Raw genomic sequence first — 258,298 nt, 5'->3', positions numbered from 1 at the left:
AATTTTTACAACCTTTCTGTCCTGCGAAAGGGTGTTCTTTGGCATTACCGATGCATAAATCAGGCAATTTGATGATTGCCGGCGCCCCGGCTAATGTTATTTCCCTGAAACAGATAACAACAATAATAATATGCACCTCATCTAGAGCTCATAAATATTGTGGTCAATCTCAGCAGAGAGGCTTCATATGCATAAAAGAGCACTTAAAAGATGTGTGTGGATGGGGCTGTTGAGCAGAAAGCCTTTTGTTGAGAGATGAGAGTTCAACATGTTGACCTAGCCTATGCATATAAAAACAAGAGATGGCATTAATATCTTCCCTAATGACCTTGCGAAATGAAAGACCATTACCGTGATGATACCACCACGGAAGGCCTTGATGTTTTCTTACACTCTAAACGAGCACGGAACCGAAAACGTAATGAGAACACTTGTATCGAAATTAAGGTGAAATTATTTCTATTCCTGTTTTTTAAACAAGCACCACGCTGGAGTCACTTCTCTTGTCTCTTGATACCTTCTAGATCAGCATGACAAATGGAGCCATTGACCAAGTCTATTCTCTGTAGGGTATCCAGGGGACGCAGCTCGATCACCTGCACGTTTTCGTTTATAAGTAAGGAACCGTAGGGTGAAGTTATATCTCTAATTCAAGGACATGATGCCGCCACACTAGTTGAATGAGAAGTCAGACGGCTGCGGTCGCATATGCATTAGCCAGAATTCCCCTCGCTGGTCTCCTGTGTGAGTGACATTGAACCGGGAGACACACACATGACATGTAAATAAATTGGTTACATACACTGAATGAGGACATCAGCTGCTGCTGAAGCGGTTGTAAGCAACATTTGCATGTTACGTGATGTTTTTATATTGCATTTAGCCCTGACTTCTACATCTGACTGCTCTCTCATTATCGGTACTTATTGTAATGACCCCTCATTCTGCTCGTTTTTCTCCGCCACCATAAATAGGCAATTTATGTTCACATGGCAACCGTTTATCTCTGTGAGCACAACCGTATGGGATACAAAATAATCACACAGATTCTAAATAGTGGAAGAAAAAGCATTTATTACATTTTTGGCCAGTAGTACACTTTCCATAATAGCAAAAAAATTAAAGTGCAGTCGCCATGCAGAATTTAAATGAACACAAGTGCTTGTTCCCATTAAACCTACCTTTTTTTTAGCAGTAGAATTCTCATCTGTATTTAAAAAAAACCCCAAAGTACAGCAGCTTTCCTTCACCTGATTACAGTTTTTAATATCCAGGTTGCGTTAAGGAAGATAAATTGCCGTCCCAGCACAATCTGACTGCTAACACAGAGACAATCTATTACAATATCAGCTTTTGTCCATGTCTCATCTAATTAGATTCTCAAACGGATGCCGGATCAATCAATAATTTTAATTTCACCTACCCCCTTTTCACCGCATATTCGATGTTTGTATCTTAACGGAAAACAAAATGAGAGAACAAAAGGCAGTAATTTATTCGGAACGAGCGCCGGTTCCCGCAGACGAGCTTGCAGCCCATCGGTAACAGACTGCGGGCTACAGACTCGCACCCTTCTAATTAACATGCAGATATGCATCACCTCATTGGCAATTCAAATTGCGCTTCCCTGTAATGTACCTCAAAATTGTTCTATTTCAAACATTGCGTTTGATTTGCAAAGCCCCCTGGGCATCCCATAATGTCTCCCTTTATCCAGACCATCAGACCAATCTGCTCTGACTCAACTCCTCCAACAGCTTGCTTCCTCCAAAACCAGCTTGGTTTACTCTGGGATGGGCTTTGTCCTCCTCGGTGGGTTTCTTGCATTGTTTTTCTCACGGCATCCCATGCTGTTAAATATGGTGGCTTTCCGGAAGACTCCATTTCCATGGCACGCGGGCAAGCGGGTGGACGTGTGTCTGTCTACTCAGCACATTATTAGCATGCAGTGCATATCCACAGTCATGAATGCCAGCCTCCCATTAGGCTCAGTTTTGGTCCCTCCCCGCACACACGCGCTCCCGTTTGCGGAAGTTCTGTTTGTTGCGTATGGAGCACACGTGAGCAATCCGCTCATCGGGGATGGCAGGGGGCCCGGCGGAGCAACAAGTGGCAGAATCTGCGGTGTGCAGTTATTCAGCGTGTTCGCAGCAGCAGGGCTGGCACAGCGCCAAATCTGCCATCTGCCTCCTTCACATGCGCTTTCCCATCCTGCCAATTTGCTCATAATGTTACGTGCCTCCCATCCTCATTTGCTTGTCAGAGGCGGGTGGCACGTGTTCCTGCCCCCCGCCACGATAAGGGCTCTCCGAGGGCCAGGTGGCAGGTTGCCCGGTCCACGCTGGTGCCACACGCATAAAGACCGTGAAATCAGGCAGGAGAAAATGTAGCATCTAAATAACACTAAAAAACACCTTTTTTGTGAAAAAAGTCCTTTTGTTAATGCCTCTTGTTGTTTTTTTCATAGCCATGTCCTCTAGTCCTCCTCCATTGATGAGTTCAGTGTGAGCGGTGGATCCCTGCACACATGGGAACTTTTTCCTGTCCGTGAAGACCAGTGTTGTTTTCCCGTCGGGACGCTGCCAGTGTACACACTCGGCCACTAAGCTCCTCAAATGGTTTCTCGCTACAGCCGTCTGCTCTTACCTCCAAGAGCTCTGCCACCTAGCCAGCCTTCTCCCTGCTTCCAGCCTGCTGCCTGTCTGCCTTCTGCTTGCCCGGGAGAAGGAGGGAATGCTGTGGGATCTAATGCGCACGAGCCGTTTGAAGCTGCGGAAAAGTGAATAATCAATTAAGTATTGATTTCTTGTAAGATTTTGTAAATTTCAAGGCAAGACAAAGAGGATAGCTTAAGGGAAGAGCAGCAGGGGTTTGGTGTAAATTAGCCAACAAACAGCGCAGCGGAATAAACTAACGGCTCATCAGGATCAGACTCTCTTCACTCCTGTCGGAATTAATGCTAGTTTGCGTGAAGACAATGACGCTTTTTTAAATGAGGAAGGCTGGCGAACGAGACCTTAACCCATCCACGCAGAGCCGGGCTAATTACACTTCCCAGCACAATGGAGCTCATTTGAATGTGGCTATGCAAATCGCACGCAGCTCATTTTTATGGATCAGAAAGCCAGCCATGTCGGGAAGAATTAAAGGCTATTATGCGTGCAAAGCAGTATTTTTTTTTTTTCTTACATGAGGGAAAATACATTTGAAAATGAGAGAAGCGTTGGAGTGTCTTCATAACTCAACACAAAAGATCACACAAGGGATCTTCAAAGGATTCTACCATGTTTCTTCTCTCTCTCTCTTTTTTTTGGACGTGGGGAAAAACGTGATCAAATATGCACGTCAAGCTCATTACAATGATCCGTGGATACTGATGCCGTCCTTTCTGATTGATAATTATCGTCACTGGCACACGGCGCTGCGGCGAAAAGAAAAAAAAAAAACGAGAGGGAAAATGTTAGCCGCTAATGATATTCAGCATGCAGAACATGTCATATGCATGATGACAACTGGCAATTTTAATGAAGCCTTAGTTTTTTTTTCCTTCCCAGAAAACCGGTGTGGAAAGCGGGCGAAATGAGCAAAGTTCTGCTCGTCTTTATTCCGCCACCGATTACTCCTGTGCCACTCAGTTTGAATATGCAATTCTGCATTAAAAAAAAAAGATAAGAAAAGCACTCTTGAGGCAGCCAAGGACAATTAATTGGCCGGTGCGGATGAATCAATGCTGGATGTTGCCATGTTACTCCTTGTTTCTTCTTCCACAGAAGCGGTTCAGGAACCTCCGTGCAGTCCTCCACCGGCTGTGGTCTGTGTGTTTGTGGATTCTCCAGCCTTTCCAGCCCGGCGCGTGCCTCTGTTTTGCATATATGCATACGCTGTGTGGCGCTGGAATGAAGGGGGCATGCTAAACAAGCAAATTTACATGTCTATGCATAATGGCAGGTGGCGCAGTGAAGGGCGCGTGCTGGCAGGGCTGTGGGAGGAGGGGAGAAGTACAAGAGGATGTGATGTAGGGGAACACCTGCACTGAAAGATCTTGGAGGATCTTGTAGAGGAACATTATGACAAGCCCCTGACAGCTCCCCCCTCTCCACCACCTCCTTCTCGTGGGAACATTCCAGGAGGTGTGGCATGCTTACGTCTCCCTGCCTTGCCCACGTGGAGACGCAGCTCGCTGGCACAGATTGGATGGCTCTGCTGAGTGTGGCACTGACAGTCCTGTGGGAAACCCACTGCTTCATTCACGCTTTTTCTCTCACCGGCCTTGGATGGATGGTAACTGTGACTGTGTAAATGGACATTTTTGGATACGTTGTGGACATTGTTCTTTCTACTAGAAATTCAAACAAGCAGGAAATTACTTTTTTTTTCAACAGTGTTTTGATATTTATTTGAATATTGAAGGCTTTTTCTGGTTCTTGACTTGCTGTAGATGCATTGCTAGTCAAACATTTGTACACACTAGATTGAATTTGTTTATCATGTTCTTAAAAAACTTGAGAAAAACTAAAAGTTGATGCTTGAATTATTGAAATTCAGTTTATAGACAAATATACATTGCACCTACATATTTACTTACATCAAAACACATTTTTTCATTCTTTTTTATGAATAAGTTGGAGCAAGCAATGATCTGACCATCATCTGACCCATGGGAACTTCTTTTATACTGTTGTAAAAACATCCCAGGATGCACTTCATGAAGTTGGTTGAGAGTTGGAATCTGGTTCATTTTAAGAACTTACTTATTAGATGTTTTGGTAACACTTAAAACCTTTATGTATAATGCATTATATATAATGTACGTTATAATGCATTATATCCTTTCATAAAAAGTTGTAAACAAAGTTAAAATGCATTATAACATTTGAAGACTCCTTGTTTCTTCTGAAATTGGTTGTTTGTTGTGTTTTAATGCATTATACTTTCTAAAGGTCCAACAATAAGTATTATAATGTATCATAATTGTGGTTACAATTATTCATGAGACCATACAATGCATTATAAGGTGAATTACAAGTACTTTTAGTTTATTATGTTTAGAGGCTTACCAATGTTTTTTTTTTTTTTTTTCATTCTTTTGGGCCACTGCATTGTTCCCATACTACCATTTCTTTTTCCCCCACTGTACTATTACTATGAATCCCATTTTCCTAATTAGTAGAACTAAATTAAACTACAACATTATAAATATTTAGTAATTAAATATAAACCAGTGACCACAACATATTTTATTTAATAATAATAAAAATATATAATTTTTAATTAAATACATTTTATTTTAAATAGGCATCAGATTTCCTCACTCTAAGTCTACTAATTAATTTTTTTACACTGTATTATTAAAACCATTTAATGTGTAGGTGTGTCCAAACGTTTGACTGGAGCTGTTTGTTTTTAGCAGGACACATTATGCACACTCTCAGGTGTGTAACTGAAGCAAAATGTGTAAAATTCCCATCTGACCACATTATGTTACTATACATGCTCTTTTGGTGCACAGAAATGTGTGCTACAGTTTATGATTTACATTTATTCATTTGGCAGACCCTTTTATCCAAAGTGCCTCATAGTATGTTCCTTGCAAATCAAACCTTTGACCTTGGCGTTGTTAGCGCCATGCTATAGCAGTTGAGCAAAGTGTATACTATGAAGTGTAAAATGGATTCTCATAGGTTTCCATAAAGCATATATTGTTTTAAAATTCACATGAGTTTCCTAGTTCTTATATAAGTGAATATGAAGCGATACAATGTCTTTGTTTTATTGTGGTTTGAGGCCTACTAAATCAACTGTCACAGTGTTTGTTTTTTAATACCAGTTGATGGTTGAGCACAATTATCTGAAAACGGATCATATATGCTGCTAATGAAATGCAGTCTTCAGTCTCTGGCTCTTGAGATCACCTATGTGATTCAATCAGTCTTATGTGCAAATGAAAGTAATTTAAAGGATAAAACAAAGCATTAATGATGAGGTCATTTACAGCAGACTCATTAAAACACTATTATATGCAATTTCCTGTAACAAATTTCATTCCGAAGAAACATTGCATTGGAAATAATAAACTAGCTTACTGCCATTTAATACAATTAGTGTAACATAATGCCATTATGAGCCTAAAGTAGATGCTGTCGCACTGAAGCAGCAGCGCTAACCTCTGTCTAAATGAAAGAATATTAAAGTCAGCGGCGGTATGACATCTCTTTGTAATAGCCATGTCTAGGGTGCAATATGACAGCAGAAATATAATGTTTCATAACTGACAGTCTCTGGGTTTGTGTTGCCTGAGGTCGCATGGGGCGAACAATAAAGAGTAATTTGATTGATGGAAAATTGGAGTGGCCCATCTAACATGTTTCACCCGAGGCCTTGCAATAGCATGTACACTGGTTGATGATGTTTCACGTTTTCAGAAACTCCATTTGTTTTGTTTGGATCTGTTGCTGTATCTGGCGTTGGGGTTCGTCTTTGATATGAGACTTTAATTGTGCGGCACGGACGCATATTAGAGGTGTAATTGAATAGAATGAAAGAAACAAAAAAGGAGAAAGCCGAAGATGGATTGAGTAAGGGCTTTTTCTTTTATCAAGACGCCCAGGGATCTTTTCACACTCTCCCACTCTCTCTCTCTTGCTTTCTCTCTCTCTTTCTCAGGCTGCGGCGTCTGGACACTCTTCCTCTGAGTCAGCCATGACATCAGCAACAGTAAAAAAACAGTTTTGAGTGATAAAGAGATGTAAATTATCAGGATTCTCATCTCTGCTGTCCATCATGAGTCTATAAGAGAACAGCACGTTTGCATGAGAAAGCTGCTCCGCCCAAACAAAAGCATTTAATGCCACCTTTTTTTATTTTGAGAGGAAAATTTCTTTCCGTGATTAGAAAACAAATGTTTAACTTGACCACATGTACGTTTGTAGCACCGAAAAGACTGAGTTGACAAGTGCTTGTTGCAACAGTTAATTACATTGTGGTCTTTTTTTTTTATCTTTTACCACTATTTTCTAACTAACTTTTCTTTAGCTTTTTGGTTGCGCCATAGTGTCAAGCTAAAATGCTTTGACTTTTAAAAAATGTGTTTCGCTATTTTTAAACACAAGAATGTGTCGTGTGTGAACAACTCCTTAGTCATCTAATATTTTTTATAACTTGAATACAGGTTGCTGATTCTCTATTACAGTAAATCTGTAATCCGTCATTTAAAGGGACAGTTCGCTCAAAAATGAAAATTCGGTCATTTACTCACCACCTCATGTCATTCAAAACCCCATTGCAATGAATGGGGATTTTAGCAGCTATCAAGCTTTACAAATTATGCAAAAGCTCTTTGAAAGTTTCATAAGAATGGTCCATATCACTTATATTCCAAGTCTTCTGAAGACATTTGATTGCTTTAGTCAAGAAAGTTTAACTGTTTTTTGATGGTGAACTATTCCTTTAAGTCATGATTGAACACATGCGTACTGGATTTACTGCGGTGACTTTTTCTCACTTTGTTCTGATTCCATGCTGGAATGAAGTTTATAAGATTAAAAATCCCTTGCTTGGGCATAGAAAAAAAAAAGAAATGTGTGAAAACACATCAGACTGTATCACAGCAACTACCACAACACTTATTCTGTTCTCTTATTACAAAATGGCTTTTGGAGGGCAGTAGGAATATAGTTATATGATTTTAAACCAGCAGCATGCAGTATTTATGATGAGGGCTCTCAACTATGTCAGACAAGTAATGGGATTCTAGTCATTTTACTGTAGGATTAAAACAGGGGGGCGGATTTTAACTGGGAAAAATGAATTGAGTATAGCAAGAGTATAGCCGTTTTTGATTTGTGCAGGCTCGACTGTTTATAGTGTAAGTGAAACCGCTCACATGTGTCCCGCTGCTGTCATACGCCGAGCTATCAGTCGAAAGCTTAGTTGAGTTCGGAAACACATGCCGTATCCCGTAACGAGTTACTGACGTGCTCCTTTGTGAGGTCTGAGGTGACGGCAGATTTTCACTTTGAAATCATTCGCCACATTACAAATCATGATTGGTTTAACTGAAACTGGGCAGTTGTTGTAAATTTTGTGTAGTGATTTAAAACTGTAGATCTTTTTTAGAGGTGTAGAAATTAAACCGGCAGTTGTTCCACTCTTGATTGTATTGCCTGCATTGTCATTTAACTTACTTCCATTAAATTCATCCCCTCCGTCACTGCTCATTCATTAATTCTCCCAAAAAGAAGTCCTACGACAGGTTTGACGTCATTGATGTCACATTCCACTGTAATTAAATTACATTGCTTAAACTTCACTGTTCCTCAGAGAAAACTATGCCTTCAGAATATTTGCAATACAGTGCATGAATCATATAGCCCAATTTTATGGTGCTTTATTTGATTTTATAAAATTATTTTGACTTCATTTATGTGTGTGTGTGTGTGTGTGTGTGTGTGTGTGTGTGTGTGTGTGTGTGTGTGTGTGTGTTTTCTTTTTTTTAATCTATTTTTGTGCACTGAAAAATATAATAGTATAATTGTTCGTATTTTTTGTAATTCAAGCACCTGATACTATACAAAGTTTGCAGAATCTTTAACAGGCTTCACAGAATCCTCTGAACTGAAGAGAGACAGGAGTGACATTTTTAGGTTGCTCATCTACAGGTTCAAACTTTTGTTTAGGGGGTCTATTAGAATTAGTTAAAGGGATACTCCACTTTAAAATGAAAATTCTGTCATCATATACTCACCCTCATGTTGTTTCAATCCTTTATGAATTTCTTTCTTCTGCTGAACAGAAAGGAAGATATTTAGAAGAATATCAGTAACCAGACAGTTTCTGGTCTCATTGACTTCCATAGTATATTTTTTTCCTTCTATGGAAGTCAATGAGACCAGAAACTACGGTGGCCGAGAGAGCTCAACGCGCTGCAACTGAAGAAAACACATGCAAATAGAAAAACACCTGCAAATTAAGAAAACATCTTCATCTGTTTCACAACACATGTGTGCTCCAAATACTCACAACACAACCAAATACAGAAACGCGCTGCAAAAGTTCACAACACAACCATATACAGAAACGCGCTGCAAATAGAACAAAACACAACGGAAATGTTTCCGGGGAACCCAATAAGTGACGGACCCGGCTGGGACGTGCTTACAGCTGTCTACTTTTATTATTATTTAATTTTTTTGCAAAACATACAGAGATGACACGTTTATGACATACAACTTTGTATACAATATACAAAATGTATTTACAATATGTTCAATGTCATAAGAATACTAAAAAGAACAATGAGCTGAAGACTAAAATAAATAAATAAATTAAAGATAGAGAAAAAGAACATGAGGGAAAGACATTAATCTATACATCAGTTACATTGTACACATTTTGTCATGTTATGTTAAAATAAGTTTCATAAGAAATGTTAGAATGCAGCTAGGGTCCAAATATGAGACGGCAAGTTTTAAAGTTGAGACACTCACATACAGATATAACGCATATTTTAAAAGCTGTGTTGTATAAAATGTATATTTATTTGCAACAGTTATGTTAACAGCAATAATACTATATTTCTGGTAAGAACAGCTATTCAGCTGATGGACACGTGCTGCGTTGTCATGGGAACATCCCAGGTGAAAATAATGAGGAAATTACGTTGTCTTTCGTTGCTCCCTTCATCAACATAATGGCACACAAGTGCCCCGCTCCCTCCAAAGTGCCCAATTCAAGGGCTCTGCCGTCTGCCCTTTTAAGAGAGTAGGGCATAGGTAAAACTCACGAGCAATAAGCACGTCCCAGCCGTCCGTCCGTCACTTATTGGGTTCCCCGGAAACATTTCCGTTGTGTTCTGTCCTATTTGCAGCGCGTTTCTGTATTTGTTTGTGTTGTGAACTTTTGCAGCGCGTTTCTGTATTTGGTTGTGTTGTGAGTATTTGGAGCACACATGTGTTGTGAAACTGATGAAGATGTTTTCTTAATTTGCGGGTGTTTTTTCTATTTGCATGTGTTTTCTTCAGTTGCAGCGCGTTGAGCTCTCTCGGCCACCGTAAGAAACTGTCTGGTTACTGACATTCTTCTAAATATCTTCCTTTCTGTTCAGCAGAAGAAAGAAATTCATACAGGTTTGAAACAACACGAGGGTGAGTATATGATGACAGAATTTTCATTTTAAAGTGGAGTATCCCTTTAACATAAAAAAAAAATCTTATAATTTTACATTGTTGCAGCACCTGTTTTGGTCCTCTGTCTGAACGATCTGTTTTATTTTCGGCTTCTTTAAAACCCGCCTTCCGAAAAGAACAGTATGCTCTGATTGGTCAGCCGGCCCCAGTCTGTTGTGATTGGTCTGCTGCTCGGAAATGTGATGCCCCATACCATAACGGGCAAGTTTTAGCTCCCAGTGCTGTAAACAGGCACTGTAAACTATTGTAACTGTGTTGTCGAGCCCGAGTTTAAGAAGAACAAGCTGATCGACACAAACCACCTTTGCATGCATGGCTTGAGCAGGATGTTGCAGTGGTCTTTTTTTTTTTTTTTAAACACTCTTATGTTTCAGATGGGATGTTCGAACTGTCATTTCTCCATATCGTGGTTAAAAACTGTATGACAATTAACACACTGACCTGCATTGAACTGCATGCTTTGAACTGCTATAAGTCAGTACTAAGAACATGGTGAGAACACCATAAAAGGTTTGTGGTTGTATTGCTGAGGAATACTGTTAAAAAATATTTTTAACACTGAATCTTAAGTTCCTCTGCCTTTCGAAGTCCATGTAATTGTTTTTTTCCTTGGCAGTGAAAAAAAAAAAACATTATTTCCTCGACATAGCAATAAACTCTACCTGGCATTATAACTACCTTTGTTTGAGGGCGAGCCAAAGTAGCCAGCAGGCGGCATTTAAGCAAATTCAGTTCAATTCAGTTCACAATTATTTGAATAGCACTTTTCACAATACATATAATTTAAAGCAGCTTTTTAGAAAATGCATGTTTCTATTAAGAGTAATCTATTATCAGAGGTGAGTGTGTCAAAGTAATGTCTATATGGCAGAAATGTACAGTTCTAAGACAGTTAGCTAACGTTAAAGCACATTAAAGCATTGATATTTTATATGGTGACGTAGCTACATTACGGAAATAATGGCAGGACTACAGATGAGTTGTTTAGGACAGGTGTTTTCTGTTGGAGCGATTAACTTCCTTTGGCATTGACTATATTAAAGCTATATTAAATGTAAAATTAAAAAAGCACCATATGTACCCTTCAATAGTCAATATAAGCACTGTACGAGCTACTTTTTTTTTTAAAGTGGAATTATTTAATTAAATTTTTTTCAGAACCTTGCTGTGGTCAAACAATAACAAACAGCTACAAATGAATTTACAAAAATATAAGTAACTCCTAGTTGCAGTAATGTACGTTTTTACATTTAAATGGCTAGAAAGCTGTTAGGCCCATATATCACGTCACATCACATCACCGGGGAGGTGATTGGGACAGCTAAATTTGTCTGCTCTAGGCCTGATTGGTTGGAAAGTGGAGCGGACATGTCATTCTGTCCTTAACCTGCCTCTGCTCCACTCAACAATCTTTGACTTAGTTCTATCAACATGATCCTTTGTGTGTATTTTAAATATAGCCTCTCAGAATGAAACTGCGGTATCATTGCATTATTCAACAAGGATCTGCGAGGCATGTTAAATGTGGCTCCTTTCAATGCCGGCTCTCATCACTTTACCTGTAGGCATTGACGTTATTCTGTTCACTGAAACATTAAAACATTGAATTTTTGTTTTAATGTGTTAACATTATCTTTTGGTCGAATTAGATTTTTCGAGTTAGTTGTTCCTCCAGGGCCTTTATAAAGTCTCAGCTGTAAATATTTAAATATGTACTTTTCAAGAAATGTTAAATATCTACAATAACTTACAGATGTAGAGGCTATTTATTATTTAGATGTTCTTTTGTTTATGCACTTTTCTGTATTGTGATATATTACGTGCATCTCCAAAGCCATTTTTTCATTTCAAGACTGTGGCTCGCTTACAGAAATTGAAGTGATGTGTTTATTATGCAGACAATATAATCCACAATTATGCATTGATTATTGTACTTCATAAATTGAACAAAGCAGGGGTAATTAGTCTCTGTCAGCATGAAAAGACAAAAGCAGATTGAAGTCACTTAATTGTAATTCGATAGTTCTTCATCAGAAGAAGAAAAAAGCAATATGTATTCATAATGAAGTAAAGATTCAATGCATTACACAAAAGCAAGCAGCTAAACTGCTTCATGTACTCTAAAAAGTTTAAAGCTGATGTATGTAAAATATTTTTTATATTTTCTCTTAGTCAGTTTAATATTCAAAGGTTGTCTATAAGTAATCCATTCGTAGCTTAGTTTTCCAAAATTGTATATTATTTATTATTTATTTATTTATTATTTATATTTATTTATTATTTCATTTTAAATTTTTTAGTGAGTTTTGACCGACCAATGGCAGACATGGAGTGTTCGTGGAAACCGGTTTAAAACAATCATTATTTTTGCAATTCCGTTTGGTGATGCTAGTAGTGCAGATTTGACACCCTTCAGCTTTAAGTTTACTTTCATCTGGATTTCTTTCTGTATTTCTTCATTTTGCATGGCAGAGACTTTAACTCTGTCAGATCAAAGGCAAGGAGAGATCATGTTAAAGGTGTATTTCTAGCCCATGTACATCTCTCTGGCAGCTTCAGCGGTCTCCTCAGTGATGGCTTTGGCACTGGCTTTATTTCGACATTATATACTGAGAATCTACCAAGACACGCTAGTGTTCATATTTCAATTTGATGGGGGGGCAAAAAATACAGGCGTAATCTGCCACACAAAGGCAATGTCATTACAGATGTGGCACATTATTCCAAAGTGGCGAGCCATGCGGCGGGTAGACGCAAGATAAGGCAAAGAGAAAATATCAAAAGTGGTGAGTGAGCACTAGAATTCGTCACGGACAGATAAAATGTTCAGCAGAAAATCTTGAGGATGTGCCAATGTTTCTTTTTTCGTTTGTTCTCTGTCTTCTCCTTTCTGTCTTTTAAGCTTTATCTGAGACACAATGAATGCGGCTATTTTATCTAAATAGACAAAAGTGTGGCAGCATCTAGATGTTTTCTGAAGGCTGACCTTGACGGTGGTGTTGCAGCCCTATCTGTGCCATGCTTCATCAGACCATTGGGTTATTTCTTCTGTTATATCATACGGTGGTGATGTAGATCTGAAGTAAATCTGCCAATATAACATGGAGAAGAGGGCGATCAATTCCACAATTCAAAGTTTACCCCCCACAGCCACACTAGATACTGGGCTGCATTTAATGTAATAACAGTTCAGTTTCGTTTAAATGTCACGCTCACACATCTAATCTGCTGGTTTATTAGTTCTCTTTTAAATTGACCTTACTTTGAGGTCACATGAGGCCTGACCCTTGTTTTTCCTGGCATTGCCAAACTTACAAAAATAATTCAGAAAATTTAGTTTAAAAAATGTGTTTCCTGAAAATCTGTCATTGGCCAGTCAAACAGATGGCCCCACCCCCAAAATCACGCCATTGGTTGAGCTGTTGTAATGTTGGGCTAGTCAGAAAAAAACAATGTTTAAAGGCCGGGACACACCAAGCCAACGGTTGGCCGTTGGGCCGTTTTTGAGCGGCCGTGTTTTTTTTTCTGACTAGCCCAACATTACAACAGCTCAACATTACAACAGCTCAACCAATGGCGTGATTTTGGGGGTGGGGCCATCTGTTTGACTGGCCAATGACAGATTTTCAGGAAACATTTTTTAAACTAATTTTTCTGGAATTATTTTTACGTCATCTTACCTGAGCATTCGAATGCACTAATATTTTTATAATAACATGAGTCGACTGGAATGATGAAATTGATCAGCGCGATTGATATTCAAAATGGTAAGCAAGCACTGCTTTGTTTACGGTCTGTATATCTACAGTACTAGTTTCGGTTTCCCTTTTTGAATGACGAAAATAGATTAGATGATGATAATAATTAGATTAAAAAATAGATATTATTGATACCTGCTTATATAGACAGATATTTACTTACTGTACGTGCACGCACATGCTAGTTGACAGTCGCCTTTAGTCCTTTTGGTGTGTTCAAGCGAAGCTTTTTGGCCGAGACGCAGTCAACGAGAGTTGACAACACAGTCAGCTTTCGTTGACGCTAGTTTTTTGATGTCGGCTTGGTGTGTTCCAGGCTTAAAAGTGCCACAGTATTTACAATTTTCAAGGGAGTCAACCTACAAATGGCTTAAATATAGTTTTCTTCATATATTATGCTGCAATACAATAGCATATTTTAACCAAAAAATGACACAATTCAGCTTTAAAGATAATCAAATCAAAGAAAAGTTTAAATTAACCACTCCGTGTACTAAAATCGGTTTTGAGACACTCCTGGTGGCTATTGTCCACAATAAAAGTGTTTTTTTTTTATGATTTGTTTTCTTAATCCTATCTCCCATGATTCCCCAGGTGGCACATTGGTGGTGTAATGGACACAGGAAGTGCAGGCTCAGCATGCTGAAATTCAGATAAGCACTCTATTAAAAACGGAGTCTTTAATTTATTGATCAATGAGGTGATGAGTTGGATGTGATGAAAGGGGGAAGGAGTGTGTGTGTGATATTTTAATCTCTGTCCCTCAGTTATTATTAGTCATGATGGAGTTCTGAAGCACATTCTATGAGGATCGACAAGTTAGGGCAAGCCAGAATCATCTAGTTTCTTTCTCTTTCGCGCACAAACAATTTCAGTTTAGGCTTAAAAAAACTGATTCAGCACTGGTTAATAGGATACAAAATAACTGCTCCCTATTTGCCTTTTCTGAAACTATTCCTCTCTGGTTTGTTTATATATCTCTACCTCAGTTTAATGCAATAGACAAGCAAAAAACATAGAAATGTGTTTCTTGTGCCATGTTTTTTAATAATAACTCAAAGTCTCTTGATTCATTTTTGCCAGTTCAGCGGTAGCTTAGTATTTGCAGGCCACACTGCAATGTTTTGCTTCTGACAATCGCATTTAAACAGGATTTGGGTCTGAATTATTATTCTCTGTGTAAACACAAAACAGAAGCCACTCCTTAACCTTGTTAATGCTAGCAATGGTTTGGTTTCTCAGCTGCAACAAAAAACATGTATGGCAACATTTTAGAGCGTGACGTTTGTTGATAGCTACTTTGATTAATGTCATTTCAGTGACAGAATTTAATTCATATGCCAATTTTAGTGACATGAGCTTAAAATTGACACCTGGTCATGTAATTTTTCCCATTGGTCTCATGCTAAAATCCTTTCGATTTATGATATTTTCATTTAATTCTTCAGGTTCCTTGAAGTCTTTGTCCAGGCCTAGGGGTGTTTATACCTGTTTGCATTTTATTAGATGCTTAACTTGAGATGTCGTTTCAGAAGCCGAATAAATGCACTTCCAATTGCAGGACCAGGTGTCTCAGACACATGTCCGTCCAGATAACTGACGGGAAGTTTAATGCAGTAACGGAAAAATAAACAAATGAATAAATCGGAGCGGAAAGCATCACAGCATGCCTGGACAAGGCCAGTGGGCTTCGGTCTATCTGAGAAGTGAAACTAACGAGGCCTGGCAAGTGGAGCTTCGTAACAAAGGCACGGATCCACATGCAAAGAGATAGAGGTCAGGCGAGGCCTCCGCCTTCTGGACTTTGCCTGTCCAGTTGTGACAGTTCATGCAAGCAGCTTTTACGTGAAGCAGAGACAGAAGCTACAACCGTTAATGTGTTTATTTTTTTTTAAATTTTTTCATAAAGGCAGCACATACACCCAAACATCACGTTCATGTGGATATTTAACATTTCATTATAAAACTATGGACATTAATAGTGAGCTGGTTCTGTTCACAGTTTCTACTCTTCCAGGCTGTTGGAATATGGAGACAGATGTTGGCTGATGGGGTCTGGCTTGCAGTTGACGCTCCAGTTAATCTCTAAGGTGTTCTGTGGGATACAGGTCAACAAAAGTAAACCTTTATACTTTACAGTAAGGTTCATTTTAAACATTAGTAAATACATTAAGTATCATAAGCTAACAATGAACAGTACATTTACATCATTATTGTTGCTAATTTATAAATATTCTACCATTCAAAAGGTTGGGGTTGCAAAGAGGTCTCTGATCATTACTCCAGTCTTCAGTCTCACAGGATTCTTCAGAAATCATTTTAATATGCTGATTTGCTGCTCATGAAACATTTCTTATTATTATCAATGTTGAAATCAGTTGTGCTGCTTAATATTTTTGTGGAAAACATTATACGTGCTTTTAGGATTCTTTGAGGAATAGAAAGAACAGCATTTATTCGAAATAGAAATCTTTTGTAACAATGTAAACGTTTGATCAGTTCAGTAGCCTGTATCCTGGCTGAACTATTATTAATAACTAGGCTATTGATTTCTCTGGGGGGAAAAATGACTGACGCCAAATTTTTTAAACAGTAGTGTACACTAATACATTTTTAGCATTTCAAGATCTACAAATTGACATGACTTAACCATGAACACTGGTGTACTAATTAATATATAATTTTTAAATGATTATATTTATATCTAATTAACGTTCATAAATGCTGAAAAGCAAAATGGTTGTTCATTGTTATTTTATGATACTTAATGCATTAAATAGTATCTAATTGAACCTTATTGTAAAGTGTTACAAGCATGTATTTGTGCATTCTCTTCCTTAAATGTGACCCTGGACCACAAAATGTTTTGATATATTTAAGGTAGGAAATTTACAAAATATCTTCATGGATCATGATCTTTACTTAATATCATAATGATTTTTGGCATAAACAAAAATCGATAATTTTGACCCATACAATGTTGCCACAAATATACCCGTGTGACTTATGACTGCATACTTTTTTTTTTTTTACATTTGCCTGTTAGAAATGGATGTAGCTGAAATGGCTAAACCTGATGATATAAGAGGGTGTCCATATATTTTTGGTCATGTAGTTTGCAAAAGTGTTGAGTATTCCTAATAGCTATTACAGCTCATCAATCATCAGCTTTGCAAGATTACTCACTGTTAATTACATAAAGGTAGAGATTTTCATATCATAAATAATGACCAGAATGGACATCAACATGTGCTTAACAGCTTGATGGTTGTTAGACTTCAGTTTTTTTGATGTTTCTGTAACACACAGCTGTGGTTGTTAGAGATATCCTACAGGCAACTGATGGAGTCAGAATTAGATCCTTTAATTTGGTAATGTAGAGTAACCAACATCTGGAAGTTTTATTTCACTGTGATTTCAGACTCTGAGGCCGTGAGAATGGATTTCATTCAGCCGCAAATCGGACAGATGCGATAACATTAGGTTAGACGAAATGTGTGTTAATTTTTGAAGACTGGCTTTTCCAAAGCAATTTAGATTTTCTGTGTTTGTTGATATTCTTTTAAATGTGACAACTCTGACATATGTTTCCACCACAGATGGATGAATGTGTTTTTTTTTCTTGCTCCCCCGAAATGGTTTCATTCAGACAGGTGCTTCCTGTTCTACCCTGACATGAAATTAAACACAAGTCCAGATGGGCTGCCTGTAGACCGTCCATAACCGCCGCACTGGGCATTTAATCAAAGCGCAGAAAAAGAGACGGCAGTAAACCGCTTGCTCATGAAAGAGAAATATGTGTCGCGCTAGTATGAGCCCACGTTTGGAAAGTCAACTTTCTCTGAACCCTACACGCTTTTTGCTTGGAGTTTGACACCAGACAATAAACAGAACTATCTGTGTGTTTGTCACTAATATGTGAATGTGTGTGCGGTGGTTCTCTGTGTGAATGTAAATGTTAGACTCTTTCTCTTGGGTTGGTCAGTTTATAATGTTTTTTAAAAGAAGTCTCTTATGCTCATCAAGCCTGCATTTTATTGATCAACTCAAAAACTGTGATATTGTGAAATATTATTATAATTTAAAATAATGGTTTGCTATTTTAATATACTTTCAAATATAATTTATTTCTGTGGTGCAAAGCTGAATTTTCAGCATCATTACTCCAGTCTTTAGTGTCACATGATCCTTCAGAAATAATCTAATATGCTGATTTGATACTGTTTTTATCCAAAACCATTGTTTTAAATTGTAATAATATTTCACATATACACAGTATATTGTTCGTTCCATGTTGCCGGTTTAATATCAATTGTAGACAATCACTTCTTTGATTATCTAAATCTAGCTAGTTAAATATTCAATATCAGCCAACCAAGCTATTGAATGATAACCAAAATATTGTGCATCCATAAATTTCACTTGTGGTCTTATGTTTAGATCCCACATATAAAAGCATATACTACTTGACAAAAAGCTCTTTTTGATTAAAGAACATGTATTTTTGTATTTGATGAACCAATCTTTTTCATTTCATGTTGTTTCAGAGTAAATTCAGCCTTTGATGTGACCGTTTTTGTGCTGGCTTTGCGTAACGGAGGCCTTCAGATTTCCTTGAACATCCAGTAGGATAATAAAGCTCCAAAAGGTCAGCCATGATTGATGCTTTGTTTGCCTCTGTCATTTTCGATTACTGGACTCTGATGCTCTCAAATGAAATTGTCATATTCAGTGATATATACAATTTCCTGCTTGAATGACATTTGCCCTGTTTGTTTTTGAACTGTGCAAAATTTAACCATTAACAGGGCGACCTGTTCCCTGCGCTCGTATATTTCTTCCTCCTAGTCATTAGTGATTATTTGTAAGCATTATCAATGTGCTAAAACACCTTGTGGTCTAGAATTACTGTCTTCTGACAGCTTGTCATTCGAATTTTTTAAAAGATGCTTTCCGTGTCACACATGCGAAAGACGAGAAACTTGCTTGTTTGCTTTTGTGCCGATGAATCGGTGTCGGAAATGAGGCATTGGGCTGTTTTGAGTTTGTTTTGTGTGTTTAAGCATGTGCGGTATCATTCATTTGAAAGCGAGAGGGGAAAAAAACCCAAGCACGCCGCAAATGCGAAGGTATTAGTCAGTCGGTTGCTTTGCTTTATGAGAGCAACTGAGGGATATATAGCTCAGCATGACTCTATTAAAAAAGAGACCTGTGCCATTTGTGAAAATAGAGGTCATATACGCTAAGGTCGTGTGATACCAGTAAAATCAAACTTTTTTAATAACCAGCTATAGATCATTTCCCCCCCTCATGTGAATCTTAAACCGTGAGGTCAGTTTAGCAATGCATTCGAAAAGCTGCAAAACGGCTTCAATGTTATATCAGATTTGGGGTGCACGTACAGTATTATCTTAGAGATTTCTAATCTGAATGACTGAGTGATCGGGATGAAGCGTTATATTTCTCCCCAAGTTTCTTGCTAACATATATTCTTTCTTTATGTCGCATATTACCTCTCTCTCTCTCTCTCTCTCTCTCTCTCTTTTAAAGATACGTGCAAGCGGTGGCTCTCCCTCCCGGCGCCTTGAGCTAGTATTTTTAGCCCTCATTTGTTTGAGGGGTTTTTAATCTGAGGACATTGAAAAGTTGTGCCCTCTGTGAAGTCGTCAATCATGCCAGGAAGAGAAGTGTGGGTTTGTGTGATTTGTTATCTGTTATTTCCCTCGCTGTGGAGAGAGTGTGTCTCAGTGCCATGCCTGTCCTTAAGGCCATCACTTACAGAGGACCACTGTCTGTCAAAAAGCACCTGCAACTTTAAGGGCTGCCTTTGTTGGCTCGGACAAATGAGGGTGACCTTTAACAATAAAATAGACACCCACCGAGAGGAATGAAACAGCAGTTTAAATTAAGAGCGCCAAGCGGTCATTTCAAACGCTTCCTGTTGAACCGCGCGCGGGGAGAACGGAAAAAGAGTTTGAAGTTTTGAAGTTGAACTTAATTATACAACACAATGTGGCCGGCGGCCGTCAATAATGAAATCTACCTGGTCAGATATATTGACGAATGAGAGGAATAAAACTTAATGTGTCCTGAGGCGCTCCGGAGAGCTATCAATTATGAATGCTATCGACAGGGCACATAGCAAAGAAGAAATGGAATTATTGCACTTAAAGGCCAGGATGAGTCCGTTCTTTTTTTTGTCTCCCTACAATGAATTACAAAAGGCTTCAAAAATCATTTATGAATATTCTAGAAGGGCACGCGGATGAGATAAGAAGTGACTAGGAGCTTTGATTCTCGCCTCAGATTAATGGCGACTTCAAAAAGGTTGCAGAGAGTGGCGTGGAGTGATGCTTATCGATTGTGGCCGTGTTGACAATATTTTGGCGCATTTCAAAGGCACAGTCCACTGGACTCGTCGCCAATGGTGTTTGGGGTCAACTTTATGGATTGATATAAATTAGTATGCATACTATAAGTAAACTGCAAGCATAATTTCTGACTCTCTTATGCATTTTTCTGTCAGAGGTACAAATGTGTTTTCTCTAGCAGTGGCTTGAGACAATTAGTTCAATATCATCTTAAATTAGTATCATTTTTGTGAATTTTTGTATTATACATTTTATGTCCTCCAAACTAATATTAGAAAACCATCATGTTTTTAGCCTCTGGGTAAATAAATAAACATCCATTGTAAAATATTTCAAATGGCTTTTTTTTAAATAATAAATTCATACATATTTAGGTTAAAGTTAAGTGGCGTCCTGCAGTAATGAGTTCATTTGCACTTTTTATTTTTCACAGAAATTAATAATTGATGCAGAATGAATTAGGATTTAAATCAGTATAAATGACTACAATAAATGAAATTGTTACATTAAATCAAGTTAATAGACGCAAAGATATTGTTATAATAACGTTTTACAGTGCAATAAAACCACACAGACACATTCAGGCAAGTGTTAACTGTGTTATGATGGTGGATTTTAACTGAAAGTTTAAACTGGGTTCTCAGGAAAAGATTATTTCTCCATAACTAGGTTGGGGGCAAGTTCTCACATGTTTTTAAATGTTATAAATGTATTATTTACAATATTTGTTGCTTGATATTTTTTTTCTCCGTTATTTGGTTTTGTATGATAGGTTGCTTAATTGCAGGTTCTATTAATAAGACTTCAAGACTTCAAGGTATGTGCCAATGCAGAATTTGGCTTTCAAAAATAAACCTAGAATGAGAAATATTCACTGAAGTATGAAAAAGTGTGACGACTAGCCCTAGTTTCCCCTGATCAAATAATAATTTTAAATACGTATAGTCGTACTGCTTCAAGTCAGTTTAAACAATGTGAACTGTTTTCTATTTAAAGATTATATTTCCATGTGTGGTTTAATCCATTTATTATTTCTTTGTGTGAGTACACCTCTGTAATTAAAGCCTCAGAGATGTTTACTGGTTGGCCAGCGATTAAGTTGAGCCTGAATGCTAGAACAATCTAGTGGAACAAATAAAGGGCTATTTATTGCCGTCTCTGTTTCTGCTTAACGGAGTGGAGGTAACAGCCTAGCAGGTCTCTGGTATGGACCCCGGACCGCTTCTACCCGTCTACCTCTACTTCTCCTCACTTTCTCCCTTTCCTTTTTACAGATACAAGATGAATTATTGAAAGCTTTAAGGTTTCGGAAATCCTCTGAATTTCAAGCACCTTTTCCATCTTTGTCAACTTCAGAGGCCCGTACTGGAGCAAGCTTGAATCTTTGTGTAACCTAACACTTTATTCTACCGATGTATGTGTGTGGATGTGTTAGTCAACCAGTAGAGCTGTTTGCTCCAAAGTTTAAAACCGCTAGTGAAAACTGCTTTTATTTGAATCTGTTTTGTTTTTTTTTCATGACAAATGATATTATCAGTATAACTTCAATTGAAAAATGTACATCTTTTGCTTTATTAATACAGCAGAACGGCTGCACAAGTTTGTGTAGAACCTGGTGATATTGTTTTCCGGCGTTATTTTAAGGATGAACGCATCTTGTGCATCATTGGAAGCAAAAATATCTGACCTTTAGTGACTTCATGGACAATGTCACAATTTGCTTACGTGATTAGTGATCTGGAAATAGTGCAGACTTTAATGTATTTCTTATTCGTTCGTTTTAAGCTTTCTGCTTCCAGGTTTAAATTAGATCTCGAATCCCAGATTTCCAATGCGGTCTCAAATTTTTGGACCCCGCTGTATGTGCAGCTGTGGCGCTGAGGTCTGAGAGAAATATAGTTTTAGTTGTGATGTGAAATGACAAATGTTCTGTTGGGATTCGGCACATTGCGCCCCAGCCAGAGAGTGAAGGTTTTAGAGGTGTGCTATGACGGCAGATTGGATGATACTACTTGGCACTGTAGAATATTTAAAGCAGAGAGTCTCAGCATGTGTGATAATGCTTTGCTCATCTGTAAGGCTCCATGCTCTCTGACTCTGCTCAGCACGTCTGCACGTGCTCAAATAATTGAAAATTCATGTATGGGGCGAGAGATATGTGCAGCACAGAGCTGAAGAAATATCATCAGTCTCTCAATCTTTTTTTATTTTTTTTCTATCGCTTTTACCCCCCCTCCCATCCCCCCACCTTGCTGCAAAGTCCTTTGTCTGCTCCGGCCTCAAGTGCACGAGTCTGGACGGATGGTAATCAGAGACGGAGTGGGTTAAAGGTTGAGTTTAATATAGCAAAATTAATTTACTTGATTCCTGGAGTCAGATTATAAATCTTACTTATGGTGAACTCCGCCCTTCTTTATCAGAGCCCGAGCTCATTTATCTATCCAATAAAACTGGCCACATGTGTAATAGTTCCCCCTCCGAATTTAATTTTCCCTGCGTGTTAATTGCGAAGAATGGTCCGAGCTGGGTCACTCAAAAAACAAATCAATAGCTCCAAAAGATATATTCAAATGTGACCCAGAAAAGCATTTTCCCATTTTGCCTATTGATTTTGTATGTTGCTTTTTCTCGTGTGAGATTATTTTGTGTAGAGTCACGGAACGCTATATAAGGATTAATGTGGAATACTCTTTAGAAAGCATTTGTGTGATTTCATTTTCTTTTCTGCAGTTCAGAGAGGGGTCACTGTTTGTCTTAATCTTCAGCTAAATTTGTTTTAATGCATTCTTATTGTGTGCATGATCATGGGCGCTTGCCAGATAATCTCTTTTAGTGTCATGTGCAAATATCATCAGTAAAAATGTCATTCTCTGACTAGGAGAAAAACTCAGGGGAATATTCACAAAGAATGAATGGCACCCGCTTATTGTGATGTTTATTTAGAGATGCTACGTTGTTTTAGTAGCCGATTTGCTGGAGGAAAAGAGTGGTGCAAAAGACTGGGAAGTTTGTATTTATGAGTTGTGAAGTCATAATTACGACATCAGGTGTGATCACTTTGGTCAGAGCAAGGTGAAGATTTACAACAAAATCTCAATGCAATTCATAACTATTTTACATTTTCACAAATTGGTGGCTAATTTGTATAAATTTGTATGTTTAGTGATGGGGTGGGGTTGCGGGCGGACAGTCATGCTTATTTTTATAATCGTACGTTTGTACAATTCACATCATACGAAGTCATACAGAATCCCCACCTCGTAACACAGTTACTTTTTCCCATGAGATCAAGTTGCGATGTACCTTTTCTACCAAAAATACCAAAAATGTTTAATACTTAATGAGAAATTATGGAATTTCAGGTGTTTTTGCTTTTATGTTTTTACTCAATATATTAAGGTGGATTAAGGTGGATCAAAACGGAATCTCTATATATTTTAGCCTATAGATTAATACAATATATTTTGTACATGCTATTTTTATTGTAAATGAACATTTAATTATTTCATTCATTTCAACAAATGTACCATTCAATGTCAATGTTCCATTGTGTCCGCCATGTTTTCTCGCTAACACGGCCCCAACTCGGAAACTCTGGGTTCAAATTTGTAATTACAACTTTGTGGTGCTGTTTGTGTGTGTTCAACTCGTAAATCTTTTTGACATGACTTGAACACATCATATGACCGCTCAAACCCCTCTCTGGAATACTTGATTCTGATTGGTCAGTCGTGACAATTGGTAGTCTAATATTTCCTAATATTCACTAATATTTGCCTAGGGCAGCACTGTATGCCAGACCGCTCATGCGAACACTGGCTTTACTTTCATGTTTCTCTTACCACACTGCAGACTCTCTCCCTCTTGTTTCATACACAACTGCCGTCATCGATTGTTGTGGAATATCATTAGAGGATCTCTGTATTAATAGTACTGTAATATATTTGTCTTTTTTTGGCTAGACCAGTTGTTTTGTATGTTGCAGTGGACTGTTATTTCCTTAGTGGAAGCTTTGAGATAATATAATGTACAGGAAAGATTCTAAAATTAATTTAAACTCAAATCCATGGTGAGTGGCCATGATCCATATGTGGGATCATTTACAATCAGCAGGCCGTTATCGCAAAATATTAATATTATAAGTCTTGTTTGCTCTGAAAATAAAGAAAAATACTTTACTTCGGCACATTTAATGACAGGTTACTTAAGATCAGCTGGTTTATCTCTGATTTAAACGATTTCTTGATTAGAATCTCACCTACAATACATTTGATGGATTAAAGCTACAAGCTACAGTCAGCAGTTGCCTTTTTGCGCATTTTGGTGTTAGTGGTTTTAGTGTGGCTAAAGAGCTGTGTCTAAGCCTGTATTGGTATTAAGGAGTGTGATTATCCATATGGGGAATCCCAGCATGCACTGCAAGGTGACCCACCTGTGTGCACCGGGCTTGACCACCTGGCTAAATTTTGCTGATGCATCCGGTGAGAAAAGCTTGTCCCTCGCAAAGCTCATTTGGCCATAGTGATAAGAGTGAAAGAGGATGGAAAGATTCCTTTCAAAATTCAGATTTCTCCGCTTTTGCTTGCATTGTCATCGCTAATGTTTGTCTTGAAGTAATAAAATGTGTGTTTTGTTTGCTTACCTTACAGCTAATGACGTTAACCTCACGCTCACACACATTCGGTCGGCACAGCTCTAACACACAAAAGAGAGGGGAATACTGAATACCTGAGCTACGGAGAGAATATGACTTCATGTTTCTCATAAAAAGGGAGGAGAAGAATCTTCCAGCCCAAAGCCTCTTGTGTATGTAGGATTACCATGATGGATAAGGTGATTACTGTATGGTTTGCCAGTTTCTTCCAGGCAAAGCCTGTGCGTAGACTGGAATAGGATTTCCTCATTCAAATTGTTGTCAGAAGTTCTCGCCTCTAACCCCGAACTCTGTTGAAGTTTGGAACATCTATCAGATTCACCCTCCAAAATGAGATTTCTACCAACTCGTTAATTTCGGGTGCAAGCGTGGCCTTTCCTTCAGACCTGCGGGCCACTTAGGTAGGGCCCTGTTATTCATTCCTTTTGAGTTAATTCATCTCGCTCTCCCTTTATGTACTTTTGCTATCGATAATTTCCCTGTCTTATTAAAGCTGCAAACAGAAAGTCAGCCATCCATGTCCATGTTTAGCCTCCCCAGATAAAGGGGAGAGTCCATCTGGATGCTTGTGAATATACATGGAGCTCTTCCATCTGGGCAGGCAGAGGATGGCCATGTATATTTGACTCCTTTCAATTGCAAATTGCGAGTGTATTCCTCTAGTGAGGTGTGTCACCTTGAAGAATGACTCCTGCCCCATTGGGACGGTGCCAAACAAGTCCTTCATTCAGAATGATAATCAGCCATAGCTCAAGAAATATCTCGCCCCTACCTTTAATGGTCTCCGCTGATTAGGTTTTAAAATGAAGGATCATTTTGTCCATTTATGTGATGGCAGAATTGGATGCTCTATTCAGTAGGCAAAAGAGAGGTCAAATAAATGTGCCTTTCTGTTTTTCTTTAGCCAAAAATGACTGTAAGAATTAGAAGATTAACTGTGATGTTGTTTAAAATTACAACAGCGTTCTGTTTTCAAGGTTAAATAGGGGAAAGTTATGAGAAAACATTTTCAGAGTACTTGTTGACCGTTAATATTGATTTACATTCATTGTAACAGCATTGTTTTTGTGTAAATCTGTATTTGCCATCGGATTGCTTTTGGTGTGTGTGTGTATGTGTTGCAGAGCATTTCTCTAGGTGACAGATTGAAGAAGAGCACTGTGGGTTGAATGATGGGGGGAACATGACGACGGGGAGCGTTTGCTGGATTCTCATTCGCGGACAGCCGCAACTGAGAAAATGAGGGTTGCAGCAGCAGCATTGCAGCAATATGAATGATACATTACATGATTGTCTTGGACTGAACCCCGAGAAGCATGCAGACTGCAGATGCTGACTTCCTCCTGTGGTGTCATTCTCCATTTTCAATCTCTGTGTGCTCTGGCGCTGTTCGAGTCAAATATTATAGAATGGCAGCAAAGAATATTTACTAATTCTCATGCTCTGATGGAGTGGAAGTGGGGGTTGAGGTTCATATCTGTTAGATTGAGAAAAGAAATGACTGAAGAAATTAACGTTGTTATTTGTCTTGTCAAATGTGTGTTTAAAATATCTTAAAACATTTTTAACTGGATAAAATATAGAGAAAGGTCCCTTTACAAAGACAATATACATTATAAACAAGGAAGCACACCAAATCTGGCAAGTTTTACATAATTCTTTACAAATAAATATATATGCATATACAATGAAATTAAACGATACATATATATGAAAAATATTTGCATAAATTCGTTTTTTTTTTTAATTCAACGTTACTCACACATGTATATATAATAATGGTGGCTTCATGCGAGTAATATAGTTTCCTATGTGTCTCTATATGGATTTCTGGGTTTTAGAGGGGAAAAAAAATCATCCCAGATAAACTGATCAAAAGTAATATCATATATCTCTATTTCAAATAAATGCTTCATCTTTCTATTCTTTAAATAATCATATGCACAGGTCCACAAAAAAATATTAAGCAGCACAACTGCTTTCCGCTCAGAATTTTTTCTTAAGAAACCAAATCAGCAAACTGGAATGAAGGATCATGTGACACTGAAGACTGGAGGAATGGAGGAACTTTGCCATAAATTACATTTTAAACTGTATTAAAACAAGAAAATATTATTGCTAATATTGCATTTTTGTCATATAAGAGACTCTTCTCTCAAAAACACACAAAAAAAAATCTTACTGACCCCTAGCTTTTGAACGATAGTGTAAGTGTGATTTGATTCGTTCATGTTGTCTACGTCAGAAAAAAATGGTGATGGTCAGACTATCTTGCAGTTGAAACCTAATAAAGTCACCAATCAGTAACAGTTTTATTTACTTGTCAGTGGCCAATATTACTTGCACTTGGTGCTGGCTTAATTTCTGTTTCCTCATATTCACTCTTGACTGAAAGAGATATGAACACATAAGTGCAGGAAACTAAAACGATATTGTCAGGAATGGAAGCAGGCCTGTGTTTGAAATGCATTTCAAAGGTCTAAAAAGGCCAAAAGTGAAAACCCTTCACCCCCGTACCCTTCACCCCCATGGTTAATTATTGAGGAGATGTCGAAAGGATACATGAGTGAGGAGCATTCAAGATTTCATCACTGTAACCTTTCATTGTAGTCTTCTCCTCTCGCATCGCCTTGTCACTGTGGCTAATAAAAAGCCAGGCCAGGGCTCTGAAAGCCAGGGCTGTAATGAATAGGCCTGATTAGTGAGCCTAACCACCCTTAACTTTACATACATTTTCATACAGTGTCAAACAGTGGTGTTGATTGGGAAAAAATCAGCAAATATTCCTTGCCTTAATTTTTTTTATAGCCGCACCGTAAATGTGCAGCTTTTTGGAAAACCTTTTATCTCAGACGTCGCCTTTTGATGTTTTATCCGAGATTTATTTTAGGGCGGCAAATACACACAATTAAACATAATTGTAAGGAACGTGCATTAGCAAAAAATGAACATGATCGACCTATCGCTCTTTGAGCGACTATAAGGGCGAATGTATGTTTGAAAATGTGAATACCGGTCTTGCTTTAGCTTGATACAGCAATTGATACAGCAACACCAGTACAGCATGCAGAAGTCAGCCTGGAAGCGGAGGAAAAAACAGTTTCAATTCTTGCTGATATAGAAGTATATTGTATTACTTAGAGTTTTTTTCCCCCCTCAATATTCTGCATGTGGATGCAGTCAGGTTAGGAATATGTAATATGCAATATTTTAACTGAATTCTAAGGGGAAAAAGTAAAAAAAAATCAGTGAAAAGTCAAAATTGCGAGATGTAAATTCAAAATTCTGTGGAAAAACAAGTGTATTCCGAGGTGTAAACTCTGAAAAGTCAGAATTGTGAGATGTCACAATTGCATTTTTTTATTATATTCTATTCCGTGGCGAAAATAAGCTTCCATATGCTGAATATTAAATCTTCCCAAAAAATAAACAATAGAAAATAGAAGCATTTTTTCAGCCCCCTTTTTTGTCATTTAAAAGACTCGCAAATATGCTGGTTCACAAGAAGGATTTTGTTGTTGTTGTAACCCGCATCCATCTCTTCCCCCATTTTTTTTTGTGTGTGTGATTGAAACCAATCCACCCCCCCTCTCTTCAGCCCCCAAGCCCACCACATCATGCTAAAAAGAATGACTGCCACAGACTGATGACTTTCAATATGCCTCCGTCTCCTGCACTACTGAGTGGGGGCAGGGAGGGTCAGCGGTAATTCATAACTGCTTTAAAATTGTGTGGAGCACTGGCAGCAGCTGTCAGGGTGGCTGTGCAGAGGGTCTGAGTATGTAAATGTGAAGATAGGGAGTTCTCCTCCACAGGCCTCCTTCATCCCGCATCAATCAGGGCTCCTGAATGCATCAGGGGTATTTTCATTATACCCTGTTATTTACTACATCAGGACAAATTACCCTGGCAGACCGGGCTGCCTTTTTCTGGGCAGCCTGATGCGGCCAACTGGGCCTCGGCGCTGGAATCTTATTGCAAACATTACGGGATAAATCTCGCGATTGAGCACATCAATCTCACTGCGGAGTGGACAGCGGCGGCCAGCGCGACTGAGATTGTTGTCCATGACTTTTCTGCATTTTTTAAGAAATATCGGAGCTTGTTCTCTCTCTTTTGGCCTCTTGTGCTTTTCCTCATCTTCCATTTCTACACCCTTTTTCTTTTCCAGAGGACATTTCCCATCCCAGTCTAGCAGTCTAATTGGGATATAAAATAGATCTCATCCCTGGTGTAGTGACAAGGGATTTTACATGTGGGGAGTTATGAGACTCAATCCAGACCTCCGTCCTGCCTTAACCAGTGCTAGTTTCTATGCTAATGTTCCTTCCATCACGATAGATTAAGCAAACACAAACATGAAATAAGGGCGGCTTTGAAAGTGGATGGCTTTCTCCTTCATTTGTAAGGTGTATATGGTGAGATCAAGTGCACCTGCTCTTTTTTTCAGTAAGGGCTCATTCGTTCATCTTTCTTAAACCCCTTCGCCTTTAATAAGAAGCTCAGTCACTGACCTGTCATACTCTCAAAGACAACTGCCTATCTCCATCTTCATCTGAGTCTAATCCAGCCCCCAGTTTGGTGCAGATAATACAATATTTGTAATTGAACATGACTGCGTCTGCTTATTTTTAATGGACAGTTTTCATCGTTACTGTTATAGGGATGCTCAATTTCAGTGGTTGTTTTAGAAGATTAGTTTGTTTAGGATTTGCAAATAAGCCCCTTTAGGTCTGAAATCTCAAAAAATCTTATGATTAACAAAATGTTAACTTCATAAAATTTCTTTTGCCTTACTGTTGCTATTTATTTTATGGATTTTTGATTGATTAATTTTTTTACAATGTGCTTTTGCTGGGTAACTGCTGTATTGGATAAGTCATGTTTCTGAAAAGTCTGTGCCTGCTTAAAGAAGGAGGTTAAAGCTTCAATAATATGCATTACCATTCTAAAGTCTAGGGTCAGTAAGATTTTTAATTTCTTTTTGGAAAGATGTCTCTTATGCTCACCAAGGCTGCACTTATTTAATCAAAAATACAGTAAAAACAGTAATATTGTGAAATATTGGTACAATTTAACATAATTGTTTTCTATTTTAATATATTTTAAAATGTCATTTATTCCTGAGTTGGCAAAGCTGAGTTTTCAACATTCATTACGCCAGTCTTCAGTGTCACATGATCCTTCAGAAATCATAATATGCTGATTTGTTGCTAAAGTAACATTTCTTATTATTATCAGTTTAAAACCTTTTACTGCTTAATATTTTTTGTGTAAACTGTGATACTTTTTTTCTGGATCCTTTGATGAAAGAATAGAAAGTTAAAAAGTAGCCCGGCATATATTTGAAAAAGACAAATTTTATAACTTGTCACTTTTAATCAATTTAATGGGTCTTTCTTATAAAAAAAAAAATACATTTGAACGTTAGGTTGAGGAACATATTAAAGAATTTGGAAAAAGGTTATTCTTGTTATTATTACATTTACATTGTGCTATCAAAAGAACACAAGTGCTTAACAGATTTGCTGACTACATGGTTAAAACATGGTTTTAAATGGTAATTATTTTATTTTTACTCATCTTTAGTGATGTACTAGTGCTGGTTTGTGGTGGACTACTGATCTTGGAGGTCATGTTTCCATTCCTCACACTCATATGCTGGTTCCTTCAATAATTCACATGGTGAGTAGAAGCACTGAATAAACATAAGATATAAAGTATATACTGCAGTGGATTTTCTGAGATGCGCTCTGATAAGTGAGATGAGTCTGATAATGAGACTCTTCAGCTCTGGGAACCTTTGGGAATATCAGATGTTATCAATCGATCAAATCAAAATTCAATAATATTAAATGTTTTTTGAGGTATAAAGCTTACAGCTGAATGTAAGTGCGTGATGTTTAAAAAATGAAAGTAAAATGGGTCTAAAACAAAGCAACACTGGACCCCATTTACTTTCATTGTATGGACAGAAAACACTGTGACATTTCTCAGAATATCTTCTTTTCTGTTTTTCTCTTCTTTTCCACAAGAAGTCAGTCAGTCAGTTTGTAACAACATGATGGTGAGCATATGGTGTCAGAATGTTCATTTTCAGATGAACTATCAGTTTAAAATGAAAAGTGAAAGATCTGCCAGTGCAGTAAGACAACATGCACTTATATTTAGATCACAAATCACCTTCCTCATAGCGTGCACGGATTTGTATCATGAGATATATTTTTTTTTATTCCTGCTGTGATTAGTGTTCAAACATCTGGCACTAATTGGCACTAAATTATATCCCCAGTATGAAATGAAGGGCAGAGATCACAGAGTCCGTGAAGCAGGTGTCTGAGCGATGAGCAGATATCACCGTCTCCACCAGCCAAGAAAGGAGAGGGGGGAGAACTCACTAAGACCCTCTTGGGGAAGGGGGGGGGGGGGGATGTCTAACGTGACATAATGAACACTGAAGATATGAGGAATACAGATGGTTGGAAAAATCAATACCAAATGCATTGGATTTACCACGGCACAGCGCTCTGTCATTAAACGTAAAGATTTGCTTTGCTTTGCTGTATGAACAGTATTATTGTGTCCAGAATATTTCACAACGTCCAAGCCAAGTGCATGTTTTTCTCCAGAATTATAGCTCATAATTACTCTCATTTTAAAGACCCAACCACACCAAGCATGTTAATAACTATATTAGCGTCCACACCAACAGACTATAACGGTCTGTTTATTCTAACTGCGTGCTACAGTTTTGTCATCTCATCTGCCACTTTAAATGCTCAAGCGTTTTAATGTCAGGTGGATTCTGATTGGCTGTTAATGTTTTAATCATTCATCAGCTGGAAAAAAATTGTTTTGAAAACGATTCCAATAATATAATTCCTTTTGTGCCATTGATGTTGTCGTTGTGTTGTGGCCTTCCCTATTCTCATAGAATTAGAATGATTTCTTCAGTGACTTTACAGTTATCGTTATATTTGTGGTGTGGACTTTATCCATTATAGTTATCGTCCTTGGTATGAATGTTTTTATTTTACGTATTTTCTCCAAGTGTTTGATTGGTTTCCTCTTAGGGCTACCCTAATTCTGACAAACGCAAGCAAAGTGTGTGTGAAATAACGCAAGAGTCTTCATCCCTCATGTCGGTTTGATTAAATCTGCCAGGTTTTGATGAATTGGGCCAAATTCATTAGCGTTGGGTGTGTGCAGCCCTGGGTCAGGGCCAGCTATTGCAACCAAGCGGGTGGAAGAGGCTCGGAGAAAGAGTTCAGAGGTCGTCAGGAAAAACTTTGCTACTTCTTAACTTAATAAATCCTGACAACCTAATCATGGGCCCGCCTTTGTGGGGTTAGCCTCCACAGATGGTGGAGCCGTTTAAAGAGATCTGGAGGGCCGAAGGATGAGAGAGAAGGTGCGATTGGAGCGTCTGGAGAGATCTCCAGGAAGAAAGAGGCCAGCGGGGAACGCCTTAACAGGAGGGAGGGAAGGGTGACACTGGCGGTGACCAGGGGGGAGTCTAAAGCACTTCCATCTCTTGCCATCTCCTGCAGCTTCTGATGGGAGAATATGATAAGGCCCCCGCCAGGATAATAGGCCCCGGCAAATGTCGGGGCCTGTGAAGAACACGAGGCCGGATCAAGTAGCTGAAGCTAACTTCAGGGAGAGAGCTGAAAGCCAGGAGCCGGGGCTCGCGGCTTGGCCGTGTAGGGGGCTCAGCGAAAGGGCGGGTGTGTGTATGTGACAAAGGCCATGGATGAAGGGGAGAGCCACCTACAAAGCCCAGGCTGTCTGGCAGGATTTGGGTGCCGTGTTCCTGGTAGAGATGATGCTCCCCTCTGATATCCTCGGGGAGATTATAGCAGGAGAGAGAAGATAAAAGAAATCTATAAACATGCAACTCCTCTTCTCAGCACCCGTACAAGCTTCTGCAGAGGACGTCTTGGAAGTATCTTCGGTATGACAGCTCGTGTCTCTTTTTCGTTCCACCTTTCCATCTTTCCACTGGCGGATCTTAATAATGGCCGCTCTGTGACACGGGTCCATGGCCTCTTCCGTTAGTGGCTCATTTGTTTCCCTCCTCCTTTGATGGCTCCGTTAAAATATCTTGTGGGAGTCTCGTTCCGTTTATAAGGTCTATTGATTCAACTCTTGCCACGATCTATTATGCTTTTGTCTTGCCTTAAGTGTCTCATCTGTACTATTCATGAACGCTCCACTATATATCAAACCCACGTTTGCTTTAGGACATAATAGATATGCTTCCATGTATTTATTTATTTTCAATCTGTAATTTATGTTCTCACAAGTCGGATCTGAAGAGATTAGAAAGTGCCGCGGTGTAAAAGACTCCACAAAGCAGCTCGTGGCCTGACCAGACTATTGAAGTTTCCCGCAGGGTCTTGACCAAAAGAAAGGATTTATAAGTGGTTTCTAAACACGTCTTGAATGTTACATTTTACTGAAGGCAACACATCACCAAAATATGTGTACACGCCACCGTTAATGATCAGGCCTCCTAATGTATTGAAGGAAAATTCCATGTTTCCCAAAAACTCCTCCAATGCACAGCCATGTATCATTTCAGTGCTATTCTCGAGGTGTCTGTGCAAAGACGATTTTTGAAAATTATAGTGCCGATTGAGGATTCCTTTATTTAATTTACAGTCCTATGGACCTGTAACCACCACTGTGCTGCAGTTTATTTGGAATGTAAGTTGAGGTCAAGTCAGTGGAAAACAACTTGATGGGTAATTGAGACTATTAATGTCTAAAGCAAATAGCTCTCTTGTACCGCCCCATAATATTCAAACCAAAATGGTTGTTTAAACGTCATGCTTTAAGTAAGCTAACAACATCCCTTTCTGTATTTTAATTATTGATAATTAAATGCAAATAAGCTGATATTTTTGTTTGTTATAGTGCATGCTTGATAAGAGACTCCATTATTAGTTGTGGTTCTGGGACAGGGCTGGAGTATGGATGACCTCGCTCAAAGCGCTTTTTTGAAGGCAAGGCTGAAGTTTTGAAGGAAAAGCTGAAGTCAGGTATGATCAAGGTATTGATTGCCTTGAAGAATCACCTCAGTCAAAATTATTAATGAACTAGCAACCAAAATCATTAATGAGGACAAAATACTGTGGAATAAACAGCATACTACTTCCCTCGAGCATTATTAATTGATCATGGGGTAGAAGCTGAGAGAAAATGAAGTGTTTGCATAGGGAAGAAAGAATGATTGTTTTAAAATGTGTGTGTATATATATGCAGTTTGAAATTGTGTCAGTACAGTACTGAAAAAAAAAAAAGCTTTGCCGTCACAGGAATACATTCCAAACAAATTTTAATACTATTTTACAATATTACTATTTTTTTTATTGTGCTGATTTAGACATTAAGAAATCTTAACGATCCCAAACTTTTGAACGGTCATTGATATATATGAACAAGAGTCAGTGATTAAAGATGGAATAAAAACAAAGTTTCCATTTTCATCGTAAAAGTCTGTTACAGTGGGTGTTAAGGGACTCTATATATCTATAGAAATCTTATATATTTGTATAGTGACCCTCTGGTTCTCCAGCATGAGCTCCATGCTGAGATCACGGCCTTTAAGGTGTCTGTGCACTGTCAATCCAGCCTTCATTAGCCCTCTCTCAGAGCCTTGCCTCCTCTCTCTCTCCCTCATCTTTGATCTCTTCATGCTCACTCACTTCTGAATCTGATGGATGGAATTATAGATAGAGAGATTCTGGCCATTCCGCATGGACCTTGACACAGTAGAGCCAAATGATGAGAGCGAGAAAGATAGAGTAAGAACGAACGAGAGCGAGTGAGATCACGGAATGCCTTAATCTGACTATTTCCCTATATTGCGTACCAGCGTTGGCCTTAAGCTCCATGGCACACTGTAGAAATGCTTTAGACTCCCTATAGATGAGGCAAAAGGAGAGCAGGTCTTTAAAATGGTAAATGGTAAATGGTCTTCAGACTTATCACCCTCTTCTTAACCCTTTCCATGCCATTGACAAGTTATCTCGTCTTTTATGAGAAAGCGATTCCCTGCCAAATATGAGTTTTTACGGCTTTCTGTGTTTTCACTGTTATTAGGTAGGGGGCGCTATTATGCATCTTCTGACAGAGTATTGAATCTCCTGATCAAAACAGGCAAAGAAGATGCAGAAACAAGCGATAGCATATGTAATCATATGCATATGTAAAATAACGCGATCATCAACATTAAACAGCATATAAATCAAAACTGCCTAACGTTACTGAATGAAATGTCGACCCAGGACGAGCTATAAGACCTTAGGGGGTGTTGATGGACTCGATCTACTCCATCTATGTTTTGATTATCGTTCTCAATCTGATCCAGATGTATTATTTGATACTGAAACATGATTTTCTCAGCTTTTAAAATGTTTAAAATGTTGCTTTTTTAATGAAACTTACCCATATTCAAGTGTTGATAAAAAAAGAATGCATGGAGCTAGAATAAAACTGTTTTTTTTTTTTTTTTTTTTTAAAGCAGAGGGTCTGTTCTTTCTTTTTAATATATTGCATGTTCAGATATTCATACAACAAAATATTCTGGGGGCCATGAAATTTTTGTGGAAATGATCAAAAATGCTGATGTGGAACAGCCAACTTTAAAAAAGAAAAGAAACACTGGCTGGGAAAGAGTTAAGCACTTTTGCCTCCTTGGACATTTCGAAAATAAACTCTATTATAATACATTAAGTTTATTTAATTAGTCTAATAATGGTATCACTAGATTATTTTGTCATTTGTAATTTGAATCAACAAATGTAATTTCTACCATGTCTTAAAGCGGCTTTTTTTTTTCTTCCAATGTGTGAACAGCTTGTAACGAAAACAATCAAATTTTTCAAAACAATCAAAAAACAAACGATTTTTTTACATTTTTATTGCTAAAGTAAGCGGGTTAAACTTTCTTCTGCATCCTATTCATTTGACAGCCACCAGTGTCGCTAATAAAAAGGGTTTCTGAATTCTTCATATAGCCTCTTTAAGTGTATTGTATTATGTGATGGAAACATCTTAAACATTTTTGGAATAAAATGGCTGACTGTTAAGGCTTATTTTATGGTTAGAATTTTATGTACCATTTTCACAATTTTTGCATACTTTTGTGGAATTGCAGCTTAATTGGAAATGATGCACCATACAAAATATTCTGATATTTACCTTCTTTTTTATGTTTTCTTTTCCAGTGTCAATGGTAAACTAGTACATTAACTTTTGAGTGGAGGAAAAAAAAAAACATTATTGGGGGAAATTGTTTGTGATGGAAATTATAACACAACTTTAATAATTTGTGTAAAACATTTCTTAATAATCTCAATTATTATGTTTAAAAGTATGATAAGCACAAAGTGTGCTTCAATTTTTTTTTCAATGTTTAGTGTGTAAAATACATTAAGAGTTTTAAAAAAAAGTCGATTTTGAAATTGTTTTTAATTGCACTGTTTGTTCACATTTGAAACTGATGATACTTTTATGATGGATTTTCTTATTCTAAAATTGCTGGGAAATGGTAAAAAGTAGCAAAAATAAATGATCCCATGACTGTTTTGATTTGATCTTCATATAACAAAACGTAAAAAAAAAAAATCTGTTTAATAAAAATCTATTTGTGAGACATAAAAGAGCTCATAGTTGAAGAAACACATGTAAGTGAATAGAAGTTGGGGCGTTAGACCTACTTCCTCTTGTTATTTTATTTAGTTACACAAGAGCAAATCATTCAGTATTTGTACGCAGTGGAATTGAAGAGTTCGGTTGCAAAACGCGATAAACGCCATTTTTTGACATTTGGATTTTATTATTGGAAATCACTGTTCAGATGTACCTTAATCTATGTGTGAATTGCTGCCATTAATAAGATTTAAAAATGTACATTTTAAGCCTACTACAAAATGTATTTTTTCACAAAACGCGATATCCGCCAGCCCAGTTTCTTTACAAAGTGCGATATAACGGTTAGGCTATAGAACGTTCAGGATGCTGCGCGAGCTCAGGATGTCAAGCGAGGAGAGAGTCACCGCCGGTGAAGTGCTCCGAGTTTGCTCAGTGATTTAACGATAATATCAAAACATAAAACATATATTTTTAAAAAGAGGATTCAATAGGCTAACTAAAAAACGTTTACCATTTAATTGTTTATACTGTAGGCGGCGAGCTGTCAGTCACGTAGGCTACGTCACTGATCAACAGCTGTCTGTCAGTCAGAGAATCAAAGCTTCAGAGTCAAGCTAACGTTATGGATCTGATCATACAGGTTTGGTTTTCAGCAGCGGTGTGGAAGGAGCCTCCACTCTTTCTGTAACAAGCTACAAGTCGTTTATCTATAACTAACTTAATCTTACTTATCTAAATTGTAACTAATCACAAATAGTCCGAAGCTGTTTAAGGATGGTTGAAACGATAAACATCCTGCAGTTTGTTTGCTCTGACAGCTCAGCTAGCCAGGCAGCGCAACGGTGTTTTTTTTTTTTTTTTTTTTTTAATGCCCACTGTCCCTATGTGAAGCACAAGCACACAGACGTCCGTACGTTGTTATCCGACCTTTTCATTCAGGGACTGCCCTGGATTACTGGCACACGCCATAGTCACATTATGTTTATTATGGCATTATGTTTTTGAATATTATGAATATTTACGATTAATTGATAAATTATTGTTAATTTTCCCACTGATGATCCAAAAGATTTCTTCAATGGTATTACAGTAGTAGAATATAGCCTATGGTGGATATATAGCGTTTTGCAAAAAAATAAAAAAAAATAAAAAATATGTTGTGTATGTTCTGGCCAAAACTAACTCAGAATCTTATTATTATTAATCAATCTTTGTATATACTATTCCATATATTTATGATGTATTTTTTTTTTAACCAATTTAAGATGTTTGACAATGTTAAGATAAATATGTTGCATTTTGGCATGGTTTTTGACTTATTTATGAACTATTTATGGACATAAAATTAAATAATAAATATCCTGGATTTGAAGAATATTGTGTCCCTGGCCTTCACTGAGCTCAAGTAATAGTTTAATGTACAAAAAATTGTGAATGAACTTGACTGTTGATGTCTTAAATAATAATGTCAAATAACCAACATTTCTCAAAATGGATATATCTCGTTTTGCAACGAAACTCTTCAATTGCAGTATTACTGAAAAAGAGCTGAAAATAAAGCGAGACCATGTGATGCTTTATTTTATGACCTTTCCCCATCTTGCCTGTGACTGGCATGACCCTGTCATAGGCTTTATAATGCATGCGATTCTATACATGGGAACGCCATAACATTACCATGGCCACTTTGCTTTCGCGTTAATACGGCACTCGGCCGTTTTTCTTGGTTTCGCTACCGGGCGCTCACAGTAATCAAAATGATTCAACAAATAAATTTGCCAATCAAAACAGACGGGCAGAGAAGCACTCTGCCTTATTTTAATGCATATCAATTTGATGGCTAGGAATGGTCGCTGCATATAGCAGCGAGAATGGAGATGTTTATGCCGAATCTGCTATTTTCATCTGTGTGATTTTGTCCTTGTGGTGCCAGTAATGGTTTGTGTGTGTGTGTGTGTGTGTGTGTGTGTGTGTGTTCCCACAGGGGTACATTCTGCTGTCGACCCTTCGCACTGAATCACACCTACATCTGAGACTTAAACGCGCTCAAAACTCGACTTTTCACCGCTCTGCCAACGCCGACTCCAGCTTTGGCCCATTCGCGGTATGATTTGCAGTGTTAATTTCATTCTTCTTTTAAGATATAACATATAAACTACATGACAAATATCCAGACATCACGTATCGAAGCAGCTGGGAAAGCAAAGCATCTCGGTATTTTGGTTAATATCCTCAGGAGATTGTTGAGATATTCCCCGATAAGGCAAATAACCGTGGATCAACTTTTGCCTGCCTGGCACAGTTTTTAAACGTAGCGTGCTGCATAAATATTTCACTGATTTGTTTATTTATTTACTCGAGCCGTTTTATTAGAAGGAATTTTTCTTGGAAATGCCACAGCTAATTTCCTGGCGTGGGGCGCGAGATCGAGAGGCCCAGGCAGAGTTATGGCGTACACAGTGCATTTGTGTGATGTGAGCCAACACATTAAACTCACAGGAGAAAACGGGCTCAGACAGAGAAGGAGAGAGAGAGAGAGAGAGAGAGAGAGAGAGAGCTAAAGTAGCTGTGTATATCTGCAGAGGAAATACCTTTTTTCCTCTTTCATTTGCCTTGCTCACCTGCAGCTGTTTTAAGCATGACACAGGCAGTGTATCTAAGGAAGAGATATGCGGCGCATTAAACATACAAATCAGCAGCAGACTCCGTAGCCTGAACCCGTCATCGCCTCCATATCTGATGCAAAATTAAAGCAGATATTTATACTGAAACCAACATTTCAGCATTAGTTTTCACTATTTTCCCTGAGCCCTTCTTTCTGTGTGTGTGTGTGTATGTTGAATACATATTCATTTCCCTTTTCTTATGTCAAGAAAAAACACCTTCAGCGATGTCAAACACACAGTGATCACAGGCTTTCCGTTTTGTTTTGTTTTCATTCTTTTTTTTCTTCTCCCATGAAAAGATCCTTCACATTTTTTTCAACAAATGTAATGTCATCTTTCTACAAAACACAGCACGCCCGTTTTTGAATCTGTCATATATCTTAAAAGTGCGCTCGTATTTTACGGCTCGCTCGCTTTTGTTTTTTAAAACAGAAGTCAATAGGTAACGTTCGAGGGGGAGCGTGTTTGTCAATTTGCCGTCATTCTTATTATTTGGTTTTGTGTTTGATCTTGAAATAGATGCGTCTTCACGAATTTGTCTGCAGTTCCTTACAGTGGCATTGTCTCACCAGAACACTGAAATGAAAGGTGCAAACTCAGCTTATGTAATTCATTCCTTCTCTTTTTCTTTCCAAATACAAAATAATGATTGGTAATGATGCGGCCAACTGGTGTGAGGTGGAGAATTGTTGGGGCGAAGTTAACTTAAAGTAGCAACATTACCAACTTTTCCAATAGCGTGACATATTTTAAAATATTTTTTCTAATAGTTGGGAGCACTATGTTGTTTTTATATCACATTATATCATGTAAACAGTTTTATAGTTGAGCAAACTGAGGTGTTAATCACAATTTCTAATTTAGTTCGGACAGCTTAAAAGAATCTGTTCAAAAAATGATTTCAGTCATGATCAATGATCAGTCCTTGCTTGTTGTGCTTCTAACTCCATCCATCCATCCATCCATCCATCCATCCATCCATCCATCCATCCATCCATCCATCCATCCATCCATCCATCCATCCATCCATCCATCCATCCATCCATCCATCCATCCATCCATCCAATCTACTTTATTTATTTATGAATGAATGAAATAGAACGATTGCTTTAGGTTTGAAAACGTTCTGGAAATGTTAGTTTATTATGGTTTAAAAAAAAGAAATCCTAAAAAAATGAATTGTTTCTTGTACGTTCTTTAAAAATAACCAAATATGAACTATTGAATGTGAACTAATGTACTAACATTAGGGGGAACATTCTTTGTCTACTGAGCAGATGCATAAATTCATGTTTTTGTTTCCATTATTATTTTGTGCAATTCTGTTATGTTTAAATGCATATCACCATCTTAAATAGCTTAAATGTAATTAGATATTTTTGTTGCAAGCTCATGTTAAACCTAACTTTATATAGGTGTAGCTTGACTGTAATTTAACTACACTGTTTAAAAAAAAAAAAAAAAAAAAAAAATATATATATATATATATATATATATATATATATATATATATATATATATAAATATATATAAATATATATATATATATATATATATATATATATATATATATATATATATATATATATATATTTATTTATTTATTTTCATGTAGTTATTTTATTTTAGTGTTACTTGCCATTTCTTTGTAATTATTATTTGTGAAACTTACTAGCAATTTTGGAGTAAACTTGGTTTCTACACCATTCTACACCACACTTTAAATAATGAGTACCAAAGTGTTTTTCCCAACAGCACATCAACATTTAATCATAAGCAAACTGAAATTGGTGCAATCTACAGAATGCACAGTCAGCAGGCTGCCATCAATAATTGTCACAAAAGATATGCACAACTTGGACATTTGTCACTTTTTTTATTGGATGGACATTGTGAAGATGAGACAGGAAATGATTGTGGAGAGAGAAGAAATGGGAATAGGATAAATGCCAGAATCTGTGAAAACCTGTGAAACGTGTCTTCTAGTGAGCATCATGGCTCAACATGAATGGAACTATCGCTAACCGAGGTCATGGCTCTGACATTACTAAATGACCCATATGGACTACTTTTACAAGACTTTTTTTTTTACCTTTTTAGAGCCTGGCGAGACAAAATCTGTCATTTGTCAACAGGTGGATGGAAAAAGCCTAGCATTTTTTCCCCGAAAGTGTATCATCAACACCATACCGAGAACAACTGAAAAGTAAACAAACAACCATAGCAATGAGCTTTGCATTTGCACTGTTTATTTCATGGAAAATGAAGAACAGGCAAAATTTTTGAATTTTGCTGCCTTTTTTTCTTTGTCAAGTATTTTGTATTTGTATAGTGCTTTTCACAATCCATTTTGTTTCTTTAGCTTTGCTGCTGGTCTGTTCATCAGATGTGTTCGTATGACACGTATTTCGTACATTTACAGGCAAAGCTTACCACAAAACATCCCAAATGTTTTGTAAAAAATAAAAACTTAATTTAACATGTTTCATGGGTCTTTAGCTAAATGTATCTTTTTTTTTAAATCATTTTAAATTTGGCCATCCATAGCATTTACAATACTGTTCAAAGGTGTGGGGTCTTTTTAATAAAGGAAATTACTACTTTTATTCAGCAGAGATTCATTAAATTGCTCAAATGTGACAGTAGAGACTTTGATACTGTTACAAAACAATTCTATTTCAAAGAAATGCTGTTCTTTTGAACTTTCTATTCATTAAAAATGCATCACTGTTTCCACACAAAATATTGCACAGCACAACTGTTTTCAATAGTGACATTATGAAGAAATAAGATGTTTTTTTGAGCAGCAAATAAGCATATTAGAATGATTTTTGAAGTATCATGTGACACTGAAGACTGGAGAAATGGCTGCTGAAAATTCAGCTTTATTAAGACAGGATTAAGTTATAATTTCATATCTATTAAAATGGAAAACGTTATTTAAATTGTAACAAATTACTGTTTTTACTGTATTTTGGATCAAATAAATTGGTCTTAGTGAGTGTTCTTAAAAAAAAAAAAAAATCCCTGACCCCAAACTTTTGAATTATGAATCTATGATTATATACTTTTGTGCCTGGATAAATTCGTTTGGACAGATGTTGGTAGCAAACTGTAAATGACTGGCCCTTTTTAAATATGTGGTCATGTGACAAAATTTAGTTTGCTAGGAGATGAGACAACTTACCGTTTTTCCTCCTGCTATACTACATACATTTTACAGGTGCTCACAGATGCTCTCTCGCTCTCTTTAGTGGCATGATTCTGCTTTTTTGTCCTTGCTTCTCCCAGTGCAGCTCTGGATTTTCGTTAAACCCCTGTGGCCTGAGGGTCAGATGCTGGGTTGTCTGGAAGGAGAGAAAGAGGGAGAGTAGAGAAAGGGGGAGAGAGAGAAGTAGTTTTTTTTGGAAAGAATACTCCACTACCAAAAGATCATCCATGAGGGAGTATATGCTCCACATCAACCAGCCAGGCCAACATGGAAACTCTAAGCCAGGGCTTCCCCATGTGTGATCCTTACTTGTAATTGCCCCTTCTCATGAATAGAGTTCATAAAGTCACAATTTTTTTTTTTACTCGCCCTCATGTTCTTTCTTCTGTGAAACACAAAAGGAGATGTTATGTCAGAGTGTCAGAGCTGCTGCTTACCATCATTCTATTGCATATTTCAACTTGCATTTTTTCAGACTTAAATATTAGTCTGTACACCACATTAAGGTATTTTATTCCTTTGAACCGTTAGAATGGACTACTTTTATGTTGAAAGCACTTCAGAATGTTTTTTTTTTTTTTTATAGAATATATTCTGTATATGTGACTAATATTTAAAGGGTTAGTTCACCCAATAATGGAAATTATCCCATAATTTACTCACCCTCAAGCCATAGGTGTATATGACTTTGTTCTTCCAGCCAAACACAATCAAGAGTTATATTGAAAAATATCCTGGCTCTTCCGAGCTTTATAATGGGATTGAATAGTACCTTCGAATTTGAAGCCCCAAAAAAGTGCATCCATCATAAAAGTAATCCATACGGCTCTAGGGGGTTAATTAAGACTTTCTGAAGCGAAGCGATGTGTTTTTGTAAGATAAATGTCCATATTTTTAACTTTATAAACTATAATCACTGGCTTCCGGTAACGGCCGTATGCGAGTCGAGTTCCTGACGCATGACGTATTGACGAAAGCGGACAAAACAAAACAAAACACCTGTCACGAATTAGAAGTCTAAAATGAGAAATGTCGGAAGATTTCGATATAGGAGAAGAGGAGCTTGAGTTTGTTGCCCAGCCCTATTTATTTGTGCCGCGAGAGGCAACTACTCTTGAAGAAAGAAGAAAGTCATACACGGATAAGAGTAAATTATGGGATAATTTTCATTTTTGGGTGAACTAACCCAACTAATATAAGATTTGTATGGACTACTTCTATGGGTCTTTAAAAAAAGCATTAAAGCTCATATAGTCCCTTCACTGTATGGAAAAGAAAACAGCTTATTTTGTGTTCAGTGAAAGAATGAAAATGTCATTAAAATGCCATAAGGGTTTATAAATGATTTCAGAGGTAGTAGCACCTTGTTTGGATCTGGTTTGGACTTCACCACCAACTGTTGTGATTTCAGCAGTTCTCCTACCATTCCCTGCCTGGCCATTTTTAAAACGAACACAGCCTGATCTCGGTATAAATTTCACCCCCCAAAAAGAGAGAAAAAAAAAAAAGCCAATCCTTGGCCAAAGGATGATATCGTATTCATGCACGGTGGGGTGCAGCTCCAATCATTAATCTCCGTCCAACATGTGAGAAATCCTAGAGATGAATAACCGGGCAGAGAGCGCGGCGTGACCTCTGCATTAGAACAATGGACCCTCATGTGCTTTCCAGCTTAGCAGACAGTCCGGAATTTCTGTTTGGAAGCAATAGCTACTGTCTATATAATATTTAAGGCCTATTCATGGAGTAACTGGCAAAGAATAAAAGGGCTTCCGCTGCTCGCATCTGCTGGAGAAGGATGTGGTCCTGTGCCTGCTCCTCCTCTCCTGCCTCTGTGCAAATAGCACAACATAGGAGACAGTTGTTTCTGGCTGCCCCTATGCCTGTCATGGCTGTCAGGAGAAATCCCATGAATTATGACTCTTCCAGATGTAAGAGATTTCTAAGTTGCCTTGAACAGCCTGCGGTTTGTGGTGAGAGACAGACGGAGAGAAAGAGAGGCAGAGAACGAGAGAGGAGTCCATACTTTGTCTCATTTGAAATGCTCATGGTCAATGTTTTTTCCTCTTTTAACTCATTTCATTTTCTCGCGTTCTTTTTTTTTTCTTCGGTCTGTTATACAAATCTACCATTTCGTACCACTTAAGCAAAGATGAAATGAACCATAGAGTTCAAAAGAAAGTGGAAAAACACAATGATAAAATCACTTTATATAGTTTCCTAAAATTCTGTTATGAGGGAAAATCTTTTTTGGGGATATTTTTGATTCAGAACATTTAGAAAATCAATTCATAAGCACATAAAATAGTTTTGTTTTATTTGCATTACACTAGGAACTCTATTAGACAGATGTTTAGAAGTTTTATGTGTTAAAAAATATTTTTCTGTATGTTATAATGCAATACAAAAGACAAGGAAAAACACGATGCAATTGGTTTATATTGTGTCCCACTATTATTTTATGACTAAAAGATACTTTTCCAACAGATTTTGTTGGATATATTTGGTTTTAAAAAATCCAGACAATTTATACCAAAAATCACATCAGTTTTAATTTAAATTATACAAAGTACGTCACCTTTCTTTCTTTCTTTCTTTTTCTTTCTTTTTCTTTCTTTCTTTTTCTTTCTTTCTTTCTTTCTTTCTTTCTTTCTTTCTTTCTTTCTTTCTTTCTTTCTTTCTTTCTTTCTTTCTTTCTTTCTTTCATCAATCCATTTAAGTGTCTTTTAAAACACACACGTACATGTTACTCATAACTTTGGCGTTTAGTCAGTGGTGCTCATTAAGACTTTGGGGAAGGACAGTTTATTTGAAATTATTAAAGCATTAGGTTCACTAATGTATCAGTTTAAAACAAAAATCAATAACTGAAACCTAATCTGAGTCTCGTTGGAAACTCTTCTGGCTGGATATTTTCCTCGCTCTGCTCTTAAATGGTAATGCAATTTGCCATCACTAAAACCTTCCCTATAATTGCTGATTGCCCTGGTCTGAGCTGAACTCACGTATTAGATATGTTCCAACTTATTCCCTTCCTCATGTCACATGCACACTTTGATCAGTGTAACCTCCTCAAGCACCTGGACATTATTATTATTTCTCATGTCAGCTGTCACACTAGTCATTGCTGTTCCACCTTACTTAGTCCACCTTAAACACTCTTAATGACGGGCTTAACATGGGTTTCCCCAAACCCTCGCCGCGCATCAGTGTCTGTGAGTCCTGCATGGAAATGAAATGAGCTAAATGAGCTTAATTTGGAGCTGGATGTATCTGTGTGGCTACTTCAACATCTGCTAGCGATTGCAGGGGATTCGTCTGATCAGGAGTCAGGCTACGAGAACCTGGAGGCATAATTGTTTTAATTCAGCAGTACGTTTACCGCATTGGGTGTTTATGTGTGCATTTGATTGTTTTGAGAGTTCAGTGGAGTTTATCTTTCACACATGACTCATGAACTTCCCAGACTAAGAACACTTAAAAGGGATAGCCTCCCCACCACACACACATTTTTTATTTTTTTATTTTATCATCTCATCTTTTAGTTTTGATTATGTAATTTCAAGTCCACACTGTAAAAAAGTTGCTGCCTTTAGTACAATCAACCTGGATATTTAAGTCATTTCAACTTAAATTACATTAAACAGACTTAAAATGAGTTAAATCTTGTTTAATTGCTTAATTATAATCTATTGCTTAACTTATCATTTTAATGAGTTAAAGCAATGTAAAAACATGTTGTCATAGCTTCTAATCATATCTTTTTTTTTTTTTTACAGTGCATATGATTCTTTTTTTGTTGCGTGGAACGCCAAAGAATATTCTGCCTGTTGTTTCCCACTGTGTTCTTTTAGTATCATTTATATACAAATTATACATTTTTTGAATTAGCTTTTTTATTTTTCATTTTAGTTTAAGTTTTAGTCATATTGTTATGTGCGTTTGTCATTTTTAAGTTTTTAATTTAGCTTTTAAATTTCAGTTTTTGTAATTTTAGTACTTTTACTAAAGTTTTTCATCTACTGTTTATTATTTTATTTCAGCATTTAACTAAAAATGAAAATGGGGGCTGGGTCAGTCAAGCTTCACAATTTTGTGAAAAATTGCTATAAAACATCATAAAAATAACACGACTCATGTGCTATATTCATGAAAAGTCATAATTTTTTAGTATGAGGAACAGATTAAAAAAATATATTATTAAAACTATCCCTTTAAAGCTGCCTTTGCTGGAAGGCAATAAAGTGTTTGAAGAAAAATAAAATGGGAGACAAAACAGTAGGAGAGATGGAGAAAAATGTCATATGTGAACATGTTTTATGGACCCATCTACATTAAGCTCATTTGATCTGTGCTTTATGTACACTGTAAAAAAATATATGATCAAAAAGTTATGACAACGTATGTTTTTACATTGCTTTAGCTCATCAAAATAAGTTAAGCAATTTTCTACTTTTTTTTAATAAGTTATACAAGATTCAAGTCAGCTTAATGTAATTTAAGTTGAAATCACTTAAACATCCAAGTTGATTGTACTTAAAAATTTAAGGCAGCAACTTATTTTATTTTTTTACAGTGAATCAAACCCTCTTCACCTTACAGGTGCCACTTCCACTTTGCTGTTTTGTCATAGCACTTTTTCATTACAAGCAGGTTTCTTAGATTTTTCTCAGAAGTGTTTAATGTATTTATCAGCAACATGTCCTGAAGCAGTGGAAGTAAATCTTTGTTTTATGTGAATTAAAGAAGCACTGACTGATGCACAGTCCTGTTTCGCTGGATCTCAAAATCTGGCACGCCCTTGAAAAACTCTACTAAATCAACAGGATTGTGCACCGGTTCAGACGAGGAAATGATTCTGACGCTCAGAAAATTCAGCGCCATTAGCATTCCGATGGCGGCATTAACTTTAAGGCACAATCTGCACTGCTTTCAAGTTGAAATGGGAACCCTGAACTGAAAAGCAGACAGTTTTGTGTAGCATTAGTGGCAGACAGCTCACACTTCTCCTCTGGTCTTTCCTTTAGATACATCTGCGCTTTCTCCACCTCATATATGGCAAAAAAAAGCTCTGAAATATGTCAGTATTTACAAGGTGACAAAAAATGACATTGACTTGTAGCCAGAGCATGTGCTTTTGTATTGTTAGAGACTTCCTAAAAGGACTTTTGGGAAATATATGAGGAAATGCGGCAAGATAAACCGTCTTCTCTTGTTTCTGGGATGTAGTCGGGATGTATGCATATAGAAGGTGAGGCATTTGTTTTTGTAAATGACTAGACGAAATTGAAGACACACAATTCTGAGACTGTGCAAAATCAATTGCACATTTTTTCAAGACTAAATTGTTTACCATGTCCTGGCGGTGGTCCTCCTTAACTGAGCTTTCTTTATTCCACAGTTAATTACAATCTGGTATAATGAGAGATTTGACTTCATGGCAACACTTAAGGCTTTCTTTGAACTATTTTCTCCTCTTTTGTATCCTGTTACCCTGCATTTCAGATCTGTTAATGAGTCTGAACACAATTAGCCCACCATTTTGACATCTTAATTGCTGCTATTTGATCCGGGAGATCGGGTTCCCTCACAGATGCAGCACTTAGCTTGATCTTATAGATTATTGCACCCGGAAGGTTCTTCCCTTAAATGTAGCTAACAGGTTGAGAATTAATGAATCTTCAGCCTTATCCTACCATGTCTTTTCACTTCTAGTCTCTCGCTGACACACATTGAATGTTTTGCTGAAATTTCTGGCATTTTTGGGGGGTTTTTCCCACTCTTCTTTGGCACCGTCAGTGTTTTGCTTTGTTGTCATGGTGCTGAGCCATCACAGTTGTCTTGGCAACATGTGTCAGTTTTCATGGAGAGCATATAAATGTCATGCAAAAAAGAGACGATTTGCGAATCAAAGTCTCTGCTGCCAGGAGTTTGTATCGGATGGTATCCGCACTGCCATGTTCAGCACGAGTTTCAACAACCACCATAAATAGCTCAACACGCGCACGCTCACACACGCACACACACACACACCTGTCCTGGAAGTGTCACAGTTATCAAGTATTATTACAGCAAATTATCTTTGTGCTGCTGCTTCTATACTGATGATTATAAGTAGGATTTATTATGATTATTATTATATAATATTATATAACACTGACCCTGGACTTAGCTCAATGGCCTGGCCATTTTTAGACCAGGTGTCAGTCCACTTTTGATTCACACTATATTGTTTCCTGGAACCAAGAGCACCTGTTGGGTTTCAATTTTATGGGGACATAATGATTTTTATTCTGTACAAACTGTAAATTCTATCCCCTAAACACAACCCTCACAGAAAACTTTCTGCACTTTTAGATTTTGTCCCCATAACGTAGAGTATACATGAACCACAATATTGTTACTGTTAAAATTATTTTTATTTTTATTCTTTTTAAGTAACTGGTTCTTACTACTAATTTCTACTAATTCTTATTTGATCCTTTTTTTTAATTCTTTACATTAATAAAATGATTTGTTTGTTATATTATAAATATACTATTTTATATAATGGCTTCAGAATTGAATAAATATTAATAATAATAAATTGATCTTTTAATCAATCTTTACTTTTTATTGTTTATTTTAATAAGTTGTTTATTATATTATAAATATATTAAATAACTGCTTGTAAAATAATTCAAAATCGAATAATGTCAATAACAATACATTTATTTAGAAAATTTGTCTGCAGTAGTAATATTTTAATTAATATTTATTATTCCTATCAACAAATTAACTTTTTCTTGTACAAAACCAGCAGGCCTCACATCTAGTTTGGCTTAATAACTAGTTTACTTTTAAAGTAACAACCATTGCTTTGAAATTTCAGAAGGGATGTGGCACAGTTTGGCACCCAACCATGATGTAAGTAATTATTTTCAGACCGAAGCAAAGATTCATCGAGCATGTCCGTCTGCCGCCTCCACTAAAGCACCGAACATGTAAATATCGGGGACCTCGTGTACTTCCTTTCTTCTTTCGCCACAAGTCCAGTGTGGAAACTTTTCGATTTTGCATAGTTTAATGCTTTTCGGTTTGTCTCCAATTTACAAAGTGAATCTGAATTTATTATAAAGTAAATTGAAGTTTTTCATCTAAAATGCCACGGGGTCTGTTGTGTGTGTGTGTGTGTGTGTGTGTGTGTGTGTGTGTGTGATAGCTTGACTTATTGATTATGGAGCACGGTGTGCCCAATTTCAAAGAGAAGAGTAGCAGTCGCCATGTAACTTCAGAGAATTCATTTGACTCGCTAAGGCCCTTCATGAGAAACATATGTCTGTATACTACTTCAGGTAATAAGATCTGCCTCCACTTGTAATGAAAGGACCCTGTACCATCCACACACACACAAACACCACCGTAAAAGTGCTCCCCCAAACAAAAAGAAAGGGGGAAGCAATTTCTATTTTTGCTCTTAGCTTCTCAGTGGAATGAAATCTTGAGAATTTTCCTGGATCTGCCGCTGTTCTCTCTCCTCTAATAGTATGTGTGTTTGTGTTCGGCTTGGCCTGAGAGACAGTCAACTGTCAGCGTTGTGCAGATTTCTATCCGATGTGTCGGGATGAGGTACAGTGTATCAGAGAAACACTTGTGCTAATTTATCAGCACATGGTGCTGATTGACATTCCGTCTGCCCCCGAGGCTTGTGGGAAATCAGAGAGAGAGAGAGAGAGAGGGATTGAGAGGCAAAGCGTGAGAGAAAAAGAAGCCGATGATGGTGGGAAAAGAAAGGATGAGTTTGCATGTGGACACCCTCGGGAGGCTGGTTATGTTTTTTTTTTTTTTTTCACTCTCAATTCAAGGACAACTGGGCCACGATCGTCTTACAAGGTCCGATTGAGTTTCTGCACCGGTTCAAAAGTGGCATCTTTTATTTTCGATGGAGTGTTGTGTTCATAACAAGTGTTGATTGTGTTGCATATTTGTGTGTGGTATGCTAACTCATAAATTGCTATTATATTATCTAGATGATGCTTTCAAACAGAGTTTATTAATCATGCTGAAAAAAACAAAAAAAACATAATCCTGGTTTTCTGGTGTTGACAGGTTTGTTATGTTGATTTTTGGTTCATTTTAGACCAGGTCTCAGTCCACTTTCAATTTACGCTATTGTTTCCTGGAACCGCGACCACAATATTATATTAATTATTATTATAATAGTTATGAATATATTATTACATTTATTATATTAGTGTGTTTTTACAATACAAAAGTATTCCAGTAACACTTTACAATAATGTTTATTTGGATATCATTAGTTAACTACATTAGATAACATTGACTAACGATGAACAAAACTTCTACATCATTTATTAATCTTACTTAATGTTATTTTTGCATTTACATTTTTTAGATCGTCATTTCTGTTAACATTATTTAATGCGCTGTGAACTAACATGAACAGTTGTATTTTTATTAACTAACAAAGGATGAATAAATGCTGTAAAAAATGTATTACTTATTGTTAGTTAATGTTATGCTTTAATGTGTTACCATTATTCCTTTAAATGATTGTTTGATTCTTATGTAATTCTTCTTTTATTTTTTTTATATGTGTAAATAATTGGTGTATTATATTTAAATCTAATTAAAATCTAAATTATAATTATTTTTTTTAAATTAACTGAATATTTGAAAATAACGTTGCAGTAATATCTTTATTATAATATCTTCGACTGAGGATATAATACATTTTTTGCATGAAGCTGAAATAACACTAGAGTCTCTGTGTGATTTCTTTATACATCCCTCATTCTGTCATCTCCATACAACTCGAATAAACTCGCCACCCTTACATTTGCTGGGTAACAGCCAATAAGTTTTAGAATTACACAAATGTGACAAAAAAAGTGAGCCTAACAAAACTTTGAATAGGAATAGACTTGAATGTGAAACTGAAGTTTAATATGTGAAATGCTTCAGTGGTTATGTAGATGCAGTAGTCGCTGTCTGTGAGTGTGTTTGTGTGTGTGAATGTGTGAAAGTAAGGCAGTGGAGCTTGATACACTCTGTGTTTAGAGGTCGAGGTGACAGAATGGCAACCTACTCTGTCATGCTCTCTCCCCCTCTGATTTCTCTGCTCGCTCTCTCTCTCTCTCTCTCTCTCTCTGCTTTGGCCTGTAGAAGAGATGCTGGTGAAAGATATAAACCCTGTTTTTTGTATGTGCATATCTCTCCTCACCCGTCCCCGCATTTCAAATGTGAGAGGGACACACACCAGCCTGCTCTGTGACAGCCAACCCATAGTGTTTCACCTTTAAAAAACAAAACAATACAATAAACATAACTAGAAAGAGCGCAAACGGCCTCGTGTCTGAGGAGAACGAAATGGAACTTTCTAAATTGGTGAGTAAAACTTTCTTTAATCTGTAGATTTTTATAACAGCTTTCTGAATCCGGAAAGTGAGTCTCATCATTTATTTGAACTGGTCGTCTTTTATCTGAATTTTCTAGGTGAAGAGATGTGACGATATTTTTTTTTTTTTTTGGAACAAAACAACAAATACACAAAGGCAGGCGTATAGAAAGAGAAGGGAGAGAGTGTGTACAGGTAAAATATCTGCAAATGAGGTAACATGTTGTGACAGCTGAGCGAATCGTGAATAGATGTTAGACGCAAGACTCTGTGTCCTAAAAGGGTGACGACTCCGCTTCATTTGGGTTTCCCACCCTGTATGATAACGCAGAGTGGGATTAAAAAACTGTGCAGGTGAGGCCGTGTGCAATAGCGCTCCCTGTCACTGCGCCCCCTTATTAAGATAAATATTGCGATGGGGGGATTTTCAGCAGCGGCTGGAAAAAGGGACAGACGCATTTATCTTCCCTCTGTTGGTGTTTTGGGTTTGTTGGGGAAATAGGTTTAAGCCCCTTTAACTCACCCCCAATGTATGGAAATGTATGTGCATTTTTAAAGCAGGGGGGCTAAATTTATTTCCTCCTACACATCCAAGAAGGAACTGATAGACCCGCAGATGGCATGATAGATGGACATGTACATATAGAGACAAACAGACAGCAACCCACATACATCCCCTATAGAGCCCCCTGCCTTCCCTCAGTATCCCTATCAACCTTTAACATATTCCATAGTTTTACATAATTCTGATGCTCTGTGCCTCAGAGATAAAGAGTATAAAGGCCTGCATATATATATATATATATATATATATATATATATATATATATATATATATATATATATATATATATATATATATATATATATATATATATGCATGCTTATTTTCATTATATATATGTATATATGTGTGTGTGTGTATATATATATATATATGTATAATGACAATAAGCATTTCTTCAAGTGTGGACAAAGGTCCTATTTTAAGTGTGTGATGGTTTATTTTTTCTTTATAAATAAGAAATGAGTAGGGAAATCATTAGAATGCTAATGATTTGTGGAAAGTTAATTTGGGATTTGTAATTAAAATCCATTCAACCATTAGGGAAATTCAGAGATCAAACATGTATATTTGATTTTATGCAGATATTGGCATAAATTGCAAATATTGTTTACCGGCTGAAACCAGAAATATGTTTCCAGTGAATTAATAGGGAATTTTTGAGATAGTAATATTGCATTAACATCCAAAATTAACAATTTGAAATCATAGTAGTTCTGTTTTATGTGATAATGTGCTGAAGGATCGCTTTAAAATGGTCAAATCAATTCTGCCTTTATTCATTCAAAGCTGTTGTCTTAAAAAAATGTTTTTGAGAAATGGCATGTTTTTGAATATGCTTTTTGAAAAAAGCAGGATCAAAAAGCTAATATTTTCTTCCTTGCATGTTCTCGCGTTTATTCCAGACACATCTAGAATAAACTAGTTTAATTTAATATTTTTGCTTGGGGTGGGAAATATTTTCTGTTTTTATTTTTATTTTTTATAATTTTTTGCCCCGGTTGTTTTTCATTTCCAGGCATACTGATTCTGGTTGTGAGTCACAGCTAGCCAATTGTCTGTCCTCCATTTCCATTCAAGTAAGACACATGATGTTGATCCATCAACAGTACGGCCGACAGAAGACATTTGGGATCTTTTTTGCCCTCCGTCAGCAGGATGCGTAAAAAAATAAATAAATAAAAATCACCTTTTCTCCATTTAGGCGAAGGAGAAATTTGCAACACGGCAGAACCCCCTTCTATAACCAAATGTAATGCTTGGGATGTATTTTCATAAGGTGCGCACGTGACTTAATCCCTTTACCAAATGTTTATAGGCCGGTTGGCGGAGTGGAGGTTTTGTGGGTGAACTAGCATCACAGCGCTCAAAGGTCCTAGGAAATGACCTGCAGTCAGCCAATTGAGGATATCCTTGAACTTGACTGAGGCAGAGAGAGGGAGGGAAATGACAGGGCTGGAAGAAAACAAAGACGACCGGGCCGATACCCACAGCCTCAGCATCAGCCTCCCTGCGCAGGGTCGGGGTGAGTCCCGCGGGAAACGACCATAGGCTGGGGAATCTCGTTGGTTTAATCAGGCGGTGGGAGGGAGGGTGGGGGGGTGGCTATGTAAGGCCTCCTGACCAAAACACACCCACCCGTCCGGACCAGACCAGCCGAGCCGAATTTGCTTTTAATAGCCGCAGAAAAAGACAGTCAGAACAGCGGCTAATTGCCCATATAAGAAAACCAAAGGTTTGTTGCAAATTGGCAGAAAAGCATCTGCCCTGAATTTGATAGGATCCCCTTAGTCACACTTGTATCCATTATTAAAAAAAGCCAGAATAAGTACAAAATGAGGCCAAAATATGTTTGTAATTGTGACTGAGTTTAGCTACCACCCACGTTTCTTAATACAACTACCCAGCAGATTCAAGATAAACAAGTTCAGCAAACATATCAAATTCTTTGTATTTTATTGTTGCTGAAGCCTCATGTATTTTAATACTGGTAAAGTCCCGGCTGGATTCCAATTAAAAACAGGTTTTCCTCTGCCCTGAGGGAGAACGGCTAATTATTCTGTTGTGGCGGAGGGGGGTATATTAGCTGTACACAGCTAATATACAGTACGCTTTCATCTTTTGTGTTCTTTATTCAATTTTAATAGTGTTAGCACAAAATAATTGCTTAATTAGAGTAAGTGGGTAGAGACAGAATGGGGATGCTGCTGTCTCTGAGGAGAAACCTGGAACTGTGGAACAGGCTCTGTGGATTTAATACAGCCCAGGCCTGACACTAACCTTGAGAATGTGGAACGCTCTTTTGTCTTTCTTCTTGGGATGGTGGGATCTGGTTGTGTTGTGTGCATTATATTTAAGTAAATATAAGTTTGATATTTCAGTTAACATTCTAAACATGTTCTGTGTTCTTCTGAAGAAAGAAGCTATTCATATTTGCAGCGACATGAGGATGAGTAAACAATGACAGAATTCTCATTTTTAGGTGAACTGGAATTCCTTTTGGAGCCACAGAAAGACAACAACATTCTTCAGCCCTAAAACATTTGCCCTATTATAAATGAACGCTTGCAGATATGAAGGTAAGCTTAAAAACAGACCATCTGAGATGCCACAACAGAATAATTGTCTGACCGGCCAATTGAGTGTTATACAATATGTAATATATGGGTATTTTGTACAGCCTCCAGCCACCAAGATGTTTTCAATTTAGCATGGCTCTACGATCATGATATCACTTTCTCTGAGCTGTTCCAGATCAGGATGGCCACAGCCATCCGAGGTGATCACCTCGTCCAACTCAAAGGCTTTCTTGAGGAAGAGTAATTCCACAGTTGCTGAGGTACTGAAAAAGCAATCTGCAAAAATACCCCAGGGTCATGTCTTTGGTCGGATGATTTGTGTGAAATGTCATATATTAAATATAAGTTCGACATTGAGCCACACACTGTAAAAAGTGCTGTTTCCCCCCAGCCGCGTTTTAGGTCAAAGCAAATGGTCACAAAGGAGACAGAACTCTTCTACCGTCACACACACGCACTCCATCTTTCCAATCTTAGAACGGGTGGAGGCCAAAAATGACACGCAGCTGCATTTCATTTGCAAATGCGAGCAAAACTTTTTCTCTCATTTGCTGTTACTTCCCATTCCCCCCCCCCCAAGAATTCACAATTCACTCCAATTGATGTTCTTGCTTTCTTTTCCTGCACCTCTGTCTTATCTGGTGTGGGTTTCATCTGCCATGCAATAAGAAAAGGACAAAGCTTGTAACTAATTCATAAAGTCCAGCCGTCTCCTGAGAGGTGCCGGAAAGAGAACGCTGTCTCTGGGGATGTCAGAAAGTCAGTCAAGCCAGCAATCCTGCTGTCCATTCGACTCCATGAGATATGACAGAAGAGCTACAAAGCATGTCGTTCTCAAGGAGGACAATTGATGTTTTCCTTTTTTTCCTCCCCTTCCTTTTTTCTGTCTATCTGTTGTTTGTTTTCTGACTTTTTTTCTGGAAAGTTTCCTCTCGAGGCAATCGTGAAAAAGCGTTTAGATGGTTCTCAGCTCTTGCCGTACTATACTTCAGAAAACAATGTGGAAATCTATTTGCCTAACACTGAATAATAACATGCAGGATATGAGCTAGCATGCTTTTCATACTTGAACCATATTTTGTATTTGTTTGTACATGCATAAATATAAATAAGTGTCTTGCCCTCAGAGCCTTGTGTAGGCCTTTCTAATATCAATTCATTGACATGCATTTGTCTTAAACAAACAAACAGAAGTCCTTTTTTTTTTTTTTTTTTGCTCTTCTATGCCACTTTTCTTTGGTCTCGTAAAGCAGATTTACTGATTCATCAATTTAACCCTGAAGGTGTTATTTCACATGTGTCTATAGTATTGCAATGAAGCTTTGAACACATGCAAAGTATAAACTGTAGGGAAAGGTCAGGATGGTTGTAATATGTTTTACTTTAATATCTGTAACTCAGTGTTGTTTTTAGTGGTGTGTATCTCAAACTTTGATGTTACCATATTTATCTGCTACAGATGTTATATTGTTTCAAAATTTTACAACTTAAACTGTGTAAATGATTGTCAAGATAAAAAGCACTTTTGTTACGAACTACTTCACTATATATATATATATATATATATATATATATATATATATATATATATATATAGCCTATATATAATATAAGTTTGGGGTGTTGACTTTTTAATTGGATGATCTTATAGGTAGTTTCTGAAGGGCAGTGCTAAATAAAAAACTAAATATGAAAATGCATTTTTGTCATGATTTGAGCGTTTAGAAACCAAATTTGAGATGGTTGTCAGATTTCATTTATGATTTTAAATATGAAATTTAATTGTTAGCTTGGTGAACAGCTTTGGAGAATTTTATGTTTCCCCATTCAAAGAGATATGAGCTGCACTTGCATGACTGAAATAGCTGACCGAGAGGTGTTTCAAAGATGGCCGCTGAGTGAAATGACTTGCCTTAAAAGGGACTTTGCTTTAACAATCAAGGGACTCATGAACAACTATCACAAAACATATAAGCATTTGTTGATCATCCAGTTTACAACAAACAGTTTTGTCATTTAATTCAATTAAAAGACAGAAGTGAATTGTTACTTTTTTGCCTCAAAATGTTTTTGTTTTTTTACCTATAGACTTTGACTGTTGCCTATGATTTCATCAAAGATTACATCCCTGTACCTAAGTGGTTAAAGTGATGGTCTTACCCATGCTACAGCAATCCCTGGTCTCCCCTATATATGTGCACCCACACATGCTGTAAAACTTCAAAGCAGAACTCAAACTATATTACCAGACTAGTTGATGTAGGCAAAGAACAGCATATTGTTCAATTGTGTATGGGAAGAGATGAAACCCATCTTGAGTAATTTGTTTTAAATTGTAATGCTCTCAACTAGTCTTTAATCTTTCATTAGGGCTGTGCAATGTCTACATTCATATGAGCTAAATCAATCGCTGCCTTGAGGACTTTGATGAGTGTGTTTTGCTGGATTTTGATCCTCCTTTATACATTTATGAGCATTTTGAGGATGGGGAAAACAGAAATATGAGGCACCAGAGGCATGTGTGATGTGGGCACATCCAAGAATCCATAATGGATCAGACAAGAAGCTCATTATGAAGATTTGCCTAGGGTCAGCCTCTCGGTAGCACAGGATGGTGAATCTTGAACAATGGAGGTCTTAAAAGGGAGAAGGATCAAAGGCCCCAAACAGGCCATCACAATCCAATTGAAATGTTTTCTGGGCATCATGAGGAGGTAATGGCTGGACGCGCAGCAAAAAAAAAGAAAAAAAAGTGGTGGCCATTTTGAATGTGGCCCAAATTACAGTGTGTTGAAGAGTGGATGGAAAATTCACATGACAGACTTCTGCACTTCTCAGCTGTGCATTATGTTGGGTCTGAAGCCAGTCATTATAGACGCCCAAATGCATTTCACACACCTCGGTTGTAAGCCTAAAGCATATTTTCTGTTTGGGTTTTAGTCACAAAGATTTGTATATAATGGATATAATTTCAATATTTTGATATAACATGTCCAATAAATTCTTTGGACTTTTTTTTGTTTCCTCCAGTCCAAGTAATGTGTCATCCGGCTTCTACCTGCATTCAGTGGCCGTTCTCCTGTTTCCTGTCCAGTGTCGGTTTGTGCGAGTGCTTTAGATCAGGTCACCGGATGATGAGGAGGTCGTCCTGCCCCCTTCAGCCCCAGGTACGTGTCCACCTCTCACACCAATGATGAATATGTGCTTATGTATATAGACAGCATGTCGCCCATGTGCAACATCAATCTGTACAATGGCATGTTGGAACTGGACAGGTACCAGAAGTGTGCCTATGACATGCGTCAAAGAAAAGTGTATATCTGACCTTGTTTCAGCTGCTGTCAAAGTAGCCTAAAAAGTCAACAGAACCAAACATACTATTTCTGTTCTCATTTATTCACCCACATATCATTCCAAATCTGGATTACTTTTTTTCTTACAGGAGAATTTTGTAATAATGTCTTTCTTTTCCATGCAAACACAGTGACTAGTGACTGAAGCATTCAAACTTTAGAAATAATAAACACTATAATATACAATTAAAGGTAAGGTAGGCATACACACTTTGTTATTCTGGTTAAAACTCTCTTCACATCCTGGTAGCAATCAATGATAAAAGTGGTCTAAATATTAAACAAATTTATATCGACTGTGGAAATCTCAGGATCGGTCCGAATGCAATGATACGATGCCCTACCTGCCTGTCAATATGTGATATACATATGTCATATATATATATATATCCGTTCCTCCGCTCACCCTGCTCGCTCAGACATCACACGTCATCAGTATGTTCCGTAAGGCTATGCAAAGATGTAGACAGTCACCGAGTGCTTCAAACAAACAGCAGTTCCTTTTATGAACCAAAACAACGAGCTTATGCTGCGTTCACTTCATGACGTAACCGCGATTTAGAGACGGCAGCCCGTGAAGTTCTACCTGGAGTTGTTCACGTCCTCAGACTCTGATTTATGCGTTTCTATGTCAACACTATCAATGCGAAATGAATCTGCAGCAGTCAGATGGTACAAGTAAGAGCTCTGCAAGTTGTTTACGTTCATTATTATTGTAATGTTATGTGCTTTGAGACATGAGCTAATTTAATTCCGTCTCTTATGAAGCTTTGCTGAATCAAATCATGTGTTTTGAAGGAGGTGTGACTTTGAAGACGTTCTGAAGGGAGGGTGGGATCTAATGCTTTTAAAGCTAGCTTGCTATTGCTAGCCTCTCTGAAATTGCCTACACTACTTTTAAGGTAGTCCATACAAATTTCAAGACATTTGAAGTCATACGATAGCTTTGTGTAAGAAACAGACTGAAATTTAAGCTGTTGTTTACTGATAATCGTCCCTTCCAGTGAGCTGTGACAGGATCATTGAGTCACTTAATTTAATTAATCATTCAAAGTGGATTTGCAAACGGGATCAAGTGATTCATTGAAAAGACCTGATTCAAAATAATGTTTTGTTTATAAACTGGACATCAGGTTTTTTCCCCCCTTAATGTCTTAAAATGTCTCCTGTTTTATGGATTTGGAAGACTTGGAATATATCTCATAAGATGCATGGCCTGCATTCATGATTTTATGGTACTTTAATGCTGCTTTTGCATCCTTCTCAAAGCTTAAAAGCTCTAACCGCAATTCATTGTGATTCCATGGAAAAGAGCAACCAGGACATTATTCGTAATTCTTTCTGTGTTTCGTGCGCAAAGAAAGTCATATTATTTGGAATGCCATGAGAGTGAGCAAAGATGACAGAATTTTTATTGTGAGTGAACTAATCCTTCAAACTCAATTGTTCAGGATCCATCTAGTCCAAATGGGTGAGAGGAAATGGCCAAAATGCGGTGAGAGAGTCTCTAAATAGCAGCGTCTCGTATGCCGTTCTCTGTTCTTACATGCTATTTTGTACAAGTACGTTCGTTCAGTGCGTCTGAGAAAGACTGAGACAATTTCATCCTACTATTATTTCTACAATTCCATTTTTCATGAAGCACTATGACTGCTGAATTTGACTCTTTCATATTCATATATATATATATATATATATATATATATATATATATATATATATATTTATTTATTTATTTATTTATTTATTTATTTATTTATTTGGGTAATGTCATGATTAGATGTAATAATAATAAAAAACTTTTCTCTACGAAAATAATTTTTGAGGTAGTTAGACATTGTCTCTTGTGTGGGGGTTTTGTGAAAACTGGGTTTATGAAGGACAAACAATAGCATTTAAAGGTCCCATTAAAGGAAAATATAAATATGATGACACTAATTTCTCATGGATAATGTCCTATTTTGCCAAACAACCTCAAAATTAGAGTAATTTTAAGAGCGGCACAGCAAGCGAACTGTCGGTTAGTTCATGGCCATTCTAGAAATATTAAATTGTCATTAAGGCAGCACAGATGAAATTGGATCGTTTGTCATGTGTGTGTGAAGCGCACACCTTGCGATATCATTTATTTAGTCTTTTTTTGAGGGCGTCTGTTAAGGCACTACACATTCAACAGCTCTGTGACCCTGCGATGGAGCGAGAGGAAGAGAGAAAAAGAAACGCACTCAGTCATGCCTCCTGTGAAGTGTTGTCCCTCTTTATAGCGCTTCTGAGCACATTGATTTTACTATAGTTTGGCATTACCTGCGGTAACTAATGCGCAGGGGTCTACCCTTCGGGAGCAGCTGGACTTTGTGCATTAATTCGGAGCCCCTGTTTGAGTACGCCGCGGCATACGCTGTCTTTTGTCTATTATCCTTCTCGTCTGTTATTCCCAAATATTGACATCGGCCGTTTTTATTAGCGCTAACCGTTTGCTAGCCTCCCAGCCTCATGCACGGCTCTATTTCCTGCTATTGATTGGCTTCTTCAAGCCAGCAGGTAACTGTCCTCTCAGGCTGTCCTGAGGAATCACTTCCAATGACTTTATACGCACAATTTACACGGGGCGCTTTAAAGAGAATATTATCCTCAAACCAAATCGTTGCCCCCTCCTTCCCCCGACCAGGTCAATATCCCACAATGCTGTGTTTTGTGCCCTGTCATGTGCTTGTTATTAAAAGCAACAGAAATCGACATTTCAGCAATATGTCTCTCATAAAATGATGGTGGCGTAGACAGCCTGTACCTCTTACATGTTATTATAACAGAGCACTGTTGTGGTCTGTTTACATAAGACATTGCTGTGTGTACGTGTGCAAAAGGATTGTTCGTGATGTGCTAAATATAATCCGAACAAGGTTCCCAAAGTAATCCGTGAGCAAAAAATGTTCCGTGGCGTGGAATGTTTTCGATTATGCTCAATCAGGCAACAGACAACAAAGAAACTTTCATTTTAAGAATATGAAGTGAAAATAGAAGGCAGAAAACATTTCGGCTGGCACAGTATAACGTTTAACATACCAAATATGGCATTTGCGTTTGTTTTTTTTCTTCTTCTTCTGTTTGGGGTTTGAAATGGTTCACATTAAAATGTTCAAAGAATTTTTTTTCTTCTGACAAAGGTCAAAAGTATAACATAATTATACAGCATAACAGAGCTTTAGGAAACACACCGCCTTCAGCAACAGCAAAGCTGTGCAGTTTTCTCTTTCTTTTTTGGGGGCCAAAGCAGTTTTTATGGAAAAAATAAATGTATATCTTGTTAAATGGACGTCAAATAAGCAGCTGAGAGTTTGTTTAATTTACTCAGCTTTCATTAACCCTGTAATTTGGGTTTGTTTGAGCTGCCTCCTGAAGAGAGTTCTGCTTACAAGTGAGTCAGCCAGTGCAAAACACACAAGCCCACCTGTGTGGACCAGCCTTCGCCTTACACGACGACTAAATGCTGTAGTTCAACCAGCTTAAATACCTCTCAGTCTATGGCGAATCTAAAATCAACCCGTGTGACATGACCGAAATGAGCGGAAAAACCGCAAACGAGGACGACTAAGGACGACTTGTAATTCACGAATGCCAGTGATAACTGTCGTACGCTTGGCTGGACTACCTTAAGAGATTTTTTTGCTAAAAAATATTTGCTCTAGTGCTCATAAACAACTTTCTTATTTCTTGCTTTCCTCTGAGCTGAAATGTAGACTGTCACAAAAGGTGCATTCATTGAAAAAAAAAAAGAGAAGTATCCCCTCACCCGGATCCTCGGTGGCAGGAGATGAGCTGCTCGCTTCCAGAATTAAATTATTTTTAAATGCAGCTTATACATTTTACATGACCTGTGCTTCCTATTCCTCTCTCTCCTTCTCTCTCTCTCTCTCTCTCTCGCTCTCTCTCGCTCTCTTATTTTTTTCTCTTTTGAAGAGCCCAAATGGGGGAGTCAGGATATGAACCCCAGGAATCACAGACTTGCTGAAAGTTAGCCTCTCCGGCCTTCTCAAACGGCGTTCCTGCCGGAGCCCACCTGAGAACCCCTGACCTGCTGATTTACCCCCAGTAAAACCTGTCCTGATCCGCCTCCCCCGTTCTTGAAAGGACTCTGCGTTGCCCTGCAGAAAAGACAGGACTGCCAGTCGACGCTGCAGACACACAAAAGCAGGTGTGGTAGGCGAACGGCTTGTGTGTTTGTGTTCGAATACTGCGGTTTGCTTTCTGTGCCGTTTCTGTTTGTCTGGGTTTCTCAGTCCCTGTACCGTGAGGGTGTGTGTATGTGAGTGTCTCTCTCTCTCTCTCTCTCTCTCTCTCTCTCTCTCTCTCTCTCCGTACAGTCTCCCACCGAGTGTGTGTGTGTGTGTGTCTGGGGTTTAATGCCAGCAGGATAAAAAGGAGGCTTTGCAGACTAAGGTTTGATGTGCTGTTTGTCTTGGTTTGCCTCTCGCTGAGTGTTGTGGGGTGGTTCTTTTGGATTTATCTGCCTTTCCTCTGTTCCCTCCTGTCGAGGAAAGGCAGAGCAGACGGAATACGGTCCCGGGACATTTAATCTTTAGGGAATTTCATGGCAGTTAGTGCTTGTCATCGATGAAGTCAGATGTAAAATACTGGTGCAGTTCTGTATTGGTCGTTTGGGTGTTCAGACATATCCAAGGCCAAAGTTTTACCTGTTTCCGAACGGTGTGCGATTAACACAACCCGCTTGGGCTCTTGTGGGAGACTTGAAGCTAAAGATTCTAAGGCTTTTGTGCCTTGTATCTGTTATGTTTATTCAGACCATATGTGTTCGCGTGCGTGGGTGAGTGTTGTTTACATGTGCATTCATTGTGCGCGGGTGTATGTGTGGACGTACGGATGTGCACGGTGGAATTTCTGCAGAAATTTCCTCAGGTCTCTTTATGCCTTGTTTTTTATTGCCATTGAATGTCAGGGAAGTAATCAAACCCATCAGGTCAGTCAGGTCTCAGTCCACTGACAGGCGTACAGTCGGAGGCATTCATTTCAAGAGCGCAGCTGCTTCCACAGTCTGACACGACTGTGTTAGTCCAAACCCTACGTCTTTAAAGCCTTGTCCAAACATATTTTAATGTGGTGCGTATATTTTTAGGCTAGGTCGGACTATGTGACGTTATGAAGTTTATGATCTGACAGATGGCTTTTTTATTTTTTATTTGTCTAAATGCATCTTACAGGACATGTATTAAATAAATGAATCAACAATAAACAAAGATGTTAAAATGAAAGCACACACACACACACACACAAAAAAAAAAAAAATTACCAGTGGCTTTTCAAATCCATACAACATGCAAAATGCAAAAAAAATCATTTGTTAAATAGAATAATCCCCCCGCCCTTCAGAGATAACTCTTAGGCCTTCATAAGTGAGCTTTAATATTTTGACAAGCTGTTCAATCAGATGTTTTAAGAACATTAAATGTGGCAGGCTGTCTGTTCTCCAGGTTTCTGTGAAATGGTGTGTTTTCTGTCTTTCGTGACCCATTTTCCTTTGTTCTGTGTACGAACGTAACCAAGACACACGTAAGCCCTCTTGAATGATGTCGAGAAGGATTAGACCAGGACCGGGCCTTGACAGACATGCTCATGGAACAGTAAAAGTCGCCTATTCGACAAAACGACTTCCTTTTCCACCGCTGCATTCTTACAAAGAATTACAATAATATAAAACATATGTATTAGTCCAAAATACTGTCCATGCGTGTTGTAGGTTGTAACCTACTTTTTTGCAGACATAAATAGCTATTATAGCTAATTTTCTAAACTAGAATGCCATTTTCCAGGTGTCAAGATTTATATTATTTGTATTTATTTTTTTGCGTATTGTGTAGGCCCAATGCAAATAGATGTATTTATATCTCTCATATTCTTGGACATTTTAATAGATTGATTAAAAAACACTTGACTGGTTGATACGTCATGATTTTTTCTAGTCTTATGAAACATGTATATAAAAATGCAACTTTATAAAATGCAGCAAGCATCCTCCATAAAAATACTTATGTTTTGGGTCTCAGACATGAATACAATAATTGTTCATATGCCATGATAATCTGATTGATCAGATACACTCCTTCCAATCGTTTAAAAAAATAATAATTCTACAGCAACATCACTATTTTGGATAATTGTAATAGTGGATAATCTGCTTACTGGGTTTTATTTGGTCTGAGGAACATATTAAATTATTTGAATGAAATTAAGTTAATTTTTGGAGTTATTGTTTTTACACCTACATCACTGGGGTCTCTGAGACCTCATACATACCAACAGTAAAATTCAGACTCAATTTAGCTGAACATGAGGGATATGTGTACATGTAAATTTCATTCGCGGGTGTGCATGCATGCATGCAAAAATGCATGCGTGTGCGTTCATGTAAGCATTTAAGTGTATATGTGTGATGTAAATGATGCACCCCAATCCCCACAGACATTAGGCTTTCTCTCCACCTCTCTGCATCCTCTCATATCTCTCTCTCTCTCTCTCTCTCTCTCTCTCTCTCAGAGACACAATCTGCACCACAAGCTCTGTTCTGAGCCTGAGCAGGTTGCTGTCAGTTTAAAAATGACTGTAATAAAAGTGACCATGAAGATGGATTTTGTGATTTTGCGTTTCTAATCAGTCATCTGTGAAGAGGACTTTTGCTTTGATTCAGCAGTGCCCTGACAGGTCAGATTGATAGTGCACAGGGGATAAAAAAGAGGAGGAGGAGGAGAAGGAGAAGAAGAAGGTTATTAACTGTCTTCCCATTAAAGTTGGGGATCTGGGTCTGTGGCCAGTGAGACAGGCGTGATTTAAGCGGAAACCTCTCTCAGGTGAGAGGAGAGGGAGTCTCATTGTCCAGTCTCACTCCTCACACTTCTGCACCAGCAGATTAGACTCAAATGATCTCCTCTGCAGCCCTGGCTGTGTGAGAGAAACCCCTCGCAGTGCACGTATGACTGCTTGCATGCATATGGAGTATGAATGCAATCTTATGGCCGATGAGCAGGGTGATACAAAACCGACACTCGCTATTTAAATGTCTTTTCTGTTATTCAGTGCATTAATGTACTTAAAATAAATATATTTTTTGACATAAAAAGGGAACTGTTCAAAAAGATGAATTATTTTATAATTTAGTAATTTTATCGCTTAACTTATAACTCTCATTCACTCTGCAAGCTAGGTGCAACTCGGCTAATAAATGCGCTGCAAGACAAATTATTCTAAAAACATGCGCATGAAAGACAGCACTGGCAGGAGAGACATATCGCAAATGAATTCAAATCGCACAATGTGTTTTGTGCATCTGACATATCATAGGAAGAAATCAAAGCACAGAAATTGCTCGCTTTAGAAACCCCAGCGATGGGCTGTCAGCACCTCCTCAACATCAGCGCTTTCAAACAAAGCTCACGGACGGGCGCTTACCTTATGCATGACAATCCATCGACTCCCTTTAACCAATCCACAATCACCTTCATACACCTCCAGCGTGAAGAGGAGACACGCAGATTTTATTAACCCCCCTCCACCCCTTTTTCCAAGTGTCCTTAGTGCTGCCACTAGTGAAATATCAGTGCAAACAGACTCCAGCCTTTTTCTGAGACACCAAGGAATCGTTCTCAGCTGTCTGGCCCACGGGTGCATTTTAAATGTGAAAAAGCCTGAGATTCTCGTCTGTGGGATTCAGAGCCGCCAGCTGACTGTCCACAAACCAGCATCGCTACACACGATCCTGCCATAACTACCTTACATAGCAAAGATTTGCCAGGAAATATATAAACATACAAATAATTTGGTTATTTGATGGTTTTTTTCCTGATGGGACAAGCTTCAGGCCTGGTAAATAAGATATTATAGGCTATAAGTCAATCAGCAAACCTAACTGATTATTGTAATCAATAAGCAATCTGTCTGACTAATCAGTTTATCTGACACTTAGACATATGCACATATGCATATGCAATATTTTCACTGACCTGTTTTTGTATTATTATTTTTTAAATGCGTTTGAATCGCTGTCCTCTCGCTTAATAATTTGATGTTGATCTTAGGTGTATTTATATGAGAATACAAAAAAATTGTGAAAAGAGCCATTTAGCCTCTAATGTGTGATGCGTCCTGACATTTTGTTTTTGACTGAGTGCGTTTAATTTGAGGGTGTGATATGGATGTTACACAACAATCAAAAACATTGGATTCAGTTGTGTCTGACTATTCAAACGAGTCGGTGTTTTGACCGATTAGTTAATTTGTTTGGCTAATTGGAATGTAATTCATTTAAGAATGCTGTGTTTATAGGATTAATTATGCAGATCCACACAAAACATTTAATACACGCATTCTCTGATCTTTCCCCAAGATGAAAATATCACATACAAATATCAATAATTGTTGCATGCGGCTTGATGCTTTAATTATTTCAATTTATTTTGTGCCTCTTGACGACATCATTTTGTATTTTGTTTAAAAATGCAAGGAGTAAAAGTAATTTTACATCATGCTCGTTCCCCAAAATGTACAGTAACTGATAAAAGTGTAGTCAGTAATATTTTATTTCCCACGCGCAATGTACACACTATTCTATAATGAAACGATAGATAGCGAGTTTTTCCTGTTTCTTATAGGCAAAATCCAAGCCGCTTGACCAAGTTGACTGTTATCATCCAGTTTGGCTGATGGGTTTAGAATCTGTCATGTTGCCATGGTTTTGCTCTCTTGCCTTTCCTGTGCTGACCAATGGTAACCAGGTAATCCGCTAAATAGAATGCACCACTACGTATGGGGGGGAGAGGGCAGCTTCTAACCCCCCGGGAGAGGCACAAGAAAACATCTAGCCATGTTAAAGACTCATTTGAACAGGGAAAGCTGGAGATGCAATTATCTAGCACACAAAAAGACAAATAATTTAATAAAGTTCATAGGAAGAAAAGCACAGTTTCTTCTCTGCTTTAGAGCATTAGCCATAACCCAGTGAAATATACACTCTCCTGAACAGGGGCGATGGCTTGAACTGATATGTGTTCTGAATGATTCTGGTTTTAGTGTGTGTTTAAGTGCAGCCCGCTCAGTAGGTGTTCTGGTCATGGGGGCTTAAACCCATGTAGGAGGGTCTCGGTATCTTTTCAGCTACAAACAGCAGGCTCATTTGTACTTGTAGTTAATTAGCTGATTATTGATTGTTTCATTGATTGTAATGATTTTGCATGCTCCATCATCTTTATTAGCAATCCTCAGTTTAAAACAAAATAATAGCAAAATACTTAATTTAAATAAATGTGAATAATAATAATAATCAACAATAATAATTGCTAAACAGTAAGACATTTTAAATGATCAGTTACACTGTCAATTATTTATTTGTTTGTTTTACACCAAAAATGATATACTTATTCAAATGATTTGGTTAATTAATAAGCAAAACAGGCAGCTATACATTCAGCAGATGGAGAGTCTCTGGCTTTAGGATAGATGGCCAGAGATGCAACTCCTGGCCGTTTGTCTATTAAAGAGGGATCAACAATGAAAACCTCCGCACCATGAGGAGCAAAGGGCCAAGTGGGAGGGGGCAGTGGGGGTGAATGGACTCAAAGAGAGGACCAAGTGTGTCTCTGAGAGTGTAGTTTAGTGTACATTTCCCGATGAGATCGACCAGCCAACTGAAGTCACTTTTCAAACAACCATTTTCCCCTCTCAAACGTCTCGCTAAATAGTCCACAGTCACTCTCATTGATTTTCTTTATCAAATAAACAGAATGGCACCGCGTGCCTGGCCGCCTCCCTCATCCGTGATCCCGGGACGCATGCAGCAGCTGGGAGCTCGTGTGAATTTACCACATTAAAACATAGAATTATCATATTGATGGATGTCATTAAAACTCTGTAGTTTCAGTCCTGCAGCCTGTAAATCAATTAATTATTTGATATCTTTATTTAATACTGAAATATAATGCGAAAATATTCCAATTTATTTTTTTAACACTTAAGCCTTTTATTTGCAATACACATTGCATTGTTAGCAAATGTCATTGTTCTGTTTCTGTAAAAGTGTTTTTTTTTCTAATATATAATAAATATAGTTCCATCGCTTATTAATGCCCTCACTGCTCTCTGCTACTTCATTTTGTTTCTCATGAAAGGTGAAAGTCGTGTCTGATACCAGTCTCATGTCGTATATGGATTTTCGTTTATATAATCGATCGAAATGTCCCAATACATTGATCGAAAGTCCAGTGTTTTACAAACAAGCATTTGTGAATCTCGATTTTACGTTGGAAGTGATTTTGCCACGACGTTGTTCACAGATTGTTCACGCAATCTTGCATTTGTTTGTATTAAACATAAAAGCAAATTAATAAAAAACATAATAATAAATCAATCCTATACGAATGCACGAAAGCATTGTGCCGTGCACTTCTTATTCGGTTAGTAGCAAGAACGTTCTAATTGTTCAAATCATTCTGAATGACATGTCGTTGCGGTATATGAAATTAAAGTTAGATAAGTCCGCATTGAGGGAGGCTGCACCCAATCCCCAACTTATTTCCCATTTTGTGTTCCAGCATCACCGCGCGCCGCTCTTTTCAATGACAATGTGCCAAATCTAGGCATTTTCAAAAGAGTTTCCATATGCTATAAGCAGAGCATCAGAGAGACAGAGGACACCGGGATGCCCTTTTATACCAAAGGTACAAGCGATTTATTTTCTTTTTGCTGGCGTTTATAAACAAGAGATGGGAATATATAATACTAAAAGGAATAGGCTATAATGTTTTAAACAGACTGCACTTGAAATATGTCGGTTTAGTGTAAATTTCATTATTAAAAGAGAAAAGAGAGCTGATCATATACAGATGGCGGAGATTTTTTTTTTTTTTTTTTTTTAATTTGTAGTGGATGTTAAGCTTTTTGTTTTTATGAGAGAACTGTGAGATTCCACTGTGGGACAGTTTTGAAACGATTTGTTTTTTTGGGGAAATCATATATCTTTTGGATTTTATACATTTTTGTTGTGGTAGTTATTAATAGGTTACTTTTGTGGCTTTGTTGTTGTTGTTTACTCAGTGTGAATACTTTGCCATGTCGACTTTGCCAAATATAATGTCACGAAAAGTAATTTTTATAGCTAATCAGTTAGATATTTTCGTTATGATAACGCATGTTTGGCTACTTTTGTTATAGCCTATTGCACGGAGATTTTCCCGTCTTCCACAAATAGTGAAAACTTTCTTGAAGTGTGTGTGAGAGAGAATTGAGCATTTTTGAAGGAACTTAATTCTCTGTTAGCGAAGCATTTTGGAAAGTGCTTTATGCGGCTACAAAGGGTCAGTTACTGTCAAAACCTGACCTCTCAGACCCCAGAGGGCGCCAGGCGGTTTGGACAAACCTTTCGTTTGTGGGGCAGGACAAACATTCACTCCTTCAGTAGCCTACGACTAAAGAACAGAAAAAGAAACCCTGGAGTCATTGTTAGACATCGTACATTTAAGAAAGACAATTATAAGAAATCACAGGTCGCGAATGGTATGATGATTGCTTTATTGACATTTCACTTAAATCAATATTCATGCAGTTTTTGATAGCATTTCAGAATGTCATAAAAAGCGAACAAAGCTTTTGATATTGTTTGCATATCCATATAGCTGAAAATGAAGAAAATACATTGAAATAAGACAATAAACAAATAGGCGAATCACCGATGATAAATGCTAGTCATTGTACATTACACGCTAGCTTTTACCAAACAACAAAAAAAATAAAGAAAAGAAAAATCTCAATAGGCTACTTGTAGCCTACATCACAAAAACATACCGCAACAAAATGCCAATCTTTAATTAATTTAAGATTAATAATACGCTAATAAAGCGATTTTCGTCAGATAGCCTGAGAGAAAGAAGAGCAGAAAGTACGAGGGTGGACACGAGCATATGAAAGTGCTAAAGCACTGTCAGCCACGCAGCTTCCACTTTTTACAGCCTAAAACAGTTCAAAAGACAGCAAACTCTTATAAAAACGCTAAATGTATCCGTCAAAGTATACTTGCATAAGAGGTGAGACCTTTAAATCAATAGTTTTAAAGTCCTCCGCGATGAGCAGCAGAAATACAGTCGTCAGTGGCAAATAAATAACCTTTACTCCGCCGCATTTTCTTTGCGTTTAAATGAAGGAAAAATCTGAAGCTCTCCGTGTCCTATTGCAAGCTCGTCTCGGGCTTGTTTCTGTTCTCTCTCGTTCATCCTGCCGAAACACCACTTGGGTCTGGCAGGCACGAGTCCCCCGAGGACTAGAAACAGTGGATCAGGGGTGAAGAAGTAACGCCTCTGTTGACCACCTCTCGCCCATCCACAGACCCACAGTAGACATGCCAATCCAAGGGCTCGTGTTTTACTGCAAACACAGCTCTGGTATTGGGTATAGCATCCTTATCGTGCGTTCCGGAAACAGAGCCTCGCTCAATTCAACCCCTTCGATTTTTTCATAAAGGAGAGCCGATCTTTTGATTTTCTTCACGATTAACATCTTGTAGGGTCTTCTTTCAATGGCGACATTTTAGGAGATCCAAACTAGCTAATCAATCGGAGCATTTAGTAGCCTATGCGAGTATGAATATGAGCTTAAACGCCTGATGAGTCAAATAAAAGGATGTAAAGTTCATAAGCCATAAAGGCTCTTTTACAGGCTACTGTGAGCTTTAGTTCCGAGGCCCATTTACTGCCAAGTAGCCTACTTTGAAGATTTATTTTGAACACTGTCTTACTGATAAATATTCTGCAAATTTAAAGGCTATCGAATTTACCGTTTCGTATGTTTTGTTTGCTAAGTGTCATCAAGTGCCTTAATATCTTTTATAAAAGTAAAATAATATTCGCATGCTGCACGTTCTCTTACAATACAATAGCCTATAATAACTGAAAATCATTATAGCCTATACAACTGGGGCGATGTGTCCATTTAATCTGATCAGCTATTGTAGCCTTCATTTTACGTGTCAAGCGGATCCTTAATCAGCGATAGAGTATTCATGTTATGTTTTTTTTCTTCATTTATTTACATTGCATTTCATTCTTTCTTTGAAGACTAAATAGCCTAGGCTACTGTAGCTAAATAACAAAAATGTCAATTTCAGTTGTATTGTTCTTAAGTCATTTTTTAACATTACATTTTGAAATATTTGGATTTACACTTTAAACTATTCCATACATTGAAGACAGATGTTATTGCAACAATAGTGTCCAAATGCATGTCTGCCGATTAAAATCTGTAAATGTTAATGCATCGAAGTGTAAGGGGAGATTAATTATTTCTATCTCTCTCGAAAAAAAAATAAAATATTGAGGAAGCATTGCTGCTACACATGATATTTAGGCCGACTGCATTAAAAACAAAATCTGAAATTGCCATATTTTTTTAATAACAGCAGACTTACATTTTAAGAGTGCCATGTCTTTAATATTTCTAAATTTATTTTATTTTTATTTATTTTTAAAATATACGGCTTTGATCACAGGTATGACTAAAAAAGAAAGAAAAAAAGAAACATGTCCTATTGTCCCACCAAATATTCCAGGCCGTTACAGGACGTCTTGCCCACCGAAAACAGATTTCCCCCCTATTAGATCATTTTAGGAATCTGGCTCGTACAGCCCTTCGGCTCTCCAAGTTGAAACAGCGCGTCATTTGCAATGTGGAGACTGTTGATCACCTCACTAATTACGTCTCTCTCTTTCTGCCTCGCGCGCTCTCTCTCTCCCTCCCTCGCGCGCTCACTCCCCCTCTCTCTCTCATTCCCAGAGTGCATATCGAGAATAGACACACAAAGACATGCGCACTCAACTTAATCAGCCATTTTTTTAAACAGGGCTAAAACGATAATAATTAGCAGAATAAAGACATATCGGATTTTCATTTCCTTACCTCCTTTCCCTTACCCCTCCACAACCGAAACTGCTAGGCAGTCGTCGACACATCTTTTACACAACCGGACCCAAAGGATCGACTCTTACTGTAGTATTTACGTTTTTTCCAATAAAGTTGGAGGATTACTGTTACATTTTTTTCTTTTTTATCCTTTTTTGTTACCTACTTGCGGTACCATTGGATGTGATTTTTTTCAGAAAAAGCAAATATCAAGAGAAGAAGCGGAGGGAACCGCGGGGGAAGAAAGTAAGTTTTTTTTTTTCCCTTCAACTTTTATTGAGTAGTTGGTGTTAAATTTAGGTCGAGTATTGATTTTCTTTCGCGACTAGTCTTGCCGAATATGCGCTATTCCGCTGTCGGATTACGGCTTTATGTGATATAATTTCGACAAATGTCAGCCTAAATATTTTTCTCTCAGTTTATAAAACAGTCGTTTTGCCGAACTGTCAGGAGATGTTGCCCAACCGTATCTACCATACACCTTTTCCGACTCCTTTTCGTTTCTTTTGCAAGGAACCCTTTACAAATGTTATGTTTAGCTCTATTTGATAGCGTTCTTCGCTGATACAGAGTAAAAGTGGACAGATTTGGACGCTCGCGGCTGTTGTGTTCGCCTCAGGAGTTGGACTCGCCTCGTCACAGCAAACGCTAAACAGCAGGGCTTCCTTACATTTGACCAAATTATCATTCGTATATCTCAAACAACATAAGTCGTACATTTTTAATAACATCTGTTCGAAAAGACAACGTGTCGTTACGGGCAAACATATCCTGTAGTAGTAAGAAACGCGAAGGCTACGTTTTGACACGACGTCGCGAGGCGCCTCCGGACCGGTGTTTTCAGTCATGCATCTTGAGATAAAATCAAAAGCGGCACAGTTCACCTCTGATAACTAAAAGATGCTTCTTCGTACATTTCTGTTACCTGTAACGTATAAAACAGTCCCTCCGGTTGATGGTAAACGATAGGAGGGATTGAACTCTAACAGCAGCCGAGGGTCTCTTCTGCAATATCCCGGACTCCTTCGTGTCTGTGGCAGACGTAAAAAAACGGAATAAAAAGGACCGAAAGCATTCCTATTTTCATCAGAAAGCCCATTCCGTGTTTAAACTACTTCTGTCTTCTGTCTTGCCCGTAAGTTTCCTTTTCTTCTCCCTTCATTCTCTTTACGTTTTTCCTGAGATAATTGTCCCCGAGTTTATAGTAAGGTCGGTAGATTCTTAAAGTTCAGAGTTTTCGTTTTTTGTGGTAAAACGTTAACATTGGCATTGAAGACCGTGGCATGTGTGTGAGCGCTTTGCTTTTGGGTTAATGGTGAGTGTGAGACAGAGTCTTGGCTCCGATTGGAACGCGACAGTGACAAGGGCATCGATCGCTTCCATTGAGAGCACAGAAAAAACACAGGCAGTGGGGAGGCAGAGCACAGAGCCGCGGTGTGTATCGCTGTGTGTCTGCGCTCTCTGCTCTCTAAAACACCAGATTTTCACTGCCCGGATCACCGTATTTGTAGGATTTTCACGTTGTTTTGGGTGTACTCTTTACTGTTGGCAGCATGTTTGCTTGTTTGTGTATTAATTGAGCTGCGTTTGATTTTTCTTCATTAGACATTGAGGATTTGTACGCTTTTTTTGTTGTTGTTGCATTAATACAATCATTTATGGATACCTGGATTTATTTGCAAATTGGATTTGAACCGGACATCTGTGCATCTTTTTTATTGGATTGTTTTTTTATATGGCCTATATATCGTTTTTAAAAAATTAATTTAGTAATAATTCAGTAATAACAGCAACAACAACATTATTATTATTATTATTATTATATGCATATGTATATGTCTTGCATGTAGAGGTAGTGCTTTCTTTTTTTTGTATTAAACCTTTAAATTTTTAGCTTGAATTATTTGTATTTATATTAATGAATAAAATGCTTTTTTCATTCAGCAGTTCTGTTGCTGTGTGACAACAACAGTTAGATGTAAAACATTTATTCCAAAAACGCTTTCTCTGAGACCTGCAGATACGCAAGGCATCTGGATCTAATAAGCGTGCTTTGATTCATTTTCAGATGTGTTTTGTGTTTTTGTGTCCACATAATTTCATACAGGGTACAGATTGATTCGAAGCAGCTCGGAAAATCGTGAAGCCAACGCGAGGAGCCTTTAATAACTCTTGAGACATGTTCTGCAGTAAGATTGGCTGAGGCTTCTCCTAGGGTCGACAATGTGTCATTTCCATGAAGCCAAATTGCCCACTGCCTATATGATATTAATGTGCAAATCAATATTTCAGGGATTAAATTTCCCTTCTTCATTTTTTATGGTTTCTACCTCAATAAGTCTCAAGTCTAATAGAAGAGGCTGGATGATTTAAAATCCGCCTCTGCGGAGTGGCTTGCTACAAGCCTATCACAGCGTTCTGCTGTTCAGTACCGAAACTCCTATGGCAACGCGCAGGGCTTGACTGCCACTGCTTTGTGACATTAAGACACCCAATTTGGCTAAAAGGCTGAGAGATGACTGCGTGTTCGGTTGAATGCTAATACGTGGTTATCCCAGCACTGATAGTTGTAAAAGAGAAGCCCCGTTTAAACACACACTCGCTGATGTTTGCATACACATGCATTCAGACACACACACACACATACAATATATGCACAAATTTGACAGCATCCATCTTTAAAAATCCCACGACCAACCATCATCACTAGTATCAGTTTCTCCCCAAAACGCCGCAATATAAAAAAAAAATTCAGTAAAGGCCTTGTTCGAGAAATAGACAGGGAAATACAGTTTCTATTTTCAAATGTGGTGATATGAACCATTTAAAGCATCATGGAGCACGGCTTATTTCATTGCAGTTGTGGAAATTCATTGTTGGTCAGAAGAAGCAGGATTTTTTTTTTTTTTTTTTTTTTTTCTTTAACCCTGACATTATAATAGTCCTCTGAGCTTTCTGCTGTCTATCATTAGGTGTTTGTTTTTTATTCATCTCGCACCATCTGGGCTACGCTTCACGGAGCGGCATGAATTTCATATGTGATAGAATATTTTTTTTATTTTTTTATTTGGTCTCATTTTAAACCTTTGAACAGACCAATTTAATTTCGCCGGCACAGAAGGAAAAAATGTACATGGTGGAGGACAAAGACCTTTTTAATCTGGCTGCGACTGTATGGTTTCCTTTAAGATTCCCTGTCTGTTATGATTTCAAAAGCTGAATGTCATTGTGATAAGATATTGTCCTTTTTTTTTTTTTCGCTGTCATTTTTTGAATACATCTTAAAAGTGTCTCTACTCAAGACTTAAATTTTATAACCAGAACGATTTATTTTAGCTCTGTTTATTAGGTTCTCATTTGTTAGTGGTAGTTGTGGTTTCCCAAGCACATTAACCATTTAATAAACTCCAGTGTGTGTGTGCACTCTTCATAGATAGCATTGTGAAAACATTTCACATTGTTTTAAGAGGAACTATAGGGCTTTTGTTGTGGGCCCAGTTGAATTTGGTTCGGAGGATGCAGTACTTGCCCCGGTCCGCAGAGCAGTGGGTGGAAAGCTGAGAAGTCAGGAGCTGGCTTAATGTATTAAGGGGGGCCTTTTAGTGTCAGCCCCGAGGCATTTCTGAGGCAGAAAGAGCCTCCCCTGCTTAGAGGCTTTCTGAAGGGTTAAACACTTGGATGGGGTTCAAGCTCCATAGCGCCTAGGGAAAGTGCATTTGAATATGTACAAGTTTCATGTAATTAGGACTTAATTTTATTAACATATGCAAATTGTTAACTCTGAGGTTTGTTCAGCTGGTGGAGATCATCTGAGCACAAACGGCTCATTGTTCCTGGGGCAAATAATGGATTTGGAGTCGGACGGTGGCAACGCATAACCAGCTATCTAATTTAAGTCGTACCATGGCGAAATTTCATTAGTAGCCATGGAGATGGGTTAATTGTGCTGACTAATGGCCCTGACTATGGCGGTGGCCCCCCAAAAAAACAGCAAAAAGCACGACGGCTTACTTAATCTGCCTCACGATAACACTTGTTTAGACACGTTTCTCTCATGTGGGTATTTGCATATGCAAATCCGGGGTCTTCCTGATCTCATTCGTCATGTCGGGCTGTCAAACACACAGAAAGACAATGAAAGCGAGAGCGAAGGCTGTTGCTGATCTCACCACAGAATGGCCAGCATTATTCAGGCCGACAACATTCTTTCATAATTTGTTTCTGATTAATAGACCAAGACTGAGGCTCGTTCTGTTCGGGGCTTTTTGCAAAGAGAAGGTCAGGTCAGAAAGAGTTTCCACAGCAACTAAAGATCTATTCTTTTCCCTTTGGCTAATTAAATCACATTCTTAAGGCCTCTCCACTTTTTTGAGGAGAACGAAGGAGCGGAAAAAAATACTGTCTCAGATAATCTCTAGTTTCCTTCAGCTATAGTTGGGGGAAGCCTTGTGCAGTGCTAGTTCTCCTGAAGTAATCCTGTTTTTTGACAGAAATGTAAACTGATATAATTGCTTTTCAGGAAAGGGAATGCAGGGTTTGTACAAGTGTAAAAAGCATCGGAAAAGGATTAGCATTTTTTTGCATAATGCACAGCGGCTTTGAATAGGGCACTGAATGGTTGACTGAGTGACTTAGATGAAAGCAAGATGGAAACGGTGCCTTCTCGTCCTTTCTTTCCAGGCCCCGCTTGTCCCCAAAGATGTTTGTCGAGGACTTGAGACAACAGGCGCAGGCTTCATATTCCTGAAGCCTCCCAAGATGCCTGCAGATTTTGTCATCATGTGAAGTAATATGTATGATAATGGTCTCTCTCTCAACTGGTAAATAGCAGCCCGTATGCTTTATTCAGTAGCGTTCAGGCACAACAGCAGAGCTAGCGAGTTGATTCTGCAGAGAGGGATTTCTTCCTCCAGTGTCCTCAATTTCAACAGAAAAGGTTTTGATTGTACGATAGATATGTGTGTACTTAATTTTTACACTCTTCAATATAAACAAGAATGAGAACCCAAGGAATATGTTTGGAATCCTTTTGATATTCAGAGAAAAACATTCCAAGCGTGAATTTTTATGTGTGCATGTGCGTGTGCGTGTGTTAAAAATAAAACGATTAACGCAGCATTCATATATTATAGATGAAGCGTTTTGGAGGACGGCCTGATTCTAGCGCTGGTATTTGTGTTTGGGGGAAGGTGCCGGTGTGACGTGAGCACCACTTCCGTGATTTCAGCGTCACTGACATCGCGATCTATTAAATGAACGCGAGCTGTTGCCAGAGACATTTTCCCTGTGTTTTGTTGTGTTCTGTGAAGCCTTGATCATCTTTCACTGACCTTTTATAGACTAGAGCTGTCCTTTCATATGCAAATGATTAAGGGAAAGGAATTGTAGCCAGGATAAGTGCTCACAGGTTATCACGAACAAAACTATTATTCTTCTATTCTCTTCTGTCTCTTATTCCAACCGTTCCAGGGGTGAAAAGCAAGTAGCTTTGAGTCGATTGTGAAAGGTGGCTATGTCAGTCTTTTTAACTCTGGCGCTAAAGAAAAGGATACACCATAGATGACGGTTCACGTCTGTGCATTTCAAACAAAGCTCTCAGTTAGACAAGTCATGCTTTAGTGTCTGCTTGAATCAGGCGTGTACTGACAAGCTCAACCAGATGTTGATGTGGGCCCGGTTGCCAAGTGAAACTTGTATGCTGTGGATTGTGTCCCCCTTTCCGCCCCCACCGGCCCTCGAGATGTGCTCTCCTTACTCCACAGCTTGGATGTTAAAAACGTCTCTTCCTCTTCCGCGACTTGCACTCCATTCCCCCCCGATGTGTGAGAACACTGACTGATGAGGACATGGACATTTCAAACAATCGTAAGGGTTGTTATGAGAAGGACGTGTTATCGTGAGGAAATGTAATTTTTGTCCTCATTGAGAACTTTCATTTTTGAGCGCAGTTATCTAAATGTTTTTGTTGCTCTTGGTCCTTTGCCAGTCAGGATTACATTACTTTTACTGTCAGCTTGCGTCTCATCGGAGAAGGGGATTTTTCCCCTTCGTATTCTCAGGCCTTCCTTGGTTTTTTGTGACGCCTTCTCTACAGGATATTAAAAGGGGGGGGGGGAAGAAAACCAACTAAAGACACATTTAGGCATCTCATTGGAAAAAAAGCAGTCATGTATGGAAATGAACAGAAAAGACCAAAATATTGTATATAAAATCCAGAGAGTCGCATTTTGACATACGTTTTCGAGTACATATGTAGTCATCGTCGCTGAGGCTATTAGCAGCTAAAGGCCAAAAGGTCCCCTCAATATGATATTTTTTCACCATGTGATGTGTAAAAATAAGCTAACCTTCTCTGTGAGGATTTAAGTTTTAGGATAGGTTAGAGGATTTAAAAATATTTAAATTTATTGTAATATTACGTATACATATTAGCATTTGACATTACAAAGCAGTAATACCATTTTCATACCATGCAATAAGAAAATCTCATGAGAATATTTATGTCTCTGTAGATCACAGCATCGCTAACAGCAACCGAGTGTGCATTAAAGGTAACCTCTTCATTGACAAAGTATCATGCAGAGGGATTGCCATATAGCCACAGCTATTGTGAAGCACTTTATTTCATGTCCAAGTACAGTTATACGGTCAAAGGTTGAGCTTAACAGTCTCGTCTTGTTGCTGTTTCTCCCTCCATATGTGCTGTAGATAAAACTTTATGTGAGCTTCATTTAGACAGATGTACACTCAAAAATCGTATGCACCCTCATTGCCGATCTCAGCTGGATAACAAGCCCATTATTAGTCGTCAAGAGAGGGATGAGACCATAATTGAATATGTATGACCGGTAGTGCCTTATGTAAACAGATAAATGAGAGCCTGCCCTCATGAATATTCATGCTGCTTGGTTCATCTGGCCCTATGATGAGGATATTAACACGGCTGGTCCACCTTTGTGTATATGTGTTGTGTATTAGGGATGCTAACGATTAGTTGACGATCGATTAATTGTCAATAATAATTTAATCATTAAAACTTATTGATGGTCCATTAAGCAAGGTCATCATTAGAGTGTGTAGTTTTGAGGCGCATGGTTCATGTGCAAAACGTGCCGCAGACACGCTAGGAAAAACTAAGCGAGCGCGCCGTAGTTATATTCTAAATGTATTTATGTCTTCAAGCCATGCAATGGATTATGTAGGCTAGCCGTTTATTTCGAAACATAATTAACCAAGGGTCCAAAGTTATTTTACTGAACAGAAGATCTACTTGTATAAACGGCACGATAAAAGTATATAGAATAAGCAACAAGTAATAAGATCCTGGTTGAGAATTGATCTTCCAGCACTGTTTCAGCTGTGCTCTCCTAATCTATGGTGCATGGTAAATCAAGACCTGTCAATCTAAACCAGTGTCCGATCGGTCTCTACACATCGTCCCTACCCACTTTACCCACCCCACCACACTCAAGATCCAGTTTCCGTTGGTTGAACTCTCAAATGATGTTGAAAAACACTGCATCATGATCGCGATGCGCTCTGATCCCAGAAGTCCTGTAGCTTTAGCCAAGCAGCGTATCGTGTCACTTTGTGATCTACGCATCGTCTTATGTTTTTTGTTATGTTGTTTTTGGGCTCGCTCGAGACCACCTGCTCTAAATAAAGATATGTGATCTACTATGGTTCACTAATGTTTCGTGAAGTAAATTTTTTTTTGGTATAGTTTGGTCTCTAACTGAAACAAATATGCTTGCTGGTTGAGACCTTTTCAACGAAATATGACACAAGTCTATCTGTTATGTGCAGTGATTTTACAAATCACATTTTCATGTAAAGCAGTTTAATTTTTCACGCTATGAAAAGGAGCACTTCTAATATGTCAGGAGATTTAAAAGCACTTGCTAAGTGATGGTCATATTCCCTATATTCACTGTAAAGCCAAGCTTTAAAGCGACACCTATTTTGTGTTGGTTAAGTATCGTGATAACTTGGTAGCACCCCTCGCTTTGGATTTAAGAGGTTAATGATTAATCGATTAATTGATCGTTAATTTAAACAATGCTTGATTATGGGAATTTATGTATATTGACATCCCTAATGTGTATGAAGAAAAGGAGCAGTTTTGCAGACATGACATTGGCCCACTGTTTGCATTTGTCCAGGGGCTGAGCAGGAGAAGTCCCCGGAGAAGAATTTGGTTAATGCTAGACTTCTCATATCCTGTCTCGCTCTGGTCTGGCATGTGCGCTGGAATCATCTTTAATTATTTGCTTTAAAGGGGGTTAGACTTTCCATCAGTCCAGATGAGTGGCACGGACTGAAGGCTGGTTTTGTGTGGGCGCTCGAAGTCCCAGCGTGGTCACCGTCTTTTTAGAACGAGATTGAATGTGCGGTTCGTGGAGCTCACGTTAGAGAATCGTGGTCATGAAATGAAAAGAACAAAGTATCACATTGAGCCGAGAGAAAAAAGATAATGGTGTCGTCTGTATTTTGGGCTTTTGAAGAAACAACGATTTTCTGCCTCACCTTGTCCTCATTTTCGGAAGATTTCTTTTAGCTTTATATGGAGACAATAGGGTGACCGGCGTGCCCATAACCATATAAGTTATGGGCAATCAAAGAAAGTGTAATAAAAAAGACCTATGGAAAGTGTATGAAAAAAACATTAAGGAAAATTGAGATCCTTTGGGGTGTTTCATATAAAATCAAATCAGAGGCCTTTGCGAAGATCAAGCGATGCATACGAATGGCGAACCGGAGGGCTGTTAAATCTGACGATGGATGGGGCTAGAAGAATATTTGAGAAAGCACAGATTATTTTCCATTTAATGCCTGCGAGTCTGTGAGATTTGTTGAAACAAATGTATATGTGCCATTTCATGTGCTCGCATCTTGGCTTTGCATTTCAAAACACTCCCTCACCGCAGCTTTATGCTTATTACTGCATGGCATTTGATAGCAAAACAAATCATTCTTCCCCCTGACTATTACCATTCTGAGCTGTAGGTATAATGTGTTTTCTTTGCTTTAATTAGTTGGCGGTTATGCTGATCCAGAGCTTGTTTTCTCTTCTAGGTTGTCGTTGACCTTAAAATACCCCCAGTGTCTTGTTGAGGCCTTAGCGATCTGAAAAGCATAACACAATGTGGCCTTCCCCACTGCAGCGCGCTGATAATGTTACAGCTGGGCCAAAGCGGCCCATATAGGCTTTCAAATGGCATAAGTGGCAATAACCACAGACTCTTTTAATGTTTCTCTTCATTAGCACTGCTCACGGATATTTTTTCGGTCTCTTGCCCTTTTCATCTGAGAAAGAAACAATTTTCTGCTCTCTTATATCATGCCATTAAATTTCTTTTTTTTTTTAATGAGTCAAAAAAAGGATTAATCATTTTACTATGTGCGTCATTTTGTCTGGTGATTGTAGGAAGCAGACGGAGCGACGTGACTGAAAGATTCGTCGAAATTAACTTTGAAAATTGAATCGGTAGTTTGCGTGACATTCCGTTTATTTGATAATGGAATATTGTGGCCCTAATTTCAACTCATTCTAATTACATCTGACAGTTGTTTGTTTGGATTGAAATCCAATTAAAGTGTACACTTTTCAAGCGGTTCCTTCTTAAAGAAATAATGACCCCATGATGGCTCTGAAAATAAATGTTTTTTTTTTTGTGGGCATACAAGGGTAAACTCGCAACAGCTGTCAGAACAGAGTTTGTTTAAAAAGCAAATGCCTTTGGTCTAAAGTTCATTTGGAGAGCTCTCTAATTAAATATAGGCCCGAACCTTAAGTTAATTAGTAATTCTCTGGCTCCAGAAATTAGAGAGATCTGGAGCACAATCTCTCGTGCTGCCATATAAAGGCATTAAGGCCTGTATGGGAGAACTTAGTTAGCAGTAATTCATGCTTTAATAGATTGTTTGACATGTTTTGTGAAATTCCTGCATGAAGAACACTCGGGTTAGCACATAGCTAGCGGCTCTGGAATGCATGCAGGGATACCTGGCCTGTGATTATGTTTATAATACTAGATAATTACAGGACCGGCAGGCTGGATGCTCCGTCTTTACTGAGCAGCTTGAACTTTAAACTTTTATTGTTTCTCGGGGAAAATGACAGCACAGAAAGGTCAGAATCTGTGAATGAAAAACGGGCTCTTGTTCCAAATGGCGTCTGCTTACTGCTCCCGGCCCACGTGATAGCGTGTCAAAACATTCTCCTGGTTAAAGTTAGTTAACAGAGGCGACCGTAGGAGTATAACACCTGTCCAACAGGCTTAACATGGTATATATTTAAATGGCTTGTTAAACTGTGAATTTGCCCCCTCCTATGAGTTGAAATATGTGGCCTGTTTTTAACTTTGTGTGTGTTTGGTTCTCACCTCTGTCTTTGCAATATGTAGCATGTATTTACGTGAGCATCACTCATTCCGTCAACGGGATAGACTTTTCTTAAAATTCTGCTTTATTTATTTTTATGTATTGGAAGGGGGCAGTGCTTTCAAACAGATGTGCGCAAAACTACGATTTATGTAACTGGTAAGCGCTTTCATATTGTATGTATTGTACTCCACAAGAACATGTTTGACCAGTAGATTAATATTTATTTAGCACAGGGAAATCAAGGGATTAGTCAGTCATCATTTTAACTCTAATCCTGCTCTGCAAAAACTAGACAAAGAGGGTGATTACTAAACATGGACTGACAAAGCTACAATTAGATTCTCTGCTTTTCTTGTCGAGATTGGGGGGGAAAACACTCGCACACAACACGCACACAAAGGGATAAAGCTCTGAACCTTTTTCTCCCTCCTGCAAAGAGGAAAAAAAAAAAAGCAGAAAGCAAACATATTCATCACTCGTGCTTGCGCGGACAGCAGAAAGATCACGAGATGAATTCGCATCAAGCCTGTGAATCAGAGAAAACAACTCTAATTTTAGTCAGTGCCTCCTTTGAGAAATGTTCTTTTCTAGTGAGTCGGTGTGTGTTTAGTCATATTCTCTGTCAGTGCCTGTGCACGTTTGTATTTGTTTGTGTGTCATTACTATAAAGAGAAAACAGCATATCTGCTTTACTAATTAAGCTATAAGACTCACCAGGGGAAACGCACTGATTTGCATGTGGCTTATTTCTCTTAGCAAAATACGTCTGATGGGTCTCAGGTGGGCAAACGTGCGTGGTTGTCTCTGCGATGCTCACTAAGTTAACTGTCAAAGTTAACTTTGCAAAGCTGAAGCAAGAGAGAAAGAGGTGGGGTTAAAGGGATGATCTGCCGTCACGTGGACACGGGCACCAGAGAAGATGTGAAACCAGATGTGGGGTGAAAAAAAGGCTAAAGAGGAAGACTAGTGGGGAACCTGCCAGCATACGTTCCCCTTTCCCCTCCTTCTCTTTTTCTCAGTTGAAAAAGAATGTTAATGATTTTTTTCACCCCCCTGCGCTCCTCCAGAGACACAGCCTCATTGTTTGTCGTGAGGACCTTTTCTTTCAAACTTAATTACCTTCTCCCCTTTTTTCTGTGACTTGGACTGAAAGTTTGCACTGTGTCGGGAGAGGTCGTCACACATTCTTTTTACGCTCCTTTTCATTAATCCGGGGTGTGCAGGCATTTTCTCTCCGTGTTGGGACGGTAGGGGAGGGTAATGGAAGAGCCTCGGAATGATCCGCAGGAAGCTTAAAGCCGGTTAATGCAGTATAATAGTCTGGACATAGACTGGCCTTTGTTTGTGCGGTTCATTTCGAATCAAGCGTAATTAACTCCAGAGTGTTTCCAGATTGCCAGCGAGGAGAAATTGCAGCCTTCTCTGCTTTGAATTGAGAAAAGACATTAGCTATGTAGATTATGTTTCCCTTTGATAGCGGCCTCTCCTGTTAAAAGTTTTCGAATGGGCGAGGGAGTCGTATAAACCCGGGCAGTCCTTTTTGTTCCCCTCGTTTAAAGGGTCTTTTTGAAGAAATCTTGAATGTATAACTCTCAAGTCATGTGATGATGTTTTAATGTAATAACTTTTTTTTCTTTTTTTTTACTTCTCACACTTAAAACTTGTTTTGTTCCTCAAATTGTTTGACTCTTTTGTGAAACGCCAGCAACAGAAAGGTAATTTGTACAACAGCTAAATAGACATCTTTTTGCTGATGTGGATTTGCCACACCCGACAGTAATGATATGTTGTGTATTGAAAATGAGGCCCTTAAATGTGGTTATGGCACAGGGGAGATATCCTGCTTCTACTGTTACACCTCTGGGCATCGACAGGGTCGGGAAAAGCCTTTGTGAAAAAAGGGTCATGCAAAACCGTTTTCCCCCCCCCTCACTCCTCTCCCCTTTGCAATTCTTTCTCTCTCTTTTTTTGGACTTAAACAAGAAAGAATTAAGCCTCCCGGTGTCCTTGGAGGCTAGAGAAGCTCTTGATGTTTGGATAATACCACTTTGATGGATTTTTCATCAGTTCTTTCTGCATGGCAACAAATAAACAAGTATAATTAGACTTGTGAAGGCCCATTCATGGCTTTGTTAGGATTAGATATATGTGCAGTTTGCATGCTGTGACTCTCCTTTGTCTTTCCCTAACTCACTATGACATTTTGATAGAGGATTTAGTGTTGAGAAAAACCCCAGCAGAGGCTGGGGTGACCTTTCTTAAATCGGATATAATTCGAAGGCGTTTTACCTATTTTTCCAGTTTTTTTCTTTCACGCTCATACTGCAGTTCCACTTGAGTAACGCACGACACATGTGCACGCTAACGTTTAACGTTTGTCTACGACTCCAAAAAAAAGAGAGAAAAAGGACGACCTGAAAAACTATTTAGGGAAGAAAGGGTGAGTGAAATCCTTTTTCTTTGGGAGGCGGGTGGGTTGGATCAGGGGAGTCTTAGCACTCGGGTAAACCTAGCATTCCTACTCCATTATTCCTGTCTCTTGATCAGATCACATTCTTTTTAATCACTTCACAGGCAGCGTCTCCACAGAGCACCGAGAAAGAAGCTGAGACAGTCTTAATTAAAAAAACAGAGGTAGAAACACTGTTTGCCATCTTTTTCTTCTAATGGGAACGGGAGCCATTTCCATGCAACGAGATCTGTCCTTATTGTTTTGAGAGAGCGCTCTTTTGGTTCCAAGAAAAAGAGCTTAGTATTTGTTTTTTTTTCTTTTTTCTTTTTGTAGCCTTTGCTTTTTAGACCGAATAGAAGGGAGGGAAAGCAAGAAGAGAGAAAAATAGTTTCACAGTTAAGTTACAACACGTTGGAGGAATTGTAGAACGGTGTATAGAAAAAGGTGTTAACGGTGAAAAGCAGTCAAAAAGAACATAGAGCCCCTTTTAATAGCAAAGTACGTACTTAAGACTACTTTCTGTCTTTTGGATGGAAAAGAGAGTGTGTTAACTATTGAGATTTTCTTTTCTGTAGCTGGTTTGAAGAAAGATGCCTGCATGTGATTCTTTTAAAGTCGTTCTTGTCAGGCATATTGAGCACTTGAGAACGTCTGGATAATATTCAGTAACTTGCTGTAGCAAACAGTGATTTATTTATTTATTTATTGTGAGAACAAATTGATGGGCCAGTTAAGTTACCAGGCGGATTGTCAATGCAACGTCTTCTGATGCGAAATATCAATATGAAAGCTAGAGGTGCTCTCAGCATCCCCGGATACTTGCTTTGTATCAAAACATGCGCAGCTCTGAGCTGTTTAGCTCTTTTGTGCCTTGCTTTATAATTCATAGCCATGTAATGATTCACATGCATAGCCAAAAATGTAGAGACACAGGCAAATCCAGAGGATGCATCTCTCTCAGCACTTCAAGTGTTAAGATATGCATAATTCATCTCAAACTGCGCGTTTTATGTCCGGACCCGCATTAAGCGATGTTGTGTGCTACGGATTGGAAGGAAAGCAACAAACACACATAGTTGCACACAAAATCTCTGCATAAATTCAGTTTTTCTGCCAGCTGAAAGAAAGAAAAAAGAGAATGAGGAAACCAGGTGTGTAATTACAGCTTCCATATTGTATTTGATACCTTTTAAAGTCTGAATTCAACAGAAACAAATCACAGGCAGCCTCTGACAAGGTAGACACATGAGGGAGAGTGTGTGTTTTGTGAAGGTTGCTTGTTTTATGATGTGCAGTGGGTTTTGTTAACGTCGCTGGAATGTTGTGTGCGGCTCACACACTCACCCAGCGCCCACAGGCCCTGGAGGCACAGCTGCTGGCTCTGTGATCTTACACCGGGAGATGCAGAAATTATCACAGGAGAACACTGTAATCTAGCCCTCTCTTCCCTGCCAAACGTGTGTTTTTGGAGACGTATTCCTCTCGGCTTACATAAATGACCCCCACTGCACACATACATAGACACACCTTTTTCTTTTCTTGTGTGAAGCTAATTTTAATAGGTGCTAATTTTGCACTAATTGCTGCACAGTTTTGCTCTCAGGGCATTTGGGAGCAATCTCAGGTCTTTATTTTCACAGCAGTGCATTGTGCAGATCACCCTCACCGTCTTATTTATTATACAATTTAATGTTCATTTCATTAATGTGATTGGTTATCTGCATTATTTTTTATTTCTGTTTCCTTGTGGTAGCTGATGAGATTATACTTGATTTAAATAGTAAAAATATTTCAATTCTGGGTGCAATATTCATATTATATCCTCAACATATTTAGCCAAGGCATATTATAAATTAATCCCCAAATTGCGCTGTATCAAAATAGGTATCTACAAAAAAAAAGAAACAAAAAAAAAGAAAGAAAATATTTTCACACAGCTAGGTGGAGAGGGCATGGCTGTAATTGTTGTTTTATTTTGCATCATCTTTCAAAAAAGAAAAAAAAGTGCTTTTCCAAATTGCCTCGTGTTCATTAAGCTATTATCAGATTTCCTATATTCTTGAGAATGATTAGAAAATAAAGCCTGGCACAGGAGACAGTGCTGCCGTTTTAAAATTCTTAGACTGTCTTGAGTGTATTTCATTTTAATTGAAAGCACTTCTGCACACACTGATATCACCCTGAAAATTTGGAGCAGCTGGGTTTCTCTTCGCTCTCCGGGCCTCATTCGCAGAGCCTGGGCATGGTAGGCACATACTCTTTGGATCCAACTCCATTCAGCGTCCAAACTTATGTGCCGAGTCCAAGTCTTTGAATCTGCATTGCGAGCCTTGAGAATAAATTGTCTGTGGTCCAAGAAAAAAAAAAATGATTGAAGGGTTTTCATCAGCAAGGTGCACGTATGATTTGTGAAAGCCAGGAGAGACCCTGATTGAGGCAGTGACAGTTGGGAGATGGGCAGCCATCCAGGATAGATAACATCACAATGGTATTTCAAATGGTGTGCTTTATGTGCTTGGGTTTTTGTGAGCTGCCACGGATGAAAAATGAAAAACAAAAAAGTGAAAAGAAATTGCGAGACGGCCCTCCCGGGGTGACTGGACTGGGTGTGGTAAATATTAATTTGAGTTTGGGGTGATTGTCAGAGAGGCAAAAGCGTGGGTTAGAATTTGGATGGCTGCTTACTCAGGGCTTGTTAGATACCTGCTGGGGGATCTCTCTGAGGGAAGATTTGGAGTAAGCTGATTTACTGAATAACATAGGAACCAAAGAGATACCGCCTCTCTCTGCCAAAGTGGTCATGATTTGAATGTGGTGGTTCATCCCCCTTTTCTTTGCTTATTGTAATTATGTTGCAGTGATAAAGGGGGCTCACAGAAACTTTTGTGTGGGAGTGGATTGATTTTAAGGGGAGTGCTGCACTGGTTATTGAAAAAGTCTCATACTTAAACCTTTTTTATAACTATTGAAATCTCTTGATAACTTTTGCTAAAATCTGCTAAGTGTGTGTCTGTGCATTTTTAAAATTATACAGCTTTTTTTCTAGATAGATCTCTGCTGCTCATTTTTGAGCTAATTCACGAGTAATTGCAGAGCAGGAATGTTCTCTGTATTATCAAGGACAGCACTTGCTGAAGATCAGGTACGCCATCATTATACACATTCTAATATGCCTTTGCTCTCTTTTGTTTTTTTATTTATACAGGTCCCTGACAGGCTGGATGAAATGAGATCCCCATGTAGCGATTACCATGGAAACTTGTGACTCCCCTTCTCTCTCAAGGCAGGAAAATGGGCAGCAGATATCAAAGCTACGTGAGACGACACATCTTGATAATGAGGTGCCAGAGAAAGTCCCTGGGATGGAGCCTGACAAGGAAAACAGCCCTGCGGATGACAACCTGAGGAAGGAGGAGAGCCGTCGAGAGACTGCATCAGGATTGAACGTGGAGAATGCGATAGGCGTGGCCACTAAAGAGATCCCCTGCAACGAATGTGCCACTTCCTTCTCTAGTTTACAAAAATACATGGAGCACCACTGCCCGAACGCTCGCCTTCCCCTTCTGAAGGACGAGAACGAGAGCGAGGTCAGTGACCTTGAGGACAGCGATGTAGAGAACCTGACAGGAGAGATAGTTTACCAGCCAGATGGCTCAGCTTTTATTCTTGAGGACTCCAAAGAAGGTGGCCAGGATGCCCAGTCAGGGGTCAAAAGCCTCTTCTCCCCAGCACTGTTTTCAAACTCCCAAACTGCTGCTGGGGACAAGACTGAGCAGTCGGCCACAGCCCCCATGTCCTTTTATCCACAAGTGATCAATACCTTTCACATCGCTTCATCCCTCGGGAAACCATTTATGGCCGATCAGGCTTTCCCAAATACCTCAGCATTAGCAGGAGATGGTCCTGTGTTGCACAGTTTCCGTGTCTACGATCTCCGACACAAGAGTGATAAAGACTATCTTACCATTGATGGTGCAGCCAAAAACTCCTGTGTGTCCAAAGATGTTCCAAACAATGTGGACTTGTCTAAATTTGATGGTTGCATTAGTGATGGGAAAAGGAAACCTATTCTGATGTGTTTCTTGTGCAAGTTGTCTTTTGGTTATAGTAGGTCATTTGTAACCCATGCTGTGCATGATCATCGGATGACCCTCAATGAGCAGGAGCAAAAGCTCCTTAGTAATAAATATGTCTCTGCCATCATACAGGGCATTGGTAAAGACAAAGAACCTCTTATAAGCTTTCTGGAACCAAAAAAAAACAATTCTGTGTTACCACATTTTTCTACTGCAAACTTCATGGGCCCTGATCCAGGCATTCACAGCCTGTGGAACACCATTCACATGGATAACGGTGATTCCCTGCAGGCTGGTTTCGCCTTCCTGAAAGGAAGTGCCAGTTTGGCATCTTCTGCAGACCAGTCGCCCAGGAGTGCCCAGATGCCAAAGGCTGAACTGAACCTCGGGGTTGCGGCCACCTCGGCACTCAAGTCCCCCATCTGCTCCGCGTTTCTCCAGCGCTCGTCACCAGGGGCTGGGTGCAGGGATCAGGAGAGCAACTGTGAACGGCAGAAGAACGTTAGCACTTTGCATGCGAATGGTGAGCTCCCCATCAAATGCGAGCCCAGAGATGTGGCTGATGCTGAGGAGGACGAAGACATGTATTCGAACGAGCTCGACGATGATGGTGTTTGTGAACTTGGAGATAGTACCAGTAGCAAAGATTTCCCTCTCTTAAACCAAAGCATTTCTCCTTTTTCGTCCAGTGTGCTAAAATTTAGTGAAAGGGGTACTACTTCCTCTGTGACTTTTGCCAATGACCTAGAGAAGACAAAGCAAGCTGCTGCCAGCTTGGACTACAGCAATGACTCTACGAGTGGAGGCTGCGACTCCAACAGCGGCAGGGATGGCAGTCCACCATCTCTTCCTCTTGACCTGATGCGACGAGACGACGAGAGCCCAGGCCCACTGCACCAGCATGCTGCCACGCCCAGCACCCCTGGCCCAGGAGAGGGCTCTCCTGGAAGTGGAATTGAATGCCCCAAATGCGACACTGTCTTAGGTTCGTCCCGTTCACTTGGTGGTCACATGACTATGATGCACTCACGGAACTCCTGCAAGACGCTGAAATGCCCCAAATGCAATTGGCACTACAAATACCAGCAGACCCTGGATGCTCACATGAAGGAGAAACACCCAGAGTCTGGAGGCTCTTGTGCCTATTGCCGCACGGGCCAGCCTCATCCTCGACTAGCCCGGGGCGAGAGCTATACCTGTGGCTACAAACCTTTCCGCTGCGAGGTGTGCAACTACTCCACAACCACCAAAGGCAACCTTAGCATACACATGCAGTCAGACAAGCACCTCAACAATGTGCAGACGCTGCAGAACGGAGGAACGGAAGCCATCTACAACCACCCTGCTCCTGTGTCAAACGCCGGCTTGAGCGGATGTGGCACACCCTCGCCCTCCAAGCCCAAACAGAAGCCCACGTGGCGATGTGAGGTCTGCGACTATGAGACCAACGTGGCTCGCAACTTGCGCATTCATATGACAAGTGAGAAACACATGCACAACATGATGCTTCTTCAGCAGAACATGAAGCAGATCCAGCACAACCTGCATCTAGGCTTGGCGCCAGCTGAGGCGGAGCTCTACCAGTACTACCTGGCCCAGAACATCGGCCTCACTGGGATGAAACTGGATAACCCTTCAGACCCACAGATGATGATCAACCCCTTCCAGCTTGACCCTAACACTGCCGCAGCTCTGGCTCCTGGTCACGGTAAGTAGTTTTCCCTTGGATATGCTTGTCACTCACTTTCTTTTGTTCTCTCTTTCCTTCACTGACTCTGGTCTTATTACTCCTGTCATTATTGTATCCTGCTCTCAGTCTGTTCTGTGATTTGAGCTGCCATGTGAGAATCTGCTGCTTCATTTTTTTAAGCTTAGTCCTTTGCTCCAAACAGAAAAACCTCATCTTAACACGGACTGTAGGGAACAGATTGCACACAACACTAGCAGTAGCAGTTTTTGTTCTTTCACTTTGTCGATGAAGACCAAACACAGCATTTCTGAATCTGTTTCTGTAAGCCTGTGTATTCATCTCATGGATCTTTACCTCCATACTTAGTATAGACTGACACATACACTAGCCTGTCAAGAAATATTGTTTCCACGGAGTACTTTTATCTAGCAACTCAGAAACTCTCTGTCTGACAAAATGCTATATTTGTACCTTGTCTTGATCTTGTGTAATTATTAAATTCAAAGCTTTTTTACCAGGGGGTTGAGGGTAAGGAAAATGATCCAGTTTGCTTCTAAAAGTGCAGAGATCAAAGACTAAATTACAATTAGATGTAAGCTGATCTGTTTTTTATTATTTAAATGTTTAGGACTACCATTGAAGCTGGCTCATTTTATATTGATCAGTTTCATGTCTTTAAAGAGAGAGAGAGAGAAACGTGCCTGAGTACAAACTCAGGAATGCCTGGTAGGAGTAATTAAAGCTATCTGATGAGGGAGTTTAGAACTTGAAAGGGATGATTGTAATTGATCCTGATTCAATCCTATTATAGCTTTTTATAGTTAAGGCTTTATAAAAGCCATACTCCTTACTGGGGCTTTATTTTATCAAATCCCTTTGTATGGGTGCCCTACACCAGTCTCTCAGCTCTTTTTTAAATTTCATTTAATAAAAAAAACCCTTTTCTTTTTCTCTCCTCCCTGTGACTGTGCCCCACCTCTTCCCTTCTCCATCTCTCTCTTGCTCCCTCTCTCTCTTGCTCCCTCTCTCTCTTGCTCTCTCTCTCTCTCTCTCTCTCTCTCTCTCTCTCTCTCTCTCTCTCTCTCTCTCTCTCTCTCTCTCTCTCTCTCCCCCCGCAGTAAATAATGAGCTGCCTGCGGAGTTGCGTCTTGTGAGTGGTCAGCTAATGGGTGATGACCTGTCCGTCCTCTCTGCTGGGGAGCTGTCACCTTGCATCAACGACCCGCTGCTGAAACTCTTCCAGTGTGCGGTGTGCAACAAATTCAGCTCTGACAGCCTGGAGGCCCTCAGCGGGCACGTGGCGGCAGAGAGATCGCTTCCGGAAGAGGAGTGGAGAGCCGTGATGGGAGACGTCTACCAGTGCAAGCTGTGCAACTACAACACGCAGCTCAAGGCCAATTTCCAGCTACACTGCAAGACCGACAAGCACATGCAGAAGTATCAGCTGGTGGCCCACATCAAGGAAGGTGGCAAAGCCAACCAGTGGCGTCTCAAGTGCATTGCCATCGGCAACCCCGTGCACCTGAAGTGCAATGCCTGTGACTACTACAGCAACAGTGTGGAGAAGCTGAGACTGCATGCAACCAACCAGAGGCACGAAGCGGCGCTGAAGGTCTACAAGGTCAGTTATGTTTACTTTGTGTTGAACTGTGTCATGACACACTGTCCTAGTTCTGTATGTTCTCTGTGTCACATAGGTTAATATTTACTTTGTTTTATTTAACTTGTATTGCATTATACGTATTTTGTCACTGCACTTGACGGCGGACCGTTAATTCAGTGGTCATGGTCAAAAGAACACAAAAGGTGCACAGTTGTTTTCTAGCACCTTGTTTTTTTATGATGTCAAATGTCATTAGTCCAGCTGTAAATTTGATTTGGCCTTCCATGCTCACCCTTTTCCCAGTTTCCTCTGCTCTCTTTCCTGTAAAGACAGGAATATGCCAGTCAGCCTGTTTACATGATGCATTTCAGAAATCAAACCTAATTGAATTTATGCCTGAAATATCAATATGTTTAACAGTTGGCCAATACTATAGCACTTCACTGAATTTTCACCTCTGTAAAAAGCTGCCCCATCAGCCAGCGTATAACAGCTGACGAATTTTGAACGTGTGACCGTGTGTTTGTCCACATGCATGCATAAGAAAGGGAAAATGTCAAGATTCGTTTTTTAGATCTTCCTGCTTTATACCAGTTATTTGACATGTACAAATCACGTTTTAATGTACCTTCTTTTTTTGATTTGCGGGTCATAATTTACAGCTTTGTGCCAGGCCTAAGGCAGATAACTGATCCACAGCGGTGGGGGTTGAACAGAGGCCACTGCAGCCTCATCCTGTTCTTAAGTGCATTTGGGTGTTGACTTACTGGACTTGTGTGATTGCCTGAAACAATAATACTAACATCCTGAAATCATAGACCAGCATCACATCCCAGACACATTAGTGGACTCCTCTGGATAAACTGTATTAACTTAATGAGGATCTATTGACCAGCATTAGTCACTTTTGACTTGTGTGCTCGTAAGCCGTACTGGGCTGTATATTTAGAAAAGTGAATTTAGCAGCTGACAATGGCTAGACTACATAAGAAATTGGCAGCCTTGTGATGATAGCAATAATGCGAACAATTAATTTCTTTGACCCAATTACGCATATGGTCATCCAAAAAGGGCTTTTTAAGAGGAAGGTACAACTACTGTCACTTTCACACCGAGAACCTCCTGAAAAAGATTTAGGTCAGAACCAAATGCTCAAAAGGCCTTCCGAGAATAACAAATGGTCTGGTTTTCCTTTTTTTATTTTTTATAACAGAAATGAGACTTTGAGCTGCTTCGTGTTATTAATGTATTCAGACAATGTTAGAAATACAGAGCAAGTAACTAAACAACAAAGGGCAAATCCTCCAATGGGTGAAGTCAGCATGAGGCAAATAAAGGGCTGAAAGAATCGCATGTGGTATTTGGAGGCCTGGCATTAAAGACACAGTCCATGGGAATGTTTTGAAATCCTCAGCAGTTTAGAAAGGGGTGGGGGGGTCAGGGGGTTTGGCTAATTCTCTAAGCAAATAAAAAGGCTCCATGGCAACAGAGAGCATTTGGGATCACATCGAAAGACAAATAGATTGGAGATTAGAAAAAGAGAAAGGCATAGCTTAGCTATGATCTTAGTAAGTCTCGCAGTAGATTTGTTTCTTCACGTGCATGTGTAGTTGGGTCACTGCCTGATTATTGACATGATTGTTTGCTTTCATTCTGAAATATCTAATTAGAGTTTACCTGATTTATTTATTTTTTTTTTTTTTTGGCACTAACACTTACACTTTCTTTTCTAGAACAGCACAGGGCTATGCAGAATATGTAGAATTAAAATGGTCCCTATCTTTTGGGTTTAATCCTAAACCAGCACAACAGTGGTGTTTTTCCTTTTGAAGCTTTGAAATTAGTGATGTAGTCTAACAGAGGGACATATAATCTAATGTAAGCTGTAGTTCGTATAGTTTTTATTAAAAGTTGAAATACTTGCTGAGAAACAAAATATTAACACTCAAATGGATTTCTACTCGTTTGAGTTTTATTGGCTCACATTTTAAGAAATATTAGAACAGGTGATGGGGGCTGAATTTTGATGGAGAGAGAAGGGTGTCCATTTGACACAGAGGGGGTGAGGGGGTTCGCTCTGGCTCTCTCATCTCCTCGCGCCCCCACCTTTACCCAGAGAGAGGGAAATCTGTTCTACAGATGCGGATTCTAATGCTTTTGGCAGAAACCGGACCGTTTCGCTCTTGTATATTTGGTAGTAAATGTTGGGAAAAAAGAAAAAGAGGTTTCTTTATTTGACTAGAAAAACACCTCGTCTTTTATGTTCAAAGGTGAAAGGGTAGCGCACTAAAGAACAAAGTATTGATGACCTTTCCATATGAGCCCCGGAACATAAAGTATCATTATGGCCCAAAATGATTGAGGATACAAACAAAAAGCATATTCAGTATTTTTATTGCAGCTTTGTACCTACATTTTTTTTTTTTTTTTTTTAAAGTAGAGTTCAGATTTTCCAGACATTAAAAAAAGACCTAAATTACATTAGCAGTGCAATGTTTCCTTTTTGTGAAAGACTACGGCTTCTCATAGGTGGTTTTAAAGCTCCCAAGTCCACACCTAAAACCGCCTTGGATTTTCTTTTTTTTTACTATTATGACGTAATTCAGCTATTAAAATAAATACGATAGCCTACATATTCTTGATCTGTTAGTGTTTTGCTGTAGCCTAAAGTAATGATATATTATCGTTATACAATTTTCGTTAATAAGCACTCAAATAAACGCAGATGTAGTCGAGTGTAAATCTGTCAAGGCCATTCAAAGGCGGTGTAACGCTTGATTAAGAAACGGTGAGAAATGTGTGTTGCTCCAAAGAGCCGATTTGCGCTGGGCACTTGGGTCATTTGAAGCCAAGAATGTTCATGGTCAGTATGTTGGAAGCGGGGGGAAAGGCATATACGACCCACACCTGTTCACCAGGTGGTCCTCGCTGTGCTCTTCTCTTCTATCTCCCACTCTGACTCTCATTTTTCCTCCCCCTCTGTTTGCATTCCCTTCTCTCTCTGTACTTCTCCTCTCTGGAGGCTAGTGTGCAGCACATAAGGATGTCCAGCGTGTATCCCCAAGTTGCGCGTCAGGGGCTATGGACTACTTAATTACAGCAGCCACCCCCCTCCCAGAGCATCCGTCATCAGTCAAGCAGAATTTTTTGTCTGTCTGGAGTGCAAGGCACCATTTCCATATTTGTATTTTCCTCCTCTTTTTTTTTCCTTCCTTGTCTCCTTTCTCCCCGTTTTGAGCCACAGGGGCCGTAGCACACATAATGCGCCTCTTTCTGGCGGAGGCAGGCGGGGAGATGGAGCTGCAGCGACTGGCTTTCCGTGGCCTTGTCCCCAGGGAGAGGCAGATAGCCCATCTCATTATCCATGATACGGATGGCAACACCATTGGTCGGGGCAGGGAAATGAGAGGGGAAATTAAAAGAGGGGAGCAGAGAAAAGAGGGAGGAGGAGAGAATGCGAGAGTGAGGAGACTGGAATTTCAGATTTATCAAAAGACTTTTCCCAACCCTTTTTTTATGTTTTTCCCCTTTTATTCTCATCCAGAAGGTCAGTATTTCCTCCTCATTTTCCCCTTTTTTTTCTCTCACTCTTTTCCTCTATCTTTCTATACCAAGATGGCTGCCGGTTGGTGGGCACATTATATTACAGCACATTCATTACTGAAGGTCAGCCTCACTCCTTCTCATTTGAAAATCAAATGCCCCATATATATGCAGCTCAAATTATTGTCTGTCATTTCCCCCGATCTGATGGTAAAATGGACAGGAGATTGAGTTGAGGGTATTTGCATAAAAAGCCATTGTGCTATAGAAGAACGAGGAGGATCTATTTTGCATGACCCTTCATATAGCATCATCATCATTGTTGTTGTCCCTTGAAAATACACATTGTATTTTATTTTGGGGCTTTTTTCCAATTTTTTTAAAAATAAATACAGGCCGGATTCAAACCGGATTCTCCAACGTGGGCACCAAAAAATGTAATTCTGACAATTATTCATTCTCGTATCATTTCAGACCTGTATGACTGACTTCTGCAGAACATAGAAAATATTTTGAATAATGTATTAACTGTTTTTGTCCATAAAATGAAAGTAAATAGCATTGGACCCCAATGACTTTTGAAAACAACATCCTTCAAAAAATACCTTCAAAATATCTTCTTTTGTGCTCCGCAAATTATCTTCTTTTGTGTCCTGTTAAAATTTTGGGTGATTTATTGCTTACAACCACCCTGAAGTGCATCAAAATATGTTGTTTTCAATAGATTTGGTTGGTTTAACCGTGTTTGTTGCATTTATTCTCATGCTATCTGTAAAATTAGACACTACCTCTTAGAAAGCATCCAAACCTGGGAGGAGATGAGAGAGAATGGCCAAAAAAGAAAAGCGGATGTGGCCCAGTCTCAGCTGTTTGCCAATAAGAGCTGGTCCCCACAGTGGCATAGGACTTTTTGAACAGGTCCAAACGACCTTATGCAAGCCTGCGCTTTACTTTCCGAATGCAAACAAAACCACAGGCTCACAAACGCGTCCGTTTATCCACTTACTCTCTGCAGGCATAAAAGTATGTCAGCACTCTCTCTGCCTCCCGCTCTGACCCAACAGCGAGGCCAGATTATTCAGACGCTCTCGTCTTTCACCTGCACGCGGATTACAATGGGAATCTTTCAGGGGAGGGCGCGAGGGGGAGGGGGTATAATTAAAGCATACAGACAGACGAGTGTGGGTGCAAACACAAAGCCCAGGCTTCAGCTAGGCCCTGCTGTCATTAATCCTCATAGATATTAATAGGTATTTCTCCCATCATGCCCTCCCCGCTCATAAGCAGATGGTCATCTCCACACCGGCCCCACAGGACTAACGTTTGCTGACGGACAACTTAAAGCATTGTGATAAAGTGTGGCGCCCCAGACACCCCTCTCTGTTTGGTTATTTCCTGTTTTGCTGTTTTCTTTTCTTTCTATCTTGTGAGATGGGTGGGGGGCCGCCATATGAGGATGCTCTGATATTAATAACCAGATGTGATCTTCCTGTTGGCCCTGGGTCAGAGAGGCCGGCCAGGTCAGCCCATTTGTCTCTGTGCAGGCACTGTGAAGGCTATTGAGTCTGACAGGTATGGGAACCATAGCAGGGGAAATAAGACTTACCGAGCCCTGAAGGGGAGCGTGGCACTCCCAGGAACAAAGAGTGGCAGGAGTTTGTCATTTTTACCCCTTTCCTTTCTTTTTCTCATTCTTTTCTTTTTTTTTTCTTCCTCTCTTTTTCACTCCCCTCTCCACCCCTCCATTTCTCGTGGGATTTGGGCCCAGCTTAACAAAGGATGACTCACAGTTCTCTGATAAGGCCAGCCGTGGAAGGACTTGAATTGCAATAATATGATATTCTTGGTGAAATAGCTGGCTGAAGGTAATTAGCTTTGTTTTAACTCTCCAGACACAGACGGAGAGCAAACATATGACTTTGTCTGGAAAGCATTATTGAACAATAAATGTATGCCTGAACGTCACACGTTCCCCTGAGGTCTCCCCTGTAACTCAGCTGAGATTTTTCTTTCAGTGTTAACCTTTATTCTCCCAGTTATTTTAAGTAGCTACACGCAAGGCTGCATGTTTAAAAAAAGAAGAATCATCCCAAAGATTATTAGGTCGGTCCACAATTAATGGCAAAGAGAGAGAGAGTTTGCAGAAAAGATTGGAATTAAGATCAATATTGACGTGTGTCGTTTAATAAGAGCCAGGCCCAGAACGGATGCCCGAGTGAAGCAGCAGTCATGGGTGGCAGTTTTTGCTCACATTAACAGACCTGAATGCAAGAAAGCATTCCTCAAGTAATTGATTTTAAACATTAGGTGCTCACTGAATAGATAAGTAGAGTGTGATATTCGATTACAGAGCAAAGAACTCATTTAACCTCCTGTTCTTTCCTGGCCAGGATTTCCAACACAATACGATTTACCTCCCCTTAGGTTCAGCAGGATTAGACTGCTACTAGTAATCCTTAATGCTTTGAAATAGATCTGATAGAAGTCCCCCTCACTTGTTTGGGATTACACCCATGATTTTTTTCCACATTTAGTTAAATTAACCCGTTGAATTATCATTTTTATAATTGTTAAAAGCATTTCCGTGAGATCCAGATGGCCTTTTTGTTTAATGCAGTGAACTTTAATTACAATTTTTCCAACATTCGAATGCTCACCTTAGGTGATGCTTTACTGCATGATCACATGTCTGCATGTCACCAAGCCTAATGGTTCACCCAAATATGCAATGTATTTGAAAAGAAGGCTGCCTAGTTTTTGTGATTCTCCGGAGAACAAAGGCAAACATTTCAGTAATCTTCAAAGTGGCCAGTGGTATGTCGAGTGGACCATGGAATGCAAGCTATGGCTAGGGCTTTTCAGCGAAAAAACAATGGCTTTCCTTTTATGGGTTGTAACTGCATAAACTGTGGTTGAGACATTAGCTCTATCAGTTGTATCGACTTACAATACCGCAGTTTGAATTGATGTGTTTATGTGCATTAGAAGGACTAGAACATTTATATTTGTCTGTATGTATTTAACATTCTTAATATATCCCTGCCGGCTCTTGATGTGTGGGTTAGTGGGTGGGTAAGGTGTTATTTACTTAGACTCTTTTGATACAGCACAGGTTAAAAGCGTTCACCCCTACAGGCTCGACTCTTGAAGATCTTCGTAGGCAATATGCAAAGCGTTCGGCTAAGAAGTGCTCCCATTGAGGAGTGAGAGCAGCAAAGCAAGAGGCAGGGCTCTTTAAACAAGCTCCTCTCCATGATCCCTCTGCTCTCTTCCTCCCTCCCTCTTCCCCTCCCTCTTATAATAGGATGCAAATCAGGGACCCTCCTCTATGTTGTTGTGGAAGGGGAGAAGGCAGATGGAACATGAAAGGGTTTAATGTTTAAAAGTATGAATAGGGAAAGCACGCAGCGGTGAGTCGGGGCTCATTCCGCTCTTATCAGATTCACAAGGTGGGAGATTGTCTCAGCGTTGCATGGGCTCTTTTTAAAGGAAAGATTTCAGCCCGTATACCATGCATCATAATTAGTCGGAATGCCACAGTCTCGTACTGTACTGGCTGAGGGTCACACGCATGGATCATCCTTTCCTGTGCTTCCCACCTGAGACTATGAGCTCATAACTCTTTGTTTGCATTAAAACATGTGCTGAGATGTGAGGGGATGGTATGATACAAGATCTGCAAAATAAATATATATATATATATATATATATATATATATATATATATATATATATATATATATATATATATATATATATATATATATATAATTTTTTTCTGCTGTACATTATTCATAATTTTCAAACAACCTTGAAACGGTGTAATACTCAGAATATTTTAATGTAGTTAAAACGTTTCAACATTTTTTGTAATAGTATTTTCTGTGTTTGAAGGCAAAGCTTACTATCAGTATTAGCTGAGCCACTGGCACAGTTTAACGTAAAACATGACACATTTTTCTTTATTTTCAAATAATTCAATGGTTTTATACATTTGACATTTGACCAGCATTTACTTTTTATATAAATGAATGCAATGTATAAATATATAAAACCATATCAATTATTTGATTAAAGATTATCCATTAATTATTAAATGTGTTATATAATTATAATAATAATTATTATTACCGGTATTATTATTGTTGTTGTTGTTATTATTATTATTGTCTCAAACGTCTTGAGAACCTGATTTTAGACTTACTACTATGCTCAATTGTAGAAAACCAATGTTTTGTGATAGTGTGGCATGAAGATGATGGTGGAGCCTCTGGTCTTTTTCACCTTCTGATGGAGACAGGCAAAGCTTTTAAGGGTAATGGTAAGGTCAGTGGATTTAATGGGAGAGAAGTGTCCAGGCGACAGATTTTAAATCACCATAATATAAATACACCTCCATTTTCATAGGGAGTTTGCTTTCTTTTAAGGCAATTTGAGGAGTAGACGAACACTCGTGTCTGTCTTAGTGGTGGGAAGGATTAGAGGAGTGAAGATTAAGGACTAGTTCTTAATCTTCCATATCAACTACAGAGGTGAGAGGTGATATGCAAATGGAATTTTCAAATGCTGCTGCTTCATATTTAAGTCCAGTGATTCTATTATATAGACGAGGTTAATTTATCTGGTTACCAATCAGCAACAACAGGATTTCATCACCAGGGATTCTGGCTTTGTTTCTAAAACTACCTAGACAGCATTTAGGGCATTATAAATGTTTAATCCTGTCTACATAGACAACAAACTGTTGAAAACATTCAAAATGTTTGTTTTAACATTTAAACATGCCTATTATGCTCCAAAAAATGTTAACAATCACAGTTCAAAAGGTTTCCAAAATATTGTCTAGGCACCTCTGTGTTTTTCTATCTTTTATGTGATATTTAGATAAGCAAAGATCTACATTACAGTAGGCTCCTTTAAAATATGACCTTCAACAGAGTCAGAGAGTCCAGTGGACCAGTGGGAAGAGCATGTGAATTTGGAATACCATTGCATGAACCCTGTAGTGTCTTAAGTTTTCGTTCATTTCCTTCTGTCATAAGAACATTATTGCAGGCCCAATGATATATGCCAGATCAACAACATTAGCACCACATGGAAATATTTTTCTCCACGTTTCCCTCTTCATCTGTTTACCGTTCGGCGAGAAACGTATGAAGCCATGGAATGATTGGTTCCCAAAGACTTTTGCACTGTTTGCTTTAATAGTGATTCGACAGGAATTGGCGCTTACAGCGATCAATGAAATATTACGTTGCGGATCAATCCACATATTAAAATGCTGGTAAAACACACACACTCAGACTTCGACATGATTAATGTGAATGTAAATATACATGAGAGAAAAAGCAATATTTCCAAAGAAACACACAGAAGTTCTCTTAAGACTTTCCGCAAACCGGCTGTCAATTCGTAGATTTATGTGTTTTTGGTGGATTTCTGTTTAGACCATGCTTGGCTGGCCAACATTTACATTAACTATTCCAAAGTCATAGTGCAGACTGCACTGACATATTGAAGGCCTCATTGCGAACGGCAATATCCACAGTGCGTTGTAGCTCCACAGAACCAGTGTCCTTGGGAAAATGGGGCGTATGTCACCTCAGACCGGTCCTGCCGGTCTGAGCGCGATTACAGTAAATGAGAGGCTGTGGATGGACGCTGCAGCAGTTGTGGGTTTTAGTCGTTTTGGAGGGACCCCGGGGGTGTGTCCCTCTCTCTTTACTGCGTCTCCACAAGCCACCTCAGACGAGAGTGTGCTGCTGAAAGACACATTGTGCTAATTCACTTATTTAACTTGGCATCCATTTGCAAGGATGATTATTATTATTATATGACCTAAGCAGCAAACCATACAGCCATGCACTGGCAGAATGTCCTAAGCCATAATTACATATGATGAACCAGACGGATTCAGAGGAAAAAAATAAATAGGGGAGGTAATTTGGGGCTCTTTGATGCATTCCTTTGGTTTTGTTGAGGTAGGGGAGAGGGAAAGTTAAAAAGAGATGTTTTTTTGCTCGTTTTGTGCCTGTAGCGGAAAAGACGGTGGCCTTGTGCACAATCTCTGAATGGAATGTAGGGGGCATACCTCTCGCACAAGAATTTCGCTCAGGTTGCCAACTCCTGCGGTACCCATGATATAACATTACATTTATGTCTCCAGGCTCAATAGTGGTTACTGGTAACATGTGTTTGGACGGTGTCAGCATTGATGGAATCGTATACCTGGCTGGCCTCCAAGTAAGGCTGGAATGTGTTTAAAATGCTTTGAGGAACAAAACAAGCTTTTGTTTATTTTCTTTTGTTTCGTTCTCGGGGTCCCCAGAGTCAGACCGGAAACCGGTGCCTCTTCGAAAGCATAAAAACAAGTATTTAAAAAAAAAAGGTGGGAAGAAACTGCTGATAGGATTTATTAAAAATGCTCAAGAACCTTATTATTGCATGTTTTCTTTTTGTTGGATATTTCCCCACTAATGACCTAAAAAACAAACATTTCAATGCCCTAATTTGTTTTCGTTTAGAAACAAATTTTTTAACCCTTCGTATTTTTCTTTTCTTGTCTGAAGGAGACTTGTCATCCTAGCAGAACGGAGCGAATATACATCCAGTCTCAAACAGCCCTTACCCTTATTCTGAATGCCACTAATGAGTCTGTTTTGTCACTGCAGGCAGTACAAATGAAACCAGTCCCCTACTGCCAACAGCAGACGGGCAGAGAAGGCGGCAACGAGAGGTGTTTTGTAATCATTGAAGTCAGTATAAATAAATAAGTCGCGTCAGGTTAGGGAAAAAACACGCTCCCTGGGAATTGGGGCCTAGGTTGACAGGTGATGGGGAGTCCCTGGTGCTTTGATTTGCATTGTTTTGGCAGCACAGTACGATGGCGTCTTTGCTTTAGAGTCGCCCAACTTATGCCTGATTAGGTCCTGAGAGCCCAGAGAGAGTGAGGGGTGGGTGTTCCTCCTCAGACCCCCTTGCCCACGATCCCGATCGACTGGATGTGCTCTTTGGCATGCCAAGGGGCACCCAGGGACGACAAGTTAGCTAAAATGATTGGACCCCATGGGGTTTTAGACTCTTGGTTGTTTGCCAAATGCTAATCTAGAACAATTACCCATCAAAGGCAAGAGCGCTCCGCTATATTGTCATAGATAGCCTCTTTGCCACCCACAACAACAGCACTTGGAGCAGTTTCAGAGATTTTCTTAGCACTTGACAGAATCACTGCGCAATTTATCCTCCAGCTTTCTGCAAAACCAAGTTCAGGTGAGAGAAACTGGAGTTATTTATTAATTTATTTATTTTAGTAATAAATAGGGCTTCTTTTCTTTGCTAGCAGCATCCTGACTTTTCGGTGGGCAGAATCTGCTACGGGATGCCACAAACATTTTGAACTTTGCAGGTAGTATATAACTGCTTTGTGAGTCTGGCAGTACTAAAAATGGTAAGCTTAAACCTCATAAATCAGAAACCCCAGGCTCAAGTCTCTGAACAGCTTGCACCAGTGCCACAGGGGTCTATAAAAGAAGGAAGAAAAATACTCGATTTCAATATAGGTCTTGAGCAAACAAAGCAGGAATGCTGATAGTGAATAAATTAATATTTTCTAGAGTTATGCACTCTTTCGGCCTTTAAACGTTAGACTTGTCTGCTTGCATTGTTTTTTATTAGGACCATAAAAATGGATGCACAGCTGCGATTATGATTCAGACTAATTTAAGACTTGTTCACAAACACAACACAAATCTATTTCATATTAGTATGAAAATAGTAATGGAGGCTTCTAAAAGGGGCTACAACTCAGGATGAGATGTGCATAAATGCAATATGAGGATATGAATGCGACAATAGCTAGCCAATAGCCCTTGAGCAAATACTTGTTTATTAGCGATAGTTATTCATCCTAATGAGGTTTAGTCATCATGCAGAGAAAACAAATTATATTGCTGTTTTTCCCAGAAACCATCTTGAGTCTAAATGGAATTTCATGATTTTTTTTTTTTTTTCACTAACGGTACGACTACCTAAGATGAAATTATAATGCAAGGGCTCCATAGACATCTGGTTCTCAATTAGGAATGAGATTGATCTCATTTTGGTTTTTGGGAGAGTCGAGAAAGATTAAGCACATTCTCCTCTTAATTTACAGACAGAAGAGGCCTGAACCATAACGTGTAGCGGTTATCCTGAAGTGGCAGGACCCTTCCAGAGGTTTATATGCCAGTTCAGCCAGGTTCGAGTCTGTTTACAGGGAGGCAGTTCATACAAGTAGCCCCACATGTCTTCGAAGGGCTTCCCTTTGGAAAGAAACAAAGATAGCTGTAATTAATGACCCTGAATCTGTGCCAAAAAGGCTTTCCTCTGACAACTTCAACTTAATTAAAGCTTAAGACGTTTCAATGGCCACAGAGAGCCCCTTACGGAGCGCGGCCCTGCAGAATCGTGAGAAAATTCTGCCGAGTTTATGAAAGAAAAGATGTGTGTTACTACTGGTGCCATGACTCTAATCCCTGACAGTCCAAGAATCTGTTTTGTCAAAAGGGTTTTCTTTTTAGCTGGCTCACACCTGCAGGCACACCGGTACTTCCTTCAGCCTCGGAGAGGGACGGTTTTGTGTTTTAGCGGAAGATCAGATAATGGAGGCCTCACTCGGCTTTTTGTTTTTACACATTGTTCATTAGTCTGGGAGTAATGTAGGCACACTTGATATGCTTGGCTTGCCTGGGGAATGGGGAGGGAGTAGGGACTGTTTGTTGGATTGAGGGCTTTGTATGTGTGTTAGGTGGAGGGGAAGCCTACTATGGCCTTGCATGGTGCACTACTGCACAATTTTAATGCAAAACTTTAGCCCAAATTAAAGTGCATAATTGTCAGGCAGGGCTGAATGCGGGAGCCCTGCTGTTTGAAACACATTAGAGCTGAATAGAACAATATGCAAAGCTGGACAGTTTGGATTTCGCCCACAAAGCACTGTTTTAAATACTTTCTCTCTCCTTCTGTGTCTAGCCTCCGCTTGGAGTCTCTTGTCAGAATTAACAAGCTTAGGAAGCCCCACCAGCTCAGTGCGTGTGTGCGTGCTTGTCCCTAAAAAGACCAATCCAGTTTGGGTTTTGTTAGAGGCAGAGGAGGAAGGAGGCTGTTCACCTTTTTCGCACCAGTTGACCCACTGGAAGCCGGAATGGCAAGAGAAATAAAGCGTTTAGGGACAGTTTAATAGCTGTAAATAGTGCTGGAATTAGCATGAGAAAGTAGCCAGGATTTCCTCTTAAGCTTTAGGAAAAGTTTAATACACATTTGTCTGTGTGCACATTAGAGCCGAGTATTATAGATTAAAAAAATATTCTATTATTACTCTAAATTGATCATCTTGATTTTCTTTCATTTTTATTAATTGTCTGTGTGTGTGTGTGTGTGTATATATATATATATATATAATGTAATATTTATATTTAATAAATAGAAAAAATATACAGATATCAGTGTTTCCCCTAGGTTTACAGGTTTGGGGGGGGGGGGGGGGGGGTTGGTTGGTTGGGGAAAATTGACAACAGACACTATCTATCTATCTATCTATCTATCTATCTGTCACATTAATTGGTTGTCTGGGAGGGTAATGCTTTGTAAAAGTTAACATAAAACACAAATGTTTAAAAAAAAATTAACATAAGATATCTCTTTAAAAAAATAAAATAAACATATTTAAATCTTTTTAAAATTGACTTTTGCAAATAACCTTTGTTAAATTTATAGAAGTATTTGTTAATATTAATGGACCAGAGCTTAAATAGTTTTATTTTTTAACTAACAACTAAAAAAAAGATTTATAAATACTAACAAATATATTGCTCATTCATTTTTCGTTAATGTTAGTTAATACATTTATATGACAAACAAATTTTAAATGGGTTTTTTTTTGTGAGAAGTTTATTTCTATGATGCATTTATTGGAGAGAATAATCCTGTCAGACGCAGCACTGCTGTGAACGCGCGTTCACGTTTAAACACAATTTAAACAATGTATTATTCAATGCATTACTTCTATATAATTATATATTAAGTTGCTCAAGCAAGTGGTAAAATATTTAACCATGTATTTATATTAAAATCTTTTGCATTTCAATTTTAATACAATAAATCTTGCATGTCACAGAGAACTTGATTTTCCACCTCCACGAATGTCATTATGTCGCCTTGTTGAGGTAAATTGTAGTTTTCCTTGCTTTATCACGGTTTTAAAATGAAAAAAGTAATATTTAATTAAATGACTACATTTTCAGGTCAATCTGTGTTCATTTTGACCACGAAACATGCGCTGTCACTTTAATTCAGCGTTTGCAGCACATCAAAAATCATAGACAGCAAAAATAGACTCGGTGCGGAAACGATTGCTGCACTGCTGTATACGCACCGCAACTGGAACGGATCGATCATCGACGGACTGCATCCGCGACGCGTGCAGTGTGAAAGCTCTGTTAACATGGGTACGGAAAACAATACTCACCGCATACACACTGCAAACGAAATATGTGTGAAACGGGCGTTAGACTTGGAGCAGGAGAGCTACTTCGGCTGCTACTCGCAGTAGAGTGAGTGTTGCCATCTTCAGTTCAGCGACATATTTCCCGCCGCGCGCTCTCTGTCCACTAGTGCTCATCTGTATTTGACGCAAGTGTTTGTTTGTGTGCGAGTGTGCGCGCTTGCGCACTCAACACAGACAGAAAAGACATGCCATCGTGGAAATAAGATAAATAACATAATACTTAAGGGCTATTTAGTTTTTGTAATAAAAAAAAAATAATTAATCTGGCGCTATAAAGAAAATCAAATCAAATTTACTTGACCTTCAAGGGGGGCGGGGGGAGCCGTTAGGAGGGCGGGGCGCCCCCCTTATATAATGGTAGGGGAAACACTGGATATAATATTATAATTTTTCTAAAACACTTTAAAGCATGTAAAATGGCAAAATTCTGTAAGGAATACAGTGAGTGAGTGAGGAGTGATGAGGCAAACAAATTGTTGTTTTGAATTGATTTACCATTTGAACTGATTCATGAATGAATTAAACTTCACTCAAAAATCTAATTTTTACAGCTGAAGTTTAAAAAGTTTTAAAAATGTTAGAAAAATCCTGGAAAACATCAGCAACATGGTTGCACTAAAACAACTGTTAGATTCACACACGCGCACACACACACACACACACACACATACATAAAGTGGGGTCTGAGTAACGGGTTTTTGTGTCAACGGAGAAGAGAGAAAGAGGCCACGTGGGGGTTTAGCTTCCACTCTCCTCTGCTAATGCGCCACAGGCCTTCATACGCCTCTCTATACACACACAAAGCTGCATGTGAATATTTAGACTACATAAAACCTGAATGTGTGTGTGTGTGTGTGTCAGTTAAGTTTAAACTGTTTCACAACCCTCCATAGGCCGTTATTAGCGGAATGGAAACCGAGGTGCCCCTCTCCTACCGAATGATCCTGCAGACCTGTGGTAGTTTTATAGTAAGGCCCTGGTAGATTTGTTTTCTTATCTTTATCACTGCACAGATAGTAAATTACTCCCACCAGATCCCATCTTCTATCACCCCCTTATCCCTTTCTAAAGTTGCACAGTCCAGACTTAAGTTAAGCTGGACTTTTTGTCGCGGTAAATTACTCGTATGTCCCAGATTACGTGATGCCAGGCGGAGACACGTTGGCTCGTCTCCCCCTCTTCACCTCGCTCGCTCTCCCTCGTCTGTCTTTCCTCATCGGGCAGCCCCTCTAAAGCACTCGGCTTTGACAATCTCTCTTTGTTATCAGTATTTATGTTTGGGACAAAGCTGGAAGGAATGCATTTCATGTCGGGAGATTATTACGGTGGAAAGGAAGTATCTGTTTCATGTAGGTGCTGTCTCAGCCCGTGAAACAAACGACGGCTGTAATTTAATGTGAAGCGTATAGCCCCTAATGACTTTTTCCCCTTTTCTCTCTCTCTCTCTCTCTCTCTCTCTCTCTCTCTCTCTCTCTCTCTCTCTCTCTCTCTCTGTGCTCGCACCTCCTCCCCTCCTGCAGCACTTGCAAAAACAAGAGAGTGCGTGTAACTCAGAGTCCTGCTACTACTACTGCGCGTTGTGTGACTACTCCAGCCGAGCCAAACTGAACCTGCTGCAGCACCTCCGCTCGGTCAAGCACCAGCAGACTGAAGGTCTCCGGAAGCTGCAGCTGCACCAGCAGGGCCTTTCTCCAGATGAAGACAACCTCGCCGATATTTTCTTCGTCAAGGACTGCCCTTCAAACGAATCGGGTGAGTGCACCATTTAGCCCACTCCCATACCGCATACCTCCTCCCTCAAACCCAAACCTGGAGCACCTCTTCTCCCGATGTAAAACATGCCAGGTGCCTAATCTCCCTAAAATGAACATGTTGTTCCCATTACGGACCGTCTTTTTATATCAGTACCACACTCGGCCCTGTACGCAGTGACATCTTTAGCAGGCATGCAGAAGGTTATGAAACTCTACCTTGGGAGGATCTCACAGTGAAATTCTTCCCCCTGGAGTGAGCTTTAATTTCCTTTCTCATGACCAAAGCAATTTGGCTTTCATTTAAAAGTTTTGGAGCTGCCAGAAGCTAATAAGTGTAACAGGACTGTAAAACATTCAGAGACGCACACCAAAAAAAAAAGGAAAAAAAAGATTAATAGTTTTATTTGAGAGGGACCTGTAATTTAAAACATAAGAGTGAGTCAGGGTCCATTATATAATAATGCCCACGCTAATGCCGCACGACCAAATGAACGCTTAACTTGTTTTTGCTTTGCCTGACCTGGCCGAGGGAAACGACTTACACGTTTTCAATGGCATTCCAAAGCTGAATTAATCTCTGTTCCCCAAAGTGTCCTGTTTATATATGAACTCCAGAACCAGATGGGATTAAACGGAGAACCATATGTGAAACTCCAGCTCCAAAACTACCCATATTGGAAATAAACGAGTGTGTTTTACATTTGGCATTAATTATATCTGGATCAAAGGTGCTTCGGAGTCTGGGTGCACTAAAGGACCAGTTAGATAAATCATTATTTTGCTTTTAGAAAGACAGCCTACCTCTGTTGCACACACACACAGACACACACACACACACACACATACATAGCCTCCCTTCTCTAACCTTATGTCTTATTAGCATTATGTGTGCTTTAAGTACCAGAAACAATCTTTTGTATCCCACAGACTGCATTATTTTTTAACAGCTTTCTTTAATGAGCCACAAGTAAACACCATATCATGTGTATTTCTTTACAGCATTTTCAAATTCAAATGTTATTCCCAAGTGTCACCTTTTCTCCCCTAGTGTTTCCAGCTATAGCTCATGCCTTTTATATTTACCCCAGTCCTTCAGAATGGCGCTAATGTGTATAAACTAACAGACTCATTCTGAATTTATACTTGTCGTGTAATGACCATACGTTTTTCACTTGTTCTAGCATCAGACTGAGTGGGCGGACTGCAGACAGAGTACATTACGGAAAAGATAAACCAGTTGTCGTTGTTTTTCGGTGCTCTAGGTGGACTCTAGAACAGCTAATGTTTTGATTATACACAACTACGCTTGGTTTAGTTGAAGAGTAACTGGCTTTAATAGGTTAGAGCCTCGAGTATATTGAGTAAGGGAGGGTTAGAGGGTGGCGTTGAACTTTTTTTTTTACAGCTCCAGATCTTAGTAGGAAAAAGATTATTCAGGTAGTTTAACCCCGTAATCCTAATGTTTGAAGTGCTTTCAAACAGGCCCAACACTGGCAAGTTTAAGGAAATGGATCACTGGCACCAGATAAATCACAGCTTATTTTTGTTAATTGTTCTGGAAACTGGAAAGTATAAGCGGTAAATAAATATATAAAAAGTTAACCAAATGCCAGCGCAGGAGGGAGGGGAGGATGAATTGGCAGGGTCGGGGGGAGTCTGCCCTCCCTGTGACACTGCCCACTGCGTTCTCAGGACCGGGCCGGGTGCCTGTGAGTATGTGATGGTAATAATTTGTGTCTCTGCTCCAGAGAAAAGGTCCTGGAGTAAGCAACATTTCAGCCCTCGCTGAATTACAGCTCTATGTTAAAGGGGGCCGGTAGGTTTTCGTGGGTATAACTCCTTAGTTTAGCATTTTCTGGTCATTAGTCAGTTTCATGAAGAGAGGGAGAGAAGAAAAAAAAGAGATTTATTTAACTGCTGACCTGTATCTTTCTTTTAAAAGCAACTCTGTGGAAACGCACCAAATAATTATAAAACCATTTGGGAATAAAGGTTAGAATGCCATTGACTTCATGTACATGTGAATGGATTTCGTTAAACAATTTTGATGCCATTTTTAAGACATAATTAAGGGGAGATTTTGTGGCGCTTACAGTGGTTAAATAAAGGAGAAATGCATTAGTGCCAAAAGCCACACTCAGCAAACTACAGCCATGCTGTAGCACGAGGGCCATATATCCGACTGCTTATTGTTTAATTAGACTACAAAAGCATGCCGAAAAGGGTTTGCGCTGCAAAAATTTGCCAGCGTTATTTTTGTTGATAAACGCAAAGCTTTAAGACATGGCCCTGCCCACAGTTTAGACTTGCACTATGTACATCAGGAAGACAAGAAGTCGTATATTCCGGTCTTAGCAGCGCGATTGCTGTGGTGCGTGATAATGAATCCGACCTCTATGGGCCCAATGCGCTAAATTAGCCAAACGAGACCAAGTATGGCAGAGCTCTCGCAGTGCACTAACAGCAATATAGCCTCCTAAAGAGACTATATGAGCCCATCCTCCCTGAGAATCAGACTGCCAAGTCTCCCAGGGCGACTGTAATTCCCTGCGCTCGGGACCCAGAAGGCTCATCATTTACACAAGGTAAACATCGTGAAGCTGAGAATTTGGAAAGGCAGTGGGGTTGTGTGGTTAAGCATGTTTTTGAAGTGGCGCCCCTCATTTGTAAACCACAGTGATCTGATCCGCGGCGTGTATGTGGCCCCTGCAAATTCATATTTTACGCAGATGTGCGATACATAAGATTGTGCAAAATGCAACAGGGTTTTGTTTATTAACTTCTAAATGATATTTATTATTTATGTTGATTATTTCCATTCTGGAATAACTAAAGCTGGTGCTTTTCTCATAAAGCCAAATCGATAGCTTAAATAAGACGTTTGTATTAATATTTTATCTATTGCATGACTCTCTATTGCCTTATATTGTGTGATATTTCTATATAAATATTTAACACACTGATATTTGTGATAAAAAGGTTAAATAACAGCGACGATGCATTTGTATGCATTTGCTTGTATTTTAGTCCTCTTTAATAAAAGACAAAAGAAAGCACTATAATTGTGTGCGTGTGGAGTGGGACACATTTCCCTGGCTTGTAGCTTGGCCTGAAAAATGCCTGATGGGCTGCTTGATGCATAAAGGGCTTTTTTGCATCCTTGGGTTGCTTCTCCATTTTGTCGTGGCTCTCAGAGAGGAGATGGGATCTTATGGAGGTAATTATTTCTGAGAGTCTCCCTCGCCACACTTACCCCCCTCCCTCCATGTGTATTAAAACTAGGCAAGAAGAGGAGACCTTTGTCTGGCAGGGCTTAAACAAAAGGTCTATCTGACTTTAGAGATGAACACGTCTTTAAATGCTGCGGCCGGATGGGAGCTGAGAGAGCCCCGCATGTCCCGCTCTTTTGTTTCTTCTGAGTGATAATGCTTCAGGAGGTTTGCAACCAGGGCCAAATTACCACCAATGCAGTGAGAACCATTTTCATGGCAGCTGTAGGCCAACAACATACACTAATGGACATGTTCTCTTTTTTTCTGTTATAGATTGCCATTAAAAAAAGAAAGAAAGACGCGTTTTGTTTTAGCCTGACGCAAGCGTGTATATGAAGAGGATTCTGCATGCTTTGTTCAGTTACCCTCCGAATGCGATCCTCAAAGCTGCTCTTTGTTTTCCCTGTGGTCGTATTCTCATCCGCCAGCATTTCAGAGCCTCGACAAGATATTTTAACGGTTTAGGTTATTTTTTTTTTTCCTACTTGGAGGGCACACAAGCAATTATAACAGTTACTTTTTGAGATCGCCTCCCTAGACAGTGTTTCCAGGGTTTGTGGCCATAATTTGTAGCCATTACATAAACTGAAATGGGAAAGCAGTGAAGTGAAAGATATGACATACAGCCAAATCGGTCTCATCATTTTGTTAGCCATGGGTGATGTACTAATGCAAGGCCATCCATTTTCCCTTTGATTCCTTACACAAAGCAGGAGGCGCAGAGGCGGCCACATTCCACTGTGATTAGACGGAGACAGGCCAGGCTGCAGGAACACAAGCTCGCAGTGTTTTTTCACTCTCCTGCTATCGTACCTGAGGAAAGTTGTCTTAAAATCTCCAAAAAGATTGAGCAATAGTAAATCGACAAGATTATCAGTCATGTTTGTAAAAAGCACCAAGTTTTTGGTGTAAGCAATGCCATTACAATGATCGCAAAGTAACCAAAGCTCACTTTTTCACAGAAAATAGGCCATCCCTTGTGAAACACGATCTTCACCATGAGAGGCTTTTTGTTAATGGAAATTGTCTCAGGAGATCCACAGCCTGACCCTGAGTTTATATTGCTGTATCATTAAATGGAGACAATACTCAATTCGTGAATATTTTTTTTCATTTCATAATAAGTCATTTATGCGTATGCGTTATTATTTTTGCAAAGAGCAGTGATTTTACCAGAAAAGCTCAAAACCATTTTTCAGATGGCAGGCACTCAAGATTGAGTCATTTCTAAATAATTCCGTCCAATGCTATCATAATTATTCTGCGGTTTCTGCGTGCAGAATGTCCAAAATTATTTTTGAAAATAGTCAGTTAGTGCTTTCGAAAAGACATGCTTTAGGACCGGCGTCCCTGGTTGTTTTTCTTTCAACGAGATCCTCCTTCAGAGAGGAGTGATACAAAAGCTAAATTGTTTCCTCATGTTTTCACAGGCTGTTGTGGCCACTGACAGTTAAAATTAGCAGAAATTGCAATGATTATTTGCATTAACATACCTGACTTTAAACAATTATGCTTATTTAAAGTCTGAGGGACATTTTCCTTGCATACTACTGTGAATTATTTTACACCATAAGGACTATATTATTTATTTCTTTACTGTCTGTGACAGGTAGTAAACATCAAGGAATGAGATACCTTTTGTAAAGCGTGACAGTTTCGATTTACATACGCTTGAAAAAGTAGGTCCTCTTTTGTTCATGCCGAACAATGCTAATAAACCTGCATAGTGAGCAGGCAACTGAAGGGGCCGTGCTTTAGTGAATGTACAGTACACATGACTGCTAAAGGTGTGAGCTGACAGCCTACAGAGACTTGATCTGGTCTTAATTCGAACACGGAGAGGAAAATTGCTCCGCGGACTCTTCATTGTGTGGTGACTCCTCTGACACTAACCATAGGAGATAGTACAATGCTCTCTGTCACAGGGCATTAAGGGAAACAAGGCATTGTCAAAGCTTGGAGGACGTCACAAAGACAGGCAGCATAGAGCTCTGATAAAGCAGCAATTAACTAATTGCCTCAAGCAGTACAACAGCAGACTAGTGTTATTATTAATGTGTGATAATACGGATGGATCTCTCACACACAGATACTTCCACTGGGTTACACTTGTGATGAGACTGCAATAGTGTGACGTGTGTGGCTTCGTGTCCAACACCCTTGTCATTAGCTATCATCTCTGGGAAAGCGCTGGGCCCTGAATCCCTTCACTTCTGATTAGACGGCAGTCCATTGATGACTGGGGCGTCCAGGTGACAGGGTAAAGTTAGTGACCCCATCCTCCCCAGTGTATCTTGCCTGCAAGTAATTAATCCTGACTCCTACCATCACCCCTCCAACCACCAACACCCCCCCCCCCATCTCTCTCTCTCTCTCTCTCTCTCTCTCTCTCTCTCTCTCTCTCTCTCTCTCCCTTCCCCCCTCCCTCTCTCATTGTCTCTCTGACCTTGCATCCTTTCTCTCATTCATCTGAGATAAGATCATGTGTGTGGGATCTTTGTAAAAAATGAGAGACATATACATATATCACTAAGGTCGATAAGGTTTTTAAAATGTTTTTGTGAAAGTAGTCTCACCAAGGCTTTTAAAAATACAGTAATATTCTGAAATATTCTTACAGTTTAAAATAAATTATTTTTATTTTAATATATTTGCAAGTGTAATTTATTCCTGTGATGGCAAAGCTAAAATTTTCAGCAGCCATTACTCATTACATTATTACTCTTCAATGTCACATGACCTTTCAGAAATCATTCTAATATGCTGACGTTGTGCTCAAGAAATATTTCTTGTTATTATCCATGTTGAAAACAGTTGTGCTCCTTAAACAATTTTGTAGAAACTGATATATATATACATGTATATACATTTTTCCAGGATTCTTTGATGAATGGAAAGTAATTAATTTCTTTAAAAAAAAGTACTGACTGCCAACTTTTAAATGGTAGTATAAATAATTATGAATATATGAACATAATAAATAATATAGTATTTATTTTTAGTTAGTTATTTTCTAAATACACAATAAATATATATATTTGTTTACATTTTCTAAAACAAGTTAATTATATTAAATGTATTTAGTAAAAAAAAAGAATGTATTATGAACGAACATTAACTCTGAATGTTTTTATTTATAAATGTTCATTTTTAGGTCATGGTACTTAATGCATTATCTAATGTGCATATGTATACTTGCACTCACTGTTTTATTAACAGATTCATTTTCAGTCTCTTGGGTTGCATGGGTCTGTTTATCATCATCTCTCACTCTACTCTTCTTTCTGTCTCTTTCTCTGATAGAGACAGCTTTCCTTGTTTCCCCCTTTCCTTTTCCCCATCCACTTCATCCATCACAACAAAGTATGGAATTGATAGCCAGTATTGATTATCCATAGCAGTGCCTAATCGTGGCTAACTGTAGGAAGCTTTGCAGGTTTAGCCGGCATCGGACGAGGGCCAGTGATAATGCAGATGGGAATTTAGACTTAATGCTGTCATCGTGTTCTCTCACAGCGACTGACCACCGTGTGTTAGACAGCGTCCCCTATGACTTAAGGACAACTTGAAATGCCATTACAATGCATTTAACTCTTTGTAATCTGACACATTTCCTGAACATTCATGTGGGAGATGTTAGGACTTGATTTACTTGATTGACTAGTGATTATTGGTTGATATTATTGGTTAATACTTGTTTCCCTGCATAGCTTTGGTTACATTGGCAGAAAAAGAAAAGGTAGAGAAATATTTTTTCTTTAAAATAATGCAATGAATTATGCGCAATATGTCAGGGACGTTAAGAACTTAAATAGGCTCAATATTTCTCATTGTCTTGAATGTTTTTTGTTAATATGTTCTCAGCAACACAACAGGAATATTCATGTCTGTTTCAATCCAATTGCATGAAAGCAAACGCTCACATTAGCCTGCTTTTTTCCATCTTTTTTTCCCCATGTCTGCTTCCTGCACTGATGAGTAACTCTATTTAATAGGCTGCCATTATGCAGGCAGATTGGGAAGTTGACTGGGAAGTGCTCCTAGCTATTGCTGCATTTGAACCCTGTTAATATATGCAAATTAAAAGGAGTCGGGCCTCGGGATTGGTCCTGTTTTAAATAAAACGAGAATCTGATCAAGGCAATCTGTAGATGGGGTGTTATCAGAGGGAGCTGGAGCAGCGGTTGATGATTCCTCGCCTGTATCTCTCTCTTCCATCATACTGCACTGCATTAAAGAGACATGATTCATCAAACACAGGCACTAGTATTTTATGAAATTTCGCTCTCTAGGGCAAAGGCTTTTTTCCTTAATCAGAAGACAGTGGGCTTGCTTAAGTAGAGTGCTCCACTCCGCGGTCATGCCAGATTTTCATTTAATTTGTTTGTGTGAAGCGGGGCATCCAGGGCAGGTGTGTATAAGCGTGTGCGTTCCCCATTATGTTTTACGACGCATAAACTTTATGCACGCACCTGTCAGCGAACGTATCAGTGGTGGAGTTTACTTTTAAATAGGAGGAGCAGCTTTTATTACTGCTGGGAATTTAATGCTGCACATACTCTTAGGAGACTCAACAATAGGTAGCGTTAAGTACTGTCATTGGGCGAAGGCCTGTTGATTGTTCATTGACTGTGTCTAGGTTTGCTGGAGTGCTTCTGTGGCATTTGCATAATACATGGATCCAAAACCCTGATGATTTGAAGCTCATTTATAGCTCTTCAGCCCTCACAATTACAACCAAGGATAACTGAAACAAGCATCCCCTGCAGGGCTCGACCACCTTCTTTGTGTGTAAGTGTAGGGGTTAAAATGGCAGAAAAATGTGAGTATTTTTCTTTCATTAGCCGCTGCTAAGGAATATCTTTATCTGTGGATACCCTCACACAAACCAATTAACTCGTTCTGAATAATTCATCATTCAGTGGCGACTGTGGTCCAAAAAGGAACAAACTGATAATAAGATCCAGATCCCAGTATGTATGCAATGTAGGACAGAACAGACACCTCCAAACCTTTGGTATGCATGAAGGATCCTTGCCACAGAAGGTCATTTTCATCTCTTTCTCGCTCTCATTGTCACATGCTTGTATTTCTGATAATGCCACATACCGTTCACAGTGATTCTCTCCGCTATAATACACCTCATGCCTCTGTCAGCTCACTTTCCCATGACCTGCTCTAGAGATCGGCACAATACAGTCACTTCATCAGGGCTTCTTCACTGCCACTGCTTACAGCCTCAGCTTCGCTCTCAGAATCTCACCATTCTTCCCAGAAATTATTCGCTTATGACTTAATTAGTCATAATTTTGAATGAACAAGGGGTCAGGTGATAGGGTTGAGAAAGGAGATGGAGAGATGAGAAAATGAATGGATTGATGTGGCATGAGACTGTCTGACATTCCTGTGTGAAAGGATCATCTAACAGCTGAAGCTCGTAATCCAACCCTGTTGATAGAAAGACATCTCTCGGACCCCCTGGCCATGTTCGAGAAGCAAACTGCCCAAAGGTCCCACGAAATCGCTTGAAATGTATTAAGGTATTTCCTGTTGAAATAGGAAGTTTTTTTTTTTTTTTTTTTTTTTTTACATGCGTAACTAAATTTGTGCAAAAGATTAACAACTTAGACTTCAGCTCATTCAACAGCATTTGTAGCAATGTCTGCAAAAGGTTATGAATATTAACACACAGATATCTTAATAGACATGGACTTAAAGGGATAGTTTACTCAAAAATGAAAATTATGTGATCATTAACCTCATGTCGTTCCCAAAACTTTATGAAATTCTGGTCCAAACAACATGGGACTCCATTGACTTTCATTGTATGGAGAGAAAAAGAATATTAAAATTTCATAGTTCCGCAGAAGAAAAAGTCATGCAGATTAGGAATGGCATGAGGGTGAGTAAATGATCACAGATTTTTCATTTTGGGTTAACTATCTCTTTAAAGACACAAAACTAGAAAAAAAATTTTCATGAGCTCTTTGAAAGATTCTGACCATCTTTCTCATTTCCTCCATGTTTCTTTCTTCCTCCTCTCTTCTGGCCCCACCCTTCTGGAAAAGCCATTAAGGCGTTGTCTCAAGCTTGTCAGATCATGGCCAGGCAGAGGGGAAATATTCCATCTGAGCGGCACACTGTCTTCAATTGCTGCAATTAAGAGTGTCAGCATGCGGCCATGGTCCTGTCTGACTGTGAGGGGACGGGGGGGTCGCCAGGTCCGTGTGACCGAACACACACATGGCTAGAAGCGAGCAACCCTACGCTCCCCAATACGACACCGCCACTCTGTTTGATAAAGGAAAACAGACGATTTGTGCTGAAACTCCGGCAAGTGCAGAGCCAATGAGACACTCTTGTGGGTCAAGTGCTGCATTTGCATTTTGATGGGATGTTATCGAGTAATTAATGCACTAGTCAGAATGTATTACCTCAGGAGTGAATTGAAAGGTTCATTACCAAATCACCCTCACTCCAGGAATAGGTATTTCTCTAGGCGTTTGCCTCTGACATGTTGTTCTACCCCCCCCCATCCCCCCCTCCCCCCCTCTCTGTCTCATCGTGGCAGGCTGTAGAGGTGAACAGTGGCTCTTAATAAGGGCATTCACTTTGGAGAGCGCTCGTCATAGTAAATGTACACATCAGGGCCTTGCCTTCTTGTCACTTTAATTGCTTCTGGAGGTTCTTAATAGGCCAATCTTCATCAGCCCAGGCCATGTTATGAATAACTTGGGCATCGGAGGACTTCATGCTTAATAAAATGGACCCAATTTATAAAAATGGAGTGCATTGTTTACAAAGCACACACAAGAAATCTCCACTTTACGGTTATCCATTAGAGAAAGACAAAAATGGGCTGGGTATCGTCAGTTGTCATGATAACATTATTCCTATACTAGTGAATCACCAATATTAAAATTCTGGCCAATACAATAAGCCTGTCATTGTTTTAATGTCATTGACGATAACTGATAAATAGCCAATATTAAAATCCATTGCTATTGTCTAAATATGTTTAAAAAATAAATGGAATTAGATAAATGCATTTTTGAAAGTGAATTTAGGCAGCACTTTTGTATGAAAAGTATGAAAAATATTTTGAGATTTGCTTTTAACATAATTAAGTTTAAAATTAAGGAAATCTCAATCTAAAATACGGGAAATGAGCATGCACAATTAAATATCCAATAGCTTACAATTTTACTAAATAAAAAAAAAAAATACTGATATATTGTGTATCCCTAACATAAACTATGATTACAATTTTAATGTATGTTGTATTATGTATATGTACTACAGCAGAGCTTGTGGTACAGCTGAAAGTACATTGCAACTGAATGTATTTTACTGCCGGGTGTATACTACCACCTAGTGTGTATTACAGCCGAATGTGCTATATACCGTTACTATAGTATATACTACACCTCTAATTTCTCTCTAGCCTCACTTATTCCCCTCCCCGCTGCCAAAACCAGCAGCGTACAGAGGGAAATTTGAGTGCGCTATGAGATTAAAGGCTGAAATCAGGGCCTTGTGAGCAATCATCAATTCCCAAGAACATTCTTTCATCTTCCATTCTTCCACCCTAATGCTAACGGTTTCATGTCACAACATTGTTGTTGCTTTTATCATCCTATAATAACGCTCCTGCAAAAAAAACGTGAGGGAGATTGGAAGAATAAGAGGCTAAGAGAGGCCTGTTCTTTCTCTGCCATCACTGTAAATTTACACAAGGCCCTTTTGCTGTCACTGGAGCAGTTCCTTTTATATTAGCGGTCTTGTCTTTAGCCTGGACTTAAACCCAGAAATATTCCACCAAGACATTTATAGATATTGTTCCGTTTTCCATAATGAAATCAAGCATTGTTTCCTGCCTTGTTATTTTCCATGTTATTTTGAGCCTAATAGCCACAGCGGGTGCGAGCGTGGTGTCTCTGATTCGTTCGTTGGGGACAAAATGGCGACCTGGTAGGCTCGCAAATCCCCGTCTTCCATCAGCCTGCTTGTCCGTCAGCAGGGCATCAACGGCACCAAACTGCAACCCATCTCCCGGCCCATCAGCAGGTCTCACACGCCAGTGAATCCGAGCCTTTTGTTCCCACTTGGGCTGATAGGAATGAGGAGGTAGACCACGGAAAAGCAGAGCAATTTTCTGCTATTTAAGCTTGGAGAGATGGTGCTCCTTGGGAATCGTGTGTGTGTGTGTGTGTGTGTGCAGAGGCGTTTGGAGAGGAAGGGAGTTTGTTTGGAGTCACTGGATAAGATTTTTTAGATTTAGGCATGCATGGAATTGGGGGTGAGATAATCGAGGATGTGAAATTGAAACCTGTCGGCTAGCAATAGCCGTCCTTTACTTCAACACCACACACACATCTCAAACCCGTCTGCCTTTTCAGTTATATGTGACTGTCAATAAAAAGCACTTTATAACATCCACACAACTTTTTCAGTCTTTCTACTTCAAAATTAATTATGTGTTAGTTGCCATTTCTTAAATTATTTGTGAAATCTATTAGCAATTTCTGATTGAAAATTGTTTCTACTCCAGTTTTTCCCCCCCAGTGTAGTAGAGGGTTTGTCCAGCTTCTCAGTTCACAATATTATACAACCTATTCTAGGTTAGTGCACACTATATAGTCTTTTTGAGAGGAAAATTTAAAGACAAACTGATGTTTGGTTAATTGGCAATGGCAGAGTTAATTACCTTTAAAAAATGAGAGGAAAAGACAAACATATGCTGTGCCTTCTTCCCTGTAGCTATGTCAACAAAGCCGCTAAAAGAAGCCCTTATGAAGTATGTCATGTTGTATTATTTTAATTACTGCATGTCAGTGTAATTTTGCTTAAACATGGTTTTTCTTCTTCTTTTACCCCAGGTTATAATTTGTTGTATGGGTGCTCATTATTAATCTAATTTATTTTCTCGTCAAGCAAGCCATGTGACGACCGACTTCCTGCCTCAAATGACAATTGCAAACAGTAGCCTCCTTTTAAAGGTATAATCACCCATCTCTTCTAATTAGGAGAAGAATGTGCACTAGATACAAAGGGCTCTGTGAGGATGCAGCCCCGAGCAAGCGATAACTACCGTGCCTCGCCGCAGCCTGATCTGGGATCGTCTTTAGGGAGGCGGTATCTGACATTAGATTAAGGGAGGTTATTTGTGGAGGGGGAGTTACTCAGGTTACATTCCTTTAAGGGAAGTGGCTGGCACCCTGTCTTCATTTCACAGGCTGGTAAAGTGAGCAAGGCCCTCTCGTATTATTCACCGGGGCAGGCTGATCGAAGCTCGGCTCGATAGCACTAAACCAGCTCATGCTCCGAAGATTTGTCTTACAAAACCTTGAAAACTGCTCTGAACATCCATACATTGATTTTTGTTGGCGGGGATCTCCGGGGCTTTCATGTAGAGGCAGGATCCATGCAGGGATGAGGAGAGGGCTTCCCCCTTCGCCAGAGTGTGCCGGCAGAGCTGGGGGATTCCGTTTCAATAACCCGGCCGAAGGAATTAGAAACACACAGGGCTGCTAGAGCCGCAGCTCACTGTTATGCTAAAGCCTCTAAAACACACTTTAACACCCCTACGTGCACTTTTATATCTAAATATACTATATAGAGTGCAACTACTCAAGTAGGTTGCGAGATTGAGGAGCAAAAGAAAAAAACCCAACAAATTGTGCTGTATACCTGAATTTGGACATGCAAGGCCACGTTTCCACTTCCTGTTAACATCTAAGCAGATTTGTTTTCTTTTGGAAGTCTTTTTCCACCTCAGAGTAAAAACAATGTGGCTTAATGTCTCACAATAAGACTTTCTACCTCACAATATGTCTTAATCTCATAATTGTGACTTTGTATATCACAATTGTGACATATCTCAGTTAAACTGTATATCTTAATCTGTCTTAATATATCACAGTTTGAATTTATATATCTCAATTTAACTTTATATCCTTCAATTTAAATGTAAATCTCACAATCTGGTTTATTATTTCACAATCTCAGTGTCACTTTCGATATCACAATGCCCTAATATTTCACAATTGTGACTCTTTTTTCTCAAATTGCAACCTTATATCTCACTTTTGCACTTATGCATATATCTAAAAAAAAAGTTGTTTTGACTTTATTATTTCTCATTTTAAACTTTATCTCACAATTACCTGTACCTTTTTTATTTTTTTAATCTGAGGTGGAAACAGGCTTCCATAATTTCCTTCATTCTCCCTTGTTCTCTCTCTCTCTCTTTGTCTCGTTCTCCCTCTCCTTCACTACTAATTCCTGTGCCTTTGATGTGATAAGGAAGTGTTAAATCAAAGTGAGGCCTAATTACATATCTTGGGACTGGCTGGTTGTAAAGCATTGTTCATACTGTTAGAAAGATGGGCGAGAGCGTGTGTAAAGGGAGGGCTCCACGTGTGTGTGTGCGTCTCTGGCTGGCAGCTGCCAGCATGCGTGCCACCTGCTATACATCTCTCCATTAGCATAATCACTCTCCGGCAAATGGCAATAATAGTGTCATGCACCTCTGTGTAATTGCCACTGTCATAATATGTGCCTGATGATTGTGTTTCCTGACTCGACATGGAGGGAAGCAAAGATCTCTGGTGCCACATTCACACTGAAGTGCCTTTGATCTGAGGCCTAGGAAGGACATCCCTCTATTCGTCATTCGAAAGCACCTTGTCAGATGCAAATCAGAAGTAACCATGATGCATTGCTGCATTTCGTTAATATCATAGAAGGTTATGGGCTTTGATCACAGGGATTATTAGAACTGTAAACATGCACTCGTTGGTGTCAAATTTAAAAATATGTGTGCTTTATGCTCTATATAAGCATTACATTTTCCAAGCATACATTTGTTTGACACCGACACCAATGTTTTACATAATTCGCCCACTCACATTTTCCTTTTAAGGGACAGCCAAGGAAAGCAAATGAATAGCTAATGATCACATAGGCCAGGGGTGGTGAGGTCCGAGCATGAGTGACAGCCGCCGTAGCCATTGTGACGAACTCAGACCCTAATTGGACCGGAGTCTGCAGAAGAAGGAAAATGGAAGAATCTGGAAGGGAGGGACTGGGGGGTGAACTGCGCAAATAGCAGACAAGCCAAACAGGAATTCTAATGGATTGCATGCTCGGCTTGCTGACACCTCATTGCACCTAACATCGCTATATTTTGCAAGGGTAGCAAAAATTATGCATTTACTAAGATGACGCATACATGTATTTTTCTCTCAGACAGGGTGCGGGTTGTGGTTAGCCACCCCATTGTTTGATGTATGGCAATGAAATCGGACGGTTGGCGTAAGTGCGTGTTTGCGTAATAGAAATGGTAGTGCTGGTACCGTTTTCAACATTTTGTTTCTTTTTCATTATTCATATATCCTTTACCTTTTTGACATTCCGACATTCAAGGACGCAGGCCTTCGTCTTTGAATGTGGATGATAAATTCTGAGCAATCCCTCCCCTAATCGTTCAGAGCAGGAGGAAAACACACAGCCTTTTTAAAGCATCTGTGTCTTAAACTGTCATTGATTAAATGTTAACTGATATACTCCAGTTGGCAATCTTGTTAAAGCTTCCAGTAGCCAAGATAGACAGTTTAGAGTCCCGGCTGATCAATATTACAGATAAAGATTTCATCCATCAATGAGCTCCCAAAACAAAAGGTGTCTGTTACCTGATTAGGCCGGCTAGAAAGTCTCTCCCCCTCCGGACTGCCGACGCAGCACAAGGAGTTCTATTCGATCGGCTACAAACATGGAGCCCATGTAATTACAGCTCCAAACAGTTCCGCAGATAACATGCCTTTGACTTAGCTCCGGATAAAGGTTAATCTCCCTCTGTCTGTCCGGCGAGATGGGTTTGGGCTTTATATATTTATTTAAGTCCTCCGCTAAGGCCAGGGCCAGGGGCTGTTAGCGTGGTGCCTGGGAGAAAAGAGTTAGAACCTCCTGCATACCAATGCCAGCGCAAATGACTGAATCGATGGCGGAATGGCCACTGCTGTTTAAGAGTATCAATAAATGTTCCCTTATTTCCTCCTCAATGGCTAAGTGTTGTAGTTAAAAGTCCAACAGATGTCTTAATTGAAAGTTAATTTTAAATCAATGCAGAGAGTCATTTAAATATTGATCACGCTCTTTTGACTCAAATTGTACGCTGACCGTCCCCGCCCAACATAATTTGCCCATTGCTCCTTTAAAAAGAAACCAAAAACAACTTTGTTCAAACTGAATCAATAAGCCACAATTAGTATGTTGTGAAACTGCCATTGACACCTCCTAAAGGCCCACAGGCGATTTCATTGTCTTTTCTGGCACTGATACAGCATGTCCTTAATTACAAAGTATGTTTATGGTGTTTTAATTGTATTAGGTCACAGTAAAATCAAACAAAAGATCTCTCTAATGCAAGAACACATGACAAACTTCATGTTTGAATGCCCTCCTGTCCTTCCATTACAGGTTCAAGGCCATTAAAGAGACTTATGGGCCCCCGAAAGCAGGGCATCTGCTGTACTTCTGATTTTCTCTGTATCAGACAAATGAAGGCAAGAACGACAGGCGCTGGAAGGGGGAAAAAAATAGGGAGAGAGAGAACAGGGAACATTGTCAGAGGCCTCTGTCTATCAGGGTAATCTTATTTATTTAAAGCATATGTCTGCTGGTACTCCTTTGTCAGGGTCTATTAGGGGGCAGTGCAGCCCATATGACATTGTTTAGCAAGTAATGAAATGGACATTTTTTGCATGTTTTTATGGAGTTCGAAGAAGCGCACGGACTCATTCATTTTCCTCGCTGGATGCCATTTCCTAGCCATCGCCACAGATCGAGCTGCACAGCTATTGTCAGCCCCGTTTCCATTCAGAAATTTGACCGTGATTCTGTCTAATTAGATGTGGCCACTGAGGTCTTCTTTTCTGCCCTGCAAGAATTTGCAGAATGTTAACATGACCACTGTAACCCGTAAATTGGGTCAGTGTTTTGATCGATCATAATAACGTGCTTATGGAATTTGTTATTGTAGTCAGTTTTGGTACTTTCCAGTCCATGTTTTCCCCTTTCTTTTGAAGGATGATGCAGCTCTCTGTGTATATTTGACAAATATGCATGCACGCCAGACCACCTTTTCAGCTGTCTGTTTCTCCTCGCTTTGCGGTCGGGGTTTGGCTGAGGCTTTCTGGGTTTCCAGAGCAGACCTGCACAAGGGTGACAGATAGGTCTTATTTGTCTGATAGAGCTGAGCAAGAAAATAGATCTAGAGCTGGTTACTTCATTAGGTTCTCTCATTGATTGAACCTCCTGCTGAAGTGATGCTGCAGCCTCCTCTGATAACTGCTGGTAATAGAACAAAATGAATTCTTATCACAGAGATTGGAAAGGCCATTAACCCTGGCCCCCAGTGCTTTTCAGACGTCACAGACAGGAAGCCGTGCAGTGCGCTGAGGAAAAAAAAAACTCCATGCTCCGTCTGAGCCGAGGTCATGTTGGCGGCCGTGTGTGAAATTTCCAGCCCCTTTGGCTCCTGTGTAGATGAAACGGCTACCCGGGCAGATGTTTATAATCATGTCTTGAATAAATATTGGATGGAGTATAATAAAAAGGAGAGAGAGAAAGGAGCGAGGGGGGAGGGGGAGAACGGAACGAGGAGGAATCTTTTTATATTATTTTCGAATACTAAAGTAAGCCTGGCTGCAGTGCCTTCTTTCTCCGGATGCCTCAGGTGATCTGAATGGCACGGACACAAAAAGCCTTTTTGTGTACGATGCAGGTGTTTGGGGTTTGTCTGCGGAAACCTTTGAAGATGCTAGATTTAATGCTAGTTATTTGGAACCATTAATATCCCTTATGCGGGTGAGCGCAGGAACAGAAGTCTGCAGAAATGAGAGGAAAATTTGTGTTGGTGCAGCAAAAGAAAAAGCTTTAATCTTCATCATGTTTATTCATTTGATGGAGGTGATTAATGTTTTGAAGTGTATCATACATCACAGAAGAGCTAGTGGCATAGGAAAACTTCCTTGGATGAAAGTAACTGACAGCAACAAAAGACATTTTCTGATTGCTGATGCACAAGGTGTACTGCAGTAGAAGTGTGCTTGCCTTAGAGAAAGAGCAGCTTTCTTGTGTCTCCCAGCAGCAGCAGCAGCAGCAGAGCCGTGAAGGGAAACGGGCCCGCTCTCCACGTGGATGTTTAGTATTTTAGACATGGTACATTAACAGCATCTGGTTAAGATCTAAATGCTTGTTAAATACACTGAAATTTGGAAAAAGAAGGGAGCAAAAGAAGAAGAAGAGAGATTTGGGTAGGGTGGGGGGCGGTGGTGGGGGGGATCAACAAGTCAGTAAAGCTTATTATCCTGAAAGTATTACAACTGGCCCTTAACAAAGTAGTACAGGGTTTCGAGTTTCAAAGTTTCCTTTAAAATGGAGCGGCTCAAATGAAAACCATGGGGGGAAAGAATGTGACATCATGAAAACCCTGGGCAGCTCAGAGCCAACCTGTGGTGTGCTGGGAAATTAGTGTTCCTTACACCTCAACAAGAAGAGACAGTCCAGAAATCATAATTACAACCACATTGCATTTTCACAAATGCTGAGTTCAGTAAAATTATAAGAAATGACAATCATGCAAAGATTTAATATTATTATTGTTATTATTGATGATGATGATGATGATGATGATGATAACAATAGTTAGTTAGTCTTTTTATTAAATAAAAAATATAAGAAATGACAATCCTACAAAGAGCTATTATTGTTATTATTAATAATAGCTTAATAGTTTAAAATGAATAGTAGTTCATTGTATTATTGTTAAATTAACTATATAGTACAGTATGTGTTTGTTACTACTTATATTTTTACTGATTTCATTGTTTGCAAAAATGCAGTCTGGTTGTAATTTGTTTTAGATATTGTATTTTTAACAATTATACCATTTAGGATAGCCTAACTTCAATAAGTTCTTTGTTATTCTTTTTTAAGAACCATAAATAAACCGTCAGTCTAAGGTGAAGGTGGGGGACACATTTTAATGAGTCATTTTTTGGGGGTATCCACGGCTGTGTATGGTAGGTGTCTCTTTTACTGGCCGGATAATGACCGCACTGAGGTGTTATAGCCCCCCAGAGGAGAGAGAGTGCGAATCCTGCCCTCCACATCTGTCATTATGCTTTCTCTATACTGGACAGGCCTGGTGCTTTAATGAAAAGAAAGTGTCTGTCATCATATTTGTAAATTTCCATGGATGCCTCCTCTTTTGTTTCTTCTTCTTTTTTAATTTTTTTTTTTAGGTATGGTGGTTGTGCAAGGGGGACTGGTGTATTTTGATGAGGAAAAAACACAGGATTGCTTTAATTGTGACGCCTTTTTGACCCCGTTCTCCCTCCAGCGTGCCGATCAACCCACATCAGAGCAGGTCTCACGGGAGACTGGCGAACAGAGAACCGTCGGTGATGTGTGGTTGATGTGTTTGCGGGTTTTGCTTGAAAGGGATGGCGGGGGCAGTAAAAGTTGTCTATGGCTCTGCTGTTTGCGATTAAGTTTGATGGGCAGAGAGTCTGCCGAACCCCCCTTGCACCCCTTCAATGCTGCTGACACGCTGCCTCTGTAAAGCATTCAGATTACTCAAACTGTTGCCAGGGTCAGGCGCAGGGCAGACACCGCTATGATGTATAGGAAAGCATGTCTGGGAGTTTCTCTCGCTCTTGAAATGCAGACCAGAAAAACTGCAGAACACCCTGCTAAAAGATGAGGGAGAGAGAGAGAGAGAGAAAGAGAGAGAAGGACAGTGGAAGGAAAGAGAGAAAAAAATGCTGTCTGATGAGACCCAGATGATAGCAACCCATCCTTTTCTTCCCTTATTCCTTCTGTTACTACCTTCATAATTTGCCCTTTTCTTTTTCGTGACACTCCATGTTTTATTAATGCATTCCACGATCGCCTTAAAAATTTGATGCCCCCTCGAGGTAGAGACGCTCACTAGCACTTTGACACTTCATTTCCCAGCTAGGGGGACTGGGTCAGTAAATCTAGCCGACTGAAGAGAGCGCCTCACGCTTAGGACGTGGAGGAAGAGAGGGGGTGAGTGAAGGGGGAGGTGCCACAGCCTGGCCCCTGTACCCTTAGGGTGTGACATTGTGCTGTGGTGTTTGTGTAAGAGTGTGTGTGTGTGTGTGTGTGTGTGTGTGTGTGTGTGTGTGTGTGTGTTTGTGTGTCTCTTTTATTAACTGACCTGGAATCTGGTCATGATCACAGACATCCAGCTGGTCCTAACCCCCATCTGCCTATTGAGGCAATGCACTCTCTCTCTCTTTCCCTCTGATTAGCCCTCTGTCCTGACACTGGCTTAAGCTCAACACTACCTCTGTCCAGAGCCCCTTTGCCCCCTAATACCGCCTTCCCCCACAACACTCATCCCCAGTCCTGCTTCAACTGCCTCTGCGACAGGAAGGAAGTGAGGCACAGAGAGCGAGATACACGTTGTATGTTATGTACATACTGTATGCAATGAAATTTATACATTTGAAGTGTAGCCTACCAGTACTTTCATTTTAAAATATTTTTTAATAGTATTTTATTGACTATATTTTTAAACCCAGAAAGTCTTGATGTTTAACTGGCCTACACAGTTATGGCCTTATTAGCCTAACACAAGTAAAAAAAAGAAAACATAAAAATAAAAAAAACCCCACTGAAGACAAGTAGTCAGTGATAAAATAATTACAAACAATAGGATAAAAACTACAATAGAAAAAAAACACAAATGAAACAGACCTACCCTAAAAAAACTTCACTAATCAAACTAATCGGATACAAAACAGAACAAAGCAGGTTTATTAGGCTGCTGTCACTTTAAGAGCGGATGTACTAATCTAATATACTGATACACATGCGCTTTTTTATCAACCATTTACATTCACTTAAGACATAAACGACTCTTTATGAGGATACTTGCAAATGCGGACATTTTGACGTATAAGTGTGTGTATTTGACTGTTCAAGCCCAGTAAGGCACTAAAAAGAACTCTAGACACCAAATTCAGTACTCACGCGCTGTATGAGCAGTCCTCATTCACTGCTTATTGCGCTTGAACGGTTTAAAATCAATTGTTTTTAAACCACAAGGCTTAAAAATGCATTCATATGATAAACTTTCAAGACGGCACAGCACTGCGACATCAAGTAAGTGTACCCGTGATGGAGACAATAGGCCAAAATCTCTACTGGTTGACAAATATCTACCGGTAATCTTGTCTACCGGTATATCACCCACCCCTAATTACTATGCAGAAATGTGTATACAATTATATTTATTAATTATTATTAATATTTTAGTTTATATTCTATTTATTTTATATTTTTATTTTAAAATTCTGAATATGAATGGAAACAACACCACAGCTTTTTGTTTCCTTAAGCACAAACGCTGGAATTTATGCCATTTATTTTTGTATAAATGCGGCATGTACGTCTAAAGATACCCCCAGCTGTCTTACATACACACACACGGCACACACACACACACACAGACAGTGTCTTTGTTGCAGGATGTGTTAGAGCACACCGTCACCGCATGTGCGCCGAAATAGCAATTTTTGCAGCCGGCTGCCAGCAGTGACAGGAGATATTTCATCCTGTTGTCAGAATATTATTAATAAAACATCAGGACTAGAGTGCAGCACAATTTTTCCTTTCAATCACTCCCAGCATCTGCCATGAAAATTTCATGCTGTATATAATTTCCACTTAATGTATTGCACTTAAAACGTCGGTGCCAGCACTGTGTGGGGAGTTTTAAAGGGTTAATTATATCATGTATCTGCAGTCGGGGCCCCTCTGCTTACCAAACAATGACTTGAGTGATTGTATGCAAATATACCGATGACCTTTTTGCCTCCCCGTGGTCAATTTATATGGTTATTAAGGTTTTATAAAATGGATGAGCGCAGCACTTTGAACACCATTTTCCTGCCTCATGTTGTCCTAATTTATTTCATTTCTCGCGGGGTCTTCCAAAATATGTTTATTTCTCCCCCTCGCTCTCGCTTTCTGTCTCTCTCTCTCTTTCTTTCTTCCCCCGTCGTGTGTCGTGTGATGGAAGCTGCATGGGGTGGAGGGGGAAAGACAGGAGTGGTTATCTGGCATTACTCAGCCTGCTAAAAATTCATTAAAATGTGACATCAGCGCAGTGAGAGACAAATGCTCTCTGGATGAAAGGGAACAGTAGGCCTTTCAGGGATTAGAGGCGCACGGCCTCGACCTATCACCTAACAGCATAAACAGATTAATCCACTGGCAGTGCTGCAAAGATACACAGAATTATTAAACACGAGGGGGGGAGGCGGGGGTGGTTGAGCCTACGGAAAAATGTCCATGTAATCTGCCCAGTGCTAACAATCTGGAGAGGTGTGTGAAGAACATTCATATTTCAGTGTCCCAGGGTTAATGAAACCAGACGGATCCCCCGCACCAGTGTCTTGTGGTATATTTTGTCTATACACACACACACACACACACACACAGAGACGATTCAAAACCAGTCACTGTAACTGCTAGTGGGTAACCAAATGCCCTTCCTGTGTTCAATTGTAGAAGAACCAGGTGAAGACAGCGAGGAATCCCCACGAGCCTCCTCATTGGCCGCGGCCGAGGACAAAGACTCGAGCAAGAGGGACGCCATAGAAGGCAAGACAACAGAGAAGGACTCCAGTAAGACCTTTAGTTTTGGTCTCTCCCCCCCCCCCCCCCCCCCCGGTACCCTATCTTCAATGTCGCTTAGTCACTAACATACACTACTCCTACCTTTTTTGCTCTACTGTTCTCTTCCAATAGGGCTTTTCCTGCTAATAACAGCTGCATGTGTGTGTTGCATGTGAATGCTATCAGTAGCCTCCCGCTGACCCATTTTAATCATAGCCATCTGATGGCAGAGATGTGGATAAAGGCAAAGAATATTCCACAGTGACCACCGAGATTATTTTTTTTAATCAAATCAGTTTGTACGCTTGTAATTTTTAAGCGCCTTTCATTAATCTTTGCTGTTCTTGCGATTCCTCTGATGACATATTAATTTTGTATAAGCATAGGATTAGACAGTGCTCAAGTGTATAGTTTTGTAACCCTTTTTCCTTTTTTTAAAAAGAATTCAAGCAACGCACCACCTATTAGAGCTCATTGTCCTCGAACTGTAGATCTACACGTCTGACTGGTAGCACATTAGCAAAGGCAACAATCTTTACAAAACAGTGTTGTGTTGAGATCAGGAAACAGCCCCTGGAGCTAGCATCTGGCATCACTACCTAAGGCTCTGTTATATTTGATTTGCCAAATAAGAATTCATATGTGCTTTTTTATGTATGAGATGGAAATATATGGTCGAAATGAATATTACATTAGGCGTCTTTTCATGCACACCATACCTAGCTACATAATGTTGGGTTCAATGGAGCAGAGGAAATGCTGAAACAGGACAGAGCCTATTAGTTTAGCCAGTCGTTTATCTTTTATCCATATAGCCATGACAGGCTTGTCTGAGGCACTTCGTACTCAATGCATTTACATGACCTATTACATGCAGCGTCATTTAACGCTGCGGTTGAGATGCAGGTCCCATTTAAACTAGCGATCTCAAACCTTAATGGGACTATATGCTTGCAAACTTTTGCATTGCGACAATTTCTTTTCCTTTTTTTAAGGCTACAGTATTTAAATTGAAATTAGAAAATATCTGTCCTCAAATGGCTGTTGTTTTGATTTTTTTTTTAATCCATTACTTTGAGGAGCAGTCAGAATGGGTTTTAGGGGTTGCTCTGTTGAACCCATATGTTAAATGTTTTTTTGGTCTAAATGAATAAATCCCTAATGTTGGTTGGAATATAAAACACCAGGCTCCTGCATATTAAAGATTATATGTAGAGATATTCACAATATTCATCTTCATAGGCAGCATCTCTCAAAACAGCCCATTTACTTTTTCATTTTAATCCAGTGTCACTGTGGATTAATTATAATCCAAATTGCATTTTCCATGCAAATGTCTTAATCTGGATCAACTCCAGATTACTTTGTGCTCTGTTTAGATATAGTACTAGCATGGAAGGATGTCAGTGTGTTGGCTTTAGGGTAAAGATATAATTCAGCAAACACAAGCAAAGATGAAAATTAGCTGTCATTATTGCTAAGAACATTTTCTGCATACCTGCTGTAAATTAGCAGGGGAATTAAATATTGTTTTCAAATCAGATGCTTATGAAATTTAAAATAATGCAGCTGAATTAAATAAATGCTCATTTTCGAGCTGGAAACATGCAAATGCATGTGGTAAATATGCAGAATTGGATCTGTCTTGCATTTTATTTAATTTCTGTCTTTCTAGATATTAGATTAAAATAAATTAAAAGTATTTGCATATTTCATTGAAGCCTACAGCTATGATTTCTGTTGCTGACTTAAACAATTCAGAGAGTCCTGTAGGATTTGCCAAATATGACATCCGTCGGTTTACGCCTCGTCTGAAGTGCGATGGTAAAGCTGATGGACTCGGATGCATTTTTTTTTTTTTTTTTTTTTGCGAGAGCGATGAGAAAGCAGGGCTGCACTGTGCAAGCTGAGAATTTAGAGTGTGGTATTCAAATGTTATCTGCTGAACTGTAGGTCACACTAATGCGTAACCTTAACCTCTTGTCCTTGTAAATCACTAAAGTTCTCGGAGCGTCCCAGGGTCCTGCTTTATTTATTACCCTGTCACCTCAGCCAGACTGGCTGGACTGAAGACCAGTAAATTGAATAGTAAATTTATGACGCCTTTATCAAGCAAGACCTGTGTAATTGGCGTTTGCAGGGGAAAGAAATCTTGAAATAAAATAGCTTGTCTTACGAAAGCACAGTACTATTTTGCAAAGATTTCAAAGTGAGGGCGTACTACTCTAGTTTTTGTTCATGTAACATTTTATTCATGTTAGATGGTGCTATGAGATATGAATTTAAATTTAGAAAATTAACAGGACTTAAAATGGCCCTTCACTTAGAAGGGCCAATTTCTCTTCTTGTTTCTCTTCTTTAAACAGAGATCTTTAAAGAAGCCATGCATAGGTTGCATGATTTTAAAAATCCCATTGACAGTTGTAAATAAAGATGGGTGTCCTGTCTACGGCACTGGTCCCTGTAATGCAAACAGCTTGACTATCATAAATCACAGTTTGATTTATCTAATCAAGCTAGGTCCTGCTTCTCAAAGACATTTGTCATTCGGATGTGAAGGGGGGCTGTGGTGTCACAATTATTTTCTCTATTGCTTCATTGCACTGTGTGTGTGTCTGTAGACAAAGAAAAAGGGCATTCTCATTTAGTGTGAGGTACAGATTGCACAAAGAGCCTAGCCATTGAGTCCTGACACATTTCTACATAAAGTTATTATTAAATAATTATTAAATACATACATACACGTGTGTGTGTGTGTATAAAATCATCTTTAGAATATTTTAATCATTCATTTAGCTGACAGTTTAACAAAGCCTTATGCACAACAGAAATGGAGCATGTACTGTATTAAATGCTGCAATGGCTTTTCTTTCCTCATTGTCTCTCCCGGTTTAATTTCTGACAGCCTAGTGTGTCCATCTGCAATGCACTTTAAATGTTTATGAAAGCAGAGTGTTGATTAAGAAAATAAATCATATAGATGGATCCTCATGTAGAGCAGATTAGCCCCCAGACCATACATTTACATTCAATATGATGGCAATCAATGGAAGGGGCCTCATTGCATTGTGAAATGTGTTTGCACCCAGTTGTCCAGGAGTCACCTCCTCACCCGGGAAATAATTTAGTTGCAGATTGACTGGAAGATGGTGAAAATTGAAAGTTAAAATTAGAAATCCTTGTTATAAACAGAAGGGGGAGAAAAAAGCTCAGATGACGCGGTACAGCAATGAGATTGGGGAGACTAGCAAATGAGGTTTTCTGTTTGTTATGAAATGCATGTGACATATCCCCCCCCCCCCTCCCTCCCAACGCAGCAGGGATATCAAGCCCAGAGAGAGAAAAAAGATTACCTAGCTATTCGAGACTGCAGACCATACTCTTGATACTCTTGGAAATTTGTATTGCGCCCTTGTGGTTTTTCCCCTCCTCTTGTGTCACTTTTTTTGGCAGGCTAATATGTCAGACTCCTGATATATAAGACCACAATAACATAAACAGAATGCCTTGTAATGCCAAGAATTAAAATGCATGAACACGCAGCAGATATTGAAATATACTTAAATAAATACAGAGCAGAAAAAATACTCCTTTTTTCCAACATCTTTTTGCCATCCATTTTCGATGACTGCTTTGCTAAGCTTTGATTCATAAGAGTAATACACACATTTAGCCTAGAGTGACCAGATTAGAGTGAAGAACAGCGAGCAGGGCTTTCTTTGTTCACTGCATATGCAGCGAGAGGATAAATTGCATTGACTGAGGAGGCTGGGACACTGTCTGTATCTGAGGATACAGGGGTAATGAAAGATTTATCACTCTGCGCAGCATACTCTAAATACAACTGGGGGCTGATTTGCTGAATTGAGCTCAGCTAAAATGGAAATAACATGGCAACCCCCTCTAATACAGAGTGTGAGGCATGGATATTCAGGGGGATGTTGGAAATGGTGATTTTGCTGTCTATATCCCCCAAATGAACTGCATAATGGTACCCTGACCTGCAATGCAATAACAATGAATTCGAACCTCTATTTATTTGTGAATATCTTCATTCGGTTGCTTTTGTGAATATAGATTTTTCCTGGATTCTCTAGTATTCATGCTCAAAATCAATACACAATTTGTCTGTGGTGTAATTTAATTTAAATGCTTTTTGAAGATTTTTTTTATTATTATTAATAAAATAATCTGAGTCTCACATAATGTGAGTCGCCCAATAACCTTTTATCAGATCTACATTCCTAACAATAAGCTAATGTTACCCAAATGTGGCGTCTTATAAAAGTAAGGGTCATTGTCATCTGTCAGGAGATTTTTAGCATCAGGAGTCCAGAATAATCTTGTGACAGAAGATATCCTATCTGTTTATTCACAGGAATTAATACACTGTCTAAAGAAACCCTGGGGACTGCTGCAGCAGGGAAGCGGTCGCTTCAGCAGGAGAAAGAAAATGACACTCCAACCAAGAGAGCTAAATCAGCTGAAGAGAAGACGCTGTCTAATGAGCAGGTTAGTTACTCTGATCTGGTTGCAAAAATAGGGCTTAATAACAAGACTGAGCCATCCTTGTGTATAAATTGAATTTCTGGGTTAGATTGTATTCATTCACTTTAAAAAATAAATAAAAATTATATTAAAAAGCATTATCCTGTCTGAATGGTACAGGACTTGCTGAACCATTTCTGAAAGGGCTACATTAAAACAGGTAGTGAGAAGTTGCAGTTTAAACGTACTTCATGTAATGAGAACGAGGCATAGTCTGAAATGGTTCATGTCAACATTCTTTGTAATCTTCTGATTAGAAATTCCAGACATTCATGCTAGTTCATTTACTTACTTACTTACTTGATTAGGTTTTTTAATTAAGTTACGTGAAATGAAAACTTCAGTGAATTAGAGGAAATTTAATTTTATAGACATTTGGAGTTGTACTTGTTTTGTTTGGAATTTGATTTTCTTAAGGCATCATGTTGCAGCAGTACTGTAGTTGTTCGGAGCAGTGCTATAATGTATGGCAATGGTATGATAAACTTTGTCTTTTCAGGTGCAGCAGTGCCCATACTGTAATTACAGTAATAAAGATGCAAACCGTTTACAGCTGCACATCATGTCCCAGCATTCCATGCAGCCAGTTATCAGTTGCCCCTTGTGTCAGGATGTCCTCAGCAACAAGATTCACTTGCAGCTGCATCTCACCCACCTCCATAGCGTGGCTCCAGACTGTGTGGAGAAGTTACTTATGACGGTATGTGCAGCATTCATTTATTTCTTTAAAAAAGAAAAAGAAAAAAAGAAAGAAATACTGAAGCTGTCAGCCTTACTGTCTAGATCATACTCTGACAGTGTTGGCAGGGAATAACTTGAATAAGCATTTCCCAGGCCTAGCGTATTCTCCAAAGAATATGTTTTGAACTGGAAAATTCTCCGCTTATTAATTCACAAAACAGCAGTTTTGAAATCTATCTTTTGGTCCCTGTCCCTGTATCTCTGTGTTTTCAAGCTTAACATTTTGAATAAATGTATTATTTATAAATCTATTATTTATGTTTTTTTGCTTATCTTATGTTGGTTTGATTGTGGTTAAAGCTGTGATATAACATTATTTATATATTTTCTTTCTTCAGGTTGCAGGTCCAGATGTTACAGTGCCCAATTCCTTGCTGTCTGTATCATTACAAGACCAAGTCCCATCTTTGATGGATTCTTCAGCTGTTATCCCTGAGGGATCTGGAAAACCCATGGGTAAGCACATTTATGCTGCCACAGTGTCATCTGAAATGTACGAACCGCATTACAGAGGATTCCTTAGAAAAGTCATAACAATAATCAAATATAATGAAAATTCTTTGGAAGAATTTTTAAATATTTATTTTTTCTGAATTTCAACAGGAAACAGCTCTAAAGATTTGAAAAGCTGCACAGGCCAAGAAAAAAGTGAGGTTGAACTTTCCAATGAGGAACTCAAACCACCAAAGGAGGCTGCTGAGGCCCCTGACTGGAAGAAAGCGAGTGGGCAAGACAGGAAGAGCCCAGACTCCATGCAGGAGCATCTTGGTGATCTTCAGAAGCGCCAGCAGCTCTCAGTCTCTGATCGCCACGTCTACAAATACCGCTGCAACCATTGCAGTCTGGCTTTCAAGACTATGCAGAAGCTTGAAATACATTCCCAGTACCACGCCATCCGTGCAGCCACCATGTGCAGTCTGTGCCAGCGCAGCTTCAGGACATTCCTTGCCCTTCGAAAGCATTTGGAGACTGGTCACCCTGAGCTGAGTGAAGCCGAAGTGCAGCAACTCTGTGGGAACCTGCCCCTAAATGGTGACATAGCTGAGAGTGAAATGCGGGCTCTAGAAGAGGCACAAGCCTTTGAGCATGAGCTAGACAAAGATGAGGAACTTGACCAAGAAGGAAAGGCCAGTCCGACTGGAAGTGACAGCAGCTCCTTGCTTGATGATATGGGCTCCGAGCCAAAGCGGACCTTGCCTTTTAGGAAAGGTCCAAATTTCACCATGGAAAAATTTCTAGACCCCTCACGTCCATACAAATGCACAGTATGCAAAGAGTCTTTCACCCAAAAGAACATTCTCCTTGTTCACTACAATTCTGTCTCACATTTGCATAAGCTAAAGAAAGTTATCCAAGAGGCCTCAAGCCCAGTTCCCCAGGAGACCAGCAACAATGTTGACAACAAACCATACAAATGCAATATCTGTAACGTTGCTTATAGCCAAAGCTCAACCCTGGAGATTCACATGAGGTCTGTACTTCATCAGACAAAAGCACGAACCGCCAAAATGGAGACTAGTACCAGTACTGGGGGTGGTAGCAGCGGAAGTACTTCATCTAAAAGCCCTGTTCCACTTAATCAGGGAAACACTGATTCTGCAAGTGCACCAGTATCCTCTAACAAAGAAAACGCTGTAGATACCAAAGAAGTTACCATAAAACAAACTACTGATCACATCCCTGTGCAGCCCACCTACCCACTAACCCAGTCACCAGCACAGCTTCAGATGCAACTGCAGCATGAGCTCCAGCAGCAAGCTGCATTCTTTCAGCCACAGTTTCTGAACCCAGCTTTCTTCCCGCATTTCCCAATGACACCAGAAGCTCTACTGCAATTCCAGCAGCCCCAGTTCCTCTTCCCATTCTACATCCCTGGTGCTGAATTTAACATCAGCCCTGAGCTTGCATTGCATTCAGCTGCGTTTGGGATGCCTGGTATGACGGGATCATTCCTAGAAGATCTGAAGCAGCAGATGCAGCAACAACATCAGCTGGGCCAACAACAACAGCTTCAGCTCTCTCAGCAGCAAGCTCAACAGCAGGCCTCTCAGTCTCAAATGCAGCAGCAGAAAGCACAGCAGCAGAGTCACAAGCCTAAAACTGAGTCCAACCACTTTAATCTGTCTGAGATTCAAATGTCCAGAGATGCTGAAGAGCACCTAGAAAAGCAGGAGAGCAAAGCAAAGCATGATATAGCTAATGATACTGACAGTGCAAAAGATACAAAAGATTCCAGAAAGCCTAAATTTTCAGAACCTCTTATTCCTCCGCCACGCATTATATCAGGAGCTAGAGGTAATGCTGCTAAAGCATTACTAGAGAACTTTGGCTTTGAATTGGTAATTCAGTACAATGAGAATAGACAGAAAAGCCAGAAAAAGAACAGAGAGGAAGAGTTGACTGACAAACTGGAGTGTGGGCTTTGTGGAAAGTTCTTCTCGAACATGCTTATTCTCAAAAGCCATCAGGAACATGTGCATGGGCAGTTCTTTCCATATGTGGAGCTGGAGAAGTTTGCACAGCAGTACAGGGAGACCTATGACAAGCTGTACCCCATAAACCCAGGATCTCCAGAAACTCCCCCACCACCTCCCCCTCCACCACCTCCTCCCCCTCCTGCCCCAGTGACAGCTGTTCCTGCCACTACATCTGTAGGAAAATCACAGACACCATCTCCATCACCTCTACAAACTTCCCAGCAAGCACCACCTCCTCCACCACCACCACCTCCACCACCAACTGCACCTCCTCAAGTGCAGCTCCCTGTTTCTCTTGACTTGCCAATTTTCCCACCACTGATGATGCAATCAGTGCAGCACCCTGGGCTACCCCCACAGCTTGCACTGCAGCTTCCAACAATGGACTCTTTATCTTCTGACCTCACACAGTTATGTCAACAACAACTGGGACTGGATCCAAACTTCCTGCGGCAGTCTCAGTTCAAGCGTCCTCGCACCAGAATCACAGACGATCAGCTAAAAATCCTCCGTGCTCATTTTGACATCAATAATTCTCCCAACGAAGAACAGATTCAAGAAATGGCAGACAAATCTGGCCTTCCACAGAAAGTCATAAAGCACTGGTTCCGCAATACACTCTTCAAAGAACGTCAAAGAAGCAAAGATTCCCCTTACAATTTCAACATTCCACCCATGACCACACTGGAAGACATCAGACTTGAATCCCAAGTGAACATGCTAGAGTACTACAGAACTGATGCTACGGCAAACAAAAGGTCATCAAGAACACGTTTCACAGATTATCAACTGCGAGTACTCCAAGATTTCTTTGATACCAATGCTTACCCCAAGGATGATGAAATTGAGCAGCTCTCCACGGTGCTCAACCTGCCAACACGAGTGATTGTGGTGTGGTTCCAAAATGCTCGTCAGAAGGCCCGCAAGAGTTATGAGAACCAAACAGATACAAAAGACAGCGAAAAGAAAGAATTAACAAATGAACGATACATCAGGACCAACAACATGCAGTACCAATGTAAGAAATGCAGTGTCATATTCCCCCGAATATTCGACCTCATTACTCACCAGAAGAAGCAGTGCTACAAAGATGAGGACGATGAAGTTGGAGATGAAAACCACTTAGAAGAATTTGCAGAGTTTAATGAGCAGAGTTCAGCAAAGCCAGCAGAGACTGCAAAACCCTCTCTTGTAACAGCAAGTAGCTCTGGTTCCAGCTCTCCCTTAATGCCTTCACCTCGACCTGATGTAGGGAAAACCTCACCCAAACCTGAGCTCCTCCTTGAAAAAACAAAATCGGGAGAGATTGCCCCTTTACAAGCACCCAAGAACCTAAGTGAGTTAAAAACTTCTAAGGCTTCAACCCCACAGCCTCCACCACAAAAAGTACCTCAACCACAAATGTCAAGACCCCATTCCCAGCCCCAGTCTACAGCTGTCTCGTCAAGTCCTCTTTCAATTGCACTGTCTTCTCTTAACAATAGCCTACCGCAACACATGTTACAGTACCACTGCGATCAGTGCAAAATCGCTTTCCCAACAGTAGAGCTGTGGCAGGAGCACCAGCACATGCATTTTCTGGCCGCCCAAAACCAATTTCTACACTCACAGTTTTTAGAAAGGCCACTGGATATGCCCTATATGATCTTTGATCCAAATAACCCTCTTATGACTGGTCAACTTCTTTCTGGAGCCCTATCCCAGATGCCAACTCCAAGCAACTCTGGCCTTGCTGTGAACTCTAACTCTATGAAACGTAAATTAGATGAAAAAGAGGATGGATCTCATGAAAAAGATAACAGTGCAGAAGATCATCACAGAGATAAACGTCTTAGGACTACCATTACTCCAGAGCAACTTGAGATCCTGTATGATAAATACTTACTTGATTCAAACCCAACAAGAAAGATGTTAGATCACATTGCACGGGAAGTTGGCCTGAAGAAAAGAGTTGTCCAAGTATGGTTTCAGAACACCCGAGCCAGAGAAAGGAAAGGACAATTTAGAGCAGTTGGGCCCTCCCAAAGTCATAAAAAGTGTCCATTCTGCAGGGCATTGTTCAAGGCCAAGTCAGCTCTTGATAGTCACATTCGCTCAAGACACTGGCATGAGGCAAAACAGGCAGGCTTTAGTTTGCCCCCAAGTCCAATGATGCCTCAAGATGATGGCTGTCAAAGTCCCCATAAATACACTTTTGCTGACTACCTACAAATACCCACAAAGATTGAGATGAATGAAAGTGAGCCTCCAACTGCTTCTTCCACTCCAGTTAAACCTTCCGAGATGCCACTAAAAAACCTATTGAGCTTATCATCTGTAAAAGCAGAACATAGTGATGAACTTGAGGGGTTTAACATGTGCTCTGCAGAAGCCTCTTTTGATAACAAAATTGACTGCGATGAGACCTCCTCAATTAACACAGCTCTGAGTGATGCTACAACTGGAGATGAGACCAATAATGAGGTTGAGAATCTTACAATAAATGGAAGTGAGAAAATGATTGAGAACAAAAACATAGCACACTCCTCTGATGTAAGTGAGGATAGATTCCCTTTCAGCATGGTTAGCCCATCAAGTTTCTCTGGCAGAGACAGCGACTACTTCAATTCCAGAGATGATGACCTAGATGACAGTGCTGACAGGAGCGAGACTTCAAGTTTGGCTGATCCAAGTTCACCCAGTCCATTTGGAAGTGCTAATCCTTTCAAGTCTGGAAAAGCTGGTGGAGATAGACATGCCCACAAACGTTTTAGAACCCAAATGAGCAATCTACAGCTTAAAGTCCTAAAGGCTTGCTTCAGTGACTACCGCACACCTACTATGCAAGAGTGTGAAATGCTGGGCAATGAAATAGGACTCCCGAAACGTGTTGTGCAAGTCTGGTTCCAAAATGCCCGTGCAAAAGAAAAGAAGTTTAAAATAAACATTGGAAAGCCATTCATGATAAGCCAAGGCTCTCCAGATGGACCGAGGCCTGAGTGTATGTTATGCGGTGTGAAGTATACAGCTAGACTTTCAATTCGTGATCATATCTTCTCGAAACAACACATTGCAAAAGTGCAGGAAACCCTGGGCAACCAGGTTGATCGAGAAAAAGACTATCTTGCACCTACCACTGTCCGCCAGCTTATGGCTCAACAAGAACTTGATCGTTTGAAGAAGGTAACCGATGTACTCAACTTGCCAGCCCAGCAGCAACCTGCAGTGGACAGTAATGCACTTCATGGCCTTAGCCTGCCAACTGCCTACCCAGGAATATCTGGTCTCCCACCAGTGCTTCTCCCTGGTGTCAATGGGCCATCCTCCCTTCCTGGTTTTCCACCAAATACACCTGGTGAGTCAGTATGACAAAAACACAGTGCAGTATCTTAATGAACAGTTAATGCATTAAATGCACTTAGTGCTACTGCCCCATTTGCCTCCTTTGAAGGACTTTGACGTCACTGATTCATAGAGACATTTAATGCATGTATTTACTGTAACAATGTGGAACAATATACTTTGAGTTTGGCTGTGACCCCTAAAGTTCAGTTGCTGTAATGCTTATGCTTATTTTTATTTCCTTCTTTTTATTGTATCCTTCTTTTGATACAGTGCTTGTAACAGTTTTGATCCATAACAGTATATCAGAGGGAGAGCCCCAAAATAATGTCTTGCTAAGTTAAGGAGTGATTCTGCAGTCAAATATTTCAATATTATCTATACTACTGTATTTCAGCTTTAGCGTCTCCTGGTGCTGGCATGCTTGGGTTCCCTACTCCAGCCACCCCTTCTCCTGCCATGTCTCTCAGCAGTACCCCAACCAAGACTCTTCTTCAGACACCTCCCCCTCCTCCTCCTCAGCCCCCTGCACTTCCTCTTCCTCCCACTCCTTTGGCAGCAAATCAGACTGAGCAGCACATAAAAGAATCAGAGAAAGACAAGAAGCTAGAGAAGACCAAGGTGAAAGAAAGAGAAGCCGACACTGCCCGTCCCGAGACCCCAATTGTGAAGAGAAGAGAAAAGCCCTCGCCGACACTTTCAGTGCTAGGAAAATTGGGAAGTGAGGCTCAGATGGACCCGGCACAACTGCAAGCACTTCAGAATGCCATTGCTGGTGACCCAGGCTCCTTCTTAGGGGGACAGTTCTTGCCTTATTTCATCCCTGGCTTTGCATCTTGCTTCTCGCCCCAGCTCCCTGGTGGAGTACAGGGGGGATACTTCCCTCCTCTGTGTGGAATGGAGAACTTATTCCCCTACGGCCCTGCAATGCCGCAGGCTATCGCTGGGCTTTCACCTACTGCCCTGTTGCAGCAGTACCAACAGTACCAGCAGTCCCTCCAGGATTCCTTACAGAAGCAGCAGCAGAAGCAAATTGAAACACAGCAGAAAACGCCCACTATTAAGTCAACAAGTGCACAGAGTAACTCTCTCAAACCAAAAGAGGCTATTGGAACTAAGGATGATAAAGGCTCTTCAACAGAAAGCACAAATGAAGAACCCCAAACGAATACCAAAAGTTCAAGCTTTCCAGATGCGTTTATCGTTCCGTCCATCAAACACGAGTTTATATGCAGAAAGTGCCAGATGATTTTTGCTGATGAAGACTCAGCAGCTCGCCACCAGAAGTCCTTCTGTTACTTTGGACACCCTTTTATTGATCCACAAGAGACAGTGCTTCGCAAGGCCGTAAGCAAGTACAATTGCATAGCCTGCAACGTGTCCGTCAGTGGGAACGAAGCACTTGGCCAACACCTTCAGTCGAGCTTGCACAAAGAGAAAACAATCAAACAAGCAATGAGAAATGCCAAAGAGCATGCTAGATTATTACCTCACTCAGTCTGCTCCCCTTGTCCTAACACCACATCTACCTCGCAGTCTGCAGCTTCTTCTAATAACACCTTGCCTCATCTCTCTCACTTGTCCATGAAGTCCTGGCCAAATATTCTTTTCCAGGCCTCAGCCAGGAAAGCTGCTTCCTGCCCATCTGCTTCTCCTCCTCCCCTTTCCTTGCCTTCAACGGTTACCTCAACTTCGTGCAGCACCTCAGGGGTTCAAACCTCACTACCCACCGAAAGCTGTTCAGACGAGTCTGACAGTGAGTTAAGCCAGAAGCTGGATGACTTAGATAACACGTTGGAAGTCAAGGCTAAGGCAGCGTCCGGCCTAGATGGCAATTTCAGTAGTATCAGAATGGATATGTTCAGTGTGTAGGTGTGAAAACGGATCCCTTGCTTAAACGAAAAAAAAAGACTTTTAACTGCAGTTCCAAAGTTTCTCTAACCCAAAAAATTACAGTACCAAAAGATTGACTCAGGATTGTTTTTCCCATATTGATATGCTGGCAAGAAAATGATTGATTTTTGTTATGGACAGAACTGTTGCAGATGCTTGACTGAGCTTATATTGTATACAAAAACATGGAATAGGAAAACTCTCACAAGTTCTTTTGGAGCTTGATTCAAGCCAAAAATTCTCACGATAGCAAATTGCACCTCAGCTGGATTGATTTCCAAATGCTAGCATGTACTGTATGGGATAATGATCCAGAACTTTCAAAGAGAATTTCTCTTAGTTTAGTTAGGTGTAATTCAGTAGCTTTAAATTCTCAGGTCAGAACATAACATTTCTCATTTGTTGAAACAGCAACGAAGCCTGCTTATAAATGGCTTTTACCAAAACATGTCAAGCTTTATTGGAGGCATTTCCTTGATGTGTGTAGTGTACCAAGAGACAATATAACTGTTACTGGACAACGCGCATATCCTTTTAGTTTGCCCTACGAGAGAGTATGCTTTTACCACTGAGGGAATTTAGAATGGTGAAGTCATGTGTATGCCCCTGTGTTTGCCAGTTTGTATTGCCACAAGCTGTATTTATATACAACACCCTTTTTTCTTGTAGAATATACTAATAATCTGTGCCAACTCTTACCTTCTTTCTTTTACCTCTCATCACACCCTTTTCTGAAGAGGTAATAATTCTAGTTTTGATAGACTCTTCGAAGATTATGTGAATAGGAAATTTTTTCATTTGTGAATTGCTATACTGTTACGGTACTTGCTTGTGTCTGGACTATAGTGCACTTATTTGATTTCATTTTTTTTTTTTTTTTTTTTTGTTATTATTATTTGAGGTAGGCCATTTCTTAATTTAATAGATATCATTTTTCAGTGTTTGTTTGTTTGTTTGTTTGTTTGTTTTAATTATTATTTGTGTGTAGTTCAGCAGCAGATTGGGCCACATTTGTTAGACGTTTCACACCTAACAATCCAGAGACATTTAACAATTGGTGCATCCATGAAAGTAGTACTGTATACTTGAAACTGAAAAAGTGCAAGTTGGACAAAATGTGTTGAAAAAATGGTATGAACATTTGCTTCTTTTAAACAAGAAAGCTGCTTTTAAAAAGGGGGACAAAGCATTTGTTTTATAAAATGAAAATATTTCTTCTTGTACTTCTGTAGGACTGAACACAGTGTTACCCCTATACACTGCCATATAGTGGATAGGCTGTTTCTTCCATTCTACTCTGGGCACTTCTGTTAATGTCATGAACATAGACCATTTCCCATCATATTTAGTGATACTTGGATTACAAAGTATTATCTTATGACGTTATGCTGCTACTGTGTAATGTTTTTGTTTTTACGTTTTTTATCGCTTGCCATAAATTTCAGCTTCCTACTAGACAGAATACTGATTCATCATGAATTACATTGTTTTTCTTTTGTTTTGTTTTCTTTTGTTTTTGGCTGTGTAACTTAAAGAATGTGAATGCTGTCAAGGGTGTTTAATTTTTACGAATCACTTTCTGGTTTGATACAGTTGGACAATGTGATTCATTCCAAAGTAACAGAAGGCTTAATGTATGAAAGTAAAAGGCTCGTGAACAAAGAAAGCTAAGCTGTTGTACATATTCGTAGTTGGCTGTGCATGGTACAAATTTATTAATATGAAGAAATGCAAAAATGTATTGCTTTTGGTATTCCTATTCTGAGATGAACAAGTAGCATGTAATGCAACTGTTTGACAGGTTAAATCAAATCATGCTTAAAAATTGTTTCAAACGATGAAATTAAGTAACATTTCATTTTACTTTTTATTGCTGTACAGGTGTTTTTTTTTTCTGTTAAAGGTAAAATGTCACAGTTTTTAATTCTCTTTTTTGTGGACTTTTTAATGTTCTTATTTGGAATTTTAATATTTTAACGCTTATTTTAATCCTGAAGACACTTTTTGATTGTGTTTCACAAGAGACATCTTGGCCTCCTAAGGTGCAATCCTGCCTCTGTCCAAAATATGAGCGACTGTCCTGATTCCAAAGGCTTTTAGAACTCTGCTTTTGCCTTTCCCTGAATGTGGAACAGCATTTAGAGACTGAGCTGTCAGCTAGCACCGTGCGCTAAGGTGTTAGCCTGGACCAGAATGCTTCCCACACAAAGGACTGGTAAAGCAAAAAAAAACAAAACAAAACAAAATAAAAAAAAACAACAAAAAAAAAAACATAAAAAAAATACAAAAAAACAACAAAAAACAACAACAAAAAAACAAAAACAAAGGATGGTCCAAAAATGTAATTGTACATAAATGTTGCAACTGCACAGCAGCCAAAAAACCTTTCTACGGATGGATAGTGTCAAGCATAGGAGGACAACCTTTTAAAGGTTGATTTTAGGATTGTTCTTCTGGATATCAAAGGGATGATCAAGGCGTAATCATATTCTACACAATACGTACTTTCAACGCCTGGGTAACATAGAAAATGCACCCCAAGGTTTTAATAAAAAAAGATGCCCCTATGGCGAAAACTTTAAATAAACTAAACCAAAAATGTTATTGATGTTTTATATATAGAGAGTAGTCTCATTAGTTTTTGTTACTGTAATGTTTGAGGTCTCAGCTGTACCGTATTACGGTAATAACATGGTTTTGAAACTTTTTTTATTTTGTCACAGACCTGTTGTCATAGTTGAAATGACGTTTATTGTAGATGGTATTTGAACAACTTCTTCTGGAAATAGTTCATCAAGTATGTTTGTTGCTCATTGTTGTGATACATTAAAAACTGTATCTGCAAACCACTTCTGTGCCTGGCGTCACTGTCCTTGTTTCTTTCCATTCACACTGACATCCGTTAAAACTTTACATTTTAGCCGTCAGTATTATTGCATAACATCACAAGTAAAAGACGTAAATTCGAGAAGCCACTCCATTCTTACACTGAGCTCATGCTGCCAATGAGCTAGGAAAGAGGTCACATTATCCCTAAATCCACACTGAGAACATTTTTAATTTCACATGGTATGCCTTTACATGTTATTTGGTTGTAATCTGGCTTTATCCAGATGCAATGGATTATCTCTAGAAGTGTCAATCTCAAGAGCCTTTCTGCAGGTATTTGTCTAAGCTTCTCCCCTGGAAGAGATGATGGATTATTCATCAATCTACCAAGCAGATCAGACTTTGCATACTTTTGTTATAATCACTAGTCATTTTTAAAGCTCGCACACAAAAAGCTTTGGATGATTGTAGTAAATTGCATGTTAACTTGTTTTTAAAACAACTCTCATCAATCTTACTAACTTTTCCCATTCCCATTAGTGGTTTCACTTTATTTTGATGATCCCTTTATCACATTCTGTTGACTATAAGTAATGTTGCACCTACATGTCTACTAACTCTCATTAGAGTGTTCGTAGACTGGTAGGGTTAGAATAAGCTGACATGTTTGCAAAGTTACTTATAGTCAGTAGAATGTCTAGTGAGTTAGCAGATATTAAGCAGAGTCTACTAATACTCTAAAAGTTATATGTAGTTGACAGAATGTTCAAAAGGGACCATCAAAATAAAGTGTTACCCCATTAGTGAAGGCATTTATCCCAGTTTGGACATCTTTGATCAACCTATGAATAGCTTACAACTTACTCAGCACATCCGAATCATTATTTGCATATTTTGCCATATGTATCATTAATTCCCACTAACCTGTGTTGAGGACACTTGGATGTCATTCCTATTATTTTTCCTGTATCTCTCTGCTGCGTATAGCCAGGGTCACACTATTCTGTGATTGGATAGGGTTTGACCTTTGGAAGAACAATAGCAGAAGGCATTTCGGTTCTGCCCTCTCCCCACACCTTCTCTCTATCTTTCCACAGTTGTTTGCTGACATTTAAGACTCAGGGACCGATCCCAGTAGCTCTGTGTGTATCCTGTGCATTGTGATCTTTGTGAATTGTTCCATTGTTTTGCTCTGGAGTGAGAGAGGACATCTGATGTTAATCCACATATTTGAGTCCACTTGTCCTCGTAAAAGCTATTCGGAGCACACTATTGTCACTAAAATACTGTATTGTTAGACATCTGAACGTGTTTAAGATGACTATTGAATAGTATTTAATTTATTAAAATATTTATATCATTGATATTTCTTCAAATAGTTATCACATCAGCCAAACAGACAATTAAATCTGTCCATACGGGATGCCTGGCATCTAATGGTATTTCTTATACAGTCGAAGAGATGATATGCAGCTGATGTGTCGCATGCTAATGTTTATTGACACATTTACGGTTGATATTTTCTCAAGCCATTTGTTGGGTCTGGGGACAGTAAACTGAATAAAAAGTGATTGGATCTTTGTCTCTCTTGCCAATGAAATCCCAAGTGTAGAATACTAATTCCTGTATTTAGTCCCTGAACTCAGGTCTTTCATATTAAACTGATTCAATTATAATTAAATTCTGCACATGGGAATGAATCATTCCTGCACGATTCCTAATTTACTGTAGCAAATATTATATTATCTCAAGAAAATGCATCGTCCCAGAATTTGTGATTTATTTACATTGAAAATAAGCTTAGAAACATAATATAGAATACACATTGGTGCCAAAAACATCTGTTTGTCCATATCTATCTATCTATCTATCTATCTATCTATCTATCTATCTATCTATCTATCTATCTATCTATCTATCTATCTACTTTATCTATCTAGAATCTATCTGTCTATCTATCTATCTACATTATCTATCGTCATTTTTCCAAGTAAGACATGTTCCTTGATCAACATATTTTATTGATTCTGGAGCAACATTCCTGTCCGAAAATCTAACCCTACCCATAACTTGTCCCTCAAATCTGATTGGTTGATTGGAATGTTGTTCCAGGGTCAACGATGTTGATTCAGGAACATGTTGTACTTGGTGAAATCAAGTCCACCCTATCCATCCGTCCATCAATCCTTTTTTGTCCTCTATTTGTTTTCTTGCATGCTTGTTTTTTCATAGATTTCTATATTATGTCCTCCTTTAATCTTTCCTCTTTTTTTAATCTCCTACTCTCAGCAGTGATCACAAGGGCTATTTTAGTTTGTTCTTTGATTCATAAACTAGCTCAGTTCCCTACACCTGTGCTTCATTTACCATGTGCACCTGAGCAGTCCCACCAGATGTGTGTGTTCACATTCGAGGAACAAAATTGCTAATAATTTATGCTGGCCTGACTAGAGGCCTTGTATTAATAGAACATTCCTGCATTTGCGACACAGAGATAGATCAGTTCTCTAATTACAATTTGCATTCATCAGAAGTGCATTTGTGGCTGACTTAAGCAGCTATAAGATGTTAAATTCAAAATATGTATTTTCTAATACATTTTTAGTTATTAAGTCACAAAGAAGCTAAAAGTTAACCATAAGTTTAACCTTTTCTTTTTTAGAAGAAGAATAACAGCAATAGCGAAATAGTGTTCGCAACATGAAGTTATTGTGTTCTCGCAAGGTCGCAAGTTTGAGTCCAAATCTCATTTTACTTTCTCTAGTTAGTCCTGGTTTCCAGAAAACGTCTAAACCTCTCCAAATACATTGTGTCCTCTCGCCTTAATGCAAAAAAGGCCAGATAAAAACAGGATTAAAGCTGATAAGAGAGAACTCATTGAGACTTCAAACTATATATAATATCCCCCCAACAGCACACAGCGGACAAATATGAAGGAAAGCTGAAGAGATAAAAGAATTATTCCATCCTGAGAGTGAAATAAGCTCCTAACATTGCCAATATCCATCCATGTAGGCGATATGCTCAACAAACACGAGTATCTAAGGAATGGGAGAGTAAGGAGACCTGGGAGATGTCTAAATAAGCCAGAGAGCTACACCTCTGAAACAAATGCTCGCAAAAAAGATGCTGTATGGAACCCGCTGGGACTTCCCAGGCAGATTGTTCTGTTATGTTTTCTGATATGCTCAGAAAACCACACCTCCCAGATGGCTTGGGATGAAGGTTGGGAGACACTATTGCTTAAGACAGATAAAACTAGTTGTATGATACCATCCCTCACAGAGAAATGTCTTATTTCCTTCTCCCAAACAAAACAATACTTCTCTGCTGATGTTCAATGCATTTTAGTTGAGGCCATACATCTAAAGAAACACCGTGAATTGTTGAACACCTGAGGCATTGACGATGTTTAAAGAACAGCAAGGCGTTTTTTAGATTTGATATTACAAAAGACACATCTTTTATTTTCTTTTTGTTAGCTTTCTGAATTGTGCATAAAGTTCCAGTTTTTGTTATATAAAATGCCTGTTATGCCTCAGACTGCATGTATTTTCTTCCTCAAAGTTCACTCTTCAGATTGCTGAATAGGAAAGCGGCTTTTCTGACTTTCAGCTTTTATGTTCCTTAAATCAACAAACTGTCGTGGATATTTCAGCTGTGTAAGGGAGGGCAGGCTGAAATAGCAGATGTTTTGTCAAACCCGTCAAACCTTAAGTCTGTTTGAATTACGCAAAATCTGTTCGAGATGCATAGACAGTGAGATGCAAAAACAAATGTCCGTTTTTATATAATCACGAGGACAACAATGTAAACATCCACTAGAGATGAATATTTGCTAATCTTTTTTTTTTTTTTTTTTTTTTTTTTTTACAGTGTTTGTGATGTCATAAAGGTCTGGGTGGTGACTAAAGTGAAATATTACATGAACTTTGTCCTGCTCACTATGATTTAAATGGACAGATAAAAGTTGGTATATTTATATATGCACATTTGTGCTTTAAGCAAATGCATAAACATGAAGTTTATTTGAAGTAAAAGCAAGTGTCGAGTAGTAGTGAACAGTTTTTGAGAGTTAATTCATTAAAATGTCACTTTTGTCACTGATTTATTGACTTTTGAAATCTGTCTTTACTTCTAGGGGATTGTCGAAACTTCTTGAAAGTCTCTTTTGGTCAGAGAGTGTCTGCTAAGAGCATTACTGTAAATATTAATGTAAAGCAGTTTGGATTTGCTTTTCTTCACAATGCCTGCTCGAGGGAAGCAGCAAGGCCAAAACCTAAATCCTTCTCTTAATTTACTTCCAGCGCATGTTCCGCTGGGACCGCCATGAATTGAGGTTGAGACTCTGCATTATACAATATTCATATTTAATTGTTTCTTACACGGGAAACAACACTATGGCAACCGCAGTAAACATGTCATGTTTCATTACTCGTTAAATACAATTTAAAAAGAATTTAAGCAGAGGCCTGAATTTTTATGAGCGCTTGGACGCTTTCAGAAATAGAGCTGACATTATGAGTGAATGATGTAAAGGTGATCAGGGGTTCTTTTTTAACCGCAGCCAGTCTTTCTTTGTTCTATTAAACAGAAACTATATTCATTTATTCATTAACCATTTCAGTTGTTTCAGACTCTTGGTGATAATATATATATATATATATACAGTACCAGTCAAAATTTTGGAAGCATTACTATTTTTTATGTTTTTGAAAGAAGTCTCTTATGCTCAAGCCTGTATTTCTTTGAAAAAAAAAAAAACAGTAATATTGTAAGATATTCATATAATTTAAAATAATGGTTGTCTATTTTAATATAGTTTAAAATATAATTTATTTCTGTGATGCAAAGCTGAATTTTCATCAGACGTTACTCCAGTCTTCAGTGTCGCATGATCCTTCAGAAATCATTCTAATATGCTGATTTATTATTAATGTTGGAAACAGTTATGCTGCTTAATATATATTTTTTTATAACCTGTGATACTGTTTTTAGGATTCTTTGATGAATAATAATAATAAAAAAGAACAGCATTTATAAATAGAAATCTTTTGTAACAATATACACTACCGTTAAAAAGTTTGGGATCAGTAATTTTTTTCTTTCTTTTTTTGAAAGAAATTAATACTTTTATACAGCAAGGATGTGTTAAATTAAAAAAAAAAGTGATAGTAAAGATTTATATTGTTAGAAATTATTTGTATTTTGAATCAATTGTTCTTTTTAACTTTTTATTCATCAATGAATCCTGAAAAAGTATCACAGGTTCCACAAAAATATTAAGCTGCACAACTGTTTCCAACATTGATAATAACAGAGTATCAAATCAGCATATTAGAAAGAATGATTTCTAAAGGATCATGTGACACTGAAGACTGGAGTAATGATGCTGAAAATGAAGCTTTGCATCACAGGAATAAATTATATTTTAAAGTATATTCAAATAGAAAACAGTTATTTTAAATATGAAATGAAAGCTTATTACAAAAATGTCCATCATTTAGAATCTACATATTTGTTTATGATGATGCAGCTGAGAGATGGTTATGTTGTAAATTAGCATAAATATATAAAATAAATAAATACACATGTATAAATAAAATAAATACACACATCTTTTTTTTAAAATGACAGTATGTTGTTAGTCTGTCAGTGTCACAGGTCAACAATATATTTATGATTGCTTGTTTGTTTTAATCATTTAAATGACTTACTAAAAGATGTTTACAGTAGATAGTCTGAAACCAACATTCTATCTCCGCCATTCATTGTACAACACAAAACATATCCGTGTTATGCATATTCGAACTCTGAATATCAGAGTCCTGCATGCCTGTTGCAGATTTCTTCTGGTGCAACATTATTCATTTATTCATTGCAAAGATGTTGAACAAGAGGCCAGCCATTGTATTCTCCGAGAGCGGTTGTGTGTTTTGGCAGTCCCTGTCTGAGTCCTCCCTGCATACTTACAAAGAGCACAGCCATATGTAAATTACAAAAGCAGTGGATCGCACGCCTGTGCTACACAAAAGACCCTCTCATTTCCAAACATGGGACTTGGATTACATGCATTTTGCCCTCTAACCTGTTTACCACTCAAAAGGTTTATCAGATCTGAGAAGGGGAAATCACAGGTCAGAGCTCAAATGATGACATTAAGGACCTTTATTCAAGCATAAATGCAGACAGTATTTGCATTTCCCCCATAATATGTATATTTGGTTATTGTCACAATCTTTGTCAAACATTAACAATTAAACTTTCATTATTTGGTGTTACTTTAATATAAAATACACATTTAAAAAAAACATGTTATAACCACAAATAGTTTGTCCTGGAATCGGTCAATCGGTGAAGTCCCCCTGTGGTGAAAATCAAGTTTTTATGTTGTTTATATGCATATGTGGTGTTTTTAATATGCTTTAAGACAAACCATGCAAAAATTCATAAGTCAACATCATTGCTGAGTATTTTCTCCTTAAAACTGCAGTGATCCAAAGACAGTCTCAAAAACGCGGTTTGAAATCGCTGGTGTTTCTGATGTCACAAACTACCTTGTAACCAATCAGGTCAAGGTGTGATCATCAGCGAGTGGATCTCTGAGCTGGTGTGAGTGAGTGGAGGCGGGGCTAATTTGCATATTCATAGAACCGCGTATACTAAATGAAGCAAGGGTGAAGAGTTACATTCAAGCTATTTTAAAGCATGAAAAAAAATACACTCGTTAGGCTGTCTGTGGCCCGGCCTGATCATGTAGACATCAAGCCAACACATTCGCCACTGATCGCCATAACAACCCTTCACAAAACCCTAAAATCTTTTCCAGTTTGCATCATCTTCATTATTTTCTTCTCTCTCTGTGTGTGTGTGTGTGTGTGTGTGTGTGTGTTACAGCTCCAGCAGAATGCACACTTTAGATGACACAACTGCACATCTTACATAAGCAAACAACATTCCTTGTTTGTTTAATCAAATGTCAGACTTGATTTATATATATATAAATATATATATATATATATAATTGTGTGTGTGTGTGTGTATTAAAATATATAAAATTAATATACAAATAAATAAAATTCAACAAATATTCTTTGTTTTTGAAAAAAGTCTATTTTTTATTCCTATTTTTTTTTATAGGAACTGATTACATATTTATTTAAAAATATAATTTATTACTGAGATGGCCAAGCTGAATTTTCAGCATCATTACTTCAGCCTTGTCACATGATCCTTCAGAAATCATTCTAATATGCTGATTTGGTGCATACGGCGTTACCAACAGAGTTCAACAGAACTTGCGAGCATATAGTTGGCCAACAATGCTTTTGGGAAACAAACCCCATTGATTCAGAATTAGTATGAATAAATGTTTCCTTTATTTTGGCCCATCTCAAGGACACAGAGCCCAGTCCATCTCTGGAGAGTTACTTTTTTTCTGGTGACCTGAGACTCTGCCTGGTGCAGTTGTTCAATGAAAAACATACCTGGTTCTTTCCTCATTTCTGCTATTGCCATATTCAAATATTCATTGTCAGGACTACCTGGTGTCAACGAGAGGATATCATATAATTGTACTACTTCGTCTTGCTCAGCTACTTCACCAACGCTGCATCACCATTGAATAGGTGAGAATAACTATTAAAATGCTAAATTAGACGTCCAACCGTCTCATGGTGAAGTTGGGTCTTTGTGATGAAGCACCCGACCCCCCCCAGAGCTGAGATTCACAAATGGCCTCTTGCAGGAAAGATGGTGTGGCGTTGTGGGCTTGGGTGGGTGGACGCTTATAAATCACCAATGGGTAAAGGGTTTTTAATGCAGCACTCTGCGCTCGCTGCCTCCATTTTCTGTCACAGCACAGTAAAAGATGAGAGGCCCGGGGGGAATACCAGCCCCCAAGATGCTCTGAGCGGGGCTGTAGGTCATGCTGTGTGCCTCTCAATGGATAAATACATAAATACATGCAGCGATGCAACACTAACACCGCTGTGAGATAGAAATGCATGCACAAAAATATGTTTCAGTAAGATTTTTGAGCAACCATCAACATCAGACGCTTTGTGCTGGATAGAAAGCATTATTTTTATATGTATATATTTGTAAATGATAATTTATATTGTACATATATATATATATATATATATATATATATATATATATATATATATATATATATGAAACCTTATTACAAAAATGTCCACCATTTAAAATCTGCATGTTTATAATTTATTCATCTTGATAAGATGGATAAAAAGATGATGATAGATAGATAGATAGATAGATAGATAGATAGATAGATAGATAGATAGATAGATAGATAGATAGATAGATAGATAGATAGATAGATGTTTGTAATATTCTTATATTGTATATATAAATATATATATATATATATATATATATATATATATATATATATATATATATATATATATATATATATATATATACACACCAGTAGTTTCATGATGAAAGCTTATTACAAAAATGTCCATTCATTTCAAATCTACATATTTATAATTTGTTCATGATTAGATAGATGGATGGATGGACAGTTGTAATATTCTTGCATAAATGTACCTATATATATATATATATATATATATATATATATATATATATATATATATATATATATATATATACCAGTAGTTTCATGATGAAAGGTTATAAAAAAAACCCCATTATTTAAAATCTACATATTTATAATTTGTTCATGATGATGAGGTTCTGTTTAGTGTATGAGGTTCACTAAATCTGTTTAGTGTATGATGTTTATTCAAACTGAACAAATAACACGCAGATGCCTAAAAAATCCAGCATCTGTTTTTAACAAAATAGAATGTGTTTCAGGAGGAATAATTCTGCCTTTTCAAATGTTTGAGCAGAAAAGATAATGCACGATTGGAAATTGCTGCGGAGCCACAGCTGTTGTGAATGCAAAGCAATCAGCCGGGGCATATAGAGGGCAGTCCGTCCTCATACAAGTGTAGTGTCACCAGTCTTTTAAGAACAAGTCCCTGCTTTCAGACTGAAAGATATCTTAGAGTTGACTTTCATTTGGGTGGGTTGACAATGACCTCTTTGGTGGAGGGAAAAGCATGGAAAGGTATGTCTTTTCAGCACGAAAATGTGTGGAATTTTCTAATCATGTATACGAGCTTTGTTTCACAAAAGCTTTAAAAAATAAATAAATAAAAAAGTTCAGTAAATAATGCAGGCAAATTGTATACAGCGACAGCAAAGCAGGAGAAAGTTATTGCTGTAAAAAGAAATGATAACATGCATGAAAATCAATTTCCCTTCTACTCCTGCTGATCAGTATTTCCATGTTTCGAGGGGAATTTGCAAACAGAACAAAAAATTCTGTTGCTGAGGTTAATCTTCACAGACACGTCTGGTTCTGTGATTTCCAGCTGGAGTTCACAGACAGACACCTTTTGCAGTATGGTTTCCATGGGAACGGGGGGGAAATGATTTTCCTGGCCAGCTGTATTGAAATGAACATCTGTATGCTGTATGTTTTCATCACCTTTGATTTGCACATTAGAGGTTTCAGCCTATTTTCAGCAAGCATCTAAACTATAATGTGCGCCCCTCTTCTCTGCCACTGTCATGTTGCATCTGAATATGCTTTATTCTGTATGCATGTATCTATATGTATATGTATATATCCCCCCAAAAAAGTATTTCAAATAAATGCTGTTATTTTGAACTTTCCATTCACAAAGATACCTGAGAGAAAAGAAACTCTTCAACAATGATAATAATTATAAATGTTTTCTGAGCATCAAATCAGTTTATTAGAATGATTTCTGAAGGATCATGTGACTCTTAAGACTGGAGTAATGATGCTGAAAATTCAGCTTTGCCATCATGGGTATTAATTACATTATAAAATATATTAAAATAGAAAAGTTATTTTAAATTGTTATAATATTTCACAATATTAAAGTTTTACTGTATTGAAAATACAGTAGGCTACATAAAATCAAAAATATTGCTATATCCCAATATGCTGAAATGCAGTCTTTTATATTACCAGATAACTGTCTGGAAAGAGAAGGTATCATTCTACCCTGAATCCCTGTAAAATTCCCTTGAGATGGGATGACTGTCACTAGGGCACAAGTTAAACATCTTTAGATGGCCGCACGCTACATTCTTCCATGTGCAAGGTTTCAATCAAACTTGCTATTTGATTATCAAAACTTTCAAAGCACTTTCGATTTGTCTTAAGCCGCAGGAAATTCAAGGGGACATCTGGAAGGATGTCTGCAGATTATTTGCAATTTTGTATGTAGTAGACATCAATGAGAGGCCTGCTCAGACTTTGGCTAGAACCCACCTCACCTCAGGCTCATTACAGCGCAGACTGGCCCATAATCCCCCTTAATTCCTCGTTGTCGTTCATTCTCTCTTTAAGCCACACTAGTCCGGCACAGCCAATGAACGGAGGGCCTGTGGAGGCACACAGGTATTGGCTTTTCCTTCCAGGCATGCAGTCTGTCTTTGTAGTTCTCCACAGGAGTCAGAGAGGCTATCACTTACCGTGCCAAACTCATTCCCTCCACCTCAGACGTTACCAGCAGATAATGTCAGTGGCAGACTTGCATTCATTAGCATCAACCTGGAATTGAGAGGCCCTGTGAGAAAGATTGAGAAGATTGAGCTTGTCCGTTAAAGGGCCTTTCTTTAACTCTAGGCACTCATGTTTTATAAAACTCACAACTTTTTCTTTTATATTGGAAACCATACCTTTATTTTATTGTATTAATTGCTGGTCTGCTGGTTTTCACATACCTTATATAGCCTATATAAACTTTGTTGCCCTCCTTCCCCTGTCCGAGGCTTAAAAAAAATTAAAAAAAAAAAGAAAGAAAAATCATAGAAAATATATTTACAATCTAAACATAATCTAATCTAAAAAAAGATGAATAATTTCAAATTTTTGTCAAAATGATCAATAGAAAAAGTTATTTCATTTGGGAAAATTGGGAATGTATTATTTGTTCGGTCACACTTTACAATAAGGTTTTATTTGTTAACATTAGTAAATGTATTAGCTAACATGAACTAACCATGAGCAATACATTTGTTACTGTATTTGTTAATCTTTGTTATTACACTGTTCTGTGGAATTCTGTGATTCTGACTGGTCAATCGTGCCATCCAGCGGTATAACAACCGGCTGGATGTACATTCTCCCTTACTCAACGTTAGTTAATACAAATCCAGCTGTTTATTGTTTGTTCATGTTAGTTCACAGTGCATTAACTAATATTAACAAATACAACTTTTGATTTTAATAATGTATTAGTAAATGTTGAACTTAACATTAACAAAGATTTATAAATGCTGTAGAAGTGCAGTTCATTATTAGTTCATGTTAACTAATGTACCTTTATTGTAAAGTGTTACCATTTTATCATAGTATATATTTTCATTTCTCATGGTCCATAAGGCCAAAAAACACTGTCCACATGCAGGCTTTATGGTAATAAATCAATGCATTTTAAGCAATTATGTATATAAATATATCCTGCAATGTGTTTGGAAGTTTGACTGTAGCGAGAAACTGGGTCAATTATAGTAAGAGATACCGATCGCTGTTTGTTCCGCTGGTCCGAAGCGAACCGTTTATGTTGAGAAATCAGTGGGTGTCAAGAAATCTATCTTTTTTTTAGTCTCATTGATTCCCCATATTCCCGGTTTAGAGTGCAAATGCCCTTCCAACAGTGAAGAAACACAGATAATTGGCCACCGTTGACAAGTTTGTCCGGTAGCTGTGCTAGATTTGCTTTTTAACCATGAACTTTAGGTGATAACATTTAGTTAGGAGTCTAGAGCGGATAGCAACACATGGCAATGAACTGCTTGAAGTATTTTATCTCAGATGTTTTATTTGTTTTAATGACTTTTGCCTTTCACAGACTAGCACACACAAAAACAAACTCCAAAACAGTCGCTGTATTTAAACCCACATATAAAATAGAATACGTCTGTTGGTATGCTATATACTACTATTTAATTTGGCAAAGAATAGCAGCAAAGGGTAAGTACAAGCATTACGGTCTAAAATAGAGCTCTTTAAATTCAAACCTGTTAATCAGAGAACTCAATGCCTGACATCAAAGGATCAAGAATGTGTTGATTGTAATGAGCAGGATCACTCATCAAAGTGTGAAACTGGCCTTGTCTACTGTAACACCCAACATGTGTAAAAAAAAAAAAAAAATGTGGGCAATTGCCAAAGTAAATGATGTCAAAGCCTGCAGATTTTATTGCTGATTGGAGACAGTGCAACCCTGAGTGTAAATGAGATTTGGAGAAGATAAAGTGCAAAATGAGGGCCGACTTTTTAGATGTTGTTTTTTGCATTTCTTTGCAAAACTTTGTAAAATACACTATATATAAAAAAATTAGGGCTGTGCATCGATTAATCGCATCCAAAATAAAAGTTTGTTTACATATTATGTGTACTGTGTGTAATTATTTTGTATATATAAATACACACATATGCATGTATATAAGAAATATTTGCATGTATATACTGTATATATATTTATACAATTTATATTATATATATATATTAATAAAAAAAATTCTTATATACATGTATGTGTGTGTATTTATTTATATATATATATATATATATATATATATATATATATATATATATATATATATATATAATATTATACACAGTACACATACATATATTATGTACACAAACTTTTATTTTGGATGCGATTAATCGTTGCACAGCCCTAATTTTTTTTATATATAGTGTATTTTACAAAGGTTTTCAAACAGATGAACATCTTCACAGTGAGTTAAATGCAAAAAAAAAAATGCTTTAATTAATCGTTGCACAGCCCTAAAAAAATAAAATAACATATATATATATATATATATATATGATATTGCTTGGAAAAAATATCTATCTATACATCAAATATATTAATAGTTTAACAACAATCTAATCTCATTTGTTGCAACTACATCAATATACAATACAATAACCTATCATGTCTGGTATGAAGTGTTTTACAAGATTATATTTGGATGCTTTTGAAGTCATTATACAAATGTATTTTGAAGGACAGATGTTCTCTGGACCCGATCTATGTGAAAAACACCAGAACCATGTGTTGTGTATATTGTAAATTGGCAACCATTACTGAACATTTCCAGAACAGTGGCGGCAAATTCCTTTAATCCTCTGAAACAAAACAAAGGGTATAAACATTCGCTGTTGCACATTAAACATATTTTTAACATTGCTAACCCAGTGCACAAGTAAACTTGGATAGTTTTGCTTATAGTGAGAGCTGTACTTGGTGGTCTTGTACGCATAATAATGTCAATGAACCCACATGAGGGCAGACCGGTGTGCCATGTCCCAATATTCAATTCTTTGTCACAGCAAACTTGAGAGCAGCGATTTACAAAAAAATGACAAAATCTTGCAAACCACTAGACCCCTCGTGCCCAGAGAAGTGACTGATTGCTTTCACAATGGGCAATTAAGGCAATGTGGTCTGGGGGAAAAAAGTGCGAGTTTCCAGCAGGTCTGAGTCCATTTGGATGTGTTTTGGCCTGAGGCATGGCTCACTGGAGAAAGTTAACAGCTGAATAAATACCCATCTTTGCAGTCATTATTAGGCTTTAAGCATAATATGCCTGAAAACTTGCATCGGTCCTACTCTGGTTTGTTACAGTTTACTGGCGTATTAAGAAGGGCCATGGAGATTATGATGGGATGTCTGTCAATCTGCATCCAAGTCAACTACCCCCTGGTGCTATCATGGCCTCTCCTTGATCTTGTGCAAATTTCTCTCTTCATAGGGGATGAGGGGAATTGGATCGTGCAGGCAGTTGAGCAAAGGCTTGTTTTGATGTTTATTCATTTGCTCGGCGCTCAATCCAAGAATGCAGAAAAGTGGACCTCTGATACACAATCTCTATCAAACTTTAATGAGGCCGAATAAATTAGACACAAATGAAATGATGTTGTTTTAGAATTTTACATCATTAAGTTTGTCTCTTTGTACAAAATTCTGCATGATTCATGGCAACAAATGCTCTCGTTTCAGAAAAAAAACAAAAAAGCATAAGCCATATGCTTTCATCAACCAATCTCTGTGATAAACTCAAACTGCAGTCTGTGTATCTCAAGTCAATCAGCAGGCTGTTTGAGGAACAGTCTCAACTCTGATGCAGCTCCGTTCCTATGTGAATCCTGACTGGCTCTATAGTTCCCGCCTTGGTGGCACATTTGGGGCAGGTAAAGCAGACATCAGCGATTGCGTGGCTCTTGAGGCAGTAGTAGCAGAACACGTGGTTGCAGCCGATGGAATGGGGCATTGTGGGCCACTCCCCGCAGATGGCGCACTCTGTGCAGTAAGTGTCATCAGAACCCTTCGTTCCCCTCAGGTCATTCAGAGGGGAGAACAGAGCGGTGACGCTGGCCTTCAGCTTCCACACATTTACGAGGGGCAGCAGGAAGATGAGGAACTCTGCAAAGCCGTGCCACAATAGCTCCCGGTTCAAGAACTGGAAGTTGATGTCTCGTGGGCCCTGGGGTCGACTGAAGACGGGCTGCACTCCCAGCAACCTTTCGGTAAGGGTCGGACAGGTTCCTCTTTGGAGGAAAAGCAGGAAGTTGACCAGGCTGGCCACTTTGGTGAGGCCCGTCAAGATGGTGAGTATCTTGCGGGCCTTGCGTGCATTGGACTCTGCAGGGTGGTTGAGGAACAAGCTATTGGAGCGTTCCCTCAACCACTTTTCACCTACTGTCAGCAGAGCGAACCAAAACTTCTGCGGTCGGCTCATGGGCCGGTACTTCTCTCCCGGGATCAGAGTGTTCTTATACCGGATGTTGAGCAGTGATTGGCCCACGGTGGCACTGTTGGAGTAGACTGTGAACCTCCACAGGAGGAGCTGGAGAAGGGCCTTGAGTTCTGGTTCCACAGGGGTTAAAAGCCCAGGCTTGAAATGCTGGAAACATTGGGTGAACTGTGACCAAACAAGCTGTTCCAGTGCACCATCCAGTTCAAAAGCATCCAGCTGACTGATTCTCAAAACCCGAGATAAAGGGCTTGGGCTGGCCTTGGCGAAAGGCTTGTCACCTCCAGCTCCAGCTACAAGCAGAAGAAGCAAATGGTTATGCATTTTTGCATTTCAGTTGAAATCACTTTTCACATGTAAAACCCATCCTAAATTCCCTTTTAGCTGTGCAGGGCAGAGGCACAGGAGGTCTTACGCTGTTCCCTCTCGAGATTCAGTCTGAGGACAAATCACATCACAGGAGATTATCCCAACAGCACAGGCTTGGAAAGGCAGTAAACATCCGCTATGTGGAACTACTTTACTTTGACGGCTTTTTATACGGGATCTAAGAACTGTGACGTTTGGCAATTTTTCATGGAATGCGTTTGTATCGGGCTGAGTTTATCTCTTTAAACGCAATGGTTAAAAAATGAGAGCCAAGGGCTGCGGTGACCACCTCTTAGCTTAGGACTGGATTTGGACAATATCTGCAATAAATTGGCTTATAAAATTGTTGAAAACATGTCCAACTCTTTTTTTCAATACTTTAGGTTCATCTTTGCCTAAAACCTTCACCCATTTAGGAATGAAACTGAAATGGACAATAAAAAAAGATGCAAGATGTTCATGAATCAGTTGAAAAATTATCTGCTTTAAACAGATGTTGGAAACTGTCCTTACGTTTATTGTATAATAAAGAAACTTCCACTTTTGGGACACTGATGATGTTTCAAATGTGTCTACTGTAGGTTTACAGACCAGCTCAACAGTTTCTCAGCTAAGGGAAAAAGAAAAAAAAACCTTCACAGCACGACGGCACTCGCCCAGGTGAGACAAATCATTGCGGCAGGCCACTCTGGGGATACTGCTTTTCCATGTTCTCGTCATAGGCTTTTATTGAACAGTTTACAAGTTATGAATGAATATGTTTTATTTGAGAACATAATATTGACAGCAACCTATCAATAGTAATGTGACTATTGTCAAGGGCCTGTCAATAGTAATGTAATTATGATTTAGAGGATCACATAGATGTTAGCTCGGGCAAGTAACATCTCTTATAGGACTGCTATCAATATCAGGATTACTATTGACATGTTCTCTCAGACTCACAGTACTTGCCAAATATATAACAACTAGACACTTTTGTCAATGTGCACTGCCTATAAAAATTAAGCATTTGAATGTACAGGGCTTTAACCGGAGAGCTGAAAATCTATGCTCCTTATGTAATCGGCCAAATTCGTAATCAATGGCTGTGTTTACCTCTGTTGTAATCAGAAGACCTGGCCTACATGGAGCGCAGTGATTCATACACGTTTACAGTGCGATAGACAAAAACATCCGTGACAAATAGCCAATGAGAACGTGGGCTAACTAAAACAATATCAGTCTGAATGAACAATAGGACACAATAAGTAAACTGATTTTCTCATTAGTTATGTATTATAATCAATATGACCACTTTGTTATTTATGACCCGCAATCAACCCTACTCCAACAAATAAGTTGAATTTTCTAGGAAATGGAGCCCATCTTCAGGCTGCAAAATGGATGGAGAACACGCATATAAGGTTATATCAGCCAAGTCAAGGTCCTGACAAGCATCCTTAAATGACAAATGCCTGACACCGGCACGGGCTATAAAACATGTTCTCCTGAGGCAGCCCACTGGAGGCTCAGGCCTGCAGTTCTGCAACTGATAAGCTGGGTCACAGAGTCACCTTGGGCTTAGCATTACAATGCGGTAGGCCATGAGATTCCTGCAGCGACGGGACAATTTGGAATCTGAAGATTTTTATGAGGCCTGTGGCTACTTGACCTTGCTTTGGCATTCTGTCTGCCTTTGCGGCAAGTCAGAGAATTAACAAAAAGCAACACACTTTTACTTTACATAATATTATATTACTGTCTGTAAGATTTTTTTTATGTTTTTGAAAGAAGTCTCTTATGCTCACCAAAACGGCATTTATTTGATAGTGAACATTTCAATATTGTGAAATGTTATTACAATTTAAAATAACTATTTTATTTATTTCAATGTATTTTAAAATGTAATTTATTCCTGTGATGGCAAAGCCGAATTTCAGATATTCTCACAATGTTGAAAAAAATGTTGAAAACCGTTGTGCTGTTAAATATTTTTTGTGGAAACCATGATACATTTTTTTTCATACACTTTTTCTTTCATTTGAACAACATTTATTTGAAATATAAGTCTTTTGTAGCATTATAAATGTCTTTTTACTTCCACTTTCGATCAATTTAATGCATTTTTGCTTAGTAAAAGTATGAATTTATTTACAAAAGACCACAAACTTTTGTTTGGACATGTACATATATTTGATGATATACATACATACACTGTATATATAATATTTCAGTTCCTTTTTAAAAATTAAATCACATGTCAGAGGGGTTTTATTATCCTTCACTTAACGTTTTAACTTACAAAAAGCTAGCTGCCACTTTGTACTTCCAGTGGCAGATGAGGTGTCACTCAGTTAAAACCCCTGTCTTAAACCTACACTTCCTTTATATAATCATTTGCGTGATTAAGGTTACAGAGCTCTGGTGCCATTTTCAGCTGGCAGAAGAATTAGCCAGTCTCCTTGTTTAGCATTCAACTTTTAACTCCGTCCCAGAAGTATCCGTTTTATTATGAACACTGATGGGTATGTCAGTTTCTGAATTTTAAAGGTGATGTCATCCTGAAATGGGATTACAGGACTGCTAAAATACCCATCCTGTGACTATTCTAATTGTTCTACGTCTGTATCATAAAATATGAATGTCTGCAAAAGCACTTGGGGTTCAAGGTCTGTTCCTAATGTCTCATCAGACTGACCCATTTCTCTAATTACCAATGAATCGCAAGAGCCACAATCTAACACAACTTAATGTCTAAGAAATGTCTTTTAAAGCAGCTATATGTCTGACACAAAGATGTGCTTTTGCTAAATCTTGTTTGCACAGAATGTAAATTATTTAAAAGAATTAATCGATTTTGTGAGCATGAAGGTGGAAGATTTAAAGCTTTAAGTATAGAGTTAGGCAGAAAAAACAGCTTAAAAACTCATGAAACATTTAAAGGCTGAGGCAGCAGGAACGACTGAAGAGAACAGTTAATAAATGAGAAAATTGTGAAGATGCATATTATGGTGTACAGAGGGCAGTCAGGCTTTGCTGTGTCCACATAAAAGATCTTTGCTTCAATACATTTGTCCTGCAATTTTTCAACACCTTTATGACATGATGTATTTGCATAAACATTTTGTCTTCTATTTAAAAAACCAACAAAAAAACATTAGAAGCAGCTACAGCAAACACACTACATCATGAAACCCTGCCTCAAAATCATGTTTATGTACCAGAATTGTTTTTCTTCTCACCTCATCCAGATTTGGCTTAGCATGGTCATGTAATGTAATATTAAAAGCCTCCCCTGTTTACATGGAAGCAGCAATATGGAAAACATTTTACCCACAAATGGAAGAAAGACTTAAGCTCAGTTGCAAACACATGTGCAAAACAACCCAACAATATAGTCTGCATTTTAAAACTTAATCCATTTAAATGCAACACTGGCACAAATCTATAGGCAACCTTTTGACCTGGGCTGAGATCATACTGCAGTCTGACTTTAACTCCATTCATTATGTTAAGTGTGCTATGGGCCACTTACAGCTCAATCAAATCCACAGCAATCAGCTGTCCTAATTCTGTGCATGACGGCATTTCTGATCACACTAAAACTTCATACAAAACTTGTATGAGAACCATAATTTCATATTATACACTCTAGTTAAAGTTATTGTTATTAAAAAAAATCCTAAATTACATCTCATTTAAATGTTGTTGATTAATTATTATTATTATTATTATTATTATTATCCATGACAGTGGTGCCAAGTAACCAGTACTGGGTTTGTTAGGTTACCTTGATAACTGAAAACGGAAACCTTAATTTTTGAAAAAGAAAGAAGTAAATATAAAATCAACAAGATAATGTCAAGGTGCGCAAATAGACCTGAATTTGTCAAATTGGTGAAAATGCACAAAGTAATTACAAAGTAGAGAACTCCCTAGTCTGACATCAACACATCTGGTCCAGTCCAAAATATAAATGAACTGGAAATTACTAGAAACACGAAATGATCTGTGATGTTGTGGTGTTTGAGGATTTAATAAATAATGATCTAAAAAAGTAACTATTAATTATAACATCAGAATCACTGTTTGTCATAATAAATAATTAAATATAGTAATGTTGTTACTGTATTATTATTATTATGGTAGTAGTAGTAGTTGTTGTTGTTGTTATGAAGCCATTTAAAATGCTTAAAACATAAACGTGATGCAACTTGGTTAAGTACGTCAACATAATAACACTAAAATAGTATAGTATCGGTTGTTTTGTCGACCGTGCACACTTAATGCATGTTTTATGCATTGATAACACGCACGAATCTAATATTAGACTGACAGGAGAGGAAACAATGCCCTGTTCTTCACAAAACTAAATGCAACTTGATATAGAATGTGTTGTCACAATGTCTGGTTAAGTGAGATTTGACTAGAGCAAATAAATTTAGTATAATTACCCATGATAAGACTGACAGTCTACTGTCGGACTCGGAACTGAGAGGCGCTGTTCTTCTTTTCCGGGTTATCTCGATTAACCCCTCCTTGAGGCACATGAGCCAATTGCAAATTGCATTTTCTCTGCACCCTTGATCACATGCATCCAATCGTAATATCTGATTGAGCGAGGCAAACATGAATCGCATCGTGCTATGCATGTGGGAGAGGCGTAACTTCACGCAAGTCTTCGTGCGTTTGCGTCTGACAACAACCCATCCAATCAAAATCGATAGCGTTTGTCTACAGTTGGTTTTAACCAATCGCTATCAAGCAGGGGCGGGCTCTGTTGAGCAGCAGGCATTCGGGCACGGACTCGGAGAGACTGTTTGCAACTGAACACAGGGATAAGGGAGGAAGCGAAGATATAAATGAGCATTCATACGCCATAATAATAAGGGTTTACATGAATGTAAAGCATTTGCTTTAGTTTTTACGTTGTGTTTTGCTTGGGAAAACATCGTAGCAACTGTTTTGTTAAATGCTCTCCGCACGTTTTTAATTGTCGTAATGTATAATGTATGAACAGCAAAGATGGGACGTCTATTTTCTTTATTTACTGAAATGCCTTTTTTTGTTACCTGGAAAGTGTGTGTGTGTGTGTGTGTGTGTATATGTGTATATATATATATATATATATATATATATATATATATATATATATATAGCATAATATAATATAGCATTACATATATAAAAAATAACTAATCACAATTAATATACTATAATGTATATTAGTGCTGTCAAAATTAACGTGTTAATGCATGTGATTATTTTTTTTCAGTATAACGCATTAAAAAATATTGAATGCAAGGCAGGCAGCATCTTTGGTCTTGGCGGAATAGATTCGCTACACTGCTGCTGTTATTGCTGCTGCAGAGTAAGTATGGGACTTGCTACTGCTAATACATACATGACACGCTGCTGTGAGCAAGCAAGACATGCTGCTGCTGTACAATATAGCATACATTAGGGGTGTGCATATCACGGTTTTTAATCGTGGACAATTAAAATGCCTCCACGATCTGCTTTTTAAGAAATATCGTAGTATCGTGCTGCAGTGCATTCTATCAGTTCAGTTCTGGCGCCTCCGTCTCAACATAGCCTACTGTACAACACAATGTACATTCACACATCACGTTAACGCAGCGGTAGAGTTACACTCACGGGACACTGCAGTTCATAAAAGTTCATTATTTTCCTGTGCATTAAAGCTTTGCCGCGTACACCCGAAGCACACACACTAAAACGTCAAACAGCGCCTGATTCTGAAGTTATCTTTCAAGTCTTATTGCGCTAATACTGTCAAATACACACACGGTTTACATAAACACAGTTGGTTGTCTAAAGTGAAAGCACACATTTGAGAGAAAATAGTGTGTATGTCCATTAGATGTGCCGGTCTTAAAGTGACAGTAGCCCAATAGTAAACATTGCTGCTGCTTGTCCTTAAAGGGATAGTTCACCCAAATATTAAAATTCTGTCATTATTTACTCATTCTAATGTTGTTCCAAACCTGTATTCATTTCTTTCTTGTGCTGAAAAAAAAAGAAGAATACATTTTGAAGAATGTGGCTATCCAAACAGTTGCTGGTCCTCATTGACTTCCATAGGAAAAAATATCCTACTGGGGACCAGCAACTGGTTGGTTACCCACATTCTTTAAAATAACTTTTATTTTTAACAGAAGAAAGAAACTTATTCAGGTTTAAAACAGTTTGAGAGAGTAAATGATGACAATTTTCATTTTAGGGGAAACTAATCCTTTAGTGTTAATAAAACAACAAAACACAAAGAGAAAATCACTCGCTCTTGACTGAGAACTTTAATAGTAGCTTTAATAAGAATCAATGTATAATTTATACAGTGATGTCTGTGGTGTTTTATTTTTATATTTGTTCATTTCATTTCTTTCTTGAATGCCACTGTTAAATACACCTACTGTAGCTGAAAAAATAAAACACTGTTTATTTAATTTGTATATTATGTTGTGTAGCCTGTTTTTATTTGCGCCACATTGGCCTTGTCTGCCATTCTTTTTTTATTTCATTTTTTGTTACCTTGGAAGGCTTTGTTTTTAAAATAGGGAAGTTAGTTTGGCTGTAATGCTCAGTAACTTGCAAAATAGTAAAACCAACATGAAAGAGAATCGTGATAAAATCGTGAATCTGATTTTCCTGGAAAAAAAATCGTTAATCATTAAAAAATTACCCGTAGTAGCAGATACAGGTGCGGCTGGGAAGGTGGAGGTTTCTGAAAGCGCGTTGCATGGCAAATGCTAACCAAGTATTTGAAGGTTGAGCACGCAAGCTCATTGGCTACTGATACAGAAAGAACCAATCAGGGGTGCGTTTCCCAAAAGCATCGTTAGCTAACTATGTTCGCAATTTCCGTCATTATCAGGGGTGCGTTTCCCGAAAGCATCGTTGGCCAACTATGGTCGCAAGTTCATCGCAATGTCCATTGAACTCTATTGGTAACGAGGGAACTTGCGACCATAGTTGGCTAACGATGCTTTCGGGAAACGCACCCCAGCATAGTTCAACGAGTTAGTGTTTCCCGAAACCATCGTTCAAACGAACATTCGCAAACAGCATTGCAAAGGTGTGTAGTTGGAACGACAGATCTCGACCTGTGGTTAGAAGCATATTTTCTAGTTTGCATGACATGAGGACTAAATAAATCCTTATCTTGAGCAAAATAAGCAAGCTGACATTCAGTACGACATGTGTCTTTTATTTAGAATACATACAAATGTAATTTACGTCTTTTAGTTTGTTAAGCGATTTATAGCACCGTTTTTTAAAGACTGCACATGTGCGCACGTGCTGTAGCCTACTATGTAAGAACGAGCCTATGATTGAATCTGGAAATAAAGCAAAATAACTGAGAAAAATGAGAAATAGTCCTCAGATGCCATGTCTGTAATTTATAGCAAAACATCTAGCGTTAATTCGATCTCGAACAGATTCAAAGATTCAAACAGGAGTTATACTAACTCCGCCACGTGCGTGACGTCATACACTAACGTGGTTGAACGACCACTTTGCGACAATACGGTTTCGGGAAACAGTCGTGACTAGCTAGTTGATTTCTTCAACGATGCATCGTACTCATACTGTCTATGATCGTACTATGGTAGAGTTCGTCGTTGTTCGGGAAACGCACCCCTGATGTGCCCAATAGAGAATGATATGATTGCAAGCATTTGAGCTTGCACCATCTAGAGTTCCATTACAGAACTTTGAATATATTGGTGATTCACGAATATTTAATTTTACTTTCAGTAGTGGCAAGCAACAGTGGTAATTCTTGTTTTTTATTATAAGTATTAAATAAACAATTGATTATATTTTCAGGCAGATTAGAACTCCAAACACTACTTACAATTCGGGATAGTTTCCCCCCAAAATTAACTTTTTTTGTTTACTTACCATCATGTTGTTCCTAACTTGTATTACTTTTGTGGAACACAGATGTTAGGCATAACGTTAGGCACTGACAGCCTCAGTCACCATTCATATATTGTCCCATTCACATATTGTATTTTTGAGTGTTTCTTTATAAAAACTCCTTTTGTGTTTCACAAAAAATAAATAAGTCAAACCGGTTTGGAATATGATGGGTGAACTACAGTATCCCTCTATTGTCCAGGTTTTTTTCAATCCGTCTGATGGTGTAATGTCCTTATGAACAAAACCAGAGATACAAAAAGGTATTTGAACTGCAACAGTTTGGCACACTTCGAGGCTAGAAGTTCAAGAGATGCATTAGAGTCTGTTCATCTGGAAGTGTAAACAACTATTGCGTGCACAAAGTATTCCTTAAAAATGTTAACCCTAACCCAGGTACAAGAGAGTTTTCACACTCTCATATCTGACGACATTATATAATATGATATGACATTGGAAACAACATATCATGTCATTTTCAATGCCCTCAAGGTGTAGGTTTTCATGAAGATAAACAATCAATTCTTCAACCTTTATGGATTCACATATTGTGTTTATTGTTGAAGGTTAGCTGTTAAAAGTTCAGATACAACAATTCATAGCTTCACCAATGTTATACTTTTATGTGTAGCAATTAGGGACAGCTAGCCATTTCCCACAAGAGACAGATAATGTTCACATTAACATTACTAATCATTTCTGCTATTACAGGGACAACATGATCTGTAACTCTCTAGGTGAACATTCACATTACCTTCCTAACTGCTATTTAGTATGTGCGCCGCTAATAGATATTTTAATAATTCATCAGTATGTATTGTAAATTATTCACCTCCCTGTATGGTCATTGATGTCACTGAAACTAAAGCCATTCTCCCTGACAGAGGTGAGATTGATAATTTAGGTTAAATGTTGGTGGGTTATAAGTTATGCCTTTATCCTACGGCTCATGCAACAAATAACATGCATTTGGCTAATATTTAGACTAAAGTCAATATTAGCTGTTATCACTTCAAATGACCTCTAAAATGCAGAGAAAAGTACACGCTTCTCAGTTTACAGAGGAGTTCATTAGACCACACAATATTGATGCTGGGGTAGCATACGAACTCCATTTCTATTCGTCTATGTTTTCAAGAATCAGCAGAATTAGATTGAAGACTGCATCTCTGCTGTCCCAGAGGCATATTATGCTTTTGTCCCTTGACTGCAACCATTGTTCTAATGTACATAATTGGCAATTGAATAGATTCAGAGCATTAAAAGCTGCTTATTTGCCTCATGCAATGTAAAGAATGCTTCGAACCCGGTAATATGAACTCCAAATGCACTGATTGAATGGTTGCAATATATAACCAGATTTATTATCCCATTTCGTAGGTTTGTAATTGTTTTAAAGTAATGGCTTTTCAAAGTACAGCTGCTTATTGCCATCAGTATATGCGTAGACATGATTAAAAGGAATATTCCAAATCCAAATGGTTGTAGTTTAAAATGCATGTAGTGTTTCAGATTTATCCATATGAGCTCTTGTAATTACTTGAATTTATAGCCATGTTGTTGTGTTTTATCAGCATGCTGCATACCTAAGCTTAATCAACCACAGCAACCCTATGATAAGCTTATATGGCCAAAAGGTCTCCTCCATCCAACCTGGAGCAGATGTTCTAAAGCTTATATCAAAGCTCAAGCTAAAGTGTTCGTTTAGACAGATTTGATTTGCAGCACTGTGGAGGGGTTGGAGATGTTGCCTTTGTGATTTCGGCAGGATTTGGACCATCGGCGGACATGCCTGGAGGAGGGCAGTAGCTGTCTGCGAGCTGAGATCCGGGAGCTGAAAACCGACATTAGACCCCTCGCATAAGTGATCCATCGCGCTCAACACATGCTCAGTCTGGATGTGAGTCACATGCCTATATTCCCTTGCCTCATTCTCTCGCTCACTCAGTTGCTCGCTTTCCATTTTCTCTCTCACCCCAAAGTCATTGGACAGTCCCTCATTCATTTTTCAAAACTCATTTTCCGCCCTTGAGCTCAGGATTTTTTAATTCTGGCTTCACCTTGACTGGTGGCCTTTGGGCATGAGGGATCAACGGAGCCGGGCTTTGATCCAGTACGCCGGCATGGGACTCATTTCCAGCCCTGCCACACGGATGCGACTCAGTGGGTTCGACTTGACCTCGTGGCTCCTCTGGGCCCCTCAGGCCGCGGTCGACAAGACCCGGCTCCCTCCTCCTCTCCATCCTGAGCACCTCCAATACCTCTTTCTAATCAAACCGCTCTCCTTTCCACAGTCCTGCCTTTGATCTGCATAATATGCCGCCTCCTCCTCCTCCTCTTCATCTCCCTTCTCCGTTTATCACATCATGTGTGAATGCAGAACATCGGTGAGGTGTCATATAAGGTTAGTAAATACTCATGTACTGCAGGTCTAGTGAATAAAAACGGGTATAGGTCTGTTCTGATTGCAGACACCAGGAAAAACAAAATGCAAATAGCAAACTAACCTGATGATTGTACATATTTAGCATATAAAATTATGCTAGAAAATAATTTAGCATTATTAATAAAAAAATGTAAGGCTATGCTTTCCAATTAAATTTGACAGACAGGTTGTGTCTCTTCCACACTTCCACACTGGTCCTCTGCAGTTCTGTTCTTGTTAGATTTTATATATTTATATATTTACAAGTATTTAATTAATTATTTAAATGTAATAAAATATATATATATATATATATATATATATATATATAAAATTTAATTTAAATAATAAATTAAATACTTGTGTGTGTGTGTGTGTGATTATATATATATATATATATATATATATATATATATATATATATATATATATAATATATTTATATAAATAAATTCCTTAAGATCCTGAAATGTATAATATTAACAAGAACAGAACTGCAGAGGACCAGTGTGGAAGTGTGGAAGAGACACAACCTGTCTGTCAAATTTAATTGGAAAGCATAGCCTTACATTTTTTTTTAAATAAATATGGTAAATTATTTTCTTGAATAATAAAATAATAATAATAATAATACAAAAAATAATTATATATATATATATATATATATATATATATATATATTTGAAAGTATTTAATTTATTATTTAAATGAAATTAGATATATGTGTGTGTGTATATATATATATATATATATATATATATATATATATATATGTATGTATGTATGTGTGTGTGTGTGTGTGTGTGTGTGTGTGTGTGTGTGTGTGTACACAAGTATTTAATTTATTATAATATAATATATTTTATATTAACTAATTTTTATTAGATTTAAATAGTCATATTAAATAAATTAAAATAATAGTATTGTATAACATCATTTTTGTGTTGGATGTCTAATGTAAATTACATGACAAAAAAAAACCCCACTCGAGAACCACTGATCTAAAATGCCTTTGCTGTGTTCTTGACAGGTTCACCATAGTCTCCTGTGTACAATATGCCCATGCCGAGATCCGCTGCTGTACCTTTAGCCGTGACAAGTCGGCCTCTGCACCAGCTGTGCCCATGGGGCGGCATCGGTCGTAACAAGAGTCGGTGTGCCCGCTTCAGCGCAACCCCATTGTGGTGTTAGAGGATAATAACACTCTGCTTCCTTTTGTCAGTGTGCTTTGCTGGATGATAAACAGAGTTGAGGAAGGACCGGCGGAGGAGCTCAGGCTGGAAGAGGTGAGTTTGTGAAATCACAGCACAGTAGCCTGGTGCGTGCACTAATTGAAGTAAACCGAACCCATCAAGCTGCATCAGGAGTGATGACTGACTGGATGACGGGGCTTCCAGGTCACTATTGGAGGTTATGTTCATTTGGTTGTTAATGACTTCCTTTTGAGTGATAATTGATCAGCTTCATTACCATATTCGTCTGTAAAGCTATGTCACTGGGGTAAAGCTCTGCGTAATAAATGCTCCGTTTGATTTCTGAAATAATGAACTAATTAGACTAATTAAAATCAATAGAGGTGCCAATACAAGGTTAGGCATCAGACGGCGGTCTCTATCTATGCCCGAGTCACCAGCTCAGTTTAAAGGAACCTAATGCTGATTTATGGGAGCTTGATGGTCATTAGTTGAAATAAATTGCGCTGTGGAGCCGAGACAGCATTATTCAAGTACAGGATACTAAGTGCATTGTAAGGTCAGCAATGAGGGCAAACCCTACATATGTTGTTGAATGCCCTTGTAAACCCTTGTTAATATATCAGGTCAGAACGGCGTCGGACGCCTTCATCTATCATTGCATGTGTCCTCACGCAGTGATAGCTCGCAAGACATTGTCCAGACTCTACGTTGAGTGAGATTAAAATAACAGTATATTATAGAGGAGTTCTTTGATTTTTATCAAGACAGCCGTGTCGGTAATTATTAAAGACCTTCTTGAAGCAAGGTCGCAAACAATATGTTGTGATTGCATCAGACTGAGCGACGGCTTATTGCTCTTTCATTAGTTATCTGCTTTCTTCTCTGATCGCCATGGGATTTTGCTTTTTTATTGGCTCTTGGATGCCATGTTTAGGGCAGATACATCCCTCTCCGCCTCACCCCTGTGCGACGGTCTCAAAACCCTAATAAGAAGGTAGAGAATTATATAAAATCCTGACTATTTCTGACAGAGGCAGGCCAAGCCAATGTATATTGGAAGGGCCACCGCTTCCCTAAATTCGTGAATTAATCTAAGATGTCAGTGGTGCAACCTTGATGGTCCATTTTCAGCCAGTCAGCCTGGTTATTTTTCTTTCCATCGCCGCTTTGGGCGTTGGTCTGGGATCTGACGTTTTCCCCGCTCCTTTCTGCCCTTATTTCAGCCATATTAATGTTCAAAATGGTCCTGAGAAGTAATTTGTGTGATGCGACATCCATGTTTTGCCCTGTTATATATCAGTACAGGCTTACTGGGCTTGTGTTGTGCACTTTTTTTTTTCTCTGCAGGGTAGTTGACCATTACTTTAATAGTTTTTTTCCCCACACAGGCTTTAATGATTGAGTAGTGTTTGTGCCAGCTTTTGCCATTCCTCTAACAAATTAGTTTACTGTGGTCATAACCTTCAAAAAGCTCATTACCATAAATTGCATGCCTTTTCATAAAGGCTGAGAGCTGCATTGACGAATCGCAAACAGGACCTTTCTCAGGACACTCAGACCTGCTACTAAATTAGACCCACCACGTCTCCCCCAGCTTTTCTTAATCAGCTAATGTTTTTTATTCTCTTAATTTCAGCCTCTTCTGATTTATCTGAATAACTAAAACAGACACATTTATATTTAGTTTTTTGTCATGTCTAGGAAATGCGGTGCGTATGTTGCTTGTTCAGGAAATGACATCTGTGGCATGCTGCTATTGTAAATTCACGTGATTTTTACTGTCCTTTAGTGCTTTGACTGGGATGGGGGAAAAGTCCTTGGTTGTAATTAATATGCCTTTTGTAGTATTTATGAGAAGAGCATTGTTCTTTTACATTTAGTTACCTGCGGTTGCTATAGAGATAGGACATGAGAATAATATAATTTGTTGTTTTAAGCTGTAAAGATGTTAATTGTGAAAGAAATCTTGTGTCCTGGGTCAAAATTAATAATTGCAATCAATCTCCAAATGTCTTTGTTTTGACTGCATGTATTGGATGACTTGTAATATAATTAGTACTGTCTGCCAAATAAAAAAGACTTGATAAGCACCTTCTTAGTCAGATCGCACAGTTAAATGTAATTAAACAAGAATGCTTGTGAAAAGCAGCTCTGGCTTTTCAGAGGAACTGATATAGCGGTGATTCCTCCTGGGGCTCAAAGAGAGAGGCTGTATGGAATTTAATTTCAGTTATTGTCTCTTCACGGTGGCCAGTAAGATTTTCTGTCTGAGTCGTAGCACATAATGGGAGGCTCTTGAGCTTGCTGATCACCCTTCCGTTTAGTCTTTTAAGCAAGTGCTCCATGCCTCGCTCCTCCAGCCTGCTTTTATTGTTTTCTCTCTCGCAGTTTAATTCCCCGCAATACATGCTGGTGTGGCCGCCCCATCCTGCTTTACTCAACAATAATATCAGGCGTGCACCTTCAGTGAGCGAGCTGTCCCGCGGCTCAGTCTCTTTGCTTAATTAGCCTCACACGCAGCACACATTCACACACACACACACACACACACACAAACACACACATTCGTTGATACAAAAAAATATGATGGCACAGGCGCACACACACACGCACACACACACACACACACACACACACACACACACACACACACACACACACACACACACACACACACCAGACACCAGACAATTTTCCCCTCAGTTTCCATTTTGTTGTTAGCATTAATCTACTTAGAATTGCAAGGTGCACTGAGCAAAGCTAGTTTCACCTTAATCTTTTTCCCTCATAAAATTAAATAGTGGAGAAATCCTTAACATGGATGTTTGCAGAGGTAAATTTGTTGCTCATGTATTGGTAATACCTTCTGACGGTAATACCGTTTTTTTTTTTTTTTTTTTTTTTTTTTTAAGTGCACAAGATCCATCAGTGTTCCTTCTTGTTTGTTGACTGCATTAAAGGAGTCTTGGCTGACCTAAAAAGCCAAGCATTAGAGCAAAATAATAAAGAGTTTCATCTCAGGATCATGCATAAAATATCGCCCTGCTTTTAATGGCTGTATCTTGACCCTGGTCTCTGAGTATTGTGCCCCAAAAAAACAAGTGCGGCCATGTTTTCTCCTCTAATTCACTTGATGGTAAGGGTGGCCAAGTCATCTGGAAGTGACTGAAAGTGTGGCTGTACTGAGAAATGTAAGAGAAATGAAAGAAGTTGTTCAATCAAAACTTTAATTCTGTCACCATTTACTCATCCTCATGTTGTTCCAAACCTGTATGACTTCCATAAAACATGTAAATATGAATTTTTATAGAATATCCTTGCCACTGACAAAAATGGTCCAATTGACTTGTGTGCTGCATTCCAAATCTTCTCATGTGAAGCTATATAATAGGGATCACATGAGAATCAAACCGAAATGTAAAATTAAATTAATTCATTATCCTCTTTGATGTAAGTGAGTTTGATGATCAGTTCGAGTTGTGAGTGAATCATTCAATCAGGTTTTGTTAATTGGATCCGGAACTGATTCATTGGGAAGATCCGTCTCAAAAAATGCTTCATTCATGAATCGGACATGGCTATTTCTCTCATGAACACGCAAGTAAGTTTCTTTAAAAAACTGTGTTTCCATTCAAAACTCTTATATTTGAAGACATGAAATACAGAGCACAAGCTGTATGAACCATTTTTGTGGTGCATTTATGGAACTTTTCATTTTATGAAAAGGTGTGTCCAGAACATTCCTCCAAAAATCACCTTGCATGTGTGTTAAATGGTAGAAGGAAAGTCATACAGGATTGGAACGATATGGTAATATGGTATTACCGATAACGGCAGGATTTTCATTTTTAAGCTCAGAATGAGGGGGAAGGTCTACTTGTGTTGGAGCGAAAGCTGGAGCGGGTCAGTGAGAGAAAGAGCCATGTGGTTTGGGGACTTGACCTGCGAGTAATTAACATCAACATTGATTTCCTTTTCCCGAGAGTGACGCCTGTCACTGCACCCTTCACCCGCACACACAAATACACCACTATATTTCACCTACATGGCCAATGTCAAACCCCAGCTTTCCAAAACAACACCAAGCATGGTGTGGAGAGACTAATTAGATGTAGTGTTTGTCTGCCATGTTAGGCTGGTGCTTTTGTAATGTCAGTCACGTTTTCTTGGCGAATTAGCCCCTTTGAATATATTCTTATGTTATTATCTCTTCAATTCAATTTCTGTCAACTGTTTTCATTTGGATTTTCATTTTGGATGATGATATATACCACTGGTTAAGGTATAATCAACCATTTATACCAGACTTTTCATACTTTTTTCATTACTTTTTGTGTGCATGCATAAGTCCTAAATAAGAAGAGAAATAGTGAAATAAAACAATCCTTGATATAAAATTACTCCAAGTAATAAATACACCATAAATAAATGGTAAGATTTTGGTCATAGTGCCCAGCTGTACTCTCCAGTATTTGATGTAAAAGGATTGATTGTATTTGCTCTGAACTGACAGCATTTGTTCCTACGGTTTTATTTTCCTCTTTCCTATTAAAGTGGAGAGTATGCTGGGTACATGTTGGGTGAGCGGTCGAAATCAAAGAGCTATTCTTCAGAAAACCACAAATCAAAGGCTGGCATATACTCTAGATTTAGAGAAAGAGACACAGATTTGGACGTCTGCTTCAAAAGGCATCATTCAAAGCCGCCCTGTGTCTTCATGGCAGCAGTTACGTCAATGTTTTGATCAAAATCCCATGGAAGAAAATGTTGTATGATCAAATATTATTATCTTAATTACATTTCATAAAATCTCTCTTTTTATCTTGCATTTCCAATTTGGACAACAGTAATTCAAGTCTGCTGATCAGTTTGTCTGTGGGGTTATGATTGTTTGATTTGTAATTCGTGGAACGCTATAATAATTGTTATAGAAGCATGAAACTTTCTTTCGTCACAGGGGTCACCGTTCGGACAGCATCTCTTTCTCTACACTGCTTGCTCTTGAATTTTTCATTATACCAACCTGTAAGTTAATCCTTTGCTTTATCTGTCTGTTTGGTTTGGTTTTGTTTCATGGTAGTTTCATGATTTGCATCGTATGTAACTTTTTCGCATTTTCATCATTTATTATGCACTTTACCATTCAATTTTTGAAAGAATATGCTCACTAAGGCTCCATTTATATGATCAAAAAATTAAAAAAGTAAATTAATTCCTGTGATGGTAAAGCTGATTTTTCAGCATCAATACTCAAGTCATCATTGTCACACCATCCTTCAAAAATCCTTCAAATATGATGATTTGGTAATTTGACAATGTTGGAAACATTTGTGCGGCTTATTATTTTCAGGATTCTTTGATTAATAGAAAGATTTTTATTGTTTACTTTCCCTTTTGATCAATTTAATTCATTCTTGCTGAATAAGAGTATTAATTGCTTTTTAAAAAAAGTCTTACTGACCTTAGACTTTTAAAAGTTAGTGTACTTTTAATGGCATTCTCCTTTTGTACAGCTTTTGAAATTGAACTTGTGTTAATTCTTTTGTTGTCATTACGACTTTTAAGAAAAGTTTCCAAAACCTTTTAGAAGTTAAGTAGTTTCTCCGGGAGCCGAGGCAGCACTCCTCACCTGAGGCGTGGGGAAGCTCATGGGTGATTAAGTGATTTCAGGCAGGAAGTTGTTGCCAGGAGGTGAATGGGCAGCTGCTTTCTATACTGTGTAGTTATTCACTCACAGCTGGTTCCAGGAAGAGAAATTAGTTACAAAATGCATATATAATATATATTTGTAACTCTGTTGCACAGTAAGTAAGGAATGAAGGCGCATCCTGCTGCCAGCTTTAAAGGGAACAGATTGAAACAATCCTCAAGGGTAGTATCACTGTGGGTGAAGCTCCCCCCATTTGCTTTATTTGTAAATTTATTTATATATTTAAGTGTCACAAGAATAACTCAAAATAGGAAAATGTGATTTATTAATGCTAGCTCCCCTCTCTCTTTCTCTCTGTCTCTGTTTCCAAGTCTTCTCATCATTTTTACATTTTTCATAATCTCCTGTTGAGGTTATTCGGTTATGTAAACTAGCACTGTCTGAAATCTCATGTAGAATAATAGTCTTTTAAAGTAAGAGAGGATTTTCATGTATGCAACGTTTGACTTTGTTCCATAAAAAACCTGTAAGATTTTAAGCAGTATTTAAATGATGGAGTTAATAATAATAATAATAAATATGATCTTTTAAAAAATAAAATAAAATTCTTGTTCTTATCCTTTTTTCGCTAGAAGCTGAATTATCATTGCTTTTTGAAAGAGTGAAATTTCACTTTTCGGAGAGCTTGCTTTGGGGGTGGACACAATTTTTTTTCTTTTATTGACTTTTTCCAGGTTCTCGTCTTCTCCGCTTATTAGGGAAGCAAACAAATCAATATACTACACTGTGGCTGGAGTGCAGACATGAGAGCTCCGGCCCACTGTCACTAACAATCCAGCCAATCATCTGCCTCGCTCTTCAGCCCTCCTGTTTGCCCATATTTGCATTCCAGAAAGCAAGTTCCACTACAGTTGTTTTCTGTTGATCACTGACCTCAACCAGGGGAAAAATACATTTGGATACTCCTTTTGATTCTTCCCTCCTAAAAAAATATATAATTGTATATATGTGCAAAATAATAATTTATTCACATCTAACATAAAAGTATTTGTTTATATAATATATGTGTGTATATATATTATTATATTTATTTATATGTTATATAGATGTACACACACACTCTCACACACACACACACACACACACACACACACACACACACACACACTCACATATAATATATATATATATATATACACACACACTTATATAAACAAAAATGTTTATGTTAAATGCGATTAATCGGGTTTAATTGATTTGACAGCATATATATGATTATTTTACATTTTATTTTATGATTATAATAATTATAATATTATAATATTTGTATATTATATTAGTGCTGTCAAATCAATCAATCGTGATTAATCACATATAATATGTGTATAATATATAATTTAATTTAAATAATTATAAGTACAAAAAAAAATTGGGGGGTGGGAATCATAAGGAAACTCACAAAACATCAGTGAAAAAGGAAAAAAAGGTTTGGTCCCACTTTATATAAAGCGGCTTTAAGTATTTTGTACTTGAAAAATATGTACAATGTACTTATTGTGTTCATGTTGTATTGTAAAACACTTTTGCTGCTATTGAGGTGTGATACGGGTAAAGTTAGGGACAGGTGAGGTGGTATGGGTAGGTTTAAGGGTGGGTTAAGGTGTAAGGGAAGGGTCAACAGTGTAATTACAAAATTACATACATTAATTACAGCTGTAATTACATGCAGGTATTTTTAAAATATAAGTACAATGTAAAAACATGTATGTACACAATAATTCCATTGTATCAAATTATTAATTTCAATGTAAGTACATAGTACTTAAATCCACTTAATATAAAGTGGGACCAAAGGTTTTCCTTTGGTCAGATATGTTTTTATTGGATTTTTGGCAGATGTTCTTGTTTTGATCCTAAGCAACAGATCCTATGGCTGTAAAGTGCTATCACTCTCAGGGAGTGGAACAACCCCTCCTTACAACTCCCCCCCCACCCCCCTTCAAAACCCCCCGTCAGACCTCCCCAGCTGGAGGGTTTTGACATCTGCTGGTTTGGGATACGAGAGAGCAGCTGTCAGCAGCAGGGAAGCCTCTTTCAGCGTCAGTTGGCGGGATGGCTGGGTGCCAGCTTGTGCCATCTGTGCGTCTGACATTTCCTTCTAATTAACAGAAGGGTTAATTGTTCTGGCAGGCTCAAATGCAGTGTCTAACATTACCCAGGGGAGATGTGTACAAGTGACAGAGTGGGAAGGTGCCGGGGAAAGCTTGGTTAACGCCACCCACTACCACCGTCACACTTCGGTTAACAGTCGCCGATTGGTTACCCGAGCCAGGCACAGGCAATTGGGCCAAGGTGTTTTTTTTCCCCTGTTTCTGATGAATTATGCCATGCCTCTGTAATGATGTAGAAAGAATTGAGTTTAGAGAGGCAAAGACCACTGCCTAGGGGCAATTGGGAGGGAACAATTTGCATGTTATTACTGCATATTCATAACTAATTGTGTTAGGCTTTGCTAATAGAGCAGAATGACGGATTGAAAAATCGAGAAGCTGTTTTTACAGCCAACAAAACACACCGCCATTTCTCTCGCTGGTCTACAACACTGCGTGCTGAACGATCATTAAGATAGTGAGCTGCTAAATATAGCAGGTTGTTTCATTTTTCAGCCTGACATGATGTAATCTGTTTAGCGCTCTAATTTTATCCTACTGCGTGGAAGCCATTTTTTTTTACGCCACTTACGATGGCACGTTATAACACATTAATATTTGCAAATTGGGTTTCAACATGAAACTACGCCATATTAAACATTAACATATGTGAAAGTCCCGCACGTTAATTGCGACATGATTCTTGCAGATGAAAAACTAAATTGTAAAAAAATAAATGATAATAATTCAAATAAAAACATGTCTGAAAGTCAGAATACTGCTTGGTGATCTCAGAGGAGCATCGCAGTCTTTTGTTCATCTGTGGCAATTTTGTGCATTCTGTTTGGCATGTGTTTTTGATACGATAAGTGTGAGCATATGCATGTCATGATGAATGATTAATCGCATATCACTTTGGCATCAGAGGCGGCATGAACGCTGATGTACTGACAAGTTAAGGGGCTCCGCTATGCGGCGTGAACGCACATGCACACTACCTTGCAAAGGCGCCCCGCGCACACACGCGGCTGTAGTGAAGGGCTAAATGGATGCCCTCTGGGTTTCGGAGTCTGAGAGTGGCAATTTGCACGCCTCCCTTGGCCCCTGTGCATTGACTGGCTGTCAGGGGTGTGAGCAGAGAGGAATCTGGGCCCCCAAAGAAAAAAGACAGGAGCCTTTTACCCAGCATGGGAGAGCCTGGAACAATCCACCAGTGGAACAGGCTGCTTTTTGAAAATGTCTCGGAGAGGAAATGGGACTCAAATTGACTGCAGTTTGTTACCTTTCAAAAAGCTCTGGTCTATTCACATTCATTTTCGCGCTTTCATTTTCATCTCGCACTTCACAAGTTTTTCCATGAATGTCAGATGACTGATATTTGGCAACCGGAACTGGATAAAGTGCTCAGATGTGTGATGTAATTGCAAGTAATTGAAACAAATCAGGCCTGAACTGTGAATTTGTTAAAAATGGGGCATGTTCTTTCCATCAGTCCAACGTGAATCATTTTGTAGTTATGCAGTGGAGATTCAATTTAAAATGTGTCTATTATAAAAGATATTCTGGAGAATGTTTCAGATGGTTTTGTACATACACTTAATGTGATGGATTTTCTGAATTGATTTCACAGGTGTTTTATCCGTATTACATCCGTATTACATTGTATTGCTTTCTGTTGTGTTTTAGGGTTAAAGGAAATGTCTGTGAACTTAACAGATAATGTCCTGGCAGGAAATTACAGGTACCTTTTCTGTTTTCTACATTTTCTTCAAGAATGTCATTGTCTTTCATTATATGAACAAAAAAAGAAGACATTTTTTCAAAAGAAAGAAAGTCATGCAGCTTTGGAACAGCATGACAGAATTTTCCTTTTGGGGTTAACTATCCCTTTAAGTATATATCCATGTTCTCCCTACTTTATTAACTCATTCAGAAAAGGAAGATCAGGTTTTGAGACTGTTTTGAGACCTGCACCACATTCTTTGTGATTCCTCACAGTTTTTTTTTCCATGATGTAGAGCGTCTCACATTCCCCCCTCTGTTTCGCACCTGATTCCTCCGTCATTCCGCACATCAGTTTATCTCCTTATGCTTTTGATGACACGGGACAACATTCAGGGGAAAAGAAGCTTGCCTGTGCATCTGTGTTAGTTTTCTATAAAGCCGCCATTTACATATCCAAATATAAGCACGGGGCGCGTGAGTTTTTGCAGTGGAAACATTAAGAAGCAATATTTATAGGATGTGGCTGGGATATCAGTCGAGAGGTGGTTGATAGCATGGCGCTTGACAGCTGTCGCTAGCAGCTTCGCAGAGCTCATCAGGAAACCGGCACTGCCTGCCCGCTCTGTCAGGGAAGTTTAGAGTGTCGTGCTGAGCTAGAGAGGTTCAGGGAGCCGAACTCAGTGTGAAGGAAGTGCACCGACTCCTCCAACCCTCCATCTCATGCTCTGTCACATCAAGAACCCTCTCTGCTGTCTGGCCCCTATGGATCGCCTGTCCAAAATCTGCCAAAACTCAGCCTCTGCCTATCCTTTTCCTTATCGCTGTTGATGAGTGTCACACCGGTCAGGGCCTAACTGCTTCCTGTTGAGCTCTGCATGTATTTGTGCATGTGGATGCTGCTCCATGACCTGATTTATTGGTTTTGGACAGTAGCATCAGCATGGTTCCTTTAAGTTCATTCAGTAATTACCCATCATTTTTAAATGATCAGTGCAGCACTGAAAAAGGTAACTTAAATTAACTGATTTTATTCAAGGCAAAAATAGTATTAAACATCATTGAATCAACCTAAATGCAAGAAAACTATATATTCTTTAGGGGTTAAAATGGGTAGAACTAGCTCTTTATCTTTAAAGTAGCAACTGAGTTACCACTTTTTTACAGTGTTGTAAAAGTTTACAATGAGATTCAATTCATCATCATTTGTTAGAATTTAATCTCTAATTATATTTTAAGTTGTACAAATTAACATTAGTTAATGTATTTTCAACTGTAAAAAGTGATCAGTTGACTTAACTTAAAAAAGTGAGGAAACCCCTTACCGTAAAATTATTGAGTAAATAAACTTCATCCGTAATTGAAAAAAATAAGTTATGTTAAAGTTCACAACTTAATTTTTTCAATTACGCATGAAGTTTTTTAACTTAACGGGTTTTCTAGTGTAACATTATTTAACAATATATACAGTATTTACAAATGAACTTGACCTATAGATTATTTCAAGAAATGAAAAAGTTTAAGGTTTAGGTTTTAGTTAACGATAATAATGGATATTTGATCAATTGCCCATGTTTGCTAGAAGTATTGCTATATGTAGTGTTAATGTTAACTAGTGAATGGCAAGCTAATAGTTTTTAAGAATAAGGAGAAATCAGCTGTGTAATAAGCCTAATTCAAATAGAAAGAGGACGTTTTCGTGCTTCAAACAATGATTTAATTGAAACACGCAAGGTGCAGCGCTATATCAGTGCAGATAGCAACTGGTTAAACTAGATTGCAGGTGGTTAGTGAATAAGATTCACTAAACAGCTGTCCCACATAAGTTTGCCTCATTGTGTACTAAACATAATGACTATAGAAACACAAGTCATATATGTTGTTTTGGTGGGGCGTTTTTGCTCTGTGTGGGGTTCAACCCCAATTCCGCTGCACTCCAGGTGTGTGGTTGAACGCCCACCCCCCGGTGAGTGACAGTGTGACAATAATGATGCAGGAAGGAGGGGAGCGAGACACACGGGCCACACAGAATTAACAGCGTAAAGAATGCCCTACTCACTACATAGTAATTATGGAGCTCACCAGGGGGTTCTGAGGAGAAAAGAAAGAGAAAGAAAGGGGAAAAAACTATACAAACTATACAATGCAGATTGGGAGATTCATTAAGACTTTCTCATTAGAGCCCCATTACCTTTGAAACTCTAACAAAGCCACAGAGGTGCCATTAGGAGCAGAATAGTGTCTGGAACAATTTTAGTCAGCTTTTCACAAGAACAACTAATGGCTCCTTATAAATGTCTCACGCAAATTGCGGGCATCTTTTGAAAGAGTGCATGTTGTTTTTACTGCTTAAATGCATCGCTAAGTATATTTTAAGCATGGTTGCTAAATTTAGTCATTTCGAGAGGAAAAAAAGAGTGAAATGTGAAATGTTTTCAAGAGTGAAATCTAGGGTTGAAATATGGGCTGTTTAGGTCTCAAAGCGCATTTAAGAATTGAAAGGCTGCATGTTGCACTTAATATTCTCTGTGGCCTCTCGTTCACAGTCCAAAGCCAGAGGACCTATGAAGGCTCAGGTGGAAGATCTGAGAAAACAGCTCAAGGCCAAGAGCAGGATTATTCAAAGTCTGAAAGAGGAAATTAAGACTCCTTTGTTCCAGAATGCACAAAAGAAGAATGAGGTACGGAGATGACAAAATCCCTTTCCCCCGTCCTCTTTGATTGAATAGAAACAACTTTTTGAAGCCGCTGAATTTTAACAATATTGCATGCTGATTGCACTCTAAGCCTTACATGTGTTGTGTATTAGGCGGCGCTTTCGTTCTGCGACAAGAGGCAAATATTGTGAACCCTGAAGGCTCGAAATGGCATCTAAGCTTAGACTTGCGTTTACTGCCTCCTACCCCTCCATTTGAGGTGTCACCAAATTAAAACCACTGCTGTTTTATCGTCTGTGGGTTATGTCTTTACAAATTGATGGTTGCGGTAAGACTACAAAACAGTGTGTGTGTGTTTTTGCCACACATGGCACAGCCTTCAATATCAAGCATTTGCACTTGAGAATCTTAGATTAAAAAAAATACGTTGATTTAAAATGATACTTTTGGCCATTCAAAGAAAAGCAAATGTTTTAGAAAGTCTGAATTTCTCCCATAAATGCTTATGTATAAATATTAAACTCAATTATGTTGGTAACATATTTTCACAAGTGATCATTTACATTTAGATAATTTCACTGCTTATTCCCATTTTTACCTAGTTCTGAAAGAATATAAATATCACTAAATATTATACTATAAATATTTATAAAAAAATGTATTTATGCATTTTTTCATCCTATTCTCCATTGAAACTCTGCTTGTTTTCTTGGAAATATTTTTTACATAGTAACTATTTAGTGTTTGTAAAATTTTACTCAATATCAAAATATTGTCAACATCACTTTTCATCCTTTTAATCTTTTGTAACAGGAGGAAATGACATCATTCTGGTGGAATTGCTCCCTCTCCCTCTAAAATATTCATAAATGTTGATATTTAGATGGTGCTGCCATCATCTAATTTTGCATGTTCTGTAGATTCTGAAAATGCAGAATAAGATGCAGATCGTCGTAGAGATGTCACCATTGGTTACTGGGCATGAGGATGCTGCAGGCAGGCAGGATGATGCGAGGGTTAATTTGTGTTCCTCCCAGAGGAACACGGCTGCTTAAACCCTGCCTGCTTCTTACCTTTCTCCTCTCCATCATTATAAGTCTACTCCAATCCAGCAGAAGAGTCTGATTCCTCATACAAGGTAATCAAGCAAATGGCGGACACAATGAGCTCACAGTGTTCTGAGCGTAAAGATGCACTGACAGATGTCTACTGATTTGAACATTTCTGTTTGACGTGTGTGTGTGTGACTTGACGGGCAGCAGGAGGTGGTACGAGTAAGAAAGAACAGGAAGTCAAGCATTTGACCATTGCAAGAGGGCCTGAAATAGAAGGTACACACGCTCTGGGAATAGGTGAGTGTGTAAAAGCAAATACAGCCATCATCCTTATAACCTTTAGCTGTATTACACAGAGTGACATTAATTTGCCGCACATCTAAAAAATGAGTTTTTTAATGAGAAACTCACAGCAGGGTCACTGATTGGCTATGATCATAAGCAGTGAATAGAGCTCCTTACAATGCACTCGATTTTTATGCCCAGTACTTAAAAAAAAATCCCTTTTTTTTCCCGACACAGAGCCAGAAATTGAAATGGTGTTATACTCAATAAACCAGTATGATGAGAAGTGAATTAGCCTATCAGGACAGTGATATTGTCAGTTCGGTGTGTGAAGGTGTTGTAAGTACTGTAGCTTTTACAGATGAATCTCAGTGCGGCTCAGCAGTTGTCTGCTAAGCAAGAAGAAAAGGTTTTATGATACAGCCGTCACCTGCAGGGATATATCAACTGGAAATTAAGGAGCCTTTTCCCCTTTAATTCAATTTCAGCCCAGCACCTCTGACATATAATCTTTAATTGAGGATGGATTTATCACTATGTTTCCAAAAGCACAGAGATAAACATTCTGATATGGCCTCTGGACAGTAATGAGGGCATCAGGAATGGGCATGGAGGGAATTATGGTTATGCAACTTCCTGTGACCTCATCAGTCAGGACACAGACACACCTTTTAAAAAAATGGACGAAGATGACACGCTTTGAACAAACAGATCTAAATGAGCTATCTGTCTGTCTGTCTATCTGTCTGTCTGTCTGTCTGTCTGTAATATAATATAATATAATATAATGTAATGTAATATGAAATAAATCATAATATAATATAATATAATATAATATAATATAATATAATATAATATAATATAATATAATATAATATAATATAATATATTTAACAAACCCTTTTTTATCCTGCTATAATTGTGCAAATGATATAAAGACACATGAAGAGTTCAGATGCAAAAGCCTCTAAGTTGCCATCTGAAATTTTCCTCTAGAATGATCATTTTTATCAAGCTCGTATATTTAAGTTCAGTAATTTCACTTAAATGGCAATGAAAATTACCTATTAGTTGTCATTTAAGTGAAATTACTGAACTTAAATATACGAGCTTGATAAAAATTATCATTCAAGAAGAAAATTTCAGATGGCACTTAGAGGCTTTTGCATCTGAACTCTTCACATATATTTATTTTATTATTATATTATATTATATTATATTATATTATATTATATTATATTATATTATATTATATTATATTATATTATATTATATTATATTATATTATATTCATTTTAATTTACATTATATTCATTTTAAATGACATTTTATATTATTTTGTTTTTAAAAAATCCATTTGGTTCAAGATGGCTAACCACTGAGTTTCTATAAGCTTGAGCATTTTGCATGTCTAAAACAATGCTTTCATTCAGAATAACAAAGAGTTATTTGCATACAGACAGAGTCATTAAACGTTTGAATCATTTTAAATCAGTACTCATGCGTATAGTGCATTTATTTGGTCTCTACTCTGCAAATGATTTGTTCAACAGAGTATGTGATTCGCACCATGCCTGCCCTTTCATAGGAGACAGGGTTGTGTCTCTTAGCTTAGGGAGTGCTGATAGAGCCAAGCAGATTTGTTTCATCTGTTAATACCAATCAGGTCAACACTTTGAATGGATGAGTTTTATTCCCCGAGTGTCCTTGAATGCCAGTAAAACTTTAAAAATGCATTAAAAACAAATTTGTGCGGCACAGGGTTCAAACCAATTGCATGGCTCGCTCTGCTACGGTCCCTGGTGGTGCGTCTGCCAGAATTTCCACTTGCAGCGTTTTTCGCTTTTCTGCAAAGGTGATTTTATTTGTTTCTCTTATTTATTTCTTTATTTACTTACAGGGTTAATTCTTTTGCAGATGCTCTACAATAAAGGAATAAGCTCTTTTTCTGTATCCAGAACCGAGATCACATCTGATTACGCATTCATATTGCCGCCGAAGCGTGCAGATTACTCACAGAAGTATTGATTTTCAAGCAGTAGCAGTACTATCTGTCTGCATATTAATATGAAAGTCGTCTTTCTCCCCATGTTTAATTTCTTTATATCTTCATAATTGATTAATGTTCTTTTGTGAGGAAGGAATGAATAATTTATAAGCCCAATAGCCTCCGGCTAATGAGAAAATGCTTAATTTCACTGAATGTGTCTGTGTTTTAAGAGCCCCACTGCTGTTGATACTTCAGATGAACACTCTTGCAACCTTCTGGAATAAGAAGCGAGCTGGCAACGGGATAATTATGTCTAACTGGCATAATGGTAATGAAAGATTGAAGAGATCTTGTTGAGAGAAAGCACCTGATTGTTAGCATCTGTTTTACAGATTCGATGAATGCATTTTTAATTGTCTCTACTCCCCGACAGCCCGGCTGGCGGTTTCCCATTGAAAACGTGCCAGCTACAAAATGAAGCAAATTGAATGAACAGCACTTATCGTTAACAAGGAGCGTAATTAAATATGCAGATAGGTGCAATAATATCATTAACCTCGTGGACTAGGGCCGCGCGTTCATATTCTCCTTGATTCTGCACGTGCTGATCAAAGGGCCCACGAGTTTCTCGTTGGAAATTTGCCAACAAGATGTTTCGCATTTGTCGCCGCATTAACGTCTGCATGTTAATGAACTGGGGATTTGGCTAATGACTGTATTATGTGCTAAGCCTGATATCCACACTTCACCGCTGCGAATTATCAAAGCGAAAGTGCGCCGTCAAATTCCGGATACATATTTTCCCATCCAAGTGTCAAGCTGTCAGAACAAATATTTATCTGCTGAAACGCATTTCTGCATCTGTTTGCCTGGCACTGATGCTAAAGCGGAGAGGTGCCGCCTCTGCTAATTACCTCATAATGTGGCATATTGTGATAAGCTACCAGGCGTCGAAGGTGTTTACCCACCGAATCTTGACACCGTGCCAGCTGTAGTGCTGGCTGGCATCGCCACGCTCCCCTCCTCCACCTGCGCTGCACGGGCGACACAGATGCCCTCTTAAGAGGCAGAGAAAACCTCACTTGTGTTTGCTAAGGTCTCTAATGTGCACGGCAGGGAGAGCTAATTGTATTTGCATCTAAATGGGAGTTGTAATTCTCAACAAGCGCAGATGGAGGCTGAAGCACCATGTGTCTTTATAAGGGCAAGATTCTGTGACAAAGCCCCCTCTTCTTCCAGATTACAGTGGCACCATGACCATATTTATTCTATTAACTAGCAGCCAGCTTAGATTTCTATTTTTGCTCTTTCAAGCAAGCTAGACCAGCCTCTTGTTTCGGATAATGCTTACCGCGGCTTTGAGCGTCCTGTGTTGCTTCGCCTTCTCCGGATTTTCGTTGGGGCACACATTTAGATGTGAATGTTTACATAATTTTGTGTTTTTCTTTCAGCTGTTGCTGTTTTGACAGCGTCGTAAAACTGTTGAGTAAGGTGTATATGGTGAGGATGAACGGCCTGTGATGCGTGCATGAGGTTATTTAATATGGCTGAAGTGGCCTGTGTTTATGTAAAGATTAAGGGTAAATGGACTCTAATTGTGCGATTTATTTCCTTTAGTTTTGCTGAGTGATTGTTATTGCATCTGAGTATATGAAAGAGACAGTGTTCCCAGTTGGAGCGGTGGTCAGAAAGCTCCTCAGCAAAATGTAGAGCTGTTTTTTGAGCCTGACCGCAGCGTTTGACATTTATTATGAATGTGGGATTAAGACAAGATGCCTTTGTTGCTTACAGAGGTGGAGAAAGCCCATTCGGTGTTCGTATAAGATGGGGGGATGAATTTCCGTTGCGGTAAACGCATCACAGTCCTCTATACGTTCCTGGCATGACACATGAAATGTGGTGTGAGAACCGCAGGCATCTACTTACAGAGACAGTGGTATTGAGGGGAACCCAGACTTAGATTTATGCTTAACAGGAACTCGTCGTGACTCGTGCCAAATGTTTCATTTGCAGTGACACCGAGTACAGTAGACAAAACACATGACATGTTTACTGCGTTTACAGCTTTGAGGTTTTCCAATTAAACACATTTGGAAATTGGTTTTGGTTTTTATTTGTGCACAGTGTTTTTCTTTTGGCTTTGTGTTGATTTTTGGTCTAGGGGACCAAGCGACCAAAGAAACTCTGCCTTTACAAAAAAAGTTTTTATTTTATTTTATTTTATTTTATTTTATTTTATTTTATTTTATTTTATTTTATTTTATTTTATTTTATTTTATTTTATTTTATTTTATTTTATTTTATTTTATTTTATTTATTATTATTAAAAATTATTCATTTATTTATTTTAAAAATATTTTGCAAAATAAAAGTTTGTTGTCATGTACACCATGTAAATATAAATATTTCACAGCAGTGATATATAGTGTAGATATAGGGGCCATAAGCGAATGTCATATGAGAATATTTTTAACAGCAAGATAATATGCTTGAGTTATGAGTAATATTTATCTATATACTAAATAAGCACATAATGAAATGTTATAGCAATTTTGCTGTATCTAATCACATTTGTTTTTTCATAACCTCTCAAATATTTTATAACTCCTGTTTTATTTTACTTTTGAATCTTGAATCTTGAGTTTGTGTTAGTACAGGCATATTTTACAAATGAATATCTATTGCGACTGGATTGGATCAGTATGTGTCTATTTCCTTTTAATTAATCTTTTCTTTCTTTCTTTCTTTCTTTCTTTCTTTCTTTCTTTCTTTCTTTCTTTCTTTCTTTCTTTCTTTCTTTCTTTCTTTCTTTCTTTCTTTCTTTCTTTCATTTGACCACATTTGGTATTTTTTTAGCTACTTTTTTGTGCTGCACTTCGACCGGTACTAAAAACTCTTTTTTAATTTTTAATCACCTTGAACAAATCTGAAAATTTATTTATTTTTCCCCCTCAGAATAAAATAATACCGGTAATTAAAACTAAAAATGATAATTCAGGGATTTTAATTAGCTTAAAAATAAGAATTTTTAAATTAATTTTAAAAAATCTCAAATGAATTTTAGATTAAATGACTGTTATTGCACATGATTTTCTTGTGGAAAAGTACATTTTTTTTCAGTGCATAGTAAACACATTTAGTGAAGTGCTGTGGGTTTTGTTGGTGCTTAAAGAAGAAAAAAAAGAAAAAAAGAAAAAATTCAAAAGACACTTTGTTGTCCCATGTGGCCCATAGCCCCATTGTACCCTACAGTCTTGTGTTACCCTACAGTCAGGCTACAGTACAGAGACTAAGCAATCAGAAATGGCACAGCAAACTGAGTGAAATTCTTCTATGTTTTTGTGTTTAGTCTTTTACGGATTTTTTTTTTTACGGATCCAATTTTCGATGAAATATCCACGTATCTTATCTGATATGACAATTCTCTAATCTGAAAACCTGTGGCTGCTACACTGTCTTTCTCTCCATCATGATAATCCTCCCTCGAAAATCCTCAGGACAGTAAAATGCAAAGCAGCAGAAATGAAAGTTAGTTCAAAGTCATTAGAGCATATTAGTTGAGGTAAGCATGTTCCCAGAGGGCCTTTAAGACACAGAGTGATTAGGTGACGGCTTTCAAAACACTGTTGTTCCCTTGGATGAGAAATAAGAGAGAGAGAGATGGAGCGAGAGTTACGCCTCTTGTCCTGCTGCGCTTCCTCGGTTAAATCTTGAGGAGTTAGCAAGATTTAATCCCATTTCTGCCACCGCGTCTTCACTCACGGCCACTTTGCATAAGAAGTGTCCATTACACACGCTAATGGGAAAGTGTGCTTTGAATTGAGCTGGGGGTCTTTGCATCAGACTCTAAAAAGCACACCAACACACATCCCTAATGGGAGTACATTGCCATGAAAAGATAATTGATCAGATTTGCTGATTCACCAGTCCTGTGCCCTTGTCTGATTGTGTAAAATGATCCGGCCTCTAATTACAATCCATTCCATCAGAATTGCAAATAGTGGTGTCCGATTGGGGTGGGCAACAGTTTTCGGGGAAGCGAAGGTAAAGGGGAGATAATAGATTCACTTTAAATGTCGTCATATCTCGGTAGAAGATTAAGTAGCATTCAGGAGATGTACATTAGTCTAAATGATTTACTCTCCTAACGAGTCTAATGTCTTCCTTTGATCGGATTATACGGGTCGGACTTTGATTTATTTCAAGCTGCCTCTGAAAACATGCAGGTTACATTTGAATGCCTTCAGAATAGTTGACAGCCGCTTTCTGTCCTGAGATCCAAAGTGAGATATTGTCTCTTACATGTGTGTTAATAAGCAAACGCTTTGATCCCAAAGTCGATTGTGGCTCTCAATGTCGGCTTTTGGCCAGTTTTAAGAATTAATGGATTCAAAATTATACTGTTCTAATAGGGAAAAGGTGATTCATTGTCTCTAGGTTAGTAAATGTTTGGCAAGCAAAGACCAAAGACATGGTTATTATTTACTCTGCAGCTTATGTGGTGAGAAAAAAAACAACATAATTAGACACATGAACAACGTATAAGAGTGTTGTAGAAAATTTGTCACAGTTAGCCGTGACAGATAAAGTTAAATCTCACATTTTAAATAGCCAGGGGTGAATGTTTCAGGCTTGTTTGTTCTTTGTGCATCTTAGTTTTCTCTGTTAGCTATGTTACCATACTTAGCAGAAAGAGATGGCCTGGTCCCTTGGACCTAATGAGTCTTTTATACACTATACTCTGCACATAAATGTTTTAAAACTCTTGTCATAACATTCGCTAGCTTACACATGACAGCTGCTATCTGTTACTGCATATCTGTCCTGCATATTTTATAACCACATCTCCAAACCCAGAGAAATCAAAACCAGGAAAGCTTCTTTTTTTTTTTTTTTACTTCTTCTTAGTGCATATCAAAACACACTTTTTAAACTGAAATTGAATGACTAATTTTTGAGTACCTAAGTAGTTTAGATTTTGAATTTGTGGGTTTTCAGATGAATGATATTTTGATGATCAGGATGAGATGGTTATGGTTTTTCAAATTTAAAAGAGTACATTTAAAATAGACTGTGACAAAGTGAATACAAAAAAATGTTTTAAAATACTTTCTAGGTCACTTATCAAATAAGTGAATTTGTGACAACCATGTGAACTCCTTTTTGCATTAAAAGCAAAAGTAATTCATGTTCATAATTTAATATATAATAATTAGTTTATATATATATATATAACCGATATATATATATATATAACATATATATATATATATATATATATATATATATATATATATATATATATATATATATACGTACAATAGACATTATTATAGACATTTTTATTAATAATATAAACAAATAAACACAATTCGTGTTGTCGGTTATTGTGTGTAAAAAGGAGCTTTCTGCATCAGGCTTCTCACTCTTGACCTTGCACACATGGAAAAGGTAGTTCACCATGGTAACCTGGATCTCTAAGCTTTGTGGTTAGTCCATCATCTCAGCCCTCTTCATGTAGTACTTTTATTGGCTGCACAATTGAAATGTCATGCTTGGCCAACAGAGGAGCCTGTAATTTTTAACGCGTGATTAAATTGTCCCTGCTAAATGGAAAACACTGCCTGACCAGACAACAAGATGGGGTGCAGAGAAGCACGGAGGTGCAGACAAACGGAGCAAATTCGGTGCTGTTTTTAAAGGCGTGTGACAGCGTTTTTTGCATATTTGGGGACGGGGGAAAAAAAAAAGTGGCGCTGAGGCACACGATCTGGCACATCAAAGCCCGAACGTGTCACTGATGTAAAGGAAATCAGGTTCAAATGAATATTAATGAGCGGAACAATTACCTCTGGGAAATGTTGTCTGCAGCTTAGCTTTACTAACATACACCTCACCTTTGGCTCGGTGGCATCAGAGACGGAATCCCCAGCAGGCATCTCTGCTCCAGCTGCTGCTATATTTGGATGTCATTTCTGCCCTCGCTCTCCATCAGTCTGTTTCAGCCCTCTCTCTCTATCTCTCTCTCTCTCTCTTCTCTTCCCCACACCACAATTTTTTATTTTTATACATGTGAAACATGTGAAGGGAAATCTCCTGCCTGCAATATCTGTGGATTTGAGAGCTGTGTTATATGTCAGGTGGGATATTTTGTAATACACACAGCAATATTAACACAACAAATAGGTTTTTTATTATTTACAGGAAATGTCTCCGGACAGTACGGCAATGTCCACCGCAGATTGTTTGCTTTATACGGCCCCCTGCTGATATTTCGCTACACATCAAACCTTTTTAATGAGGTCTACCTATTTGAAAGACGATGCAAACTTATTGCTAACTTTCTGCTCCACCGCCTGCTGGACCTTTGCTTAAAACTGTATGCTCTTCAGTGGTAGAGATTAGCTGAGATCCATTGATTGAACTTTAAAAGAACTCTCTGAGCAGAGAAGAACTCGAAAGGTGACTGGAGTTTAATACACAGCTCCTCACACTTTGAGCTTATACCTACACATTCCTACACATTTCTCCTCCTCCAGCTTTAGCAAGATTCACACTTTAATGCTAATGCCAGTATGAGCTTTATATAAGGATTAGATTTCTCCGAGGCTGCTTTCACCTTGAACATCTGACTTGTTTTAAGAACTTTTGACTTATATGAAAAGTAGCACACATTTTTGGTTTTAATTGCACGTTTTCTTGAATGTTTGATGTCAATAGTTATGAAGCCAGCTTGCTTTTAATAATTAAAGCCTTGATGATAGCAATACATTAGAAGTGATCAGTCTTCATGTACAGCTCACTTTAAGTGCTAAAAAGTCACAGGTCAGCTTTACATTACATTGACAAAGCCTATTGATTGATTTATCCAATTTGGATTTGCCTTGTCTTTTGCACATAAACTTCAAATATGCTGTTCATATGGGAATGGTTCCATTGATTTCCTTAACTTAAGACCAAATGCTAAAGATTTTTGGATAAGCTTCCTCATTACTTAAGCTAAAATCAATAAGGAAGAGCATCTTTTAATGAACGAGCGGTTTGTACAGCAAACTGCTGAAATGGGCCCCCGTTCATCTGCCGCCCGGGCGATCGATCACGAGGGTCTTTAAGCGAGGCCCAATTGGTTGACATTGTGGTTTATCCTTCACGTCAAAACTTACAGCCTTCAGAAAGTGAAGTGCAGTCAAAGACGCAACAGGAGTTTTTTTTCCCCCTTCCGGATCCTCCGCCGTGCTCTGTGATGTATAAAAAGCCAGTCAGAGATTTAAGAGTGTTGTTTGTGCACAGACTGTGAAATTTATTAGGGATTGTTTTGATTAAATGTATTTCTGAGAATATCGGAGTCTTGAATTTTAATGGTGTATTTTGTCATCGGTTTTTGTAATGGTTGCCTAAATGCGGGAGCTGAAGTTTCTGATGGTTTGGATCAATGTGGAAACGAGAGAAAAGGAGATGTGAGATTGACTTTCCTTATAGAACACCTATAGCATCTGCTAGAACAGAAAAAAACCCTGCTGTGTGTGTAAAAACCTCACTCAAAAAAGTCTCACACTGTTTTAATTGTTCTTGATAGTAAAAAAAATGCATCCAGCATTCTGTTAAAAGAAAAAAACTAGAATTTTCTACCAACAAAATTACCCATAAGACATTGTGACTGAAATATTCCATATTTATATAGTAGACGAAAAACAGTATGTGACTAGAGTAGTATGTCTAAATACACAGTACTCGTAAAAAAGTACCCGGATGAACTTCTACTTCCAGCGAAAATCTGAAGTTTGCATATGATGGACACTTTACTATCCCAAGAAGCCACGGGAGGTGATTTATAAATGGCAGTGAAGCGACACAACTGATGCTGGTGGGTCACATGACAAAATGGCGAATGTGGTACATCCAGATTACATTTGACTTTTTAGCAGTCCCAACGTTATTCAAATGAAGTACCTACTCAGGAGAGTATGCGATTTCTGACGCATCCTTGGTGTTTATGAGCAAAACACATGGTGATTTAAAGAGACTGTCATCATTTACAATATATTTTAAGTATTTTTTTGTTGCTCATACAATGGAAGTCCATGGTCACCAAAACGGTTTGGTTTTGTTGTATTGCATAATATCGAAAAAAAATATGTCCTGAACAGCTAACCCTCAGTACCATACAGTAGTTACTGAATATTGAATATTGAATAGACACATATTGAACTAACTTAAGGTCACTCCTTTTAGGAGGTTGATTGAAAAGCCCGTAACGTCCTGCGTGAACAATATGACAAATGATAAAACATTAAAATCTCTTTCATTTTATTTAGATATCTTGTGCTGATTTTGCTTAATTCTAACAATATTGCATTTTTAATACTTACCCTTTTGATTTAAAAAAAATAATTCACAGTTTTTTTGATGCAGAAAAATGACTGAAGAAATACCTCTGCAAGCTCTTCCTCTAAAGGTGTCACAGTTTTAGTCATAAATATGGAAACGGCATAAGTTCACATCACGGAAAAGAATCAAAGCCTATTGTTGTATGTCCTTTTCTCGTGTAAAGTTTGCTTTAAATGTCACACATTAGCATATGAACTTTTAAATGAGCTTGTTTGCTCAGTAATACTGGCATGTAAATACAGATATTGAATGCATAGGTTGAATACGCGAGGTCTGAGTGAGACTTTGGTCTTCCCAATGTTAATTAAGGCACGGCGAGGGATCTCATTCCCTGCGCTCATGCTTAGATTGACTGGTTATGTGTGGTTCTGGAAAAGTGCTTTTAACTCAAATATCCAATAGCAGCAATGGAAATGATCTGTGCTGTCTTGATTTAGGCAGACATGATTGACAACCATCAATCCCAATATAAAATGCTTCATACATTATTCACACTCTCTGCTATCCCTTGTTGTTGGAGTGTTTTGTGTGTGTATGTGTTTGAGGTAGACGGAGCAGACATACCGCATCTGGGGACCAGCAGTGGTATCAGGAAGACTGAGAGAGAGAGAGAGACAGCTGTGCACTCCTAGGATATGAAAAGAAAGATGACTCGATGAGAGGTATGAGCGTGTAAAGACAGACTGATATATGGATATGTACAAATTCATATACACTTCAATAACATACCATTCACCCTTATTGTTATTGTTTACTAGTATTATTAGTAGTATAAATAAAATAAAATATATGTACAAAATGTTATTATACACTCATATATGTATATGTGTGTGTGCTTAAATATACATTTATATATGTATATATATTAAATATACATATACGCATACACGTGTGTAATAATACACATAATGGTATTAATAATATATATACAATTCACTACTTGAATTCCTATTCAACAGTTGATTTAATTATTATTATTATTATGTTTTTTTTTTTTTTTGCTGTGGCCTTCCATTAAATCCATAGAAGCGACCGAGTCTATTTCCCATGAGTATGTTTCGGGTTAATTTTGCATGAAGGTTTATTTCGATACACACACACACACACACATATATATATATATATATATATATATATATATATATATATATATATATATATATATATATATATATATATATATATATATATATATTATATATATATATGATGATATGGCAATTTTTAGACAAAATTCAGAAAAAAATATTCTAATTTAAGAGGTGTTTGAAACCAGAATTTTGCATTGCTAGAGAAAACACACATTTGTATAATTGGACTTGACTGTAATTCACATATGCTGCACTTCATCTTGTTCCTCTCGTACATCTCTGATAATTATACAAACATTTTCCACAGTAAAACGTGAATTTATAACATGACACAGAAATGGATGGGACTATAGACAGGGAGCAGATGGACACAGAAGTCCAGACAGATCGAATTATGTGTGTAATTATTTCTTTTTCTGCTTTCATTCTCCTTCTTTCTCCCTCTCTCTCTCTCCCTTAGAGTCCTGTAGTGAGGGGAAATGACATTATGTTGCCCATACCTTCAGTACATAAAAATGATTTAATATGTACTCCGCTTTCAGCATCGAGCTGCAGTGATGTCAGTCCTGTGGTGACTCCCTGTTTTTTCTCCCCCGAAGTGTTTAAACATAAAACTGTGGTAATAAAGCAATTTAGGATGTAAAATACCCCAGCCGTTACCTGCAGCAAAGCTTCCCGCCGTCATTACTGTCAGACTTGAAAAACCCAGTGGGCCTGCATGATAAACAGAAGGCCTGATCAGATGCCGCAGTGGCCTAATCATGTTTGTAGCGCTGAATTCCTTAACCTTTGAATGACCTGACAGAATGGCAGTGACCCAATCAGAAAAACCTAATTGAATCTACCTTGTGGCTGTGCGATTTATGAAAAAATGAAATTGAAGCTGAAATATGTATGCGCCCGAGCCAAATACCTCATGAATTGCTCGGTGCTGTCTACCTATTACAAAAATACTTATGAAAAAAAAAAGCATGGCTGGCTTTCTCATTACCCTTCAGATCCTTTGTAAGGATATTCCTATAGGATAATCTGATTTATTTGCAATTTTCTTTAAGCCGCTTAGTGTTTACTTCTAAGATTAATATTTGCCGTGTTATTAATACCCAGTTGTAATTATGACAGATAGAAATATTTTTCTTTTTTTCTTGTTTAATCTAGAATTTCCCTTGTGCTTTAAAAATGTCTGACGCCTACAAAGATTTGGGAATAAAATGTGTAGGGGGAGCACAGAATGTGTTTGAGTATGTGTATGAAGGAATTAATGAATGAATGAATGAATGAAGAAACCATCCTGACATGAGGCGGACTGTCAAGTTTAACGGGACAGTCCACCCCAAAATGTAAATTCTGGCATCATTTACTCATACTGTAGGATGACCTCTGTGGAATACAAATGGCAAAATGTTAAAAAATGTTCAAGCTGGTCTTTTCCATACAATGAAACTGGATGGGGAGTGTTTTCATTAAATGGAAGAAGGCGGCTTGGACATTCTTATAAATTGGTTCAACTCAGCAATAAAAAAGTCATAAAGCTGTATCGCATTAGACATGGTTCAAAACAAGACTTTACAAATGATTTTCATTAGATGCTATAGAAGTGGAACAATGGAATGTTTTGTTAACTTGTTTGTATAGTATATTTATGAATTTGGTTACACTTTAGTTTAGGGTCCAATTCTCACTATTAGCTAACTATTAACTTTGACTTTTGTCTTAATAAACTCCTAATTACTGCTTATTAATAGTTAGTAAGGTAGTTGTTAAGTTTAGGTAGGTAGGATTCAGGGATGTAGAATATGGTCATGCAGAATAAGGCATTAATATGTGCTTTATAAGTAACAGCCAATATCCTAGTAATATGCATGCTAATAAGCAACTTGCTAATAGTGAGAATTGGACCCTAAACTGTTACCATGAAATGATATGTGAAAATGTGAAAACATAGAGTATGATTGTCAGATTTAGTCTGTTGTTTTTACTCAAATGTTCACTTGTGTTCTTTTACTGAAAGATTTTGATTTCTCGATGGCACAATTGTCCTTTCGGCAGCCTAGTTTCAGTCTCTCTTTAAACCCAATTCACTGCTCTGCAGGTGGAATATTGTTGCAGAGAAGAGACTGTGTATCTGAATGTTTTGTTGTTTTAGTGGAGGCCCTGCAGGAGTGCTCTAGGTCAGGTAATTTTAGCTCTGGCTGAGGAAACCAGGCATGCCGCTTTCTTCTTCCTCAAATCGGATTTTGCTCTTCTGGAACAGAGGTTCCTTCAGAACCCGCAGCGCTGTAATGAGGGAGACGCTAAAGCCAAGGTGAAGCTAATGATGCTAACAAACTCATCTCAGCAAAATTATTGATGTTCTGCCACATTTTGTGTTTGCAAACGAGGCGTAATGTACGAGGAATAAAAGCAGTACTTCACGAATTAAATAATTGATGTAGCTCGCGCCGAATTAAACCGTTTTCTCAAATGATCACAGCATACGAAGTTTGCTCTGTCAGCCTTGAAATATGATGTTTTCCTTTTCTTACATCCACCTTGGTCTCTGGCATCCTTTCATAATGCATAACAAATCTATACGCCGTTAGATCATTAGCCTCTGCTCTGTTTTCCCACATGCCAACCAAGGACAAGCAGCCCGTTGTTTGGCTGAAGTCTAAAAACAATAATCATCTCTGTAATAACATGGCTAATGACCTTTAATTGGAATTGAGCTGAGGCTTAATGACTATTAGCACCGGCTGACATTACGCCTACTCCCCCGGGTGAGCGTGCATGTGCGAGCGTGCACGTGTGTGTGTGTGTGTGTGGGCTACGCGGCAAGGGGCAAGACAATACAGTAAATAGTGAATTGTGAGATGCAGCCAAGCTTGTAGAAAATAACTATTTGAGGGATGGCGCATGAACTGAACGCTGTAATTTTGACAGCTGGCAAGGTGTGGTGAGGGGGGAGCCGGGGTGAAACCTCGTATCTCAAGACCGTTGATGAATGACTCTAATTAAGGGATGAAATCAAGCATGTGAAGACAGGCGATCGCTTTAGGTCGCTGTTTGGTAGTTTTCTGCTCCCGATGCTGGACTCATCCATCTAAATATCACTGTTTTTCGCTCTCTTCTGAGTGGTGGAGGAGGAGCAGAAGAGCTCTGAGGGGTCAGGGACGGGCAGGAGGCCCGGGTGAGGGTCACGTTTCACATTTTTCTACAGTGTCCTCTCTCTGGATGCTCTGTTTTGTCCGTCATCAATTTGATTTGATGTATGTTCACTTAATCTCTGTTTGGCTCAATATGGTTTTGGATGTCCATGCAGTCTTGCCTCTATTTCTGTTGACTTCCTTTTTGGGGAACTGCTTATTCTGTCCTTGTCCTCTTTCGCAATGTTTCAAAGTCTAGATCTCTGTTCAAAAACCTAGTAAGCGGCATACCTAGACTGCATTTTAGGGCATCATAGGTGCATTAAAGGGTTAATTCACCCCAAAATGAAAATTATGTCATAATTTACTCGCCTTCATGTCATTCCATACAGTATGTCCAGGCAGCTGTTGTCACCATGTGCTTTTTTAACCGAGGCTTAAAGGTCCCGTATTATGCCCCTTTTCACAAGATGTAAAATAAGTCTCTGATGTCCCCAGAGTGTGTATGTTAAGTTTCAGCTCAAAATACCAAAAATGATCATTTTTTACAGCATGTTTAAATTGTCATTTTTTTGGGGCTCAGAAAAACGCCCTGTTTTAGTGTGTGCCCTTCAAATGCAAATAAGCTGCTGCTGCACGGCCCAGGGGGCGGAGCTTCATGAGCTCGCGCTCAGTCTCTCATCTCACGGAATGATGATAATATCAGAAACTCTCAGTAACGGTGTTCATTTCGAGTCGGACAATAATGCCTACAGAGTCAGAGTGCTGTATAGAGATGGAACAGGTATAGTTTAGTAGTTTAATTACGGTTATTATAACGTATTTGTCATCTGCTTGTATGTATCCATTATTTATTAATAGCCTACAAGTCTGCTGTTTCGGACCAGGTCCGAATGATGATCAAACATATACTGATGAGTTTAATAAAGTTTATTGTACATCACACAAAAGATGAAGCGTCAGTTTTATTTCAGAAAATCACCGTAAGAGCTGAGTAAACAAAGTAAGTTATAAATAGTGCGCAAGTACATAAACGAATTTCGGTAGAGTTGAGGGAGCATTCCTGTGGGCGGAGGTTAGTCAATAAACGGTTCTACTGACGTCATTAAAGAAGGAAGTAGAGGGATGTAGTCCAAACGGGCGTTCGATGTAGGCGACTTCTGTTAAATAAAATACTTGGCATTGAACTTTGAGCTTTATAATTTTACAGATATTATTTATACTCTAACAACAACATTACACACTAACTAAAGTTTGAAACATGGGTTCACGAAGAACGGGACCTTTAAAGGCTTTTTAGGCTTTTTTAGCCTTTAAACCAAACAATCGAGGGGAATGCAAGCCAGAGAATTATAAAAGTCCTGGTGCCGGGACTATATATATATATATATATATATATATATATACAGTATGTATATGTATATGTGTGTGTGCATGTATGTATAGTTATGCGCTAACATATGCCATTTTGAATTTATAAGTATAGTGTGTGTTGTGTTTACGCTAAAAATTTTACCGAAAAAGTGCACTTCAAATACCTGCATGATGCACTCAAATAATTAAATTTTTTTGGAAAGTTGAAGACATGAAGACAACAAAATACCTTTATAAAATTCACACACTAGACAGTGGGGTATATAGTGCATAGTAAATGTGTCATGTGAGACACAACATTTATCAATTGAGTCAAGTGTTCCATGAGCTTTGCCTGCTATGTTGTGTCCGCATGCCGTTGACTATGTAGGGCATTTCAAATCAGTCACTTGTGAGGATCCATTTCAGTTAGGATGCTGCCTCAGAAGGCAACTCTCTAGGTTTTGGAACAGAGCAGTTGTCTGCAGACAATTAGACACGTGCCAGGCAACGACCTTCACAAACACCTGGAAAACCTTCATCAACAGAAGCCAAATTAACCAACCAGCTCTCCACCGGCCAGCAAACAAAGCTGTGTACACAAACAAAAGACTGATGAATAAAACAGGTGACACATAGAGGGTTTAGGAGGACGGGATGGGGGGGCTGAGCTGGGCATTGGGACCTTTCATCCAGCAGCAAATGGTGGCCTTTGTTAATGAATTCAATTTAATGTTTACTGTTCTTGAAGCTCTCCTGCCTCATATCCTGGCAGACTGCTTACTAACAAGACTGAAAGTCTGGCATTACGGCGTGTGGCTAAACAGGTCCCCCAGGGAGAGCAGCTTTTCTCTCCTCCCCTCTCTCTCTCTCTCAATCCTTCTCTTCCCCTTTTTCTCCATCCTCTGGCCTTGTATTAGAATACCTGCTCAGTGAATCGCACTCTCTCTCTCTCTCTCTCACTCTCTCTCTCTCTCACACACACAGCAGTGCACATGGGCAGAGGGAGCCACCAGCTGGAATATCCTGCGTTCGGTGGCACACTGACAGTTTTATCTACTTTACTAACTGCTTTTGCATGTCTAGAATGAATAATTGACCTGCTTCAATAGGCACAGGACACTCACTGATTTAAAAGCACATCCAGAGGAGATATGAAATAATAATGACTTACCGGCGGCATCTAATTTCTGTAATTGTGTGCCGGCTGAATGGGGTTTGATTCTTTTTTTTTTTCTCTCTGTTTTCTACCGTTTAAGGTTGTTTTTATAGTAAAAGTGTTATCACGAGCATCACGGCTCCTCGTATAACCACACGCTACTCTGATTTATGTCCCTTTGCCTGTCTGTACTGCTATACTAATATTTATAGCTGCGTATATGCATGTATCATTATAGATACAGGGGCTGATAAATTAGTTTGCTGATGACTGTTTTATATCACAAATCATCAGAACATTACAGCCTGCTAATGCAAATCCCCTCTCTCTCTCTTTCTCTCTCTCACCAGCGGTGTGCTGGAGCAGGACCACAGCATTTTAATAATGGTCATTTGTGCGATTATTCCAAAGCATCCGCGGCACGGAGGAAAAGGGATTTCTCATCGCCTCCTGCCCGCGCATCTGCGGCATTACTCAGTGTGAGCTATTGCAGGAGAGCTCATTGCTCTCAAAAATCAAAGTTAAATGGGTCATCTATCATCTGAATTTGTGTCTGGCTGACTTGTCTGAACATCACAATGATTTATGGCTTGAATTGGAGAAGTCAACCATGCATGTTTCTTAGTTTATCGTTTTATGCTGCCTTCAATTAAACCTCTATAAACAGGATGATGGCTTTACAACGTCGTCCGGCAATAAGGGCGATGAAGGTTTTGCATAAGGACGTGTAGCTTTCAGCCCTCTAATATCCTGTTGACTTTTCCGGTTGGGTTTGGGAACATGCACCACAGTCTTCCTGCAATGAAAGGAGACTCGTGTTGGTCCGACCATTTTTCATTAACTAAATCCTGTAATTTGTTCATTCTGGGATTCTTATGACACTATAATGTCATTAAGGCACGATCTTGATTATTCCCCGCTTGCATCAACAAGCAAATGCCACCTTAATGATCTGCCGTTTGCTTATTGTATTCTGCTTATTATTTCCCATTTCTCATTATTGCTGTCATTTTTCTAGATAAAAGTGCATGCAAAAATTCAATTTTCTGAGCCTGGAATCCAGGGGCGATAACATGTTTGCTGATTAGAACCTGAATATATGGAATTTAGCATGGCAGCTGAAGAGTAAATGGTGTTTGTGTGAGCGTACGTGTGTGTATCTCACTCTGCACAGTCGACTGCTTATGTTCCACCAGGGAATCATCCCGGTTCCTTCGCTCATTGTGTTGCCTATACTTATCTAGACTCATCCTCAAAAATGCAGAGATAGTTGATATGTGTTCTGTGTGTTCCTGTTTAATGCAGGCGGTTTGTTTGAGCTTTATTTATATCTTTATTCGCAGCAGTAGTGTAACTGGTGTGTTTATTGACAAAGGTATATACCCAGGGAGATACCACATTGAAAGGCCCAATTACTTGTGTTCATCATTATAGGTTTCTGGCTGTGGAAAACAGGCTTTGATTCTTTGTTTAGAAGGTTTTATTTCTGTCAAGGCAGTTGAAAAATATATCAAAATATGTTTAAATAAAATTCCCCGCTCTGTACTCAACCTTAAAAACAAGTGTACTAACCATAATGGGCCACGAAAAGCATTTTATGTCGCTTTTGTTTTCTTTTTTTCGGGAGCTTAAGAAGGCTTTCGGTTCTTTGGGAACGTGTCACAGGGGGAAAGAATGGCACAAGGTTATTTAGAAATTTGGAAAAGAGGGACTGATTTAATTTTCACCCTTAGCACTACGAGGGAAAGTGTAAGGACCTTGGCATTGGCTGAAGAGGGTGAAATTAATCAGCATGCTATCTCTAGTGAGCGCCAGTTAATCACAGACCTCAGCATTTTATTAACAAAATGATATATCTGCTTCAAATTACCATATCAGGAAAACCTCCTCCCCCACCCCATGCTTCTCACATTTTGTCATTTGAAACCGAACCTTGATTAACAACATTTTTAGTCAAGGCTGTGTAGAGAGAGGGTGTGATGCAAATGAAAGGAAAAAAAAGAAATCATAAATATTACATGTATTGCGTCAGGGCCTTGTCTTACGGCTCCAAATATTTCGTTTTTTATTCAGCTAGGCTATGTTCACACATTCAGTGGTAACTGTATTTCATTACAGGTGATTCTGGAATTGCTTTCAGTATATAGAGTATTCAAGGCAAGGAGCTTTAAACGAGAGACCCGGAGAAAGCTTTTTTGTTAGCATCCACATTCATTTTAGTGTCATCTTCTCAGTTAGCGTTGGTTTCCCCGGAAGTACATGATCTGAAGGGTGCCATCTTTGCTCATGGTGATTTGTTCCAGAAAAATACCCAATTCAGCTTGTTTAAGAAGAATGAACTATTCTTATCAGTGGCTCACTTTAACTTGCGTAGGGACGTCTACACTGTAAACCCGAATAAGTTAGCAAAACTCAAAAAATTTAATGCAATCGATTGCCTCAATTTTTTTAAGTTTTGAAATTCAAAGTTTAAGTAAGCAGAACTGGCAGATTTTATTTTCAAGTTAAGAACAGTTAAAATCAGAGTACACTATTTCATACATTTAACTTAAAACCTTCATGTAATCTCAATGTGAACACTTTCATTAGTATTAACTTATAGTTTTAACAAGCTAGTTTGCTAACATACTATTATGTTATCATGCTAACAATAGTATGTTATACAGCACTTGCTGAATGAGTGCAACAATATAAAGATTTTATTTGCTCTCAAATCAAGCCGCATGCACCACTTGTCACCATGATGGTAACTATCCTAAAACCAACATTAACAGAAATTCTTTTAAATTAGCATAACAAAACATTAATCAATACTCAATCTCCCACTTAACATTAATCTTGCACAAAAAAACCCATTATATTACACTTAATTTTAGCATTTACTCTCCCATTCAAGTGCCATCGGCAAAGCATGCTGGGAAATATACATCCCAGCTGTTTCAGTTAAACTTAAGTTTGTTTAAATTAAAATAAATCATTTCATAAAACTCAAAACAATGAAACTTAAGTTTTCAGTTTACTTAAAATATATCAGTTCTGTGAACTTGAAAGAAAAAGAAAGTGCTAAATACTCATAAAAGTTAATTTGACTGAACTAATTAGTTTAATTTAAGTTTGTCCTACTCAAACCAATTAATTATTTTGAGCGTTAGGGTTCACATGATCACACATACTCGAAAATTTAAATGAATATAATATGAATCAATTATTCAAATTAATCATTACCATTAAAAATTTATCATTTCATATTGAAGTATCATAAATGACCTATCACATTAATTTATTGTTTTTTATTCTCAATCTATTATCTAACAACACAAGATTGTACAGTCAAGTATTAGAATAAATTAGTGTTTACAATGAGTCTACTCCTGACTATATTGATGAAAATCTTTCTTTAAAAACCAAAAAAAAGAAGATCACTCAAGGTCTGCATTCTGTCCGCAACAGATTCAAGGTGTGTGTTTTTTTCAGCCCTTCCATTTTGGCTATTAGTTCCCTTTCATATGCATGAAAGATAAAACCAGTCGCCATCTGTAAAAGTGATGAAAAATACTGTTTCTTTTTAACTTAGATTTACTAGCTGTATCACTGCCAAGAGACAGACCCCCCTCCCTTTGCCCCACTGCACTCATCCTGCTCATTTTCACCACATTTAGCCCAATTGTTCCTGTACTCAGGACCCTGCGGTGCCCCAGTGCATGCTGGGATGGATGTGATGGCAAAGAGGTGTGTTTGAACACCCTTTTCTTTTTTTTCGCAACTCAGTCAGAACAGACCAGAAAGTCAGATTCCGGTGTGTGTTTGTAGTTGGAAGCACCAAGCTGTGGCCTTAAGTCCAGATGTGCATTCATTCTCAAGGGGAGGCAACAGGAAAGAGAATCGGAAGAATCATCAGCCCTTAAATTTCATGCATCACAATTCATGTGTCTGTGAACATTTTATGTAATACCGAGCCGCCCCTTCCTAGATAAATAAATCACAGATGGTGTACAGATCATATATGGTTTTGCATGGGTAATATGCTTCCGTTTCCCATCCAGCCGCTATAATCTTTCGGTACTGTTTTTTTCTCTATCGCTCTTTCCATCCCATACAGTTATAGCATACTGTATATTTGACATTTCCACCCAGGGTTGATGTAAACATTTAACGATTCTGTAGAGTTATAGCCACTGTTTTAGTGTTTAATGTTTGTGAGATAAAACGCACTAGAAAACATGTTTGAAGTTGCACATGCATAGTCCAAACTGTTAGTCTTACTTTAAAAATGTATTCCCTGCTAAAAAAATAATAATAATCTTAAACTAGGTTAAGCTGTTCTCCCAGCCTGGTCAGGCTGCTCTGTTGGCACGTTTCAGCTGGTCAGGATGGGAAATCACCCAGCTTAGCCAAGTTGGGAGATCATCTTAAACCAGGTAAGACCAGCAAACCAGTTTAGGCTTTTTTTTTTTTGGTTAATTGTATTACATGTGTGCCATATTCATACAAAATTACCTTAGATTCTGAGACTGCTTTGAAAATAACTGGGATTTAATTTAAAACTGGAATCTGGGGCTGTAACAATTAGTTTGATAATTGATCAATCTGTCGATAGATTCTTTGATTAATTGAATGAAAAAAAATCCAACAATTAATAGTTAGTAAAAATTCATAACATTAAATGAAAAATAATAATACATTTAAAAAAATAATAATACAGACTAAATATTATTGGTACCTGTACTTGAAAGATTTTTTTTTTTTTTTTTTTTTTTTTTGGATAACATGATTTTTTTAAAAATATAGTATTATTATTATTATTTACTTAATTTTTTTCACTCAAATAGTGAAATTGAAAAATAATAATAATATAAATATAAATATATATAAACATTTCTCAATTCAGACTTTCATATCCCACTGTATGCACATCTGTATAATTTTGTTATCATTCAGATGTCAGACATCTGTGTTTTGTTCCACATCCATGTGTTCTAAGTAGCCAGACTTGAATAAAAGGGAGCCAAAACTGTTTTAATGGAGCAGCTCTTGCAGACACACAGGCGATAGACTCATCCCATACCTTCTCTAAAGGAGGCAAATGCCTCTCCTCCCCGCGCACGGGGCCTTTGATCACTGGCTGTTGTTACATGTAATGATTTTGTCGGCGTTTGTAGTACAGGCCAGGAACGAGAGTAGCTCTAGTTCATTATAATAGACTCATCGATGCCGTGCTTGTATCAAGCCCCTTATTGACATCATTCAATAATGTGTGATTTATTTTATTTGCTCATTTTGTGTAGTTGCATATGGAGGTTGTATTTTCAAGGCAAGAGAGGCCTTTGAGGAAGCCTCTCATCTCCAAATGTCAAAGTGCTCCCCGCTCACACATGTAAAGCGCACACACGCATGCTCATTTGCATATGAGTGAGGTTTTTGGTGGCATGCCAGGGCTTCACTGAAGAAGACATCAGAGATGAAACCGAGTGGTTTTTTTCCCACCTGGAGCTAGTGCTGATTAGCCCCAGAGCAAAGAGGGGAGGAGGCCGACATGAGCAGCTGTGAAATTACAACCTGCTTAATTTAATTACCCGTGCTAATTAATTCATATCTACAGCCAAAGGAAAAGGACTTGAGTAAAGAAGTCATTAGCCTAATTACTTAATTAATTGTCTGTGGCGCCGTCCCATTTGAGCTGCGTCTTCATTATCTGATGTTTGGCCTTGGCACCAGTTTAGTATGTTTGATGAAATCTGGTCCCAGCGATAATTTCTCCCCGTCACACTCTCGTAATGAGAGGTGTGGAGGCTCCATATGGTGGTGTTTGTGCTCCAGTACCTGTTGAGAATGTCACTTGCTGATACTAAATCACCCAGCCTGAGAGAGTATATGTGTGTGTTGCAAGAGGGTTCCTGAGGTGTAATTTTGATTTCTGTTATATATGGTGTGTAAGTGTGTGTGTCATTGAGCTACGACTTTTTTCCCATAGTGTCTCCATAGTTTTTTTTCCCAACCTATTCTCACTGGAAACGCATGTCTCTACCTACTTTTTTTTTTTTTACCTATATACAGGCAATTAACTGCAGTTTCCTTCTGAAACACTAGAGGCAGTAAAACAGCAACAACTTTTAAACTTTGTTTACATATATTATGATTACGTTTATTGCACAATACTATGTTATGTCCTTAAAACGCTTTTACCATAGTGCATGGATGGGCAACTTCTGTCCTGGAGGGCTGCTGTCCTGCAGAGTTTAGCTACAACCCTGATAAAAAAAAAAAAAATACACGTAATACGCATGTGCATGATCTCATCGTCTTCAGAGATTTGCATGTTTGTTGTTTACATGGAGACAGTTTTCAAAAACTTGCACTTTGAAATCCATTTTCAAAAGTTTGCGTTTTCAGGCAACTACAATGTGTAAATGAATGGCCAAAACGCATAAAAAGTTTTACAAACTGTAAACAGCCCCTTAGTAATCCTGAAGACGTTGATTAGCTTGTTCAGGTGTGTTTATAGGGTTGGAGCTAAACTCTGCAGAACAGCGGGACTCCAGGACCAATATTGCCCATCGATGCCATAGCGCATGATTTATAAACTAATTCACTTATACCTTTGCATCACATAACCAGCTCCATATGTATGGCTTTTCTGATGTAGTAAACATGCTCGCTAGCTTACCTGGTACAGCATTGCATTTACAATGCAGAGTGCTGTACGAGTCTCATGAAACATGAGTTACAATAAAAGAGCTCAAAGACTTGTAGAAGAAAGCTAAAATGGCATGGTTGCTTCAAATGTGTGTCATATTTGCTTTTGTTAATGCAATTGGTTTTGTTTTAGGCCCAATCCCAATTCTATTTTATACCCCTTCGCCTACCCCTAACCCTTCGCCTACCCCTTACCCTTGCCCCTTGAAACAGAGTGGCAAGGCGTAGGGGTAAAAATATTCCCCTAAGAAATGGGACACCACTACTACACCGTTACACGTCATTATACGTTGTTGCTAGCACCTACGTCACAGGAGATGCGCCAATGTTTATCACAAACTTCCAAGATGCCATCGTCAGCTGTAGTCATCTCAATTGCGTGAGTTACAGCTATTTTTTTTGCATTTTTCTTCTGAAGTTCGCAGAAAACAACGGAGATGACGATATCTTTGACGCCTAAGTATTTTTGGACTTCAGGAAACGTTGCTCGTTGTCAGCGCGAAAACGAATGAGCCTCCGGGTTTCCTCAGGTGTCCCTGTTTGATAAAGAACATACAAGACTGGTTGATCATGTTGCAAAAAGCACAAAACTGTGTAAGCACTGTTCGTTTATATCGTGATCACATATAACCACAAGAAAACAATGTGTTCATAGCAGACGTACGGTAAAAGATAAGCCAATTCCCTGCCGCAATTACATTCACCAGTAATCAGACATGAAAATATGTTGCGGGACTATCGTTAACGAACTTCAGCGATTTTTTTGCAAACGTTTCTTTGAAGAACATGACCGTAAATATGAACACAAGATTGAATGTGACATAAAGAAAATGATTATTGGCAGTCATGTTGCCTCTGTAGCTGGTGTATGCAGATACATTTCTCATACCCCTTCGTTTTAAGTGTGGTCCCGAAAAATCTTCGTTTCAAGGGCTATCTGGCCCTTCCCCCTACCCCTACCCCTTCAACCAAAAGAGAATCGAGACAACCCTACCCCTTCACGGGAACGCGCAAAACGGAGGGGTAGGGGCAAATGGTGAATTGGGATTGAGCCTTAGTGTTGGTGGTATGCTATTTTCAAACACGATAGAGCAATAACCTTTTAGTGCCATTCACTGAACATTTCATTTCAGGACACACACAACAAACATCAAACGTTGCCAGCATTCATGCTTGAATTTATGCTTAAAATCACTTGTAGTAGGCCTATTTAAAATGGTCAATTTTGAGTGTTTAAATTTATTCGGACTAAACAGCATAGATTTTTAATATTGGTAATTTATCAGCTAGAAAATGTAAAATTGGTCCATCTCTGTTTGCCAGCATCCAAACAACATTGTTTTACCACCAAACCACAGTGTTTAACTTTTTAGGGGAATTTACATACAAATGTCTTATTTATAGCTGCCTCTGCATGTTAATTTTGGGAAAATCCAGAAAATTACACGCATCCAGCTTTCCTCGTTTGCCTAAATGTTAAAATAGACAGTGGGATGATACGTTTCCATTTAGCCATTTTCTACATGGCAAGAAAATAGCGTAATGTCACTTTATACATGGCGAGGATATGCCTATCCTATGCATTTAATCTGTTTGCATTGTTCTCCAGTTTAAGGATAATTTTTCACTGTGCCTCAGCAGCAAATATCCCCACCGCACTCTCATTTAGGACGTTAGCATATGATATTGAATTGGGTATATTATTATCCCGAGAACATTTGGCTAACTGCACTTTTACGACCCCTGTGTTGGGTTCTCGGGTGAAAACGGGAGTGGAGAGGGATGTTTTACGCTGCTGTGGTGACTTAAGCAATTGGATAGAAATTGATTGAGAGCGTTTGTCCGGAGAAGGCCTGGTTCGGGAAAAGCTAGATATAGGGCTTAATAACCAAAGCTTTGGTTCCAGTGTCAGCTCAGATTATATTATATATTCAAGTGATACCTTGTGTTTGTGCTGAAAGCTAAAAAGCTTTCCCCCCCTGTTCTAACACCATTGGCTGTGGTTTCTGGGAAAAGCATTATGTTCGTCATTTATAGACTCTATAGATGTGCCTTGAATAATCATTTTATCCTCCCGCACGTACGGAGCTAATGGATCGCCAATGTGATCAATTGAATTGTGTCTTTTGATAGACCCAAACATGTGGAAACAACATGGAACATGTTGCATCAGATGTGCATCTGGACCTTTTATAACTGTAAGGAAGTAAACTGAATGCATGTTGTGAATGAAGCAACTTTTTTTCCTTTTCCCATCTCTTCTTCGTCATACACAATAAATCATCAGAGTGTGTCCATGGAGTCCACTTCATAATGCGCATGCATGGCTTACCTGAGCTAGCGTAAGGAGAGATTGATTACTCTCCACTCACCACAATGAAACTTTTCTGGGAATTCTGGGGTAATTCTAGAGAGATGCTCTATTTTTCAAAATGGGCTTATGTGTTGTTCAACTTGCAGCAAATTTGTGTGTGTCTTTAGCAAGCTTTCTGCTTGCACGTGGATGCAAAATTAAATTTTGACCTGGAGGACCTCTTGGCCTCTGTAAGTCCAGGTGCATGATGGGCTTTATAGAAGCTGCCATTGTCACCTTAGTATTTACACAAAGGGCTGTGGAGAGGAACAACATGAAATCGTCAAATGGTTTAATTATTTCGAAGGCTGAAGCTTTATGCTATCGCGATGAAGGAAGGCTTTTAATAATGATAAGATGTGTCAAAGATGAATTATATTTACCTCTACATTGAACCTGTGAATTGTGTCCTTATGCTGTACAATGGAGAGACCATGTGGACAAACTCTGCAAAGGTTGTTCCTCTGTCTCTTTTCAAGTTTTTAATCTCAGTTACAGAGTTTCAAAATCATGCATCTTTTTTCTGTCATTTTAAAACTCCTTTTGCGGTTGAAAATGTCCTTGGCAAATCGTTTTATTTCATAAAGTCCAGATGGTTTTGAACAAAGTATAACTAGCACATTGTCCCTTTTCTATCTCGTTAAAATCTGGAGTGTAGGAAGAGCTTTGGCCAATCAGGGATTAATGCGGGCGGGTTTCGCAGTCAGGAGATTCAATACTGGACTGAATGGGACATACAGGCCCAGCAAAAATCTCCTGGGGGACTTTGATTGGCAAAATAATTAGCTTATTATGTCCTTTCCAGATAGGTCCTTTTCTCTAGCCAAAGCCCTCTGAAATAATATTTAGGTTTAAGCCCTCATTTCACATTTAGCAATTTGATATTCTATTTGGAGCGCTTCCGTTCAGCGGGGGTCAATTGAGACCTCAGAAATTATAAAATGAAGTTTTCATCATCTGATTTTTCGGTCTGAAGACTAGGGCTCTCGCATCCATGCCTTACGCAGAAGTAGGATCCTAAATACTTATCAATTTCCACAATTGAGTCAGAAAAAGCAAGACATTTACTGTTCTCTCCATGAGACAATTTTAACAGACTTTTCTTCTGTCTAAGAGATTTTTTTTGTTTTGTTTTGGAAATTGAGATTTAAAAAAAAAAAAAAAAAAAAAAAAAAAAAACGTAAATTAAAAATGTGCTTACGTCTATATTAACTGGTTTTATATAAATTAAAATATTATTGTATTATTATTTTCAGGACTTACAGTGTAGCAACTGTGTTAAAAAAAAAAAAAATTTTTTTGAAAGAAGTTATGCTCACCAAGGCTGCATTTATTTGATCAAGACTACAGTGAAAACATTATTATTGGCAAATATTATTACAATTCACACTAACTGTTTTTCTGTTTTAATATATTGTTTTTATTTTAATATGTTTTTATTATTAAAATCTCATTTGGTTCTGTCATGGAAACACATTTTCAGCATCATTACACCAGTCTTCAGTGTCACACGATCCTCCAGAAATCATTCCGACATGCTGATATGGTGCTTAAAACGTTGAAAGGTTGTGATGCCTAATATTTTTGTGGAAACAAAAATGAATAAATAAACATTCAAAAGAAAACTTTTGTACTGCCTTTTTTATCAGTCTAATTTGCCCTTGCTTAATAAAAATATTCATTTATTTGTATTCTTTGTATATCATTTAGGTAACACTTTATTTTAAGGTGATATACACGTTACTACATGTACTTACTATAGTAATAATAGTAAATTATGCATAATTACAAGTAACTAACCCTAAACCGAACCCTAACTGTAACTCTATAGTGAGTACAAGTAGTTAATTAATATCACCCAGTACTTATTTGAGTAATTACACTGTAACAGCGTCACCTTAAAATAAAGTGTAATCATAATTTATACATTTATTTAGTTTTCAGAAGATGATACTGGAAAGCAGAGGGAGAGATTCTGCATTCACAAATTTTGCGGGCCTAGACAGCTCACTGCAAGTGGACAGTGGATGATCACAGGCGCACCTCTAAGCCCAAACGCTCAGCTCACAATGTGAACAAACCATTTAACCGCTAAGGTTTGTTTCTCCACACCTTCCCTTCTGTTCTCCCTGGCAACACTCCCACACACTTTCTACTGCAACTCTTTCTGACCCCCACTCACTGGCACTCTCAACTTTGCACAATGCACTGTGACCTTCCTGTACACAAATAAGACACACAGAGAATAAACAGTGCATCGCAGAGCTTCAGAGCACAACTATGAAAGAATGAGCTGAGAGTATAACAGGCCATGAAGAAAGCACTGTCAAACACCTCATAGTTTCTGTCAAGGGTCGGTGTAGCTTTGATTCTGACATTGGTGGGGACATAAAATGTTTTGATATTAGTAGGAACTCACTCATAACTCATAACATAATCTTGATTATGCATTCAACAGCATTATAAATGAGCTTTCTGTACTTTATGATAAAATATTTAAACAAGTATACATTCATAACTGAAAAAAAGAGTTATTCAGGGATTGACAGTAAGGTTTTTTAGCTTATATTGATAGACCAGGAGTCTACTCTTGCTAAATTAGCGAACACAAATTTCATACGCATCCAAACCTTAAGCTTTTATTTGAGTCAGTTTTAATTTTGTGGATATTTCAGCTAATAGTTTGCTTCATACAGTACATTCAGTTTAATAACACTGAGTTCAAGTTAAAGAGGGTAAACCTTATCATTCAGATGAACTCTACTCACATACAATACTTAAACTCTTACCTTTTGCACGTCCTTTAATGAGCGGATGCACGTATTTACTTTGACTTCTAAGGTAATCTCAATAGTATGAACCATTTCAGATGCGGCCAAAATTACAACAACAGTGGTTGCATATAAACATATTTTAATTGTTTGATAAAAAATTATTGCTAGGGACAATTCAGTAGTCCCTTCTGGATATTAGTAGGGACACATCCTTATAGTTTTACGCCCTTGGTTTCTATTACTCAAGAGTTCAAAGATTCAGAACGTGGGAGAGCTAATGCTGAAAAAAAGAAGCAGTTTCATCCATCCAGTCACGAGACCTGTTGATGAAACCCAGGGTAAAAAATACAAGGTTCAGGGGCCTTTCGTTTGAAGCTCTTTCAAGAATGGCTCTAATTGCCTTGTGGTAGATTGAGATGTCTAATTGGCTTGTGCTTGTGCTTTAGCTTGAAAGACTGTGTGCTGTGCTGGTGAGCCCATATGTTTGCAGTATGTAGACTTTTAAATGTTTATGTAACATATAAAGTTGTTTAAAAAAATCCATAAATGGTTTATGCACCATTTAAAAAAAATGATATTATATTATATTATATTATATTATATTATATTATATTATATTAATTATATTATATTATATTATATTATATTATATTATATTATATTATATTATATTATATTATATTATTAATTCTAGTTTTTTTTCTAGTTTTTAACTTAAAAATGCCAATTTATTAATGTTTCAAACAAAACATTTTCTCGGAAATATTGGGAATATAATATAATTTGGAAATAATTTTACATAAATTGGTATCTGTACAACTACAAGGCGGGTTTTTTATATTTAATACATGTGTTTATGTATGTACATTACATTATATTATATTATTATAAAGAAGTAGTGCAGATTTTTTTTTAATATTTATTATTCATTTTGTGTAATACTTTTGTTTTATTTGTTTTTAATCTGTATTTTTGTTTTGTTTTGCCATTTGTATCCAAAAACAAGATACATTTGCATGAGATACATTTACATGCAAAGCGTAATTATATAAGACATTTACATACTACAATTATAAATAATAAAATAATAATAATCTAAAAAGCAAAAATCTAACAAAATTTAGTTAAACAAGACAAAAAAAAAATGCTAATTGGGTGAGAAAAAAAACAACTTAATTTTTTATGCACTAAAAACAGGCATTATTGATTTAGCATAAAGTAAATTTATCTTCTTTTAGGTATGTTTACATATTTTTAAAGTGAAAAAATAATCTTTATTTTTCTTTTTTCTTTTTTTTACACAATGTGGCTCGGCTCTCATGTACGTTTCAGTGAGGGGATTTTTCTTACCTCAACAACTGTCCTCTATTCTCACAGAGCCAGTGAACCCGGCATACTCTGACATATGCGCTGACTGGATCCATTCAGCATTTGTGTGTGTGTGTGTGTGTGTGTGTGTGTTTGGAGCGAACATTAAAAACTCCCTCACACATCCCACAATGCCTCAGAATGTTCTCTGGAGTAACTCTGTCTGCTGTGGAACCTCCTGAGGCCATGAACGCTCCAGTCACCGTGCGCATCTGCTTTGTCTGCCAGATCTTCCTCTGTGTTGTGGGAGCATTTGCACAAAACCTCTTGCCTGCGACATGACAGGGCAAAATGACAGTTTTAATGCACCCTCCGCTGAAACGCTGATGTGAGGAAGATCTGATAGCAGACAAAGCTGAAATTTCATCATTTTGTGGATCAACAACTCTTTGAAATATAATATTTAGCTAAACTGGGTCATTCCTAAGCAGTATATTTTTATGTCCTCATTATACTATACATGTCTTAGTATATTGGGGAAAATATACTTTACTTCAGAGTTTCTTAATTTTTTCTCTCTTTTTATTTTTTCTAATTGAAATGTTTCAAACAAAACATATTTTCTTGGGGAAATTGTTTTGAATTGGGAATTCAAAATAGCCAGCTGCGTTTTTCCCCTGATCATGATATCATGTTTTTCCAGATTCTAACTTAAAATAAATTGCCAGTTTTCTTTTCCAACAAAACATTCTCTTCAGTATATTGAATAGTGAAGTGTCAAAGTTGCATGGATCGTCAATAGATGGACAGAAATCTCTCAGACGTCATTAAAAATATTTTCATTCGAGATGAACGGAAATCTTACGGGTTTGGAACAACATGAGGGGCAGTAAACGATGACAGAATTTTCATTTTTGGGTGAAATATCCCTTTAAGGAACTGACCTTCAAGAATATTCCAAAAGTTAATTTATTTTATTTCCTTAAAGTCAGTTTCATGACATTTTCCTTCACGGAATTACATCATTTTTTGGTGGGAAAACTACAGCACAAGCATCAGTATATATTCTGTGATGAATTCTGTGATGTTTTGTTGGAATTAGTTTGTCTTGCTCTGAACCATTCCACAATGTTTGATCAAATGACATAAATTGATATTACCAGACAGGAATGACCCAGCTGTGTTCAGGTCATTTATGTTCTGTTAAAGATGCACAAACAAACACACACTATAAAGAGTTTGAGAAGGTTTCTCTTTGATAACCATCACATTCAATCGCCGCTCTCCCCCATAATGAAACGGCGGCCATTTTGCCCTCTCTCAGTTGTGACGGAGTGATGGCTGTATGTTTTTTGACAGCGGTTTGAAAGGCAGCTTTTGTTGCAAATACAAATCCTCAACCATGTATTAGTAATAGACTTTTTCTAACGCGTTCCCACAAGTGTTGTTTCTAATGGACAGAGTGAGGCGCGGAGCTTTAATCTCACATTCAACACAGATGCGGTTGTCATTGGAGCAGACTCTTAAGTCAGCTCAAGCAAGCACTCACCAACTTAAAAGAGCCAGGTGTTCAAAATCATTCATTGTTGTCAAAGACGGTTTATGGCTTTAGCTATCGGAAGAAGCCGTTCTCTGAGTTGAGGGGGGTTGAAAGCTGAAATTTCTCTGTAAACTCTCTTTCCCCAGAATTCCCAGTCTACCAGCTATCTTTAAAAAACATTCTGCCTTTATGTTTTCTCCGTGCGGATACAGACCTGACAGTGATGTGGAATTTACTCATGGGTTATTTGTCAGCATGCTCTACATGTGTAAACTAGAATGAGGTTTCCTTAATCTGAGTCAAAACTTTTTTCCTGTCTATTCTGGAGATGATTTACTACATTACATTTCCATATTCATAAAATTTCTTGACATGCTTCCTCTTAAAAAAATGACCGTTCTGATTCTGAGCTTCAAACCCTAAATAATTAGAATTCTAGCACTGGTCTGAAATACTTTATAAAATAAGTATTTTTACAATATAATCTGAGATTTATTTGTAAAGGACATCTAAAAATAAAGGAAGATGACCAGTGTGATTTTAAAGTCTTCAAGTAAAATATAAATAAATAAATAATGAGCTTAATATTTCTGCCTTTAAATCCATCCATTGTAGGAGTATACATAATACATTTTTACATTTATTTTAAAATTGTAAAAATGAAAACATCTTTCATGTTACCTTAAAGAACAATTTTGCTTTTACTCTAAAAAATTTAGAGTAAAAGTCAGCCAGGTGCTTGAAATCATATTAAATAATATTTTTAACCTAATAAAACTAGTTAATTTAGATGCTGCCACTTGAAATAAGAAGAAAAAAAGTTTTAGGTTAAGTTTGAACCTTGACAGTTCTGGTTTTAAATACTTAATTTCACTGGTTTCAACTGGGAAAGTATTACTATAAATACATTTTCCATTCATTTTACATTTTCCATTCATTTATTAAAAAGTCAAAACATATTCATTTAAAGAGCTATATTATTGTCCTAATAAAACAAGTTAATTCAGATGCTACCACTAGACATTTTCCGGTAACACTTTACAATAAGTTTCATTAGTTAACTACCTTAGTTAACATGAACTAAGAATGAACAATACTTCTACAGCATTAATTAATCTTATTTAATGTTAATTTCAATTCAATATTTACGAATACATTATTGTGTATAGCTACATATACATAAAATGTACAGCTGTATTTTTATTAACTAACATTAACAAAGATTATAAATACAGTAACAAATGTATTGCTCATTGTTAGTTCATGTTAGTTAATGCATTAACTAATGCTAACTATTAAACCTTATTGTAAAGTGTTACCCATTTTTCGGTTACATGACAAAACCTTGTTCACAAGTATAAATATTTTTATTATAGAATGCTTGTTATAGAATTACACAATTGATCAAACATGATTACAGATTTATCATTTTTTGGTGGATTATTAATTTAAGGTAAAAATGTATCTAGTATGTGTTGTTGTGCATGTTATACATGTTTTACACTCACCCAAGTGAGTATTGTGCCAACATGCAGCACACGCTCCAAAACCTAGCAGTGCCATTTATTTTCCTATAAAGATTATCACAGCCAATACCAAGAGCTGCCTGCATCCGCAGAGGGTTTGTGCAGAGTAAATGAAGGACTTTTGCTTCATTTGAATGTCATTTACAGCTGAGATGTGAAATAGTGAATTTAACGTTTTATGACTTCCATTGAATAATAAATGAGAACATTAAGGAAGCATACTAATGATGAATATAATTGGCTTTGGGTTTTTCCTTTAAGCACTTTTTGCAGATTTTTCCTCCACCGGTGCATGATGGGATAACTCATTTAGAGTGGCCAAACATCTTGCCCTTGAGAAAACAAAAGTCACCGGATTTCAGCTGGCGCTATCCGAACGCCCGTTAAAGTTCCTCAACACACCTGATCAGATTTAATATTTCGCTCATTATCTATTCAACTTCTCGGTGGGGTCTTTGTTTTAATATTAATCACTAATGTAAGATCAGAGAGCAATCACAACGGCAAGATCCAGTTAATAAATAATGATGATCTTTAATAGTTAATCTCTGTCAGAATGGATAAATATCAGGATGGACAATGAGTCATTTACAATGAAGTATTATCAGATCAATATGAATGTATTTTCTCTCTCTTATTGAATTCTGCTTTTCTGCTTATCTTTATTTACCCAGTCTTTGTGGACATGCTGTTTATTGTAAAAGAGTCTTGGTCTAAAGTAGAAATCCCTAGGGTTCTTGACTCAGTTTTAAAGAACCCTTTATGCCAAAAATGTTCTATATAAGGAGAAATGTCTTAAATTACTTAAAGCAACACTAAGGAACATTTTTTACATTAAAATAATGTTTCCAAAATCGTATCAGTGGTTCATCAAGTCGTAACGGTGAAAGGCACTTCTGGATTCGCTTTGCAGCCCTATATCTGCTATAACCGCACTATGCAAGTTTGCCAAACCGGGTCGCGTTTCTGTAAACGCGTTTTCCGGGTCGCGTTTCTGTTTCTGAAAACTACAAATTTGACTTGCTTTACGTCAAGCGTTACAATAGTCATTATTTCGTTTTTCTTCGTTTCTGATGTCGCAGTACATCGTACTTTCATGAAATCATGTAACATACTCTACCTTGTCTGTGGACATTCATTCCAAAGCCGGTGCTGGATAAACAACGAGCGTGTGTGTGACAGTATAGGCTGCGAAATCATTTACGACAGCGGTAATGGACAATTCCGCTTCCAACCTGTAGGGCGACCGAAGAGGAAAAGTTCCTTAGTGATGCTTTAAAATACTTACATGTTAAATTAATTGTATATATTGTATAATTAATTGTATATACTGAAAGAATCCTTTAAGGCTCTATACAGAACCTTTTCTTCTAAGGCCCTGTTTACACCTGGTATTAAGTTGCATTTTGGTTGATCGGATCACAAGTGGACGCTAAATACAGATCAGATGTAAATGCTGTCTAAAACATTTTGAGCTTGTCCAGTTTCGACCACTTCTAGAGGTAGTCGAAAATGCATTCGACCAGAATACTTTCGTAGTGTAGACGCTTGTGGTCAAATGCGCTTGAACAGCCACAAAAGACCACCTACTCTCCTCCTTCTCTATTATGGGAATTGCACTTGTCGTTAAACTTTGTCGTCTGAAGACCCAAGTTTGGTTTGAAGATGAAAACAATTCCTGATCTCTAACACACACTCACCGCGTTCGGTGTTGTCTTGCGGCTTTCAGAGCAGAAATGAAAGCTGATGCTCTCCGTATGTTTTTCCGCCGCCTCCGGGCGCGTTCATATGTAAATAGCGTAAGCTTATTTTGTCCATTAGATCGGAAGATCTGAAAAAGTCCATACATTTACTCACCCATAGACCCTCCCCTCAAACAAATCAGGACAGAAGTGGTTGAAAGTGGACAAAAGAGATGGATTAAAACACCAGGTGTGAACGGGAATCTGTCTCCTTCGTCTACTTGTGATCCAGTCGACCAAAATGCATTTTAATGCCAGGTGTATGAGCACAAAGCAACAGTGAAATTTACAGTTTTATGTGGAACCTCATTGAGCCTTTTTTTTTTTCTAAGAGCGTAGTGTCAGAGGATTTTACATTATATGACCTTCTAAATCTTTTTCTCTCTCGTTTTTATTAACCTCACTACCCCATGTAGGAAACTTAAAAAGATTGTCTGTTGATTTTAAGGGCATTTAATTTCTCTCCCATTCTCTCTCTCTCTTAGTTGCAGCGAGGAGAAAGTTAATAGCCCAGGCTTAGAAGTCAGCTCGCTCAAGTCCAAATTACAGGAAAGACAGAACAATCTCAACAGCTGCAAGATCAAATTCTCAAGCAGCAGGAGGCTTAAAGTAGGGCAAGCCAAACTCTCAAAGACACCAGGAAAGCAGCTGGCAGTAAGGTAAAAAGAGCGTCTCTCTCTCTCTCTTTCTAGCTCGCTCGCTCTCTCGTCCCTCCTTCCAAAAAAAAAAAAAAAAAAAGGGAAAAAAGTGTCTCTGAACTTTTCTCCTCCCCTGTGATGCTGAATTCCCAAGATGTGTTGTTTAAAAGAATACAGAGTATATTATACAAATTTTACAGTGTCTTATCTAAATTTCACCATTCAGAGACAGCTTGTATTTGTGTTGGCGTTCACTGAAACGTATTTTTGTAATCACAGAGGACTAACTTTGTGTAGAAAGAAAACAGCACGGCTCTGTCAAATCCAAACTGGCAAAGGATTCGGTATTTTAAGTGTTTTCTCAACAGAGCGAAGCTGTCTTCTTATTTTTGCTTTAAATGAATATCAGATGAAGAAGGGTGGAAATGTCCAAGTGTGAAGCTTCGGATGGGTTAACCTAATTTTCCCTGAGAAAGAAGTAGATGTTTGCCGACATACGTTTAATTCCTCTGCTGCACAAACAACCGTCCGTTTAACCTCCCGACCCTTGAGAATAAATATATGTGTAGGCAAACACAAGAGCCTGGCAATGGGTTTCAATTAATCTCTGCGACTTTTATCTTCAGATTTCTTAGGCAAACAAAACAGACGTTAAGTTCTGCATGGGTCCCGTTACTGTTTCCACATCTGGTTCTGTTTCGCTGCGAAAACCTTCTCTCTGATCTCATATGTTGAACTACTGTAACTTTGCCACTGTCTGTTTCCTGTTGGAAAAAAAGGGAGAGGAGGAGGAAAAAATGCATTGAACAATAATAGCTTTTGTTCCAGAGAAGTTCCTCCGTTAGCGCAGCTGAACAAATAGCCTTAATAGTTTGGTTTGAAAGAACTTCTCCCATCGCCGGTGTCTGATATTTATGCTTTCAACAGCGCTGGACCAAGCCCTTCGTTTTCATTTCTCAGGCTACGTTTCTCTGGATTTGTTTGAACAGATTATCCTTTCCACACAGAGGAACAAGGTACGCCAAGGGGCTTGTTTCTTCCCCCCACCCCCTTCTGAATGCTACTAAATTAATAAGACGTCAAAGACAACAAAACCCAGTGTTTTACTTGCTCGACCCTGGCCTCCATTAGCGAAGAGACATGAGGGAAGATAATTTGTCCCTCTGAAGTTAGTGCACATCAGAGGAGAGAGACAATAACAAAGGCCTCCGCAGCGGGGGCCTGATACATTCCGTTCTTCCTCACATTACCCATCAGCCCCTGCTGCCGACCGGCCGGAGTGACATACGTGGACCCTTTACACAGACTGCGATGATGTATTTCCGTAGTTAACATAGTAAATATAGCAAAGTTTTGAATATTTTCTCTGTTGAAAATAATTTTTGCTATGGTCTGCCATGTAACTACTGTATAGAAGTTTAGCTTGTTATAGTTTACGTCCATGTTCCAAAAAACATGAAAATGTTACAAGGGTCCATTAGGTAGTGTTAATAGTGTTAATATTTAGTAGTGTTAAATATTTTGGTAGTGTTAAATCGGTAGTGTTAATATTTATGCGTTTTTTAATCTTTGACAATTTTAATATTTACATGTCGTCATTTATTTATGTATGTATTTTTTAAAAAGTTTACTTTATTTTAACTTTAAGAAAGTTGGTGAAAATAAAATTAAATGAGAAAAAGTTAAACAAAATTATATATATATATATATATATATATATATATATATATATATATATGAATGTTCAGTAATGTAGCGATTTTTTGCTGATTTTTATGTCCAAAAAGACAGCATTTTTTTTATTTTATTTTTTTATTACAATTTAAAATGGCTGTTTTCATGGTAATATATGTTAAAATGTAATTTATTCCTGTGATGTAAAGCTGAATTTTCAGCATCATTACTCCAGTCTTCAGTGTCACATGATCCTTCAGAAATAATTCTAATATGCTGATTTGGCGCTCAAAAAACATTTCTTAATTATTATTGATGTTGAAAGCAGTTGTGCTTCTTAATATTTTTGTGGAAACAGTTATACATTTAAAACATTTATATATTGTGTATGAATGAATAGATGTATTTACTAATTATAATATAATTTTCCATATATATTAATGAGCTCAACTAGGACAATCCTTGACATTATCGACTATAACTAGATTATTTGAAACAGTCAAATTCTTTCTATATCTTTTTCTACACAGACACTGTTAATATCTTGAGTAATTATTTTTATTTTATCATATAGTATTTTTAGCTAAAATCATTTAATTATCATTGTGACACATTTTGCCTTCATTAACAAACATTTTGTCAGATAAAATTTGATCAAATTCACCCTGGCCGTCAGAATGACTGCAGTTCGCCTCAAATGTCAGACCCAACTCTCCTCATAGAAGAACTCATGTCAGCTCTTTCTGTTCACAAAGTCTTAATAAACCCGCTTCTCCATAAATATTGGATGTGAGTGTCACTCACTCTATTTGTTTATTTGCTTGTTTGTTCATTGGATATATCACACTTATTCCCAGATCTCTCTCTGTTCTCAGTATATAGGATGTCTGAACGTCAGATGGGATTCTCTTTTTGTCAGTATTTGAAGCCGGGGAGTGTGTGCAGGGAGGGGCCGTGGAGATACGAGATGTAGTGATTGATTTAAAAATACCTCCTCCTCCTTGATTCCAGGGGCTTCCTGTCCATAATGCATGTCTTTTAGCGTAAAGTTCTCGTCTAAAAGTTGTGAGTGATTGACCCAGTTGGTTGTGTGTTGCGTTACGTGCTAGCTGGTTGTGACATGCTTCGCTTTGCTAAATAATCAACAAAGGCTTGCGACTGTCACAAAGTGGCAGCAGCGCAACTTATCAAGAGTGTAGTTTATAGTCGTACATCACATTATTTTTGTAATACTTCTTATGCGTCTCGACTAATGCACCGTAATGCGATTCCATATATCGTTGACCTTTAATTTGGGGTCACAGTATAGTACATCTAAGATGCGCTTCGGTTTTATTACTTTTGCTCTGTAACATCTACTCTACTTTGCAGAAAAATCAGTTTAGTCTTAAAATTATTTATCTGATGGTCTAAATGAGCTCCTGTAGTTTGACATTTAATTTGAGTTCAGAATATCACAAAGGTACAATGGAAACGAAGGGTATAATAACAACAAATACAATTGTTTTGCTATACCTCCGTTCCTGCATTTCTATAAAAGCTGATTTCCTTTTAATGTTTCATGAGAAGGTTACATTCTTCTTTTAAGAGCGATGCATTCACACTTTGCTTTTTGTCTTTGTTTTTTCTCTCTCCCTGTGCTTTCAGATATGGTTAATATCAGTCGCTGTGCACTGAAGCACATCAGATGTCAGACCTATGCAATTTTGCTACAATGAGCCTGTTAAATGTGCTTTGGAAGGGTGTAACGCAATATATTATGCATGCATGAAATGTACAAACACAATGAAATTATGCACTACAGATATGATACAGTTCTCTCAAGTCTTGCGGAGGCACTCTGTGATACATTTTAAATGCAATTTTTTTTTGTTGTGCCCACCGGCAAAATGATGCTGCTGTCTAATGGTGCATTCATGGACATTGAGGAACTCGCTTACACGTACTCGCTCGCACACACTCACACACTCATTTTGTTGTGCATGCTTCAGATGACCCGTGAGCTTTTGGAATTCCTAGAACTGTTTATTTATTTTGGTCACACTTTAGTTTAGGGTCCAATTCTCACTATTAACTATGACTTTTGCCTTAGTAAACACCTTATTACTGCTTATTAATAGTTAGTAAGGTAGTTGTTAAGTTTAGGTATTGGGTAGGATTAATGGATATAGAATATGGTCATGCAGAATAATAAAGCATTAATATGTGCTTTATAAGTACTAATAAACAGCCAATGTCCTAGTAATATGCATGCTAATAAGCAACTAGTTAATAGTGAGAATTGGACCCTAAACTACAGTGTTACCATTTTGTGATATGACGGTGCCTTCATCATTTCATTTTTTTACTTCTCAAAAGTATACAGTAGATTTAATGGCAACATTTACATTAAGTTTTCATTAGTTAGCATATGAACTAAGAATGAACAATACTTCTACCATTTATTGATATTAGTTAATGTTAATTTCAGCATTTACTAATACATTTTTAAAATCAAAAGTTGTATTTGTTAAGATTAGTTAATGCACCGTGAACTAACATGAACAAATAACGAATGACTGTAGTTTTTATTAACTTGCATTAACAAAGATGAATAAATACTGTAAAAAATGATGATAATGTTAACAAATGAAATCTTATTGTAAAGTGTTATTTAATATTATCCCAGAGCCAGACTAAAATTGTGCCTTTTAATTATTTTATTTTTTTAATGTTATTGTAATTATTTACCAAACAGACAAAAAGTGTCAGTTAAATATGCTGAATTTTGAGAAGTGATGACAACAAAGAAAAATCCCCTGTGAGCAGAATATTTTTATTGTGCTTCATTTTCAGTCAAGCTTTATTTTTTGCCAAATTACAAAAGTGCACAGTAGACACATGACATCCTAGCTGTGCAATTAACCATAGTAAGACAAAGTAGATGGACATTTGATTCCAATAAAGTTTAAAATGAAATTTCCACCATAATGTTATTAAGTAACATCATTTGAAATGATGGAATTTATATATAAAATATGAGATGTGTGTATACCCCCAGTGTTGGACATGGTTAGTGGACAAACAGTAAAAATAAAATGGAAAAATATGTGTTTTAAGGGAGTTTATTTTCTAAAAGTGCCCACAAACTCATTCAAGTTTTATTCAATATAGTTTCTTCCTTTCTCTAGTGATTTAGATTTAAGTCTTACTGTTTTGAGTGCATTTTGAGGTCTTGAACTCAGACCAGACCTTTCCTTCATGTGAAATATCAGCTTCGCTCTGAGCCGGAGTGTTTGCCCTTGCTCTGAGCTACAATGCCTTTGCTACTTAGTTTCAGAGTTGAAGGCAACAGCCACAGACAGATGGCCAATACAAAATTGTTTAAGCTCTGTTTCGATTGATCCTGACTATGTTTGCATAGGCCACAAAAGCAATTATTCTCTGAATATAGCTTTGAAAGGACAGCCAAAAGCAAACAGAAATGCAGGAATTAGTGCAAATTGGAGACATTGGCGAGTAGTATTGGATGACAGCTTGGCCCTTAATGAAGGGGAAACTACGGTAATTAAATCGCAGGCTGTATTTGTGTGGCTCTGTGCTGTCCAGCTACTGGAAAGGCATGTGGGGAAAAAGTGGTTGAAATCATTTCGCTCCAAAGTTGTCCGATGCTCCGTCATTTGAGACTGTTCTTCATGAGTGCAGGGTGAAGGTCAAGGAGCTATCTTAACTCCATCAATCCTGCGGACAGTTACAAACGACCTTTCACGTCCCATAAGATGCTCTATATGCCGAATTGGGGGCGATACATATTTCTGTGTTTAGGCGACGTAAGAGATGTGCAGAGCGTGGCGAGATCTCTGGAAATGGTTCATTCACCCCCACATGGTGATTGAAGCTAATATCTCATTTAAAGAGTTACAATGACTTAGATTGAAGATGTTGTTGAAAGCACAGATGGACTCTCAGAAAATAGAGAGAATTATTAGTCCATGCAATCGAACACAAAAGCAAATGCGATCAGTGAGAATACATTAAAAATGAAGCGTATTGTCTTTGTCAAAGACAACAGCTCTTAAGCTATTATTGTTAATGTTATATTGAAATGATAGATTTAGTAGAAATAATGCAATGCTTCAAAGCAATGAATGATAGAGCGCACATAAGTCTGTTTCAAATCATTTTAGGATGAAACAAATTAACTTCGTGGTTGTCCATGATTTGTTAACATTTATAGAGGCAAAAAAACTAACAAACACGTAGCTGCCTCAATGGAGTTACAGAAGACTAAGAAAAACTATTGGATTTTGAAAAGGAGACGAGTCTTTGAACAATTATTCTTTGTTTTACAGATGTAGATACAGATCAAACTAAAATAAAGCCTCCAGTCTGACAGCTCTCTGGAGATATCAGACTCCAGAGAGAGATGGATGATTAACAACTCAAATCTTTTATTTTACCGTGTCCAAAACAGGTGAGTATAGACCACAAACAATGTGCAGTGCAAGTATAATGCTTCCTTCTTATGTTTGCTGGAACATAATAACTTCAATTGGTATTAGTGTATCCAAACAACCTTTTGGTTGCCATTATTGATTGTATAACAAACAATGTTTTTGTCTTACAGGAAAGCAGGAATGCTGGAGTTGGAGAACAGACAAGGGAACAAGGACTAAATCCAAAATCGCCCCCTATACCCTCAAATAGGGCATTATTTGAGGGGACAGCCATTTGCAGCGGTGTCCGAAACCATAGGGGACGTTATAGAGAGGACACTCAACGGCTGTCCGATTTCACTCACTCGTTTTCATTCACTCCTTCAAGCGAACCGTATTAGTGGACTAACGTAGGGAATAGTGATTGAGGGTTTAGAGGGTGATTTTGGATTCAGCCAAGGAGTACAGGAACTTAGGGAAATTGCTGGAGGTAAACATCTCAGGTGAGTAATCCATAGTCCAAGTCATAGACACAGAGGTGTGTGGTGCGTGCTTCAATACTGTGGTGATAAGCGTGCTGATCAGATGATGGCTGAGTATGTGCAGGTGATGAGCAGGAGGGATGCTGGGAATTGTAGTTTTGTAGCAGTGAGGGAGGACTGGGGCACTCATGACTACAGCATGCTTTTGTGGTTTACGCCACATTGTCTGTAGTTGTAATTAGATGTTTTGGGGGTGTTTCACATGTGTTTGTTGATCTGTGCTCTGTTCAGTGGCATCAGCAGGTGGAACCACAGGCAGAGGGTGAGCCAGCTGCAGGGTAAAGCTATGAAGTCTTTGAGGTTTGAAGTGTCTCTCTTCATACCCTGTAGACATTCTTTTTCTTTAAAACACAAAAATAGAATTCCTGCTACCTGGATACCATATATATGATGCCATATCCCAAACAAAAGATCTTTAAGGTACACAACATACTACTTGTACAATGGTCAAAAGTTCAAAACCCATAGCATGCAACACAAATTTCTTTTATATTTTGTTTTTGTTTTATTTATTATTTCATTTCATTATTTCATCTTGTTATTTCATTTCATTTCATTTTATGTTATTATTTTAGTTTTATTATATTCATTATTTTATTTTTTGTTTTATTATATAAATTAATTTAATCTTATGTATATTTTATTATCCATTTTTCTTGTATTATTTATCGTTTTATTTTTATAAATTTTCATGTTGACATGTTACGATCATATATGGTATGAAATTAATTCAAATAAAATGCTGCAATGACAATGTGAGCATCTATTTTAAATGTTTGTGGAAACAAGATGGGAATCGGGATGGATACTGGAAAGTTAATTTAATTTCGCCAAACATCCACATTAAATATATGGTAACCCTTACAATCAAACTTAAAACTAACCTGTACCCAGCTTAATATTGAAAAATTGGGAAAGACTCAACTGAAAGAATTAACACTAATTTTTAATGCTATCGTAATTTAACAGAAGAGTTGCTATAATTATTATACTTTTTTTCTTTTTTTTTTACATTATTTGTTGGGTGTTTTTAGTTGAGCAGCCGAGTGATTCTGCAGGAGGGGCTGAGAATGAAGGAGAAGAATTCCCATTGAGCGCAAGATGAGACGAGGGGAAAAATATTACAGCAAACATTTTACAAAGGAGTTCTCAAACAATGACAATAATTTACTTTAAACACAGAAGCCTATTAGAAAGAGAAATTGAGAGTGGTTTTTAAATGATTTGACCAATCATTGAATTCTTTTAGGTGTTTAAATTGGAATTCAGGAAATGTGGCCTCGCTGGAGTCATGGCGAGTCATGTTGTGTAGGTGTTTAAAAGAGGAAGTGTGTGTTTCTAGCCAAAGAGGATGTTGTTTTTAGGATGTACTAGAAATAAATAGGGAGGTATTATCTGTCTTAGTAGATGCAAAGGGTACTTTTTTTTTTTTTAACAAAGGTGCTTAGATTTGTGTATATATTTTCCTTTAGAGGTGGTACAGTATGTGTCTGTGTTGTGTGTGTGTGTTTAGAGTAGAAGGTGTGTGTCCTCCCTGACCCCTCCCGCATCTTTACCGCCACCCATCTGTTTACTGACTCATGAAAAATTCATGAGTGTGTGTTTGGGAGCAGCGGAATAATTTTCAATATTTAGCCAGGCCATGAATACAGATGATGTTGAACTTTGGTGTATTGCGGCGGCGTATGTGAAGGTGTTTGGGTGCGTATGCGTGAATCTGGTATCATGGCAGGCTGAGGTCAGCAGGCTTAATGAGGAGGTGAGAAAGCAGAGGGTCCACACGCGTGTGCTGAGTGAGACGTGATGCCTATAAGAGACGTGTGACTGGACCGGGCGACCGGACAGACAGCAGCTCCAAAGCCAACCGCAACTAATGCAGCAGCAGGTTAGTAGCAGCTGTCAATCAAACAGTCAAAAACATAAGCTAATCATATGCAATTCCAAAAAGGATAACTGAATGGACAGAAGTAGGAGCCAAGTTATTGGCAAAATGCTTCGTCGTTTTAATGTATCTGGTCAACATTAATTATTTATTAGTAGTTGTAATTGCATAGGCCCTTTTTACATAACATTACATACAATTACCTTTATTTTCATGTATGTATATAATTCCTTTGTTTATGTATATAACATACATTTATTTGTCACTTTACATGGAATCGTATATGGTTACCTTTTGGTTATTATAAATTGTTTTTCATATATAATTACATATAATTATATAATATAATTATTTTGTTTAAATGTTTTTTGTCTTTATTAATAAAGCTTAATATATAAAATAATATTTAAATAATAAAAATAATATATTTAATACAAATATGACCCTGGATCACAAAAGCAGTCACAAGTCGCACGGGTATATTTGTGGCAATAGCCAACAATACATTGTATGGGTCAAAATTATTATTATTATTATTTTTCTTTTATACCAAAAATCATTAGGATATTAAGTAAAGATCATGATCGATGAAGATATTTTGTAAATTTCCTACCTTAAATATATCAAAAATGTATTTTTGTGAGTGGATGCAACACAATCGCGAACATAAATGAAAAAAATTAAAGCCAATTTTCTCAATATTTCGATTTTTTTGTACCCTCAGATTCCAGATTTTCAAATAGTTGTATCTCAGCCAAATATTGTCCTATCCTAACAAACCATACATAAATGGAAAGCTTATTTATCCAGCTTTCATATGATGTATGAATCTCAATTTAAAAAAAAAAAATTACCCATTAGACTGGTTTTGTGGTCCAGGGTCACAAATATATTATTAAATATATGTAATGATTTATTTAATTATTCATATATATTATTTTATAAATAAGCTTTATAGATGGATGGATGGATGGATGGATGGATGGATGGATGGATGGATGGATGGATGGATGGATGGATGGATGGATGGATGGATGGATGGATGGATGGATGGATGGATGGATGGATGGATGGATGGATGGATGGATGGATGGATGGATAGATAGATAGATAGATAGATAGATAGATAGATAGATAGATAGATAGATAGATAGATAGATAGATAGATAGATAGATAGATAGATAGAAATATTAATAACTGATTATGTTAGTGAATGTATGCTTTTTCCTGTGAGCTTTTTGTTTTTATATGCATTTGTTTTTAGTTGTAGTCTGCCTGTTTTTGCCAAATAATTTTGTCAAAGAAAGCTCCAGGTTTAGTGTTTAGTTTCTTCCCTAATATTTAAAATGTTTTTAAAAAATCAAAAAACATTTTCCTCATTTGTTGACGTTTTAATCTATTTTATCCTCTTGTTCAAATATTATTAAAGGATATTTAATTAAATATATAAAAATGTAAAAAATTATTCATAAAATAAGCACCACTCAACAACTCAACACACACTCCTTTTGTGAAGATACTTGGATCTAAACTACGGCACAGGTGCGCTGCGAGATTAATTAGCTTTCTCTTGGAGTGGAATAATACCGAAATGGACCTCTATTGTTCATTTGTTTATTTATTGCTTTGGATTTTAAATAAATTTAGCATTTGCTCAGCTCATATTACACTGCAGGTGTTTTGTTTGGAGTGTTTGGAGACTTTTGTGACATTTTCAGATGGACTAAAACTCGGTGCTTAATAGTATTTTTTACAGCTGCAATGTTTTAGCCTACTTTGTTTTAAGGTCACACACACACACTGCGCTGTTTGTGAAGCACTGGCCCTGAACCCATCATTAGGAGAGTTTGTAAAATAGGAGTTTGAAAGCAGAGAGAAGTGCTTAATTGATTTTTAAAGATTAAAGGCTTGTCCTCATCAGATTAAAATCAGTCAGGGCAAAAAAACAACATCGTTTAGCATTAAAGATCTTTCACTTATGCGAACCGCACAACGGCATGTGATAGACGCAAATAGCAAAAGATAAAATAAGCCAGCAAATTTAATGTAGCGGCTTCAAGGTCACTTGGGATGTGGTCCTTCATTAACGAGCCTTTAGAAAGTGCCGTTATGACCACAAGGTTTGTATTACAGTCACAAGAGCAGCATATCAAAGTCATTATGCACTGTTAATGTCATTTATCAAATAAAATGAAAGACAAGCAAAAGAAAAGCTCTTTAAAGCCACAAAACTATTTCAATAAAAATACCATAATCTCATCAAATTCTGAAGTCACAAAACAAGACATTCATACAGAGTATCATGAACTCATCAAAACAAAATTAGTAAGCAAATAAGGTTGCGGAGTATTTGATCATGATTATTGAGTTAGACATAATATGCTTTAATTGTGCTCACATCTATGAGGGCTTTCAGGATTCATTTGAGAGCACATTGGAATCCACATAAAAACCTGACTCCAGTGAGCAAATCAGAGTAGAGCTGAGGTCATTTCTCTCTACGGTTCAGGGTCTGAAAGCCCCCCACGTAGTTTATAAAGTGCGATATTACACAGACCCTCTCATCTTCACCCAGAAGAAGATCTCGGTGTTCTTTAGCCAGAATAACTTTCACCATTTGCTGTGATAATACATTCCATTCACTCCGTGTACATCCAATTCGAATTCAGAGAAAGATCTGCAGATGTATAATGTTCTCTCATAATTTTAAGCGAGACTGCACACATTTTCATAATAATATTTTGAATGTGTTTTTGTACTCGCCTTAAAATCGTAATGTCTCTTTTCCTAGCTTGACACACTGAGATTAGTCATTCAGTTATTCTATGATTTCTGGAACAAAAACCTCTTGATCTTTATTATGCCTTGTAGGTTCAGTCCAGGATCAAATGTTTGGATACGTCAAGGTGCTCCAAGTGAAAGGAATTTTGAATGATGAATGAAGATTTGTGGCATTAGTCTCATATTATTATTGCAATGTTCAGATGGCATGTTGGCTCTTGAACGTCTTATGCTAACTACATTACGGGGGTCGATCTAAGTGCATGGTCATATTTTACAACTTTTAGGGTTCCTGTCTCAGATTAAGCCTAGTTTAACATTGTTCTCACACGCAGTATCCAGCAAAATACCATAGTTACTACACTTATTGATACTACAGTAAAACCAGTACATTTTCATTAGGGTTTTGGCTAGATACATCAGAAGGAGGAAATTAAACAAAATGACTTACAGAGAATAAATCTAAAAGTGAAGCCATTAAAAAAAAAGGAATTCACTATGAAAAATGACTCTAGTAAAATAACTTTTGTAACTCTGACCGTTTGGAAGAAGAAAGTTATGAAAGAGACACTTTGTGATAATTTGTCTACAGTGTTTTTCTGTGCTGTCCTAAAGGCCAAGGCAGAAGTCTGAATTTTAAGAGCAGAAATCTCCAGCCCGAAGTCTCACTATGTCCAGAAAGTCAGCCGTATGGAACAGGCAATGAACCAGCTAACCGAAGAGCTCTGGACGAATCTGAAGAGCCGGACAGGGAAAATACACCAGTGCAAGGAAGAAACTGAGAGATTAAGAGAGAAAGTGGACAGCCACCAAAAATGGTTTGTAGTCGAACTGTCATCGGTGCTCCTAAGAATAAAAATGCACTGCGAAAATAAGGTAATAATGAAAATTCTTCTTAATTCTTATTGAAAGTCTCGAACCCAGTTCATTGTAAGTACATGGAAAAATCTAAGTGCATTATTGAAAAATTCTCCTTTCATGTTTCATGGAAAGAAGAAAGTCATTTGGATTTAGAATGACATGAACACTAACAAATCATGTGATCAATAAGTTATAACAACATATATTTTCACGTTGCTTTTACTCCTCAAAATAAGCAATGTTCAACTTTTAATGTAATTTAAATTACTTAAATTAAAGTAAATTAAGGATGTTTAAATAGTAAAATACCAACTAACATTCGGTGTATTCTGCAAACTTTTTCTTTTTTTGCAGTCTCTGCAAATCAGGTTTTAGATAATCGGATGTTTCTATTAATTATTATTCTTTCAAGGTGATGTGTCCATTTGTTTGGTCTCATACGGTATTTCACTTTTTAAACAAAGCTCAGTTTATTTAGAGCATACACAGAATGTACTAATAATCTCCCAGCATTCTCTTTGCCAAGCAATTCTGTGCTTGCGTCAGGATTCATTAATATTGGTTAGCCACAGCAGTTGCCCTGTTTGGGGCATCCTTGGGTGACAAATGAATCAAGCACCCCTGATGTCACTTTGGTTTTGCGTCTTTTTGAGGACATTTACAATGCCTGGCAACAAATGAATCATTTTTATTGCAGAAAAATTTAATTTGTATGAGCTAAACTGCAGCCTACAAGGTCAGACTGGCGGAATATGATTTTAATCAAATCAAATTTAATTTGTGCTTTATAAAAGAGTTACCGATTTGAAGAATGACTGCATTTTATACTTTGTTACATTCAGTAATAAGACTGATACTGGTCTGTTGTTGAGGGATATATCTGTGAGCAGTGAAGTACTAGTCCTGATGAACAATTGCTTTGTTAAACTTTATTTTGCCTGTCTGAAAATGCTTCTTTTTTTTTTCTCTGATATAAATGCTTGAGTGGTGTCGCTTCTGAATTGAATATAGAAAAGAAATACATGCTCATCATTAAGTTCTCCTGCTGTTTTTATAGACATTGAGGTCTAAGAGTCTGATACAGCATTGAAAGTTCAAATTGTTATTTAAACCTGGACTTTAGAAAAATTAAAAGCAAATAAATGTATGACTCAGAATGAATAAGAAATTTCTAGGTCACTAATCAAATAAGCAGATTTGTGGCATTGACCATGTGAACTTTGTACAGACAGTCAGATGTTCTTGTTTCCATTGAAACACGAGATGCTCTCAAATCATGCATGTTTTTACGTGAGCGGATATCAGACGGATATAATTCTGAGGAAGAAAACGTGTTTAGCTTTGCTACTGTATGAGACTCAGCATGTTTACTAACCCATCAATTTCTGACTGATTCGCATGTGATTCTCAGTACAGCTGCTGGCAGGCTTGGTCATCCTTTGTTTTTAAGCGTGTATGTCTAAAATATCTTATTATTACCACGGTATTTTTTTGGCACTTTTTGCTAGTGAAATACATTGTATATTGTATTGGCATCAAGTGAACTCCTTTTACTCATTAATAATCACCAGCTTATTTTAAACACTTATGGGGAGGCAGGGGCATTTAGGAATTATTTAGATTTTTTTTCTCATGTTTCCTAACAGTTCTGAGAGCTCAGTATGTACAAGTTTAGTTCAGATAGGAAATTTAGTATCACACTGAAAGGATGGATCATGTCAGGTAACCAATAATATACTTACCGTCTCTTTTTGCTCCAGCAAATTGCCTTGCAGTGTATTTTAGCCTTTAGCAAGTTGGTCTCCTCATCTGCTGAGCGTTCCCGGTATCTGCCAATTATCCTCTCTCTCCGGCATCCGCGTAGCCTTTCTGTCTCCAATCACCGCTCATCGACGGCGTTCTCGGTGAGAGCTCCAGTCAAATGTTTGTTATGTTAGCAGCACTCGCCAACACACCCAGTCGCCCCCTTAAAACCTCATTCATTTGGCCCGTCTGACTCTGAGCCGTACTACAACTATGCTGCGCAAATAATTAAAGGCTTTAGTTAAATACATAGTTGGGGTATTTGGAGACTAGGGGATCTATAATAACATTTGCCATTATTCACTCAGGCTTTGATTGCCTGACAGAAACAAATTAGGCCCCAGGATTAATTTCCAGCAAAACGTGCCAAGTGAATGCAATTGACTCCAATTAAAGCATGAAAGGACACTAAATATTCAAATCAGCAGAGCCGGTGATGGCGAGCCGATAAAGAATGGCGTGGAATTGTGCCAAGGGAGAAAAAAAAACAGCCATTCACCGGCACCTGAGGGAAAATAACAGGCTCTCATTCAATAAAGAGTAGCTGGGGCAACAGACATGTGTTTCTGCTGCAGAACATGCCCCCGCTGGCATGTTGTTATTGTCGGGTCACATCAGCGGCTATTCACACGCGTTCAGTGTTTTGAGTTGATTTGAATATCAAGGCCACATTAAGACACCTAAGTGGTTATGTATTATACATGCTAAGTGGTTGTTCAAGTTTATGCAGGGACACGTTTTGTAATAGGCAGCATTGTCACATACATGAGCGTAATTAAGGTGATTAAATAATAATGTCCCAAATGCAAATTTAAAACTGATGGTGGCATCTACAAACATAGCATGTGCACTGTGGGACTGATTTTAGCGTAGTTATGTGAGATAAGTAATTGTTTAGTAATGGTTTAATACTCATTTTGGAAATTGAGTACATAAAGGGGATTCTTGTGAAATAAAAGAGCTTGATGTACTATGAAAACAAATTGTAACTTTCATAACTTTCTAGTAAAAAAAAAAAAGCATTATTATAATGCATCATTTATAATTATTACTACAGTAACTACATGTAATGTGTAATAAGGGCACTGTAAAGTAAAGAGTTACCGTTTATTTTTCAGAAAATCTCTGATCACATTAGGGGCCATTTACACGACACCGTTTTCAACTAAAAACAGAAAACTTTTTTTGCATTTTAGTTGTTCATTTACACGACAACAGCTTTTGCAAACTTTTGAAAATGGGTTTTTAAAAATGATACCATTACTGTCTCTGTGCAAACTACAAAAATGTGAATTTGTGAAAACTGTGACATCATGCACGTGTATTACGTGTTTAGTCTAGGCACGGAGTTTCTTTACAAAGTGACTTCGCCATTTACTGGCCTGGAATGCATAATACAACGGTTTTAGTTGTCGACAATGTTGTCGCCTGTATGCAAAAAGTTTTTAGTACACCCTTAGTCTAGCAGTTTGTGCAGCACATTTCAGCGTAGATTGTTTTATGATCCTGTCATACTACATTGGATAAAAACATGAAAGGAGGCATTTGGTAAAGACGCAGCAGAAAAAATAAACTGTTTGAAGGCAGAAAATGGTCATGGAAATATGTTCAGTTCTGAGGGGAAAATGTTTCTCATTTTGTCTTAGACCTGAATTTGCATTGGTTTTGGTTCCTCTGTTCTTGTGTCTTGGCTCTGCAGAGGAAAGAGGAGCTGAGGGCCCACACTGAAGTTGAGGTGTGCATGAAGTTGACCCTCAGAAGGGAACAGGTGTCTGTGGATGACTTGTATGAAAAATATCAATAGGCATAAAAATCCTCAAACATGTGGTTTAAGAAAATTAGTCCTTGAGGAGCCCACCTGAGCTGGACAGATGCTGCATGGACATCAGCCCTCTTAACACAGATACATTGTGAGACACATCTGCTTGTTCTGAACGGTGTTGAAGCTTTCCTAATCTAAATCCTTAAAGAAAAAAAGAAGAAAAAAAACTTGTCACTGTGTGAGATGGATGGATGGATGGATGGATGGATGGATGGATGGATGGATGGATGGATGGATGGATGGATGGATGGATGGATGGATGGATAGATAGATAGATAGATAGATAGATAGATAGATAGATAGATAGATAGATAGATAGATAGATAGATAGATAGATAGATAGATAGATCTAGTCTCATGAGGACCAAATAAATACTATTTTCATGTTATTCTTCTTTTTTTTTAGGCTGGTGGTGCAAACCATGTTATGATATAACACTACCTCTCTTATTTTTAAACTTGCTATAAATTGGCCAGACAAACAAACCTTTCTATACTGTACGTATACTGTGTATTGTATACGTACAGTATAGAAAGGTTTGTTTGTCAAGCACACACAAGCAGGAAGTACAACTCACCTTAATGATGGGCTATGTGATGGTGGCAGCCTGTGTGTGTGTGTGTGTGTGTGTGTTTGTGTGTGGTAATGATGCGATGCTGGCTGGGCTGTCTGTAGAGAACTCCTCATTTGCAGTCTGGGAGGCCTTTGTTGTTTTGTGCAGACAGCGTTGTTACGCATGCAGGAATGTCTCATTAAGAATTAACGTGGGCATCCTCAGTAGCGACAGAAGAGAGCGAGAGACAGATCAATCCCCACCCCAAAGCCAGCCGGCCCTCCAGCCCAAGCTCCTTGATTATCAGGAGTCATTTGAAACCTCCCCATTTGTCCACAGCATGCTGGTTATGATCTCATTCTGAAGCATGCAGGGCAGACTATCTCTCTCAGTAGAACATCACCAATCGTCCTCGCACGCTCATTACACCGCCGCTACCGATAAACACCCCCGTTGCTTATTTTTGCACCACCACAAACGGATGTGTCCATGCCGCTGTTTTGATGCAGATGGCTCCTCGAGGCATGTAAAATAATTGTTACGTATTCTGTCTGGATTTGTCCTTTTCTCCTTAGATCTACAGTGGAGTCTATAATTTCGTGTCAGACAGTAATGTCTTATTTGAGTGCTTTTGAGCCTGCTCAGGTTGCCGGGGACGGCGGTGTCTAGTCCATGCATAAGATCAGTTCATCGTTTTATCCCCTTGTCTGTGTTCATTCCCAAGTGTCAAGGCAACAGTTTCAGTTGATGAGATGAGCATAGATGCTCCATAACTTCAAAGCCTCCCGGAGAGCGGCACGCCATATCGATTTCCCTAGTGTTTAAAATGTAAAACGTAAAGATATTGGTGCGGTTTGATTGGAATAGGTGTTGACCGGCCATAAGTGATGGGTTGCATTTGAAAATCTCCTTCTCGTGGCTGAAAGAAGGGAAAAATCAGAGGGAAAGGAGGAAGTGGCAATGACCGTGAGAGTTCAAGTGGGTGATTGAACTGTTTGAAGGCAGCTGGACCAAATCAAACCAGAAGAAGAGAGCGCCATTGAAGAACCCTTCCAGACTTCAGCAGCATAGGTGAAGAGAATGGCCCTGCCCCCTTCCCACTTCACAAGAATGCCATGAGCCCTTTGCATGGACGAATCCCATTCTCCGGCTAATATGGGCTGCTCTCCGGCTTTGTGTGACCCGTACGTGCACTCTAACTCACGAGTGCACCATTGTACCGATCATCGATCAAGTACATTCTCATTAAATGCATTTTAACAATACATAGTTCTTGCATTATAAGGTTTGTCCTAGTAAAATGCACGAATTTCGTCACTTTTTCTTAACAGGTTTGACATTGCCGTGTACATGAGTTTTCTGACCTCGGTGGTTTGAAGCTGTTAGCTGGAGGTGTTTATTCTGTAGCATTAAGGCCGCATGGGCGTTAAAATAAGCTGAGGAATAATACATTACATGCAGGAATATAACTTAATGCCGCAGCCTGCGCCTATCCAGCAGAAACGGCAGCTGCTGATTGGCTGGCAGTGACATGATTTATGATCCTGTTTTGCGCATCAGCGGCACAGGGGTTGCCGTGGCGAGGGCCTGCTGGAAATGATACATGGCATTCTAATTGAAGAATCCTCGGCGCATCCTTTCTACAGTAGGAATGTTTAAATGCGAACGCTGTTAATTCAGGAAAAGTGAAAAATCACAGCTTAATGGGGTGAATGATGGAGGTTGAGCAGCATGCTGTAGGCAGCGTTCATGATGCATATACAAAAATGACTAAAGGAGAGCAAGACTTCCTCTCTGAGCCGTATCAATGCATGGCAGACCTCTCTTTGAATCGCAAGATTTAGAAAGCTCCGTTAGCTCTGAAGCATGAAAAAATAAGGTGAAGAAAATGTATCAAGTACTAACTTTTAAATTACTTTCATTAAGAACATTATCAAACTATTGACCTTTTACTGTTGACCATATATACCACCTTTAAAAAAATTCAATTATGTATTAATTAAATTATGTATTATTATTGTTATTATTTCATTAAATATTATAAATGTATTATCATTTAAATATATAACTTATTGAAATCTATACTTTACATTTAATTCTATAATATTATTACACACACACACACACACACACACACACACACACACACACACACACACACACACACACACACACACACACTGTAATACATTTTCATTGCTTTAGCCTCCTAATGTTGCGTGGATTGCAAGAAGTGAGATTCTGTCCATTTCTGTGTAAGTTATACATTTTAAATATGATGGAATTATCAGTTAGCTGTTCAGACTGAATCCCCGGAGTAGGCTGGTGCAAAACTCTTTTCCAATAGAACCAGATTACCTCAGATAATTGTGTTACATACAGTATTGATTGAAAAATTGTTGTACTTCGGAAACATCTAAACACACAATTGCTCTCTTTATTGCGCTTTGTCTTACAATGGCCCCTGTATTCTGAGAAGCACCTCTCAGCAATCAGAAGAAAAAAAAAAAGAAAAAAAAACGAATTATATATGTATTGTAATAAAAGAATATCTTGAGTTGAAACATCAGAGAAATTACTTCTTCACAAGAATCTATTGATCACTTTATATCAAAGGGGAATGTTTGACATAAGATTACCTGCCAGTTTGAACATTAGGTACACTGTGTTATAGCCTGGGGCCGTTGTACGTCTGCCAAAGGGACTGTAAATAAGGCAAAAGCTTTAAGTACCTCTGGCTTGAAATCAACGCTAGCCTAAACCAAAAGCAAAGGTAAACCTTTATTTGATGCAGTTTTTTAACCTCCACCCCGTTTGTATCCGGGCGCATATCCGAGATTGAATTTGAAAGCCCTCAAGATGACTGAAGCTGCCTTGGAGGTTAGGATGATGACACCTATAGGGGCCGTTTCCTATAGTACCCCTCCCGGCCCCCTTCAGCTGCACAGATGTGAGATGTCCAGTATTAAAACATGGAAACAGGCAAGGCGCTCATATTCATTTATATGGCCGCTTCTTCGCTATAGCAAGTTAGAATTTAAAACATGTTTTTCCTCCTCAGTGTGCTGGCGGAGAACCCTAGCGCTCTTAACAGACAAATTTCAAAGGTGGGGCTCGGTGAAAAGCAGTATCCCCTTTATGTACTTCCAGCACTCTTGACCTCTACCTGTGCTGGCTGGTAAGAGGAGCAGAACAGGCTATACACAATTAATTTGCTCTTCCCTGTTCGCTTGTAGGGTGCACTGAAGGCTTTAAGCATAACACTTTTTTAAAAAAACCAAAAGCTGAATTTTTAATCAATCTTTTCTTTTTCACCACATCTCTCTCTCTACCTACATTTATTGATTACACAGATTTTTAACCAGATTTAACCCTGAGGTTCTCGAATCTAGTTGCCAAAGCTCTGTGTTTGTGTTTATTAAATATTTAGAGGATTTATTTGGCTCTTCAATTTCCTATAGCTCGTGTTTAAACAGTTCGGACCCTGCAAAGCTATAAATTAATCATTTGTGGCCATGGATTTTAGTATTCAGTTTTTAGCTGCCCCTCTTTGAAGCCTCCCCCAAGCCATCACATCTGATGCCCTTTATGATGCCGCAGACACATCCACAAAAACCCTGATACACTATATATTCATTGCCTCTCAGAAAGCCTCAGACAAAAATCATCCCCCTTGAAATAAATGCACCTGTACATGTGAGCATGCCGTATATTTATTTGACCACTATAGTACTAAGATATAATGTAGAATGTATCCAGCATTAAACTAGATGTATAAAATCAACACAGTTGACAATATACATCTAGAGGATTATGTTTTGTATGCACACTTAGTATTGATACATTAAATGTACTAAGTGCAGAGCAGTGTTTTGTTTCTTGTCTTGCTGGGCATGTGTGTCAGGCACAAAGCAAAGAGTGCCATCTATTGATGGAGACAGGGATTTTTTGGGGGGCGAACAAAAGATTGGTTCTCTACACTGTCTGCTGTTTTGTAGGGAAATTATTGATATGAAACAATCAAACTGAGGAAAAGAAAAAAAAACTGATTTCACACTGAAATCAGTGCTTTGTGTCAAATATCATATACTTTTAAAAATATATAATTTGATCAAGTTTTTTTTTTATTGTAACACATTTTGAATATTGATTTGTCAGTAATCAAATGAAATCGAGTTAGTGAGCCTCTCTCTTTCGTTCCCTCTCTCTGTCTGTGTGTGTGTTTGTAGTGGTGTCAGAGGACTGGGCAGTGTATGAAAGCATTATGAAAGACCAAACCAGAGCCTCAGGCAGTTCTGCACCACCCAGCTCCAGCTCACATTTTACAGTAAGATAGGCTATATTAGATACATTCATTTAACTGATGCACTTATTAGCTAAAGAGTGTAAATTCTGCCTCACTAGTACAACAAAATGGAAAGTGCTAAAGTAATGAATGTTTTCGCACAGGTTACTATGATCAGATAAATGGATTAGAAACTCACACCAATGGTCGAATCAATGGTCTTGCTGCTTCGGTTGTGAGTTTCTGAAACTACCTGAAAATAAGAAACACTGTGGATTTGTGGCAGAGTTAACCAAATAGCTTACTTATAGAATGTAACCATTAAGCTGGTATGTTAAATACATTGTTAGTAAGTATTTTAACATTGAAACATCTACTTACTTTTAGCTTTAAAGTTTCTTGCTGTTCACTAATTTTTTTTAAGTGTATGCTCACGCCACCACAGGTAAAATACGGCTCACTGTTATAATTATAGCACGTTTAAAGGAATGTTCTTGGTTCAGTGGAAAACATTTTCACATATGAGGCATTTACAATGGAAGTAAATGTAATGGGTCTGTGTGTAGTTTAAATTCACAGAGAAATGCTTGACGTAGAAAGAGACTTATTAAAAACACCAAGAAACACTCTACACAATAGAACTGAGGGCTTAAATACACAGAAGGAATGATTAACGGAACAAGAAACAGGTGTGTATCTTCAGAAACCATAGGAACAAATGATAAATGCAAACTCAGTCCAAACAGTGACAGAGAAAACCATGCAAACTAAATTAAATAGAACATGACAATGAAACTAAACTAAACAAGACATGGTCGTGACAGTAAAAGGGGCCAATTCACATATTGCCACAACTTAAAATTTTACATAGAATTACCTAATAATATAGTTTGCATGATAATTAGTCTTTGTTAATGCAGCATAATGTCCATAATGTAAATTTTGCTAACCCAGTAACTTTTGCATGGACACTAAGAAACTGGAGCTCAGCAGATACATTTTAATGTCTGAATATTACTACCACAAAAATGGTGAATCAGACATATTACACCATTGAAAAGTTTGGGGTCAGTAAGATTTTGTGATGTTTTTCAAAGAAATCTCTTATGCTCATAAAGGCTGCAACAAGTTATTGTGATAGAAACGAGTTGTTGTGATAATCGACATTATGCAACAAAAGCAGTATAATAAGCCTAACTTATATTGAACCCATTTCTTGAAAGGTCACGCTTCATTCTTCCTGTGTGATTCCAGCCATCTCATCTTACCGGAACTACCTACAGTTACATCCCACTTTACCGCACCCCTGCCTCCAACTGAGCCGCCCCTTTTCCTGTTGCAGCCCCACTTTTCCTTTCTGCTGTTGTGTGTGTGTGTTGAGTCAGTGTAAGTTAACAGCATCTGGGTGTAATCTGTACATACGTCAGTTTCAGACCAGCGTGTGCTCCTGTAACAAATGCTTTGCCCTTTGCAGTATTTAGTTTGATCTATGTTTGCAGGGTGACTTAATCAGTCTAATTTAGGGTTTCATAGCCCTTTTTTTGCAAGTTGTTAACATGCTCACTCACTGCTCGCAGACTGGATCTCATCATAGCTTAGCGCAGAAATGTTAATTGTTAAGCCAAAAGCATGATGCCAAATGTGTTTCAGCTGTTTCTGGGAACTCCCTGGATCCTCCTTACTCAGTCTCATGCTCTCCTTGGCTAGGTCCCGAAAAAAGAAAAATGCTACCTTCACAGACAGTATACAGAGGTAGGAAGGCAACAATGCACGTCCAAATCAATCCTGTCAACTAAGGTACCTTCATCTGGTCAGATTTTGAAGGCAGCATAGACACATCCTTTACTGTCTGATGTCCCATGATTCTGTGTTTGCAATTTAATGTTTAGTAAAAACATATTGTGATAGAGCGCTTGAAATGGTTTTACTCCAGAAATAAGCATTGTAATCACTAAATGTTTGCTTGGCTATCTGCCAAGCTCACTTGAATAGCAGTACATAAATTGACACACTGGGCAACTGTACAATAAAAGAGTAAAATACAGTAAAAGAGTAATAGCGAATAATGCTATATAACTGTTTTAATTTAATATAAAATGACATTTTTTATATATTTTGATAACATGTCTGGATTGGCTGAATTATCAACAATTGTCACATGATCCTTCAGAAATCATTCTATAATGTGGATTTGCTGCTCAGGAAACATTTCTTCTTATTATTATCACAGTTGAAAACAGTTGTGCTGCTTTGCTTAGTATATTTGTGGAAACCACTAAGATTCTTTGATTAAAAAACAACATTTATTTGAAATAGTAATGAGTTTATAAATGTCATTACTGTCGCTTTTTAACAAATTAATGCACCCTTGATAAATAAAAGTATTAATTTCTTTCACAAAAACATATAAATCTTACAGACCCCAAACTGTTTAATGTAAGTATTTGAGCTTACTTTAATTTGCTTAAATCACTTGACATGATGTTTTGGTGCATTGGAAGCCTGTCTGACACCAGTTTCCTTGAAATGCCTTCACACAAAATTCTGCCTTGTAGTGTTGAGCGCAGCAAAGCTGCCCCTCTTTTTCCAATTCTTTACCCTCCCATTTTCCTTTTACCACAATCGCAGGTCTAACTGTGAAAGTGGCTTAATATGGTCCAATCGATAACATTACCAAAAGTTCTGTGTTAAAATGCACCACATACTCTCATGCAGCGTTCTGCAGTCATGTTTGAACCTGCGTGTCACTCTCTCCCTCGACCAAACTCAAATCCATCCTGACATATTGTTTTGAATCACCACTTTCCTCTCCGTGGTCTCCGCAAGAGAGTGGACTCGCGGTCCAAACCCTTTATTAAAGCCATTTCTGCACAACAACCTACATGCACTGCAATTATTCATAAACCATCATTCAAACCGCCAGCAATCTTTTGAGCTCCATCATATAAGCTGACTGATTGTGGCTGAATAGGCATTTGTGAGGTGTGTGTTTAAGTCTATTTTATCTCCTACCCCCTGCCATTTGACTGCACTAATGCAGAAGAGGGGTTGACCGCACGCGCATTCGCGCCCCACGGAATGTCCAGTGGAGGTTGTGGAAATTGTAATAATTTGTTGTATTGATCCCTTTTTGCCACGGCAGCCAGTTCCCATTGTGGCCGTGCAGGAATAGACACTTCATCGATTCCCTGTTTATAGCCAGACTTCCAGGCTTGGGAACGAGGCTCCCTACTGCCGCAAGTCCCATTGTCTCCCATGCAGAGAAATTTGAATGACCTCTGATAAAACCATCTTTACGCCGGCCCCCTCGGTGCGAAGGAAAGCTCTGCCTTAATCCAACTTCTCAGCCACGCAAGGCCGCTGCCGCGTTCTCTGATTTAAGATTAGTGCCTGCTACCTGGTGGGCTTGCTAGGGGTGTCATTAAGGCTCATTTAAGATGCCACGATTACTGTGGGACCGAAGATGGATGTCAGAAAGCTTTGTGCGAATGACAGTATTTGAAACCGCTCTCAAGTTTCATGCTAATGTTGCTGAATGAGAGTCATTATGTGCAACTGTGAGAATGGAGATTTGATCTAGATCAGAATAACAGACCTTAGAGCACAAGAACTTTCTGGGAAAAGACTTATGAGTCATTCTGCGCATTCGGATGTGCTGATGCTTTGGCCATGTGTTGGTATAAGGTTTCAAAACTTGAAAGAAGATATTATATGTCAGAGATATGGAGCTGTGGTTCATGTTGAGCCTTGGTGCTCTCATGGCGATGGATGTTTGAATCTGGCTTGTGCCATTTCCTAATCCCATTTTCCAGATCTGTTATTTCCACTGTGCTATCTTGTAAACAGGCAACATGTATACAAACACCAAATCATTATTATTATAATTGTTGTTATTTAGTTGTCCTTTTATAATTTTTTCACCCTATCCTTTAACATACATGAAGGAATATCTTTATTTTTTAATACATTTTTTAATGTTTTACCCTTTGGAAGTTTGCTGAATCCTCCTTGTGACTCCTGGTCCCCTGGTTGAGAACCACTGCTCTATCTGTTTTTAATGTTCAAAATATTTGTATTTAAATCATTATCTTTCCAATATTTCACAAATGTCATCTTTTATCATTCTGATGGCTAAAAGTTCATTTAAACCATTTAACAAGTGTTGATACTGTTGCTGTCAGTGTGCTATGCTGCCGATGGAGAAAAACGCAGATCTTATGACTTTCAGAGTGCTCCAGGTAAAAGCATCCAACTCCACGCTTCTAGAAAGCTCTAGCAGAAAGAGACCAAGCCAAAGAGCAGGTGAGAACGACACACACACAGCCTCTGTTCTCTTACACTCTCCAAGTGTGACACCCCAAACATCCATAAAGGCCAGCGGAGTCTGTTCCTACACTTCTCACTCACAACCTTAAAGGTCAGCTATGTCCAAGTCCCAGCATTCACGGATCACACACACACACCAACATACCCATGCAAGCACGTTCGCCATGGGGCCGTGACCGTGGCTTGTTTGTTTATTTATTCATGCACTTGAAGGCCCTGTCAGCAGGCCGGTTCTCCTCGGCAGGAGGTGAACTAGAGGATTTGCAATGTTCTCGGCTCTGATTAGCGGGGAATGTCATGTGACAGCGCTAGGATTATCTTGTTCTGGTATGAGAGGACTAAATGTGGAAAGGTACTTTAGAGCCTTAATTCCAACATGTAATATTTCATAATGTCGTACATGTGGGTCTCAGATTGGATAACTGTTGTCAGGTAGGCGCTTCACAAAGCCTGAGACTTCATTAATCCAGGTCTCTGCAAGTTCCTTTGAAATCATTTAAATTCCCTTCAACTCCTTCTGTCTTTTTCGTGGTTAGAAACTTCCCGTGATAAATAATTAATGCTCATCTCTTTCTTTTTCTCCCTCTCTTTCTTTTCTTTGAGGTGTGAGGTAAGTTAAATACACCAGTGGGTTCACAAAGGTAAAGCTTGAGGTAGCTTAACCATGACTGGGAGAGATTGGGATCATTTTTATGTGTCGTTTGATCTGTGATGGACCCTGCATACGCTTGCTAATTACGGCGGGCTGAGACAGTGTCATATCGACCACCCAGTGCTCTCATCACCTCTGTAAGAGAGACAGAGAGTGAGCGAGAACCGAGAGAGAGAGAGAGAGAGTTATAATCAGCTACCTCACACCTTCACTTCACACATCTCACACAGCAACACTCTCTCGTTTGGAAAAAAAAAAATCATATTTATTTACCTCATTGTCTTTGTTTGAAACCATTCTCTGCCTCCATACTCAAGCACACTAAGGCCTGTTTCACACTATATGCATAAGCAATGCACTTTTATTTTGGCACCCATATTAACAGGTAACACATATGCAGTACCATCGCTCACAATATAATATATAATATAAAGGATTCATAGCATTAGCCTATAGAGTTTCAGTGCTGAGCTTCTTTCTGAGAAGAATATACAGAAAGCTCTGGAAATCTATTTATCAACATGACCTTTCACAACTTTAATTAAGTAACTAAATGAATGAATGCACATTATTTAAAACAAGCTAGTTCCACTTGCTCCAAAAGGCACACAAACACTTTCTATTCAGTAAATCTGAACTGATTTAACCAGTTTATACAACCCGATCATGTAACAAGGTGGTGATGTCATATGAACATAATGTGATTTATATGGAAATGTAGGATAATAATAATAAAAAAAGTAAGCATAAAGTAATCACCTAACCATCAGTGGAGCGTAAGCAGATCGCACTGAAACATACATATGAGATTGTACAAATTTATTTGAAATTAGTGAGTTATATGTTCATATTTTGCTTTTCACTTCAGTTCCATGATTAATTACCACTTCAACCTAAATGTGACGCAAATTTGATTTCACAATTATCAAGTAATAATTCTAAATGGCACACTGCCATTTTCTACTTCATGTCTGATTTTAAGCAAAAACATAAGCCTGGTTTCACAGACAGGGCTTAGATTAAGCCAGGATTAGGCCTTAGTTCAATCATTTAAGTAGCTTTTATAAACGTGCCTTAGAAAAAAGCATTACTGGTAGTGTGGATCTTGAGACAAAACAATGGCACTGACAAGATACGCCAGTGCAAGTTGCTTTCAGTTAACATGCATTTTAGTCTGGGACTAAGCTTAAATCTGTGAATCCGGGGGTTAATGTGGTAACCCAGAAATCTCTTTCTTTTCTTTATAGGGCCACAGATATGCCTGCTGTTGCAGTTACGCAGCATTGCTGCTTACATGCTCCTAGTGTGTGCGGTGTGAAACAGGCCCAATTGCTGTCAAAAGTTTATTACCAAAAATTAATGCCAAAGCAGATCTGGATTAAGTGCTTGTAGATTTAGCAGCACTAGTGATGCCCACTGCAGACAGGCTCGTTGAATTTATTCAACCCATTTGCTTTCTCTTTTATTTCAAGCAATCCATACCTGTATTTATTTTAGGTAAAATTGCCACCTACATTGCAAATGAATCACATCAACCAACCCTTAAAAAAGATGAAGCATCTCCGGTTATGTGATCAAAGCTTTTAAATAGTAAAAACAGCAGCTGGCTTTGTCGGCAACCCGGATAAATCTATATTACAAATTGCTTTTGTGAGAACTGGATGAGCAGCCGATTTTTTTGTATTGAACTTTTGTCCTATTCAGTGACCACAGTGGGAAAAGGATACTGATCCGCTAGCAGGATCAATACAGACCCGGAACGCTCTCCAGCTCTCATTCTTCAACACACACACACACACACACACACACACACGTTTGGTGGGAATACTTTAAACACACAGAAGGGCGAGATGGGCAGGTGGTTCACCAGACAGTGTCGAGAGCCCTCTCTCACTCTCATTGTGCGAGTATGTGTGTATGTTTTTTTTTTTTGTCCCGTTCATCCGTCATGCAAGCGGCCGCTGGGATAATGCACATCATTTTAAACACAATCATCTCCATTCGTGTTGCGGTTCACGTGAGTCTCCTCATTACATGTAATAGCTTGATGAGATGTGTGTATGGATTCATAACATTAAAATGTCAAAAGAATTTTAAAGAGTCCATTTCTCGCTCTCTCTCGCTCCTGTGTGAAATGAAGCAGTTTGTGTAGCTGTCGCTCTCTCTCTTTCTCTCTCTTTCTGTCTGTTGCTCTGATGGCATCATTACTCCTAAGTGCCCACCCTGGCGCATCAGCTGTCAAATTAGCACGCTGCGTTTTAATGATTCACCTCATCTACCAAATAAAGCGTACCCATTGGCTCATTATTGATCTTAATTTACCCTGATTGGTCCCACTCGCTGGAATGGTACCGATTAAAAATCCTTTGGAAACGCACAGTCGACTGAGAGATGATGGGTGAAAGCGGGCGCAGGGGGGATAGATAGGCACCGGCTAAATGCAAACATGATTGGCATGTTCCCGGTTGGTGCGGCGGTGTCACAGGTCGCTGTGCCGTGTTTCAGTGTCCTTCAGGCCTCTATTAGTGAGCTGAATGCAGCAGGCTTATGGCCATCATAAAACTACAGTCCCTCACTGTAATGGCCATTGACATTATCAGCACAGTCATTATACACACTCACAGCAAAGTCACTGCCAGACAACAGCAACTGCCAATTTGGATAATTTGACTAATTTAAAAGCTTTTAAATGAGGCTGACTGTGCTATTGAAGGTTTAATGAACTAATCACATTATTTAGATGTGGTTTCCACCTTTTTATGTTTTAATTGATATAGTTTTTGAAGTGCACCTATACATGATTTGGTTAAAAAAAAGAAGAAGCATGCACTACCTGCTTCGTAATAATGCTGATTTAATGCCGCATGCACTAAATGCAACCTCAGCAGGCTGATGTGTTTTAATGTAAGCGTGCATTTTCCGCAATATTGCTCATCTAATGGCGGAAGGGGTGAGACACTTTTCTGCTTTCCTCAGACACTTTAATTAGCGGCTCCCATTAAAGGTAGGCCTAATACACATTTACCATGAATGAGCCTGCCATCCGCATCAAGTGAATGCGTTCCTCTCCACCATCCAATGCTTTCATAATGAGATTCTGGAGGAAGGAAAAGAATAAGGGCGAGAGAAATAGGGGAAGATTTGTAATCGCAAGCATGAAGTTTGAAAATAATATTCTCGTTCTCTCTTCTCTCTTTTTCCCCAATGTGTTTTCTAAATTCATTTATATTAATGTCGCAAATCTCTCAAGATGAGGGCAGATGTTCTCCCACCCACGTTGCACCTGTGGGACCGGTGTTTTAATTTAGCCTGACTTCACTGCAATAAACTTTTTTATCATTCTTGTATTAGGTGTTAATATTAGACTGCCTCTCGGCCTGCTGCGGCTTTATCGAATGACTTTAATAAGCACTACAGGCCTTTTTGGACTAGCAAAGTGCAGCACTTAGCTTTTGCGATTTCTACATGTATGCTAACTTTCTTGTTGCTCTTGGTATTTAACTGGCAGATGCATTAAATGCGGTTTGTCTATCCAGGATTCACTTTGCAATAACTTACTAGAGAGCATTTGCCTTTCATCTTATTAGTTCTTTATTTTTGTGCTCTGTTACTAGGTAGAATATCAAATCCTGTTCTTGCTGGTAACTTAAAGTAATTATGTTGTAGAATCATGAATCGTGTGTGTGTGTGTGTGTGTGTGTGTGTGTGTGTGTGCGTGTGTGTGTGTGTGTTTCAGGTATACCCTATGTCAGTGGGTTGCCCAAACTTCTAACAGGCATGTACCCCCTGAGACATTATAGATCTTCCGGAGTACCCCCAACACCACCAATTGTTAACAAGTTTTTTTAATTTTTATTAATATTTATTTTCATCAATTTTGTCGAGAATAGTGAATAGAATCATAAACATATGATACAAATCTCATCAAAAGTCAACATATGATACAAATGTGCTGAATATAATGATTTTAAACAGATATGCACCCAATCTCACACACAATAGGCCTACAACACATATCCAACATCTCATTAAAGCTATTGTTAACTTTTCACATACTGATAAGTATTGCTTTTCACATATGATAACATTGTATATTTTCTTAACTTCTCTGCTGTAAAATAATAATAAAAAAGAGAACACATTAACAATAGTAAACTAAATAGTAAACAGTAAACTAAATTGTAGTAAACCACACAGAATAGGCCTACCACCTCTCCATCCACATCACCAGTTTAATCAATGTGAGGGATGTGCCTGGATGTTCTTACATAATGCAGCGATGTTAGGCCGAATTGGGGACAGTTTCAGTCTTAGATCATTTTCCACAAACAGTCTGTACCTATACTTGGTCTTAAGAAATAGAACCGACGCCTTTTTTTCACGCGACACGCAAGCGTGTTGGAAGCGTTTCCAGGAAAAATAGAGTAGGAAAAGATGTTTATGTTATATATGTTGACGGCAAAATAGGCTATATAATATATTTCGTTCTGTATTGACAGGTGCAGTATTTGAAAATCGATAATATTTTTTTACATTACATTTATATTTGCATTTATGTCAAACCCTAGACACTTTCAAACATCAAAATGACATTTATTAATATGTATTCGTGTCAAAATGACATATAAACATCTTTTCTATTTTGCCTGGAAACGCTTCCAACACGCTTGCGTGTCGCGTGAAAAATAGGCGTCGGTCCTGTTTCTAGCATGCACGCGTTTTCCGCGCGGCTCGAGCCGCGCCTGTGTGTCACGCAGGCAGTGTGCAAACTCTACTGTTAACATGGGAGCCGAAATAAAAATGGACACGCCACGCAGCTGAGACGCTCACGCCACGCAGCCAGTGTGTCGCCGGCCTTAGATCTTTTTTCGCGTACCCCCTGAAATCAGTCCACGTACCCCTGGGGGTACGCGTACCCCAGTTTGACAACCGTGGCCCTATGTTATGTTGGCAAAATGTTCCCACAAAGATGGCAATATCTGAAATCCTTATGCTTCTTGCAGAACAACAGAATGGTGTAGTTACGGCAGAAGGGGCTAACTGGACAAAACCTCTTCCCCTTTAAAGGTGCTCTAAGCGATGTTGGGTTACGTCACTTCTTGTTGATGTTCGACATATTGTCAAACAAAACGGAGGCTAGCTCGACCCTCCCTCCTCCTCATCCCGTCCCCTCCCCCTCCCTTCCGTGCTTCCTGAAACAGTCATGAACCATTTAGAAAAAACAAACTGGATTTACCCACCTGTCCAGCAAAAACAGAGCCACCTGAATGTCGAATTGGAAGCCCTTCTGCGAGTTCTTGCCAGCTTTTGAGCGCTTTTCCGAAGTAAATTCGGGACTTCGCATTCCAATCTTTGTTATTTGTTCATTGGAACGTCGTCTCTTTGGTTGTGTGTCGGTCATATCAAAATTCTCAAGAAGATACAATTTTAACGTTAGTCGTTGTTAGGTATAGTGGGATATGTTTGCTGGATGTGACAAAAAATGTTTTGGCCTAAAAAATGCGTGACATCGCTTAGAGCACCTTTAAGTTATTATATCTTACCTAGATGTCCACATTTCTCCAGCACCCACTGAAAACAGGTGGAGTCATCTGTGTCTGCTAATCTGTGATGAGTTTCTCTATTCTCTCCTGCATGGGTAAGCTTGGTTTAAACAATAAATACTTGTTTTCTCCCAGCTTCTGATGTTAAAACAGGAAGGAATTTTCAGCTTGAAGTAATAATACTGTGCTGTAAGTGCAACACTTTCGGCTCTTCTTCATTTTCAGTTTTATATGTTGAGTTCAGTATTAATTTACCATCAACATATTTCATTCCAAAGAACAACCTCTGTCCTCGGTCTATAATACACATTGTCCTGTCAGTTCAGACTATAAATGGGCTGTAGATAATTGCAGGGGGGGTTCTCTAATAGCGGTCAGGGTGAGCAGAGACGAGGCCCTGTCTGATGTAGGCACCGTGCCTGGTTCATGAGTTCTCTTTGTTCCTGTGTGAGTGTTTTTCTATGGGGCATTAAACTTGTCTGTCCCCCAGCCTGGCAATATGAAGCCAACCTGCCAGAGGATTATTATGGCTGGAGAAATGGTCAAGCTTGATGAATCCAAAGGAAATTGGCTTTGAAACAGCCTCATCTGCTTGGGTCAAAGCCATTACTTGCTATATCTTCTAAGTGGATTTTGAGTGTTGCAGAATTAGTTCAGAATTACCTCCACTGGACAGACATTTTGCCGCCTGCTTTTGTGAAGCAGCAGCCAAACGATGGCCATTTTTCAGTAATTGCAGAAGTGATATTTTAATTATCCGGACACTCTTACATGTATATTTTCGGTGGTCTTCTCAATGGCAGTGTGTCAGAGTTTATGCTCTGTGGTTGACTGCGAGAGCAATATCTGAAAAGAGATGAATTTTAGGCCTGTTAACACTTTGTTAGCCATACAGTAACACCATAACATATCTTGACACTTATAGGCCTTTTTTTTTTAGCATTGCATTGCATCAATGACACATTTTTAAATCTAGTGGTGTCTAGATGGCTGACCATGATGTGTAATATTTAATTTAATATTTATTCATATTTATTTATGAAGAATCATGACACTGAAGACTGGAGTAATGGCTGCTGTTTCAAATTCATATTTGTCATCACAGGAATAAATTACATTTAAAATTATATTCAAATAGAAAAGAGTTATTTGAACTTGTAATATAATATACTTGTTTAATATAATATAATATAATATATACAGTTTTTACTGTATTTTTCATTAAAGAATTCCACGTTTCATGGTTTTTGCTATCAAATGAAATGTATACAGTTTTGGTTGAGAGTGACTTAAGTGTCCAAACATTTTGGTGGAATGTACTGTAAGCATGTTATTTTTTAGAACATGCATTTTGCCTTTTGAGCATGCAGCTCTGCAAATGACACCAAATAATTATATTTATAAAAATGTTTTAATTTTAAACACTCATACTGCAGTAATTGCTTTTTGTTGCTGTTATCGAGCGCCTTTGCAGGGATTCCTACTGTGACAGTTTGGTAAGTATATTCAGCTTAATGAACCTTGACTTTGTAACAGTCAAAGCATTGAGGAAGTGTTTTGTGTGGGGACAAGCACTTTCTGTACCATCTATCCTATCTATCTATCTATCTATCTATCTATCTATCTATCTATCTATCTATCTATCTATCTATCTATCTATCTGCTCATTATAATGATTTTTGAAGGATCATATAACACTGAATACTGGAGTAATTATTATATATATTTAAATATATTATTTTAAATTATAGTAATATTTAACAATATTAATGTTTTACTGTATTTTTACAGTACACATGCAGCCTTTGTGAGCATAAGAGACTTTCAAAAACATTTTTAAAAAATCTTACGAACCCTAAACTTTTGAACGGTATACTGTACAAGTCCATGTACTAATGTACGTGTAAGTGTAAATTAGTGTAACAAGAAGTATTTGTGAGAGAATGGTCAAACGATTGTTTTCCATGTTTTGTTTGTTATTTCCCAGCATGCAATTGTGCTTTGCAAATGTAAGGTCATGTTTGAGAGCAGAAGTCCTGAACTGCATTAAACACCAGGAGAACTCAGAGCAAATCTACCTACACTTTCAGTTGCGTCTCTTCTCCATGCAAAGGCACAAGTGCCCTTCTTTTGTCCTTGTTCTCCTCGTCACTTTTCACATGTTTCTTCTTCAGCTACAGACAGACACTCACACTCTTGTGTGCTGTCTACATTCAGAGGTTTGAAGGTCAACTCAACTCATTGTAGTCTTCTGACATTGTTTGCATAAAAATGGTTCAGTCTAGGTGTTTGTGTACAGTTAACAGTGTCAAACATACGAAATAAATGCATTGTGAGTCAAGTCAGCCCAGTAAAGACAATCGAATAAGAGTTTAAATGACACAAAAGGCCCAACGAACACATGTACCGTGCACAACAGCCATGAAGGCCGAGCACACACTTTCACCCTATTGTAGAGCTATACTGAACGTGGTTGTATGCACCTCCTCCCCCTTCCCTTTGCAATCACGCATCAGCTTTTACTGAGGTCTATTTACCATCCGCTCCTGATTGAAAACACTCATCCTCTCTGATTGAAAAAGGCCACACATATCAAGACGGAAGGACATGCCATTCCTGAGAGCTGATTGGCTATGAGGAAGAGCCCTACAGCACGCTCTCGTGAAGGGCATTTTGGACTTGTCATATAGGGGCTCGCTTAATTACTTTACCCAGCCCTGTTTTAAAGTATCTCTCATCCCATGTCTCCATCCCGCCAATTATTCATCACTGAAGTGCCGTTACTAAGGCATTAGGTGGTCGCCATGAAAATTGTTGCTGGTACTGGAGCAATTAACGAATCCATTAGTGTTATCTGTAAGGAATCGCATGCTCTCTGCCCACTCTTAGTTTTTAAAATGTAACCGTGCCGGTGCCACGAGGACAGGCACATACGCACGTACATAAGGGCAAGTCTTATTCCATCACGTTGGCTACTTGTCAAACTTGTATGTTTAATTCAGCAGCGTGTCATTATAAATATACATATTTAACTAATTCATCATCCGCGGAGCCTTTTAATTAGTGGAATAGATCAATGTTTAATGTTCTCTTTAACAATACATGGCTGCTGTTTTTTAATTCGTGTCATAACTATGTTGATGATGCCTCCCCATGCATGCTGGAGCCTGAGGCCTCTTATTTCAGCTTTTGTATATGATTAAATATTTAAATGCTGAACATAAGCCTATGTCTAATAATTTATGTTCATTTTTAATCTTTATTAGCAGAGCATCACACTTAAAATTGCATACTTTGTCAAAACTGCATAACTTGTCACACTACTCTTTCAAACCTGTAGAAGGTCACATGATAATAACAATCGACTGGGATCATAAACCCACTACTTTTGGTCAGGGGGAGACACCAGCATTGCTGGTTCTGGAAGTATTTTTTCCATACATTTTTCCCATAAGGATTTAAAAAAGTCTTTGTTAAAGCATTATGAGACATGAACCAAGCCAACCTGTGAGGTAGATCACAGCATTACAAACTTTTATTTTAAGCAAAACATTTTTTGAAAATCGGACAAAAAAAGACAAAGGTACAATAGCCTATATAAGTATATAATATCTATAAAAGTGTCAACCTAGCAACTCTGTTGCAACATCTTAACAACCACTCACAAAACCTTAGCAACCCCAAAGCGATGCCCTGGCAACCATCCAGAACACCCTAGCATTTTGCACAGGCAAGAGCCACACATTTATTTATTTTTTCAGAAAATGGTAAAATCTAGTTAATATTACAAATAATTTTAGTAGATCATGCTTTTCACATGCACTCTAGTCTTCTGTTGATTCATCTTCAGTTAAGATTCCAGGAAGTGATCATCCACCAGAGAGACGTCCAAAGTCTGCACAAATGCACACATTCATCTCCAGCCTGTCTCTTTTTTTCTTTCTCCACTCTTTCCTATCTATATGCTTTGGATTAGAATAATTCTTTAACCCATATCTCTGGTGAATGTGGAAGCCTCCCCATTTTCAAGCTTGCGGTGTCAATAGCTGCTGTTTAATCCTGATCCCCCGAGCACCAGAGGTTGACACATGATACAACCAAATTGTCTTTATTTCAGTGGCAGAGTGACATCCCTTCCATTCTGTTTGCCTCTCTCTAATCCATGCAGATGTGAAACCATTCAGTCTGAGGTAAAGAAAATTGACACAAATCACTTTTGGATCCTCGTGTATGTGTGTGTGTGTGTGGGTAGCAGGGGGAGAGCAAAGACCACGATATACAAGACAGCTTGCATCTGCATTGTCAACACTTTTTTTCAGCGCAAAAAGAGGTTTAATATGCAAAAAGGCAGTGATGGGTGTATGTGTATATGAGAGAGAGAGAGAGAAAGAGCGAGAGAGAGAGAAAGAGTGAGTGAGAGATTGAGTGGTCTTACGAGCAAACAGCTTTCTAAAGGTGCTTAACTCCACAAAGCTCCAAAGCACTATTCAACACCTATTCAATGCCACTGCCAAGATTAAAAAACTGGCATGTAGAGAGTCGTGTCATCCTACAGATCCTCATCTGCTTTGTAAGTCATCCATAAACTACCATTTAGCTATTTACAAAAGACCTTTCTGATATTCGCGTCACTTTCCTGTAATTTAACACAATGGGCCCTATCTTGCACCCAGCGCAATTGACTTTGTACACCGACGCATGTATCATTCCTATTTTGCATCCGCGCAAAGCGCGTTTTTCCCTCCACAGAAGCACGTCGCTAAACTAGGGAATGAACTTGCGCTCATTGGGCGGTTCAGCGCAAAAAAGGAGGTGTGTTCCGGCGCAAACGTTCCTTCATGCTATTTTGCAGGTTTAGAAAACAATTGCGCCACTAACCAGGAAAAAATAGTTTAAAGTCAGTGGCGCGTTGCGCATGTTATTCATATGCTATTTTAAGGGCGCATGCTTGGCCATAATCAATGAAGCGTGTGCACAACGCGCACTTTGATTCTC

The 258,298-nt window shown here is 38.3% G+C and overlaps 2 protein-coding genes and 1 long non-coding RNA gene across 3 annotated transcripts; 1 reads left to right on the top strand and 2 right to left on the bottom strand.

Moving 5' to 3' along the window:
• Positions 1 to 15,817: 15,817 nt before the first annotated feature.
• Positions 15,818 to 65,994, bottom strand: LOC311075561. Its single transcript, XR_014604518.1, has 3 exons — positions 65,858 to 65,994; positions 42,482 to 42,641; positions 15,818 to 16,037 (listed from the first exon to the last, which is right to left on the bottom strand). It is a non-coding gene; the product is annotated as an uncharacterized lncRNA (long non-coding RNA).
• Positions 65,995 to 72,240: 6,246 nt separating this feature from the next.
• zfhx4 (zinc finger homeobox 4) lies at positions 72,241 to 145,633 on the top strand. Its single transcript, XM_084102180.1, has 10 exons — positions 72,241 to 72,592; positions 88,390 to 90,968; positions 92,069 to 92,571; positions 108,160 to 108,391; positions 130,275 to 130,391; positions 134,761 to 134,894; positions 135,430 to 135,630; positions 136,010 to 136,127; positions 136,275 to 141,482; positions 141,867 to 145,633. Exons 2-10 carry the CDS (start codon positions 88,436 to 88,438, stop codon positions 143,339 to 143,341), a joined length of 10,521 nt encoding a protein of 3,506 aa, XP_083958306.1. The 5' UTR covers positions 72,241 to 72,592; positions 88,390 to 88,435; the 3' UTR covers positions 143,342 to 145,633.
• A 13,717-nt stretch (positions 145,634 to 159,350) lies between these two features.
• Positions 159,351 to 166,091, bottom strand: pex2 (peroxisomal biogenesis factor 2). Its single transcript, XM_084102880.1, has 2 exons — positions 165,853 to 166,091; positions 159,351 to 161,340 (listed from the first exon to the last, which is right to left on the bottom strand). The coding sequence occupies exons 1-2, from the start codon at positions 165,854 to 165,856 to the stop codon at positions 160,406 to 160,408; spliced, it is 939 nt and encodes a 312-aa protein (XP_083959006.1). The 5' UTR covers positions 165,857 to 166,091; the 3' UTR covers positions 159,351 to 160,405.
• Between the last annotated feature and the right edge of the window lie 92,207 nt (positions 166,092 to 258,298).

The sequence above is a fragment of the Abramis brama genome (genome assembly GCF_963993115.1).
Source record: "Abramis brama genome assembly, chromosome: 24".
Lineage (NCBI taxonomy): Eukaryota > Metazoa > Chordata > Actinopteri > Cypriniformes > Leuciscidae > Abramis > Abramis brama.
This window is presented reverse-complemented; position numbering and strand designations above follow the sequence as displayed.

What these genes read in the sequence shown, in the direction of transcription:
- zfhx4 (XM_084102180.1), top strand. Translation starts at nt 88,436, where the DNA reads ATGGAAACTTGTGACTCCCCTTCTCTCTCAAGGCAGGAAAATGGGCAG. An exon ending in CTGCCCTTCAAACGAATCGG is followed by an intron (nt 108,392 to 130,274) that starts GTGAGTGCACCA and finishes GTTCAATTGTAG; the next exon opens with AAGAACCAGGTGAAGACAGC. An exon ending in GACAACAGAGAAGGACTCCA is followed by an intron (nt 130,392 to 134,760) that starts GTAAGACCTTTA and finishes GTTTATTCACAG; the next exon opens with GAATTAATACACTGTCTAAA.